This window comes from Ammodytes marinus (assembly GCF_949987685.1).
Source record: "Ammodytes marinus genome assembly, chromosome: 23".
Classification (NCBI taxonomy): Eukaryota; Metazoa; Chordata; class Actinopteri; order Uranoscopiformes; family Ammodytidae; genus Ammodytes; species Ammodytes marinus.
Genome location: NC_137227.1, coordinates 10,099,274 through 10,378,577, shown reverse-complemented (window position 1 = coordinate 10,378,577; position 279,304 = coordinate 10,099,274). Strand labels below are relative to the sequence as shown.

General features: G+C 41.1%; 14 protein-coding genes and 1 pseudogene across 21 annotated transcripts; 6 read left to right on the top strand and 9 right to left on the bottom strand.

The window, feature by feature from the left end:
• Positions 1 to 6,722: 6,722 nt before the first annotated feature.
• LOC307268825 (leucine-rich melanocyte differentiation-associated protein) lies at positions 6,723 to 8,812 on the bottom strand. Its single transcript, XM_080051579.1, has 4 exons — positions 8,610 to 8,812; positions 7,870 to 8,061; positions 7,691 to 7,768; positions 6,723 to 7,020 (listed from the first exon to the last, which is right to left on the bottom strand). Exons 1-4 carry the CDS (start codon positions 8,771 to 8,773, stop codon positions 6,834 to 6,836), a joined length of 621 nt encoding a protein of 206 aa, XP_079907705.1. The 5' UTR covers positions 8,774 to 8,812; the 3' UTR covers positions 6,723 to 6,833.
• Positions 8,813 to 9,702: 890 nt separating this feature from the next.
• Positions 9,703 to 35,092, bottom strand: frem1a (Fras1 related extracellular matrix 1a). 2 transcript variants are annotated; one of them, XM_080052564.1, is made up of 38 exons: positions 35,034 to 35,092; positions 32,150 to 32,234; positions 28,987 to 29,439; positions 28,062 to 28,156; positions 27,671 to 27,981; positions 27,294 to 27,490; positions 26,674 to 26,997; positions 26,469 to 26,577; positions 26,221 to 26,352; positions 25,204 to 25,548; positions 24,711 to 24,853; positions 24,074 to 24,270; positions 23,878 to 23,968; positions 23,622 to 23,789; positions 23,314 to 23,522; positions 22,902 to 22,995; positions 22,474 to 22,726; positions 21,730 to 21,933; positions 20,920 to 21,105; positions 20,636 to 20,832; positions 20,318 to 20,528; positions 19,748 to 19,892; positions 19,499 to 19,640; positions 18,900 to 19,095; positions 18,351 to 18,615; positions 17,288 to 17,705; positions 16,142 to 16,343; positions 15,914 to 16,058; positions 15,693 to 15,822; positions 15,497 to 15,569; positions 15,026 to 15,175; positions 14,591 to 14,793; positions 14,424 to 14,471; positions 13,847 to 14,020; positions 13,043 to 13,168; positions 12,380 to 12,495; positions 12,111 to 12,196; positions 9,703 to 11,282 (listed from the first exon to the last, which is right to left on the bottom strand). In XM_080052564.1, exons 3-38 carry the CDS (start codon positions 29,227 to 29,229, stop codon positions 11,080 to 11,082), a joined length of 6,531 nt encoding a protein of 2,176 aa, XP_079908690.1. In that variant the 5' UTR covers positions 29,230 to 29,439; positions 32,150 to 32,234; positions 35,034 to 35,092; the 3' UTR covers positions 9,703 to 11,079. The 2 variants fall into 2 exon arrangements, with proteins under 2 accessions (XP_079908690.1, XP_079908691.1); XM_080052565.1 differs by lacking the exon at positions 32,150 to 32,234 and having other exon boundaries at positions 35,034 to 35,085.
• Positions 35,093 to 37,943: 2,851 nt separating this feature from the next.
• Positions 37,944 to 39,737, top strand: LOC307269484 (uncharacterized protein; the record flags this gene model as incomplete). Its single annotated transcript, XM_080052460.1, has 2 exons — positions 37,944 to 38,220; positions 39,304 to 39,737. The coding sequence occupies 2 exons, from the start codon at positions 37,944 to 37,946 to the stop codon at positions 39,735 to 39,737; spliced, it is 711 nt and encodes a 236-aa protein (XP_079908586.1).
• Positions 39,738 to 41,080: 1,343 nt separating this feature from the next.
• tspan5a (tetraspanin 5a) lies at positions 41,081 to 51,863 on the top strand. 3 transcript variants are annotated; one of them, XM_080051586.1, is made up of 10 exons: positions 41,081 to 41,471; positions 42,707 to 42,757; positions 43,583 to 43,729; positions 45,906 to 46,076; positions 47,031 to 47,156; positions 47,651 to 47,698; positions 47,970 to 48,086; positions 48,224 to 48,285; positions 49,880 to 49,921; positions 50,256 to 50,367. In XM_080051586.1, exons 1-9 carry the CDS (start codon positions 41,391 to 41,393, stop codon positions 49,890 to 49,892), a joined length of 816 nt encoding a protein of 271 aa, XP_079907712.1. In that variant the 5' UTR covers positions 41,081 to 41,390; the 3' UTR covers positions 49,893 to 49,921; positions 50,256 to 50,367. The 3 variants fall into 3 exon arrangements, with proteins under 3 accessions (XP_079907712.1, XP_079907711.1, XP_079907710.1); XM_080051585.1 differs by lacking the exon at positions 49,880 to 49,921 and adding an exon at positions 48,636 to 48,754 and having other exon boundaries at positions 50,256 to 50,312; XM_080051584.1 differs by lacking the exon at positions 49,880 to 49,921 and having other exon boundaries at positions 50,256 to 51,863.
• A 797-nt stretch (positions 51,864 to 52,660) lies between these two features.
• Positions 52,661 to 79,306, bottom strand: rap1gds1 (RAP1, GTP-GDP dissociation stimulator 1). Of its 3 annotated transcripts, XM_080051732.1 has the most exons (15): positions 78,942 to 79,306; positions 75,350 to 75,457; positions 71,318 to 71,440; positions 69,910 to 70,035; positions 66,065 to 66,211; positions 62,248 to 62,376; positions 61,809 to 61,934; positions 60,331 to 60,474; positions 58,610 to 58,741; positions 57,848 to 57,982; positions 57,542 to 57,667; positions 56,861 to 57,000; positions 56,225 to 56,351; positions 55,587 to 55,715; positions 52,661 to 54,922 (listed from the first exon to the last, which is right to left on the bottom strand). In XM_080051732.1, exons 1-15 carry the CDS (start codon positions 78,943 to 78,945, stop codon positions 54,795 to 54,797), a joined length of 1,824 nt encoding a protein of 607 aa, XP_079907858.1. In that variant the 5' UTR covers positions 78,946 to 79,306; the 3' UTR covers positions 52,661 to 54,794. The 3 variants fall into 3 exon arrangements, with proteins under 3 accessions (XP_079907858.1, XP_079907859.1, XP_079907860.1); XM_080051733.1 differs by lacking the exon at positions 66,065 to 66,211; XM_080051734.1 differs by lacking the exons at positions 75,350 to 75,457; positions 78,942 to 79,306 and having other exon boundaries at positions 71,256 to 71,383.
• Positions 79,307 to 81,725: 2,419 nt separating this feature from the next.
• LOC307269377 (tripartite motif-containing protein 16-like) lies at positions 81,726 to 83,416 on the top strand (annotated as a pseudogene). The gene has a single exon. The product of its transcript is annotated as a tripartite motif-containing protein 16-like (transcript).
• A 2,185-nt stretch (positions 83,417 to 85,601) lies between these two features.
• Positions 85,602 to 99,537, top strand: slc1a1 (solute carrier family 1 member 1; the record flags this gene model as incomplete). Its single annotated transcript, XM_080052577.1, has 12 exons — positions 85,602 to 85,701; positions 89,134 to 89,274; positions 92,371 to 92,463; positions 92,638 to 92,752; positions 94,551 to 94,593; positions 94,725 to 94,844; positions 95,290 to 95,474; positions 96,646 to 96,753; positions 97,599 to 97,721; positions 97,889 to 98,083; positions 98,545 to 98,679; positions 99,297 to 99,537. The coding sequence occupies 12 exons, from the start codon at positions 85,602 to 85,604 to the stop codon at positions 99,535 to 99,537; spliced, it is 1,599 nt and encodes a 532-aa protein (XP_079908703.1).
• An 8,826-nt stretch (positions 99,538 to 108,363) lies between these two features.
• Positions 108,364 to 114,154, bottom strand: spata6l (spermatogenesis associated 6-like; the record flags this gene model as incomplete). Its single annotated transcript, XM_080052459.1, has 9 exons — positions 108,364 to 108,432; positions 108,653 to 108,734; positions 109,683 to 109,756; positions 110,572 to 110,805; positions 110,989 to 111,081; positions 112,037 to 112,161; positions 112,435 to 112,476; positions 113,557 to 113,605; positions 113,996 to 114,154. The coding sequence occupies 9 exons, from the start codon at positions 114,152 to 114,154 to the stop codon at positions 108,364 to 108,366; spliced, it is 927 nt and encodes a 308-aa protein (XP_079908585.1).
• A 2,637-nt stretch (positions 114,155 to 116,791) lies between these two features.
• On the bottom strand, positions 116,792 to 120,779 carry trmt10a (tRNA methyltransferase 10A). The gene is made up of 8 exons (XM_080051710.1): positions 120,381 to 120,779; positions 119,772 to 119,814; positions 119,424 to 119,549; positions 119,229 to 119,300; positions 118,888 to 118,962; positions 118,501 to 118,650; positions 118,300 to 118,405; positions 116,792 to 117,287 (listed from the first exon to the last, which is right to left on the bottom strand). The coding sequence occupies exons 1-8, from the start codon at positions 120,539 to 120,541 to the stop codon at positions 117,082 to 117,084; spliced, it is 939 nt and encodes a 312-aa protein (XP_079907836.1). The 5' UTR covers positions 120,542 to 120,779; the 3' UTR covers positions 116,792 to 117,081.
• A 5,639-nt stretch (positions 120,780 to 126,418) lies between these two features.
• Positions 126,419 to 127,840, bottom strand: LOC307269482 (zinc-binding protein A33-like; the record flags this gene model as incomplete). The annotated part of the gene is made up of 1 exon (XM_080052458.1): positions 126,419 to 127,840. One exon carries the CDS (start codon positions 127,838 to 127,840, stop codon positions 126,419 to 126,421), a length of 1,422 nt encoding a protein of 473 aa, XP_079908584.1.
• A 3,772-nt stretch (positions 127,841 to 131,612) lies between these two features.
• Positions 131,613 to 136,226, bottom strand: cUnh4orf54 (chromosome Un C4orf54 homolog; the record flags this gene model as incomplete). The annotated part of the gene is made up of 1 exon (XM_080052457.1): positions 131,613 to 136,226. The coding sequence occupies one exon, from the start codon at positions 136,224 to 136,226 to the stop codon at positions 131,613 to 131,615; it is 4,614 nt and encodes a 1,537-aa protein (XP_079908583.1).
• A 9,435-nt stretch (positions 136,227 to 145,661) lies between these two features.
• On the top strand, positions 145,662 to 152,521 carry hacd4 (3-hydroxyacyl-CoA dehydratase 4). Of its 2 annotated transcripts, none has more exons than XM_080052269.1 (7): positions 145,662 to 145,883; positions 147,340 to 147,446; positions 147,943 to 148,070; positions 148,191 to 148,300; positions 150,126 to 150,232; positions 150,696 to 150,827; positions 151,599 to 152,521. In XM_080052269.1, the coding sequence occupies exons 1-7, from the start codon at positions 145,768 to 145,770 to the stop codon at positions 151,670 to 151,672; spliced, it is 774 nt and encodes a 257-aa protein (XP_079908395.1). In that variant the 5' UTR covers positions 145,662 to 145,767; the 3' UTR covers positions 151,673 to 152,521. The 2 variants fall into 2 exon arrangements, with proteins under 2 accessions (XP_079908395.1, XP_079908396.1); XM_080052270.1 differs by having other exon boundaries at positions 145,742 to 145,879.
• focad (focadhesin) lies at positions 152,073 to 188,978 on the bottom strand. Its single transcript, XM_080052268.1, has 44 exons — positions 188,961 to 188,978; positions 184,460 to 184,531; positions 183,889 to 183,963; positions 183,414 to 183,568; positions 182,036 to 182,134; positions 176,123 to 176,224; positions 175,203 to 175,428; positions 174,208 to 174,417; positions 173,442 to 173,529; positions 171,381 to 171,574; positions 170,720 to 170,983; positions 168,148 to 168,252; positions 167,875 to 167,976; positions 167,151 to 167,278; positions 166,705 to 166,831; positions 166,402 to 166,536; positions 165,988 to 166,038; positions 165,588 to 165,671; positions 165,145 to 165,283; positions 164,848 to 165,036; positions 164,453 to 164,574; positions 164,165 to 164,257; positions 163,283 to 163,371; positions 161,958 to 161,999; positions 161,724 to 161,832; positions 161,243 to 161,359; positions 160,283 to 160,521; positions 159,875 to 159,964; positions 159,575 to 159,722; positions 159,062 to 159,181; positions 158,841 to 158,963; positions 158,366 to 158,443; positions 157,561 to 157,632; positions 157,183 to 157,285; positions 156,981 to 157,061; positions 156,735 to 156,863; positions 156,536 to 156,651; positions 155,458 to 155,718; positions 155,213 to 155,302; positions 154,785 to 154,962; positions 154,033 to 154,130; positions 153,068 to 153,319; positions 152,898 to 152,973; positions 152,073 to 152,210 (listed from the first exon to the last, which is right to left on the bottom strand). Exons 2-44 carry the CDS (start codon positions 184,514 to 184,516, stop codon positions 152,137 to 152,139), a joined length of 5,430 nt encoding a protein of 1,809 aa, XP_079908394.1. The 5' UTR covers positions 184,517 to 184,531; positions 188,961 to 188,978; the 3' UTR covers positions 152,073 to 152,136.
• Positions 188,979 to 191,471: 2,493 nt separating this feature from the next.
• Positions 191,472 to 251,748, top strand: mllt3 (MLLT3 super elongation complex subunit). Its single transcript, XM_080052507.1, has 14 exons — positions 191,472 to 191,591; positions 192,402 to 192,582; positions 224,181 to 224,263; positions 224,382 to 224,525; positions 226,349 to 226,387; positions 227,356 to 227,487; positions 231,507 to 232,085; positions 241,733 to 241,802; positions 242,636 to 242,689; positions 244,810 to 244,948; positions 245,850 to 245,946; positions 246,061 to 246,129; positions 247,596 to 247,667; positions 251,432 to 251,748. Exons 1-14 carry the CDS (start codon positions 191,580 to 191,582, stop codon positions 251,561 to 251,563), a joined length of 1,803 nt encoding a protein of 600 aa, XP_079908633.1. The 5' UTR covers positions 191,472 to 191,579; the 3' UTR covers positions 251,564 to 251,748.
• A 19,777-nt stretch (positions 251,749 to 271,525) lies between these two features.
• On the bottom strand, positions 271,526 to 273,384 carry LOC307269541 (histone H2A.Z). The gene is made up of 5 exons (XM_080052519.1): positions 273,287 to 273,384; positions 272,902 to 272,979; positions 272,661 to 272,774; positions 272,421 to 272,550; positions 271,526 to 272,137 (listed from the first exon to the last, which is right to left on the bottom strand). Exons 1-5 carry the CDS (start codon positions 273,287 to 273,289, stop codon positions 272,076 to 272,078), a joined length of 387 nt encoding a protein of 128 aa, XP_079908645.1. The 5' UTR covers positions 273,290 to 273,384; the 3' UTR covers positions 271,526 to 272,075.
• Between the last annotated feature and the right edge of the window lie 5,920 nt (positions 273,385 to 279,304).

The following is a 279,304-nucleotide window of genomic DNA, read 5'->3' as shown; positions in this document are numbered from 1 at the left end:
TCACATGCAGCCTAGCAGCCACATTAAAGGCCGGCTCCGTCACTGCTTTATACAGGGAACATGAAGTGAATATAGTATGTGAGTGGTGAAGACCTTGGCCATCTGTTCACATGATGTCATAGCCTAGGAATTGGCATGTGGCAATTAAAATGCTGATGAAATGAAAATTGGAGATATGGAGAAGTATTATGGGAAATGTAGGATGCAGCATTTTTGGAGCTTGAGCCATACTTAAAGTGATTTTTTTTTTTTAATCATTATTAGTCAAATGCAAGTGCAATTTAAACTGCTGGAGTAAAGTTGATTTCAGACATCTAAACTGCTAGTTGTGCCTGTGTGTGACCATGGAAACTATAAGTACAGCGAGGGGCAGCAATGCAGGAGCTGCGTTAACTTTATCTGAGATCCCCGAATGATTCACCTCTTTATCAGCAGAGAAAGAGGGACAATAAAGAATGTTTATGTCACTCGTTAGCAAAACTATATAAATGGTGTCATATTCCAAAACCAGTTCCTCTATTTCACCAACGTGCTCTATTTTCAAAATCTGCTTGTTAGGATTTCCACAAGAGAATAAAAGCAGCCTGCAATGTACAGGCTGGTAGGATGGGAGGTACCCAGTGCCAGAGTTGCGCCCTGCTGCCAATCCAAAATACAGGACAATGTTGGCAGGCCACAGAAACCACTCGCTGTCTAGAAGCACGTTTAACCCTTTAAAAGGAGTTCCTCTCCATCAGACTTCCTGAAACTAACACAGCACCTGTTATTAAAATCTGAACCCCTCATGATCACTTTCAGGTTCAAAATTATAATTTAATTATAATTATAATCAGGATATCTTAATTTCTACATCATGGACTTTACATTTTACAAGTCACCCACTCATTTCTATGGACAGTCAGCACTGGAGTACACCCTTAAACCTCTTTAATAACATATGAAATGGTGTTAGAAAAATCACATTCATTATACTTAAATGATCCCGTGAGTCAGCAGCACTACCTTGTACCTTGATATCGATATGTGAAGGAGCTGTGGTGGTACAATGTATAAGCTTGAACTACCTTGTTCTTCTAAGTGCATACCGTATACAGTAAATCAGCTCAGTCCCTCTTTTACCGTCTTACCATTCCTTGAGTCGACTGGGGAAGGAGCGCCTCTTGCAGATAGTACAGTAGCGTATAGGAGGCCAGCGCAGGTTAAAAGCTGTATCCAGGGGCTCCCAGTATTTAAGGTCCTGGGGCCACAGACTCACACCTAGGATCTTGTTTCCAGGTCTGAGCAGTCTGCAAACAAAAAGAAAAGACAGATTTTCATCTCACAGTGCAGTTCAATAGGGCAAGTCCTTTCAATTTCTCGGTAAATGTGGAGTTCACCTTCACAATTTAACACATACACATGGTCAGTACTGTAAATATTTGGAATTAGCCAACAGTGCAGAGGGTTCAGAACTCCATGGGACATGAAATGCAACCGAACAGTCAACTGATACGTGTAGTTAAGCTTTTTTTTTTTCTCAGAGGGCTTATAAGGGTGGTGTCCAGGGGAAACTTTGAGACAAAAGAAAGGAAAAACAATACAACATACAGTATCTCACAAAAGTGAGTACACCCCTAACATTTCTTCAAATATTTCATTATATCTTTCCATGCGACAACACTGAATAAATGACACTTTGATACAATGTCAAGTAGTCAGTGTACAGCTTGTATAACAGTGTAAATTTACTGTCCCCTCAAAATAACTCGACACACAGCCATTAATGTCTAAACTGTTGGCAACAAAAGTGAGTACACCCCTAAGAAAAAATGTCCAAATTGGGCCCAAAGTGTCAATATTTTGTTTTGCCATCATTATTTTCTATCACTGCCTTAACCCTCTTGGGCATGTAGTTCACTAGAGCTTCACAGGTTGCAACTGGAACCCTCTTCTACCCATTCATGACGACATCAAGGAGCTGGTGGATATTAGAGTCCTTGCGCTCCTCCATCTCCCGTTTGAGGATGCCCCAAAGATGCTCAATAGGGTTTAAGACTGGAGACATGCTTGGCCAGTCCATAACCTTTACCCTCAGCTTCTTTAGCAAGCCAGTGGTCGTTCGGAGGTGTGTTTGGGGTCGTTATCATGTTGCAGTACTGCCCTGCGGCCCAGTTTATGAAGGGAGGGGATCATGCTCTGCTTCAGTATGTCACAGTACATGTTAGAATTCAATGAACTGTAGATCCCCAGTGCTGGCAGCACTCATGCAGCCCCAGACCATGACACTCCAAACACCATGCTTGACTCTAGGCAAGACACACTTGTCTTTGTACTCCTCACCTGGTTGCCGCTCCACACTCTTAACACCATCTGAACCAAATAAATGTATTTTGGTCTCATCAGACCACAGGACATGGTTGCAGTAATCCATGTCTGTTAAGTAAGTAAGCCGTAGTCTGTTTGTCTTCAGCAAAACTTTTTGTGGGGTTTCTTGTGCATCATCTTTAGAATAGGCTTCCTTCTGGGATGACAGCCATGCAGACCAGTATGATGCAGAGTGCGGCGTATGGTCTGAGCACTGACAGGTTGACCCCCCACCCCTTCAAGCCCTTCAGCAATGCTGGCAGCACTCATACGTCTATTTTCCAAAGCCAACCTCTGTGTACGACGCTGACCACGTGCACTCAACCTTCGTAAACTGGGCCGCAGGGTGGTATTGCAACATGATAACGACCCCAAACACACCTCCAAGATGACCAGTGGCTTGCTAAAAAAGCTGAGGGTAAAGGTTATGGCCTGGCCAAGCATGTCTCCAGACCTAAACCCTATTGAGCATCTTTGGGGCATCCTCAAACAGAAGGTGGAGGAGCGCAAGGTCTTTAATATCCACCAGCTCTGTGATGCTGTCATAAATGGGTGGAAGAGGGTTCCAGTTGCAACCTGTGAAGCTCTAGTGAACTACATGCCCAAGAGGGTTAAGGCAGTGCTGGAAAATAATGGTGGCCACACAAAATATTTACACTTTGGGCCCGATTTGTAAATTTTTTCTAAGGGGTGTACTCACTTTTGTTGCCAGCAGTTTAGACATTAATGGCTGTGTGTCGAGTTATTTTGAGGGGACAGTAAATTTACACTGTTATACAAGCTGTACACTGACTACTTTACATTGTATCAAAGTGTCATTTCTTCAGTGTTGTCCCATGGAAAGATATAATGAAAAATGTGAAGAAATGTAAGGGGTGTACTCACTTTTGTGAGATACTGTATATACACACACACACACACACACACACACACACACACACACACACACACACACACACACACACACACACACACACACACACACACACACACACACACACACACACACACACACACACACACACACACACACACACACACACACACACACACACACACACACACACACACACACACACACACACACACACACACACACACACCTGTGCAGGTTGTGGTTGTTGACCCTCAGTTTTTCGGGGCGGCGTGGCTTCCCACCATCCATTGGGGCGTCCATGCACCTCTGCAGCAGCATCACTATCTTGTAGAAAGTCTTAATGGTCCCAGCGCCCTCTGCTTCAGCATGCTCTGCACTGGACAGGCAGGAGGACCACTCTTTGTTCAGGACATCAAAACCAAGGGGCAGCCCGGACGCATCTGTTACCATCAGAATACTTTTTCCATCATATTTCCCTGACGAGAAACGACATAATAGCAAAATATAAATGGGTCAGTCAAGAGCTCAACTTAGCAACTCCAATGTACTTTGTTAGCAGGAATGTCTTATGTGGGGTTGATTTATAATCATCTCTGCTCTTAATAGGCTACAACCTGGGGTCCACAACCTTACTGATAGTTCACTAAAGTCATACATTTAGCTGTTTCAGTGTCCATGAAAGTCAGCCTAAAGTGGCCACTCTATGAACTGTAATTGTTTGCACTTCTGTAAATAGCCTCATGTGGAAGGCCCAGAGGCTACCGCATGGTATTAACCATAGCTTATCACAATTGATTTCTCACCATTGAAGAAACAATACTTTTACCTTTCTATGTAAAGCTAAGCAATCACATACTACTGTATGAGGTTTGACTATTTTATACTTTGAGACTAACTTATCTGGAGCCATGAAAAGGCGTCCCCCCCACACACTCACTCAGTTCAGACAGATGTATCCCTGCCTTTTTCAGCCTTCCTGCCGATGGCATGGTGCCGGAGAAGTCCATGACATGTAAAATCCAGCAGGGGGAGCTGTCTGTAGGGTATGCGCCACGGTCAATTTTTGCCCGCATTTTCTGCGCGATCCCCGCAGATTTAAAACTGTGGTACCACTGAGCCATGGTGTCGGAAAACTCCAACAGCGGGTCCCGGTTACAAGACACAAGTTCCTTCGGATCCATGGTCTCTTCGCGAGTTAGCTGTAGTAGGCCTAGTGATTTAAATCAATAAATAATTACTTTAATTCAAATGTATTTGACCCATCTATTATTCATCTAATATTAGCTTGTGGTTTACCTGAATGTACGTTTGATGTTGAGCAATATGGATGGCAGTGTTTCTTGAATTGGGATTCAAATATTGAATGATTCTAGAAAATTGTTATTCTCCAAAATGCCTCGACAACAGTTCTATCACAATGGAACATTCTTCTGCACAGTAGTCCAGTATCAAGAACAGGTCAAACCCAGATACCATAAGATATTAATAGATAGTAATGTTCCTTATGGGTTCCTCACACCCACCTTCATCATATATTAGGCTACACATTTTAAAAGGGGTATTTCAATGTCTTAGGCCTTGCATTAGAAGATCAATTATTTGAAAGGGAGGGGTTACCAAGGGAGCATCGCAATCTGGAAACACTAGATGCTAATATTCTGATAATACACACTGCACCTTTAAAGTTCTTTAAATAAGTTTTTTTTATAAACCATTTATTCAACCTTTATTCCATTGATATCTCAGTCAAACAGTAAAGCAGGAAAGGGAAGTTCAATTGTCAATTGTGTGGTGCTGTACTGTTGATTTTCCTTGGTATTTAGTAGATTCAAAGTAGATACGTTCCTGAGACAGAGTGAAATGATCGTCCAGCTTTTATTCTTAAATTCATTCTGATCTCAAAATAAAAGTTTAAATGGTTTTATGTGAAATTGACTCAGGCTACTTGTTCTGGATATCAGCATGGTGTTCATTTAAAACAAATAAACACCTTATTTATTTATTTTTAAATTGATGAAATACCATTTGCAAATACAAGTAGGCCTAGGCCTACTTCTACTTCCTAATTGCATTGAACTATTTGCATTAAATTGTGTCTTTTGTAGGGGTTTTGCTGTCAAAACTCAAAAATGTTCAATTCAATTTAATGTAAATTCAGTAAAATACTTTTCAAAATACAGCTGTAGCCAATTGATTTTGTGTAATTATTATACTATCTATGGTGTAAACCAACTCATTAACTGACTTATTGACAAAGCTGTAAAATCATCAAAAAAACACTTTATTTTATATTAGAAATATGCAGTATCTCTGGGAATTTGCCCAAGTGCCCAGTCGTGCTTTCTGTTTTACTTTAGCCCCCCCTAGTTGTAAAGCCTTCCAAAGACACATGCAGCTATAGTCAATGAACGGGCTGAGAGCTAAACAAGGCTGCTCCAATTGTATCAAGGTATTTATGTAATTCTACTAGTCTATAGCTTACTTACTTACGCCTTACACCCCTACTGGGGTATAGGCCGTCGACAAGGGACCTCCAGAGTTCACGGTCACTGGCGTTCTTTTCTATCTGCGACCAGGTGCCTCCCAGTCTCTTGGTGTCTGCCTGGAGGTCCCGGCGCCAGGTGTTTTTAGGACGTCCTCTGCTTCTCTTCCCTTGAGGGTTCCAGGTCAGAGCCTGTCTGGTGGTGTTTGGTTGTGGTTTGCGTAATGTGTGCCCGATCCATCTCCATCTTCTTCGTCCAATTTTGTCCGGGGGTTGTTTTGTTCTTGTCCACAGATCGTTGTTGCTGATCTTGTTCGGCCAGTAGATTTTCAGGATTCTTCTGAGACATTTGTTTATGAAGGTTTGCACTTTATTTATTGTGATCTTATTGATTCTCCAACTAGTCTATAGACAAAAACGTTATTCCATCAGAATGATTTGACAGATATATAAATAGTCTTTTCCTTGATGATCAAGCACTGTTCAAGTCAACAGAACTCAATATTCAAAGCTGGGGTGGAGGATTTGGCGAGAAAATGGCAGTTGGGATAGAGATTCAAATTCAAATACCTCAACCGCTCCACTTGTTCTCTTTGGTCCCTCCCTGCCACTCTACACCAACAAAGTCGTGCCAAAGTGAATGGATAGTCCCAACAGCCAATAAGAACAGAGAATCGGAGCCTCGCTCTGATTGGTCAAAGTGTACAGCTCATGTTAACTTTGACCAATCAGAAACCATATACCACAGCTTTAATTGTAGACACTATATATACATACTTTCAAAAGCTGTAAAGTATGTAAGGTTGAATTTTGGGTAAGATGTAGGAAAATGATGAACAAGACATTTAATTTTCCGATTTTTAATTTGATAATACTGCTATATAAAACAGAGTTTTTATAATGTAAACATATGTTGAAACAGGCAAATAGTGGAACATGGGATTTTAAAGGTGGAGTCAGTGACTCTGGAGAATGTTGTCAAAATCACCTTTTGTCCAAATGAGTAGATATCTCCTCGTGATCCACTACCCGTCCGTACTATGTGTGATTTTCACATGACGTGATTTCGACGACAAGTGTTCTCCAAAAATCGTTTACTCTACCTTTAAGGGAAGGCGTATACTATTATTGTCATATGAGCTTGTTGGACTTTTTCTGCGTGTGCGTATGTTTCCTAGACGATTCCTCCTTCCTCTTCCTGCTGCTTTGTCTGCTCTGCTGCAGCCGGTAGGTTTTCCTGGCCTGGTCTCGCTCCTTCTCCAGGACCTCAGTGTCATCTAGAATCACCAGACCGGGGATCTGACTGATGACGTACTGTCTGAGAAGGCACAGGCAATGGCGACGGGAAAATATGGTGTTAACAAGACAATAAAATAGGCTATACAATCAATTTGGTACAGAATCAGAGGGGTGGGATTAGTTTGACCACATATACGTGATTGCTACTGAGTTTGGGCCTCATTAAAAGGTGGAGTCAGCAATTGTTTGTTGTCAAAATAATTTTTTTTTCCGAAATCAGTGAATATCTCCTCACAATCCGCTACCTGTCCGTGCTATGTGTGCGGCGTGCGCTGAAAAAAAATCCAGAGTTTATACACAGGCTCTGTAACTCCTATGTAAACAAAGGGTCTGTAAACAAAGGGGCCCACCGTAGCTAGAAACATGGCCATTTACAGAGCCTAGGTTGTGTATTAACACTGTATTTGAAATCAACAGGTCGATTGTTGATTAGTTGGTATTTTTAAGACCTTATTTTTCAGATCCTATTACAACAAGATTAGGCAACGTGGTTGTACATGGATGAGCCAGCTGGGGGTGCCATAGTACAAATGTCAAACATTGAAAGGCCACAACTGCTGCACCAGGAACTTGAAAATTTGAGATAAATTATCGCATACACAGGGCTGCAAAGTGATACTTCATTCTGGTTGTAAAACTAGTGACAGCATATATTTGCAAATAGTGAATTAAAGGACAGCAATGCTCACCTGTAGTCTTTGTACTGGTCCAGACTTCCTCCGTTGAAATAGCTAGGTGCTGCCTCATTGTTCATCATACTGAGCATCCTGTGTTTGAAAGGAAATATGGAAGCATGAAGCAGCCGGTAAGTCAATAAATTCCCTGGATGTATGCACTAGCTTCAATGTAAAAACAAACCTAGGCTCACTTAATGCTCGGGAACTTGCGTCTGATTTCCTCCACAAACACAGGCAGGTTGTTGATCTTGTTCTTGTTGATGCACACGGTGGTGACACTGGGCATGAAGGGGAACTTGATGTGAGACGTGTAGTTGTTGCAGTCCAGGATCAGAGTGCTGAGCTTCTCCAGCTGACCAAACAGAGCAGGGTTCCAATAAGGACTGAATGAAGGAGAACACACTGACCGGAGCTCAATAGATCCGACTCAATACACATCTATGCATCTCTTGGCCCCTTGGAACCTTCTCACTTTTCCTCCATACACCCTGGTTCTCTCAGTTTCTTCCCACATTCCGAGAGATTGCATGAATGTATGTCTTTAGCCATGCATGAGATGTGGCTTTAGGTATGGAGACATTGAGTCCAGACTGATATAGCTTGGTATTAATTGGAACGATTGCGATAACATTTTGTACATACTGTACCTCCATGATACCCTACGACTGTTGACTATGATTCTCTAATTCAATTACTTTTTTGGTTGAACTATCGCCAACCATTAAACTTGGTAAACCCATTCATATGTTCTTCACGGTGAATTGTAATCACTTTGGTGATGGTGTTACTGTATCTACCTTAGGCAGTAACTATACTTGTGATACCATGAAAAGAAGGGCACTTATTTCTTTAGCAAGAAACCAAGGTACACTTCATGTTGACTGTGTGGTTCCTTGGCCTTTTAAACGTCTGGTCATTAAAGAAAGGATACTCATCCAGCTGATTGTAGCTTAGGTCCAGCACCTCCAGGGTGTCTTTTGATGTTAGAATGGTCTCGTAGGGGATTTCTGCCAGGTCCTGGTAAGCAAAAGAAAGCCACTGGAAGCTCAAGACGTGGCTGGGTTGACTGTGTTGGCCTGAGGTATGATGATCCATGACCTCAGCAGCGTTATCTCCTCAGCTCCACTAGCATTCATGAAGGTTAGGGCCGGAGTCAGATGATTATGGCATGGTCAAACCTTGAACGAACAACCAAACAACAAACGGTTAAGAGACATGAATATAAAACGAACAGAGTCTGAATGCGTGAGTAAGTACCATTGCCCCTGGTTAGCCTAGCTTAGCATATAGAGTTAAAGCAGGGGTACATAGCTAACCAATCTCTTTCTAAAGTTCACAAATACACTAATAAACACATATTTAAAAAAAAATGTAAATCAATCAAAACATTGCAAGTAATTTTATTTGTATTTCAACTAATGGTAAAAAGAACTAGCCTATTTGTAGTTTTAAATGGAGTTAACTCATGTAGCAAGTGCTTGGAGAACAAAGGGTTATCAACACAGCACTTGTAGGATCTCTGGCTACACAGGCTATAAATTGTCAGAGAACACAGGTTTTGGTTAAATGCTTCATGAACAACAACAATGTTGTTCATCAAGAAATAATTCCAGCACTATATACTCACAAATAGTTGTTTAACACTGTGTACAGATTGAACTAATTAGATGAAATGTGATAATTTTTAAGCTTTACACCTGTTAGTAGGGGTATTTTTAAACGTTGGTCAGTCTTCATGTTAAGCTAAGCTAACCACTTCTTGACTTAACCTTTATCCGTAACACACAAACACGAAATTTATAACAATCTTCCCCTCACACTTTCATAAAAAATAATGTGAAAGTTCTATTAACCAATTTTTTGTTTAGACGAAAACCAACACTGAGCATTCAAATCTCAACTGGCACATTTAATGATCACTTGTAAACATTAAGTAGTGTACAAATCATAATTCCTTATGGTGACTTATCACATTGGTTAGCTATAGTTAGATAGCAACATCATGTGAAAACAGCAGAGAAAATAATTAGCTCCTCACAGCCACTACCAGACAACTTATTTATAGATTCATCATTGCAGGCACTAGGATTAAGGTTAGGGTGAGTCAACATAGCACTGCTCTTTGTATTAAAGGCATAGTAAACAAAGTGAGTGGGTGATGGGTTTCAGTCATTATTTTTCTCAGCCCCTGCCTGCAGATAATTTAACATGTTACGTAGACGCAAAGGATTCCATTCTATTGAACGCTGGCAGGAAATTATTAGTCGAAGTGTAACAGAAGAAAGACTTCCCTTCTGACTTTTAAGATTTGCAAAGAACATTTCTCTTGGTAACAGTAGTAATCCACACTGATCTTAAACTGCATACATATTTCAGGCTGTCCTTCTATAGCGTACACATGTCATATTCAATCTGAATTGTGTCTGACGATTCCCTTTGGGGATGAATAAAGATCTCTAACTATCCATGTGTCTATGTTTCTGTTCAGTTTTAGTTGGACTTACCGAGTTGTAGGAGGATCTGCCGTATCCTTACAGTGCACGAAAACCTCTGAGAAGTGCTTACAGCTCATATAAAAGGCCCTCTTTCATAACCCCCCAGTAGATCACATGATGAGGATAATCACATTGCCGCCTAACCTTGTGGTTCGCAGGACCTACTGGCCCAGATCTCAATAACATCCAGAGAGGAAATCGCATAAAAGGGGACAGCAACATGAAAAAACACTGGCTTGTTATCACCAATGGAGGAATGTCAACGTTAACTCCTTTTTTCCTGTGCCTAATTACAGTTGGATAGCTGATTATAGACAATGGCATATTATTTCAATCTCAATGTTTGGAATACAAATAAATACTGATTAGACTCGCCCTGTCAATACTGTGAGGATAATTTATACAAATTGTTACATTACACCTTTAATTTCTCACAATGTATGTATAAATAAATGAACTGGTTGTACAAAATATCCCATTTGATCTTCATATACACAAATTATATGATTTTTTATCTTGAACCCCCTACCCCTTTTTTCTGATTCACAGAGCCAAACACAGTGAATCTGGGTCTTTCAGGGCTCGTAGTGGTCGAGGGAACAAAATAACTAAAACAAGACACTAAATAATGGTAAATATATCTTGTGAGCTTTACATATATACCAATACTTTCAGTGGTTAATTAGAATACATGCAGTGTAAACAAGGTCACTTTGTGTAGCAGGTTACTTTGGTTCATTATAGACGATATGAACAGATCCACGAAAAAACTTCCCATTGGTCCTTATCAGAAAGTTGTCGGTTTGTTGTTGCAGTTTAAATGTCCAGAGGATCAGTCCTTCCTCCTGCAACTCCTCTGAAACAACACAGAGGCTTACAGCCGCCAAGCCGCACACACTGTCCAATTCAAGTCTTTACCGAACACACAAAGCGATGACCTCTAGTTGTCTTGCAGTCCCTGATTTGCCACTTTGCCCTTTTCCACACCAGGACACACTTGTTGCTTCCCTTCGTCTTGGCCCGAGGCGGCGTCTTCCTCCAGTTAGTGAAGGTGACCGGCTCTCCGCCCACCCACTCCCAGCGGCCCCGACCTTCCCTGTCATTCAGGCCTTAAACAGAGGCAGAGAAATCTGTTGGTTATTATATATGTGTGTGTGTGTGTGTGTGTGTGTGTGTGTGTGTGTGTGTGTGTGTGTGTGTGTGTGTGTGTGTGTGTGTGTGTGTGTGTGTGTATGTATGTAATGTATGTAATGTATGTATAACGAGTCATGAGCTCTGACCTCTGGCCCACAAGGATAACAAAACTCAGCACACCAGGGATTAGGATGTTAAAACATCTCCGACCCTACAACTTGATGTTGGGGTGCAGGTGGAGTTTTTGGAATGTTATGTGCACAGGAGCACCAAGTGAGAATAGCTTTCAGTGGTGTGGTGGCAGGCATGGCCTCAACGCTGACCTTTCTAAGAGGATTGGTTTACCAGCCCTCATTAAATATTTTAAGTTTTTCTGTTTCACTAGTAATTACCGGGGCAGACTGATTACAATATGTTAAGCTTCTGTTTACCAATTCCTGCTTTCAAATGAAAACGTACATTATAATATACTGTACCTGTATGTTGTTAATGTGATTTTCCTAGGAAATTAATCTTTGTATACATTAGAAAGTTGTTTACATGGACTAAGTTACCTTCACTTAAGTGGCTCAGGAAACAAGAACTAATATGAAGTGATTTAAGGAATCAACTTTTAATAACTTTACATTTGTGAAATGCCCCTTTAAGATAATCTCTGAATTCAACATGAACATAATTTTCATACATTTTTACACGTTTGTTTTTCTTGTTTACTTTTCTAAACGACTTTCAAAAGATGAAAAGTTTTATTACAAAAAAACAAACAATTATAGTGTTGTGAAAAATGATCCAAAGTCACTCACCAATCCAAAATGGTTTTCTTCCACCAAAGTCCCACATCCAGTCCATGTCGACTTTGGAGACAACGCTTGCTAGGTTGCCTTTATATCTGACATCAAAAAGACAACAAGGAACGTTTTGTATCCTGAAGGTGACTGATAGTGCATGTCAATCAGATTATACGGTTTTTATGCATGACGGAAACTAATTAAAAGCATGCAACTCCATGTTTCTGGCCTCAAATTCACACCAAGTCTGTTTATTCCTTTTACTAAGAATGTTTGAACTGTACCTCTCCCTGCAGGCCCTGTTAGCTGTGCTCCATGTGACCTTGTGCTCAGTGCTGAGGGTGTAACAGTGGCCGCCATGAAAGGTCCAGCCCTTAGGACACGTCTGAGAGCTCACCAGCTGTGTTTCAGGAGGAAATGGGCAGAGATGTTGACATTTTCAGACAAAGAAATATGATTTTAAAGTCATCTTCAAGACATGATTTAAGAGCTCTATCAACATTGTGTTAAGCAAGGAGAATAATTCACTACAAAAGTTTCATCCACAAATATTATAAATGGAGTTGCGCAAGGTTCTATACTAGAGCCACTTCTTATGTATCGGTCTATGTGACACCTACAGGCATAATTTACAGGATCTACTTTTATTGCTATGCAGACGACACCCAATTCTATATCACTGTCGATCCTGATGATCCGTGCCCCTCTACTCACTCATCCAACACAAAACCGAGATCATAGTTATTGGAAATACATTGCAAAGAACTAAAATGAGTCCTCAAGAATTTTTTGTAGTTGTAATATTTCACCAACATACAGAAAGGTATGTAAAACAGACGGGTATCATGAATAATTGTCCAAGGTCAGACATTTTCTTTCTCACAGAAATGCAAAGAACGTAGTGAGCGCTTTCATTACAAGAAGGTTCCCTACAGAAGCTGGAATACCTGATCAGATGGTGCCCAGGGTTTCCAGGAGACACCATTGCAGTGAAAGAGCTGATTGGTGGTCTGGTTGAAATGCAGGAGTCCCATCAGCTCTGGCACACAGTTCTTGGGTATGGAGTATTCAGCCTATGGGTCATACAAATTAACAGGGAAATGTATTATAAATAAATAAATATTAATTCATCTTAACCGCGATAGCTGGGAGCTGTCAGGCGAAGGGGGCCTCCCAACCCCAGTTTGGCCTAACATTGATTCACATGGAGAAGGTGCCCTTTATTCATTTTTCACGATGTGACTGTATACTGTGTTCAATTCGAATTTTTCCTAAAGAGACATACAACGTGACAAAGGTAATCGTAGTTTATTTTTATGATCCAATACGTTATAGCATCTTCACACATTCTTAGCTGGGTGATGAATGACGGTATGTGGACATAATTTTATGTGCCTAGATAGGAGTTAAAGGACTCATTACAGGAAGTATCCTTCAGAAATGGATGGCACTGAACTGTGTCTCACTTGTACTGCTGTTATATTCTCCTCGGCCAAGCTTTATTAAATTATTTTGTCTGAGACATCCTAGTCACCTGAAAGTTCTTCATTCATGAGAAACAAGCTTCACAGAGTTTCCATCACAGCAAGAGCAAAACAAAACAATCCACCCCCGTCCAAATGGAAATTGATAACCATGAGCCCAACATCATGCTAAAGCAATGAAGTCAAATGAAATGGCAATTGGCATAATTAGCAGATATCCCCACACGGCCCTGATCACAAACATTATACACCTACATTTGTACTTACATGTCCATTTTTTTGAGGTTTTGAGGTCTTTCTTTGAGCGTTCGACTTTGATTTAGTAAGTGCTGCTGATGCCTGCTGCTGGTTCCCCCTGCTAACCACACGGATGTTTGCCTTTCTGCCCTTCCTCGATGTGGAGGTGTCATCTTCTACTCGCATTTGCATGATGCCATGATACTGAAATCGAAAAGACCATAGATTATTTTAGGTGGAGTCAGCAATTCTGGAGAACGTTTGTTGTCAAAATCACTTTTAGTCAAAATGAATGAATGTCTCCTCAAGATCGACAACCTGTCCGTACTGTGTGTGCGCTGCAAACGTATAGTGTTAATACACAGCCTAGGCTGTGTAAACTGGCATGTTAACACATTTAATTTAAACAAAAGGGGTCCACCATAGCTAGCAGCATGTCCATTTACAGAGCCTAGGCTGCAAATTAACACAGTATGAACAGATTGTCAGGAGATATCCCCTGACAAAATGACAAAAACAAGCATTCTCCAGAATCACTGACTCCACCTTTAAGACTTTTCTGTCCTATGTCAGGTTAGTATCAGCTGCTGTATCTAATTCTGCTCACCGTGTAAACAATGTCTGTCCCGTTGTGAAGAACTGATGAAGGTGCAATCTGAAAGAAGAACAGTTTATAGATAGTTTTAAGGTGAAACAATGCCACTAATATGAAAGAAAAATTACTGCTTGGATTAAGTCAAATGCAGAGCTGATCTTTGACAAACAGATACTTACAGACTTTGGATTGCCCTGAACCTTGAGTTTCTTTTTAGGGACCTCTTCTCTAGGCCTGGGGAGGCTGTCTCCACGGGGCCAGATTACTGATTCCGTGCCTAGGGGCAATTTCTCCACTTTAATGGAGCCATGTTTGGGGTAGGCGCCTGGCCGTATCGTTTTTCCTCCAAGGACAGGATCCTTAGGACTCTGGCTGCATTGTCCTGTGGTGTTTTTAAGTTCATATGTCATATGTTAGGGACTTTGGTCAAATATCGTCTCCCTGAGCTTTTAATGAGAATATTTGGCACCACCTTGTGATAACAATGCATAGCTCTCACAAAAATACTATACTGTGGAAGTAATGTTTTAAAGTAAAAATCACCTAAAAGCGATTTTAAGTGTAAATATGATGAAATCTTGGAAAGTATCCTATAAGATATTAATAATGTCTACCTTTTCCTGAGTCCCCGATGGTGACTTGAGCCTTGTTGATGCTGCCGATCACCGTGCCTTCGGGAGAGACCAGCAGCACTTCAAACATCTCCTCAGCTTCTTCAAGGTGATCCTTTATGATCTCTGTTTGCCAGCTCCTCTTTGACATTCCTTCACAGACGCAATCAGAACACATTTTTAGTTTAGGCATTGTTGCAGGTCTCATTTAGTGTGTCTGTCCTTTGCCTTTTATTTTGAAGCACACTGTAAACAATTCCAATTAATTATGGTGGTTTTAGTTGTACCTGTACTGTTTAAACACCTTTTTACAATTTGACTTGTCTTAAAGGTATACTCCTGCGATTAAATATTGTACTACCACAAAGTTGATTAACGTGTTGCGAGATGAATAATCTAAAGGCTGCACTTGAATTCCCATTTCTTTTAGACAGCAGGCAAGCTCTCTCTCTCTCTGTACTATTGAGCACATACCTGGATCAAACTGAATGAGGAAAGAGGAGCTTGTGCGGAAATCCTTTCCAGCTGTTGCTGTCAACTCCTTGAGCTACGAAAATGAAACATAAAACAGAAACAGGTCTTAAAATCTGTCAGAAGAAAAATGCCAAGCAGCAGGTGACTGGTGAAACAAAATCAACTCATGAAAGTGACTCGTGAGCAACTTGCAGACCTTGACGGTGACATACGAAGACTCTGCCAAGTTTCCTTTTCGGATGATGTCCAACGAGACACTTCCCTTGTCCTCATGCACACAGTACTTGGGCTGTGACAGCTCCACGGTGGACCAGCTGAATTTAAGACTGCAGAGACAAGGTTATCAGGCACGGTGAAGACTATATATTATATTAAAGATAGCGTTAAAAAAAAATCTGGGTTTTTTTCCCCCCTTACATGTTAGTGGGGCCAGTGTTTCCCAAAGGATCTGACACTGTGAACTCCAGGCTGTCTGAGAGGGACTCCACGTCTGGGTTGATGATGTAGACAATGGTCCTCTTGTTCAGCTCCGTCTGAGAGAAGCGCTGCCGTATAAAGCCACCTAAACGAGCAAAGAGGAAGACTTATTTTTTAAATTCTAAGCTGAGCTGTGATAGAGAAGGAAGCAGTGTGTTTTTCCCCGACCTGTAGTAATGTTTTCCAGGTAGCCAAAGTAGGGCTGGCGAACGATGCAGAAGACCAGCTCCTCTTCTCTGCTGTGGCTGTCTTTGGCCTTCAGCTCTCGAGACGACAGAAAGATCCCATGTCGTCCGTCGCCCAAAACCTCCGCCTTCCAAAGAGGAAGCAGATTCACCACCTCAGGAGACGACTTGTCCAAAGGCTTGATCTGAAATGACATGCGTTTGTTCTATTAAATAGTGAATAATAAAAAAAAAAATCTGTATTTTTTTGTTATTGGTTTTAAAAGGGAATATTTGTTAAGGCACACATGAACAAATTAACTTAATTGAAACACTGACTTCGACGACAGTTCTCGTTTTCAACTTTGATTTGCTGCCTTTATGATTATTTTATTTATTTATATATTTTTTCATTTATTTATTGGGTTTTCAATTTTTTTTAACAACAAGAACACAAACAAGGAACAACTGTCTCCAGGCTCGAATGAAATCAAAATCCATCACACAAAAAACAATGAGCTTTCACACAAAAATGTGCACAAATAGACATGAAAAATTCAGAAATTCAGTCCTGGGCCAAGGCCGACAAAGAATTGAAATGAGCTATGAAAGCATCCCATTTCCTGGCAAATTTACCAGCACAGCCCCTCACTGTCAATTCTATTTTTTCGAAAAACATAATGTCTTTGAGTGATTTTTTTATTTGATTCATTTTTTTACCTGTGCAACATTTTAGCATTGACCATTATCCCCTTCAGTGTTTGAGGAAGAACCAAGAATCTTTACTTAGGTAAAAGTAAAAGTACAAAAGTGTTATCAGGAAAAAATATACGTACAATACAAGTACTCAAAACAGTCGCTGTGAGTGTACTGTATATAGTGTAGTTGGTGAAACAATACAATCATAACATTGATTGACACTTCGATTTGACTGATTTCTTTTTTCTTTTTTATAATGCATCATGTTTTAAAATGTGATTGAATACATTTATTTTAGAAAAATACTTTTAAAGGAAAGGAGGTACCACACTCTTATTTCCTACTCCCTTCACATCACCGGTGTGCAGTACACAACCTTTTATCAAGATGAGGCTGCTTGGAGACAACCACAGAGCCTCTAAACCCCCCAAATAATCCCTTTATCATGTACCTGGATGGTGAAGAACACTGATGCAGTGTGCAGCCGGCCGTCCAGCAGGAAACCCCGGTTGGTGCTGTCGGAGGCGGTGAAGGCAAACCGATCGATCTGCGACGGCCCCCCGTCATGTTCATAGGCCACCTCCAGCTCCTGGATGTGTCTCTGGGTGAAGTTTGAGCCGGCGGTTAGCATGGCACCGCTCAACAGCAGTTTGCCATACTGCGGAGGCTGGAGCAGGACAAAGGTCAGGGCGCTGGGTGGTGTGTCAGGGTCAGACATGGCCAGGGAGTCGGGACCCAGGATCAGAGAGGAGCCCTGTGGAACCGAGAGGCCTTTGTTGGAGGACAGGGACGGCAGGACGCGATCCACCATTTCCACCGCAATCTCAAAGCTTCCGTTTCGGCTGGACACACCGTTCCTCACAACAAACCTGCCGAAACGTAAGATAAGACTGGGTGTTAGGATGTCTGGGAAGGTGTGGTCACTGTGAGAAAAATCAACTCCAGGGTAAATTTAAAGGTCACACTGGGGGTGTGGCTTATCACAGGTGGCGGTAGGTTGGTAATTAGGGGGTGTGACTTTTCCCCTTATGATGTCATAAGGGGAGCAAAATCTGACTGGGCTTTTCAAACACAGGTTTCCAGAAGGGTTGAAGTGGAGAATAAGACAGAGTAGTTTTTTTCATTATATAGGAGTCCGATTTATGATACTGTGTCCCCTCCCCCCACATCAACATGGCAAAACTGATCTCAGAGCAGGTGTACTGATAACAAGATTGAAATTTAAAACACACCAAATCTTCCCGTTCCTTCCTGATTAGATATGTTCAATTTCCATTACTCATGCGTCTCTAGGGTGCTCCACCCAAAAGCAGACCTTTTTCTAGATTAGTATAAAATCCAATGTTGGAGACCAACTGCTAGGTCTGGGACAGCTTATTAAATGACCTTTTGAACCGAACTGTCACATAATCCATGCTTGTACATATTAGGCCTTTGTACCTGCTTATGAAATATAGCTCTTGTATGTTTTATAAAAATTCCTGAGTAAGTTGTACCATGGCCTCTACACTCACTGGAAGGTTTCTTTGGGTGTGCTGGCTCTGTTGTCATGCACATAGGCCACAAGGTTGGCTGCAATGTCCATCTGGCTGAAGGAGGAGATGACCAGTCCAGGGTGTTTGATGTACTCAATGTGTCCGTGAGCAGGGGGGTTGGTGATGTCATACAGGAGCTCCTCAGGCTTGTCCGTGCCGTCAGTGGCTATCAGCACGTCTGTGGTGAGAACCACGCGATCCCCTCGGTTGACTTGGGCTGGCTTCACAAATATGGCAATATTCCCTGAAAAGTCATTAGAGGAGACATGTAAAGGTACAGTATGACGTACAGTATGTGCGCTGAATAATAAATACAGTGTTAATACACAGCCTAGGTCTTGTAAACAGGGTTTTTTCAGCCCACACACACAGTACAGACAGGTTGTGGGTTGAGAGGAGATATTAAACTGATTTTAACAAAAAGTGATTTTGGCAACAAGCAGTCTCCAAAATGTCTGACTCCACCTTTAAAACCTATTATATAACTGGAACCACATCGGTATGGAATGAAAGAGTGAATTCCTGTACCTTTTTCTAGATTTTTGACAGAGATATGGAAGTGCAGTGGGGGCGATTGATTATTTCCGTCCGACAAGTAGAAGACAAAGAAGTCCTGTGTGTTAGCACCGTGTAGGCCTGTGTGCGTGTAGCGCAGTAGGTTCATGTCCACCATCTCCTGGGTGCAGTTTCTCCCCACCGACAGGGTCACCCAGTCCCGAGCTTCCTGAGAAAGTTTCTTTCACAGTTAGGAGCATAGCAACTCCCAGTGGTATCCACTATCTTAGAGTGACATTGTGTATAGCAGCATAATAATGGGAATATGGACAGAAATGTATCTTTTCTCTTCGGATATACACGAATAGTCTCAACATTTAAAAGGTACTGTGTGTAATATCTTCATTTATCTCTATTTAGCGGCATCCAGTGGTAAGACCCCTCCCTTTAAGGAAGATGTGTAGGAGCTAAGGTAGTTACTAAAGATTATGAACTAATTAAAACATACTTAATAACATCATATTCTTTTCTGAAAAAATGCCAATAAATTCTTCACCCTGTACCTTCAATACAGCTAACGTGAAAGATGACATCATATCAAAAACATTTAGTAAATCCCTTTCTACACCAACCTTAAGCTGAAGTAGTCCTTGGGTGGGGACACTCTTAAATATGTACATGACCTCTGAAGACGGTGTGTCATTGTCCTGTGCGTAGAGTGCCACACTGGATATAAGCCTGGCTTCTCCCGGCTCCACCTCCAGACCATTGTTCCTGAAGGACACGAGAGAGAGAGTGGTGAAATTAACTTTTTCTTTTACATTCAGTCAGGTGATGACTGTTATTTCAACATGGAACCGTTGTGAAGATTTTAGTCTAACCTGATGACATGAGGCTCCTCGTCATTGACCGGCAGCACTTTAACCATGACTTGTCTGCTGACTTGGTGCCTGCCGTCAGTCAACTGGATGGTGAAGCTGTCCTCCATGTTCTCAGAGTCATCGTGCATGTACATCAGATCCATACCTACAGCCAAAGAGGATACAGATGTTTTTGACTTATCGAAAGATGTCATAGTAGGTTGCATCTCTCTCCACGTAAATCATCCTACATCCCCATACGTCACCAATTACAGTTAGTGAGTTAACTGATCAGTTTGTGAGTTTGAGCGTTATAGTAAATGATGAGCATACTACCCACATGGAACAACGCAGACCTAAATATGGAGTTTTAAGATAAGTGATAAGTGGTAGTTTCCAATCAAATTACATCTTCCCCATAGGACTTGAATGCAACATTAGTGCTGAGACAGCATTGTCTGAACTCAAAGCTAGTCAGAGACTAATTGTAACCCATATCAGATTAATGCTTAATGTCATAAACTACGGTAATTGGTTATTCATGAGTCCTATGAGTGAAATGAGGCTTTAGCACTGCCATGTAAAAAGTACCATTGGTAAGATCGGTCATTGTGAAGTCGACCACAGGGGACATCAGACTGGCATCTCGTTTCTTGTGGACCGGCTCTACACCACCGTGGTTCATGATGGCGCCGTGCTGAGGAGCTCTGAGCACACTGAACTGCAGCTCGTCCCTGGGCACATCCAGATCCATGGCATGCAAAACAGACAAGTCCAGCTGCTTCATCTCTCCTTCTCTGACCTCAACACAGAAGGACATCAGTGAACATCGAAACCGTTATCTTGTGAACCAAATCTGATCCGTCTCATTTTTGGTTGTTAGCTGTGAGACCGACCATGAGAACTTACTGTGACGTTGCGAGCCTCAAACTCTGGGATCTCGTCGTTTGTGGGCTTGATAATAATGTAGAAGGGGACATGGGCAGAGGTGTGTTTGCCGTCTGATACACTGAGCATGAACTGGTCGGCTGTGGGCTCCATCCTCTGGTGTCTGGACTGAACGTAGTTAATGTGACCGTCGATGATGTCTTTGTATGAAAAGGAGGCTAGAAATAAAAGATGTCGGTAAGAAAACACATTAAATATTTTTTTTGTGTCACTTATGCATGATAGAAATACATTATAATGCTTACCTATGCTTATGCCCGTGTTGCTTTTCTCAAAGCCGGGACTGGGCAGGACATTTTCAATGTAGCCAAACTGGGGAGGGGATATCAGATTGACAACCAGCTCGTCCAGGACAGTGTCCGCGTCAGAGGCCTTCAAATGGGACGCAGTTACCGGGGCAGTACCACCCTCATCCACCATGAAGATCTCACCTACAAACAGGAAAGGACCATTAATGTAATAACATCATACTTTTAAATTCCTTTAGGTGCACCGTGTAACATTCAATGCGTCAGGGAAGTGAACATTTTCTAAATGCTACATTCTCGAAATGATTAAACAAACTTTCCTGACAGGAAAAATGGATCCCTGAAAACACTGTGTGATGTTAGAAGGCTACCTGAAAAGTTACTATTTCACTGTTGTTGTTTACATCATCAGGGTCTTGCTCACAAACATATTCTAATGCTAAATGTGTTCCTTTTGGTTAACCTGATATAAATAGATTGTTATGGGGTCATTTAAAAGATCATGCTAATAGACTTTTTTCATGGCACACATTCAGCCGTCATGTCAAGAAAACATTTCAGTGTCGGTGAGCCAACATGCAAAATAAGAGCGCCCTGGAGTTGGTATTTTTCAATATTATACAGCATTGATTCATGTCTTTGGTTACAGTGGTGTATCTCCTGCTTTGACTAAAATATGTCTGCCAATTACAATATTAAGAGGTGCGGAGAGTTTAATTCAACTAAAATAAGTGGAAAAACACTGTTAAAGTGGACCATGGTGTGTCTCTATGTGGAATCCCTGTGACTGCGTTAGAAATGGCTCACCTATTCTAAGTGAAGGCGGCTGGCTGTCGACTGGGAACACTGTTATCTTGAGGTCGTACACAGGCAGACTGTCTCGAGGCTGAGTCACGCCCCTGGGCTTGGTGGGGTTCCTCTCACCGCAGCATGGACCAGAGCTTTCTGTTTCTCCGTCCGAAATAACAAAGGTGATGGTGTCATGGCGAGGGGTGAGGCCAATCTCCAGTCCTACAACCAAAATCATATTAAGACATTTTAGAGGAAATCCATACTGTACTCTATTGATAATGCAGGTTCATCTCTCCAAGAGTACCCTATAGCCTTAAAGGAATAGTTCAAAAATGTTCACTCTCCGGCTCAAGAAAAGGTGATAGAAACTGTTCCTGTCACGGTGCTTGCATTTTTGATTTAGTATTTTAGAATCCAATATATACTGGAAAGAAACCAGGAAGTACCTGTGACGATCTGGTTTCGATCCATTATGTATTCCCAAAGTGCATAATGTGTAAAAATACAGAGCACCGGGGGCGCCCTTAGCTCAGTTGGTAGGGCGTCCCCACCATGCGCCTCGGCCAGCAGCAGACCCGGGTTCGATTCCAGCCCGCGGTCGATCTCTGCATGTCACTCCCCTCTCTGCCCCATTTCAACTCTGTCTCTACACTATCAATAAAGCATAAAAATGCCCAAAAAATATCTTAAAAAAAAAAGAAAAAAAGCACAAATTTAAAATGTTGAACTATTCCTTTAAACCCGCTCTGTGCTACCAACCTGTGTGTTTGTAGGCGATGATCCCTGCAGTGATGTCTGCCTGGATGAAGCGATCGACGATGACACCGCTCCGGAGCACCACACCGTGATAAGGCTGCCGCGCGATCAGGAAGGCTAGGCTGCTGTTGTCGCTGTCCGCATCAGTAGCGTAGATATACTCAGCTGTTATGACTATTTCCTCTCCCTCTGCACAGCTGAGAACTGGTTTCAAACCAGCAACCAACACCGGGACCTCGTCATTGATCGGCATCACCTGTATACGCAAGTAACTTTAGTGGAACAGTGGATGGTTCCATTTATACTCTGCTGTTTATCAATGTGAAGAAGGACCAAGAGTGTTGAGCCATTTCGATTGTTCATTTCTATAGGAAATTCAATATCTAATCTATATAGAACATTTCTATTTTCTCAAATGAGAGAGGAATTACCTTCACTTGCAGTACAAAACTGACTGAATTGGTGCCATCTGTTGCAGTGAAGTCAATGTTGTCCTCCACAGTTTCTGAGCTGTCGTGATAGTACCTGATTGACGAATCAGCAACATTAAATATACAAAGCAGTCAGAATTAAATCAAATTAATATATACTCATCATTGAATCATGCACGATGGCTGTGTGTTCTGCCCTCTAGTGACCATTAAAAAATCATATAACGCAACATTGAGTCAAAACTACAACTGTCCTCAGATGTATGCCAAGTTACCAGTTACCATAAAACTCTACACCTTAATGCACTTCAAAGGCCCATTGCAGAAAACACACAGAATTTGTGCCCATTCATATCTAGAGGGTATTAAATCATACTAGAACGCACAAAATGAATAAAGCAGGATGTCTGACCTAACTTTAAGGCTTTTCAGGTCTTGCACAGTGATAGCGTGGCCTGGTTTAAGAGGGAGGCCACCTAGCCGCAGAGCTCCATGCTGTGGTTCTCTCCACAGCGCCACCTTCAGGGCTTCTTCCATGGAGTCCACGTCTGACAGCAGCAACTGTTCAGGGCCAATCCAGCACTCCCCACCCTCTTCTACAGTCAGAGAGTTGGTAATAACCTGAAAACAGAACGTACGCACACTTTTTTTGCTATACATCCAACATATCCACATATCTTCAAGTAATTAGATAAGGATGATGCAATGCTCTTTTTCTACCTGTGGCGGCTGGTTGTCCACTGGCACCACAGTGATGTTAAAGCAAATCCCGGTGACTGTTTTGCCCAGGTGGTTGGTTACAGAGAGAACAAACTGGATGTACTGAGGGTAAGGGCCAATGTCCAGGATTGGAGGCATGTAGGCTACTTTCATGTAGTTCACTGCATGCTGGAAACAGAGAAAAAAGGGGGAAATTAATAAGCTAGTCTAACTAAATGTACCTATAATGTTTTACTGAATGAAATAAAAAAATCACCTGTGTGAAGAGCCTTAGTACTGGCGCACTGGAGTCTTTGGTGAACTTGGGTATGCTGTCGACTAAGAACAACCTCCCTGCATCTGGACTGCTGTTCATGAGGACAAAAGCGCATCTTTCAGTCAAAATCTTCCACTTTTTCCAATGTTTGGTGTTCAATGTGTTTTTTCTGAAAGGTGAACAAGGATATACTAACCCGTGAGGGCCAGAGTAGAAAGGTGGAGTGGTAACCGTATAGGTAAGCTCACTGTCTGGAGACTCCTGGTCTACAAAGTGAAGCTGTTGACGTGTTATATGGAGCACTTCTGTCTCTTTGACCACCAGACACCGGCTGGAACCAGGAACTTCTTTAGGCGGCTGGTCTGGAACAGGCTCTATATGCACCACCACCACCTGCACCCCAAGGACACCATCATACAGTAGATCACTGAATCAGACGGCAAGTACAATTATATGATGAACGATCATAGCAATGTTAACTTTTATCCCCAATGGATTTCCCCAATTATTTAGCCATGTCAGTAATGTGGCTACTATTCTTCCATCAGTTTTGGTCATAATAAAATTTCTGAGAAACTACGGTCCCAAGATAAAACCTGATCACGCTGGTGATCCTTAAGGTTGATAGTGAAATTAGATTACAGGATTCCCCAAGACAACATTATATATAGACATTCATGTTCCCCAGAAGATTCATTTAATTGATTCCCTGACATGAGGTTGAATCCAGTTTTCTACCAATATGACATTGATCAATTCCTTGCTGCAGTCCTGCTGCAAAAGTATGAAGTCACTTAATCACATAATTTAAGGGGTCTGTTACTGTTACTCACTTGTGGCTCCGACAGGTTGGGGGGGTCATGGAAATCCGACAGCACCACCTCAAAGGAGTCATCGAACACCTCGTTTCCTAGGTGGCGATAGTAAACCATGGACTGGGACAGGTCTCTCTGCAGAAAGTGGTTGACAGGATAACCTGAATCCAGAAATCAGATGAAAACATGACATGATTTTGTTATAACAAAAACAAACTCTGTGTATGATATAAAGCCCTGGAAAAAATTAAGAGACCACTCGAAATGTTCAGTGTCTCTCGTTTTACTATTCATAGGTATATGTTTGAGTAGAATGAACATTTTGGTTTTATTCTACAAACTACTGACGAGATTTCTGCCAAATCCCCCCTCCCCCTCCCCCCAACATATTGTCATTTACAGCATTAAGTAATGTAGAGAAAAAAAATCCAGACTGGTCTCTTTAATTTTTTCCGGCGCTGTATAGGCTATATATAAAAAAAAAAAGGAAAAAGATGTCTAATGTTCTGACCCGTGAGTCCTACTCCTGGCATCTTCATGACCTCTCCAGCCTGTGGAGGCCGGGTGATGTTATAGAGGATGTAGTCGTCGCTGGAGTCCATGTCTGAAGCCTGGAGGGTGGAGCCTCTCAGCAGAGCCATCTGGCCCTCGGACACCTCCAGCAGCATGTTGGTGATGAGGAACGGAGGGCTGTCGTCCTTGGGCAGGATCTTGATGGGGAACTTGTGCCGGGTCTGATGGCGGCCGTCGGTGATACGGAAGACGACGAAGTCTTTGGTGGAGTCGCTGTCGTCGTGGTGATAGCGAACCACGCCCGCCTTGATGTCATCGACGGTGAACATGAAGCCCTTTCCTCCTGGATTTTACATGTAGCAATCAAATCAAACAGAATTTAAAAAAATATATTTTCCGATGTAGTAACATTTGTGTTAAGTCAAAGGACAGCACATTCATGGTTTGCTATTGGTCAAGGGTGTGAACTGGCATATCAATGTTCCCAAACTTTGAAAATCTCCCAACCTAAACTTGATGTGTTGTTGATTTTATCCAGACATTGTTCAGCCCTAGACACATAAGGTTTGAATATGGCACAGCTGAAGGTAGCTTGTCAGATGATTCCCCAGCTCGAAATGGATTTACCTGCAGTATTTGCGGGATAGCCATATATTTTAAATCTGCCAAACTCTACCTGTAACTGTTTTAATTAGGCTATATTGTACTCTCACCCATTTAATTTTAATTGCTACCACTTAATTTCACCACTGTGTAAATGTTTCAATTGTTTTTCTCTTCACCTGTTGTTGTGTATTTGATGTATTTGCGTTGAATATTGTTAATGTATTGTTGTTTTTCCTTTGAATTTGTTTGAACTCGACGTCATTGAAAATGAGGGTCACCCCTCAATTGGTCTCTCGAGGATAAATAAAAGTTAAATGAAAAATATATATTTGTTCTACAGAGGTAACCAGATAGAAGTGACGAGAAAGCTATTATGTCTGTATGCATTTGGCAGTTATTGGGTCTGTACCTCTGACAGTGAGCCGCCCATGCTGCAGGCCATCCACAGTGATGATACGAACAGCTTTCAAGTTGTCGTTGTCCACAATCTGGAGCTGCTCCCACATTATTGGCCGGGACTGACCCTCTAAGAGACTGAGACCTAGAAGATACATTGTTCATAGAAAAAGAACTTGGCTAAATATATTGTAAATGCCAACTATTACATGGAAACTGAATTACTCCTGTGCATTTTGCAATGTCACGATGCTAGCATACCCATGTTCCAAGACACTCTGGGTGCATTCGTTTCTGCATTCCTCACTGAGATATGAACCAACATTGAAGGGCTCTTCTCAAAGAATAAATCATGAACCTCAAATTCCGCCTGTATGGGAACATTTTCAAAAATCATTGACAACAGGCAAAACTAATTGTTTTATACAGTGTACCACAATATAAGAATGGTAAAGTGCTACTGTACCTCGTAATTCCTGCGTTGGGTATGTGAGGAGTTGGGAGGTTGATACCCGATGAGCATGTCGTTGAGATCGTGCCACGTGAAGGAGGAGATTGGGCGAGTGTGATCGGACAGATGAGTGATGAAGCCGTCCGCGGGGGGTTTGGTGATGTTGAAAACCAAAAGCTGTTTGGGAGTTTCCTCGTCTTCGCCGTCCACCGTAGCAGTCGAGAGCGGAGTGAGGATAAACTGATCCACTTCCAGGATAAACATGGACATGAAGGACGGTCTGGGAGGCTGGTTAGGCATTGCACCCACTACCCGCACTGGAATCCAGGCCTGTTCAGACTACACAAGGAAAACCACAATCGTTTTCAATTTAGCATTTAGCAAATTTAGAGGAAATAATATACATATTTTTTTTAAATAATGGGGTCTTTTATTTACCTTTTCTTTTAGTGAAGAAGTAATATAGATGCAAATACAACAAGGCACATGCAAATAGTGACCCAATATATTGCTAAAACTGCAATTTAGTATTATTGCTTGCTTGAGTAAAATATTAGTTCAGGTACAGGTAGTAAGTTCAAACCTATACAAAACTATATAATATAGAATTGTTAACATTAAAACAGCGGAATTACTTGATATATGCTGCCACTCCTGGTGTCCTTGAGGTCTAGCCTGATAGGGATGTAGTCTACATCTGGAGATGGAGGTTCTATATGCTGATACCTCAGTCCCATCATAAGGAAGTCATCACAGGAGATTTTGGTGAACCTCACCAGCTTCAGCCCCTTTAGGCAGCCGTCAGATTTACACATCGCTCTGTCTTTATTATCTGAATAATTAAAAAGAGATCACAAAGAGATGAGGCAAATTTACTCTTTATGCAGATGACATCATTTTGTGAATAACGTTACAATCACCACTTTTAAAGAGTTTACTAGCAGTGTTAAAGTACAATCAATCTAGGGACAGGGGTTTCATAAGCCGTCAGCCATGCCGTTTCAACAGTTACCTAGCTGCTGACGTAGGTGGACGAAGCTCTCTGGCTCGTCGCCTCTGGTCGTGGCTTTGTCTGGCTCTCCGGTGACCAATTGGCCATGGGCTGGCAGGTGGGTGTCCTGGCCACTCAAACGAATGCTACACTCCAGGCTGGACCTCTTGTCATAGTGGAAGGACAACACGTTGCCATCCACGGCATCGGACAGGCCGTAGAATTCAGGAACCTCCAGGGATTTTGGCCCCAGCTTTATGATGCTGCAATCAGGCTCAATGATGTCCACATGGAGAGAAAACACCTCCATGTGTGTCTCTGTCTCTGTAAACCTTGTAAAAAAAAAATTATTACTCTAATACACCTGTGAAAGAAAAAAAGGACAGTTGATAAAGACATTCATATGCTTTACCTGTACAGTCGGAGCATGACCGTGTCCTCCTTCAACAATGGACAGCCGTTATGGATGTACTTCACCTCATCGGCCAAATAGTGGCAATCAAATACCTGCACAAGTAAAGGTGGGAATGTTAGTTATCAAATATAATGAATCAGTCACTAGTACAGAAAAACACAGAAAAAAAGACACTCATCCTCGACATTTAACAGACGACTGTATCTATCAGCACAGAGTCATTAGAAAGGAGGCGGACTGTCTGGCTGGAAAACAAAGGGAGAAGTAGGGAGGGATACCTCCACCTTCTCTTTAAAATAAATCTATTTTCTCGGCTGAATGCTAGACTGGTCGAGGCATGTACTGCTTGCATTCTGAACTCCATTTCAACTCAATCATTCACTTCAATTATAATCATTCACAGAGTAGTTTCAGTAGCACACGTGTTTTAGTTTTTTGTTTTTCATGTTAGGCAACTCATCGCACTAAAATAGGAAATATTATGGCCCCTAATATTGATATAATGTAACAAGAGGAGATGCATTGACACTTTCAATATTCATCCAAAATTCAAATCTTTCCCTGTCCTTAACCAGGTAGGGTTATGGCATTGGTTAACAATACAAAGAAGGACATCCAGCCATTGGATACATTTCCTCCAACCCATAAACTGTATGACAAAGCAAATTTGTATATGCATTTTCTAGCTTGGAGACAGGTTCATCTAGTCACCTCATACTGTAGAGCCTGAGTAGCTGCACAATAAAATAAATCAAAAGACATACCAGCTCCTTGTAATGAACTCTTGTCATCATCATACCACAAAACTTCTAACATAATTCCTACATGTTGGCTGTCAAACCTCGAAGTTTTATGCATTTTTTTCTACAACATGGTCAATTGCCCTGAAGGCGCAGAGAGAAGCATTGGAAGAGGATTTTACCTGAGGCATGAGTCTCCCCACTCGTTGAGTTATGGGCTCATTTAACACCACCTCCACCTTGCATGCGTCCTTCTGACGGGGAATATGGAACCGCAGGTCACCCTCCTGCAGGTAAGCTGACTTGCCCCGTTTCACCTTTAATCCCTTATTGATTTTCACAAAGGAAGCGTTTGATGGACAGGTCATTCCCAGCACTAGCACTGGTAGCAAGGCCCAGGCCAGCATTTGACCCTGAGAACCCATCGCTGTCAGTCACAATCAAAAATCCTGCAGGGTCTTCAAGGAGTGGCTCCAAAAAAAAGAAAAAAGTAGGATTCGCTTTTAGAAACGTTCTTCAGCCGAGCACTCTAGTAAAGCAGTGGTTGTCTTTTTCTAGAATCTTCATTTTCCTTTGGTTGTATGATGTTATTGTGGCAGGTGTCTGAGAGCTTTTGCCACATGATCCGTCGGGAGCTGTAAAATAAATTGAACAAGTTTCAGTGATCGGCATTTCATTAAAAGCTTAAGCACAGTAGTACAGTACATAAGGCGGATGGATACCTTGTTGCGTGTTAAGAAATAGATCTACTAGGCCTACAGCACATAACCCCCCCTAAAACCACAAACTGCTGTTTTTGTCTTGTTTTGTTTTTTGTCAAGTGTAATGTATATTACACATGCAAGACAACAACTGGATCCCACTAGGGGTGAGCATAGGATTAAAGTATCTTAAATACTTGGTTCTGTGAAGGGTGTTACCTGCATCATCAGTTCTCTATCATAACTGCAAAGTTGTATAGCTGTTGGAAAGAAGCCAATACCAAAACAACAAACTATATAATTAGACAAAACAACTAGGTCTACAAGCAGAAGCCTGAATGAGCACCAATATAATATACACAGCCTCATGGGATACACCAACACCACTGGTTAATGACAATTACCGGAAAGTTGTTTTTCATCGTTTCCGTAATTATATGATAGAAAACGACAATAATCAGACTTTCCCACCAGCTTCAGGCATGTTCCACATCTGTATTTGTAGTCTGTCTGACTGATTATGTGCTCAACTACCAGGAAATATGTTCATTACGAACAAATGTTGGTTTTTCCCTGAGGTTAAAAACTCTCTATATGGCACAATGTTTATTAGTGACCTTTCACCTTTGTATATATAGTCACCCCTAACATGGGGGGCCTTTCTGCTACAAGAGGCTTTCTATAAGTAGTATAAGCAGTATGGAAAAAAACATCCCATTAAAATGTATTGAGAATAACCTAGGGGTACTTTTAACTGTTCCTCTTCCTTTGCAATCACAGCAAATCTTTTTAATCTATTACTGTTTAGCCATCGGCTCCTCGTACCTGGAATTCTCCTTTCTTTGTGGGGATCCTAAAGTTGTCCTACTACCTCACACTAGACCCCACTAAGCATGTGGGTCGGGGCAGCTTTTGTATTTAAAAAAAACAGGCTTCGGATGTGATCCTGCCACATTCCTTCAACACTTGTCTAGGACACCTACTTACTCCAGACCTCACACAGAAAGCACCTCGGACGGAAAAGCACCTTATAATCAGCCTGTGCTTTTGGAGGGAACATGTTGTAGCTTGTCCCAAGGAACAATGCTTATGTTTAGTGACGCTAGAAAGATCAGGTTCAAGGAGCTGAGTGTGTTAAAAAAAACAGTATTCCAAATGGTCACAATCCCCCTTCACCTCCTCCTCAGAAGCCACCAGGAGTGCTGGCAGGGTTTTTTGCTAGTCCCAAGAAGATCCCATTTAGTTGATTTGAAAGTTTTAGATTTGATTGTAGGATTACATATTGTATTGATAAAGCTGTATACATCTGTGCTGGTCCAACTGAAAACAAGGCTGCTGAATAGCAATTCCTAAAAAGCAGACATTTTTGAGGTGTGTGGTTTCACTTGCAAGCAATAACGTGTACTCGAAGGACCTTTTGTGAACTCTGGTATGTAAAATATCTATATATATATAGATATATATATATCTATATCTATAGATATAGATATATATGGGCTGTCAAACGATTACAATTTTTAATCAGATTAATCACAGGATTCTGTGGATTAATCACCATTAATTTTACCATTCGAAAAATGCCTGAAAAATTCGAATTTTCTCTGTATATTGTTGTATGGACGGAAATATAAAGGACAGAAGGTGGATATGTACTTAAAATTACTATTTCTATTAATTGAAAATCCAAATTATGGTTTTTATACTGAAAATAAATTTAAATCAAACTAAAATATATACCTACCACACCATAATTCAATTGGTCTGTCTCTTTACTATGTCTTTGGGCAAATATAGGCTAATTATATAGCCTGGCATTCCCAGACCTGCCACTAGGCGCTGGCAAATTAAATTTGCTGCGCGTTCAAGATATCAGGGTCTGGATTTCCAGGCTACTATATAATGGCATTTATTTTGTGAATCTATAGGTTGTGCATTCTTGAATACAGTCGTGTGTGTGTGTGTGTGTGTGTGTGTGTGTGTGTGTGTGTGTGTGTGTGTGTGTGTGTGTGTGTGTGTGTGTGTGTGTGTGTGTGTATATATATATATATATATGGGGTAAACTATAACGACGACTGCGACTGTATCTTCATAAAAGTTGCACAATAGAGCAGATATTGAAGACAGTTTGTCAGATGACCGGAAATGACAAGTAGTATCTCCCCTATACTACATTAAACTCATGCAGGACACTCACCATGCAGCTTTTTAAATAGTGAGATGAGCTAAACAAAGTCCAGCTACATACCAGAGCTGAGATTAGATCACATTTTAGCAGATACCACCCAGCATTGTTACTGATATTTACTCTGCTATAGCACAAAGGCCTTGTGAAAGAAGTTTGTCCTGTGAATGATTGGAGGGCCCACTGACTGATGTGATTCCCAGTGGGGAGGCTGCAGATGGGAGGTGGGTGGGAGTGCTGGGAAAAGGTCCTAAAAGTTAAGCTGCCTGGAGCACTCTGAGGGTCCTGGCCCTGTTTACAGTTGATCCGCTTTCCTGTTTTGACAGGGCTTCGTGTTACAGTCGCTACACAATATAATGTCAGGATGCACTCAGGGAGTCCGTCCTATTTCCTGTCATAGTGGGTGATGCGGGTTAAGACAGACAGACAAAGATCACCAAGCTCACCTTGTATTAGCCTCACCTGTCAGCAGCGAACTGTTTTCTCTCTATGGACATGTCGTTCAAGGGGAGGCATCGGCATCTGCTGAGTGTCAAAGCCGGCAGCTCTATAATGACAGACTAGATTTGAAATTCCCATACGCTTGTGGTTGTAAAACATGCCCTCCCTAATCCCAACCAAAAACAAAACACCAGTGTTGCATGGTATGGTACCACTCTCTCCATCCATCTTAAAAGGGGCACTCCACAGGTTTGAGTTAGTGATGATTGTTTTGCACATCCTTAGTACTACTACTCATCCTGTGAAAACAGTTCTATAATGTCATCTGTGCCTTCTGAGGTCTGGTCACACCAAAACACAGAGCCCACATGGTTCATTTCTGGATTATTTCCCCAGCGACTACAAATTACAGACTGGTATCAGATCTTGAGAGATATTCACAGATTCTGAAAAAATATCACACGTACTCGATGTTTCAGATACACACTCGCACTTGCATTATATTACACACAGCTGACACAGCATGGACACCTTCAAATATTGTCAAATGCCACCGATGAGGTTCTTCAGATATGTGGAGGAGCATCACAACCACTGAGTTCAGAATGTTTCATTTCCTTTACTGTATAGTTTGCAGAATTACAACCCCTGCCAGTATCCATGCCAACAGCTGCAACACCAATATAAGTTTTGTTACAAAACAGATGTAACGTTGAACACCGTAGCAAGCTAGATAGCTGCAGGCAGATGGCAACGCTCAGCCAATGAGTAGGCTAGTAGCAAATTCCCAGCTGGCTAATGTGTTAACGATTAGCGTTTTAACTTTATTACTTGGTCAGCAAGCCTTGTAAGTAATTACTAAATCACCAACGTTTTCACCACCTCTTTCACAAGTAGGCTACATCCTTAGGAACTCTGCTTCCGTTTGGTTTGAGCAAGCCTTTGAGCAGGCCTTAAAGCCCATGTCACTTTTGCTGAAATTGTCAAAGGTGGCAATTACAGCCAGTGATAAATTTGTTACTGACTCCATACTGTCACTTTGACACTAACACAGGTAGAATAGAATCATTAAGGCAGTAAACCCACTCATTATTGTCATTTACACAGCAATAATTTAGTTAACGTTAGCCAACGGGAACTTTCCTGACCAAGTAAGACTGTGGTAATGAAACCTCTGTGTGTGTTGAATTGAGCATGGGTATGAGTAATTGCTTATTACACCTTTCATTTGTAGGATAATAAATATGCTATTTTCTTTTTCAAAAGGTACTGCATACAGTTTTGCTTTAACCCTAAACAATACCATCAGGGTATTCTCAGCTTTGAAACACCTGGGGATGTGATTGTGTACTAATAAATATAGGGTGTATACCAGGTCTATTTTAGAAAAAAAATCTATAACATTATATTGTGGGAAATGTAGGATCCAAATGTCCTATATTTCCGACTGAAAGTCAGGATATCTCAGCCTGTACTGCTTAAATTTTGACCATTCTTTTCAAAATCTTTCTCTTGTGTTTTCCCCAACTTAATGGAAGTTCAATAATAAATCATCAGAGCACCTCTTTAATAAGTTGTTTTGAATTAAAACAGTTTGGGTGAAAGATAGAGCACCACCCATGTAATTTGAAAAATTTGGGGGAATGGTCTAAATACGTCCCGACCAATCGTCTTCTACCCAATAACTCCAGGGGATTTGTGGCTACAGTGCAGGTTCTGAGATATTTAGTTTAAAGATTAGACACATACCAGCTGGGGAAAACAACATGCAACATGTGCTTTGTGTTTGTTTACCCCACCTCCCCCTCGGAAAGAGATAACATAGCACAGGCGTGAAACAATAATCAAAGGTCACGGAGGTCAAATAGCGTCTCATAATTCTACACTCACAAAAAGGACCATTTCCCTAGCCTGGCGGAATCTCATCCTGCCTTTTGAAGAGCAAAAAACTAGCGACGAACACAAAAACACACACACACACAGCTGTGAAGGAATGGGATGCGTCACGTAACAAGTGGCTTGGCACCACAGCTGGGAATGTGTGTAACTTCCATCCTTTGGCAACGGCTTCTTCTTCTAATCTTAATAATGACAGGGTCCTTAGCAGCCAGCAATTTTCAGAAAGAAAGACGAGCCATTGAGGCATCCCGCTGAAAAACATGAGCCGATAACATTGGCCGCCGTCCAGCAGCACAGTCCCACAAAAAAATCTCCCAAATACTTCCCAAGTGCTAGAAACAAGAGCTGAGTATATGAGGTAAAAGAGTGTCCTGCAATGGGGCATGTTACAGTGCTGCAGCTTTACAGAGAGAAGAGCGTGTATGTGCACTTTTAGAATGGTTTTTCTCTTCAAATACACCATATATACGGTGCATAACCTTTTTCATATATACATTTATATTAGTAAAATTCAAGCCATGGCCAAATTAGTTGACACAAAATTGATTAAGCCTATATGAGCTCCACAAAACTCTCTGTATTTCTCAGTATGGCAGCGTTTACAAACTAGTGTTGCCCCCCCGACACTGAGCTCAAGATGCGCCCACAAAATGTTTCAGTTGTTGAATCTACTGCCAAGTTTAAACCTGGATGTACAGCAGAAGGTATAAAATCACAGAAGACTTTCCTAATGTTGATGTGCCGACAGTGTTGTTGTAATCAGTCGGAATTCCTTATGGGTGCAACAGAAGTTACACACTGTAGCTTTAACTGATTTGTGAATTAAATACCATGCTACCATGCTCAATGGAGACATCCAGACACAGAGAGTGCATATCAAAGTCACTTAAAAAAAAATATAGGGAGAAGAATAAGAAGACACCCAAGCAAATATTGCATTCATTTCCTGAAGAAGAAATGTCCCCAGGAGAGATCTCATACACATACAAAAAAGACATGTCCTTACCTGATCTGTAGACATTCGGCGCTCCCTCCCTACCTGTGTGCTTCCCTTCTGCTTTCCACTGCCAACTACCTCATTGACAGAATCTTGGTTCGCTCACTGCAGGGACAAACACTCCGCCCACAAGAGAGTGAGATGAGTAGAGAGAGAGAGAGAGAGAGAGAGAGAGAGAGAGAGAAAGAGAGAGAGAGAGAGAGAGAGAGAGAGAGAGAGAGAGAGAGAGAGGAACTCTGGTTGCTGCCGTGGGATCAGTCATCCGAGTGGCTAAAACTCTAACTAAAGACAAACACGGAGCGCTCTGAGATCAAAGTCTTGTCCAAAGTGCCCGTCAAGGAGCTTTTAAGAGAACAGCTTTGTGATTATTGAGACACAGCAAAAGGGGGCCGAGATAAAAGGCCTAAGGCACTAATGTGAGGAAAACACCAAAGGAGACACACCATGGACTTTAAAAAAATGATACATTCTGCTCACTGTAAAGACACAGTGCAGTGAGGCAAAGAAAGAGCAGAGTTGAGAATAAGAAAACTTAAAAGATTTTGCGGAATTAAAAAATAAAGCACTGTTTTATTGGTTCAAAATATTTACTATAAGAACCAGAACATAGCCCGCTTTGTCCAAACTACATTTCTGTCAAGTTCATCAATCTTAAATGACAATATCCTTCATTTGTATTGATAGATATGCTTAATTGTTTTCAGATGCTTAGTATCATACCACTAACTCTCCAAATTACATAGTTAAAAGGATTTTATGAATTTTGGTTAACGGGGGCTTTAACAATCAATCAGAACATGCTGTATATGGCACCCTGTGTCTTCAATTCAGCTAAGGAATACCCCCTTTAATGTGTTAAAAAGTAGAAGGAACCAATAGAGTAGGGATCCCTCTCCCAGGATGGACACGCAGGAAATAGGTGTCACGTGTACAGAACAGAAAAACAAATATCACAGTATAAGGAGGACGCTGTAAAACTGTAGGAGTCGCCAAAGACCCTGCACCATGGAGAGAGGACAGGCCACACACAACCACAGAAGAGCCAGGCACAGCATGCACACAGATATACAAACAAACTAACAGGCAAACTAGGAAGAGAGGGGGAAAAAAAGTAGAGGTTAAGGTGCATCCAAGAATGGACACAAAACAGCTGTTCTCTTGAAGGTGGGATGAAAATGTGACGTCATAGAAAGCATTGAGCCAAAGAATGCAAAGTCAAGGACACAAGTTCCCCTAGTCCTCAGGGGAAACTATGTCCTTGAGTTGAAGAAGAAATGATATGCAAGTGTGAATTGGTGAACATAATGTCAGTTCAGCCCTGGCCTGTGGGGATTGGAATAACACTACATCAGCTCCTAACATTTGAGAGCTGGTCTAGATCTATGAGTAAAAAAAAAAAGTGCCAATGCTTCATTTTCATGAAGACAGCACTGTTTATTTACTGTCATATGCTACCTTAATAATGCTAATAATAATAAAGCTAGCTCCCATTTTTCTTTTGTGCTTTTTCTTTAAAATGCTATTTTTTTATTTCAGTGTCAGTCCTAGTTTTCTCCAACATAGTATCCCTTATTATTCAATTGGACAATCCATTACAACCTGGCAAGAAAGTATTACATTATAAAACAAAACAAAACAACACTTTATATAGAAAAAAAGTTAAGTGAATTGCGGGTAAAATGTGACAAATTATTTTTAAATATCACAATAACAATGCTACACCAAGACTGAAGTTTTGTAAGGAGCCAGTAGGGGTCAGTCTTAGCCAGAGAAAATCCCACACACATTAGTGAATCACTGTAAATATGCGAACCCTCATCTACAATCTGCAATGAAAGTTTCATCACAACTGGTGGTACAGTAGCTGAAACACTGCCATTTAAATTATAGCACCCCATCAGACCAGAAGTGTTTTAGTGTGTTTATATACAAGAACTCACATCTGTCCCAAGCGTAGTCGGAGTGGACCAGTCAAATCACAATATTCAAATTACACTGAAATATTAAAAACATATACTCACTGAAATTACAGGTATTGAAAAGATCCTTTAACACAGCCTGTCTATCAGCTTACCATCATGTCAAAGCAGGGAGACTTTGATGAGACCCTGTAAGTTGAAGTGCACAAAAGCAGGAGCTTGGGGTTCTGAAATGAAAAACAAGCCATCATTAATGATACCAGTTAAATCTGTGTTAACGAAGTACATCCATAAAAAACTATTTATCATTCAAACCACTGCATCGGAAATAAACACAAAGTCTACTGTATGTATGGCTTTGTATAAGGTAGACATGTTCTCTACAGATTACAATGGGGCACTGGGGACACACTTTTAAGATTCAAAATACAAAGTCTAAATGTTTGAGGTAAAATGTTGAAAAACATATATATATATTATTCACTAAAAATAGAATTAAAAAAGTCAGTGTATATGACACATAGATAATAAGATGTTAAATATAACTGATTTGATAGAAATACAACTCAATCTCAAGACCTTACAAGTCAAATGTTCCTAAAATATGTCTCAGTAGCAGGGAGTGCTTGTTCGTTATTTCTCCAAGATGGAGAAAAACACTCTTTGTCGCACATCACATTGACGTTACATCACTATGGCCACAGTCATACTGCTTGCTTCCAGTCACAGTGGACGCTTTCCAGTCAGTGCTTGCTAGTTCATTACAGTTCCACGGTACAGTGTTTGTCCAAAGGGAAGCTACATTCCTTAGCTTCAAAATGGGGACTTGCTTCACTAATTCCTGACAGCCCCATGTGGTTCCTACATACCTATTAGAGCACGGACTGTTACTCTAGCCCAATAGCTTGCCAGGTGGAAGTTCTAGCAAGAGCTTTGACAGACAAACAAGTGAAGAACCAGAATCTTATCAGCCATATTGGGAAACATTTTTCATCTGAGAATGGTCTTTATGGGGATTTTTGATGTAACCTTGGTCTTCTTCTTGCTATGCTCGGTCACAGGCCTTTTGCAGACGGACCACCGCAGAGATGCAGAGGACGACCACGAGCTGAACAAAGCCATTCTGGAGATGCTGCATATCAATAAAGTGTCAGCCAGCCACCAGGCTAAGCCCCATCCATACATGAGGAGGATCTACCTACGTCTGGACACACTGGAGGCTCAAGATCTAGGGAGCTCAGATGGGACCCTGGTGCAGAGTTTTCGGAGTGTTGTCGGTAAGGATCTGAAATCAATTACGATCATGTTTTAAAGGTGGAGTGAGTCATTCTGGAGAATGCGTGTTGACATCACTTTTCGACAAAATCAGAGAATAGACCCTCTCCTGTAAGCACTGTGTGTGCGCTGAAAAAAAAATCCATTGTTAATACACAGCCTAGGCTCTGTAAACTGGTAGGTAAACAAAGGGAATGTAAACAAAGGGGGGCACCGTAGTAAGCAACATGCCCGTTTACAGTGCCTAGGCTGTGTACTAACACTGGATTGAACACACAGTACAGACAGGTAGCGGATATTGAGGAGATATTCACAGATTTGAACAAGAAAAAAATTTGACAAGAATTCTCCAGACGCGCTGACACCACCTTTAAAGGTTATCTTTGTATCCCGGGATAACGGAATCAAAAAGATAGATGAGCATGGCCACTTTTGCCTTCCATAAAATACACACTTAATACACAAGAAATCTACCTGCTTTATAGCTATAGGTTTTGCCGGAGGGCGGTAGAACAGGCTATAACAGATACTGACACAGAAACAGAACATCATGATTAGACTGCATTAGTAAGTTTAAAGTTGCAAGGTGTAACTTTGGGTGTGTCGGAGAAATTAAAATGTTTCTCAGTTATATTCTCATAACTGAATAAACAAACTTTCCTAACAGGAAAATTAGATCTGTGGAACACTGTTTGAAGTTAAAATGCTACCGTAAAAGTTCCTGTTTCACAGTTTTTGTTTACAGCAGCGGTGCCCACAGTTTTGTTTACAAACATATTCTAGCCTCATGTTTGGTTCCAGGTGCCTCAAAATAATTTTGTTTAGAGTTATGATAATATAATGATTTAACACTAAGAATTACATGTAGACGATATATGTTTTGTGAACTCACTGCAGGCTCTGCAAATGTAAACAAATCCCCCTCCCCTGAAACTGCATCGTGCACCTTTAAAACGTCTGCTGATCTCCTACCATACACTCATACTTTGGAAACCAACAGATGTCAGACATTGTAGTGCATCTACACAAGTAAGCCAAACATCTGTATTTTGCATAGTATGAAACTGATTCTCTGGCTCACCCAGGTCCACGCGAGGCTCCTGCGGGCTGGATCTGGTTCAACGTGAGCAGCCTGAACCCTTCCATGCTGGGCGCCGAGCTGGTTCTGTTCAGGAAAAGCCTCCACCCGGGTCCCATCAGTGTGACCGTCACCCTGCACAGTGTGACGGCCTCAGATCAGGGGGCTCTGACAGAGGGGGAGCTGAGTGCTGCTGGCCTGGAGGAGAGACTGCTGACCCTGGACCAGCGCCCACCGTCTGGATACGATGTGTTTGATGTGTCGGCCGTCCTGTCCGTCAAGCCCCCGCTGGAGGTGCTGGGATTTCAGCTGCGCTACAAGGACGAGAGCGGGAGCCTGGTCCTTCACCAAGCCCTCACACAGAGTCTCTATGTTCTGGACCGAGGCTCTCTGAGTGAACCCTTACTGGTGTTTTACCAGGCACACCCCCTCCACATCTAGGAAAGAGCAATGGGATCACCTTAAGTGTTGTTAAAGGTGTCAGCGATTCTGGAGAATCCTTTTTGTCAAAATATTTTTTTTTGTCAAAATCAGTGAATGATCCTATGATCCCATAACTGTCCGTTCTGCAAGTGTGCTGACAAGAAAATCCAGGGTTTATACACAGCCAAGGCTCTGTAAATGGGCATGTTGCTATGTATGGTGGGTCAGTACAATCCCCTTTGTTTACATATGCGTTTACAGAGCCTATGCTGTGTATGAACACCAGATCATTATTTGTTTGAGATGTTCTCACCTACCCCACCTTTAAAACATACAGTATCTTAACGATTATCTATTAATCAGCCTTCAATGTGGTTTATATCATGTGCATTGTTTTGCACAAATTGTCAAATTTGTAAGGACATAATATAATCATCAAAAAAAAACCTTGTTTCATTTTTTGTTGACATTTGTACCGGCTCTAGAAACTTGTGAGGGGAATTTGCATTAGTGTTCAGTGTGCCCTTCCTTCCAATAATATAGCCTTTACTTATACAGTATAGTTACACTATTAATTGATGTAGGCTACTGTCGATATTCTGAACCAGAAGGTCAATTTTATTACCATCTTTTATTTTTAAAGTTGCCACTGGAACATTTTAGTGCTGTTGAAGTTCTCCTGATATCATTATCTATCAATTAGTACCGATTAATTCATCACAATGACATCAGTATTGGTAACAGCTGTATAAATATACTAGAGCTGGAGAATGATTAGGCTACTGTAAAGGCATTCTTGTATTTCCTGTGAAAACCTTCAGAGTAAAAGCTGGTGACCAAAATTAAGAAATGTAAATGATCAAACAAACTAACCAGCAGATTTACATTGTTGTAAAGGGTCTAATAAAACTATTACAACTGTTACAATGTTAAAATGTTTTTATCGGTTGGTCATCTAATATTTCTGGAATTTCAGGGTTTTTATAACCAGTTAAAGAGGAATTTAAAATGTGTAGCTTGATTATTATTATTTTATTTTTAGGGCTGAGAGATTTGTTTTTAGACTAAATTGAACAGTTTGACAGCTTGTATATACGTAAAACAAAAAGATAATATTAACTATACTTATTGTTATAACGAAGGTACATGCTAATTATTAATAGCCAATTATTATTATTGTTAAAATAATATAAGTATCAGTATCTGTATTATCATTTTGTACACAATTTAAGACACAGGAAGTTCCCCACACTTCCTCTGCTATGATTGGTTTCAGTGTCCGTCCTTCAAATCTTTTTACAGCCAATCACTGACGACCACCCGCAGCAGCGATACCGCCTCCTGTGGGCGCCGAGCACAGAGGGACCGTTTTCATCCTGCGGTTTTGCTGCTTTCGGATTCACGTCCCTTTAAACTATTTTTCGTTTTTGGGCGTTTCAGTTAACGCGTCCACTATTCCTCCCATCATGCCCCTGGTGCGGGTCTGGAGCTAAAGCGGCTACTGAGCGAGCACACTTTGAAGGAGGACAAAGTGAAATGCATCCTCGGGGCGCTGAACCTGTTCCCTCCCGCACACAAAGCCTGTGAAGCAGGCCGTGTTTTTTTTTTTTTTCCTTCTTCTCTCCCTCCATCTCTCTCGCTGAGCCTCCGCGCCGCCTATGATGCTCAAACATGACGGGGAATCAATACAAAGGCAACGAGGTCAGCTGCTGCATCAAATACTTCATTTTTGGATTCAACATCCTGTTTTGGGTAAGAAATGCATTATTTATTTATTTTTCTGACTGCGCCTCTTTCAAGTGTAGTTCGGTTATTATTGTCGCGTCCACTGCTGGCCAATGGGGATGAGGAAGGCCCCAATCATCATAACGGTACCGTTATCTTTCAAGTTCATATTCAGGGTCAGATTTATTCGTTATTTCCGCGTTGTATGCGTCCTGTTATGCCGGATACAGTAGCTACTGGTCGGGGGACAGTGCAGTGCTAATCGGCTTTTTGTAGTGAGTGGGTAGGCAGCACTGTGAGCTGCAGCAGGCTTACCATTCACCTGAGACCTTCATGCAATATATGCAAGGTGTAATCCATTTCATCACAGAGCTTAAACTCTCTCCTCACAGTAGGCCTAGTTTGTTAGTTTAGAATGTAATTGACATGGACGGCACAATTACATTGGACGAACCAGATGTATTCTTTTTATGTTTTAGCATGCATGCTAGTAAACAACACTAGTCAACAGGAAGCCTTTTGATAGAAAGACAAGTAGCCTAATAGCCTATTATAAGGTAGAAATAATAAAGAAAGACTGAAATAATGTAATGTGCACTGCAATCACAGTGACAGTGATAAAAGAGCAGCAATATGTTCCGTCAAATATCTAGCCGACATGAACTATATAGCAAAGGCAGCATGGTCAGACAACAAAGTAGGCTAGCCTATAGACATACATGTTGTAAAGAGTGATGTCATACAAATTTCAACATAAAAAAAATTATGAAAATAAATTCCCCATTGTCCCACTTATCCAGTTGATCAGAGTTTTGCTTGCATCTGTTCCCTTTAGATTTGGTAGTTTTCCATTGGGTGTTAATGTAGTGTTAATGTAATGTAGTGTCATTACAGAAATATGTACAATATAAATTAAGAAACATATTGGATCATTTTAAAAAATGGGTAGGATTCTGACACATGAATATGACAACAATAACAGCTAATGACACAGACAGAGAGAGGGGAATTGGCCTCACATAATCTTTACAAATGCGCACACACACACACAACTTCCTTTTCGCTGCCTCATTAGTAATATAGAGAGATACCAAAGGCTGACGTCAGAGCAGAGCAGACAATCTCTGCTGATCCCATATCAGCGGTGCCACAGTGTTCTCAAAGGAAATGTGTTTTTATCCAACAAAAACAGCCAGAGGCATCATGTCATTTTGCATCAACATGTCTTTCCAATTATTTAACATGCCTGTGGTGTTGTGCAGCTGCTGGGCATGGCCTTGGTTGCAGTTGGACTGTGGGCATGGAGTGAGAAGGTGAGTGGAGAGACTCTTATGAGTTATTAATAATCATCATATGGGAAATACAAATGCAGTATTCCAAAATGCAATTTTATGGCTGAATATTTTCTTGTTTTAATTTAATTTTGATCAATAAGGTCTTTTTTTAATTAAATTACCTACCTAATTACCGGTACCTATTCCAAATTAAGTTCCAATAATCTTTTTATAAACACTGGATGTGATGACTATGTGTAATGTGAAAGGGGTGGCTTTAATACCCCCTTTTCCACCGAGGCAGCTTGGGGGGACGATACACAATCGCCATCAGTAGCGATTGCACTTGCAGCAGAAATTTGCGGGGCAACAAGAGATGAGAAGCCTATATACGTATGGAGACTCACAAAGCAAAGCAAGAAGCAACATGTAAAAATAAATAAACTAAATGAAATAAGTAAAAATACATTGTATTGGCCGCTGCTTTTGGTTGTCCTGCTTAAAGTGAGCGTTAATTGAGACGTATACAGTGATGTCATGGCGCTCTCTAGCGTTTGTGGACGAGCGAACCGGTTTATTAATAAGTTTGCAAGTTGAACCAACTATTTCGCAATAGCAGTAGCCCAGTTTTAAAACATGGTTCCTGTCTGTTGAAAAGGGGTGTAAAAGTGCCTTACCAGCAGAGAGCTATAAACTAACTGCACCTCTCTTCTCTTTTTTGTTGTTGTATTATTTATGGTTGCTGCAGCCTTTTTGCCCTCTCTGTATTCAACTATATATCTTCTACCGTATGCAAAGTCACTGTGACCTTAAAGACAGGCAGCTGCCTCAGACTGACTGTGTGTTGTTGTGTCTTCCCTCCAGGGCGTTCTGTCCAACATCTCGTCCATCACAGACCTGGGGGGTCTGGACCCGGTCTGGCTCTTCATGGTGGTGGGCGGGGTCATGTTCATTCTGGGCTTTGCCGGATGCATCGGAGCGCTGCGGGAGAACACCTTTCTACTCAAGTTTGTAAGTTCGATTTTCAACTTTCAAGCTGTAGTGATGAGTGATCAAAATACATATACAGTATGTCACAAAAGTGAGTACACCCCTCACATTTCTGCACATATTTTATTATATCTTTTCATTGGACAAAACTTAAGAAATGACACTTTGATACAATGTAAATAAGTCTATTTACAGCTTGTATAACAGTGTAAATTTACTGTCCCCTCAAAATAACTCGACACACAGCCATTAATGTCTAAACTTAAGGCAACAAAAGTGAGTACACCCCTGAGTGAAAATGTCCAAATTGGGCCCAAAGTGTCAATATTTTGTGTGGCCACCATTATTTTCCAGCACTGCCTTAACCCTCTTGGGCATGGAGTTCACCAGAACTTCACAGGTTGCCACTGGAACCCTCTTCCACTCATTTATGACGACATCACGGAGCTGTTGGATATTAGAGACCTTGCGCTCCTCCACCTTCCGTTTGAGGATGCCCCAAAGATGCTCAATGGGGTTTAGGTCTGGAGACATGCTTGGCCAGTCCATAACCTTTACCCTCAGCTTCTTTAGCAAGGCAGTGGTCATCTTTGAGGTGTGCTTGGGGTCGTTATCATGTTGGAATACTGCCCTGCGACCCAGTTTACGAAGGGAAGGGATCATGCTCTGCTTCAGTATGTCACAATACATGTTGGCATTCATGGTTCCCTCAATGAAGTGTAGCTCCCCAGTGCCGGCAGCACTCATGCAGCCCCAGACCATGACACTCCCACCACCATGCTTGACTGTAGGCAAGACACACTTGTCTTTGTACTCCTCACCTGGTCGCCGCCACACACGCTTAACACCATCTGAACCAAATAAGTTTATCTTGGTCTCATCAGACCACAGGACATGGTTCCAGTAATACATGTCCTTAGTCTGCTTGTCTTCTGCAAACTGTTTGCGGGTTTTCTTGTGCATCATCTTTAGAAGAGGCTTCTTTCTGGGATGACAGCCATGCAGACCAATTTGATGCAGAGTGCGGCGTATGGTCTGAGCACTGACAGGTTGACCCCCCACCCCTTCAAGCCCTGCAGCAATGCTGGCAGCACTCTTGCGTCTATTTTCCAAAGCCATCCTCTGGATATGACGCTGATCACGTGCACTCAACTTCTTTGGTCGACCGTGGCGAGGGATGTTCTGAGTGGAACCTGTCCTTTTAAAGCGCTGTATGGTTTTGGCCACCGTGCTGCAGCTCAGTTTCAGAGTGTTGGCAATCTTCTTATAGCCTAGGCCATCTTTATTTAGAGCAACAATTCTTTTTTTCAGATCCTCAGAGAGTTCTTTGCCATGAGGTGCCATGTTGAACTTCCAGTGACCAGTATGAGAGAGTGAGAGCAATAACGCCAAATTTAACACACCTGCTCCCCACTCCCACCTGAGACCTTGTAACACTAACGAGTCACATGACACTGGAGAGGTGAAAATGTCCAAATTGGGCCCAATTTGGACATTTTCACTTAGGGGTGTACTCACTTTTGTTGCCTTCAGTTTAGACATTAATGTCTGTGTGTCGAGTTATTTTGATGGGACAGTACATTTACACTCTTATACAAGCTGTAAACTGACTACTTTACATTATATCAAAGTGTCATTTCTTCAGTGTTGTCCCATGAAAAGATATAATAAAATATGTGCAGAAATGTGAGGGGTGTACTCACTTTTGTGACATACTGTATATATACACACATCAAACACACTAAAAATTGTGTACTCTTCCGTTCAGGTACATTTTATGTCTCGTGTTTCACATTGTGCTGAGACTAATTAGCCCAAATGCAGGCTTTGAAATTATGATAAAAAGAATATAGAGGTTAAAAATAGTAAACAAAATAATAAAGATATATTTTTTTATAGTTATTTTTTTTCTTGTCGCTGTAAATAGCTTAATAAAACTGACAATACTACAAATTATAAGAGATGATAGAACGAAAATGTTTTCAATGTTGCACATACCCTTGGCATTGAAATGGTTCAAATGTGTTCTCTCTTTCATGTTGTACCCTGAAATTAGTCAAAAGGCAACCTACTGTGTCCTCTTAAAAAAAAATATATATTGTACTCTTGAGGGAACAGACTTAGAAAGTGTACCTGCAAGTACAGAAATGTTCCTGTCTCGTGCCTCCATTTTTGATTCTCTGTCTCCCTGCTCCAGTTCTCTGTGTTCCTGGGAATCATCTTCTTCCTGGAGTTGACTACAGGCGTGCTGGCGTTTGTCTTTAAGGACTGGATCAAAGATCAGCTCAACCTGTTCATCAACAACAACATCCGGGCGTACCGCGACGACATCGACTTACAGAACCTCATCGATTTCACTCAGGAATATGTGAGTGAAAAAAAACATGGAAGCGTTAAGAACATGGTTAATTTAAGGTTCGGGACAAAGGTTTATTCTACACCATGGAAACAATAGTATGACAAAAAAAACACATATTTACACAAAATCGACTTAACAGGTTTTTTCCAGAGATTTCAATCATGCCGTGCTTTCAAAAAAGGGAGGTTATTTTAATTTCACAGACCACAGAAGTAAATTCAGTATTCCAGTTTGTAACCGTAATCGCAGCATGATGTGTACTGTGAAAAATGTGGCCAGTATAAGTTTATATACATGTAAAATATAACAATTCGTATTCAATACATATTAAGCTACCTCTACAGGCTGCAATAGTACTTACAGGCAAAGATCACAGATTAAATGTGTGAGGCCATCAACAGATAGAGGCTCTACCTCTATTTCCACTGAGGTAAACCTGCTCAAAGGCCACATGCTGGTCTGAATACATCCTTAGTAAGGGGAGCAATTAAGATTATCAGGACAACCCAGTCCATGTGGGATGAATTCAATTCTATTTAGGTCTGAATCTGTCCTCTGTAAAAAAAATAAAAGGGTATTTTATTATTTTTGGGATGTATAGTCTAACAATTACAATTGGAACTTTTACAGGGTGCTTAACACTAACTTTCAAAAGTGGTTGTCATCCCAATTGCCAAAACTGAAAATATGGTTGCCACTTTTAGTTATGTTAGCTTACTAATGCAAATGGGTCAGAAAATAAATTTGTATTACATTTAAAAGAAACTTTAATAAACTATGTAAAACTGTAAACTCATGTAGGCTGATAGAGGAGTTTAGTGTGGGAAAAAAAAGGAGGAACACATAGCAAAAACCTGATTCGACTGACAAAATACTGAGTCGGGAGGGGGGGGGGCAGCCCTATGGCAACCGTTACCGTGGAGCCCTGTTTAACATATTGTGCCTGTGTCTGCCTGGCTTTAGTGGGAGTGCTGCGGTGCATTCGGAGCAGACGATTGGAACCTGAACATCTATTTCAACTGCACCGACGGGAATCCCAGCAGGGAGAAGTGTGGCGTCCCCTTCTCCTGCTGCACCAAGGACCCAGCGGTACACGTTTGAACCGGCTTACACCCGTTTGAATTAGTGGAATATTCTTATGTGTATTTAATACTTCAGCTCCGTGAGGTGTTTAAAGTGTTCAGCCTGAAACTGTTCCTCTCAAGGCTCATTGAAATAGCCTTGGGGAAGAATAGAGAGTGGTAAAAACTGTCAAAAAGGCCCTTTGTTAATAGACAGTAAAATCTTAATGATGTACATTTGTGTAGCACTTCGAGTTGTGAGTCAGCATTTTATTGTTGTTTGTCTAGCGCCACCATCTGGTCAAAATCTCTCCAATACCTTATTGTCAAATATATTCACATAAGTCTCTGCTGTACGTTGTGTTTTGTGCTAGTTCACTTTTAATTTGAAGCCAAAGTTGACTTGGCTGTAGACTGCTGCTTGGGTTCGTTCTTATTCAGTTTTACACAAAACGTTGCTCCTTTCATAATGCTGCTTTTAAATAGGTTAGATAGGTGAAAGTGTATTCTTCTCGTCTCTAGGAAGATGTAATAAACACCCAGTGCGGATACGACATTCGAGCTAAACCAGTAAGTAACGCACACACCTGCTTCACTCACTCACCATTATATGTCATGTTTTACATTAAGTAAGTGAATAAGTGCGAGTTATTTTACTTACAGGCTGCTATGGAAGACATGATTCGATGAGATATTCACTTATATATCAGATATAAATTGCAACTCTACTTAAACACACATGCTTGCTTTCACATTATAGACTTAAGTTTCCAAAAATGTAACACATTGACTAGCAACAGAAGAAAGAACTGAAATTCAAAGACATGTTTGTTCCCCACAGGACTCCGAGCAGAAGGACTACATCAATACGAAAGGCTGCGTGCCCCAGTTTGAGAAGTGGCTTCAGGACAACCTCACCTTAGTGGCCGGGATCTTTATAGGAGTCGCACTACTGCAGGTCAGCTCACCTCCATTCACACCCTCTACCTTCACATCTCCCCGAAACAATCTGAAACAAAAGCATCACTATTTATTTCCTTATTGAAGACATCTTATGCTGGCTTTTTTTGTGATCATTTTGTATTTCATCCACAGATCTTTGGCATTTGTTTGGCCCAAAATTTAGTGAGTGACATCGAAGCTGTGCAGGCGAGCTGGTGAGAGAATGCTCCTTTACTTTTACTGTTTCTCATTTACACTCATACAGACAGAACTACCTGTTATTCACCGTAACAGTTTCATTCAGTCAAAGTAAGATGCAAAGGTGTAAGGAACGTTACAAAGAAAGAACAACCCTGATAGTAAGATTTTGTCCTTAGCAGCAAAAATGAACAACAAGCATGCTCCAGAATCGCTGACTCCACCTTTACATTAAAGTGCGCAACTTTGACCGTTTGATTGTTACCAGCAGTAGTTCCCTTACAAGCTGAAAAGTTACTGAGCTTGGACCATCATGATGCCAGAAACTCACCTCACCCGTCATTCTTCCTCCTCCATGCTTCATCAGGGTGCCCCCCCCTCTCTCCATGCGTCGACCCCCACTCCAATCCAGCAAGAAAGCATCGGCTTACTACTACGCATGAGAAACATTCACACACGCATATGCCGTATGTGTGTTTGTAGCCGGTGGGTGTGATGGATCCATTTGGTTGTTGTGTGTTTTGTCGTGAGCATAGTTGTGATTGGGAGGATGAGCTCTGCTTGGTGTTGTGTTGTTGTTTTTCCATTTAGGGTCTGTTTGTAAACCTGGTACTGTTTTCGTATTTACTCTCCCCTAACTGTGTCCTATGGGAGCGAAAGTGTACCAATGGAGTCAGTGCCACTGGAGTTTTTATGTCAGTTCAATACATCCGCCAATTATTGATAATTCCCACTTAAATAGTGGCCTCGTGCTTCTCCTGACTAAAAAAGTTCAACCAATAAAATCATCAGAATTGTATTAACAATTCCCGTTCTATCATATCCAACTGCCTTTCTCTATCTAGCTAATAGCATATTGATTAACACATTACATTAACCCTTCACTGGCCTGTTCAACAGGAAAAACAACACATGTTGAAAACAATAAGACCATATTCTTTGGACAAAAAGATATTATAATTTGAATTGAGTTATCGTTCACGGGCACATAGACCTGTCTCTTTAAAGCGCTCCGTCGCCTTATTGGATAAAAACGAGTGGGATAATCGAAATTGTATCTGGCAATTACTGCAAAGCTGAAGGACTCGGAGACCTGTGTTATTAACTGTGCAGACTGTTAAAGTGATTACTGTATGTATATAGAGTGATTTAACACGTATATTAACACAAAAATATCACTTACTTGTCCTTTAAAAGCTACATTTAAAAAATATGTATCCAGTGTGACTGCATTTCAATGGCCTTCCCACATGTATCTGCTGAGCTAGAGAGTTTGGCTGTTTTGCATTAATGAGCTGTGGAGTCAGTCATGTGACCTGGACAACAATCCGTCCTTTCTTCCACCATCTGCTCACTGTGACTTTGTCCAACTGGAGAAGTCTTTTCTCTTTCCTTCTTTTCTCTGGCACAACCCCTTAATCCATAGTTTTCCCTCTCCAGCATTTAGTTAAGACTAACTGATCCTTGGCAGAAAATGGTTTCCCAAACACACCCAACCTAACCTATAACTTGTCTGCTTTCTTCCTGTTGTCTCTTCCAACTTTTATTTTGACATTATTGCCTCTACAATAAGCACATGATTTATTGGCTTTCTAATATCCTCTTTTGCAGTTTCTTTACCTAATGCTGAAGCAGTATTCCCACTCTTAACAGGTAACACTTTTCTTCCGATGAAATGTTTATTTTTTGCTGCATGAATTAAATTCAGTGTAAAAGCCCCTGTAAACCCAAATCCACAACATCCTTTTGACTATGTCATTTGGGGAGTTAGCTGCATAATAGTACACATCTGAAAAAAGAGTTAGGCATATTTAGAAATCCAAATTTAAGATATTGTCATTTAAGTTTGATCAACTCTTACAGGAAAATTCAGTAAAGACGAGATGGGCATTTTTTAAACTATGTTAGACCAGGTATCCAGAGGCTTTAACATTTAAATTGGTTAAAAATGTTAATTAGATTTTGTCTTTTTTTGTTGTTTGGTCAGCCTGGGGTCTCTGAATGCTCCTCCGTGGACACGTGGCTCAGAGGACTTGCACCGCTCACCTGCACCACCATGTGCACTCCAACCAGCACCTTTATTTTCAAGGCACTAATATGTGACACGCTCTGTAAATAACACTGTGTGCGACTACTGTATAAAAAAAAGAAAAAAAAAAAGACCACTGTTTGAGGGAATGGATGGCCAAACAAACACTACATGCCGATCGTTTTGATAGCTACATGTAGAGAGTTTTGATACATCTTTTTTTGATATTAAATGGTTATTTTTCACCGTGGAAATAACACTCCATCTCTACAACACCCACCCGTCATGTAGGATTGTGAAATAGTTGTGTACAAGGAACGTGAGGATCTGCTTGTTTTAAAGTTCAGTGCTTGCTGTATGTACCCTGTTCGCCACTTGGTGGAGCAGTCGCGAAGATCTACGGAAGTTCTGAAGTGACAAAACTGTCTCTTTATCGAAATAACACCTGCAGGATTTTTGTGTTACTTCTCCTGCTACAGAAATACGGTCCAAAAAATATTCTCCAGATGCTAACTTATCTGACATGAAAGATGAAAATCTACAAATGACTTCTACTTTTTAGCATAGCGAGTGACTACTAAACGAATAGACAAAAGGAACAGTTAGTGATGGAGAATACATTTCACTACTACTGGATCCCCTCGGCTGTGTGCTACATATTCCGAGAACTTTCAATGAAAAATGTTTTTTAAAAAGGAATTGAAACAGTTAGGTTTTGGCATTGGTACCTGCACTCCAGTAATGATACCCAGTCCTATCAAATTATGCCCCATATGATAAAGAGACATTGTAATTACTACATAGCTCTTATGACAGTTCTCACTGTTATGACAAGTGAACCTTTTAATTTACACTTTTTTTTTTAAAGTTTTATTAAAAATTATAAACAAGTTGAAGCCCTTACAGGCGTATGACTACATAATTAATGTAGCCGTAACCACACTGTCATTTCATTTAAATTCTGGTTGTATTTCTTCCCTAAATTACAATGAAAAAAAAAGTCTGGCTAATGTCTCACTAGTATTTTGTTGCAGATCTGATCAGTATTCACAGCATTAAATGAAGAACGTCTTAGTCCAAGGCTAGAATTTTCAAAACAAAGTGTTAATATGTTTTTTTATCAGTGTTTCTTTTGATGGTTGAAGTGATTCTTTGCTCATAGCATGTATCACTGGTTTTGTTTGTAGCAAAGTATTTGATCAGTAAAGTATGTTTCCTCAGATTGATATGTGTGGGATATAGCCTGAGTTTTTAAGCTACTTAAAAAGGGGATCAACAGCGTTTTTTTGATACTAAATATTTATTGTATGTTTGTTTTGGTTTCATAACTCTGCCAGTGTATAATTTGGAACTGTGGCTCTACTGATAACTGTCTATGTTAAAAGGTTATAATGAGCTCTACTATGGTCCTGCTGTATAGAATTCTCACTCATCACTACCTGTACAAATTCCAAGCATAGTTTTTAGACGATCACAGTGTGTCCCACAAACATTGTATTGTTACTACCTCCTCTATAATTCCCTTGTCTCATGTCCCATGTTGAAGTTGGACTGATTTTAATAGAGTCAAACTAATTAATAAAGGTGGCAACAAAAAAAGACAGCAATTTGTCTTCCATATTTTTGACACCATGAGCTCTCTGATTTGTGTATGAAGAGCACTTCCCACGCATCATCTGTCAAGTGTCCCTGGATGTCTTCAATGTCTCTTGCTGCTGGTTTTCAAGTATTTCGTTTATTTTAAAAAAAGCTACAGAGGTCGGCACTGTTTATTTGAAATACTATCTGGGCTTTCTTTTTTGGGTTCAAATGAACTGAATATGATATTTTGAAGGGGTAAAAAAAAACATTAAGTCGTACTTCTCTTAAGATAAAACAATGTTGGAGCAGTTTGTAATTCTCTCACTGAGCTGAAACTAGTTTGAGACTAGTTGGACACATTAACTTGCATAGATTATGCGATTTAGCAACAATTTTCACATGGAATCACACTGAATTGGTACTTACCAAATTTTCAAATGTTGCACAATTCTCCAACGAAATTTGGACCAAAATTCACCGGAAGTTCACATACTGTACATGTTGCGCGATGTTCAGCCGACGATCGCCAAGTTGTCTCACATTTGAGGCTCTGACTAACGCGAGGAAATTGTGTACCCCTGCGAACACTTGGAGATCGTTTGGATCCCCCTTGCGAATGCTGTTTGCAATTTGTAGCCAACTGTCGCAGCCCAGTGAGATAGGGGCTTTACTAAGGCACTGTAGGAACAGGCTCGCAAAGCCAGTCCAAAATTACAACAAGTACTGTAGGAATAAAGACATCAGCCATCACCAGCTATCATCTTTTTAATCATCTGCTGAGTTACAATCCTCCAAATGTACAACTCATGACATTTACAACAAACATTTAAGTTTATAGAATTTTTTTTTACGCAGTTACTATGGATACATCTCCACTGGCATGTGTCTGTAGAAGAGCACAAATCTTGATAAATAACCATTCATACTTCTTTAAAAAAAAAGCAACAAAAAAAAGCGTGGGCCCAGACAGGGAAACACCATGGCATGTTCAGGGACTGTTGGTGCAGTATTGTGCGACATGCTGAGATGAGCATGTTAGCAGGAAATCCCTTTGACTAGAAGAACCAGTTGTCATACTGTACAATGAGTGAGACCCAACTCTGTGGGTCTTTCCAAGCATCATTGCGTGTTATAACGGAGTGAATGTTGAACGTGGTACTTCAGTCTCCTTTTCTGAATTCGTAAGTCTCATGCTGACTTTGACCATCCAAAACATTTTTTCAAAAATAATCTTTCATTGACTTTCCTTTAGTTTTGTCCACAGTCACTGTGCAACGAACAAGACAGTAAACAATCTGGCTATGCAAAGCGTCAGACAATGATTAGTCAATCTACGATGTATTGATTCTACTGATGTGATATGCCAGGTAGTTCGATCTTCTTAACAAGATAAATGAAACATGATTTAGTTCGACCAAGAAAGATCTCAGATTAAATCAAAGAAATTCAATTAAATAAAGCATCCTCTTCCATCTTTAATTTGACATGATTTGTATTGACTTTAATGGAAGAGACCTTTCTTGTTCAGACTGAATCACATTTTTCTGTTCATTTGCTCCGACAAAGTTTTTGTATCACATTATAGGTACCTACCTGCCATAAGGCGAGATTGTAATTATTAACAATCTCTTTATTATTTTTATATTCTACTGGTGTGAGGCTTGCTGAGCTCTTGCAGAAATCACTGTTGATTGTTAAGACTTGTAAAGCTTTGCAGTACATTACCATTTTAATAGACACTTTGAATGTCTATTGAAAGTGTCTTGATCTTGACGTAAACTTGGCTGCACTGGACTTCACTACTTCCCTGTTCTCCACTCTGTTAGCTTCACCTACTTCTTACATGATTCTCCAACAGCAATGGGGCGGAGATTTTGATTTCACTGTATAGCTGTTGGTGAAAGAGGGGAATGTGTTTGGCAGCCGAGGAATAAAAAAATCTGATAAAATCTCTAGATCCAAGGACCAGTGCAAAAAAAAAAGAAAAGAAAGGAGTGTACAAGACAGTAGGCATCAGTGAAGGAGGGCAGGCTGTACTAGAGTATGCAAGCGGTAGAGAGAGGTGAGATGAACACTGTCACACCTTCAACGGGACTTAAACATGCACAGTTTCTAGTCAATTTATACTTTGAGCTACATGGGACACAACTGGGCACATCATGGATGGCTGCTTTTCTTAAAAATGAAAGAAAAAATCACGACAGGAAGGTTTTTTTCTCTTTTTTTTTTGTTCTTTTGTGCACATTTTTTCACTGATGGCTGACTGGCGGATGGTATCACAGCTATGGTCGTAAGAGAGTGTCGTCTCTTTATCTATTGCGTTAGGCTGTCTATGGCGCCTCAGCTCCTGTGGAGCTACTTGTAGCAGAAGATGCATGCACAAGTAGATAGGTGGGGACCAGGGCTAGACTGATGTTTCAGTTTGAGAAAAAAAAATTAAAATAAAGAATAAGTCCATGGTGTTCACCTTTAATCTGTAAAAAGGGCCTGCTGACCCGCCTTAAATAAATCTCATCATTATGGCTTTCAAAGGAGCGTTTCAATGTCCTAAAGTAGTCTAAAAACAGTTTCAGAGGCTTTCCACCCTAAAACATATTCAATTATTGGCAGATTCTTGAAATCAAAAATAAATAATCAATTAGAAAAATGCTCAGAATTCAAGATGTGTATACAAGCACTAAGAATAGGCGTTCTATTTTGACATCAGTCTAACCCTAGTGGAGGTGGGTTCGGGGTTTCGAGACAGGACTGTACGTCTGGCTGGCAGTTAACGTGACATGGTACCTTGGCACATGACGATGGGTCACAGGGGGGAGAGAGAGCAGTCATGAGGTGTCGTCGGATGATGGGGTGGGTTGCTAGGCAGGCATTTAGGTGGATGGGTGAAGGTGGGTGGGGGGGCCAGGACACAGTCATTTAGCTCTGGGCCGTTAGCCGCTGCTCTGTGAGCGACGCCTGGTGCGATACCGTCTTGTTTTCGTGAGCCCGCAGCTTGGACACCACGTCAATGAACGCCAGGCTTTGGACTTCTTTGTGGAGAGGCTCTGAGAAGAGAGAAGGTAAAGTGAATTTGCAGTTCAAAAATGGTTTTAAAGAAATGCAAACAAAAGGGTGATGTCATTCACATCAATCGGCTGCTCTGAATTTAACTTTTTAACACAAAAAGTATTCTCATTATACGGAAGAGTATTAGGGCCAATTAAGTCGACATAGTTGACAAAGTTGTAATTCAACTTTATTCTCGAGATTTCAAATCTATTATTGACATTTAGACTTTTTTCTTGGAGAACGTCATGGCAAAAAAACAAGACAATATGAAACATGGAGGAAGTGGCAAGCAAATGAATCATAACATTTAAAAACATTATATGAGCTTTGCTATTGCGAAATTAGCCTCATGTTAATAATGACAAAACATACAGTATCACAGAAATCTTCAAAACTAAGTATTTATGTCTCAAATTTAGGAGAAAAAAGTAGATGTGCAGTTGAGTCTACTCCTAGAGACAGTAACTAAATCAATTTAGAATTGACAATAATTATAATATATTATATTATGTGGTCATTACCTGAGCCCATGACAGCACATTTATGTCTCAAATTTAGGAGAAAAAAGTAGATGTGCAGTTGAGTCTACTCCTAGAGACAGTAACTAAATCAATTTAGAATTGACAATAATTATAATATATTATATTATGTGGTCATTACCTGAGCCCATGACAGCACAGATGAGGATCATAGAGTTGTACTTGATCTCTGGTGCACTCCTCTCGTCTGACAGCAGCTTGTGAAGCACTGACACCAGGTTGGCTCCCACAAAGTCTTTCTCAGCTGCAGCTAGAAAAACCACACACACACACACACACACACACACACACACACACACACACACACACACACACACACACACACACACACACACACACACACACACACACACACACACACACACACACACACACACACACACACACACACACACACACACACACACACACACACACTCTCTCAGTGTGTGACAGGAATGTGACAACAGGACCCAGGGATGTTTACTGTGGGGATGGAATCAATAATGCATGATGCTTTCACACAGCTCCAGCCTGAGCCTAGACCCAGTCAGATAGTTTGATCAGAAAAAGGTAATACTATCTCACATGTATGTGTTAAACTGGATTGGTTATAAAAAAGATGTTTAAGCTCTTTGATTCTATAGATCCTGTATCAGGCAGGTGGTAGGCTTGTGGGCTCCATTTTGTTTCTTTATGCAAATATCACAAGCAAATAGCAGATTCAATAAAAAAATTAAAAAAAACTTAATGATTGTGAATCCATCCACCCACTCTTACCCAAATCCAGCCCTGCTATTAGACCCAAAGCCACCAGGGCTTCATTCTGCATGATCATGTGCTCGCTCGTTGCCATGGTCACTAAATGCTTGACACCTGCTCCCTGGATGACCGTTCTGACCACTTCCTGGAAATCAAAAAAAGAAAAGAGAGACAGAGAAAAATAATCCCTTTAACAACCCAATCCTGAGATGAGATCCGTTGAGATAAATACATTTTTACATTATATTTATAAATGAAAAATAAAGGCTGTATCCAAAATCTGTTCCCTAAAAACTTTGGACACCAATATGATGTAAAAATTAAATAAAGATTTTAACTCTGGCTTTATCCAACACCTACAATTTACATATATATATTTTTTTTAAGAGATGCAAAAGTACGCATAATTGGTTAGATAGTGAAAATTTGAATATTTATTCAAACATTACTGAAAAAAAAAAAACTGGGGACGTTTCAAGAACATATCTATAAGTTAGAAAATGTTTACCCTATTCACCTGCAGTGCCTTGCCTTAAGAGCTGTTAGAAATGAACCTCCGCCTCAAAACTATTCTAGCATTAAATCAGACCAACTACAGGCAGGAAGATTTGCATGTTAATAAAGACGTGAAGGCAGCAGTATTCATTTTGACACCTTGGACTTGCTGTGTCGAATGAGAGCAGACAGGAGCCGGTTGGACTCTCCCATCACCCCCGCGTGGTCCTTGGCTTCACACCACTCCACCAGCCTCTCCACCAGCTTCCCATTGGTTCCCAGCTGGTCGGCCGCTTCAGCTGAACCAACACACACAGCGGGCGATGTTACTGTCACTACTGTTGTTTACTGACACCCCACCTGGCAACCAAAAGGCCAGGGGGCGAAAATATGTACAAAAATATGTATCAAATTGCAATGAATAAGGGTTAGTCTTGGTAGGTGTCTAGTGATTCCGGAGAACGCTTGTTGTCAAAATCGCTTTTGGTCAACGTCAGTGAACATTCTCCTTACGATCCTCTACCTTACATACCCTTTTACAGAGCGAAAAAAAAAATGTAATACACAGCCGAGGTGTATTTAAAAAAAAATGTTTCAGTGCACAGATAGTACGGACAGGTAGCAGATTTTGACAACAAGCATTCTCAAGAATCACTGACTCCACCCTTTAAGCTCAATATGTTTTAAGGTGTACTGTCTATCTATACCATGACTAGTGGATATTGAGATTTGAAGAAGTATTCTTTTTAAAAGAACCGCATCATAGTGTGTAATGCGTTGTCAAGACTATGAATTGTAATGGATTTGGTTCAAATACAAAGGGAACAATCCAATGTCTACCTTGTGTATCGATGAGCATACGTAATGTCCCCAGCAGTTTGAACTGGACCGGGGGCATCTCTGACGGCAAGAACTTCAACACCACGTCTGCCACTCCGGTTGACAGCATCTTGGATTTGTTCACCACTGGAGAGGGAAGAAACAAAATCACATTGCAACACTGCTCTGACAAAGCGCTGGATTATCATTGATTAACAAACCATTCTTATGTAGAGCATATTCAGACCGGTGATGTCTGGTCGATGTGTATTGAGGATACAAGAGGAATATTGAGGAGATGTATGCAGGCTAACGTAGGAGTCTTACCAGGTATAGCCAGATTCCTCAGTGCGCTCAGTGCTGCGTGTTGAACCGTGACGTTTCCTTCGTCCACATGTCGATCCAGCAGCTCCAGAAGCTTCTGCACGATGCCAGTGTCCACCATGTGAATACAGTTCCCATCTACACACAGGACATACATGCATCAACAAAGTAATCCTTCATCCACTTGTACTACTGTCATGCTAATGAATACTGGACCATTATATTAAATCAACAGTAGAAATGTTACATGTGCTCTGTGTTAGATATATTTTGAAACATCCTGAAGGAGGTTTAATTAACCAAAAGTCTGACCTCACTATACATCATTCTCTCGGCTGACAAAATTATATAAAAATGTACGGCATTGTTTTTCTGTGTTGTACATTGCTGCATGACCCACTTCCCTAACTGGGATGATGTACATGTTTATTAATAACTTTATACTGCTCTTATCTTAGGGGAAAAGGGGTGTTTAGTTATGCTGCTCCCCTTTCCTGGAACCATCTGCAAAATGAGCTGAGACTTAAGGAGACTTCTTAATGAATAAAAGGGAGGGCACCTCTGTCTGTACATGCTTTGCATAGTGATGTTTTATGATTGTGTGAATACGTTTTCAGTTTTTTAATTTGTTGTCTGTAACTGTGTAACTGCTGCTGCCTGTGATGGCCAGGACTCTCTTGTAAAATAGATGTTTAATCTCAATGAGACCTTTTCCATCGTCAAATATAGATTTAAAAATCTTACCACTATCTAAGACAAACTTACCGTTGCGAGCAAAGTTAGCGATGGCCAGAGCACCAGCGAGCTGCAGCTGATGGTTGTGAGATGGAACCCAGGACAGGACCCTCTGGAAGACACTCCCCTTTCCTCCCTCAAACAGCTTCTGCATGGACTCATCTACACAGCAGAGGAAAGACAGGTTGCTCTATGAAATGCTGGTTCATTTGTCACTAACATCTGTCGCCTACTTGTATAGTTTCAGGTTGATCTTCTAGTGTCTGGATACTATCCTCAGCCATCATAATCCACAAAAGAGAACCAATGGGTTTATTAGGACTAGCTTCAGAGATTCCACTAACATACATTTATAACACATCATGGTCAGGTCTTTTCCACTCCAATGAAATATTTACATAAAGGTTGAATTATGAATACTCAACGGCATCCTTGCTGGATATAACACTGTGTGTGTTAATATTTATTAAAGAAAGTATGATTTTTTTGAATGACTGTAACACAAGGCTCTTTTTGAGTTCAGATTCAGAGAGAATTTAAATATGTGTGAGAGTGCATACGTTGTGCTGTGGAAGCAGATTAAAGGTGGAGTCAGTGATTCTGGAGAACTCTTGTTGTCAAAATCACTTTTTGTGAAAATCAGTGATTATTTCCTCGTGATCCACTACCTGTCTGTGCTGTGTGTGCACAGTGCGCTGAAAATAAAAATGAGGTGTCAACATACAGCCAAGACTGTGTAAACTGCTTTGTAAACAATGGGAATTGAAACAAAGGAGGCCCACCGAAGCTAGCTACCGAAGATACCCGTTTCCAGAGCCTAGGCTGTGTATTAACCCATTGATGACGGCTGCTGCGCGATGCCACATTGGATCTCCTGCCTGATGCTGCGTCGCGCAGCATTATTACTTTATCTAATTTTCATGGCATTCCCAGCATAGAATGCACTGTCATTGGTTCAAATACACATGAGGTGGGTTTTGTTGATTTTTTTAAGACCACGTGACCACCCAAAAGTTGTGTGGTTTGCCGAAAATCATGTAAATCAAAAAAAATAAAAATAAAAAAATAAAACAAAATAATAAAAAAAAATACGCCAGCTATGTCGGCGACAGAACAGTTAGTGGCGTTTGGTGCGCAGAATCAAGGTCTACTATAGACTACTGACGAAAATCACACAACACATTGCATCTATTTATTAACAATATTTAATAATTTTCTAATTCATCTAATTTTGACGATTTTTAGAAATATTTGTTGGTTTGTAAGCGCTAAGGGAGCATGTTTAAATAAAACCTGTGAACCTTAACTTTTAAATGTATTTTATTTCATGTTTCTATGTGCTACACAGGCTTAGATATTAAGGTTTTGGTAGACTTGACAATTCGTACTATTTTTTCAGAAAACCCTCAGGCATTAAGGACATGCATCCTAGATTGCCATAGTCATCAATGGGTTAACACCAGTTGGGGTTTTCTCAGCGCACATACACACAGCACAGATTGGTAGCGGATCATGAGGAGATATTCACTAATTTTGACAAAAAGTGATTTTGTCAACAAGCATTCTCCAGGACTCCACCTTTGAAATGTGTTTTTAAATCCATCCGAACCCTATGTAACTGAAAATAAATGTTACTGGTAAATAGCGTCAAATGACAGAACACATCAACCTTGTTAATGCTGAGCTATATTTGCTGACACTGGAAGCAGTTATTAGGAGTTAACATGAAGCCCCCTGTGTAGATGTTTTACCTCCCAGCAGCAGTAGAACCATGAGGTCCGATGCGGTCTTGAGCTGGGCGATGTCCTCCTCCCTCTCTCCGTCCACAGTCTGAGCCACCACGTCCAGCAGACACTCCACCAGGCCGGCCTCCACCAGCTGCAGCTTGATCACATCTGGAGGGGATGACAGTTCACAGGAGGGCCACAGTTCAACACACTGCTGCTGTAATGCATTGGGGCATCATACATGAATCATGGTAAACAGTCAGCACACATGGGATCCGGCATACCAGCCCAGCACAGCATAATGTATGAAGCATCATTTATAGAACGTTGGCCAGGTAAGCTTTACTTATTCAGCAACTCTCCTTCAACTCTTTTCTTTTCAGTCCATCTCAGGAGGAAATGGGCAACTATTCATGATATCCGATAAGCACTGTACATGTTTAAGTAACTGTATATGTAGCAGCAAACCCCCATGGGAAATGTGTAATGCGGAAAGAAAGATAATATAAGAAAAAAATAATAAGCAGATTAATTGATAGCCAAGTTAGATTCCTAGATGGGTGTTTAGGTAAGCAATCTTCAGTTGTCCTCTTTATTTTTGTGTTTTTGCAGTTTTGTAAATATTTAGCAATTGTCCTTTAAGGCCACTTCTGTGAAATAGAATTAAACACTGCGAAATCAAAGCAGCGATCTTTATCATGTGTCACTATAATCCTTCTATATTGCTCCCGTCTTGTCATCAGATCTCTGTCGGTTTCACAGAATAAGTGTTGTCTGTTTAGAAATCCAATAAACAACACGCTGCGTGACGAATGAAAGAGATGGAGACGGAGAGGCAGAGGGAGAGAGAGAGAGAGAGAGAGGAGAGAGAGAGAGAGAGAGAGAGAGAGAGAGAGAGAGAGAGAGAGAGAGAGAGAGAGAGAGAGAGAGAGGCTTCCCTGGAGTCGAGACGAGGGAGTTAAGTAGGACGTTGTCCTGGAGACTGACAATGTAGGAATGGAAAGGAGATAACAGGCAGTAAGACTTGCTCTGCTGTCCCCCCCCCCCCCCCCCCCACACACGTTTGAAAAAGAGCAGCTGAGAAAATGCAGAGACTGTCTGGCATGACTCACACTCAGGATAATTGACTACAGAGTAGGTGGACAGGATTTTTAAACTGAAGGCATGAGACACCACGGGAGTCTCTCACTATTTAGTCTACTTCCCATACAGTAGATGTGGCCTTCTGTCCTTACATTCAGAGTTCACCATTTTTGAAGTGAGGTATACTAGCTAGTCGGTTTCCTTATAGAGATGGCGATCAAAGGTTTTGGGAGAAGTCGCTGTAGCAGGAGTCGCCAGCCAGTGTTTGCCAAGTAAATATATGCTTACTAAAAACTCCATAAGGTAACAGACTAACTACGCCTCCTATTACCTCATACAACCCCACTTCAAAAATACTGAACTATTCCTTTAAGTAGAACTTAATAACAATTTCTTTTTAAAAACACCAATCGCATTACCATTTTCTGCGAGAGGAGCCAGAACCTCAAAAATCATTTCCTTCTTCTCGTGCTCCGTCTGCTTCTGGAAGAGACGCACCAGCTCCTCAGCGATGTTAGTGGAGGCAAACTGCTCTTTGCTGGACTCTGGAAATACATGGGGGGCAACACAACACTGTCATTCAAGTGTAGGAGAAGACACGGCCATCTTATGCACTTTACATCAAGGTTAATGATTAAATTGTATGTGTGCGAGTGATGTATTGTACATTGTATTAGTTTTAGATAATACAATGTGCGTCAATTTGTTCTTCAATACATCACTCACACAATTACAGTAATCAACAGCCTAGGAAGTTGAGGACATGTAGGTGAAATGCTAATTATTCTGTTGACCGTTTTAAAATGGGTTGGTTGGGCTTGTTATCTTGACCAAACAGGTATTTATGGGACAACTCACCGAGCTCAGCCAAATTCCCAAAGGCAATAAGACACATTTCTGTCAGGGCTATGTTGTGGGAGTGGATGCCCAGCAGCTTCACCAGCGTGGGGATCACACCCATGTTGATCAGCTGGGCTTGTAAGGAATCTGGATAGAAAAAGGGAAAAAAGACATAGAAAGACGGGCGTTGATCAATTGTTCAAAACATTATGTAGATTTTTTTTTATATCGTTTTTACCAACAGTGACCATTTGTGTAAGTGTGATTGTAAAAGATTATTTCTAAAAGCAAATGCACTTTTGAAAGAAAAAAACACATATTCCTCATAAAAATGTAAAGTTAAATTAACAAGCCACAACACAATATTTTGCCCGATGCAATACAGTTGTTTTGTTGCTATGGCATTAATGCCCAGCCACAATCAATGGAACATTTCACACTGTTTAAAATGTCGGGCCTTTGCCTTAGCAGTGTGACAAAATGGCGTACTGTAGCCAATATTAGCAAACAGAAGATTTTGTTGGGTAAGTCTGCAGCCACAACCTGATGTCGAGGCCCTCTCTATGACAGTGAGGTGACTTAAATTCAAAATTTCAGATCCTGAAACCAACAAAAGGTATAAATACATTTGTCATTTGATAGTAAGAAGTGGTAGAGCTATTAGACACACCTGGAGAGTAAAGATAAAGCTGTTAGATGTTTTAAAAAAACAGAGTGAATGAATTGATGGTGGAGGAAGACAACATGAGTGTGTGGATGAGCAGAACAGAAAAAAAGAGGGAAATAGTCCAGTTAAAAGTCCAACAGTCAGAACAAATAGCACCAGGAAGAGCTGGACGTAGGAAAAGGCCACAAAACAGATGCTACTTGTTTTGTATGAGCATCAACAACGCTCCAAAGTGTTCTACAGTGTGTGTGTGTGTGTGTGTGTGTGTGTGTGTGTGTGTGTGTGTGTGTGTGTGTGTGTGTGTGTGTGTGTGTGTGTGGCACAAAGTCAGACAAAATACAAAATGCGATGGATGGCTTGATGACACAGAACAGAATGAGAGTGCTGTTCCTCCAGTGCAAATGAAACCAGAGCTTTCAGAGGAGGCCGGTGGAGAAGAGACGGATGAAACAAACAAGCTATTTATCAGTGCGCCACATCTTTCATAATCCCACTGCTGTACTTTGTATTTTTCTACAAACTGATAAAAAAAGTTTTTTATATTCTATGGGCTTGGTGTTATTGGATTCCACTAACAAACGTGAGTAATAGAGTTTGGCACAGAAACAGGGAAAGAAGAAGCATGAGCTCTCTCTCAGAGATGACACGGTGCAAAGAGAGTGAATACATAAGTAAATAAATACACAAGATTGAGTAGGTTATTTTGTTATGAAGTCATACATCAGAATGGATTCGCCAGTGACAAACATATACTGTGACCACACTCTCACAGGTGTGTTACCTGTTGGAGCAGTTACTGAAATCAGTTGTCACCACGCAATGAATATATCAGTATGGGATATATGTCAGCAGTTGGTTAAAGAGATCCTATTATACTACTTTTCTGGTCTTAATTTCTTGTTAAAAACTGCTATAGAGCAACCTGACACGAATCACATCACAAAAAACTATGTAGATTTTCGGGACACTCTTCCTCTTACCCTAGCGAGCACAGCAGTCTCTCTCTACACACTGCTTTGAGCTTCTCCGCCCCTCCCCCCCCCCCCTGCTGCAAACCCCACTCCGTTGTGATTGGTTACCTTCCTTCCAGCGGCGGGAAATTTTCAGGAAGGTGGGGGCATGCAGCCGGAGCTTGCCTGAGCGGCAGCATTACCATACATGGAAACATGACAGAAACGACCCGAGCGTGACAGAAACAATCCGGAAATTTGAACGAGTTCGGCTCGACCGGCTGCCATAGTGTTTAGTGCTCTGCATAGCCACCCCAGACGGTCAGCAGGGAATACGTCGAAATGCATGTACGTAATTATTTGATACTCTAGTATGGTTAAACATGACTATAAATCATTATAACAACGTTTATAGGTCATAAAAGTCGAAAAGTATCATAGGTCCTCTTTAATGAGACATTGCAGTACATAAGGGAAACAGAAAGAGTGATACCATCACATACAGTGGATAGTCCACCAGCGAACCGACTGGTTTATTTTCACAATGTAAGATGACCTGCCTAGTACCCATCTTGATCACAATTCTTTAAAACGAATTTGAGATATTCTAATAAAAAATATAGAATATAAATCAACATGATATACATTTTTTACGAATCGGGCATTGTCTGTCTAACAGTAAATGTCACAATAACGAGGTTGTCATGGGGATATCTTGAACATAATTGTGCCTTCTACTGATTCCTTTAAGCTGATGCGGTTGACTCGGTGCGAGTGAGTTAGTAAGTGGGGAGTCGTCTGAACATTAGCTGGATATGAAGCGTCAGCGAAAAGCTGAAAAGCTGCTGAAAAGCCACAAAAACGTATCAATACTGTTACCGCGACTGAGAACCTCCCACCGCCCAGGCCAAAGCAAACTGCTCCATCCATCATACATCAGTGCCAAAAGACACCTTGGCAACAGGCCTGAGTCTGTCACATCACATACTGGCTGCTCTCAACAAGCTTCATTATCACAAAGACACAAACTGGAGCGAATGCCAGAAGGAAAAAAGATAAACGCAGGGACACAGTAGAGAGCCAATTCACCGTCTTCAAATTCGATCGTGTAAATTCATAGTAAATATCACAGTAAGCCGACAGAAAGTAATGCAGATATATAACGTAGATAGCAACATACAGTACAGTATAGTGTATAAAAAAAAAGCTTATTGTATGTAAACTGGGCTGAACAGCCGGATAAACTGTCTGAATCTTGGTAAAAATGAGGCACACTTTTTACTTAACACTAGATGTATTTTCAAGTTATTTTTTGGTAAATAAGCTTATTAATTTTCTTTTAAAAACTGAGATGAGAATAGTGATCTAACGTATGTCTATGTGACAACTACTGACCTCGAATCAGGAAGTGGTTAGCATAGCTTAGCATTAGGAGTGGAAGCAGGGGGGTAATAAGCTAGCCCATAGGAGCGGGACACAGTGTAGCCCGCTGATCTCAACTCAATGTAAAGGAAAAATGCCACATAATAAACAAAGAGCTGTGCACTGACATTTTTCACTAAACGCAAGACTCATTACTCTTGCGGAGGTGACTATACACACACGCGGAAATTATTCTGTCGACCAATCAACGGACTGCAGTGTGTAGCTCCACCCTTTTAGGATGGCTCGGTACCCAAATGAAAGGGTCTCGGCTCTGCTCACTTATTTCGGGACCCTACCCAACTTTTGACTGCGCTGAGCGCACCACTGAACCGCACAGTGGAAACGAAGCTTTTGATATTTTATTCTGTAGACAGGGCTACGTTGCTATCCCCACAGCCATGTCGCTAGCATGTCCATGAAAGCAGGGAGAGGAACTAGCAAAGGGATATGTTTTACCTACTGTGTCTATTAACAAGACAAACTTACGGGAACAAAGGTATACAGTAAATGCTACTCCCAGCAAATACTCAAAACTGCAGATAACCTTGGCAGTGAAGTGGGAAACGCAACAGAGGGCATGGTAGAAATATCAGGAGAAAAAAGGTCAGTTCAAGGAAGAAAAAACATAGAATCTCCTGGTTCAGTTCAGTTCAACCCGTCTACTGTCTTATGACTACAACAACAAAACATGATGTGTGACATCGTCTGTGTAGAAGAAAGAGAACATCCGCTGATTAGTGTAGATTAGTCAACAGTTGTTCTTTTTTTGGGGGGGGAAAAGATTGGTCATTACCATTATCATTGCTATAGTTCATCAGCATGCCACAAAAGACAGTCAAGAGCTTCTCATTTTCCGGCTCAGTATTTTGGAAGAGGGATTTAATGTGTTCAGCTACTATTTGAGCCCCTCCTGCCAGGTCAACTGCACTCCTGCCCTCATCTGCAAAACAAAGAGGCCAGGACACAAATCAACCACAAAGCAACCAAAGAAAAAGTAAATAATATGAAAAAAAAACAGTACCACAACCTGAAAAAATACATGAAAGCAATGTTAACGGTGGGGTCAGCGAATTTGGTGAATGCGTGTAGCATGCCGTAAAAAGGTCCAGTGTTTATACACAGCCTAGGCTCTGTAAACTGACCTGTTGCTAGCTACAGAGTATATATCCGTTGTTTACATACCACTTTACAGAGCCTAGGCTGTGTATTAAAACCTGATTTTTTCTCTTCAGCAAACAGGTTGTGGATCTTGAGGAGATATTCACTGATTTTGAGAAAAAGTAAAGTTGTCAACGCGTGTTCTCCAGAATCACTGACTCCACAATTAAGTAAGCGGTACAAAACATTGAAATCAATGCAAAATAAGGCTAAAAAAAACGTCACAATTAATGATTAGAATGAATGTTAAGGAAATAATTATGACCAACTACTGTATATGACATTAAAACAATCCAAGTTTAGCGAGTTGGATTGATTTCATGCCACAATTGACATTGGTGGCCTTATAATTCCATTCCTTTTCTTATATAATTTCTTCCCATAGAATGTGGAGCAACGGAATAAAACCTTAAGCTCTACTCGCAGTTTCTTCAATACAATCTTTTTGTTGCAGCCCAGAATTTTTTTTTAAATCAGTCAACAACAGCAAAAATCAAAGAAGTGCAATATTGAAAAAAAAAAGAAAAAAAATTAAACTTAAATAAACAGACAATGCATATTTTCAGCATTATTAAGCCTTTGTCTATTTCTAGATCTCTTTCTTTGGAAGGCCGTTAGACTTAGAGAAACACTAAATGCCCAGTGGGGGTGATAGTCTCTATGGGAGGGCTTTGTCTGGTAGAATGGCTGCCAAGGAAGGCGTTACGTGAGTCAGCCCTTTCAGCATCGGAGCGTCTACTGCTGCTTCCAGTCACTCGCAGCAGCATGCCACTTATGAACACTCAACAACATGGCTATGCCACGTGCACAATATTGCCTCTTTCTCTTCTGCTGCTGACCCAGAAAAGGCAGCGATAGGACTTGCTTGTTAAATTTGGACAAACAGATACTCAATTGACACTGGGAAGTGGTGGTATGAAATGAATCAACATTAGTTATGCCTAATAGTGTGTTAGTTATGTTCATGGCATATAAGATCCTGACACCCTTTAAAGGCTTGAGCCATACAACTAGTTTGGTACATAATATCCATAAAAACCCAGAGTATCTCAAATGTAAAAGCTCATAGGCCAGACAGTATTATTAGCTGAAATAAGTTCATTACGGATGTATCTATATGTTTATCTGTGTATATATTGGCTTACAGAAATAACAAATATACGTTTGTAGTCATTTTAAAGCTGTGTCACCCTTGCACCTTCTGTCCAATAGTAATTGTTTTTTGGTTCTCTCTTTAGAAAATGCTTTAAAGGATTCTCCTATTCTATATAAACAATAATTAGCTTACTGCAGATGTGTAAGCAGTTGATGCCCCAGGTGAAGCAGTTCAAGTATCTTGGGGTCCTGTTCATGAGTTATGGTTGGAGTGGGAGGATTGGAGGATTGGATGGTTGTAATCATGCATGTACAGTACTGGTACCAGACCATCATGGTGAAAATGAGCCGAGTATGAAGGCATAGCTCCGATTGTTAGGGAGTTGTGTCCTATCGTTTTAGTATGATTTATGAATCGGACAACCACAATCATACAGCTGCTTGGATCCTTTTTTTATTGTGTGAAAGACTGCTGCCTTCCAGGATAGAATGTCCAGAAGTGTGGGAACTTCCCCCGTTTGTGCGATTCTTCACGTCGAGACAAGACAATCATTTCAAATTGGAGAGGCAGTGGGATGCAGCCAGGCCATTACGGTGGGCTTTTCACCTTGTCTTGGGAGTGTAGCCATCCAGAACAAGCCTAAATACTTAATGCATCACATAACCTGAAATGTTTGAATCATAATAAACCCTTTAGAGATCACAGTGTGTTCAACTTGTCAAACATGTCTACTCAGTGAGCATACTATATAACACACAGTAGCAGAACCCCATGTCTTCATGTTGTGATTTCAGGAGACCCTGTTCTATCTACTTTACCATAGCAACTGAGGTGACGTCTTCCATATTTTTTCAGTGTGCAAGGTAGCGAGCAGCTGCCTATCCACACTCTCCCAGCACGTCTATCATTAAAACCGCGCCGGCTTACAGAGACACCCCCCCCAACCCCCCCACTCAAACAAATGTCACATCCCAACGGATTCCAAAGATGCCCTGGCTTTTCAACAAGTGGAAAAAAACGACGCACCAGAACCAACAGCTGTGATTAAAGCTTCTAAAGCTGTGCTGCAAAAGAAATCAGGCTTAAACTCTGCTGCTGCGACTCCCTGGAGGTCAATACTCAAATACGTTCGTTCACTAATGACATTTCCTAGAGCAGATATCTTAAAAGGTGCCACGCGGAGCGTTCTCAAAACACAATCATATTCTCGTCAGATAAAACTGTGAAGGCTTAGTTTTTAAGTTAACGGCTTAACAACTTGATTCATGTGCAAAATGGTGTTATGTTTTTCTCAAAATCGGGACAACATTTTCAATAGCCCCTTCCCCTATTCCAACCTCATACTGTATATACACGTCATGAACTAAATCTATGAGTTATATGTGCAATAAAGGTGCACTATGTCATTTTTGGGTGTGTCAGAGAAGTGGATGTTTTCAATAGACCAACTTTCCTCACAGGACAATTGGATCCCTGGAACACTGTTTGAAGTTAGAAAGCTTCCTTAAAAGTTACTGTTTCAACTGTTGTTTACAGCAGCAGGACCAACAGTTTGGTTTATGAACATATTATAGTTTTACGTTTTGTTCCAGGTGCCTCAAAATAATTTAGTTTTGATTTATGATGATAGAATTATTCAATAATAAGAATTAAATTTAGAGAAAATAAATGTTGTAAACTAAAAGCAGGCTCTGCAAATGTAAACAAATCCCCCTCCTGTGGAGCTGCATAGTGCACCTTTAATAAATAAATAAACAAACAAACAAATAAAACGTATTCGCTTATGGAATACAGGGCTTTTTAGGAGCTCATTATGTGTAACACGTGCCCACCTTTGTCACTTTCTAACCCCCAGCCTGTAATCTGTAATGTGCCTAGTGTCTACATTAATAACACACACACTAAGGATGTAAGATACAGTTGATGAACATAGTAGTCACACTGAAAAGCAACAGTCTTACTGGAGTGTGAAGCACCTGGTAAGGTTCGTATTAATTTCATGTCATTCTAATTTGTTGAGTTTGCATGTCTATGTAAGTGTTGCTGTGGTATTATCATTGTCGATATGCATTTGTGAGTTGTATGTAAGTGGTATTTATTGCCATTGTGTTGTACAGTCACATATTCCAGTAATACAGCAGCTCACATGGCTCAAAATAAACAAACGATTACCCTGGATGTCATTGGAGGAAATTCAACTGAATGGTTGACACCTTTACAGACAGCAGGGCAAGTGCTATTATAACCCTGCTAAAGGTTTTGTCTACTGGAGCCCAAAAGAAGCATGGTCTCTTTGACTGATTTTCATATTAGCTCCGGGAGCGTGATGACAAGGCTCATGAGGGAGTTGGTGTTCCCTAAAGGCAGAGCGAACTGCTACTTACGGCTGTCATAACAGATGTTGCCGAGAGCCCTGCCGGTCTGCAGTAAAACCTCCTGGTCGCTGGAGTTCAACAGCTGAATGAGTGGAGGGATGAGGCCGGCTTCCACACAGGGACTCCGCATGAACTCTAAAGAGAGGGGAAAGGTGTTGAATAACAGGTCAGCAATAGATAATTGGAGGAGCTTCATGTCGATTTTGAGTTGTGCATCACTAGCTTCACCCTAAGCATGTAATTGGACCGTCTTAAGAAGGTGGAATCAGTCATTCTGTCAATTGTTACTATCTGTCAGTACTGCGTTTGCGCTGAAAATAAATCTAGTGTTAATACGCAGTAAACGTGCATGTTGCTAGCTACGGTGGGCCCTCTTTGTTAAAATACCGTTTGTTTACATACCTGTTTACAGAGCCTAGGCTGTGTCTTAACCCTAGATTTTCTTTCAGTAAACACACAGTATGAAAAGGTAGCGGACCGTGAGGAGATATTTATTGATTTTGACTAAAAGCTGATTTTGTCAACAAGCATTCTCCAGAATCGTTGACTCCACCTCTAAATCAAATATCCCAATAGCATGCTTCATGATAAAAGCCAAAAGGGATGAGAGAGACAAATATAATGAGGTGATTATGACGTGCGGGCAGTCATTTTTGGATCATCTGGGAATAAGACCTTTTTTTCTCTGTTTTGATGGGGATTTATGCTAATTAGTCAAATATGTGTTTTACACAAAAGCCTGCCCTGTTTTCAGCTTTGAACCCAAAACAAATGGAGTTCACCCTGTCAGACGGAAAGGGGAGTTGTCTTTGAGCCCATGCAGTCACTTGGCTTCGTTGCAGACGTTTCCGGAAGCGGTGACAGATAAATACCAGCGGGATGTTACCAAGCTCGGCAAACTGCTGGGGAGTCATCATTAGCTGCAGTCTTGCAAGCTGCTAAAGCCCATTCATTATCCTAACCTTTTCTTTGCCTTGAGTTCTATTCACGTTTTTCTTTTTTTCTCTTGTTTAAAAGCTTCTCGGGTTCTCGCTGTGGAAAATGGAAGCCTTCTGACACTGCAGTTATACAAGGTTTCAGTCCTCACACAATAAGCCCACATTCAGCGATGGCTTAGCTCTCAAATGCCAAAGAGGACTGCTCTGGTCTGAAATGACCTGTCAATCAAATATGTGACAGTTTGATACTCAAATATTTTAATTGGTAGAAATATTCTGACATATCCGTAACTAGGAAGGGGCCCTGTAACTGTCCCACCAAATAATGCATTCATGAAGAAAACACGTATTAAAAAAGAAAACTTAACAAAAAAAACGAATGAGATACAAGAGAAAGTGTAAAAATGGAATACTGACGAAATGGAGGAACAGAAAGTCAGGATGTTCCTGGGTGGATGGACTTGGAAACCGAACCTCACCATTTTTGGCCACCTCAGCTATGATGTTGGCTACTTTGGGAGTGCAGGAGGACTGGGGGCTAAGCAGGGTGGGGAGCAGGGTGAGAACGCCCATCTCCTGGATCTTCATGCTGGCTTCGGTGTCTGCAGGAGAAAAACGTAAGGAATTTCAAATGGACAAATCACAATAATGCATTAAGAAATACAATGTCTTTACGTTTTCCTGACAAAGGCCAACCTATGGGGCATGTTCTTTAAAGAGACTGACATGCTCTGGTTGGCCGTCACTGGCCTATCAACTTGACCTACATAATTATCCACCAGCCATTGGGTCATGGGTTATGTCTGGCCCATGTTAGCAAGACGACGTTAGCATTTAGCTCAAGGCGCTGCATGGTTGTGTAGACTCAGACCGTGCATTCCAATCCCCATACTTTCTGCTATTTAGTATGGTAGAAAAAGATTTAAGATGTCCCAATTCTTGTGCTCAGATTTAGCATGCTTAAAAATATCCGGGTGCCTACTACACCCGGGTCGAGATTTTTAGTGCTGATATCAGCATGCTATTTAGGCGATTCTGACCCACAATCCAGTGCACAACCGGAGTGACGTCAAGAGGCAAGATCAAGACGCAATGTTATGATGAAATAAATAAGTAAAAGTATGACCCAATTGAAGTATACTGCATGCTAACTGTTTACTAAAAAAGAAAATCACATTGATCAGGGGCCGGTTTCCCGAAGCCTTCTTAGAGCCTTCTTAACACAACGTCATTCGTAACCCCTATGTAGAGTTCCTACTTAACATTTCGCCTGTTTCCCGAAACGTTCTTTGCTACGAATCTCTTTCGTACGTCATACGTTGGTAAGGTTGGTCTGGAGCGCCCTCAGAGCCTTCTTAGCTCTACCGTAGGGATGTTTCAGCTCTCACTTGTGTCATTTAACTAATAAATCTGACTGTATTTCATATCAAACGGACACAGCGATGACTCTATTTAATAACAAACTGTTAAAAACGATACAACTGTATAGTCACGTATATTTATTTATTTAAAGTAGGCTATCTGATATTTTAGCAGAACACCATTCACTCTGAAGTGTTCAAACTATATGAACAAGTACTTTTTAGTCATCTAACTGACTTGTATTAACTGAATGGATGCGATGTCCATCAATATGAAAATACTTTAGGCTATATGTGATTGCCTGCAGTCGGATCGTTTTTATCAGTTTGATATTTAATACAGTCATCGCTGTGTCCCTTTGATATGAACAAAACAGTCAGATTTATAAGTTTAATGACACAAGTGACAGTCCCTGCGATCGCTGTGGCATCGCCAGAGATAGAGACCCCCACATCTCCTTCCATTAAAGCACCATGCGTAAAACGGACACAAGTGACATCCCTGTTGCGCATGGAACTGCCACACATTCATGAAGAAAATAATTGCTGGAAACATCTTAATCTTAATCTCCTCCGCTGTTTCTACATTTTCTATATCTTTTTTTAAATCAGTATAGGCTACCGTAGTATGTTCAACCATGGTTAACACTAGAACCTCCGCACTGTGTTCCACACGGCTCGCCCGGCTCAGCTGACAGCAGCCGGGCGGGGTGCGTCCGATCCTCCGCCTCAAAACATGTAAACGTGTGAAAAAAAATATGAATAATCAATTAAAGCTTACCTTAAAATAAGTGTCCCATCTTAATGTTTATTGTATGTAGGATTTTAGCTCATTTGAACGCTGTTTTGGCCGTCTGTTTTTATTGATAGGCAGGCTATTGGCTATATTATATCTACTTTCAGTTTCCTTACTGACCCACCACGAAACGTGATTAGTGTTCTTAAAGATACTTAGATTATAAAACAAGAGGTCCAAAACACCGATGATGATTAAACAAACTAATGTATGAATTTATATTACACCAGAAATGCACGGGTAGATTTGATTATGCAGCATATAAAGAGAACGCTGGCGCTTCTAGTGTTAAATAAATGTTTCGGCCTAGAAGGATTTCTAGCAATCTTTTATTCGCAAAAACTGCAATACGTTTTATAATATAGCCTAGTGTTGTCATGCACCTGCGCATGAAATTAACAGGAAATGGAAAATCTAACTCTGAGCAATCGATTTCAGCAGTGTACGAACGACAGGAGTGTTTCTCCTAAGAGACCGTTCGGGAACCACGACTACAGAGGTAAACAACTTTGGTAAGTCATAACGTAGGAGTCTTCGTAGCTCGCTAAGAGAGGACGTTATCGGGAAACCGGCCCCAGAGGGTTTACATTAACAGGGTTCAACATAACTTTTTTTTCCTACTGGCCCGCCGGGCCAGTGGATCCGAGTTTTACTGGCCCCTTGTATATTTTCACTGGCCCTGCACACACTTTTTTTTCTTCATAATTTAGTGTCAATCATTATAATACCTGTATTAGAAAAATAAAGAAAATAACCAGATCTAAAGGGAATATCTATACTGTAACAGTATATATATTCCCTTTAGATTTGGTTATTTTTCTTTTAGTTAATTATATGAAATGTTGATATTGCTCATACACATAATATAAAACCAGGCAAACATATTGAATTTGAAGCCTACAACTGAAAGTATGTTGAAAGAGTGGGCCAGTATTTTAAAGTCCAGTAGTTTGATGGTTGTTTTTATTCTTGAATTTGGGCAGTTTAATGAATAGTTGAATGAATGAATGAATGAATGAATGAATGAATGAAAACCTTTATTTAACAAACTCGAAAGGCATTGAGGTTCCCCTCATTTACAACACCGACGAGCGCACCTGCAGAAGTCATGTTCAAACATAAAAAAAAAATAAGAGATGAAGGTCTGATCAGTCTTTGTGGTGTGGTAGGCTGTTTTTATTACTTTCTCTATGCATTAGGGATGTGAATGACCGAATGACCGGTTTTCCACTTGCGCTCAAGTTGACTTTAAAAATAGAATAGAAATCCGAAAATCAGGGGGTTATGCCGTTTTTTTAATGGGAGATTTCACCGTATGCGAGTTCACGTCTGGTCGTGAGCGCGCAGCGAGTGTCACTTCTCCATGAAGTGTCAGCTTCACATAAGAGTCCAGTGTGGGACCATTTTTTCAAACTATTGATAAAAAACAATGCAGTGCAAAATATGCAGCATAATGCTAAACGCTCGTCTAAGACTATGACGTTAAATCACCTTAGAAACACACAATGCCTTCGTCCGAGCATAGCAGCGTTTCACCGTGTGATCTCGCCAGCGAGTGAGCCGTCGCGCAGATGAACTGTGGTTTGTGGCTAAAATAATAACCGGGGATATTCCCCCGTTAGCGATTTCAATGGGAAAGACTTCCGCGATCTGATTGAATGTCTCGAGCCTGAAAACACAGTGCCAAACTGCGCGACTATAGGAACTGTACAGTGAGCGGAGTCCTTCCGTTGGTTTCTGTCTACAACCGACACAATCACCGGAGACGCATTCACAGCGTTTAAATAAAGCCTCTCATTTGTATTACCATTGGGGCTTGCATGCAAATACTGTAACATAATGGCGGCAGCTAAAGGAAAAGCGCAGTTATAATTTTTTGCACCTGAACCTCTGCTGTGGGAAGAAAGAAAGGGGGCAAAGCAAGTCGATTGATTTGTCGACTCGCAGGCGGACGGTAGGCAGCTCTGCCAACGGAGCGAGAGTGCACCCGCTTGTTGCTCCGCCTGTCAAAACGCCCACGCATCGGTTGTCCACTGGCCTTTCATTAAAAAATATATTTTATATTAGGTTTATTATATTGAGTCTTAAATAAACACTGCTTTCATTCCGACTCTCAACGCGCATTTCAATGAACCATGATGTAGTCTACAAAAAGATACTGAACTGTGATTGGCCAGTCACTGGCCCGGGCGGGACAGTGACTGGCCAATCAACTTGCCCTGCATATGATTTTACTGGCCCCGGGCCATCGGGCTATACGTTATGTCGAACCCTGATTAAAAAAAAAATCTGCTTCTGTTTGTACTACACACACACACACACACACACTATGTGAACTAGGTGGCTGTACTCACTGTTTTTGGCGAGTGCTTTGAGCAGGCAGTCCAGGCAGCTCTCCACGCTGTCAGTGGCGCTGTCTGTAGACGCTAGCTTCAGCTTGGCCAGGGCGTCATTTAGGTTGTCTGAAAAAAAACAGAAACATTTCATGAATTAATTTAAATATCTTTATTTTTAAGGAGAAGATACCAATCAAATGAAAATGACTGACACACACGGAGCACCCCATTAAACACACCAGTACACACTTAGTTCGCTGTGAATGTTGTTTATAATGGTCTATGACAGGGCTATTCAATAGGCGGCCCGCGGGCAGGACCCGGAGGAATATTTACTGGCCCCCGCCTTGACTACCGACCGACCCAGTGGTGCACAATTAATGTACTAGCACGTGCGATGTGTGCTTTTGCATGGTCATAACTGCACAAAAGCCGCGATCTGCAGTAAATAAATGTGCACATGTGTCTCCAAGCGTTTCTCTATCAGCTGCTCTGTGTGCAGCTTTCCGCAGTGTAAGTGTATGGTCCATTATTTGTATTTAGTGTGTCTGCATAATATTGCACCAGTAGAATTTTGCATGTTTGCACAAAATTTGTACCTTCACATAGCAAACAAAATTGCACAACTGTAAAGTCAGTGTCTGTAGTTTTTTTGTATTCAAATAAGCAGTTGTTTATTTCTTTACTGTGCATTGGCATCTTTGAGCAAAATACAGTCAACATTTTCGCCGCGGCGCGCTGTGACACGCCTCCCATGACCCTGGACAGTGACCAGGGTCATTGCTACATGTAGCAATAGCTACATGTATATGTAGCTATTGATGAGATGCTCATCAATTTTAGGCATTTTTTTCTGGTCCCTCATTTTGGATCATTTCCACCAACCGGCCCCCATTCAAAACTAATTGAATAGCCCTGGTCTATGATGTCTTCGAATACATTTAGACTTAAATCATTCTAGACGGGTTAGCCACTCCAGCAATTTCAACAGATATGACCATAGGAAGACGTCTAGCATTCAACTAGGGCTGCAACTAACGATTATTTTGATAATCGATTAATCTGTCGATTATTTTCTCGATTAATCGATTATTAAGCGATTAGTGTTTTGGTCCGTAAAATGTCAGAACATGGTGAAAAATGTTGATCAATTTTCCAAAGCCCATGTTGACGTCCTCAAATGTATTGTTATGTCCAAAACACACAGATATTTCAGTTTACTGTCATAATAGGATTAAAGAAACGAGAAAATATTCACATTTGAGAAGCTGAAATCAGAGAATTTGGAATTTTTTTATAAAACAATTACTCGAAACGATTAATCGATTATCAAAATAGTTGCCGATTATTTTAATAATCGATTAATAATCGATTCGTCGATTAATCGTTGCAGCTCTACATTCAACCAATCCCTGATCAGTTAAACCATTGAAATGATCCTTATGGTTGAGACACTGCTGATCTGTATGTGTGACGGGGTGTAACAATACACATATTGGTACCGAACCATCAAACATACAGGCCGTACCGCGGTTCAAGAGGTGAAACGCAATACGTAATTATGGGCATAAATAGCGTTAATATGACTTAAATGTGCCCAATGTACAGCCTTGTTTTGATCGCCGTGCGGAACATATTTGAGAAGTATTTCATTTATTGTTTCAATAAATGAAATACTGGAAAAGACCTATAGGCTGCAATTGTAATTAATTAATGCTGCACTTGCAAATTCATTTGAGAATAATTGTATTTATTTATTGGAGAGCTTGCAGCAGTATTCTTTCGTACTGTAAAGAACCAAACCGTGACTTCAAAACCAAGGTACCTTACGGCAACTTGACTTTTGTGTACCTACGTACTTTCTGTCAACAGCCATAATATAACTAACTAATAACTACTGTCTGTGGGATATAGGCCTCCACTAGGCATACAATTGCTGAACTGTGAAAGTACAGTTGGTAGACATCAGGCAGTGCACTTTAAATGAAGGCAAAGAACACTGAATCAATGATTTATAACTGCTGTGCACATCCCTCACGCGCGAACCACTGAGTGGAGACCCAATCGCTGTATCTTTCCCGTTATTCCTTTTGAATCAGTGAAAGAAGAAAATGACAGATTCCTCATAATTGCATATGGTAAATGACTATTCAGAAATGTTCAATAGAGCTGCATTTGGTGAGATTAGACAGCTGCTCCACTTGTACGGATCTATACTCTATGTATGTGCAATCACTGATATTAATCGTATACAACAACTAGGCTTAATAATAATGCTTTATGAATGTCTATAAAGCAAGTGATATATTAAGTGGTGTATTCATGTGTTATATGAGCTCTGTGTTATTGGCAGCAGCATATGAATTTGCTCACAGCTCCTCTCAGCAGCAGAACCTGATTGGGACTGACCCGTCGGAATGGGTCCAGAATCCACTCTAATTACTCCAGAGGCTGACACACTACTTCCTCGTCTATTTCATCGATCGTCGAACGACAATACGATTTCTTTTACTGTTTAAAATGCTCAGAAGACCTGCTATAACAAAAGAGTGGGACATTGTTTTTAATATTTATATTTATTCCAGCACTACAAAGCCAGGTAAAAATAAATGATGGGGTTGCATAAGGATTTTGGTGACCTGGCTGTTGTAGTCAGCCCACACATCCACCCTCTGTGACAGATGCCTTCCATAAAAAAAAAAACATGAGCGACTGGGATTCCAATCTTGTCAAATACCTTGTAAACTGTCAAAAAAATAATATTGCTCTTCTTGATGGCAATCAAGGAGGCCACTGCCTGTTGTTGGCACTGGTTTTTCAAATGGAATAGGTTGGGAGGTTGTAGCCTATATTTAGTGAATCTACAGCATGTTTTAATGTCAAATTGTATTAGATTGCATTCAGAAATATGACTACTACAGTAATGACAGGCCTGTGCTCAAATAAGCAGTAACCAACGGGGGTCCACTCCACACAGACCATCAGTAGCCGGTAGGAGTAGCCTAGTAACGTTATGGAGAGCAGTGCAGCAACGCAAAGTGGGCTGCTGGATCCTATTGCATAACAGCTGTGGAGATGGAAGAGTGCCATCTAGTCTCACACCATCCACTAGCACTGCCATTTCAGGGGGATGTACGTTCATTTAGCGACTTGGGCTATCAAGCCATATTCCAGTCCCGGCTTAATGCATCAGGAAATGCAAGCACGCAATTATTATTATTTTTTTAACGTTGCTAAAGGGGGAATAAATCACGGCTACTAGAGTGTGTGTATTGGATGGAGAGTCAGGGAAGCTACCCCACCCGAGGACTGAAGCTGAAAACGCACGCGCACGTACACGCGGTTCAGCTACAATCAGCTTTTTCATAAGACTAACTAACGTTAAAAGGATACAACTGAAAACTATGCAGGTAAACACAGTGGTATATGGGGACATTGCTTCGTAATACATAATGCCAACCATTAACCATATACGTGGCTTCTTGAAAGCGTTTTCTAATGATAAGGGGGAAAAACACATTTCAACGTTAAACCAAATGGCGAAAAACAGTTCTTGTTGGCTAACTGGGTTCGGAATGAATAGCTGGTTTAGCTAGCAGTGTCTACTCACCCATCTCCGCAGGATGTTGCTAGTGTACGTAAAATAAACCGGGGTGTTACGTTCTCCAGAGCAGCTGTAAAAAAACGAGTCGCACTCGCCAGAGGCCCCGCTTTTCCCCCACACGATTCGTTCCCTCCAAGCGGCTGAAACGGGTGAAGTTAGCGGGTTGAGGTTGAGGTGAGCTTGCTAGCTAGCCAGTGAGATAGCGACAGCAGCCGCCGGGCCGGGTAGTCCCGCTCTGATGAATGCAGCTGGGTGACGGCTTGTACACCGGGGCGACTAGCAGGTTAACACATCTGACTTCCTCTCATATCCACACACACCACAGTCGAGAACTGCAGGCTGGCGCTCCCCTGGACGACTGGCTCAGTCAGTGTGACATGCCCCATTCAAGTCAGCCGGACGTGGGTAAGAGTAGGACTTCCGGTCACAACCTTCAAAATATAATGCTTTGAATGAACATATGGTAATGGGACATATCGCCTGTAGGTGGCAGTCTGCGACGCGTCTGAAGCACAAACAGATGATGATTCCAACGTACGGAACAACAGTAAATAATAAAAATGTATTTGCATAATGGAGTACGCCCCCCCCCCCCCCCCCCCCATCTGCAATTTGAAAATGAAGTCCAAATGTCGACAATACTGCGGAGATACAATTATGTGAATACAGCTTAAATACAATGTTAAGAATAAAGACGTGAATAAATTTAACAGTTCAAGACCGCAGTGGCTGGAAAGATCTTGAAAGCCTTTCAATGCTATCGCTCAGTTATGTGTAGGCTACAGCTGCTATTATCAGGATAGCTAGATGCTAATGTACTGTAGGCCTGCCTACATTACTTATCCGTTGTAGCTTTTAAATCTTAAATGTTTCTTGCTAGCCAATAATCACAATAGCCTTTGCAGTTAATAACATTATCATGCATGAATATGGATTAAGGCATCTAATATAGCTACTTGATTATATTAATGTGAAAAAAATTGGAGCCCACCCAGTCACTTTTTCCTGCTGAAATACATTTTCATTTGACAGAAGTACATTTTTGGTAGACAATCACTTTTTGGCACTACATCTCACCACACAGGGACCCCCTTAAATAGGTCCCATTGTAATACTGAGGAGTCACAAGAGATGATTGATAACTGCTGCAGGCAACAGGGAGTGTAAAGTTACTTATTAAAGTGTTATTGATTTCACAAAAAAAAGTGGATGCGTCACCTTAGAAATAAACTCTAAATTAAGTCTGTAAAGAGTCCAAGGTATACTACAGAATTCATCCGTCTTTAGGAGCAGACGTTTTATACTTTTCCAACCACGAACCGTTTATTGCTGCTGTTGGGATCTCTGTAAGTCAGCAGAAAAAAAGCACATCCATGCATTATTCATTCTAATTGCTTTGAAAAGTTTTCATAGCCCACAGTTAAAATGCTAAAAGAAGAAGAAGAAGAAAGAGGAAGACGTTTAAAAATGATTCTGCTTTTTATTCAAATCTATCACGTCTATAGTGCAAGCAGGGCAGCAGGGAATGGACCTGAATGCCGAGCAGGGACAGTTCAGTGGTTTATTCACAAAAGGAAAGATACTGGCAGACAGGTTAGGGTCAAATTCTGGTGGCTTTACAGCAATGGCATATAGCCCATAGACACTTTAACGGTCAGACTAGGAGTAGACTGCTAGGAAACAACCAGTATATTTACTGGGCTGATCAGGGGAAATAGAAAGCATTTCGGTATATAAGTGGGGGCAGTCAGGTGATGGAGAAATGACAAAAGTTGGAAAATATCGCGAGATCGACTAAGGGATTTTTTCTCTTTAACTTTCTTTAATTTCTTCTTCTTCATGCGGGATCCTTACTATTCTCTTTAAACTGTCTTTCAAATATGCCCAGTGTCAGGACCAAAAGTCACAAAACGTGTCTCAAAACTAGTGGTGAACAGTACAATTCTGAAGTACTTTCATACTTACATTACAGGAGGACATCAATTGTATACCTCCTGATACTCCTATTCAATTATATTTCAGAGGAAAATGTCACCCCCACTACTAATTGATCATATATATTCAACTGATAAAACTTTTCTTACTTCAGAATAATTGCCTCCTTCGTTCATATTATTAGATTGTATCCATTTCTCAAACACACTGGCCTCACACCACTGCTGCAGAGAAGTTACATGATTAAAATGTGTGCCTTTTGCAGAGTCCCACTCACATGGTCAGAACATTGTAGGACGTAAAAGTGTGACTGCTAGATTTCAAACTCATTGGTTCAAAGAAAATAACAAGAGTTATACAATGGCACCTTATGATTCAGCTGTGTTGCAACCTTCACATTCTAGGATCACATCATTAAAAATAAGTGAAGCTGAAACGGCCACCTTTGTTAGTGGTTGTTTGGCTTATGATTCTCACTGACTGGAGGTTTTACCTTGCCCGGCTTTATTTCCACTTCAAGTCACTCATGTTTTACAAAAGTCTTCTTTTTTTTTTACACTAAAAACTTTCAAATGTTAAGCAGATTTAACTGAGGCTTCATTGTAAATGAGGATGAAGAATGTAAATTCACTGATTCTCTTCCTGGAATGACTCACAGTTTGATTACCAGCTCTCAAACACAGCCAGCTGCACTCTGTCCGCATGTCCCACATTATGTTCCCTCCCCTTTAAATCTACAGTTTCAAAAGGGATGGAACCAACATTTGACAGGCACCATTCACTGCACCAACACATGTTGGTCAGACTTGAGCAACAACTAGTTCCGGTTCTTAGGAAGTGAAACTCAGACAGTCGCTGACACTGAGAGGTGAAATGGCGCAGAAAGGAGTTCAGCTGGACCGGGAAAACTTCTCCTGTTCAATCTGCCTGGATCTACTGAAGGAGCCATTGGCCCTTTCATGCGGACACAGCTACTGCATGGACTGTATTAAAAGCCACTGGGATGAAGAGGATCGGAAACAGACCCACAGCTGCCCTCAGTGCAGAAAGCTCTTTGTGCCGAGGCCTGTGTTGGTGAAAAACACCATGTTAGCGGATTTAGTGGAGGAGCTGAAGAAGACTGGACTCCAAGCTGCTGCTGCTGATGATGATGATCACTGCTATGCCGGACCTGAAGATGTGGCTTGTGATTACTGCACCGGGAGAAAAAGGAAAGCCCTCAAGTCTTGTCTGGTGTGTTTGACTTCTTACTGTGAGAAACACCTCCAGCCTCATTACGACGTGGCTCCGTTAAAAGAAACACAAGCTGGTGGAGCCCTTCAAGAGGCTCCAGGAGAACCTCTGCTCCCGTCACGACGATGAGGTGATGAAGATGTTCTGCCGCACTGATCAGCAGTGTATCTGTTATCTCTGCTCTCTGGATGAACACAAAGGCCACGACACAGTATCGGCTGCCACAGAACGGACTGAGAGGCAGAGACAGCTTGAGGCGAGTCGACAAAGCGTCCAACAGGGAATCCAGGACAGAGAGAAAGACGTGAAGCGGCTTCAACATGAGGTGGAGGCTATCAATGGCTCTGCTGATAAGGCAGCGGAGGACACCGAGAAGAGCTTTGCCGAGCTGATCCGTCTCATCCAGAAAATAAGCTCTGATTTGAAGCAGCAGCTCAGATCCAAGCAGGTAACTGAAGTGAGTCGAGTCCAAGAACTTCAGGAGAAGCTGGAGCAGGAGATCACCGAGCTGAAGAAGACAGACGCTGAGCTTGAGCAGCTGTCCCACACAGAGGATCACAACCAGTTTCTACACGACTATCCCTTGCGGTCACCACTCAATGCATGTAGACACTCATCCAGCTACAACATCCATCCTCAGGGATACTTTGAGGACGTGACAGCATCCGTGTCAGAAGCCAGAGATCAACTACAGGATGTTCTTACAGAGACATGGACAAACATCTCAATGACAGTATCTGAAGTGGATGTTTTATTGCCCAAGACCAGAGCCGGATTCTTAAAATATTCACGTAAAATCACACTAGATCCAAACACAGCACGCACAGGGCTGTTATTATCTGAGGGGAACAGAAAAGTGACCATTAGTGGAAATCAGTCTTATTCTAGTCACACAGACAGATTCACTAATGGTTATCAGGTCCTGAGTACAGAGAGCCTGACTGGACGTTGTTACTGGGAGGTGGAGTTGGAGAGGGATAGGAGTTTATGTAGCAGTCGCATACAAGAATATCACCAGAGCAGGGAGTGAAAGTCTATTTAGACTCAATGACAAATCTTGGATGTTAGATTGCAACAGAAACCATTATATCTTTGTGCACAACAAAGTCCAATCATCCGTCTCAGGTCCTCAGTCCTCCAGAATAGGAGTTTACCTGGATCACAGTGCAGGTATTCTGTCCTTCTACAGCGTCTCTAAAACCATGAGGCTCCTCCACAGAATCAAGACCACATTCACTCAGCCACTCTATGCTGGATTGTGGCTTTACTACGGTTCTTATGGAGACACGGCTGAGTTCAGTAAAGTGAAATAGACAGAAGTCATTAAAGGGACAGTAGGTTAAAATCTGTGTTTTTATCCTTTAACTTTCTTTTGTTGTCAAGTTTGTTGTGGCATTTCCTCACTGCACAGAGATCGGCTGTCAATAAAACATGATGGGTGAGACTTTGAAGTGTTCTGATATGTTTTTGTGTAAATGCTTGAGTGTCTATAGGTTGTGCTTATTCCTGTGTCTGTTGAGCCATGGAAGCTATCACTGCCCCTGATGACTTTAGTTTAGCTGAACTGCCTTCCAACACCTTTGGGATTAACTAGAAAAGGAGATTGTGAGCCAGGACCAACATCAGTGTCTGACTTCACAAATGCTCTTCTGGATGAATGGGCACACTCTCATTTGGAGTTTTCCAACCCTGGATCATTTCAAAGTGCAAATTGAAAAGAAAAGTTCTACACAGGCCGCAATATGAACAACATGCAAAGGTTTTGCTCTTCTTAGCGGCAGAGGTAAAAATGTAAAGTATATCCAAAGGGTGGTGTTAAAGGACAGGTCACAGGTTGTTAAAATGCAATGGTGTAATTCTCTGGAGAACATGAATGTACACAGTTCATTTCACAGCTGCACTTTAATTTGCAAGATGTCCGGTGTACATGATATCGGGCGACACAACCGGAACATAGTGTCGCAAAGAAAGAGAATTTCATGACAATACATCCATTGTATGTTGTGCACCACTGGAAATGTGGACCTGATGGTGGCATTAGTGGAAAAATCAAGGTTTTTTTGTGGAAGGGTTGGGTTGAACTTTCAAACTAGAACCTGCTTTGTCACACATACTATAATCTCAATGGGGTCCAGTAGATGGCAGCACAGTCACATAACAGAATCTTAGGAGCTACAGTACCTGTAAGCAGGTGTGTTTCAGTGAGGGGAATGATGGGGCCAATAGCCCGGGCCCCATACATAGGGCATTACGATTTAAATTGGGCTTATGCTGAGTAGAAATCATGTCTTTAAAATAATGGTCCAATCAGAAAAGATCAGAGCGAGAAAGAAAAGAGAGAGAAAACAGCTGTTTCAAAATGGGTGAATATTGGTATGTTGCAGGTTCATCATCACCATCTTCTCATGTCAACACCGACATTAAGTATTATAGAATGTTATGCAACTTCAGGAGGCCTGCCTGAACAATTTTTTTAAAGTAATACTTTTTGAAATCCAATTTGTTCACTAGTGTTATCAGTTTTATTATTTTGTTCACACTGAAAATGAACATGCAGTACAATATGAATAATATATATATGACATCAAACAGTTGGAAAGTGAAAGCAGGTTATAATCCCCTTACTATCAGTTTGAATACTGGGTTTACCTTTTTTGTGTAAATACCTGTATATAAATCGTGCCTATTAGTTTCTTAAGTTTGATTATGTAACCTTTATGTTGGCTGCTCCAGGACACTGTGCAAACTAATTTGACTAAAACATGTGTTATAGTGGATGCAGTAAAACGGATGAAGTGGGTCATTGATTTTTAGGCTTACAGGACTGTCTTTACGGACAGTCTAACAAGTCACACAATAATAAAAGATCAGGTAAAAAAATGTAATAAAAAAATAAAAATAAATCTTTATACTTTTCAAACCACAGTGGCATAGTCATTCAGCAAAAACCTATGATAAAGGTTGTGACAGATGCCAACCATTAGGTGCTTTTCAGTAGATTCCATTCAACATGTATGAATCTTAAAAATTAAGTTTTTAACTTATGTATGTGCTCTAGGTTGAGGTCGGACTAGCTCATAGAAAACCTAATGTTAATCTCTGAACAGGATTTTTTCCATAACCCCTTACTCTCCCCGCTGCCTACCACACCGGCTGGTGTCACCCATAAAAAATAGAAACTGTCAGAGACACCTTGGGTGTGGGGGAAGGGAGGGAAGGAGGGAGGGAGGGAGACCATTTCCCTCCCTCCCTCTCTGTGTGTGTCTCTCTTTCTCTCTACAGCACACACACATACACACACTCCCCTCACACCGTGTCTGGCTATCAGCAGCGTCTGACGGCTGCATCCATTGCTGTAGCAACGCGGGCTCCTCCATCCTTCTCCTCCTTCTGCATCCGACATCCCCGCCACAGGAACCTTTTGTGTCTCTACCGGGGGCCATTGTTTGTTTCTTCCCCCCTTTATATTTTTGGGTGAAAGGAAAGGGCAAAAACACCATGGACATGATGGGTAACAAACAGCGACGAGGCATGAATTTCAAAGGCTTGCTGAGGAAGAACTGGCTTCTGATTGCCACGATTATATCGGTGCTGCTCGGTACGTGGAAGCTCCCCCTTTAACGTCTGCTCATGTATGCATGTATGAAAGAATGATACGCTCCATTCTTGCATCTCCATTCATTGCCATCCTTTCCTTATCTTCAATGCTGTTTATGTCAATCCTTCCTTCTATCTTTGGTTCACCCATTCAGCCTTGCTTTCAGCGGCTGTCACTGCCTGTTCAAATAAATCACCGTCTTTTGCATCAGCCAGCCCACTGCTTGACTATACAGCAACAGTAAAAGCTAATTTGTGTGGATTGTATTTTCTTATTTTGATTTACAAAAGAATGGAGGGCAAGCCCCAGAGTGTGGTGTTGTAGGGGACAAAGCCTCTGTCCTCTCCCTGTCTGTCTGGACGTGTCAAACGTGACCAGACTGAAGGGACAACTGATGCTATAGGTCTCTATGAGGAGTCCCAGCACTGAGGCAGCATAGCACTATGCACACAGACACACACACACACACATATACACACACACACACACACACACACACACACAGTGCATACAACCAAAGGGCTCAGACAGTGTCTACACGCAGTGCATATACAGTGCGAGCTATCAGCAGGTGCTGGAAATATACAGGTTCAATTGTTTGTAATCGACTTATTAGAAGTATTTTCATCTCTGATATTTAAAAAAAATAAAAATGTAGCTGGATGTCCCCTTAAAGATGAATACAGACGCATTTAGTAGAATCTGCTTGCATTTCTAAACACAAAAAATGAAGTGTATATTAAAGGTACAGTGTGTAGAATTGATTGGTACTTTTCAGAACAGACTTGGTATGAATGGAATGTGATAAGTATGTTACAAGAAGTGTATAATCGCTTAAGAATTATGTTACCTTAGAATGAGCATTTTACAGTATATCTACATAAGAGCACCGCCATGTTGCACAGCCAGTATCACAGAACAGACAAACTTAACGTAGTGCGTTTTTATATGAAGTGGGTGTCAACTGGAAATGCACCTGTTTGAAGACGATGAAAGAGTACTGTAGAATAAATAACTGAATAAATCTTCTCATCACTTGATATTGTGTATAGACTAAATACTATGTACCTTTAAATGAATAGTTCAACAGATTTGGAAATATGCTTATTGGCTTTCTTTCTGAGACTGAGTTGAACATATCGCTATTATACTCATGTTTGTAGTTCTAAGGGGCAATAAGCCTAGCTTAGCATAAAGATGAAACAGGGTTAAACATGACTGTCCAAAGGTCAAAAATACACACCCACACATCTAAAGCTCAATGACGGTGTGTGAATAACACACACATTATAATCTGCATGCACTATCACTTTACTGTAAGAGTAATAAAGTAATTGCATGAACTATTGCTGTTTTTCCAGTATGTGGTTCTTAACAGTCAGTCTTGTTTTCCTTCCTTAAGAAGCATTTCGTAGAATCCTGGTCTTAAATATTAAAGTGGATATGCATGTTTCTAACACATAGATGTTCTCTGTAAACCATCTTTCATGTTTCTGTATCAATATAGTGCAATATAATGTAGCCCTGTGTTTTAGAGGTTTACATATTTACAAGGACATAAGTGTACGAAGTAGTTCAACCACAGTAACTGGTAGAGGGTTTCATATCTTATATGACCCAAAAGTATTCAAATTTTTAAAAAAAATCCTTTGATATATTCTGTGTGAATAATAAATTATTTTTGCTTTTGATTTTTTGACAAATTAATATATGGGCAAATTCTATTTTTTTTTTCAAATGGATTCTGGAGAATTTGATTTTATGTCCTGCAGTTGTAGGGTAGAGGTTCTATATTATAAATTAATGTATACACAGTGGCAAATAGACATCCCTAGTTGTTCCTTTACTTTGATGATCTCACTCTCGAACAAGCCTTCAAATCAGTTTACTGAAAGGCACATTCCATTACTTTAAAAAGAACATTATAGTTGCTCTCTAGTGTAGCATTAAAATGAAGTCCTTAAGGGTGTAGGTCTTGACTTTGTCTTCTTGCTCAATGCCATTGTTTTGAACTACAGTACAGTTCAAGGTGGAGGTCGAATCAAGGAAATGTGGCACACAGAGGCTAAAATACTAGAGCCACGTTTCAAGCTCTGTGACTGTCCTAAGTCAAACACATGGGGAAGAAATGTAAAGAAAGTACAGCAGACAACTGCTGCCACTAGAGAAAAATGTTGAGGGCTATCAAAATTAAGATACATCAAAGTTCAATGAAATGGAAGTTTAACTATTCATAAAGTCTTGCATACTAAACTACTGGAAAAATTGTAACCTGAAGGTAAACTTGGGAACCCTAGGTAGAGCCTAATTCATGTGTTCTCAACCAGGATATAATAAGTTTTTGTTATGTCTGTTATACATTCACTAAAAACAAATGATTTATGTCTATGAATGGCATTTTTATTTCCGGGGGCAAAGTGTTCATTCACTGTGCTTCAGGCAGAAGTTGATAGCACATTACGCATCCTGGCAGAAATTTAAAAAAATAACAAAATCAGGAGCTTCCAATTAGTATAAAATTAGGCATTTCTTCTGTTTGATGATAAAAATGATAAACAATATTTCAAACAGCACTTTGTCATCCAGACTGTGGTCAGACAAAAGGGAGACGCAGCTGTGTGTTGTTCAAGTGGTTGTCATGGACGCAAAGGTTGCATCTAGTTAAAAAATAAAAAAAATTGTTCAACCTAATGTTCATCGGTGCAGTTTTATTTGATGCCACAGGTGGTTCTTATGTTTGCCTTTAGGTGGCGCCATTAAAATTTCTTCACTGCAGACCCAAGTGCGGCTGTTCACAAAGTGTGTTGCTGCTGCAGTAGGCAGGGGCAGAAACAACTTCACATCAACAGACACCATTGTAAAGGTCACGTTTGGATGGAGCTGTGTGGTCGTAGGCATCCGCGTATAGCTTGCTGTGTCATCGCAATGTTTCACAAGCATCTATAATGGGGGTCTGGTATCGCGTGATAACGTCTATGGCATCACTAAAATCACTGAGTGCGACACATGTGAGGTTTATGGCTGGAAAATATAGACCAATGTGCCTCATGAATTCTGTACAGCTAAAAACTCGCTGAACCGTTTAAAAAAAAGACAGTTTCTAATGCACAGCAAATTCAGCCTCGTTTTACAGATGTAACGCAGTGCAAGAATATAATAATTTCCTTTGGGAGCCTTGAAGTATGTATGTATGTATGTATGTATGTATGTATGTATGTATGTATGTATGTATGTATGTATGTATGTATGTATGTATGTATGTATGTATGTATGTATGTATGTATGTATGTATGTATGTATCTATCTATCTATCTATCTATCTATCTATCTATCCATCCATCCATCCATCCATCCATCCATCCATCCATCCATCTATCCATCCATCTACGTATCTGTCTATGATTTGACTCTGTCTCTCTCCTGCTCTTTCAGGGATCAGTTTGGGCGTCTTGGTCAGAGAGTACGCGTCCCTATCCAGCCTCCACAAGCAGTACTTTGGCTTCCCGGGAGAGATACTCATGCGAATGTTGAAGCTGGTCATCCTCCCGCTCATCATTTCAAGCATGATAACAGGTAACTGGAGCGAGACTATTTCTGGTTGTAGCTTAGTCATGGTGATGCACTACAACATCAGATACATGCATACAAGAACCAGTGCATTAAAAGAAGTGAGGATGAGTATGAAAGTTCATTCATTTGCTGTAGGAGGTGAGAAGCAGCCCAGTGCCCCCCTTGGAATGACATTGACACTGGACCATTTTGAAGCACACGATTGAGGAACAATGTCGATGTTCCAAGTGCCAATACAGAGGATACAGTGAAAGTAAAGGCGTGAGGTGTGTTTGTGAGGGGCTAGAGAATGCGTCAGTGAGGGTCCTCAGCAAGATCGAAGTACAAGGATGTGTGTGTGTGTGTGTGTGTGTGTCTGTGTGTGTGTTTACTTATAAATGCTGCTTTATGAGGACCAATAAAAGCGTCTGAGTCAGGATATTTTTGTAAAGTGAGGACATTTTGTTTAATTGTTCTTCAAAGGGCTGTTTAAGGTTAAAGACGTGTGTTTTAGGTACAGGATAGAATTATGTTTAGTTTTGGGTTAGTGTAAGGGTTGGGGTCAGGCATTTACTCGTGAAGGTTAGGGTTAGAGTAAGGGCTTGGGAATGCATTCTGTCAGTGAGGGTCAAGACACAAGGATATGTGGTGTGTGTGTGTGTGTGTGTGTGTGTGTGTGTGTGTGTGTGTGTGTGTGTGTGTGTGTGTGTGTGTGTGTGTGTGTGTGTGTGTGTGTGTGTGTGTGTGTGTGTGTGTGTGTGTGTGCATGCGTGCGTACGTGCATGTGTGTGTGACGCATCTGGTTACCTACTCTTAACCCCGGTTTATTTGCAATAAGTAAGACCATTGCCTGATGCGAATATTTGTAGAAAGAAAAAAGTATATTCATCGAATGTGCTGATTGGTCCATTATCATCCGGTTTTCGTTGTTTTCAGAGGCGTAGAAAGCTACCTTTGTCAAATAAGAAAAGGTGCAAGACAGGGACAAATGTATTGTGCGTAAATGCAGACTAATGCGGCTACATATAAAAGCTGATAGAAATCTCTACTAATGAGAAGCAATCTGAGGGTGTCAGGCGGTGTGCTCAGTTTAGTTTGCTTGCAGCCTGTATGCAATAACCATCTATCTGGTTATGTCTCAGTTCTGCTGTATAGAGATACGAAAAACCGCAGCGTAACACTCAGGCCAACAATAGAAGCAGGCCATTCTTTTGGTTTTATTTCTAAGGAGCTTTTGATCGATCTCGCACATTAAACTGTTTTGTTTGTTGATAGTGTTGAGATCTTGTTGCATTGTTTTTTTCTGTTCCTGAATTTTCCCTGGAGTACACCTCCCCCTCTGTACCATCATTTCTCAATATGTGCCACAACTTATTCATAAATATGTGGAGGCATGCTGTAGTTACAAATGTCAGCCCTCCTTTATTAGCAAACAACTTATGCTGGGTTTACACTAGAGGACTTTTAAAAGACTTTGAAAAGACTGAAACCCTCTTACATCTGAAGACAATCAACTCACACCTGAAGACAACTAGTCATTAGTTTTCAGTCACTGAGTGAGATTTTGAAAAGACAGGGGGTCTGATATTGCAAGACTACAACTAGATTCCTTTTGAGATTAATATTATTTCCGCAAACGCGATAGTGATAATTTAATTAAAAAAATGTTACTTCAATATTCCGAGCGAGGGACTTCCTTTAGTTATTTGACCATCTTTATTTGCTGATGTAACCCTGTATTTGACGGTAAAGTGTTAAGGTTGCGCGGCTGTCAGCCTGGTTCTCCCGCCGAGGCTTCAAGGAAAAAGTGTCCGAAATAAGTGCCTACACAGGCGGACACAGGTCGCGACTAATGCCGCTCCTCCTGCGTCGTGCTTGGTGCATGCGAGAGTGTGACAGTGTTTACGTAATTTCGCTTGAGCCAACCCCTTAAGACTAACGATAATATCAAACATGTTTGATAATGTCGGAACATCAAGACTTCATTCTGCTTAGAAAGGGAGCAAGGAGAGGAATGTGGATTAGTGGAGGAAGCCTGTAGGGAAGATTTCTGTAGATTATTCAGTATGCACACAATAGGAGGCTCCGGGATGATTCTTTAGTGGGGGCAATTTAGGACAGTCTGGTTTGTATTTACATACCTCTGGGCAAAGGGTGAAGGTGTAACAGCTAATTTACTGACCAAAAGGGTTGTTCTAAAGCACAGAGCAGACTTCCTGGTACTAGGGGATGATTACCACAGATGTCCTCTGAACAGTAGGTTGGAGGTAGTTAGGGTCCACCAATCAGGGGTTAGGAGGGGCAGATCTTACTGACCTAAGGACCAATCAGCTCACTTAGATTCTCAGGTTAAAAGATGCAGACACAGGCAGAGAGGAGGTTGGGATAATGGAATTGGCTAACCAGGCATGGCCCGCCTGGTCTGACACAGGCGATGGGTTATTTTATCCTAATACAATACTTTATCCACCTCAACTCATTCCTGTCTCAGCAGACAAATTTCTATTCTTCAAACTAACACCTTTTGTGAATGGACCCCATGAAAATATACTGCACGTTTTCCGCTTTTCAGCAAACCAGCAAATACCTAAATTTCCCCAAAATAGCTTTGACAAACTACATCAAGGTCCACTATCTAGAATTAGTTTTAGGTAAGCCTTCAAATCCCTCTCTTCATTCAACTAATTTGGTGCTTTGTATATACTACTACGTAGTCAGATGAAAAAGTGTGGACCTTGATTTACAACTATTTTGTCATAATACTAGTCCTTTTTATTAAACTATTAATCATTTCTTACTTAATAAGGTCTGACTATCAGAGTGCTTTAATGTTAGGGAGGTATCATATTTCTAAGATTTCGGCTTACTGTACATGTCGATCTAATTTTCTAATCATATCATATGAAAGCTGGTTGAAGTGATAAAGACCCCATCTGTATGTATCACCAGATACGTTATTGCATTTTCACATACACATTTTGAAGATCTTGAGTTGGCACTAAAGATTTGGGTTTTTGGCAGTTTGATCTGATCAGACCTCTGAATCTCCAGCTTTAACAGCTGCAGAGACAAGCATCGGATTTAGATTCCAATAAAACATTGTGTGTTTTCTGTCCACAGGAGTTGCAGCTCTGGACTCTGAGGTATCAGGAAAGATAGGCCTGCGAGCTGTTATTTACTACTTCTCAACAACCATCATTGCAGTTATTCTTGGTAAGTTGATATTTTCAAGCCTTCCTTGCCTTCGCTGGTGAAGGTATCCTGTTTATTTGAGTTGCCTTACAGTTAAATCACTCAAATTGGGTTGAGTAAGTCCAGGTTGATATGAAACCCATGTATAAATAATATTGTCATGACAGCATACTCACATAATGTTATTCTTTGCAGGTATTATTTTGGTGATGACCATCAAACCGGGAGTCTCTCAAACAGCTGATCATATCGACCGGGCTGGAACAACGCCAAACGTCACAACAGTTGACACACTCCTGGACCTCATCAGGTAACCTCCCAGCCAAATGACAGAAAATACTTATTTCTAAGAACCATGACGTGTCCGCTCAATCACATGTTGATATAAGAGAGACTGCAACCTCAGAGCCCTGTTTCAGGTAGCAGGTTTTACATACTCTGGGTTTAATCCTGCGTTCTGAGTTGGTCAACTCAGAGCGCAGGGTTGATGAGTAACTCTGGGTTTTCGGTTTCAGAACAGTGGATCAGCGTTGGGTCAATCAACTCTGAGCGTGTTCACTCTGGGTGGAGCGTGTGCGTAAAAGCCATCGTCAATGGATCGCTGATAACATGATTCACCATGGAAACAGAAGAAACAAATGCTTGATCCTACCAGTTCTCAAAAAAAAAAAAAAAAAACTTCTCCGCTCCTCCCACTAGAGTTACAAATATTAACGAATGGGTTTATGGTATGGAGAAGAATTAACGGGGATATTATCTCATAACTCTGATCTAATCACCTCGGCCATTCAGAAAAAAACGGGGGAAACATTTTTTCTTAATAGAGGCATTAGCCTACGCTTCCATATGAGAAACAATCTATTTTAAGAATTAAGTTACGCATATCAGCAGCAGCAAAAGTAGGCTATAAACTTGCGCTGCACATCATTGCTGACAGTGTTGTCAGTATGTAGGCAAGCTATAGCCTAATAGGCCTACTGTGCAGTAAACAGACTGTCGCTTCTTTTAAATGGGGAGTGAAATACATTAACGTTTGACACATTAGACAGTTTCCATTGTAGAGCTTGATTGATTTATTACCAGATCCCTTGTCCTCAAGTGATCAAAGTTTAAATTATTATATTCTATATTCATATAGGGCTATTTAACGAAGCTCGTCTGTGACTCTGGGATGACACAAGTGAACAGTAACGATCGCGTGCAGCCGCAGAATTACATTTCAACCTGACAGACATCTGTTCAGTGGCACCGACGTAAAAAAATGTCTTATTAATAAAAATAAACATACAATACAAATAGGTTTATTAATCTGAATGTAGAGCCTGTTTACTATGTGTAAGGTGGCCGCCTATGAACGAACGAGAGCTGAAAACAAGGCTACTGATCAGATAAATGATCGATCAAACGTAAAATCATCAGTACATGATAAAAACATCCCGATGGAGATTTCTATGGAGTGATTTTGCTTTAAACTGTACAGGGACGCGTTGTAACAGTGACTCTTTCTTAAGTCGGAGCTGCAGCATAACAAACTCAGGGTAGGTCTAACCACCTACCGAGCAGGTTAGAACCACGGCGTATGTTGCCGCAGTAACTGACCCTCGGTTGCGCTGAACCTGCTACCTGAAACGGAAAACCGAGAGTTTCCACTAACTCAGAGCGAACAAACTCTGGGTTGCCTCAAAACCAGCTACCTGAAACAGGGCTCTGGTCTTTCCTTGTTAGTCTGAAATAGAAAATACTTGATTTGTGGTCATCAGTCAATAATAATCTGTCACCCCCCCTTTATGCTTCGAACTATCTAAGTAGAACAATGTGTTGTTCAACCACATAGCTCACATAGCTCAGAGATTCCTATACCCAACATTCAGTTTCTTGAAACTAAGCCAGTTTCATTTGTTCAAACAGCACTGATAATCCAAATCCACAACTTTCTATTTACAAGTAAATCACATGCACAGCCTCTTAATGAATAAGACAATCATTATCTTCTGGGTTTGGACATTCATAGAGAGTCATTGCAATGACCCATCGGTCAAGGAATAAGTGCTACACATTATTATATGTGTCTTTCATTCATCCACAATAGTTTATGTTTCCATCAACAGAAACATGTTTCCAGAAAATCTGGTGCAGGCTTGTTTTCAGCAGGTAAGATGCTTCCATTTTCTACCCATGTTTAAAATGTTGTTGGTATATAGTGTAGATCAGGGCCTTATGCTAAGAAAGTACTGTATGTATTCATATGAGTGTAACTCTGATGTTGAACTGTGACATTCTAGTACAAGACCAAGCGCAAAGAGCTGGCGCCTCCGAAAGTTTCAGTGCAGTCCAATGCCACAACACAGTTCAACGCCACAACAATACCACCTCTCTCTACTACTATCATGGCAGTGGTAGAGGTAAGTTTGTCCATTATTCCATTTTATTCCTCTAGAGCAGATAATTTAGTACCTTAAGACTTTTCCTGCATTGCCATGTTTGTCAATTGTCACACATGCAAATCTACATTGCATCAGAGTGCACTGGTGTCAGAGTGCACTGGTGGGAACATCCTTAGACATTAGTGTTGAGGTTTAGATCTTTACATGACAACAGTGTGTCATTGTTAATCCGGACTCAACAGCACTTTACGCTTTATGTCACCACACCTGGTGGATCTAAATGCATCAGAGGACCCAATAATGAGTCACTATTAGCCATGGGTCACTGGGCTGTGATCCTGTATACAACATTAGCACAGCTTATCAATGGGTCTTTAGTGTCAGCTAATGTGGCTGTGAAAGCAACTTCCTGGCCTGTCTTAGTTAGCTGACTGAATCGCTCCCTTGTTCCCTTTCTTAACAGAATATAACCAAAGAATATAAAATCGTAGGATCATATTCGGATGGAATCAACGTATTGGGGATTATCGTGTTCTGTGTCGCTTTTGGCTTGGTCATTGGGAAGATGGGCGAAAAGGGACGTATCCTTCTGGAATTCTTTGATGCCCTTAATGAGGCAACCATGAAACTGGTCCACATCATTATGTGGTATGTATGAATGACTGATCTACAGGTATGGTGAACCAATGCTCATCATACTGATTACTCCGTTTTTAAAAACTACTCTAGACTGCCATACAAATGTACCTAAAACTTAGACGGTAACCATTTTTTCAGAACCAGGCCTGTTGAACTGAACTCATGCTGACAAATAGACAGTGTTATGTTTTCCTTTGACCAAGAAAAAGAAGAAGAAGTATAACACTCATGGCTTTGAAAACAGTAGTTGAACAAAACAAAATATCAACTTAAGGTCAGCTTAATAACCTTTTTCAGGGTTTGTATTTGGATCTTTCTCACCAGATTGTTGTGCCTCGCTCGTTTGAGAGCACAACAAAGACGAGAGGTCCGCACAGAGACAGTTTAAATACCCAATTACATTTATTCAAGAACCCAAAGTTAAACAACTGAAGCAATAAATCAGTAACCAGTCATGTAGTGAGATGTTTGAGTGCTGTGAAACTAAATGATAAGCTAAACTAGGAGCAACAAACAAAGGCCAAATAAACATGTCCAAAACCCCAAACAAAAACCCAGTTGGATGTTAGACAGGCACCATTTATAGTGTTGGGATTTCAAATTCCATGCATCGTGACCGGGTGTTCTAGAATTTGTTGTCAAATGGCATAAGATTTATTACAGATACGGTAGGCATGTAAGCAGCATTTTAAATTCTTTAGCTGACATTTATTTACTTGAGAAACTTCTTATTTACATTTGAAAATGCCAAAAGCTGACCAAAGTTTGAAGCTTATTAAAATGAGTCACATGAACAATCCAAACCTTACCAGAGAGCAGTTGGCTTAGCAGAATTTTTTAATCTTTGGCATATACAATATCGAAATACAGTTTACACTGTTTCGTGTTGACAGTGGTTTATTTGTCCAACCAACACTTTAAGACCTGAAGATATTTATTTCACTATCATAGAAGTAAATATTTACATTTGAGAAGTTAGAACCAGTGAAGTTTTTCCATTTTCTTCCTTCAAAATCAACTTTAATAATGAATTGTTTTTTTGTTGCTGATCACTTTTAGCGCTGATTGACTACTTAATGAATCAACTTTGCATTTTAGCTGTGGTCCAAATGCACAATATTTGCTATTATCTTAGATTTTATAGCTCCAAAGGAATCAAACTTTATGTGTTTTTTTTCAGCTACATGCCAATAGGGATCCTGTTCCTAATTGCTGCTAAGATCATCGAGGTGGAAGACTGGGAGATTTTCAAGAAGATGGGTCTTTATATGGTGACGGTGCTGAGTGGGTAAGCTGTCCCATTACTCTGTATCCGCTTGTTCCCAACACTGGGATTTATTGTTGACATTTGGGCCAATTCTCCCTCCAGTGATACAGTAAAAAGCTGAGCTCTGTGTGGGCACTGATAAGGGCCAAGGACATTTAAAACTGCTCAACCTGCAGATGCAGTAATGAAATCTTCGCTTATGCCTCTAAATCTAAGTGACACCATTAAAGGCTGTACAGTAAATCCATTCTAGTTAGGTCAGAGTTGGTCCAAGGCTGTGTTACTGTGATCACATGTGCACCCCATGTTCACAATTTGATGTAATGACCTGAATCCCTCATTCAGTAAGTGTACCAAATTGAAAACGTTTTGGCCTGATCAACAGGAAAATAATTTAATAATTAAAATCTCTCCTAAAAGAAAGTGAAAAAGGGTACCTCCCAAAATGTCGAACTATTCCATTAAAAAGAAGTATCCCATTGGAACTGTTCAAGCCCAATGCAAAGCGCCGATATAGACGTTATTTTCTGGAAACGGAAATTAAGTTTGCTCCATTTATGATTATTACAAAATTATAGTAAACAGCCTTTATTACTGTTCGTGCTAAAATAATTCTAATATCACATGTTCCAAAAACCAAATGTGACACCCCATGTCATTTTTAACACATAGTACTTCACGAGTTGTAGAGAAAACGGTAAAACACACAGTGAGTTCTTCATATTGAGTAGGCTTATTGATCATAAATTCAGGAAGCTTAATTTTCAGATGATTACATATTTGGAAATTCATCTTTTTTTCTTTCTGAAAGGCTTATATTGTGTATGTAGTTGATGCGCTATCATAATATGTGTTTTACCATTCAGTCTAGCTATCCACGCCACCATCTGCCTGCCACTCATCTTCTTTATCATTGTGAGGAAGAACCCGTACACGTTCACACTGGGAATGGCTCAGGCCCTGGTGACAGCACTCATGATTTCCTCCAGGTAAAATCCACTGAGTTCCTCACTCTGCTTGTGAAGCGCAAACACACTCAGCATATCTTAACGCTTACATTACTTGTGCATACATTAAAGCAACTGCAGGAAGTGACATAACTTCAAAATGATGAATCAAAACCACTGTGCGTGCCAACCACTGCCTTGTCTTCCAGCTCTGCTACACTACCCGTCACCTTCCGATGTGCTGAGGAAAACAACCGTATCGACAAACGGATCACCCGATTCGTCCTCCCAGTGGGCGCCACCATTAACATGGACGGCACAGCGCTCTATGAGGCGGTAGCCGCCATCTTCATCGCCCAGCTGAATGACTATCCTCTGGATGTGGGCCAGATTGTTACTATCAGGTACAAACTGAAGGTTACAATACCATAAAATACAACTTATGAAACTATAAAGTAGAACTGCGTATATACTGTAAGTAGAAACCTTTCTTGCTGACTCCGACCATACCTTCTTCGAAAACCATAAAAACACAAAGAACTGAAGACAGCATTTAAACAACGAAAATGTAAAAACAATGAGTAATGGCATAACCTAACATCCGCAGCATGCCTTTTTGGCAAACACTTATTGAACAGAGCTAAACGATGGATTTCTTTCTCACTCATTGGGAATACAGTACGTCAACAACAGCAGTTTTTCTTGCTCACAGTTCATTGATGTTCTTGAGTAGTTTAAAGTAACATCTAGCTGTGGTATGGGGCCACTGATGTGCACATATCTTAGATGTAGCTTCAACATACATTCATTCATTTCTGCGTATGATTAAGAAGAATATTTGCAACATGTTGTCTCTTTGTTTCAGTATAACAGCAACAGTTGCCAGTATTGGAGCAGCGGGAGTGCCTAATGCAGGGCTTGTAACCATGGTGATAGTTTTAACAGCTGTTGGATTACCAGCAAGTGATGTCACCCTGATAGTGGCTGTGGATTGGCTACTGTAAGTGTACTGTTGACTTTCTACCTGGATTGTTTAATCTGCCTTTCCTACTATAGGTGGACTCAGTGATTCTGGAGAACGCTTGTTGTCAAAATCTTTTTTTCCAAAATCAGAGAATATCTCCTCACTATACACTACATGTCCGTTCCAAAAGGAAAAATTGGTGTTAATACGCTCTGTAAACTGGTATGTAAACAAAGGGTATGTTAACAAAGAGGGCCCATCGTAACTTGCAACGTGCCTGAATTTTTTTTGTTTGCCCACGTGCAGATAGCAGTTTGTGAGAGTTATTCACTGTTTTTATTTATTTACCCAAGATATTTTTTTTTGCCGTTTTTCGCTTTTATTAGACAGATTTGGAGACAGAGTTGAAATGGGGCAAAGAGGGGAGGACATGCAGAGAACAGACCGAAATGTACAATCGTTTGGATTCAAACCAAATCTCCTGTACTGAGCCTCTAGGGGGAAGCGCTAACCTCTACACCACGAGCGCCCCCATATTCACTTATTTTGACAATAAGTGGCTTTGACAAGAATTGCTGACTCCACCTTTAAACAGTTTGTATTCTAACATAAGACCATTGCTGTAGATTGACTTTAAGCGGTGTGTTTTTCAGGGACCGGTTCCGTACTATGATCAACGTTCTTGGCGATGCCTACGGGGCCGGTATCGTCCAAAAACTATCCAAGAGGGAACTGGAGAGGATGGACCTGACGTCGGACGTAGACGTGGCCAACCCCTTCGCTCTGGAAGCCACTCTGGACGACGAAGAGTGCGAGAAGAAATCCTACGTCAACGGAGGCTTCACCGTCGACAAGACCGATGCAATCTCCTTTACTGAAACCTCCCAGTTTTAGCCTCTGGCGGGCTCAGAGGAGCAGAGAAAAGTGCCACGCTGCTATGGATGTGCAAATGGAAAACCCCTTCCATCATGTATCAGCAACCATGACGAGAGAGGAAAACTATCCAACCAGACCCATCCAAGCTCAGACATCAGCAATAGCAGCCTCCATTAAGCTTATCCAAGATGAACACCCTTCATGTCGGACATGTTACAACCACGACTAGATTTAAAGTGCTTCCTTCTTACACTCAAATTGTGCCAAGATTACCAGAAGTCTGTTTTTCTTTTGAATAATAGTGTGTCCTTTCTTGCAGAGATGCAAGCTGTCTGTGTGTGTGTGCATGAGGACATTCATTTTGGATGTATCTGAGGTGTGTGTATGTATTTTGCACAAAAAAAAGAAAATCTATTGAACTAAACAATAATCCAATGTGAAACTTCAGACCTAGATTATTTGCTCTGTGATCAGACAATAGTTCTTCTTTTTGTGTGGCTGTTGTTGAATGTATATGTCCCATAATGCACTGCTTGTATATCTATATGTATATTTAAACTGTGCCAAACATATAAAAAGGTTTTTCACCGACGTGCATGAAGCAATATGTTAAAGAAATGCTAATCGCTGGCTGAAGACTGATTCTCTACAGAGACTTCACAGAGACTGAGGATTGTCAACGAAGGCTTATTATTATTAAGTCATTGAACACTGTGAAATTTGAGGACCTTCTTCCAGAACCAAACCGCTAACATTCATTGATTTGCTGCTTGCATAGGAATTATGATAATAGTGAGTTTAATGATCATGAGTATAATGTGTTCACACGGGGAAGGGCAGTGACAGTATATATCCGATAACCTAATTGGAACCTTATCAAACAAAGCTTTAGTTTGGGCGAATTTAGTTAGAAATGCAAAGTTTTACATTTTGGGCAATACACTTTTTTGCTGAGCAATGAGGATGTTAGCTCGGTTAGCATTAAGACTGTAAGTACGGGGAGCCAGCTTGTATTATAAAAAAGCAAAGACTTTATGGAGAGGGCAAGAGATTTTCTTTTGACGAGGTAGCAAAGATGATAGACCTAATTTGTGTATTATGTTATCCAAATGTTACTCTTATATTATTTCACTTGTGGCAACACCTTCTCAGCTGGTCTGCTACGATGTGCATAATATACAAACGTAACAACCAAAACTATAAAAAAAAATGTCAAGGTACAATCCTTCTTTTGTGTTTTTCTTGTTGTGATTCTGCAGTACACAGTACACTTTCTACTTCGGATTAAATTCTTTGTTAGCTTCTCACTACCTGCATTTCTGGGCAGACTGAAAGTCTAAGTGTCAACCAGGACTGAGATTTGATATTTTCAAATTTGGATTTGATTTGCTACCTGCACTGCTTAAACATCATAGAGATAATCGTATAGAAAAAGGCTACAAGTCTAAAACTGGGTCAGTGACCCGTAGAGGGGGCAATGTCCTTCACACTCCACAATTCTAGAGTTGGACAAATTAAAAGAAACCGGCGTGGTGCTATTAAAACAAAAAGGTTTATCACCTTAGAAGCACCGATGTGCTCTTGTAATAAAAGGAATAGTTGTTTTATTTATTTATTGATAAAAAGAAAATAATATTTTTTTCAACTATTCAGTTCAGTTCAGTTTATTTTTGTCATTGTTACAGAATAACAACAAAATGTTGTTAGAGCAAATATAGATAGAGCTCTATGTTGATATTCACTTGTCAGGCAAACATCAGTGCTGGTTCCAACTTCTGAAATGAGAGGATTTGCTGCTTCTGTCTTTGAGTTTTTACGTCTTTAAGTTGTTACCATAAACTAAAAGATGAATAATTAAAAATTATTTGAAAGATTACTAATAAAACATAATCATTGTCGCAACCTAAATGTAATCATAAAATATATTTTCTACAAAGCTGACATTTGCGCTGAGGATGGTCCAAACAAAAAGGCGGAGAATCCAAAATACAATGGTTTATCTTCAGAGGAGCAACAACGTACTTAGTACATTTAATAACCATCTCTGCATTACATTTGAATAGGTCTTGTGTACGGGTCTAATTGTGGGCTTGGTGGCAATAATATGGCCAGCTATTTTTTTAAATGCTTTTGCTCTGGATAGAAGTGTTGGACGGACAGAGCGTAACAACCAGCCTCGCCTTCCTTAGGATGTCAACAAGGGTTTATGCTTTGAAAGATTAAACCCATCTAAGGACACAAGTGGCAGTTCATATGTCAATGCCCCCTTGCTGCACTTTTGTACTCACAGCTTGTGGTCTAATGCTTGTTATTAAATGTTTGTCCGTGTCTATTACAACTGGGAGCTGTTTAGTTTCCTCCAGAACAGAACTTTAGCTTGGAATAAGTGATGTGCTGAGTTGTTATAACGGTGAAGTCAACTTGAAAAAAGACAATTGAGATGGGACCAACACTGGTATCATTGAGGGTTTTCTGTTGTACCATTTATGCTATTCATGTATGGTTTGAATTTAAGAAGTGGTCCCATAGTCAGTGTTGCCAGCATGATAATCCACATCATTGTTTCTAAATTGAAGTCATTTTTTGCTTGGCTTACTTTCCACCATCACTATAGTCTGAGCCAAATACCATTCCCATCTATTGGCTGAAAATACAATAATCCATTGCTACACAACCCAGTGTCATCCATCAAATGCTTATAGAGGTATGTATGTACAGCTGACACTGCAGAGATGATCTTCATTCAACTATGAGCTTGTATTTAGAAGTGTGTTGCTCAGATTGTGATAGATGTGAAACTGCTCAGAGTAGTTTACAGCATAATATCATACTATGCAATATGTACCGTTTGAAGTTTGAAGCTCCCCCCTCGTTGATGGAAAAAGAAACACCTGTTTTCTTTCTTCCATAATAGGCCTAAAGCACTGCTCCCAAAACAACAGCTAGTGTCAATACTTAATGATAGTAGGCAGGTATATGAGTAGAAAATTAGCCACTACAAATGCTTATCTTAAGAAACCCTTGTTAGGTACAGTAAATATGCTTGGAATTTGTGAGATTTTTTTTGCTTGGTGTAAAATACTGCTAAACAGCTAATACAGCTAGCAAAACAGCTAGCATAGAAAAATAGCAACTGCAAATGCTACTTTATCTTCTTATCATTAAAGGAGAAGTAAGTGATATTGTCCTTTTAGCTAACTTCCTGTCAGTGACTGCCGTTAGCAGTCTCCTCACTCGTTGCTACGTCACCACCATAGGAACGCGCAGCCGTCTTCGTCAGATAGTGCCACGATGAAGAGCAGCGAGTAATTGTTCACGGGCACAGAGATCCGCCTCTTTATAGCACTCTGTCACCTTATTGGATAAAAGCGGGATACCCAAAATTTTATCTGGCAATTACTGCAAAGCTGAATGATTAGGAGACCTGTGTTATGAACTGTGCACTGTTTAACTTACTTCTCCTTTAACCAAGCAATTATGCTGATGTTTTGATAGAGGTCATGAATTGTTGATAAATTAAAACTTTGTCTATTTTCAGAATAATAACAACTGTTCAACAAACCAATTGTGTTTACAGAGAGGCTGTCATGTTTGAGCCTGATTTTACATGATCATGATTGGGATAACATATGTTGCCTAAGTTTCTTTGATGGAATCGCTTAATGAAGGGTCGCTCCATTACTTTCCACCAAGATGTCAAAATTTTCAAATCTATTGGGTCTTGAATGCAGTCAAAGTCTCAGTGTCCCTACACTGCCACAAGGGCCATAGTTCAAAAATAAAACACAGGGATTGAAAGTGCTTGTCTGTTATTCTATACTGATGTGCAGATGAGCCCTCTCAAAAGCACACTGGCATCAACATACCCCCTTCTGTGTACAGACAACGACTAGAGTACCTACAATATGTGAATTACATGTAGTACATTATGTGTAACTGCAAGCAAATAAAAGAAAGTTGCATTTTTTTTGTCTGCTTTTGTTGGAAGCTATATTAAGCATATCCACTATGATAAGCTATACTACAGTAAGCATATCCACTATGATAAGCTATACTACAGTAAGCATATCCACTATGATAAGGATAAAGAGATTGTTCGCCGTCTTTGGAGAAACATTTCCTTTACAGGAATATACAGGTTTTGGGTGAACTAAATTAAGTTGTTCAGGTGATCAGTCATGAGAATGACTAAATTATAAAGCGGGAACATAGTTCCCATTCACAATGCAGGTTCTTCTGTTTCAGGAGAATTCCAGACATGGAAAAACTGGAGCTGATTAGCTGTTCATATTTAGCAGTTTTTGAACTCCTTGTCCAAGGTGTCTTGTCTTTAAAGCAGAACAGATACTACTACCCTTTTTAAGGCTATCTTATAGGGTGTACACTTAAATTAGTAAAGCTATTTTTAACAGGTTGATAATATCATCAATGGCTCTATATACCTCAGTAGCTCATTTATTTTTGCATTCCAGCGGAGTTGCCACATATGTATGAACACTGTATTATAGAGAAATGCCTAGGATAAACAACAATCTGACAATCTATTGATTGAAGTCACTTCATACGATTTGCCGAAGATGTTTAAGTATCCATTCTGCCTCTGATGTTGACTATTTGGAAAGATTTTTTTTCTTTGTACAAACTACAGTATTTCAGTAGAAGCATACTGAGACCTTACATTTGGGTCTCTGCAAGGCCTCAGGGAGAAAAGTCACAATGAGGCTATAGTGGTCCACAGTATGGTCATTGCTGTGGTTCTAGCTAGCCTCCTGTGTTGATAGGAGTTTATCTTATTGGCAGCATCCGTCAAACAAGGACTCCCCTGAAATAGGGTTTTTTCATTTGGGGATGGGTTTAGTTTAATTAGGCAAGTCGTGCCGGTTTTACCATATAATGTGGGGGCATTATGGCTGGGCTTTGCATGGTCGGGCAAAAGTGGAGCGACCTGGGCCAAGTGAAAAATTATCTAAGCTTATAACACCTTAACTGTCTTTGGAGAGGGCGGCCCCTTTGACTTCCAAACTGTCTGTTATTTATAGAGCAATTTAAAGACTTTTGTTAAAACTGGCCAAGCAAACCACAAAAAACTGCAGTGCCACTAAGGTCTATAGTTATAGACTTGTTATTACACCAAAAATAGAATTCTGTTTCAGCAGCCACTCAGCAATAGATCACAATGTTCCTAATACGGCGGGGGCTCAATGCCTCACAGTCATAGCAAGCGGCCATTTTTCTGATCTATGGCAGTAGTTCACGCAGAGCTGCATTGCCATAGACGCAATTTGCTTTTAATGGCCTTTTGCTTGATTTACCTGAGGACTCCACAATGTCAGCCTGATAGATTCACGGGATAGGGACGTATGACAGCAAATTCATACAACTGCCTCCTGGCTGTGTTTAAACTGTTATGACCATGTGTTTCAATTCTAAAATGTTTATTTGAACACCAAACGCATTATTTTACCATTAGTGCAGGGGGTGCACTAATGCACAATTATCAAACCACTGCAGTGAAATACCTCTCGGCTTCGTACCTACACACACACACACACATCAGGAGAGTCGTGACATCTGATGACTTCAGTGGCAAGGTCTTTCCCTAAAGGGGAGGAAGAAGACAGATGTCAAACATCACACACATAAGACAACCAATCAACGTTATGCCTCTTTCATTGCTTCAGGTGCCTCAAAAAGGTTTCATAACCCTGTAACATCGACATTTTGGTAAAGTACCCTCAGAGCACACTATAATGTAGCTGTAAGCCAATATAATAGCACACTATTATCTAGTTTGATGAGGCTAGAGAGGGTAGCAAATAATTTACATCTTGAATTGCGAAAAAGAAACCTTTTTCCTTATCTGCTCTTTCACATGACCTTTGGGTTGTAAAACTGACCCTGCAAAGCCCAAACATGGAAATAATAGAAAAGTAATGGCAACTAGCAAGGTTCATTATAGACAGACATGGGCCCTCAACACTTTGATAAGAGTTGAAATTCCACAGCTCAGGTTCCTGGTTCCATTGCCAACTAAGCTAAATATTTGCAGGTAGAACAAATCGACCCAACAGGACCTGGGGCCTGTTTCAGGTAGCTGGTTTTGAGGCAACCCGGAGTTTGTTCGCTCTGAGTTGGTGGAAACTCTGGGTTTTCTGTTTCAGGTAGCAGGTTCAGTGCAACCGAGAGTCAGTTACTGCGGCAACATACGCCGTGGGTCTAACCTGCTGGATAGGTGGTTAGACCTACCCGAGTTTGTTTTCACTTTACGCTGCAGCTCCGACTGAAGAAAGAGTGTCACTGTCACACGCGTCCCTGTACAGTTTGAAGCAAAATCACTCTATAGAAATCTCCATCGGGATGTTTTTATCATTTCCTGATGATTTTACATTTGACCAATCATTTATCTGATCAGTAGCCTTGTTCTCAGCCCTCGGTCCGTTCATATAGGCGGCCACCTTACACATCGTGACATGCTCTACATTCAGATTAATAAACCTATTTGTAGCCTATTGTATGTTTTTTAACGTCTGTGCCACTGAACAGATTTATGTCAGGTGGATTCATGTAACGCTGCGGCTGCACGCGATCGTTGTAGTTCACTTGTGCATCCTAAAGTCACAGACAAGCCTCGTTAAATAGCCTAATATGAATATAAAAATGATATAATAATTTAAACTGTGATCACTTGAGGAAAATGGATCTGGTAATAAATCAATCAGGCTCTTCAATGGAAACTGTCACCTAATGTGTCTTGACGTTAATGTATTTCACTCCTCATTTAAAAGAAGCGACAGTCTGTTCTGTTTACTGCACAGTAGGCTTTAGGCACTGTCAGCAATGCTGTGTCGCGCCAGCTTTATTACTTTACAGCTGATATGCGTAACTTTTTAAAATAGCTTCTCATACGGAAGCAAAATGATTATCTTGACAAAAAATGTTTGCTCTGTTTTTTTTCTGAATTGCCGAGGAGATTAGATCAGAGTTATGAGACAATATCCCGTTAATTCTTCTCCATAGGCTACCATAAGCTCATTCCTTAATATTTCTAACTCTAGTGGGAGGAGCGGAGATTTCTTTTTTTCTTTTTTGAGAAGTGGAGAAGTGGGAGGATCAATCATTTGTTTCTTCTGTTTCCATGGTGAATCATGTTATCAGCGATCCATTGACGATGGCTTTTATGCACACGCTCCACCCAGAGTGAACACGCTCAGAGTTGATTAACCCAACGCTGATCCACTGTTCTGAAACCCAAAACCCAGAGTTGCTTATCAACCCTGCGCTCTGAGTTTACCAATTCAGAGCGCAGGGTTAAACCCAGAGTGTGTAAAACCAGCTACCTGAAACAGGCCCCTGTTATCCCAATCAGGTTATCTTAACCTGAGAAAGGGCATTCTTATGAGCCTGCAGTAACAGCAAATTGTAAATGTGGATACCAAATCTCCCTTTGTGTTTGTGTCCTATGAAGAACTATATACTGTATTTCCCCACTTTAAACTTACCTATGCACATACAAATTTTAAAAATAAAATAATAATAATTTTAAAAAAACACGTTCATGATTGCCATTTGTGGTGTGTAAATATGCAAAATGTGTATTAGGTTAAAGCTGCAGTTGAGAGTTTTTTTACTGTAATATTTGGCAAAACTGTCATAATAGCCATTCAGCTATATGTAGGTGAAGTGGTCTGAAAATATGTTTTTATCACTTTGCTCCCCCCTGCCTCTGTGTGCTGCCCCCCAAAATTGCCACCGCTCATGTTAATTTTGACCAATCAGAGCGAGGTCAGATTCTCCGTTCTTATTGGCTGTGGGACCTTGGCAACGACGTTGATGTGTCAGTTGCGTGAGCGTTCACGACCCTAGCAGTCTGACACTAGCCTACTGTTTGGTACTAGGCTACTACGGCAGACAGCGAGTAGCAATGTCTTCACAAACGAACCCTCAATTTACCATTCCCAGGATACCAACAACTAACACCGCTAAGACAGCAAAAAAACGAGGAAAGACGAATGTTGAAAAGTTAACTGCTGAAAGGGAGACTGAGAGAGCTCGAAAAAAAGTACACCGGCCATGTCTTCTTGCCCTATCACATCAAGACCTCTCCGACCGCGACCTCGTCCCCTTCCTCTGCCCCTAGGCTGCCTGCCGCTAGCAGCAGGACGTCCGCTGGCTCTATATAGCCCTCGTCCTGTGCTCAGTGTTGCCAACTCGAAGCGACTTTGTCGCAATATTTAGTGACTTTTCAGCCCCCCTGGCGACTTTTTTTTCCAAAACAGCGACAAGCGACAAATCTAGCTTTTTTTTCTGGTGTTATTGGTGACTTTTTTCGCCAAAGCAAGTATCACCTCTTCTCAACCGTTGGGATCCCAACGGCTGAAACTCTCAACTGCAGCTTTAATACCCCAATTTCTCCCATGTGTTTATACTCCTAGAGCAGCAGAGAATGTCAAATGTTCATATATTGGGAATATAAACCTGTGTAAGAATTAAACCTGTGTCAATGTTTATTAATTCTTTAGAAGAAACAATCCCACAAGAAAAAATTAAGTTTGGGGACATGAAGTATGGAAGGAATGAAGGTTTGTGCACTAAAATCGGACTGCCATCACCCCTTTGAAGAGCAACCATAAAAGAAGAAGAAGTTTGTTTGTATGTTAGTAATCATTAGTTGTCTGTGGACTGAGTAGTAATAAATGTAACATCTATAAAGATCTTGGTTATGTGGCATAGGTTGCTCCATGCAATTCTAAAACACTCAAGGGGGGCAGCATTTTACTTAAGTGAAAAGTGAAACTGATAAATACACAGAGCAGGTCTACCTCACCTTTCCAGAGTCCAGACAGATCATAGTAGTGGACCCGGAGAGATGGACCTCCTGGCTAAAACCTCATCAACCTCAGAGTGTGTGGCCCCCTAGAACACAATAACAATAGTCATTCTCTGCCATTGTTAGAGCATCAGCCAGTAAAGAAAAGCAAGCAAGCTGATTTTCCTATTCTAATCTTAAATTGCAATATTGCAAAAGTGAAGGAAAAGACACAAAGTGGATCTGTGGAAATAACACAGGTCAAACACCTGAATGAAACAGATAATGACACTGAAATCCACCATAGACGTTCCTTAGTCTACTTACATAAACAAGTCGGCGTACAGCTTTTGGTGTCGTAAGGAGTCCGCGAACACGCTCCTCGACCGCTTCCCATTGTCTGTGGGAGCTGGAGCGAGACCCGAACATCATAGTGACTGTCAGCAAATTTTCACTTTGTATGAAAATAAGTCGCCACGAATTGCTTTAAAAATTAACATTCCAGTATCATCTTAATACACTTGTTTCTCAGATGAGAAGCGTAATATCCATGTACTAGCATGACAGAGATACTGTCAGTCACAAGGACTTAAAAACTGCTAACTTAACTCTACCAAAAGTGTAAAAAAAAATATATCTTCCAACAGTTTATATATACACAGTTAGACATTTGTTTTTAATTATATTCTTTGTCTTTATGGTGACATTCATTATTATACTATGAATTTCAATATTCCAAACTAATCAAAAGAAGCACCTGGCCTGTTCCCTAGAAGACTCCCATAGTCCATAATCGTGGGGGTCGTCTGAAGAGCTGGAGTCATCTTCCAACCTCCCTCCATCCCGCTGAAACACACAGACATACGTTTGGTATTGATCTTCTCATCTCGGTCTCGTACAAAAAAGCAAAATAACATATTTTCAAAAAAAAATCACTGTTCTATAAATGCTTATGTTTGGCAATGGGTCCACATCTGACTTCCTGTCTTAGAGGCCAAGGAGGACAAATGATTGTTCCTACCAAACTGTTGGATTGAGGTATTCGTCTGTCAGTCGGAGAAAATGTCACTGAAAAAAAGCAAACAGAGGGAAAAAAATGTTTTGAGTCACAACATAATTGCATTAATAATTGCATAATTTGCATTTCTGTGGCGATATATGCCAAATAAAAGTAGGTTATAGGGCAATAGGTAACTGTCAGTTGTTTTTTTAATCATCACTTGAAATTTTTCTACAGTGAATGAGGTCATGTCAACAGAGCAGTATAACGATAACGGCACATTTTACAAGCTGCTTTGGTCAGTTGTTTACAACAGTAAGCCATGTTCTGGTAGCAACAAGGAAGCTTAATTGTTACCTGTGGATAAAGACCTGGTCAAAGGTGTAGAGGAGTTGGTAAACAGTGCTGAGCGGTGAGATGAGGCTGACCGGCTGAATCCAGGCCAAGAAGACCGCGTCTATACACACAGGACAATGATGACACAGTGAGTGAGTAGGCCTACAGGTCAAACTGCTACAGGATGTACACAACCAGAGCAATTGGAGCATTTTACTGTCACAACAAAATATGAGAAAACTCATGCGGTAGGTGTTCCAATAAATAAAAAAAACATGAAATTAGTGTATGTTAGTAAACTGGCCTAATGATAATAAAAATAAGTAAAATAATTCTTCTCTACAAAACAAAGTCGTAGAATATGAGTTTGGGTTCACACTCCCTGAGTTTAGTATTGATATAAAATACTTCCAATCAATTCCCCAGTTTCCTCTCAGTTCACTAGTTGAGACATAACCCAACTGACAAAACATCAAAATGGGAGGATAGATCTATCTATCTATGTCTGTCTGTCTGTCTGTCTGTCTGTCTGTCTGTCTATCAAGGGTGAATGAGCGGCAAGAAAACTTGCAACTTTAAAACACTACCTGTGCAATGGCTCCACCATATTTTAGATGAGCATTTTTTTACTCATACAATAACATTGGGTGGAGTGTCATTGGACACTGAGTTAGAGATAACATCACAGTTAAACATTTACTAGTGGCACCACTAAAACTGTCTCAAGGCTCCCTTACTGGTGAAACATTATTTAACATTGATACTTGTATAATATTATAGTTAAAGAGTACCATTGGTATAAAGTTCTGCAGAAATAACTGCTGTGTGTAGACATACCTAACTTAGCTTGTCTCTGCCATCTGCTGGCTGGAAGTGAAATAAAGAAGTGCTGTATACTGTTTGTGCTTACTGGCGGGGGAATGTTGGTTCGGTCTCGTTTAGCCTGGGTCAGATGGTGGGCGTTTCCACGTCTCATAGGGGACAGGGACCGGGACCAGGGAATGTGTGAAGGTGAAGGTGAACCGTGTTTTTCTTTGTACGCCCTGCCACCTGGTCTCCTTCCTGAGGTCTGAGGTTGGATTCTCTGAGGAGAGGAGGTTCTAGGTCTGCTGGAGGGTTTCCTTATCCCCCTCATCACTGGCCTCTGAAAACAAGAGAGTGGATCTCTCAAAACATGGCATTGAAGAACCAAATAAAAGACACTGAAAGTGAACTTATACTGGCTATGAATCTGCCTGCTGACAACAATCTAATCAGGTCCAGCTCACACATGATGGAGTTTGATTTATTATACATTATATTATAATATAAATAATGTAATCTTTACCAAAAAAACATTGGGGTAAATGTTTGTCTGTGCCTGAGCAGAGCACTCAATGATGGTAGTTTTGGTGGAAAACTCCAACCTGGGAGCAATACCCTGGGGAAAAGAGAGAAGAAGAAATATGATGAGAGGAAACAGCACAGCTCACACTCATAGTAAGCCATTTGTTTTGTACAATTCACTGCTTGCAATATGGGAGAATGAGCAGATAGAGGAGGAACCAAGTAAAGGCAGTTTTTATCAGTTAATTGTTTAATGCTGACACAGTGCAGTAGAATGTAAACAGCAGATAATACTGTCACATCCTAAATAACATACGGACATTGTGACAGCAGTACAGTTTGTGTGTGTGTGTGTGTGTGTGTGTGTGTGTGTGTGTGTGTGTGTGTGTGTGTGTGTGTGTGTGTGAGAGAGAGACAAAGATTGTTGATACAAAACGTGCTGTCCCATTTCATATCGCCGTGCAAAAGTAAAAAGTAATTTAAGGAAATGGTGAATTTTTAAAATGATCACACAAGGAGTTGATCATTTGTTGCTGCATCTTATTATAGTGTAATGGAATTTTCAGGTTAATCGATATTAGTATTAACTTAGGTCTTATTGGTCTCACTATTTCTCAGACAATTGTTAAGACATTGTCTCCTGTTAGACGACACTGAAGGTACATATAACGTCTCATCTCACTAAAACCAAAAGGCTGTCTCAATGACAGGTTAGGTTACCATAGTTAATTGTTTATGATGAAATATGCAATAGAATGTTCACAGATACAATAACCTTATTTTGCTTTGCTGTTATGTTTGTGCTGTAAGTGACACTAATCTCAGGAACTGAATAGGTGGCAAATTAAATGTGTTTCACTTGTGTTGCTGTACTGTTCTCCTCGTCCAAACTTCAATGAATATTTCTGCTTAAGAACTCCAAATCAAAAGCCTTCAAGGCAGAGCTCCGAGACCAGCTTCAAACACAGAGTACCTTTAAGCCACATGCTGCTGACAATAGACATTATAATCGTACACTTCAGGGTAATGTGTCAAAGTGCTGAGCCTACTGCAAAGTGAGGTGCTCTGGTCATCAGAACCTCTCGATCCACTCCAGAGAAGGAGGGCACCAGTTTGGGCTCCGGGAATAAGAAACGCCGGGCGTCCTCTTCAAAGCAGGCCAGAGTGTCCGCCACTGCAACACACACACACACACACACACACACACACACACACACACACACACACACACACACACACACACACACACACACACACACACACACACACACACACACACACACACACACACACACACACACACAAAGTCCTCTGTTACACTTTGACAATGGTCTTTCAGCCCAGAATCCTGTGCAAGGGCAAATTAAAGAACGTTTCCGCATTCTTGTGTGTAAGCAGAATCGATTAGTTTAATTGACGTGAATATGAAAAATAGAGAAAGGCTCACCAGAAGGAATCACCTGCACCAGTTCAATTCTGACCGTCTCGTCTGAAGAGAAAAGGTATCAAGTTGAGAAAAATCCACATTTTCGGGCATGTCAAGCAATGAAATGACAGCTACTCTTAAATACTGATATGATATCATAATATGTCATATGGTTATGAAGCTGCATTTCCTCTAACCAATAGGCCGGCCTCTTCAGACTCTGAGAAAATGATGCCAACACATTAGTTTATTAAAAATGTAATATCTGCCGGATAGTTTAAGTCAGGGGTGTCCAAACTTTTTTCACTGAGGGCCACATACAGAAAAATCTACGAAGGGCCGGGCCACTTTGCAAAAATAACACATTTATCAGGACATGTAGCTGCTCTGATGTTTAGTTTCATAGTGTCTTCGTAAATTGTAATCCTTCTTCACGGCAACACTTTACTTGCACATTAAAAAGATACATCCCCCCTCTTGTTAAATGCCATTGATACACCTAGTGTTTTCTGCTTTTACGTCTAATGTCCAGCTTGGTGAAAATAGTAGCCAGCTGAGATCCCGCCCCTCCAAAGGGGGTCCGGGGGTATGCCCCCCCGGGAGATTTTTTTTAAGTTTTTAAAGTGAAATGCATGAATCTGGTGCACTTTGAGAGGGAAATTAAGAGGCTAAAGCTGAAGAATTTTGTATGAAAAAAAATTTAAACACTGTCAGATGAATTAGAAGCTATTGGAGAAGGACACATGGATTTTCCATAATAATATTAATTTAAATTAAAATATCATGCAGGGTCCTCTGGGATGGCCTTGATGCTCTTTTTCTTTTATGGGACATATTTCTCTGTAATATAATGAGTGCATTTAGATTATTTAAAAATTAAAAGGGCCATATTACATTATATTTTTAAAATGTGCCAAGGGCCAATCAATCAGTTTTGACACCCCTGCACTAGTGGGTTAACTAAGAAATGGAAAAAAAAAAATTTTTTTTTTTTTTTTTTTTTTTAATGGGCCATATTGCATTATATTTTTAAAATCGGCCGCGGGCCAATAAAAAGCGGGCCGCGGGCCGCAGTTGGCCCGCGGGCCGTAGTTTGGACACCCCTGGTTTAAGTGTAAAAAATTAAATTAAAAAGTAACTTACACTCCAGCATTATAGCGATGTCTCCAGGGTCAACTGCATTTCTAAAAATCTAAAGAGAAACACATTTTCATGTAGTTTTCTTATATTACAAACAATAGTATGGTTCTATATCTAGTCACTAGATGGGAGTTAGCATCATTTTTATGTTATTGTTACCGTCTGTACTCTGTACTGTGTGCACTGAAAAAGAAATGTGTTGTGAATACGCAGCCTAGGCTCTGTAACTGTAAACAATGGGAATGTTAAGGGGGGCCCACCGTAGCAAACAACATACCAGTTTAGAGAGGCTGGGTATTAACACTGGATTTACAGGTAACAGATCGTGAGGAGATATTCACTGATTTTGACAACAAGAATTCTACAGAATTGCTGACTGCATTTTTAAGTCATAATGGTTACCTGCATAACTCTCCTACATGGATGATAAGTAAAGCCTTGCCTTTTCAAAGGTCATCTTCTCGTTGAACAGCAGAGGAAAGACGGCAGGGAGCCACTCAGACTGGCGGTACTGGCCCATAAAGCACATGCTGAGGTAGATGTCATCTTTGTCAAGTATACGAACTCCAGGACAAGAAACCTGAGAGCAGTGGAGGAACATTTATCATGGCTCAATCAAGTAGGCCTCTTTCTATTGGATTTTTTACTTCCAACTAATAAGAAATATTTTAGGAATGTGGTTCCTTGGGCAGATCTAGGGGGGATGTCGACTATGGTTTAGTATTGTTACCTCACAATACAGGAATAAATGGGGCCTAACTTGACTTGACTAACTTGATCCTTACAATGGCCAACTTTTTCACCTTCCTGCTTTCATTTCCAGACTACATTGACTAATATATTTCTGAAGGCCCTTTACAGGATTTTCCCATATATACTGATACATCCAGCAGGTGGTGATGAAAGCAGTTCCACTAGCCTACTTGAGTGAAAGTATTAACTCCATAGCTTACTAAACTCATACACAATCTCTATACCAATATAAAAGTACTGCATTGTAAATTGTAACATTTTCAATAAAGAATAAGAGCAACAAAAATATAAACTTTTCCAAATAATTTTTTTTATTTTATATCTCTGATTCCAAATAGGCTACATTCTCGTCGGGTTTCTTTTCTTACAAAATAAAAGTCCTGCAGAACAATTATGGTCGATACTTTAACATGCAGCCGGTTTTCAAATTTTGTAACTGGTCGAGGTGAGATATAAATAGAGTTTGATAACAATAAAATGAGTAAAACATGTAAAATAGAAAAAAGAAATGGAAAAGACCCAAGTCTCACTCTCAAAAGCAATTTAGTTCAGTGAACGTTGTGTCAAAAATGTGTATCAAATATACGGAAAACTACGGTCAAACTTCTCATAGCCTATCTAAATTAGCCTACCATTAAAGGCCTACTTCACCGGTTTGAATATGAAGGTGTATTGAATTCTGAGATCCTATGTAGTATAAATGTGCGAAGAAAATTGAAATCGGTTCACCCTAGCCTGAGAAAAGGCAGAAAGAATGTTTTTTTTAACCCTATATTTCTCTTTCTCGTGACATCACAGAAAGAGAAATATAGGGTTAAAAAAAACTTACTTTGTAAATATTACTGTGATGTCTTTTACTGTGACATCACAGTAATATTTACAAAGTACGTTTTTTTTAACCCTATATTTCTCTTTCTGTGATGTCACGAGAAAGAGAAATATAGGGTTAAAAAAACACTCTTTCTGCCTTTTCTCAGGCTAGGATGAACCGATTTTTTTTTTTTTTTTGCACATTTATACTACATAGGATCTCAGAATTCAATACACCTTCATATTCAAACCGGTGAAGTAGGCCTTTAAGTAATTGACATAGCCTACATAAGTTTCATACACAACACTCACAAGGATATGCAGCTGTTCTTAACTTGGTAGTAAGAAAAAACTACTAAATGTGGAAATTTGGTGGGCCAAAAGTAGGAATAAATATAGTCTATATTTTAGAGCACGTGCTACGTTTCATACAACGATGCTTAATATTTGCTGCTAGGCTAGCGAAGACACTATCAAATGTCATAATAGGAGGTAGACTGGTGGTGTTAGTGCTATTTTCTTCTCACAGAACAGGGTGTTACATTCAGATGACAGGTTGGAAATAAATAAAGAGAAAATGACTTACTGCTCTGAACTTTAATTCAACCACCACTTTGAGTGCTCTCCGAGACATTGGACTCTTCTATCAGAGGACATACAAGCTTTTCTTCGCGTCACTTTACCTCGTTCCCATGGATACTACAACTTCCGGCATTGCCAGAGCAACCAGGGTTACTTGCTCCAGCTCGGGTGACCATCATAAATGTAATCCCGCATAGTGTTATTTTTCGCCTGACCTTGCAGTTTCTTTGCCACGAGTGATATGTGAACGAGTCTGCAATGTGACTAGGCTACTTAAAGATGAACCCATGAAAATCTTACGTACAGGGTTTCTTAAAGGGATAGTTCAGTATTTCTGAAGTGGGGTTATATGAGAGGCATATGCACAGTAAGTCTAATACCTCATGGAGGTAGTGATCAGCAGAGATATTTTAAGTAGTTTTGGGTGAAACAACGCTATAGCATTTTGTCCAATTTATTTTGATGGCAGTAGGCTATAGTTTACATCGTTCTTTGTGATGGATTTTTTTACCCTACCATAAGGAATGGCCAGATGTACCCACTATAGGGCCTGACCACTCTGTGCACTGTTGATGTATTACTCAATAATGTGTTATTGCTGATAAGCCTGTAATAATTATGCGCCATATAAACACACCATAAACTGAAATAATAAAAGCCTTCAAATTGGATTGTAACTATGAGACAGGGCCTCAAGATCGATATTAGTGTTGCTACAGGCCCTTATCATTTCAGTTCATATTGTGCTTAATGGTTCACTAAGCATAATGAAACAAATGTGTTTTATATTAGCCTGCGACCCTGGAACAGAATGTTGGAATACAGCTTCTCTTTGCAAAAACACCTGACAATCCCCCAACCTCTCTCTAGAATGTATCAATTTCTTTCATTTTTATATTGTGACTAAATTGTCAACAATTCACAAATACTCAAGGGATTCCAGGGCCAGTGACAACCATGGCCATGTGCTGGCTTATTCAGCTGCTTTAAATGTCTTATTAAATGACTCCATTTGGCAGAGGCCTGACAACTAAGCTTTGAGCTAAAAAATGAAAAATACACGAGAATAGAAATTCAAGTAGGTATCATTTTCTTCTGTGTAACAACAAACTGTACATTCTGCGAAAAAAATTGGAAAACTGAAATGCTGTAGCCTATTTCTATTTGATCTTCAACACAGGTATTACCCATTACATGAGGCACAAAGTAAAACGTTAAATAAATAGCCGATTTAAAAAACAAACTATATTAAAAAGGAAAAATAAACAAATGTTTTGTTTAACAGAAATGAGAATAGCTTCAATATTACAAATATATTCAGGTGTTTAACCCATCACATCAGCTGTCTTAAATTTGTCAGAATTTGTCCATTTGAACTCAAGTTTAGGCTTTTTTCTCAGTCTGTTCTGGTGTGTCGGGCTCAGAGTCACAGTCGGAGTCTTCTTCATCTTTTTCCTGAATTGTTGTTCCGTCGTGGTCGACAGCTCCCTTTCCTTTGACAGCCACCGCTCCTTTCCTTGGGGGCAGGACGCTGAAGAAGGCCTCTCGCCAGTCCCCTGTCTTCAGGTATGCAATGATGATCTCAAACACTGCAGGGTCAAGAGCACACTTTGAAACACACAATAGAGGCAATGGGAGAAAGTGAGTCAAATCAGCAATTAGTCAGACCCTTCACCCACACACAGTCCCACTTGGTTACTGCTGTACATCTGTCGAGCTTTGTATGCCAAGACGGCCCATGCAGTTAAAAGGTGGAGTCAGCGATTCTGCAGAAGGCTTTTTGTCAAAATCAGTCAATATCTCCCTGGCAGATTTTATCAGCTGCAGCTAACTAACTAATTAGCATTAGCTTTTCGAAGTATGTACGATTAATTCAGCAAAGTGTGATGTAAAACTGAAGTTAGCATCCTGACCAGTGTAAAGCTAGTTATCGAAAGTTTCAGAGTGCAAAACTATAAGAAAATATTTCTTCCTAACGTAACCCCATTAAACAGCTTATTTTCCTCAGTAGTCCCTAGGCAGGAACCGGAGAATTACATTATGCTTTAATGACAGTATTTATTATCTGTATTCTGTACGTTTCACTTTTACAAGGGAAAAGTGTGCCAATATGCAAATCAAATCACTTAGAAACCATCACTTGTCCCAGCCTCCATTAAGCAGATGAACAATGTACAATAGAATAATGTGCAATAAATAGGTGAGCACTTAAGCACTTAATTCACCAGTTCTAGTGCAAAATAGCAATGTACAATAAACATTAACACCTACACTTTATCCAAAGGCCTTCACCTTACATTTCTATGCAATACAGCAAAGTGCACTTTAACTTACAGACTATTCAAGTCAGCGATTCTGGAGGGAGCTTGTTTTCAAAATCAATTCTTGTCAAAATCAGTGAGTATCTCCTCACAATCCACTAACATGCTGTATGTACGCTGGAAAAAAAATCTGGTGTTAATACACAGCCTAGGCTCCGTAAACTGGTATGTAATCAAAGGGGCCAACCGTAGCTAGGAACATGCCCGTTTACAGAGTCTAGGCTGTGTATTAAGAGAATTCATTTTTTGACTCCACCTTTCAAATCATACTCCTCCTTACCATGGTTGACTGCTAGAACCTTCCGACTGTTCATCTTAACAAAACTGCTCAGGGGAAGCTGAGCGTGATTGATCCCCAGCTCCTTGGCCTTGTCAAAGGTGATGCCCTGCAAAAAGACAGACAAATGAAATGACCAGGTCTAACCAGGACTCAAGATTCAGAACCAGCACATTAACATTGCAGCTGTGAAACCAGACAGACCTTATGGTGGTTGTGGTCCACAAGGCCTCCGATCACATAGGCCTTCTTATGGTCCAGCTCATCCAGCACGTTGGGAGAGTCCGACGTCAGGTACACCAGATCCTCCTTAGCAACCACTTCACTATAGTGCTCTGTTTTAATGCTAATGTCCTGCACAACATACACACAACCACAAACACACACACGTATGAATGTGTACATATAGCCAATCATCATGTGAACAGCCACAGAGCTGCTGACTAAGGCAAACTATGCACAGTGACGTCATATGCAAAAACTATGTTGCACAGTCTGCGCTTGAAATGACGTGTCCCAAGCAGAAATGTCTTGGTTGTAAACAAAGCCAAAACAAATTCTGTGTGATCTGTCATACAGGAGGGTGCTTACCTTCCAGTTGACCCAGCCTTGGTCCCTTTCGTCCATGCTCTGTTTCAGCTGTCCTCCCAGGCTGGTTAGGTAAAACTGAAGAAGAGAGGTAAGGAGCTGTTACATCCGTTTCCATCTAAATGTGAAGCAAATCTCTTGAAATTACCACACACATTCGCATTAACTCTTATTTGCATAAGTCAAAAACCACCTCAATTCTGCATAAAGAAGTTTTTTGCGATTAAGAGGATTATTTTTTTTTTAAATGTTGCTGTTTCAATCATCCCTTTCGCTGATGCCATAATTCAAAATGCAAATAAAAGCAGGGCGATGGAAACCCCAGCTATTGTCAGTGCACTGACCTGCACGGGATGCGGCGCTCGTCTGTTCTCGGCGTAGCACCTCTGGATCTGTTTGTGAAGCTTCCGCACATCCTAAAGACATGACAAAGATTAGCGGTTAGGTGGAGTCAGTAGCACAGTATATCACTCTCATAACTCAATTATTACAAATGGTTAAAAAGACCCTGGTTGTTGTTCCCTGCCAGAGTTGTTTACCTTGATCATCATGAGGCTGTCAAAGCTGCAGTCCACCAGCAGCCTGAGAGAGCTGGGCGTCACGTCTCTGCGTAGACGCTTTCTGCTGGAGCTCTGGCCCTCTCCTTGCTGCTCATCCTCATCCCCCTGAAAAATGATGACGCACGGTTAGGCCATCCATTTTAAAATCCAAATTCAATTAAGTTTGTTAGGAGTCGAACAGTGTTAAAAACTGAAAATCGGCTAAATGGATTTCCCCCTTCAACTAGAGTCAATACGGTATAGTAGCCTAAGCCTAGAGAGCTCTCACTCTTCTCTGGGATTTCATTTTTAAAGGCCAGATCGCCCAACCCCACGGTGAAGACATACCTTCTCCCGCTGACGCTGCTGCCTCTTCTGCTTTCGTTTCTGCCTGTAGAGGGAAACAAAGGAGAGGTAGTACTGGATATGAGGGCAATGGCATGATGACACTTTACTGCACACTCCCACATTATAGACATATCTAAACCCTATACACACTTGCAGTTGTATGTATTTCTGCTGGACTTCAGTTTATTGGATCAATTCAATGCCAGTTTCAATGCCAATTCAATGCCAGTTTATTGGATCAATTCATTGTTGGTGTTTGTAGTTTCCATGGGACCAGCATGTACCTGCTATAGTCTACGCTTTTGTTTGCTAGAGCAAGTGAGGCTTTTTGCACGTTTGTTTGCAAAGAACACATTGATCATGCAATGCAAATTAAATGTAAATCCAAGCTTCTGTACAGACTTAAGACACTTAATAAGTGCATGAGTGTCATATTGATTTCCAGTTTATTCGGGTTTGGTCTTAGAGTAAAGTAACACTACAGACTTAAATTAACATATGTTTGAATGGAGTTTGGTATGTAGAGAAACACTGTCTGGGGCTATCGTGGACTAAGTACAGTGAGTGACACCTCTGCAGTGGAATGACTGGATGAGTTTGCTCGCTTACTTTCTCAAATCCCTCTCTTCTTCCCATTTCTGCTGTTTCAGGAGCTTCTTCCTCTGCCTCTTGGACAGAGTTTCTCCACCGACGCTGTTTGTCTTCTCACCGCCGGGACCGTTCTCCTGCGGCCCGCCTGGAGCTTCACTTTTCACGCTACTATCCTCCATATGGTCCACAGCACAGGTGCCTTTAGTGTCAACTAGTTATCAATGTTAGCTCGCTGGCTGCTCCTAGCATTAAGCTAACTTGCAGCATGTAATAGCCATTCAGAGTCCCGTCACGTTTTATAAAGTTCACGGGGAAGGAAATATGTTAAAAGCGCCTCCTCGCCGTCATACAGAGAAAGAAAATTAACTTAGTAAGCTGTTCAACTTAGCCATACACACTTCCACATGTATGTTATGCTGGCGCTATGGCTGGCGCATAAATTACGTCATTTACCCGCGTCAGATGCATTCAAGTACCCTCGTAGCCTATAATAACTACATTATAGCAGCACACAAAAAGTTGATAGACGAAATGCTAACGCGAACTTAATTATAAATACGTTAATATATAGATAATATACAGGTTGTATCGACAATTCATAGGTAATATGCTATCATGCGGAAATGTGTCCCATTTGTGTGTGTTCTTAATACAGACAAAACCAAATATATGTGTTTCTCCAGAGCAAAAACTACACATTTTAATGATCTTATTATTCACACAAATAATGGATCTCATATTGAAAGAGTCACTGAATATAAATATCTTGGCATCTGGATAGATGACAAACTCTCTTTTACATTTCACATAAAAAATCTTGTCTGTCGTCTGCGACAAAAGATTGGATATTTTTATAGGAATAAAGCCACCTTCCCGTTGTTCAGTAGGAAAAGGATTATTGAGGCAGTTTTTATGTCTGTCCTTGATTACGGTGATGTGGTCTACCGGCATGCATCACATTCATGTCTTAAACTCCTAGACTCAGTTTTTCACTCTGCTTTAAGGTTCATCTCAGGAGATGCTTATGACACACACCATTGTCTTTTATATGAGAAGGTTGGGTGGCCCTCCCTTAAAGAGAGACGTGATGCACATTGGCATGTTTTTATTTACAAAGCCTTGACTGGGAAGCTTCCTCGTTATTTAACAGAAATGCTGCTTGTTTCAGATGGGCTTTATCAGACCCGCTCCACTGACATGCTTATGCTTTATGTCCCACAAGCCCGGTCTGAGCTGGGAAAGACAGCTTTTAGCTTCAGTGCACCTGACTCCTGGAACAACTTACAGCTAAAAATTAAACTAAATACATTCATATCCTTTGGCCAATTTAAACAGACTATCTTGGATCTGCCAAACTCTACTTGTAACTGTTTTAATTAGACTATATTGTACTTTATGCCTTTTAATTGCTGCCACTCTTCCCCACTCTGTAAATGTTTCAATCGTTTTGTTTTTTCTTCTCTTCACTTGTTGTGTATTTGATGTTTTTGCATTGAATATTTTGTTTGTATTGTTGTTTTGAATTTGTTTTGACTCGACGTCATTGAAAATGAGGGTCACCCCTCAATTGGTCTCTCGAGGATAAATAAAAGTTAAATGAAAATGAAAAATTTAACACTGGTGGAATTTTTTTTTGGGGGGGAGTCATAAAAATAAGAGACACCTGAGGGAATGTCCATCCTCAACGTTGCATTCATTGACATATAATCAAAATTATTTTAAAGGTTCAATGGGTCATATCTAGTTGTGAGATTCTAGATAGCAACATTCCATCTCCATCCTCCTTTTTAGAGAATTTGCAGAAGCTGCGGAGGCCTTCAAAGACGAGAAGCTATTTACTTAAGATGGCATCATCCAGCACTTCCTCAAGTATTTCAACAATATCAAGTGATGAGGTGAAGATGTATTTAGCCTGGTCTTTCAACAGGTGGATTTCCAGCAGACACCCACTAGACCTACATAAGAATGCGCTTACAAGGCCTTTTAAGTTAGTCTGTCCTGTGCTACTGTGGAAACATGGCGGCACGCCCCACTCTTACGTAAATGTAAATGTTTCACTCTAAGGTAATAAAAAAACATTTTTACTTTTGCTTGTGAATACTATATTCCATTTCCAAAAAGTCTGTTCTGATTATTACACATTGCACCTTTATGTTCTATTTGTTGACTTATATGTTATCAAAATATTTTGAATTACTATTTTTAAAGGAATGGCGGTAATTGGATGTGGTCCAACAGTCCGAGGTATCCCTGAAAACAAAAAGTGGCCCCTCTGAGATCAAATGTCCACAGTCCTGGTCCCTGTGCTAAACCTGTCTTGAAGTGCAAATACTTGTCATCACTAAAATAAAAAGCCAATAGACATTGAGCATAGTGTGTGATTGGTGATGAGAAGAATATAAAACACATTGTCTTAGTTGTTTATTTACTCCTCCTTTTATTGCTGTTAATTAAAATTGTTCTGCACATGAGCACTTTATTTTGAAAATGAGCACAGACACCTGACCAACAGGTTAACATGCACCTTGTTCTGTTTCTTGTTCTTTTACTGACCACTTCATATTTCTAATGTCCTCAGTGTTGCATTTTAGTACCACATAATAGTGTGTGTGTGTGTGTGTGTGTGTGTGTGTGTGTGTGTGTGTGTGTGTGTGTGTGTGTGTGTGTGTGTGTGTGTGTGTGTGTGTGTGTGTGTGTGTGTGTGTGTGTGATGCGTGTGTTTGTGTGGCTCTGGGTGTTATGGAATGCGTTGCTGACACTCTGGACTTAAATGCCTCTGTGTGAGTATACAGTATGCCGTACAGGCTCTGCAACATGATCCTGCATCCATCCACCTGCACTACATCCCCCTCCTCCTAACCCAGTTTCTATATGTGCCCACAGGCCGCCGAAGGGACTTTAACACCTATTGCATATTTAGAACACATTCCAAAATCAATAGTGCTAAGCCAGTTTTCGACCTCAAACGTGCAGTTGTAAGTGCTTAATAGGTTTTCTAAAAGATGGAAATCATCCGTGCATTTTATAAGAGTGTGGAGGTCAGACACAAGAGGTCTTAACAATATTAGGACCAGTGCTTTGAGAATTAATTATGCTAAAGCTAAGCTAAACACTGCAGTTCTGTATGTAACTTCATGCCTCCATTGTGTTTATTGTATCTGTTTATTTTGCAAAAAGAATTACTTGAAAAATAGAAGTTAACTGAGATCGCAAGTGGAACATGAAACCTAAAACATAATTGTTTCTGTACAAAATGGAATGGAGCATGTGCCTATGGTTTATTTTGTGATTAAGAATTGTACTAACAACAGTCCACAATAACTACAGAAACATAATGTAGAGGAGATTCATATTTATTACATGTTCACGGTGCACAAACACATTCGATATCGGCATTTGATGAAACATCTATTGCAGTATTTGTGACAACATTTTGAACCGACACTGTTCATTTGCAAAACACATCAAAGGTAAAGACTTAAATGAAGCTTTCATTAAAGTTACATTGACTTTTCATGTCTATCTGTCCACCTAAACCCATCAGTTCCTCCTGTGCAGTCACCATTACATTCTATACAAAAGCCCCCTAATTCAGGCATCCTCACATGACAAATCTACTTTCTTTTCCCTTCACGCAACTTACTGCCTTTCCAAAAAGTTCATAGCCACCCTTTGAAATCAGAAGAGTGGTCTTACCTCAGCCCAGAAGTCCTCAAATTACTCAGTGTCGCATCAGAACATTGGGTCTCCATTGAGAACTGCAGAAAAAAAATATTTACACATTCATACATACAACAACCTGTTCTTTTCTTCTATTGCACAGTAGTAAAAAATAAAAATAAAAAAAGAAAGAAAAAGGTTTCTTCTCCATGCACATTCAAAAAATGCTGCAAAATTAATAACACATTGCCGCAACAACCAAAAACTAAGGCAATTCAAATCAATTAAATGACCGCTGAGGTTGAGGACACCAGTGAATTCATTGGCAAACTATTAAAAAGTGACTGAATACAAAAGTGCACATTAAACCGTAGATTCTTTGTGGATCGTTCAGAAATATACATAGTTTTGGATCTTCTGCACATGCGAAAGAAAATCTATCAGTGAGAGCTAATCAGAATGTTTTTGTTATTTGGGCGAACTGATTCAATTTACAGCATATTCCAAACACATGTACGATGAGGTGATCAATCCAAAACAGTGACCATGACTTAACAGGTCCTACATTAAACATCTCAGCAGCTCAGAAAGCAGAAAAAACTCACACTCAAACACCAAGACAATTTTCATGATCCATGTGGCGTATTTTCGACAAAACACTGCTTATAAAAACATTAAAAATTACCTTTTCAAAAATCTGGTGTTCTTTTATAGTAACGACAGTGGCTAGTGCAGTTATTATAAAACAATGCTTGGTGATGGGTCAGACTGGACACTTTTAGTCTCCTAGTATAAAGGCAGTAAATGAAAAAAGGATGGACTGACCAGCAGATCCACAGTCTGTGAAGTATAAAGTACAGAACAATAAGTCAGCGTCAAAGTATTATCTTGGAAACTGTGAAAGGCATACTGTGGAAATAAATGTAAAACAGGACTAAAAAGCAGACCAGTTTGAAGGTCACATGGTTTAGTTATCCCAGAGGTCTCTGCTTTGCCTGCTATATTCCTTAGCATCCTGTAGCTGCACTGCACTTTAAATTTTTTTTTTTTTTGCACTGCACTTTAAATTGTTTAGAGACAGATTCTTTACCTTCCAGTGAGAAGGAAGAACGATTGGCCAGTTTCAATAATATTTCAAAAGAAATGCAAAATAAAAGATTCCAATGGGATACACTGTGTTCGAAAATGAACTGAATCTTCTGCAGTAAACGCAGGGCAAAAGCACGATGAGAGATCACCATTGTATAGATTCAACATACATTATTAAATCTAGTATTATTGTAGTTTGCATAGTTGATTAACTGAGTACGACATTTCCATGAATATAAAAACATGTGGTGGTTGATAAAAAAAATTGTGCATTTTAAAGCAAAGGTATAGACTCTTCATAAAATGCAACACACAAGAGTTGGTAATAATATTGGTAAAGAGATTTGTCTATATAATGCAATATTGTGTTTTAGAAGTAAATAAATTACAAAATCGCATAAAACTACTAAATCTGATAAGTGATTCTGAAAGAATTCTCAGTATCGAGCCCTGATCAATGTAGTGTTCATAGTCAATGCAATCCATGCAAACTAATTCAGTTTTATACAATGCGATGTTATAAAACACGAAAAGAAAATACACTCATTATACACATCTTGTACAAGTTAGAAAAAAGGTGAAACAGGATGTAAATGATCCCTTTTATACAAGGGGGTCCTGATCCATCACCAGCCAATAAAATCAACATACGAAACACAATGAAGAGTCCGAAACCCAGGGCAGTCCTGCATCCACTCACGGCCCAGCCCTGTTGGAAACCAAGAAAACAGAAACAGATGCTAAGTTCTCAGCAAAATTAACCATTGATAGCAAAAGGAAAGCATTATTCAGTTTGCAACTTTAGATTTAACAAAGCTCTTGAGACAAAATTGTAATTACAGGACATATTTTGAGTGCAGGTTCCTGGTTGTCTCACACTAGTCTGCCTGACTGACGGCCATTTTGTTTTTACTTCATTATTCGGTCTTGCATAATGTTCATGTTGTGCCAGATTGTGCTTGGAATGATTTTTCCCTGATTATTTTTTGCCTGAAGAAAAATGCATCTTTTAGAAGTGTTATTTTTTCTGGACTTACAACAACCGGTGTAGGTGTGTTTATCTTATCCATACTTGTTTGCAAATGTCTCTGTCATGCATCTGAAACCAGCCTTGGAGTTTCTCTCCAAGCACAAACTAATCACAATTATACAAACACCTATTTTGTGGCCGAAAAGTGGCCATATTAGTAATTTTGGGATAAAATAAGCAACAAAATAAGTGGTATTTATTCTTGTTATAGAAATAGACACCTCATCATCATCCTCATCATCATGATACTCCTTATTACCATCAATGACATAATTACCTACATCTCTAACTGTGCAGTGACTTTCAGTGGTGAAATCCTCAGTGGCAGTGGATCTATAGTGTTAATGAAGGGAAACAGCTTCTCAGTGAAAAGTCTCCCAGTTTGGGAGAAGGTGTATATGTTCGTATCAGTGTCTACATCAAAGAATGACAGCTTCCTCCTATTCCAGTCAAGATGCACTCGGATCCTCTGGATCGGCTTCTTCACAGAGAGGACTTTGTCCATAACTGGTGGAGCGTACGCTCTGTATTTCCCATCCTTGAACCATATTTCCCAGTATCCATCTCCATTCCTTGTGACAGACTCTGCATACACACCCACTGCCCAGTTTGTATTATTCCTTACTTCAATATCCCAGCAGTGGGTCCCAGAGTTGAAGCCCTCAGATCCCAGCACAGTGACATAGGATTCAAATCTTTCTGGGTTTCTTGGAAGCAGTCTCTCTCCTTCTATCGCTGCATATCTCACACTTTTCAGATCTTCAGACAAGATGAGGTTTGGAAAAGCAGTGTTTGGATCCAGGATCACAGGAGAATATGTAACCATGTCCTTCATCTTGTTCCAGATGTTGAATGTCAGGTTGCCCAGGTGTTTTGCCATATCTATCAAAGCTCCTGAGGCCAGCTCTGAATCAGCCAATGGGTGGTGCTGCTGGAGCCGTAACAGTGCAGTCTTGTAGGTCTTCAGGAATGAGACATCTTCAGCTCTCAGCTCCTCCTCTGTGGCTCTGACTGTGTCTGAAAGAGCTGCAATGTCTTTACTCAGAGCCTCAATCCTCTGCTTCATCATACTAGTCTTCTGCTTCTCTTCCTTCATCAGTGCAAAGATCCTGACCTCCTCTTCTTTTTCTAGAAACTGGTGAAGCTTCTTGAACTCATCCTTAATCTGCCTCTCTGTCGATTTGGCCTGGACCTTTATGTGTTCAGCCGATTGATCCCAGTTAACTTTAACCTGCTTAAAGTACTCCAGTTCGACCTGTAAGGGCTTCAAGGTTTTCTTAAGCTCCTCCTTGTAATCCTCTGCAGCTTCATTGACGGGTCGGAATCTGTGGTTGGTGTGTATTTTCGAATCCCGACAGACCATGCACACTGGTTGCTGATGGTCCAGACAGAAAAGCCTTAGTTTCTCTGAGTGCAGAGAGCAGAGAGCTTCGGACACTGCAGAAGCTTTCTCTTGTAGAGAAAGTTCCAGTGAGAAGGCTTCGCACAGGTTCTTTAAAACCAAGTTACATGGTGGGTCACTTTTTGAAGATCTTCTTTTACAAATTGGACACTGGTTAATCCCTTTCGCTGCCCACCAGCTCTGCAGACAATCTTTGCAGAAGCTGTGGCTGCATGACAGCACAACAGGATTTTTGAAGATTTCGTGACAAACCGAACAAGAGAAGTCCCTCTCTTGTGGAGAAACCCTAAAAGCCATTCTGAGTGAAATTGAAAACACAGCAGAAAGATACTTCCAACAGGAGACGGGTTGGTTAGTTGTAGCTCTAGAAGAAAGTTCCCTAAAAGTTGCTATCACTTTTCTTGAAATGTTCTGCTATTCCAGTATTCCTAGTACCCCTTACTCCTTATTTCTTCTTTCTCAGTGGAATCTGTCCGTCTCTCCGGATGTGTCTCTGTCCTCTGCAAACAAACTCCCTTTTCCTTGTTTAAATGTTGTTGAGTCATAAGTTGGAACTTGTCAGGCCACATTTTTAAAATGCTTGACTATGAACTGTACCAACCAGGTGTGTGTTGAATTCCAAAGCAATGCACACACTGGTACAGCAAGGATGCTAGGAATTTTCTTAACTCTTCCTCTTCTGAATCTGTGGTTGGTTTTAGGCTGCACTTAGGCCTGATAATGTTTTGAGCGAAATGCTATATTTATACCCCTGTTTTGTGCGAATTATGTATGTAGGACTTGTACCTTTTATAAACAGTGCCCATGCCACATCATTCATTTAGAACATGGCAAAGGTACTTTTGTATAGCTCTTTATCAAAAATAGCAAATTTGCCTCATGGGGCTTTGAAATATGTACATGTAAATAAAACACCCTCTAACCTTAGACCCTAGATATCCCCAACTTTGCAATCAGCAAATGGTGGAAGTAGCTGTATTCCAGTATTCCTAGTAATCCCCTACTCCTTATTCCTCCTTTCTCATTGGAATCTGTCTGTCTCTCAGGATGTGCCTCTTTCCTCAGCCAATAAACTGTTGACTCGTTTATACGTTGATAGTCAGATAAAAGTTGGAACATGTCAGGCCACATTTTTAAAACACTTGACAATTAACTCTACCAACCACAGGCGTGTTGAATTCAAAAACAAAGTGTGCACACCGGTCCAGTAAGGACTCTATGAATTTTCTGAACTCTTCCTTGTGTTCCTCTGAAGCTTGATCGATGGGTCTAAATCCTAGTGTTAGGCTCATAATGTTTTGAGCTAAATGCAAGCCTCAGCATGCTAACATGTTCATTATTTTTAGGATGGGGAGAATTTCATTAGCTATGTAGGATCGTGGTCAGAAACAAGTAATGGACTAAGGTAACTGGACACTGGACACATTGTAATTAGCGTTCATCATTTTGGGACCATGAATCTGAGTCTGTGCCAACTTGCATGGCAATCCATCCAATCTTTGCTCAAATATTTTAGTCTGGTTATTTTGGTAATAATAATAATCACAGTACTTTAAGTGTATACTTCTTCATAAGTGTATACTTATTCCTGCTCCTTTTCAGGCATATCTCAGCAATACGGATAATTTGTTTTATTTTATTTTTTATTTTTTTGTGAAAACGTAATTTTTGTTTATTGTATTTCTATGCTTTTCATTTTGTTTTGTATGTTTGATATGTCTGAAATAAATTGAATCAAATCAAATTAAAAAAAAACAGTAACCCTTTAACATTACATTATATGGCTGACGCTTTTATCCAAAGTGACTTACAATTCCCCTGGTGTCTCAGTGTGCTTCTTCAACCAAACCAGACACATTTTCTCTCATATCTTTAGTGTCAACATTTTGTATTCTTGCAAACAGTATTTTTAAGACCTGAAAGATAAAGATTAGGCGTTTCTCTGTTAAACAAAGCACCATATGTTCTCAGCAAGGAAAATGACAGTAATATCAAGTTTGATCTAATTATGGTTTGGATCCCATGGAATCCTTACAAGATATCTGTTGATCCAAGGACTGGGTCCAACTGTCTTCGGCTGTTTTCTCGACATAGGTGGAAGTTATTTCCACACTCAAATACACCCTGACAGTATTTGTTTGGTATGTGGCGATTGTTAATTGTCACAGTCGTGGATCCAATCTGTAGGATTTAAACTACCTTTCACTCACAAATCCATTGCTCCAACCTTTAGACCATGAGACTGCAGACTATCCGTTTACTAGATAAACATAACTGAGCCCTCTGCTATGTGAGTGTCATTCTCAAATGAGAAGGGGAACTCCAAATGTTCAGCCGCATTGCATCCGTGGCTATCTGCTGCTATGTAGCATGTTGTGTTTATGTAATTGCTGATGAGACGCCACGTGAACCTGGCTCTCACTCTCTGTCGTTAAATGACTGGTCCTATAAAAAGCCACCTAACCCCGCTGCGACTCTAACCTGCCACACAGCCTCTTGACATCCAGCAGCAGCTGAAGCACGCAGTCCGTGTACTGTATACACATGACAAACGGCTTCCATCGCCTGACCTTTTACTCCTGCAAATATTATGTCCCCCATACCACAAACACACATTGAAACACCTAGCCTGTGAAAAATTGTATCTCAATAAAATTCTCTCTACCTCCGCTGGGATATCAGGATTCACGAACTAGCTTGAGAGGTTAAGCGCGTGCTGAGGTGTTCAGTTGCAAACTTTACAGTTACATTGGGATTCCTTTCTCATGAATGTTGAGTTCTACTACGTGATTGGTTGAATGCTTGAAAGCAAATCTGAACAAAATTGAGAAACCTAGCAGAGATAGCAGCAGCAGTTTTAGAATAAGCACTTGCAGTAGTAATATTAGTGTGCTATTATGTCATTAGACTTTCTAAGAGATAGGAAAGAAAAGAGGCACCTCTTTCTAATGGAGAGTTAAGGTTATCTTAGAACTTTGAACATTGAGAAATTGGCACACAACATGGGCACTGGAGGGTTGCCCGGCCAACTTGAAAGGTACTCTGGGCTTCTCAAGTCTCACTCTTGTGTGACACTAGAGCATAATGAAACATGGCCATGAAATTAGGCCAAGAATATATCCCAATAAAATTAAAACAGCACTCTCATTAAAACTAATTATACTGTCAATCTTCATCAAGTGTATTAGTTTCACTTTCTTTTCTTCTTTTTTGAGTAATTTGTCTCTAATTTATTTCCCTGTTCTAGACAGAATTTGGAATGTAAGACTTGTACATTTAATCAATAGTACCAATACCACATAATCAATTCATAATGTGGCATCAGTACTTCTAGCCCCTTATCCCAAATAAGAAATGTGCCTCATTGGGCTTTACAATCTGTACATTATAAGACACCATCTAACCTTAGACCCTAGATAGGTTGACGAAAACTCTCGAGAACTTCCAGTCTCAAGTAGTTTTTTTCTATTATATTGAGCAAAAGAGAAATAGCTATTTCAATAAATTCAATGTCCATCTTGGTTATCACAAGCAGAAAATAAAAATAAAAAACAAGAACATATGCAGAAATGTTATCACTTTATTAACATATTTAGATATAAGGGAGACAAAAGAATGAATGTCACTGCTAAAGCTATTGTGCGTAACTTTTCCATAGAAATGAATGGTTACTTTAAAGCAATGGCCAAACAAGTTGACACAATATTGATTAAGCTCAACAAAACTCTCCCTGTATTTCTCAGTTTGGCTACATTTACAAACTGGGATTGCCGACCTACACTGGCGCACAGAAATATCCCAAGAAAGGTTTTAGTTGTTGTTTCTTCTGTTGAAAAAAACCTGGATGTACAGCAGAAAGAATAAAATCCATGCGCCATCACCTAAGGCTTACCTTAAGTAGAAGCATCGACATTGTTGTTGTACTAAAGCTTTAAAATGAAAGCAAATTCATATATTTTTATCCTTTGATTATATTGTAAGCATATCTTGGTTCACCTAAATCCTCGAAAAAACCTGACACTGAACACAAGCAAAACAGAACTACTCACCTTTCCAGGTTAGCTTCCGTTCATCTGTGCTCCACCACAAAGCTCATGGTGGTCCCATCAAAGGAGGGCGGGGCGATGATCCTGGGCCCTTGCTGGGAGGAGATGCTGATGACCGGCTGCTTCACGCTGGAGAAGCCTTGTTGTGGTGGCCTGTTGGCGTTGGCTTGCTGTTGAGCCCCATAGGCCACCTGGGGAGACTTTCCCATGGCCATGTAGTAGGGACTTTCCATGTACATGCCCTCAGCCTGCTGCAACAAGGCTCTCTCCGCACTCTCGGCTTCCGACTGCATCGACATCTGCGACTGCACCAGTGTCCGCGCAGGGATCATGGAGGATGTCGGCATGTAGCCCGGGTAGACCATATAGGTGTGCCCGTACGCTCCTGGGTTGAGGGCCAAAGGTGACATCGGCATGGGCACCGGTGTCATCGGAGGCTGGGGCATGGGCATGGGCATGGGCACGTCCACATACTGCCCTGTCTCAGGGTCAAAGAGGCGCCTGGTGGCCGGCTGCACGGGAGTGTCTACCAGGTAGTAGTTCCCAGTGGTGGGATCCAGCAGCATCTTCCTCTGAGTGGCCTGGAAGGGCTCCATGGCGGGAGCGGGAGTGATTGCAGGGGAGAAACAGTACACCTGAGGTTGATTGGGGGACATGCCCATCGGCAGGGAGTGGTAGATGGTGGCAGGAGGGATCTCCGGTGAACACGTCTCCATCACATTGCTGGAGCGTCTAGGGGCCTGGTTGTGTTCGTCCTGGCTCCTGGCGCCGAATCCCAAGTGTCCTGGAGGTGTTGTTTGTTGTTGCTGGGTGTTGAATACGTACAATGGCGTTTTATCAGCCGCCGAGGCTTGCTTTTCACTGCTGGCGTAAGACTTCACCGGAATGGTTAGGTAGTTCTCATTGTCAGCTGTGGCGCTCAGGGGCTCCTGCATTGACCTCTGTACCTCCCTTGATTCGGCTACCTCATGTCCACCTTGTTTTTTCTGGCTGACTTTTAAGGACACGGGATATTTGGGGGATTTTGGAACGAAGCCTTTGGTGCTGAATGGTGTTTGTGTGGTGTTGTTTGTCTGGGGGGGTGTCTTTGCTTGTGTGTAGGCCTTAAAGCTAGAGCTGAGGTTGAACATATTTTTGTACCCTGTGGAGGTGGTGGCTTGCATTGACTCACGGCTGCTAGGATTCTGAAAGACCGTGTTGTCTTGTCTCAGCAGGCTGTCCATGCCATGGGATGCCTGTACTGCTGGGGGAGTCTTGGCAGTGTTTGGATAGGAGTCTCTTCTGACTGTCACCTCCTCCTCCTCAGGTCCTCCCAGCTCCTCTCTGGCTATCAGTGAAAGCACATGGCTGTCTGTCAGGGGCTGGCTCTTGGCCTTCCTTTTCCATTCATTTCTTTCAAACACATAGAGCTGCTCCATGGTTTTCACAGCGGCCTGGAGTTTTTGCAAAGCCCCCTGGTTCTCCATCTTTGATTCAGGCTTCTTATCTATGATGTCTGATATTTGTTTGCCTTCCATTCTCAATCCAACACCTCCCTCTGAGGAACCGTTAGAGTTATCTATGGGTGCCCTCACTGCTGCCTTTTGCAGCGGAGCACTTTTAGCGCCCTCTGGAGACGATCTGTCGACGTCAAAGGGCTCCGGTTTAGATAAGTCAAACAGATTTTCAGATTGTTTTCCGTTACTATTTATGTTCACAGACTGACATTTTATCACTATAGGGGACACAGAGTTGGGATTTCGATAGGACATTTGCTTGTTTTGCTCTGAATGGCTGTCAGCTGAGGCAAAGTTTGATTTAGTTTCGTTGTTATCTAAAGACACAAAGTGATAGGAGCTTTTAACCATTTTACGCACGTCTCTTACTTGGTGTATGGGCGTCTGCAGCTTTCCCTTATTGTCTCTAATGTCTCTCACCATGAATTGTGGCACTTTATCTGAAGACTCACCCTTTAAAGCTGCAGCCAGCGCCTGGCATGTGAAGTCATCTGTTCTGGCGAGGCTGCTTGCGTTACTGCCTATATTAGGAGCGCGCAGTTTGGAGACGCCAAAATGCTCCCTTTTATCGTCTCGGACGCTCCTCAAGTTGATTTTAATTTCTGGAGATTTGGATGTAGCGACTCGTCCGGTGTCTGCGATGTACAAAGTGTTGTCAGAGCGCAGATTTAACCCTCCTCCATTTCCACATGGGGAATAATTACCGCTCTGCAGCTGCTGTCCGCCCTCTCCGTCGCTGGGCAGCAGTTGGATACTTGGCACAAACAAATGTGACATTTTCGTGAGTTTGTCGCTGCCCGACGAGTACTGATCCCCCTCGCAGTCTTTGTTAGCTGAAGATGACTTCTCCCCGGCAGTTTTATTGTTTTTATGATCCTTTTGAAACTCTAGCTCCTCGTCCTTCCAGCATCTGAATGCGCTATTTTGGCTTCGAAGCAGCGTGCCTTTGGACGCTTCCAATGTGCCTTTTTTAGTATCGATTCCAGCTTCATTCGCCGACTCCAAATTAGTTTCTGGAGCGCCAAGCGTGTCTTGTCTCCTTGTGTCGCTCATGGTATCACTTGAGCCACTGTCCATGAAGTCTTCCAAATCATCCATGCACATTATAGTGTAGTCGGAGCTGCTCTCGGAAAACATAGAGTTCTTTCTTTGCATCTCCCTGCCCTCCTTCCCCGCGTAGCCGTCGCCCTCCTGGTGCGTAAAGCACGGGGAGGGTGCCTTCCGCGACTCCCTGATCTCCCCCCTTTCCATCTTGAGCTCCTGCTCGAACTGCATCTTCTTAGAAATCACATTTTTGAGCAGGCTCGAGGCGAATACGGCCTTTTTGTGTGCGTCTTCCATGGCGTTAGAAGGCGGCTTGCTGGCCCCTCTCCTCTGGCCGCCTGGCAAAGTGTCGGTAACTTCATCCGTGGAACGTGATCCCACTGCAACATTTCTTGCAAAGTTGTGAGTGCGTCTTTCTGCCTCCTCGGACATGCCCGAGTTCACATTGCAGCGAAAGTTCAGCGTCTCCGTGAGTCTGATCATCCCACCGTGTACCTGTCTGAAATTCCCCATCAGCTCTATTTTCTTAGTAGATGCCGATGCACTGCTGTGGGGATTGGCATTCAGAGTGAACATCTTGCTAGTGGGCGGTTTGATGCTTGCCAGTGCAACGCCCTTATAGCCCCTCTTGTCTATGTTTTTGGCTATTGCAAATGAGGCCGTGGAGTTTTTGTGAGAAACGACACTTTGGTCTAGTCCCTTGGACATGTCCATGTTGCCGTATTTCAGGTCGACAAACGTGGACCAGCTGTTGACCCCCTTCCCCGCATGTTCTGAGGCAGAGGACTCGCTGGAGGTGCTGAAATTAATGGCTTCCAGGTAGGGATAGGCCAGGCTCTTAAAGGATTTGGCTGTCAGGTTGCGCACCTCCTTGTCAGCGTCGTCTAGCTCGCTTACAGCGCTGGACTCGCCGCTGGAATACCCGGTGACCTCTTTCCCCCTCAATTTGCGGCCAAAGTGCAAGCGTCCGGGCGCGGCTATGAAACACTTTGCCCGGTCATACAACGTCTCCGCCTTATTATGACTATCGACTCCCCTCAACACATAAGTGTCTCCGGAGCGCCTGGCATGATAGAGGATATTCCCCTGTTCTCGGGTGCTGCCCGGGTCATTTATAGCTCGAGAGGTGGTTCTGATTGACAGGTGGATCTGTCCAGCACTGTTGCCACTGCACTGGTGCTGTTGCTGTTGTGGCTTTGACACGCTCTCATCTGAGCTGGTGGTGGTGGTGTTGGTGAACTTGGCCGCGTCGCAAGGATCACTTTCAAGCAGAGTGCTGACTCTCGCTGCGCCCCGAGGGAGAGGCTGCTGCTGGCGGCGGGCCCCCCTCTCCCCCTCCGCCGCCCCTTCGCCGCTGTCAAGAGAAGCGTAGTCAACGAACGAAAACACCCGGTTGTCATCCTCCATCTCCCAGCTGGCGGAGGAGCCCACGCCGCCGCCGTCCCCTTCATCATGGTCGGAGAGCTCCGATAGCTGGATCTCGTGCGTTGTAATGTAGTGGGACTCGTCCTCCTCCGTTACGCACGGCACGCAGAAGTGGGAAAGCACCAGACTGACGCCATCGTCCGACTCCCAATCATCCGACTCACTTCTCCCGCACAGATAGTTATCGTTTAAGAATAACTCCTCATCTGTTGTTGTGTTTTTGTTGTCCTCTTCGTTGTTGTTGGACCCGTCCTGCTGCGTAATTACGCGCTCGCCTTTCTCACCAGTTTTGAGGCAATCCTCTGTCTTTGCTTTGGGACAAATGAGATCTGATGACGAGGTTGGATCAAAAGAATCCGCCTTGACATCTTGTGAGGAAAAGTTCTCATTTCTAGAATCCTCTTTCTTCTGATTAGCTTCGATCTTGCTTTTAATCGCCATCTCGTTGGTCAGTTCCTTTGCGCGCAGAGCCCCGCAGCTACTGTTGTCAATAAGGACAGACATTGGGTTTCTCTCATCAAAGTGACAGTCTTTTTCCGGTTGTGCCCCGCCTGTGTCCACGTCCAACTCGACGTATTTGCTTTCATCCCCTTTGCCACCGCGCGCCAGTTTTTGGAGCAGCTCTGTTACTTCCAAATGAGTTTTCTCCACACAGCTTTGCCCAGTCTTCATAGCTGAACCGGCCTGATGAAGTTTACATTTGGAGTCTGACAGAAAATAAACGGAAGAGTCTTAAGCCCCCAAATGATTGCTTTAGTCCCCGAAGAGGAGATGGTGGTGCTGCGTCCGTCCCACGGTCACACTCAGATGACACGGAAGCGCCCCAGGCATTCCAGTTCACCGAGCCTAAAAGCCGAGTGTCTAAAAAGGACCAGAGACATTACGAACTACTGTCTAGGCCACAGGGTTCTCAAGTTGGGGTTCGCGGGACCAATAGGGGAACGTTGAGAAGCAGACCCCTGCAAATTAGTTTATGAAATATGATCATGAGGTGTTTCCCTAACAAAAGGTCAACTTTTCCATATTTATATAACTTACTAATGAGGTGCGTAGGCTACTTTACATAATTAGGTAACATTGATTACATTATGACAGTTGGGTATTATTTCTGACTACAGTAGGCTATAGTATATCTCAGAGAGGGAAATATTGTACTTTTTAGTTGTTGTTCTTTTAAAACAAAAGTACATGTGATCAGTTTCTTGTAGTCTATAACTGACTTTTAAATGTCCTACCTTTTTCTTTAAAACAATTGATTTTACTGCAGCACCTTGCCTTTTCAGCCCATTTATGAGAGCAAGTTTAAAATATTGGAGTTTTAAATATTGTTCAATATTGTTTTATATTCTGGTTTAGCTGCTAGTGAATGATGCAATGGTATTCTTCCTCCACTGCTGGTAAATAGTCAAATTTAGCAGATGTTCTCTATCTAGACTATGTGGTGAAAAAAAAACATTTGAACATTCCCACTCAATGTCCTTGTAACTTACTTATTAAAGTAAGTAGTTCCTTCCTTATCAAATCTGTTCTAATGTAGTGAGAGAGTTGTCCTCATGAAGCACAGCAGTGACTGACCCATTTCTGCCTGACAAACAGATAACGTGTCGGTGCAGACAGATGGCTCAATGGCTGTTTTTAAAAATACACGTCAAGTCTCAAATATAGGCGCCGAGGCAAAATGTGAAGACTGCAGCTGTGTTGAGACACAGGAGGCAATGCATGGGTGGGGAGGGTTAATGACACCAATGATGAACGCGGTCTGGCAGATAAACACCAAAGTGACAACATCTCAGCGACAACACACCCCCCATGAAGGGACTGCCTGTGCGTGTTTGACTCAGTCCGCGTCAGTGGGACTTTGAAATATGTCAAAGGTGACATTTTAGTTTTGCCGTCGACATATTCCTGGAATAACAGCTTGGGTCAAAACATTATCAAGGTATCTTTGGACCTTTGACAATATCAGCAAAACTTACAGGTGCACTATGCAGTTTCAGGGGAGGGGGATTTGTTTACATTTGCAGCTCCATATGGGTAATATAAATCTATGAGAAGAAGAATATCTGATACAATATGCTTAGCATCAGAACCACAGCTATAGTTGCAGTACTGATAGATCTGCAGCCAGTGTCAGGCTCTGATTGGAATGAATAAGGCATGCTAATGGTTGGCTGGCAGGGACCCTGAACTCACCACAAGTCCACAAGAGGCATTGTAAGATCCGCTGTTGGTAGGCAACCTTCAATCTTTGCCAGCACTGTAATATAGTAGATGTTGAGAGGGAAACCAGAGATGGGCCGGAGCTTAAATGGGTGCAACTCTACTCCACTTGTGTCAAAGACTGTGACATGAGTGTCCAAGCCATAAACTGACAATATTTGTCATCTGCGGACAGTTATTCTATGCCTCAGCTTGTTCGGGAGACTTTTTAGTTTTTGGTGTACAGTACCTTATAGCTCAATATTTTCCCACAGTGGTCATCACTGTCAGCTTTGCAATAACTCTGTGGCTGACAACATTATAATCACTTTGAGCATTGAGTTAAATCATTAGATTTTGAGTGCATCCACAATCCAGGTATAAATAGCTCCAAACAGATCCTAAACAGCATAAGCCGAAAGCCCCGGGTTTACTGTTAAGCTTTTGGTTTTCTGTTGATATGATTCACGGTAATGTTGTTAGGAGACACTGAGATATGTATCGCCAAAGCACACTGCCAACTGACATATTAAATGCCAGAATCTTTTTTTTAAATGAGCCAGGTCATATAGTATGAAGTCCAAACACGTCTTAAGACAAAAGTGTTTCGCTTGTTCTGAAAGGCAACACAGGGAAGGTGAAGATGCCACGGCTAGACCCATTGTTCTCAAACATCTAGGAGTTTTTGCATCTTTGTAGTCTCGAGGCAATGACTCTTCTGGACACATTTGGACACTTGACGGAATTCATGGTGTTGCAAGGATGTAGGTTGGGTTTCAGAAGCGAGGCGAGTTGATACAATACGGAAATGTAATCTACCAAATGGTCGAGAACTTGTTGATCTGCACAATTTAGTGGTTGGCCCAGCTCGCTTTTCTACAGTAGTTGATGCACACTTCCCAACTCTACAGCTCCCAAATGCAAAAATGGGAAAATATGTGAATTTAAGGCCATTGAGAAGGCCATTAAACCTGTTCTCAAACCTTGTATCTGTATATGTTGAAGGAACACCGAAGGACGTGGAATTGGATCTTATTAAAATTCAACGCGATGCTTCTGTCCCAAGTAGCAAACTGCAGCTCAAACTGTAAGATGAAGGCAAAGGCAAAGGGATGCTCAGTTTATACATACACGTGTGAGCAAACATTCTCTCTCATAACACTGAACAAGAGCAGAGACAGGTCCATGAAGACTGAAACATGATAAATAATATGTATGAAATCATCTGCTGCTGAGTCATCTTAACTGTAAACCTAAAGCCTCTTGAAACCTGGTCTGAAACAGTAAAAATCAATACATGACATCAAAGTTGGGTCTCTCGATAAGCGTTCACAGAAATCTGATTGAAAATAAATGTTCATAAATGTTATAGAACTTATTTAGAAAAACAACTGTTTTACTGTCTAGACCGTTTGACAGGACTGCCAGGGCGTGGAGGTATCAATCGTCCTCCATGGCAACAGTCATTGTTTTTATAGAACGTTTGGGCAGACCCAATTTCTCTAAAGTTCATCAAACTTAAATGATGATATCTTTCATTTCGGATTGATGCAACTTTTGTGGATTTGGGTTTAGAGGGGCTTTAAGATGTACAGTCTCATTAGCACTTACTTACTTAGTAGGGTGCTATTCAACATGTTATTAACGATGCATCATGTTGCAGATGTCCATCATGCCTGTCCACAGACGCGGCACCCATCTCCCTCCATCCAGACCGTGTGAATTTTGGAGATTTCCTGGCCAGGTTCCATTTGCCTCCCATGTGGCACAGGACTCGGGCACAAGTGGGATCATAAAACACACATTATTATACAGTGTAGGTGGGTGCATAGTGCATACGAGGCTGTGACAATCATGTCAAATCAGACAGTTTGGGAATCCTGTAGAGATTTCCTCAAAGAAAACCTGATACTATCTCTTTTTAATCTTTTATCATTTTACATTATCTTAATTTTATTATTTACTATTTAGCTACATTTTTTTATTGTTTTTAATGGACCATGTCACCATCTGCCTGTTTTATGTTGGTACCTGTACTTTGTGATTTACTTTTTTAAGTCTGTTGTTCTACTATAGGGCCATGGTGGCAAACCAGTTTCCCTCTTAGGGATCAATACAGCTAATCCATCCATCCAGAGTTTTCATTATACTTTATACAGCAGCAAATGTCCTGCCAAGGGCCGATTATGACTACACACCTTTTTTGTCCATGTGGCATCTGACATGAAAGTCTTAAAACGAATGAAACCCTAGATGATCCAGCAAATGGGGTGAGTGAGTAGGCCAATGTTCTATGATGCCATTGAGCTGAATGGGCAATGAGGTTGAGGGCAACATCTGTGCAGCTGAGGAATGGCAGATGTAGCGGGGGAAACCTGGATGGTTAATATGAAAAGTGTCAAATCAGAGCTAAGTGGAGGCTCAATCCATACTATAAATATACAATTTTTTTTTTTTTTTGGAAAGTCAAAAATTGTCTTTGTGTCTCACTCTCTCTGCTATTTAAAAAGGGGGGATTTTACACTCAACACCAAGAGACATGCAGGTGGCATTCCAGTTTTGCATCATATGGCAAAAGGAGAAGAAAAAAAATACCCGCTTATATAAGCAGCTTCTTCTTCTCGTCCAAAGTGATTACAAAACCACACATTTGTATCATATGTGGAGGAATGAAAGAAGAACTTGGACACTTAAGCTGCCTTGGTATAAGTTTGCCTCAGACTGTAAACCCAGCCGCACAACAGGGTGTATATTTAGGGAACTATTTTAGTGAGACAGCCTGGTGACTGCAGGTCTTGAGGAGATACGGTTACTCCTGGAGTCCACATTAACACAAGCAGGCGGGCCAATCATGTCGGGCCATTAGTCAGAAAGGATTAGGAAAGGCGACATAAGTGGTTAACGAGGCGAGTGCACTGATAAGTACACCCCTCCAAAATCCGCTACTGTAATCAGATCCAGTCCACAGTTTGTCTCCATGGCAGCAAACATAAATAAATGCATATCATTAACACTTGGTTCATTTACGTAATATACTGTATAGGAGAAGTTCAGAGAAGCCATGAAATAACTTGTAAAAATGTCCGCAAGACGTCTTCTTCAGCAGCTAGTAGGCCTAGCCGACGCGCTCATTTGTTTTCTTAAAGGTGCAGTCAGCGATTCTGGAAAATGCTTGTTCTTGAAATCAGTGCGCGCACACACACACAATACACTGTTTCAATACACTGTTTTCGACAAAAACTGATTCTGACAAAAAGCATTTTCCAGATTCACTGAGTGCCCCATTAATGAGTTCTGATTAAAGGGCCACTCTGCTAATTTTACACAAGAAAGTCAGCTTACTCATCGCGAAGAGTTCTACTCAACCTGTGAAAAAAGTTGGCGAATGTCTCCTGTGGTTCTGGAGGGAGCTACCTGATCAAGGTGGCTTTCAGACAGCTAAAAGACCGCTGCCACCGTTGTCTCACGGCAACAGAAATGTTCTGTATTTTGAATTGGTAGCAGGGCTGAAATCTCATCATTCAGATAGAGTGGCTGTAGTTTAAAAGATAGGAATTCTGGCTAGCATTATACCATTAATATAGCACGTTTTGCTAACTAGTGTCAATAGCATTATCTAGCATCAACTTTGTATTTATTTGCAGTGACCCCTTTCCTTCCAGGTTGGCAATTACACCCTGTCCAGGTCAGTGAAATGCCCCCCACAGCATAGCAGATCACCTCACTGTAGGGGTCAAACATTCAGGCCTGTACCATTCTCATGTGTCAAGTTTTTCCACATCTCTGTAGACCAGTGCTTGTGTTGTTTCTGCACCACTGAACTCTTACATGTACAATCACTGTAATAAAGGCTTAAAGCTACAGTGCGTAACGTTTTTTATATAAGTGAATGTCGGTTGCATTCAAGTCATCGCCAAATGAGTTGAGACAAAGTTGATTATCAGCTCCACAAAACTCTCTCTGTATTTCTCAGTATGGCAGCGTTTACAAAGTCGTGTCACCCCCAATCCCTAGAAGCACCCAAGAAATGTTTCAATTGTTGATTTTACTGCTAAGTAAAAACCTGGACGTACTGCAGAAGATATAAAATGCATGCATGATCACTGAAGACTTATTGCATGTAGGCAGGCCTGCCCACACAAATGGCTGGGCCCCTGAAAACCTCCAGTCAATGGGCCCCCCTTTCCCATTACTCCTATCAACAATGAGTGTGAGTGCGCTCATCCCTCAATAAACACATACATGTATTTGTAGAGAGACTAACTATCTTATCAACCAGGGACTTGCAGGGACAGTTGGGAGAGGAAGGGCTCATTATTATTTTAAAATAGTAGCACATTTCTGACTTTCTGACAGTTTTTTCACAATTTGCACGTTTTCTATGCCACTAGTTTCTGGTAAGATACATTTACACTAATTGACTGCACCAAATATTGCACTTTTTTGTATTCCTGCACATGACATTAAATCATTTGAAATCTGTTGGTGGTATTGTTGAAATAAATAACACTTAAAAAAAAACATCAACAACACATTCTTCACACACAAATGAAAAAAAGGTGGTTCTCTACATGAATAACCAAACCAACCTACCCTCAAAACTATAAATTTGGCCTATGTTTGGTTGCAACATTTAGGCTTAGTTCATTCTGCTCTCATCACTGCAAAAGCACTGAAATCATTACAAAAAAAGTTCTTAATTTTTGAACTCAAATCTGTTCCTTCAATTATTTCCAACTTCTTTGTGCCTTGTGTCTTTCTTTGCATTAAGAACTTTTTTAGGTATATTTTAATTTTTAATTTTTAGAAACAATACAGAAAGCAGGACCTTGGTGGTTAAGGCAAAAATTAAAACAGGATGGTTAAAACTGGTTGGTCAATTGGCCAGGTTTGTGAAAAACTGGTCAGACCTGGCTGGCCGGGTCATCCTGAAGACTTATGTCAAAGCATTTAGAAGTTATTGTCCCCAAAGGGAAATTCTTTTTCACAAAAATGTACGTTATGGGGAGAGAGAATTTAAACCTGTTTGTAGACCCAGGAAAATTACAGAGTAACTAGCCTGTCCTCTTTATAAGAATGTAGAAGAACTACAAAAGGTACCCAACCTGTTTTTTCATGGGGTCCAAATACTTTTCATAGCCACACACCTACCATACCACAAGTAGCAGGTACATATGTTTTCCGTGAGCAGGAACGACCCAGGAAATATAATCCAGCCAAAACTGTTTAATATCAAAACCCAATCTTGTCACCATTTGGCACACAAAGGGTTTATAGGATGGATTATGTTTGAAACAGTTACATTCCGCTGTGCTCAATCTGAAAAATGTTGAACATTTCTGCTTTTCTACTGCTTTTTAAATGGCCGTAAACGGAGCCGCGGCTCTGTGTAAACACCCAACTTTGAATAGATATTGACATAAATATCTAAAAATAAAGTTTAGCTTAGTTAGGTTCTTGGCTTCCAAAGACCATGGGCCCCCCAAGTGGCTGGGCCCTAGAAAGCCTTCCCACTTTCTACCCCTTATGGGCGGCCCTGCATGTAGGTGTGCTGACAGTGTTGTTGTAATTATTCCGAATTCCTCATGGGGGGACGACAGAAGTTACACACAATTGCTTTAATGCACTTCAACTCTACTATACTATCCCTACCTAACTGTGGACAGAATGTTTTTGTCCTTACACATGTGTGTAACGCACAAGCATCACACTCATCAAATGTGCTCTGTCGACCAAAGTTTAGCATATTTAAACATGCCACAAAGCATTATGGGATATTAACCATTGTACCATGTACTGGTCCTGTTTGGAACAATCTCCATTCTGTCTCAAACAAAGTCACCAACTTTTACCATGGAGCAATTTAAGAGGCAGAACACACAGTGTACAGTTAGATCGGGGTTCTTGAGTGCAAGTGCAGCATTCGATACAGAAAAATGAGCTGTAATTTCAGAGAGGTTATGATAGTGCTAAAAAGGTCCTGAGACCGTAGAACCAGACTAAAAGTGTTTTCCATCTGTCACTGGCCTTTCATCTGCACAGTGGGGGGCCAGAGATACTAAAAGGTTATGTGTCCATTTTCCTTCTGCGCATGTGTGAACCTTTGACAGAGTCAGGCTAGCTGTTATACCCTGCTTCCAGTCTTTGTGCTAAGCTAGGCCAACCGCATTCTGAAGCTTTGTAGAATTTATAAATCAGTGTCTGTACATTAAAAGTTGAGTCAGTGATTCTGGAGATCGCTTCTTGTTAAAATCACTTTTTATCAGAATCAGTGAATATCTCCATGTGATCCGCTACGTATAGGTGTGTACCTACAGTTGCATTGAAAAAAGAATCTGCTTTTAAAACACAGCCTAGGCTCTGTAAACGACCATGTTGCTAGCTACAAGCCGGTCAGAGCCATTTTGTTTACATACCATTTGTTTACATACCAGTTTACAGAACCTTTTTGGATAAATGTTTCAGCATACACACACAGGACAGATAGCGGATTGTGGGAGATATTCACCGATGTTGACAAAAAGTGATTTTGACAACAATCGTTCTCAAGAATCACTGATTCCACCTTTATTAATGAAAATGCTCTAAATGACAAGACTTTTAAGTGGAATGTGGGAGAAATGTTGTCTGTAGCCTATAGAACAAATAAAAACCGGTAATTATATTCAAACAAATACAATACAATGCCAGAGACACTGGTCACTTAGATTGGTCTCTTCATTTCTTTTCCCCAGAGCTGTATATACAGTTTATGTAAAAGGAGGTGAAAATAGCTTTTGCATGGAGAAAAAATAACAGAAGTGTCATATGAGAGGTAAGGTGTCATCCAAACTGTTTGCCCCAGCAGACAGAAACAGTAATATCCCTCCTCTCTGCACTGGCACGTTGTCTGTGTTACATTTTTCTACCAGCCACATTGTGCGTGTGTGTGTGCGCGTGTGTGTGTGTATGTGTTCGTGTATTTTATGCTGCACTTAACACAGACACACATTCGTACAAGATGCTGGAGGTAAGGCTGCTGAATCAACCGCTTACAAACTGTTTAATGTTGCAGTTTCTTTTCTTTTCTATATGTTTACCTTCACCTAAACCTTGTGTTGAAAATGACATACTTCTGTGATCATTTTGTCTTTTGCTGCCTAAATAAATCTGGACTGAAGCTAAAATCTGCAGGTTTTCACCACTAGGGAGCGCTGCATTCTATTTTTTAGAGAACAGCGGCTGTGCTGCATTGTTCATTCCATGAAAGACTGGATCAAGAGATGTTAATGCTGAGTCTCATATACTTTTTAGTTTTACCATACATAACCTAACCCTAACTCCATTATAAGCAAAAAGTACAATTTATACACTTTTAAGGGCACCAAATGTGGATCAATCAATCCGCAGCTGCACCAACAAATAAAAAAATCTCTCTTGTTTGGATAATTTAAAGTTTGATTTATAATAAATAATAATAATAAACTAACCGTGTACAGCTAGATATATTGGTCTTCAGTAGGAACAAATGTGCTTGGACCTGAAAGCAACTTTGTCTGCACATTTTCACCTTGGAAAGTTAAATATACAACTGTCAAGCTTTCCTTTTTCGTGGAAAAGTGTTTCACAAGTCATGTGTACAGTTTAGGAAGCCAACATAAGGCCTTTTTTTATTGGCATTTATTAGCCCATCCAAACACTTTGGACATGAACTGTGTGTGTGTGTGTGCGCGCGCGTGCGTGCATATGCGTATTGTTCTCCTCCTGCTGCTCCCTCTCTCCTGAGCATATGTGTGTGATCTTTGCTTTATACTTGCCTGCCTTTGAAGGGGGCTGGCACTTTACTTCTATACGTCACACTTTCACACATGGAATGTCCACTTCCTACTTACGTAATAACTGTAACAATCTTAGGAAGCATCACACAAAACACCCAGACAAGTAAACGCAGCATTTTTATTTTTTTTAGCTCCCAACTAGTCTTGGCTGACGATCCAGTGAGGGGCTGGGTCTGTTTCTACCGCTGCAGGGAGCAATGAAGTGCATCTGGAAAAATGATTCTCTTGAAACTCAGACAGGACAGATTGTGAGCGACTCTTCTTATACGCGACAAAATAGTCAGAAGAAAAAGACCTCTGGAGGAGAATGTAAGTGAGTATTAAACAACAGTGTCCGAGGTCTTGCAAGTAGAAGGAATGTTCCGGTTTTTCAGGGCGTGTTGTGAACTGTCAGGCTCACTGTAGGCTTTAGAAAGCTTCACGTATCTGTCATCTTCCCCTAGCCTTAACAGATAAAGTACTGCAAAGAAAGCTAGGAGTTTTACTATACTTTTTGTATTACATTTATGAAATGAGCTCATAAAACGCATATGCATGGGAGAAGCTAATGCATGGAAAACGTGTAAAATTGTTTGGAAAGCATGTTTTTCTTTCACTATAGTTAAAGGTGTAGTCAGCCATTCTGGAGAATGCCTGTTGTCAAAATCACTTTGTGAAAATCAGCAACTCACGATAAGCAACCTGTCCATACTGTGTGTGCACTTCTGGTGTTAATACACAGCCCAGGCTCTGTAAACTATGTACACAAAGGGGGCCCACCGTAGCTACTCACATGCCAGTTTACAGATAAATGCTGAATGACAGTATTAGTCATAGTTAATCAGTACTTGAGCTAAAGTATGTTCCAACTGAATTCCCATGTTATTTAATTTACTCAGTTAGATGATTTGTCTAGTAGTCTAACCAGTGTAGTGTATTTTGTTATGACACATTCTAAGATTACTGTAGTGTATTATGTTATTATACATTTTATATTAAGGTCTACTGCTACAGAGTAGGACAGCGACAATGCCTCATCAGGCAGGGGGCAAAGTCAGGGATGTCAGCTGCTTGAGGAGGAAACCCTCAAGGCTGACCTGTAGATCATTCAAATTTCACACAAAGGTCTTGTGAGTTAATCAAAGACAGTCTGGCTAAGAGTTAACAGTAGTTTATTGATCCTGGTCATCATCATCATCATCATCAGCATTGTCTTAAAAGTTGCTGAATCAGACTTCTTGGCCAACGTGACATATCGACTCTAGGTGATGACTAGACTCAGGATGTCCTCTGGGGGCCAGAGGGCAACCCAGATGTCCCCTGACTTATTAGGGTGGAGTTAGTTAGGGTACACCAATTAGGTGTTAGGAGGAGCAGGGCGTACTGTCCTAAAGAACCAATCAGCTCACTTAGAGTGGCGGTTAAAACCGGCCACAATTCTGGAAAAAGTCGGGTCTCTATAGCAAAGGAACTTCTTCATAGATTTGGCTACAAACACTTTAAATTCTTATTGGCTTCGTTTTGACTGCAGGATGAGTTTTGTTGTTTAATAAAGAGAAGTTTCCTGAGACCTCCTCATCTGCATTCAACTGTGTCTTCTTCCATCAACTAACTACCAACGCGGCTTTCTGAGTAAAGGCCCAAGAAAATATACTGCACCAGGTAGCCAGTGATGATAAATGGTTACACCTGTCCAGAGTCAGATTGTGTAAGGCCCGTACTGAATCAACAAAAAACAAACGGCAACTTTGATAACCTGGTCTCTTTATATTTTTTCCTCTCTCTTACAGGTTCAGCTTTAGGCTTGCCTACATTTTCTCGTACAACCTGTTCCAGTTCTGTGGGCACACATGGGTACTGGCCAATTCCATAGTCAGGTTTCTTACGTTTGGTCAAGGTAAGGTTTTCTCAAATCAGGGTACAATGTAAGGATGCAATATGGAAGTATGCGCTCAGAAGAGCTTTCTAAATCCTGTTGGTTTTAAAGGTGGAGTCAGTGATTCTGGAGTACCCTTGTTGTCTTTCTTTTTTGGTCAAACTCAGAGAATATCTCCTCACGATTCGCTACCTGTACGTACTGTGTGTGCGCTGAAAAATAAAATTCAGTGTTAAAACACAGCCTATGCTCTGTAGACTGGCATGTAGCTAGCTACGGTTGGTGCCCTTTGTTTACATCCCCTTTGTTTACATACCAGTTTACCGAGCCTAGGCTGTGTATCAACACTTGATTTATTATTCACGTACACACACAGTATGGACGGATAGAGGATGTGATTTTGTCAAGAAGCATTCCCCAGAATCACTGACTCCACCTTTAATTCAGGAGAGCAGTCTTAGCCACCTCCAAATGGCATAATGATATAGTAAAAAATAGGATTTGTGATTTGCTGCAGATGCCATAGCAGACACATTTTACTCTGTGGGCTTCGTGATGAGTCTGTGCCAGCTGTTCTCCATGCTGGAGCTCTTCCATATCGCAGACGGGATTGAGAAAGCCCGGCTCCTCCCCCGCTTCGTCCAAGTGTGTATAACAGCTCAACCTCTAACTGGAATTTCACGATTAATCATGTGGATGTTATGAAAATGCTCAAATATGTAATCAAGAGTTCTTAACTCTATTTGTCAATGATCCGTTTCTCAGAATATGGAGAAGAACCTCCTGTTGATCATGGTGATCAGGCTGGAGGAGATCCAGAGTAAACCAGTGGTGTGTGTGCAGCTCTTCTTGTGGAACGTTCTGGACCTGCTACGGTATACACACATCTCTTTATTCCACTTCATAACTGCATATTTCAGGTCCGTGAGACCACCTCCATGCACTTCTGAAGATTCTGTATTCTTTTCATAATCCTTCTTTATGTGGTCAAAGTGTTTTGGTCCAAAGGAAGATATCTTCACAATCAGGGTAGGTTTCAGTTTGCTGTGAATTCTCTGAAGGATAAACATTCATGATTTGGGTGAAAATAGAATATTGCTACAAAATCGAAAACAAGTGTTAAAAGGTGGAGTCAGTGATTCTGGAGAATTCTTGTTGTCAAAATCACCCTTTGTCAAAGTCAGTGAATATCTCCTCACGATCCGCTACCTTAATTATTTTTAAACACAGACAGTGGCAAAAGCTCTGTATTAGTTTTATTGGATCTCAGTGCTGCGTTCGACACAGTTGACCACAGCATATTGCTAGATCGACTTGCAAACTGGGTTGGACTTTCTGGAACTGTGCTAAACTGGTTTGAATCATACTTAAAGGAAAGAGACTACTATGTGTCAATAGGCAATTTCACATCCGAGCAAACAAATATTACATGCGGGGTCCCCCAAGGTTCCATTCTTGGGCCTCTTCTGTTTAACATATACATGCTACCGCTAGCTCAGATTATGAACAAAAACAAATTATGCTACCATAATTATGCAGACGACACACAAATTTACATAACCATATCACCAGGAGACTATAGTCCGATTCAAGCACTAAGTAAATGCATTGAACAAATCAATGACTGGATGTGCCAAAACTTTCTTCAATTAAACAGCGACAAAACTGAAGTAATTGTCTTTGGTGCCAGGGATGAACAATCAAAAGTCAGCACACAGCTTAAATCTGTTATGTTAGAAAGCACACACCAAGCTAGAAATCTTGGAGTAGTGATAGATTCCGACTTGAATTTCAAAAAACACATTAAATCAATTACTAAGTCAGCCTACTACCACCTTAAAAATATATCGAGAATTAAAGGGCTAATATCTCAGCAGGACTTAGAAAAACTTGTCCATGCATTTATTTTTAGTAGACTTGACTACTGTAATAGTGTTTTTGCAGGCCTTCCTAAAAAATCAATCAGACAGCTTCAGCTAATTCAGAACGCTGCTGCTCGAGTCCTCACTAGGACCAAAAAAGTAGATCACATTACCCCAGTTCTTAGGTCTTTACACTGGCTTCCTGTCACTCAAAGAATTGATTTTAAAATATTGATGATGGTCTACAAAGCCTTAAATGGTTTAGGGCCAAAATACATTACTGATCTGCTGATACGTTATGAGCCGCCCAGAGCCCTTAGGTCGTCTGGGACAGGTCTTTTAAAAGTCCCCAGAGCTAGGACTAAACAGGGAGAGGCGGCATTCAGCGTTTATGCGCCCAATGTCTGGAACGGACTGCCAGAGAGTCTGAGGTCCGCTGAGACTCTCAGCTCTTTTAAATCGGGTCTCAAAACGTTCTTGTTTCCCTTTTAACCTGTAATTTTATTTATTTATTTTTTATTTTTTTGGTAAAATGTTTTAATTCTTTTATTTAAATGTTGTATTTTTATCCATGTTTTAAATTTGTTCCTTTTTTTTGTATTTGTATTCTTTATTTGATTTTAACCCTGTGAAGCACCTTGAGTGGCCCTGTGCCTGAAATGTGCTCTATAAATAAAATTGCCTTGCCTTGGTGTTAACAAACACCCTAGGCTCTGTGAACTGGTATGTAAACAAAGGGTATGTGAACAAAGGGGGCCCACCGTATAGCTAGCAACATACCCATTTACAGAGCCGCTGTGTTTTAACACTGGATTTGATGTGTTCTGTTCGATGACAGGTACCCACATGAGCTGATGTGTCTTATGGATACACCTTCCATAGCCATGCTGTGGACTCGCTACACACTCTGGATACCTGTCTACATCCTGTCAGTGGCCACAGAGGGTGACTGAAGCATTTTACTACTATTCAATTGTCAAACTGACACAGCGTCTTAGGATCAGAAATGGGTAGTAAGTTACATAATGGCTAACTTGACATGCTTTAATGTCAAGTGTCAAAAGCTGGTATTGCTTAAAAGGAAGTGTGGGTGTACGGGAAATGAATTGGGAAAGCTGCGACGATGATAAAATGTCAGGAAGTGTGTGAGGAAAGTACATTTGAGCGTCTGTGTGTGTGTGTGTGTGAGTGCGCGTGTGTGTGTGACGGGACACACACTGCGGACAGCTGTGAAGCTCTAGTATCAGTAATAGGAAATGATCTTTGTTGGACTACAGTAGCATGTTTTTGGATGTTTGTTTGAAAGAATCCTGAAGATGGGTTCAAATGGGGATGTTAAGAAGAGTAAAAGTATTTGGACTTTAAAGGAATAGTTCAGCATCTTTAACTTGTTCCATTTCTCCCTCAGTTGTCACTATACACCAGGCCCTGTCTTATTTTGAGCAAACATCACCACACTCGTCCCTGTGGAACTCAACAGTGGCTGCACACATTCACCTGCCCTGGCTGCTGATGCTCTACCTGCCTGTGCTGGCCCTTGGTAAGATGACTTAGCCAGCGTTTACCCTTTTTATTTACACATCACTTTTAATTTTCCCAATACTTACTGTATATACAATACAAATATCCAAAAGACTAATTCCCTTCAGCTTCAGCTGTATTAATAGTGCTAATTAGCTATTTTTAGCATGCTAGATGGTAGCAGTAGTAGTCTCTATAGCTCGAGAGTGGTATCAATCAACTAATTTACGGGATTAAAGCTAATAATAAGAGCATCTTGCACAGCAGTTCTTCAAACTAACAGCATTGGGATAAAGAGCTAAACACCAAGTATTACACAACTGCCAACTGACTCTCCCAGAGGGGATTATTTAAGTACGTTTTCAACACACTTTTGACCTCGCCTTTTGTCTCATGCTCTACATGCTTGTTCTTGTTTTTTAGTAAGAAGAGTTTTAGCATTCAGAATGAAAGCAGCGATTGAACAACAGTAGTTAAAGAACTAAGAGTTAAACTGTCCATCCATAAAATGAGTAAACTAATTGGAATGTTATGGAAGATTTTGTTTGTACCAGCTGTGTGACCACAAACAAAGCCAGACAACTTTAGTGTTTACACTAAATAAGGTGTAGCTCATCATGTAGCAATTTATTACCAAACTAGTTATAACCAGTACAACTACAGTACCTTTTTTCACAATTTAATTTGACTTAGTAAACGGTCTTACATTTTTATGTTTCTCACCTGTTAGATTTGTCTCTGTATACTAAAAGCACTGCACTACTTTCTAACAATAGCGTGGTGTGTTTAGGGGCGACTGTGACAGTCTGGCAGCTCCTGAAGGAGAGACAATACCAGCTGGAGAAATGGAACAAGAAGAGATGACACCTGAGGTCAAAAGGCTTGAATGTTTGCATGGTTTTCAGTTGATTGGGAACGACTTCTGGAGTTTTCACATTTTCTGAAAGGACAACGAAGACTTTGACAATCAAAGTCTGTTATTTTTTTTAATTGCTTTGCGTTTAGATGCCATCAAGATGTATGATAGCACACATTCATGCTGAGGAGAAGATCCTAAAATCAAATTCCACACTCATTATTTCCTGTATTTGATGAATTTTTTATGGGCATATTTGTTTTGACAGTACATACATTCCTCCCTTTGTTATTGTTTTTACATGTGATTTAAAGCGGAGCTGCGATGACAGCTAAGTTTGTCTGTTAAGTCTGTGGTGCTGCAGTGAGCCTCAGCTGTCTCTGCACATTCAGAGCCATCAATGCATTCAATAATAATTACAAGACGCAGCTTGAGTGTTATTGTTCAAGAACATTTGTATGCGTCCTCTGGCCTACCAGCCGTACGCTCTGGTCCACACAGCTTTCTTCTTGAACTCGGCGGAGGACTTCAGGGCCAACAGGGCAGCTGAAACGACGACATGCAGATAAACAACTTATATTCAAAGTTTTTATTTCAGCCAAGAATGCGGTTTGCTATTGTCAACGTATGATGTAAATGTATGAGGAAAGACGGGTTGTTTGGGTTTCTGCTAACTACAGCCAATACTTTGTGTATCTTGCTCTGTTGCCATGTTTTAACAATACCAACATCAGTGTTTCCTCCCCATGTTGAGTTTTCTGTTAAACCGCTCTCACCAGAACCCATTGTGTATATATCCTGCTTGCCAAACAAACATGGTGGATGCATATGTTTTCGAATAAAACATTTAAAAACACGATATTTAGTATATATTTTCAAAGCTGCCTGGTCTACTACATCATTTATGTATTCATAGAAATGGACACCAGGGGGCAAATTCACATAACATTCTTAAATCTATTTATGTCATAAGATGAAACCGACAGGAAATTTAACAAAAATGTTGCATTCACAGAAAAAACTCTTTAAGAATTTTTCTCTTTCTTAAATTTTCACTAACGGATTTAAGTCTTTCCCAAAGGCCACCTGCTTTTTTTAAAAATTAAACACTACAGATTTTTGAAAATATTAAACCTTCATTGTTTAAAAATCAATATCATCCCATATCTCTCAACATCTCAGTCCGGCTGAATACTGTGTTTTGTATGTGTTGTTGTGTTGTTGTTTTTTTACCTTTGACTGTGTCGATGGTTGTGGTTGACAGACCCTGTTCAGGACCTTCTGTGATGCTGAGAAGCCAGTCTATGAACTGAGACACACATACATTCACACACTCAAGATTGTCATCATCTTGTTTGTCATTGTTTTTCCAAATTAAAATGCAGCTTATCAAACACACTGACCTTGTGTGTCTGGCTGCTCCAGGGCTCTTTGTCCAGTAGCAGGGCCAGGCTATGGGACATTCCCAGCAGGCATTGCGGCAGGGCGCGCTCAGTCAAAGACTCCTCTCCGTACAGACTGTGTTGTAGCGTTTGGGGCTTAGATTCGGGTTGCCATGGGAACCACTGGGCCCTGATGCCCAGGAGGAGGGGCATGAAGTGGTCGCCCCAGGAGACAACAGCCGCAGAAAAAACCTGGAACAGGAAGTCTGTGGCCTGCAGGAATAAACAGGTAGAGTTAGAAGAAGAATCTAGGCTCAGTTTAACTGGTCAGAACTTAAATACTATCTGTATCCCAGTTCTTTAAATTGTGCATTATGAGTCCAACATTGTTATAGGAGTGCAATGCTTAAATCAGTGGAGAACTCAAGACATTATCATAATAGAGTATGACTAACAGTGACTGGAATACTGTAGGATCACGATTAGCCACTAAAGAGCATGAAATTGTGAACTTCACACTGATGACAATTTGTGCAAAAATATTTTAAAAAATCCTTATTGTTAAAGAGGTTTTTGATTACCTGAATCAAGGGTCTAATGTAAGAGGGTTTCATAAGCCATATAGACTACAAAGTACTTTTTTAAGCCACTGATATTGCACTTATATGGAGAATGCTGATAATCAATATACTGAAAATTGTCTGAACGACGAATCGTAACAAAGATGACACAATTTTACTTTTAAATCCAACCGATGTAAAATAGCGTATTTGAGTGGTCACAACCATCAGGACCGGAGCTGCATTCCAAAATCACTTGAGGAATGACTTGCCATTCCTGAGGGGGCCCTTAACTCTCACCTACATGCTGACACGCAGACTCCTTGACATATGGACGGCCCATCTGTGGTTAAGTGATGACAACACACTGACAGCTAGAGATATATACCGCGCTGCAGTTGGCAGGCATGCGCTCAGTAAACTTACCAGTCGAGTGTCCTCACAGGTGACGGGGGTTGTGCCGTACGCAACATTTCGGATGTGTCCCATCAGCTCCAGCAGCCACTCCATACGCTTGGAAACACCTGGAACAAAGAGCAAACAATGTCAACACTTGGGACAGTCAAATAGAGGTAAACTGTGGCACATTGGTTTTATACTGAAAGCAGTGAAAAAAATACAAACAGACATAAAGATGATGCATAATGTGTGTTGTCTTGCCAGTAAATTAATCATTTACTTGTGTGTGAAATTTTAAATGTTCTTTGTTGCCACCTAGTCGTCGCATCCGCAAAAAGCCATTGTGAAGAAAGCTTGCTGTCAAAATAAATGAATATCTCCAAACGATCCGCTACCTGTCCGTATTGTGTGTGCACTAAAAGAAAATCTGCTGTTCACGCACAGCCTGGGCTCTTTATACTGTTATGTAAACAAAGGGTATGTGAACAAAGTGGGCCCACCGTAGCTACAAACATGCCCGTTTACAGAGCCTAGGCTGTGTATAAGCACTTGATTTTTTACAGGACACATGAGGAGATATTAACTGATTTTGACTAAATGTTATTTTGACAACAAACAAACATTCTCAAAAACCGCTAACTCCAACTTTAATGGATAGCGTTTTCTTGAAGTGTATCTACAGTATCGACAGGTATTTCACCGATGTATTGCCACCTTTCCCATACAAGGTTAATTAAATACAGCAGTAGAAGCTTCCTAGCTGCAGACGCTGGCCTAACCTGTATTTGGGTTGGTTGCCAGGCGACACTGGTAGAAGGTCTGCAGGAGGAGCCAGCCCACTCTGCGGCTCGGCCAACCGCTGAGCACGCCTGCGATGATGTCATTGAGACCCAGGAGAGGGACTCTGCCCTGGGACGTCAAGTAAGCCAGGACAAAGCAACTCTTCTCCATCTGAGCCTGGACACAACAGAGTAGAGAATTGTAGTTACCGCAGGTCAAAATTAAGTTGATTTGTAAGGATTTTATTTACAACTACAGCTATGACTACAATATTACTGTATTATATATATATATTAGAAACCTTATTCCCATCATTGCAGGTTTAAGCTTGTAACACTCCACAAGAACAATCTCCAATATTAAAAAAATAAATCAATCAAATCAAATGACATTTATACTAGACTACATTTGTCACATCATACTGTACCTCTGTGACTCGAGCGATTCGGTCAATGTCAGTATCCGACATCTCTGACAGACATTTGGCGATGCCCACGTACAGATCCACTTCATTATCCTAAAAATAAAAGAATGGATCGTCAGGAGAAGACCATTACTGGAAATAGAAGGTTAATCTTAGTTGTAAGGTATGGTGAAAAAGTCCTATCTATAACATAAATACTGTTTAGCAGGTGAACTATCAGCTGAAAAAATCTCAATGAGCTTTTGTACCTGGAGTTGGTTGGGCAGGAGGGTGAAGATGTTCTCGGTGGTGGAGCGGAGGATGCTCCAGCAGTTGTTGGGGGGGTTGGGGAGGGCCATAGCCTGAGCCAGACCTTTCAGCAGGGAGCCACACAGGGCCAGGCGCTGGGCTCGGAGGTCCTCCTGGAAGTGCTGCAGGCCCAGACTCTCCACATAAACCTGGAGCTTGTCCTCTGCCACATGCTTCATCCACGAACCAAGGCTCTCATACATGTAGGCCCGGGTCTTCAACTGCAGGAGAAAAACAGAACAGAAACAAGGTCATTTTTGAGCCGGAGTCATTATGTGAGACACGCTATACACGCCGATGACACACACCTTTATATTGAAGCAAAGACCCAGCGCCAATTATAGATGCCCTTTTTTAACTGTATTTTAGTTATTAAGTCATGGATGGTGGAGAATTTTCTACAGCATAATCAGGAGGAAAACAAACTCTTCGTTATTGGTTCTGAAGCCCACAGAGAGAAAATTGAACAGTTGAATGGCGGAATTGTAACCCTGCATAAGGTATTATCTTTGTTTCTGGGATTGTATCACTTGGAGAAACACATGCCAAATCAGACCATTTCTCTCAAAGCAGTACATAGACAAATATGTATGTTTTAATTATCTGTAGAATTGAGTACTGTACTGCTCTTCTTTCTTCTATCCTCTGTTGTTTCCTCAAAGTGTTTGGCATACTTTCCTTACTGCCATGTTTGAAAAAAAACTGCATGTTTCCTTCCTTCCTATTTTTCCATTGAATCATCCTTGTACTTAATCTTGTTTTATTGGTTTGTGTTTATTGAGCTCTGGTTTAAGGTTGAGTTAGCGATTCTAGAGAAAGCTTGTTCTCCAGAATCGCTAACTCCACCTTTAAAGGATTTCTACTGTTCTTTTGTGAAGCACTTTGTGTTTTCTTTCGCTGTGCATATAAAGTGTAATATAAATGAAGTGCGATTCATTGATTGAAAACTAATACTTTGTGAAAAAAAAAAAGTCAAGTACTAAAAGCTGCCATCAAACATCTGGTCCTTTTGCTCAGTAGTACTGGAGAGGGACTTACGCTTAGACTGTGCACGAGGGGCGGTGACAGCCAGGAGCCCAGAAAGAGAGATGCACTCTGGGAAGACTGAGCCTGACATGCTGCCAGCGTCACACACTGATGCTGCACATCCTCTCCTTTTTAGAGTAAAAAATAAAAGAGAGGTTAGACTCTGCTAGGCATTAAGGCACAAAGAGAGGAACGTTTGAGAACTTCTTACCGAAGCTAAGCCTCATCAGAGGAGACAGCACAGCGCTCCAGTTGATTGGCGGGTATTGGAAACTGGCTCCCACTGACGCCAGGGGGGTCAGAGCGGTTCTAACCAGAGCTGGATGGGTAAACTCCGGGCCTTTGAGGAGAGTGAAGAGAGGTGATTCCCAAAAGAAAGGGTTCAAAGGGAAATTCTAACATATGCAGGTAATGTGTTTAAATATATTCCATGTTCCAAACTATGCTTCTAACAAACCTTTTTTCCCTGCCTCTGTGAGGAAGTCAATTATTGATCTGATGACACTTTTCTCTGGGAGGTAACTAAAATCCTGAGGAACTGAGAACATAAAAAAGGAGACATATAACATTAGAAAATTCCTCATTTTGTAGACAGGCAATAAAATAGACAATCCATCCCAATCCATCGTGGTAACACAGTGGTTCCACACTGGACCTACCTGCTGTGTGAGTGTGACTGCTGGACATGTTGGCCAAGTGCAAATGACCCACCAGACAGGCGCTGTTGGACTGCAAACCAATGGCTCCAGAGAATGTTATGACCTGCAGAAGGTAAAACAACTCAAGACTCAATATATTCATTTGCCATTGTTAACACTAGGTTGTCCTAATGGGAGCCGCTAGAGGACAACACATGGATTCTCCAAAAAAGTGTCAGTCCTCTTAGGAGCAAGAATATTTCATGTATTAAGAGCCAAGTCGATATTGGACATTTTGACACGTTAGTGGCAAATTTAAAACAATGGTACAGTGACAATGCATCACAAGTTCTGGTAAAAGCATAAAAGCTGTGCAGAGGTCCCATGTTTGGTGCTTACCTGTGTGATGGCTTTTATGACCTCATTCAGTCTGCTCTGCTGCTGAGAGGAAAGCTCCAACTCTTTTGTAAGCTGTTACACAAGAAAACAAAATGATTGAAACAATATATATATATATACAGTACATATACAGTATATTATATTAATATATAATACACAGTGCCTGTATCCCATTACAGAGACCGCATCCTTGGAAGGACGCGGTCTACGCGGTCTATGAAGGCTATAGCCTGTGAAGGCCGATTCGAAGGCCGAACGAGCGTTGTTAAGTGAGACGGTCTCCGCAGGTCTCCTTTTACGAGCATTTCCGGTTTGCGTAACAAGCCGTTACCTTGCGTGACGACTCGCCGCTCCTGTGCTGCCTAGCAACCCTGATTGCTGCCAACGGAGGCAGCCTTGTCAACGGAGGAAAAAAGAAAAAGAAGTTGCCTACCAGACGAAAAGAAAAAAAAGTACAAGAAAAAAAGAAAGGAAGATAAAAGTTAAGAAGATGGAGCAACACGTTGCTGTTTTGTTATTTTTTATTTTATTTTATGCCATCTCTGGAAAAAAACGCAATGAATCTTGGGATATTTTGGGCCGCGAAGGATCCATCTGTTGCAGCCTTCAAAACCGTGAAACGAAGGCTGCATTTCTCGGCCGCATATGAAGGAGCCTTGCAAATCGTTGCAAATCGAACAAGCCTTTGCGCGCCGCTATGACGCAATCGGTCTTCAAATGCAGCCTACGTAGGCTGTAACTCCTGAATTGAGATCTAGCTATTAAAACAAACTTACAGAAAGGAAGTAGTAAGCACACGTCTCACCTGAATGAGGTAACTCTCAGATCCTACTATAGCCACCAGGCCGTTGACAGCAGCCAGTCTCTGCATGGTGGGACAGCCCTGAAACACAAGAGACAAACTCTTCTATTGAACACTCCACACACACACTGGGAATTACACATCCAAGCTACATTAACCTGGTGTTGTCAAAATTAAGGCTGGAACATACTATATCAATAAGCCCCATATTAGTAGCAGGTTATTTCTGTATTGAGTTTGCTATCCAACACTGCAGATACACAGCAATAGTGTGAATGCGTTTGTGGGTCTATTTGTGTTCTCCCTTCACTCCTGTCCTAATGCATGCTAGTAACAAAAGGCTCACTTTTATTTAGTTTGTATCCCTTATGTCCATCTGATGAATCAAGCCATTTTACATGTTGCAGTATAAAAAGTTTGACATAAATATGGCATCTGATGCCTCTATAAATGGCAAAGGAAGAGTAGATTGTAGTACCTCGGCCAGTAAGATCTTGATCCAGGCGGCCAGCAGACGAGGCTGGATGTCCTCTGCTTTGCCGTGGCCGGACACAGACAGGCCGTGGACTGTCAAGCCTAGAGCCAGGGAGAAGCCCGGGGTCTGAATGGAAACATCACGAAAAAGCATGGGAGACTGGTGTTAGAATAGAGATTTGTTTTGTTCCTGAGATGTTTGTGTATGCGGCAGGAGGTTCTGACCTGCTGGCTCTCCTCAGTCAGGCTGCGCAGAGCGGTCATCACCTCCTCAGCCTTGGCAGCGTTGATGAGGCCTGTGCTGAAGGCCGACACGCCCACGCACGCCACAGAATAGGCCAAGACCTGCACAGACAGGGGCGGACAAAAAGTAACCCTCCCTTTAAATACTATTCCACTGTTTACCGTCTATAGTGTGTATGTGTCTTTATTTTATTTAGATTTTAAGTCTTGGATGGCGGAGAATTGATTTAATTTTTATTTATTTATATACGTTTTTTTTGGTTTTTCTTTACAATAAGACAAAAAAAATATTACAAATCATTTTCTAATACATGGCTTTCATAGTACGTCAGTTTATTTCTGCTTTATTCTGGTCTAGTAAAGCTACTATCAGAGTGGAAACCCATGAATGCCTCTTAGTGTCTATAGAAACCTTATGAGAAACCAGCAGTAAAGCAAGTTGTTGTGAGAGTATGGTAGTAAACAATAGTGTTGTGTCAGGTAGTTGGTGTGTACCTCCTGCAGCATGCGTCCCTGTCCCTCACTGTTGTGCAGGTCTGACAGTAGTCTGTCAAGTGTTTGGGTGACTCGGACATGGTGGTCCCTCTGTCCACTGCTGCACAGAGCTGCCAGCACCAGAGCCAGACCCAACATACAGCCAGTCCTAGAGGGAGAGAGGACAGAGGAGAGAAGGAGTCAGGGAACTAAGGGAACCAGTGTCACCAGTTAGGCAACTTGATATAAACAATACAGAATATCGTTCCCCCTCTACTGGTTAGTACTTCAGAAACTGTTAATGGACTCTTGAGCACCGACCTGTATTCCAGGTTGTGGTTGAAGGAACATTTCTCCAGAGCGTCCAGAGAGCTGAGGAGAACATCAGCGTCCTTCTGAACAGAGACATCACTGGGGGACAGAGTGAGAGAGAGAGAGAGTGAGAGAGAGAGAGAGAGTGAGAGAGAGTGTGTGAGAGAGATAGAGAGAGAGAAACCACACACAATCAGCTTAGCAATAAACCATGGGTTACAGAACGTGTCCTAATCTACAACCCTATTCACATAATGCATTCCATAGCCCAGATCAGAACTAAATGCGTAACCCAAAACCCTAACACTTACCCTTTGCTTAGTCATACCTGAAACACAAACAAAAATACACACACACACAGACACACACACACACACACACACACACACACACACACATACACCCACCCACCCTTACCTGAGGCGTTGGTGGTGCAGGCTGGATAGCACCATGCCCAGTGCCAGGCCTGAATGGAACTGTATAGCCTGGGAGTCTTCAGCGGTGGGTGAGCCCGGCAGACCGGCCTGCAGTGCCAACAGGACCTGAACCAGACCGTCCCTCTGCCACACCACCAGCACTGGGACCAGCAGGGACAGGGCCAGGCTGGCACAGGACCGGGCTATGGCACTGGCTGTGTTCTCACCGGAATAGGACCGCTTGACAGGGGAGGAGGAGGGTGTCAGTTCAATTCGATAGATTGAAGAAGAAGGTACAGCCGTGTTGTGTTTAAAGGTTGTAGCGAAATTCAGCTTAGAAGACTGGAGGAATGTAATGCTCATTATGTAGACATTTTTCAGTAGCCACTTTATTAAGGACATAAGCCCATTTATGTTGTCAGCCAGTTCCTCAAATGGGCAAATTATCCGACCTATCCCACCGCAACCTGAAAATGATAGATTCAATCATTACTCCTGTTTATACATACACTAGTATTTTAGCTATGGTAATTATTTTCTCCTCTCCATACTTTAATGATTTGAAAATTGTCCATCATTTTGTCAGACAGTTTCTCTTGAAACTGGTATGTAAACAAAAGGGAATGTGAACAAAGGGTTGCCCAGCATAGCTAGCAACATGCCTGTTTACAGAGCCTAGGCTGTGTATAAAAACTGCATTTTTTCCAGCACATACACAGTATGAACAGGGAGCGGATTGTGAGGAGAGATTCACTGATTTTGACAAAAAGCATTCTCCAGAATCGCTGACTCCACCTTTAAGGCAATTTCAATAGGAATTTCGGAATTAAAACTGTCTTAAAAAGGTTTAAGTGGACCAAGTGAATAGATGCTGGAAGCTCCCCTGAATCTTCATACCGTATGTGTTATAGCTGTTAGAGCACACACAGTAATGTCAACTGTGCAAATTATTCAAACTTACATGTAGGAACCATGGGAAGACCTGTCCAGAGGCCTTGTAGCTGCTGCTGCTGATGCTGAGCAGAGTGTCAAGAACCATGGCCAACCAGCTGCTGGTGGGAACAAACTCTGGGCCAGCCTAGAGAGACAGGTTGGTTAGGTATATTAACAGCGCTCAATTACATGGGCAATGTATGAGGACACAGCTAGGTAGTATAAGTAAATGGTTGACAAAACATACAAAATATTTTTAAACTTTAACAAACACAAATGCTATTGTTCGTAAATGTATTAAAAATCTAGTAACGGGGCGCCCTTAGCTCAGTTGGTAGGGCGTCCCCCCCATGGGCCTCGGCCAGCAGCGGACCCGGGTTCGATTCCAGCCTGTGGTCGTTCTCTGCATGTCACTCCCCTCTCTGCCCCATTTCAACTCTGTCTCTACACTATCAATAAAGCATAAAAATGCCAAAAAATAAAAAATAAATAAAAATCTAGTAACTTACCCCAAGGCTGCCGTCGCTGTCAGCCGGCAGGTTGCTCTCATATTTAGCGAGGACAGCAGCCAGGCCGCTCAGAGCCAAAATGGAGTTTCCCTGAATGACAGGGCTGTCTCTAAAAGAACACAGAGAACATAACTACTGTTAGTAATCAGGAGGACACCAGTCACATTGGACTGGTCCAAACCAAAGAAAAAAACTTTTATTTTCCTGTGATTGTAAAAATGCACTGGGTCTCACTTTGTAGCTGCTTTGATGACGTCTGTCAGCTGATCTCTGGCCCTGAGAGGGACGAGAAGACACTGTGACACAAGTTCTCATTTCATTTCTGATTGGTTCTTCAGTCACCTGGTTGCTGTTTCAATGGCATTCATATACTGTAACTAAGTGTCTGGGGCTGTTTGGTCTTTACTGGTCAGTAGACTGTACTGTATGTGAAACTGGTGTCCAAGACCATCTTATTTAGCAAATGATTGTTTTCATATATAGACACGTTCATCAGGTTTCATACAATGTCCATGAGTAACGCGCCCCACACACATCCTACCTCTACTGCGCGTCTACCTCGCGTCTGCGTCTGACTTTTAGTCACAGACTGTGAAATCAACGTAGAGCGAGCACACATCCAACCTCAGACGCACTGCTGAGGCGCGTCGGAGGCACGTCTGCAGCGACGCTCCCCTTCACCTCAGGAGGCTCGCCTATTTTTTTCTGAGAGCAGCGCGTCTCTCTCGCGTCTCTGTGCTTTAACTGATAGAGAAATACTCTGTTGACAGTCATACCAGCAGCATTCACTCTAGTTACACGTTTACCCGGTGTGTTTATTTCAAAATAAAATATCCCTCAGTCGTATACGCGAATAATTTATTTTATTTCACGATTTAATTGTGCAATCAAAATCCGAGGGATTTAAAACCTAATTTTCAATTAGTTCTGGCATTTCATTTTTGGATAAATGACACATATAGAGATCCAATATAGTGAAGAAATAAAAAAGATCATGATGAGCGCAACAGTTTTCCGTTGCTCTATCTGTGTCTACGGCCTTCTTCTTCCCCGACCACACCCCCCTCTCTCTCTCCCGTATAAATCAGTAAAGTGATTTTTGAAATACTCTGCTGAGAGTCATATTGACTTCATACTGGCAGCTTTCGCTGTAGTTTCACCATTTCCTGGTGTGTCCCTTTCAAAATAAAACTTCCAACAAGCGAAAATATGGCAAAAAAAAAGAAAAAAAATGGCAATGGGGCGCACGGATTACTGTCCAGACTCAATATAAATCATATGCATCATAGATGACATGAAAGAACTTCATTTTTAATGGGAATTATCTATGAAAACTCTATGTAGAAAGATAGGGCTTTTAGAAGCAGCGCTGCAGCAGCAGCTGCTGAGACGTTGCATGTGTGTCCGAGAAAAGTCCGAGAGAGGCAGCAGTAAGGTAACGCGACGCGCTCCAGAGGTAGACGCAGGATGTGTGTGGGGCGCGTAAGAGATCGGGTACAATGAAATAGTATTATTTTGACTGTGCTACATGCTACAGCTCAACCTTGAGTGATTCTCACCACAGCCAGGCACAGTGTTGATTGTACTGCAGCTCCAGTGGGTTTTCTTTGCCCTGTTTCTGCTGCATCTCCAGATCAGCACGTCGACCCTGAAGACATGCACCAAACAATAAGTACTGAAAACTAGAGCTGGTTTGACAATGCGGGAACATTTATTATCTTTAACTCAAGGCTTGTATGATGGAAAATACCGTTAGACTATGACACAGAAATGGTTTCTGGCTTGGGTTGCCATGTCTGCTTAGTATAGGTGGATTAAGAACATGAAATGAGATTGTGGAAAAAGCAAGCTTTTGTCAATCTACTAATTTCAAGGTCAGAACTGAATTTAATGACATAATGTGGGCAACCTGTCCGTGATTTTTTAGGCTTAATTTCTGTCATCTTAATTTTGCCATGGACAAACAATACACTTTTACTTCCTGCTGTGTAAGCCTTCTATTGGCTGTGAAGTGTAGTCTGTCATGCTATGATGCCACATATTTAATAGAAAACCGCTGTTAATGTGTTTGAGCTACATTTAGTATTGATCAAATTCCTTCGTGATTTTCTCTGCTTATGACATCTATTGCAGTATGTCCGTCCTGGGAGAGGGATCCCTTACTCTGTCGACTCTCCCTGAGATTTCTACAATTTCTTTTATTCCCGGTAAAGGGTTTTTACTGGGAGTTTTTTCTCAGCCGAGCTAAGGGTGTAAGGGCAGGGTGTCATATTGTATCATATTGTATCATATATCATATTGTATGAAATGTAAAGCCCACTGAGACAAATGTATTTGTGATGTTGGGCTATACAAATAAAACTGATTTGATTTTTGATTTGATTTGATCAATTGTTCAATAAATATGCAATATTAATCTATCAATTAGCAGAAGCACAGACCTGTAGGACTGCGTGGAAGGCTCGGCTCATGTAACCTCTCCAGGCCTGGGGCAGCAGCAGAGCACGGTGCCACTCTGACAGCTGGATGTTCACCTACACATGGGGAACAAGCAGCAATAAGTTTAGAGCAAACGTTTAAACCAAGAATGAGTGTGAGAGACAGAGACAGAGACAGAGACAGAGACAGAGACAGAGACAGAGACAGAGACAGAGACAGAGACAGAGACAGAGACAGAGACAGAGACAGAGACAGAGACAGAGACAGAGACAGAGAGAGAACATGTTAACCTCATGTATAAGGGCTGCCAGGGTCTGCTGGTAGCTGCGACTGCGGCTAATGAGGAAACGATCGATCGGTTTGCCTTCACGGTCCGTCTGCATGGGCAGCTCGTAACAGAGCAGCAGTCCAGCTACAAGACACACACACACACACACAAACACATAATCAGCTGGTTTGTATGTAATGTAATTATAAACAGACTGTCTATGTAAAAATATGAAAAATAAATAAAAATAAAACGCATTATCTGGATGGACTAGCTCAAGTTTGAGAAATTCGATTTAGTAACACTAACATGTTTACATGTATTTTTTAAATCCTGTTTCAGTCGGCCTAACCAACTGTAAACGCACCGAATAACACCTGTCCAATATAATGCAGACGGGAAGGGGGATTTGGTCACCTGCTAGTCCAGGCTTGAGGCCAGGCTGCTTGTTTTTCTCGTAGGTTTTCAGCATGAACGAAGGGATCCCCGCCACTGTTTTCCCCTGGTCTGAACGCAGGCCGCTCCCCCTCAGAGCGGAGAAGTACACGCCCCGAGGCATCTGGCTCATCTCCTGCTTCACCAGGGAGGACAGGAACAGCTCCAGGGCTGAGAGGAAAATGCATTGGATGAGGATATTTCTTCAACAGAATTGTAAGGTACCACAAACACTGCAACAAAGCATGACCCTTTAAACACAATGTGAGAGTCCTTTACCTGGTAGAACAGATACGGGGGTGAGAGCCATCAACTTCACATAGGAAGCACCTGGGACGGAGAGATCCTTGTCTTCCTCTTTCTCCTTCCCCTCTTCTTCATCCTCCTCTTTTTCAGGGAGCTTTAGAGCTGGTCTGGTCTACACATATTTAAACCGATTTTAAAGGCAATGGAAAAGGCATCTTTGGAAACTTGTTTTGGTTTTTATATTTTAAAGTTTTTCTCTACTTTCATTTAAATTTGTATGTGCTAAAAAAAACTGAAACATCAAGACCATGAAAGCAGATGATCAAAACAGCCCACTATAGGACGATCCAAGGACTATTGCAAGAGATTGTGGGAAAAAGTGACCATAAATCAAATAATATTCTATGATTTCAAACACTTGGATGAAGTGAATAGAAGCAACCTTGAGAGTGTTAGTTAGAAGAGGTGACTCTTACTGCCTCAGGAAGTAGATTTATTGTGTGGACCGTTTCAGGGAAATTGGCCAAAGCCTTGTAGCCACAACTGGCCACCTCTGGATCCTGTTTCAGCAAACACACACACACACACACACACACACACACACACACACACACACACACACACACACACACACACACACACACACACACACACACACACACACACACACACACACACACACACACACACACACACACACACACACACACACACACACACACACACACACACACACACACACACACACACACGTTTTACTTGCTTTATTGTACATTGACTTTTCAAAGATTTGAAAATTCTGTAAATGATGGCAAAAATCAGTCAAGGCAATCAATGCCATCAATGCACACACATTCACACATCTTCAATAAAGACCTTGCTCAAGGCATAGTTCCAGAGGAAGCTGACCACCTCCTCTTTCAGTTTCTGGAAAACAGAGATAAGAAAAATGTTTAGATAAGACAGTAACTTCAAATATACACAGATCCTGCTGATCCACCAGAAGAAGGAGAGAGAGATTCAAAGCTCAAAGATAAGCAGTTATCCCATTTAGAAACATGTTATTCCAGATCCTAGCCTTATAGAAACAGTTCCACATTTTCGGAATATAATGATTTTTCTGAAAATATCAATATTAGTGTCATGTCTGATATATGAGATAAGATACCCAGTCAGAGAGTACAGGTTTGGGTTATTGTAGAAGATAACCATACACCTGTTGTAATCAATCAAACATAACACATACACATAAACACGTAAAACAAAGATTTAACAGAAGCTTTCAGATACCTCGTACTCCTCTGACTTGACTGTGAGCTGAGGAACCAGAGCCAGCAGCTCAGCTATGGCTTTGACTATCAGAGGACGGGAGTCACAGCTCAACTCGGGCCCCAGACTTCTCCATGTTGACACGATATCCACCACCTACAGAAAAACACTCATGAAAATCTGTGTGTGTGTGTGTGTGTGTGTGTGTGTGTGTGTGTGTGTGTGTGTGTGTGTGTGTGTGTGTGTAATGTGTGTGTGTGTGTGCGTGTGTGTGTGTGTGTGTGTGTGTGTGTGTGTGTGTGTGCGTGCGTGCGTGCGTTATACCTCTGTCCGGCACAGGTCCTGTAGTCCTTGCAGGGCAAGAGCAGCAGGGGTTGCCGTGTCTGTTTTGGTGCACTGGTTCAGAGTGAATGTAATGGCAGCCAACATGTCACCTCCATGCTGGTAAGGCCTAACACACACACGTAATTCTATGAGACATGATGATCTATGATCTATGGCAATCAAAATCTCAACCCAACATTTGTGCAACAAAGGTAAAAAAAGGTAAGATATGAAGAGCTGATACTAAATCGGTATCGGTTCTTGACTGGACGGTACCTAAATATTGATACGCTCCCGGACAAAAAGTACTGCTTTTGATATCTATTCAAGGTTATTAACTTAACAGCTTTTTCAAATTCTCAACAGTTGTGAAGTGTGTGTGTGTGTTTGTGTGTGTGTGTGTGTGTGTGTGTGTGCGTGTGTGTGTGTGTATGCGGTGGTCTTACCTCTCTCTACAGATGTCCCTGATGCATGCGGCCCGGGCCAAGATCAGTTCCCACTGTGTGTCCCTTCCTACCACCACCCTGCTGTCCTGCTGCCCTAACAGACGCTGCAGCTCCGGGTACACTCGGTCCTTATGGGGACAATAACTTTATTTGTATAGCACCTTTAAAAACAATAGTGTACAAAGTGCTTTCACAGAGGGTACAGAAGCAGATACAAATCAATTACACATACATCCAGTCAATACACATATCCATATGTACACATCATTGCGCTTGTGAACTAAAAATAAATAAATAAATCAATAAAGGACGAATGCAATGGACAAACTGAGATTAAATGCACTCCGAGGAACTTTCAGCTTTTGTTCATTCTTGCACCCCCGTTGGACAAAAGCAGTAGTGTTTTTACTATGCCAGCTGTAGTTCCTGGGTGAGCGTACCCATGACAAACCCATAAAGATACACTATTTAAAAATAGCATTATTTGCACTGTTGGTTTGGTTCACTGTCATGTATGATCATCAGATGAAAAATGACACTGTTTCAGAAATATTTAAAAGTTCATCGTAGCACCTTTAAAAAGGTAAAAAGACAATGAGGAAGACGATAAAAAGACAACATCACATAAAAGCAAGTCTATGAAAATGTCTTTAAGAAGTGATTTAAAATCAGGCCTAAATATAACATGTTGGTGACTATGAGGAGCATTTTTTATAGCACACACCTGCTTCATCCATAGAGCAGTCATGAGGCGCATTGCCACCGCTCTCAGCTTGGGGGCGCTGGCCAACATGTGGAGAGTCTTCAGCACCATGGGGACACAGAGCTAGAAGTATACATGGCAGTTGTTAATGGTTAATAAAGGAGCTTTTTCCATAGACTAGAATGAGTGTCACGATGAGATGGTGTTGCTTTGGAGTAATAGAGATGTGTACACAGGGGTTATTTGACGTGCAGTGGTTTGTGTTTTAAGTCATGAGGCCAGAGGGCTGAGTACCTTATGAGTGCCGAGGTTTGGCAGGCAGTTTAACACAGCGTGGGCCAAGCCTGGGTTCTTTTCCTTCCCCAGTTTGAACAACAGAACAGGGATGAGGGAGGGGACCTGCAGGCACACGAACACGCACACACACACAAAGACACGATTTAGGATGAAAGAAACACCCAAGTGAAGCAATGGGCCCGTTTTATTTATTTTTATATTTGAGAAAGACTGTGTAGAATTAAGTTTTCCATGGTATTGTAATTTTTTGAGATGCACCTGTACATGTAGACAAACCCCAGCAGGGTGAGCTGTGGAGACATACAGATGAACCATAGGTTCAACCTCCCATTCTGCCCATAGTCTGAGCCATGGTCATGGATGTATGAGTAACCAGCTCATATCCATCTCCTTATGGTCAATTAAAGCCTAGTGGACACAGGTGACAGAGCTGACAGAAGGACAATGACGGGTGAACGCTCTATCATTCCATTTAGTGCTCGGGTCAAAAACCGGGAACTAGCCTGGGTCCTTGTACCTGAGAAGTCAACCGTCCTGCAGTGTGCAACAGCCTTTAATTAGCACAAAGCACTTACTGCTGCCCTGAACCTTTAATGTTGCATAGCAACCAATTCACCTGCATGAGAGGAAGGAGGAGGGGAGGAGAGGAAGAAAAAAATGGAGGGTTTTTCCTTAAAGCTGAAGATGGTGTCAGGGATTCTGGAGAACGCTTGTTGTCAAAATCACTTTGTCAAAATAACTGAATATCTCCTCACAATCCGCTACCTGCAGTGATAATACACAGCCTAGGCTTTGTTAACTGGTATGTAAACAAGGTGTATGTAAACAGGGGAGGGCCACTCTAGGTAGCAACATACCCATTTGCAGAGCCTTGGCTATGTATTAACACTGCATTTGTTTCAGTGTGCACACAGTTAGTGTGCACACAGTTCGGACAGGTAGCGGATCATGAGGAGATATTCACAGATTATGACAACAAACATTTTTCAAAATCACTGACTCCACCTTTAAATCCACCAAATGTCTGTAAAGCTAAACCACAAACTTCTAGCAATTAAACAATAAACTCTGATAAATATGAATAAATTATGGATGAATAATTTTTCCTCTGCGCCACCGTTTTGAACTACAACCAAATGCTTTAGTTTTGTTATGACCCCGATCTCTGGTAACAAAGAGCTGCCGTAAACCCGCAAAGTGTTTTTTTCTAAGTGTTTGTTACTGTATGCGGGGCAGATGTGAGGGGATAGCATTGTGCGAGGGAGGGGCAATCCAATGGTTTCAGATATGCCGATAACCTTCTAGAGACGCGTCAAACGACCGGCGCAAAGTGGCGCTCTGGGAGCAATTAAGAGCAGCAGGGGGGAATAGTGTGGGGCGTCTAATGAGCTCGAGTAATGAGCATGGCCTATAACAGCGTGTGATATTTCACATCGGCTACTGGAGCAACTGACTCCATTGACAGTCCCACAGGGTCACAGGGAGAGAGTCTGTCGCTATACACCTCCACTCCTCAGTCCATACACAACCGCTCATACAGGGATTGGAATGCATTTTTAAGAATATATTTTAGTGTAGTTCAATGACACATTATTTCCAATCTATGTAAAAATACTGTATGACTATATTGTTAATGAAAAAGTTAACTCAAGGATCAAAACCATAAAGATTACGTGAGGCTTTGCCAGATTCAGCCCCAATACCAAATGTGATGTTAACTTCACTACTTCAAGAACATACTGCTGATCATTTTCCAACCCTTTCAGGCCGCCATTGGTTTCCATTTCTCACAACAGATTGAAATCAAGTTGGAAACTTGCAACTTTAAAAAATATACTAAGGAAAGGCTAACAAACTCAACAATATATCATGTTTTGGGGTAGATTTCCATCCAAGTGCAGTAACTTGTTATGTTGATTAACATGTGAAAAGTCCTTATGAAATACATAAATAACTGTTAGAGAAATCTGGCTACACAAACTTAAGGATAACTGTCACACTTTTTATTAGAAAACCAGTGTTTGGCAGGTAAGTTTTTGTTGAAAAATTAATACAGTGCAGGCTTGTTTTGCTTTGAGGTGAAATGTGACTATTTGCAGTTTGATTTAAAGGTGGTGTCAGCGATTCCGGAGAAGGTCTGTTAAAAAAACTTTTTATCAAAATCAGTAAATATCTCCTCACGATCTACTACCTGTCCGTACTGTGTGTGTGCTGAAAAAAGGCTGGTGTTCATACACAGCCTAGGCTCTCTAAACTGGAATGTACACAAAGGGTACATAAACAAAGGGGGCCCATCCTAGCTAGCAAAATACCCGTTTGCAGAGACAAGGCTGTTTATTTACACTCAATTTATTTCCCCCGTACATATAGCACGGACAGTTAACAAATCGTGAGGAGATAATTCACTAGTTTTGACCAAACATTTTTTTGTAAACGAGCATTCTCCAGAATCGCTGACTCCACATTTAATCACCTTAGTTTGATATTAAAGTCATGTATTAAAAGTTTAAGAGGCAGTGCTTGAACTGTGAGTGCCACTGTGTTGAACTTTGCCTTATGGTTGTACTACCTGGCAGGGGTCCGCTGCAGCGATGGCCTGGCCCGCCTTGAGAGCCAGCCGGCAGACGTCTTCCCCGCCCGCGATGATGAGGTGGGTCACCATGAGGGTGAGGGAGCCCAGCTGCTGTTGTTGGCACGACGACAGGGCGGAGCTAACCGTCATCAGCCAATCGGATGCAGCCGCTGGGTCCTGGGTCAGTTTACGCAGAACGGAGAGAGACACGCTGAGCTCATTGTACCAGGGACTGAGAGGCAATGCCAACGGTGGACTGCACTGTGTGGAAGAGGGATAAAGGAATTGAATCAGAAAATGTTACTTTGTTAACATGTGGCATGTTCCATTTTGAAATATATTTTTTAAAGGTGCACTATGCACTATTTTCAAGGGAGGGGGATTTGTTTACATTTGCAGAGCGAGCAGATAGTTTACAAAACCTATTTTCTCTACATGTTATTCTTAGAATCATCATAAATCAAAACTGAATTATTTTGGAGACACCAAAATTACATTTATACAAACACATTAGATTTGGGGCACAATTTTGGGGGTTCTAAACCATCATAAATGATAATAGTGCCATATAAATAATTTTTTTAATATTAAAAATTAAGATATTACATGTATATGGGGCACAGTTTTTTTGTGTTCATAGCCCCAGCCTCTGTGTTACCTGTTTGGGAGTATCAGTGTCTCTGCTGACGCGTCTTAGCAGGCTGTGGGCTAAGTCTTGGTTGAGACTGTGAGTCCTCCGGTCAGCCAGAGGTTCAGTGAGGCCTGAGCAGGACAGCAGCTGTAGTACAGGGAGAACCAGGACCGGGCTCAACCAATGAGAAAGCTCGGCCTGCTCCGACACCAAACTCAGTGCTGTGGCAATGAGAGAGAACAAGACAAATCCCATCAAGGTTACACAATCCATACAAACCCATTGTTTACATACCAGTTTACAGAGCCTAGGCTGTGTATAAACACCAGATTATTTTTCAGTGCACACACAGTACAGACAGGTAACAACAAGCGTTCTCCAGAATCGCCGACTCCACCTTTAAACATACCATCATGGAAAATGATCTAGCAAGGAGGGATAAGCTTTTATGATAATTTACAGTGAATAAATAAATCACACTTTCTTTACCACATTACAGCTGCAAAGCAGTTGATGCAAAAACATGGAATACAAATAGGCTGTAATTAAAGGTAGCATATTCTCCTAATTTTCAGGGGCAAAATTTTAATTAGGGTTTCTACTAAAAACTGTTTTAATGGCACAGTGTCCAAAATATCCTTTATATTTCTCACTGTGCCATTGCTGAATCTCTTCTTTGCAGCCTCTGTCTTAAATTCTCCGTTTTAGAGCCTGTCTCTTTAAGCCCCGCCTTCAAAAAAGCCCAGTCTGCTCGTATTGGCCCTGAATTAAACTGCCAGTTTGAATTTAAGTCCAGTTTGGGTCCTTAGACAAGACCCGCTATGCTAACTGCACTACCTCCAGTTGTAAGTCTACCAAATGACATGTGATGTCATGGGAAAATGATTCACATAACAGTCACATAGTTAGAGAGCCACTTAACCTTTAAATTTGATTTACTATTGGAAACTTCATTTTTTCCTTGTGTTGGCTTACATGCTCTTCTGTAGACACATATTATAGCCAACACTTTTTGCACTGACTAACACTGAACAGCATCCATTTTCCCTCCAACTGCATAGTCGTTTCCAGGAACCTTGCTAAGACATTATACACCTTCAGTTCAGTTCCTGTCCAGCGAGCTTTTAGAAAAACTATGGCATTTACGATCCATAAAATATCTGTGTGTGTGTGTGTGTGTGTGTGTGTGTGTGTGTGTGTGTGTGTGTGTGTGTGTGTGTGTGTGTGTGTGTGTGTGTGTGTGTGTGTGTGTGGACTGGAACATCTAAACAATGAGCTAAAAGAGGCTAAAAGGGTTAGCTAGCATTTCCATTTGAAGCTAGACAGGAAACCTGAGGGTAAAGAGGTCATTCATCATTCTCTTGATGTGTGTTCATCCTTCATTCTTTTCAGGTCTGTTCACTTTTTTGGAATAAAAAAAAAGTTTTTCCCTCCTGGCTCTGTTAGAAAATGACATATTTCCTGTATGTTTGCCATATTAACACATGCATGCGGTGCAGCCATAACAACAGTGACCTATGATAAGTTTAATATCAAACCAATTAAAAATGAAACAGTGCAGACAGTTTGCAGGTATTGGAATGAAATGGGTGGATTCTTTAAAGATGACACCAAGTCTTTTTGCTTTGGATGGTCTCATTTGCTAGTCAGGAATTTTCTAGTTAAAAAAGATGGACAATTCGGACTGGCTCCAGAGCGTTATAGTTACAGAAAGGGGTCGTTGACTCGTTTCAATGTGCCTCTTCCCATCACAAATTCAAAATGTACGTAAAGAAATAATTCATTTAGTTGGTTTATGGAGAAAATAAATGCAATGAGAAGAGTGAAACGGGTGATGAACTGGGTGGAAACTTGTAAAATTGTTTTCGAATACACCTTGACGTCACAGTGTCTGCTTCTTTTTCTGTCCTAGTATACTGTGTGTACTACCATTCACTGTTACAAGACAGATAATCTGACAAAAAAAAAAGAGTAACATTATTACATTTGAGTCATAGTTTGCAGTTACAGGTCCTTCAGAGGAAAACAATTAGACTGTTTCATGGACATTTAAAAGTTCCTTGTTTAGGTTGTTTAAATAACTCTTACCCAGATTGAGCAGGCCGGTCTGCTGAGCTGGAGGGGCTTCTAGCAGGAGCAGGGCCACCCCCATTAACAGCTCATCCAATGGTAGCTCCTGAAAAATAACAAAAAAAGGCCAGACTAAGCACAAGTGATGTGTGTGAGATACTGAAATTGATTAAGGCAACAATGATGAACTTGTCCATAGCCATCCAGTTTATTAAAAAATAAGAATCTTAAAGGGACGGTTCAGTTTTTTTTGGAAGTGGGGTTGTAAGAGGTACTTATATCATATAGTATGTCTGTTATCTTGTAAAGATGGCGATCAGCGCAGTCATTGTAAGGAGTTTGAGGGAGACGGCGCTGTAGCAGAAGTCAGCATTGTACTTTTTCACTGCTGATTTGCGGACAGATATGGTGCACTGCACTGCACCTGCCAGCAACCGCTTATTTTTGCACTTCTTTCTAGCCTAGTTTGGCCATGTATTAGTATGCCAACTCGCGCCTGTGCAGTGCAGTCCGCAAATCAACAGTGAAATAATCCTACATTCAGCGCACAATTGAACAGATATTTAGCATTTTAAAGTTAGCATTTTCATTTATGGAGAAATAACGTTTTTCTTCTGGCCCCCTCTGCAGCAGTACAAGGCTGACTTTGACATCTCTCCCAAACTCCTTAAAATGACAGCGCTGATCACCATCTCCATAAGGTGACAGACTTAACTATGCATAAGTACCTGATACAGCCACACTTCAAAAGTACTGAACTATCCCTTTAAAGTTGCTGTGTCACCTGTTGGCATGCAGGCAGGAGCCTCTGTAGTAAGCCGAGGAGGGGTCTGCAGTCTGCGTTTAGCTTGAGGCAGCGTTGGCAGGCACACAGCAGCTGTAGGAGCAGCTCTACTCTCTCAGTCCTCCAGTGTTCAGAGGAGGCCTGGACCAGACCATGAAGAAGAGCGTCTGCAAACCCACACAGCTCCAGCACCGCCTCCACACTGTCCACCTGTCCACAACAACCAACACCTATGAATGCATTGATCTGATCATGTAGTACAACCCATTTTAGACATACTGGTAAAATATCATTCCAATGTATCTTATTTTAGTGAATAAAAAAAGATGCCGTTGTCCCATTTTTAGTAATAATAATATGTTTATTAATATAGCACCTTTCTAAATAAGATGTCACAAAGTGCTTCGCAACAAATGGAAGAAACTTATATACAACAAAAGAACAAAAAGGTCTTTTGACTACCGGCAGGACGCAGACACTTTGAAAAGTTCATTTGACACTCAGTTTTTGGGGAATAATAATTTTTTTATTCTTTGATTTGTAGCATCTTTCAAGTTATTTTGATAATGGTTGCATGGCTGTAACAAACAAAACTCCTGAGTGCACTGTAATTAGCAAATGTGCGTTTGATTGCCAATGCATTCAACATCTCATTGTAAGAGGAAGAATGTGTTTTTTCTTCTTTCAAAAATGAGACGTGTCGGGAGCGCTCTTAGCTCAGTTGGTAGGGCGTCCCCCCCATGGCCACGGCCAGCAGCGGACCCAGGTTCGATTCCAGCCCGCGGTCGATCTCTGCATGTCACTCCCCTCTCTGCCCCATTTTTTTTTTTAATGACACGTGTCATGTCACGTCACGCTTTAAATCTAAATGCATGACTCGCTGTCGGCAGCGACATCCAATCGCAAGTCATGATGTACAGACACATTGAACATAACAATAAGTCAATGGTTCTCATGGATTATAGCCTAAATGGACTTTAACATCAGTGTGTTACCTGCATGTGTGGCAGCAGCTGACAGAGGCAGTGCAGAAGGCCGTCTGACACTGTGGAGGTCTGTCCCTGGTCCTTGTCTTGTAGGCCTGGTCCAGATCCTGGATGTACGGGCAGCAGCACCCTGAGGAGACTGTGTCGCAGCAGGGCGTGCTGGGCTTGCCTCTGGGGTTCACAGTACAGGTAGCGCAGGAACGGAGCCAGCATGGTGATGTACGCGGGTTCATTTCTGTTGCACATAAACACACACATTGAGTTAAAGAAGGACTCAGCAATTCTGGAGAACGCTTGTTGTCAAAATCTATTTAGTCAAAAACAGTGACAGGATCGGCTACCTGTCCGTACTATGAAATGAATATATATAAAAAATAATCCAGTGTTGATTAACAGTTAAGGGTCTGTGAACGGGCATGTTGCTAGCTACGATGGCCCCCTTTGTTTACATACCCTTTGTTCCCATACCCATTTACAGAGCCTAGTCTGTGTAACAACACTGGATTGTTTTTCAGGTCACACACAGTATGGACAGGTTGCAGATCGTGAGGAGGGGATATTAACTGATTTTGACAAAAAAAAAGCATTCTCCCAAATAGATGACTCCACCTTTAATGAGCAGCTCACACTTTGCAAAAATACAACCCACAGGCACCACAACATATCACTCGCCTTCAAAGGTCAACCCACATTAAAAACGTGTGAAAGTGACACTTTTGAAGGCCTAAGCCTACTATAGAGAAAGTGATCCATACTGTATGTGACATGGTGTCTGTGTGTATTTGTCAGTGCTGCATCGTAGTAGCAGCAGCCGCACACAGTTATTTGGCATGGGGTGCTTTCTCCTCACAGATGGCTTTGAAATTCATGCAGAGAGCGAGGGAGGGCTTGGATGGAGGGTTCAAGGCCTCCACAGCGGCTATGCTAACCTGTCAGCAGCCTGCCCAAGGAAGTCATCAATCTCCAGCAGCAGAGCGGGCCAGCAGTCCACACGGTTCTCCAGGGAGGTGATGTACGGGTGAGGGCTGCTCCTGCAAAGCAAACGGCACACAGCGTTCACATAAACAGATCCAGTCTCGCCATTTTTAGATTGGAGAATTGTACGCATGATGTGATACAGATGAGACTAAATTTGTTTAAAAGAGTTAGGGAATCGCCTACTTTTACCACTCTTGTTTTGTGAATGAAATAACTATAATTTCAATTATCGGGATAATCACTCAAATTTGCACGAGTGACTTCAAAAAGCTGTGTATGTTGGTAACGTAAGAGTCCTGTATTGATTTTCTTATGTATTATGAATTGGGGGCACTGCATCTTTCCAGTCATTTATTAATCCTAAACCTGTCTACCATAGCTGAAGGCTCGACTTGATCAATTGAGTTATTTATTATTTTACAAAAATTTACCAAATATATTTTTTTCACCAAAAGAAAATGTGATGTATTTTTAATCCAATATAAATATTCCATTCGGTACAGTGTGTAATATAGGAGTATTTTGGCATCATCAAGTGGTGAAGGTTCTAGATTGCAACGCTCCCTTGCTAACCCCTCTCGGTGGGAGAATTTAGAGAAGCAATGGTGGCCTTCGATTATATACTAATTTAAACATACTAATAAATGTTGTATTCAATTTCTAACAAGTATGTTCTGAAAAACGCCAATACCTTCAACACACTGCACCTTTAACTGATCTATCCAAATATGGATGGGAAACCTCTTATTCATTATTTGTATAATAGCTTATTATTTTGCCACAAAATAGAAATATAAAACCGAGGATATCTCAATGCCACGTGTCCCTGTCCTCTATATGTCCCGTACTTTGAGCATAAAACGATAGACAGCCTCCTTAATAGATTAACTCCTCAATTTGCAAACCAATTAAGTCCAGACAAAACACTGAGGTCAAATCCAAGGTGAAGTCTCTGTGTATTGTTGAGGATCCGGCCCACAGACAGGACAGAGGTTAACACAACAGTGAGTTTGGGGGGGAGGATGAACACCACCATCAAGTCCACTTAACCAACGTGTCCCATCCATCACCACCTATCTAAGTGTAGGAAGGAAGTTCAGTGACTGAGCATGTGTGTCTGTGTGTGTGTGTGTGTGTGTGTGTGTGTGTGTGTGTGTGTGTGTCTGTGTGTGTGAGTGTGTGTGTGTGACAGCCTTCAGCGTGACCCAGACTACACACACACACACACTCTAATCAGTCTGACCATCTCTGTCTCCCCCCTACTCAGGTTCCCCCAAACCCCCTCCGCTTCAACACAGTCGTCCCCCCCCCCATCCATCAGCCTCTCTCACGCCGTTCCCTGTCCATTCTATCGCCACACAAAGGCACTGGCAGGAAGTCAAGGCAGGATACCTTCTTCCTCCTTTTTAGTTCAACTCCAAGTTCACCGGCCAGACAAATGGGTTCCAGCCAGGTAAGATCTGTCTGCTGTGACACCCGGCTTCCTGGAGCTGTCTGCAGGCTAGCACAACCTCTGAGATGGGGGGGGGGGGGAGGGGACATCCGATAGCTCCACAGCAGGCAAATGTCACTGAAGCACTACCCATTGTCACACATCTCCAACAGCGGACTTTAACTGGTTTTTAAGCAATATTTATCAGACAAAATGTGACAATATGAGAATGGTTCAAAAGTGAAAAGGTGAAACAATGGACTCCTCCGTGTGCTAGCACAAAGTTAATTCCATTACCCTTTGGCAACACATGTCTTTTCTCCTGCTAAAAGATAATTGAATTGAAAACTTAATGTGCCACAAACAAGCACAGGCACTAGGCTGCAGTGGTATACCTGTATCTAGATCTCCCTTGTTTGTGAAATGTTCTAATCTACTCAGATAAGCTTGCTAGTGCAACCCAGATGAATTGTAAACAAAACCAAATCAGAAAGATGTTGGTGGGGTTACACACAAATTATTCAGGGCAGTTACAGCACATGCCACCCTTGTTGCATGTTGCATCACCCTCTTCCCCCATGTTTTCTATCTGGCTTTAATAAAAAAGGCAAAAATGCCCCCAAAAAAACACAAAGATGGTATCATCCACCACTGCCTCAAGTCTTTCCACAATATCAAGTGATGAGGTGAAGATGTATTTAGTTATTTATTCTTTAGTACTTTTTCTTCGTCTCCCAACAGGTGCATTTCCCCAGGACACCCAATATAAAAAGGCATATGGCCATTAAGTTTGTCCATTCTGTGCTACTGTAGACACATGGTGGTGCAACATGTCGGCCTCCATGGAGGGTACCCCGCTATGCAGATATAAAAGTTTTTTTCTAAGGAAACAAAAGAAACAACAACTTTATTTTGAAGCGATTATACACTCATTTAAACATACTTAGCAGGGGTTTTCCTGGGTAGAGAAACTTTTGGCGGCCCCCAAAGTAGTGTTATGCCTCCCCGAAAGGAAAATCACCAGCGCCAAAATGATAAAAATTGAGACTATACTTAATCTAAAACCTCACCAAATGTCTTTCTAGTTCAGCCAAATACAAGTCATCCTTCCTGTAGGGCTGGGCAATTAATTGCATTTCAATTTATATTACTGGTTCCCTTGATCATGAAAACAAAATAATCGTAATAAAACGATAATTGAAACTCCCCTTTCTCAACCCCACACCTTCACAAACTTTTCGTCTTTACTGTTGCAGTCGCGACCCCAAAAAAGTTGTTCCGTGTTCTCACCCCCAAAGGCCCATTCTGAGCCAGGAAAAACCCTGTTTAGGATTATTATATTCCATTTTTATCAAGTCTGTTCTGAAAAATGCCAGAAAATTCTACAAACTGCACCTTAAAAAAATTTAAATAAATGAGCATGCAAGACCATTCCCACATAGACCATGTGGGAAAGCCTGCAGGGGGACAGAGAGGCCAGACTGTGCTGCCACCACTACAGAACAGCCAGACTAGACTCAACTACCACATGAGAAATGAGGGTTGGTGTGGGCGGACGGAGCCCTGAACCTGCTGGCTCAGAGACTCTGCAGCAGATTGCGTGGAGGGGGCAGCGGCCAGCAGACGGTCACAACAATGGGCAAACCAGTGTGTGCATCCTCCATTAATCCCCACAGCATTTACAGTTATCCAGCAGTGCCAGGAGAAAACCCCGGCCGACCAATGGCAGGGCCAGACGGGGCCAGGTTCCAAAACGGCGCCGCCCTGCTGCCTCCAAGCACATTCATCTTCCCAACAGGGGAGGTTCAGGCCCGCCAGACAGCACGCAGACAAGAGCACAGACAGTACAGACAGCCATGAAGAACGGAAGGAGAGATGGAAAAAAGAGACAACGGGAAGAGAGGATGAAGAAGAGAGAGAAAGAGAGAGAGAAATAATCAGGCCTCACAGTTTTATTTTCATGATTATAAATTTTCATATAATATGTACTGCAGTTTTTCTTTAGATCAAAGGCGGAGTAGGCGATTCTGGAGAATCTTGCTTGTTGTCAAAATAAGTGAATATCTCCGCACGGTCCGCTATCTGTGCTGTGGGTTTGCTGAAAAAATAATCTTGTGTAAATACACAGCCTAGGCTCTGTAAACTGGTATGTCAAACAAAGGTTACGTTAACAAAGGGGGGGGGGGGGGCCCAATGTAGCTAACAACATGCCAGTTTACACAGCCTGGGCTGTGCATTAACACTGGATTTTTTTTATACAGCAAACACAGAACTGATAGAGATGTGAAGAAGCAGAAGTTAAGATGGATCAAAAAGAGAACAAAAAAGGAGGAGAGGGTGTCAAGAGGTGGGAAGAGGAACATGGAGAGCAGGAGGGAAACATGAAAGAGAGAAGAAAAGAGAAAAAAAGACAAAGCAGCACAGTCTTTTTTTTTATCACCCGCTGTAACTGATTAAGGAGGCCCTGGGATCCTGGCAGAGGTGCAGATCTAAGACTGGAGGAGGAGGAGGAGGTAGAGGTCGGGCCCCAACAGCATTCACTACATCTGCCCGGGGATATTAAACCAGTTAGCCTGAGCTCAACCAACAAGAACTAGTCCTAGCCTGAATAGTAACTGTATCGACATACGCATGAACAAATCATGAATTTCCTCGTAACAAATGCTTACATTGAAATTGTCTGTTTGCACTCATTGAGAAGATTAAGATATTTTTGATGGTGCGAAATGAGCTGATTGAGGTTAAGATATACCTCTGTTGTGTTACAGTATGTTAAGTTTGACATGAGAGAACGTAAATGCTGAGATTTCATAACTGCTCATAAATTGCTTAAATTGATTGTTGAGCTGGTGTCCTACTCTTTATTTTAGCGGTCCCCTCAGTAAAAAAGCGAGTTAAACAAATAGAAAATAAAAATAATAAAACCTAACAACACAGTTACTCCACTCTTACTATAAAATCTCCTTCTCTGTCAGGTTGTTGCTTCCTCGTCCCCATTTATGATCTATGTAATCCCAATGATAGCTCTAGGTGACACCAGAAAAATATTAACCGGAACACAGAGAGCTTTAATTTGCTGCATGACTTACTGTCAGTCTCTGGAATTCGATTTCACCACTTGAGTCCCACCAACAGGTGTGTATAAACCCTTAGTCTTATGAATCCTATAAACTCTATGTATGCAAGGGGTGAACAGGAGGTGGTGGGGTTCACCTACCGAGTGCATCCCCCGAACATCTGCCGCCAACTCCAACACAAGATCCAAGTTGAACTCAAGTCCCAGTCTCTTTCACCAGTCTTAACAAGCTAGTTTGCTTGTATGAGTACGATTCCAACAGTTCAGGGCGCACTCACACTAGGCAAGTTTGCCTGTTCCGTGCTCCAGTACAATTGCCCCCCCTCCCCACTCCCCCGTGGTCACACTGGTCCCAAAGGCCGCGGCCTAGGCTCCATCATACATACGTTATCACGTCGTAATATGATACATACGTCATCATCAAGCGTACTCGCTGCCGGAATTAGTAGAACAACAATGGAGAACAACAGTAGTCACGGATTGCCCCAAACACCTCCGAATTTTTGTGGGTCTTATCCAGCTGCGACCATGGCTGTGACTACACCGGAACCCACTCGTGAAACTCTTGCCGCCATTGTTTACTATTATTGTGGGGAAGAAGGGTTGCGCATGGACTACGTCATCGAGCTCAGGTTGCGTATCCGTGCGTGTGCGCGTGTCATCTCATTAGCATCTGTGCCGTTCTCTCTGGCACACCTCTCCCAAGTGTGCCGTGGCCAAGGGGGTGTTCCGTGCTGGAATACGGATGGCGTGGTCACACTAGCCAAACGTTCTAGACTTTTGTATGCAAATGAGCTTGGGCACGGAACAGCAGCCCTAGTGTGAGTGCGCCCTTGGTCTGCAAAGCTGGGGTATTACGTTTTGTGCCACAGGTTATATAATGGTGTCAGTCCTGGGGCCACTCTTATTCATTCTTCGATAACATCTATAAAAACGTCTTAAGTGAAATGTAATCTTTATGCTGACGATACTGTACTGTACTGCCTAAGAAAAAAGCATGCTGGTATGCACACTGCAAAATATGACTGGATGTAGTAGGACGTTTGGGTATTTTTTGGTTTTGCAAATTGCATTTGAGATCATGAATTTTGACATCCTAAACCTTTTCATGCCGTACTAAATAACTTGGAAGAACGAGTATTGGAACACTGATGTTAAGGACTTAACTGAGTTAACATCATGACATTAGCTTTGTCAAGGAAAAAGGGTAAATAACCTTGATGATGTCATTACAACAGCATGTGTAATACGATTTGATAGGATAGGATTATACCGAACAATAGTCAAAGACAATGATACAGAAACACACGGGGACACTACACAAGACGATGTATTGTGTATATGACAGAGACTGACCTGATGGAGTAAGGGCAGGTGAAGTGTGTTGCTCTGTCTCTCTGGTCTGCCTGCATCTGCAGCAGCCGTCCAATCACCTTTATGAGCCCCTGGACGTTCCTGTTCACAAGTTCAAAACAGAACAACCACAGCCGATGTCACTCAGAAAACAATGAAAGACGGATAGCATGTTCTTGGTTGGATATTCTTATCGGAAAAGCGATAGTTTGCTTTCTGAGGGTTATGATCTGTGTGCTAAATACAGATTTGGTGAGCGTTAGCCTAGCTTAGCATAAAGATTGGGAAAAAGGTGAGGTGAAAAATAACAATAACATATTACTTTGGAAACAAAACAGTTTCAGTCAACATGAGGAAAATGTTCTACTGTATCTAACAGTGAGGGGAGCCCTTCAAAACTATAAAAAAATAACTGAATCAGGTTGATTGATATACAGTATATACTATATAGTGATTCAAAATTGAATGCGGCCCAGTGAATGTGTTGTCCATCTCAACACCACCCAGCGACAAAAAGGTAATTTTAAAAGGCTGACTCAGCATTTCCTATATTAGAGGAGTCATATCATGTTGAATGGAAAAGGTCACTTTGCAGTAGGGCCTGATCCCCGTGCTCTGATGATCGGGACACACCAGGAATTAATGGATCCAAGTCAGCAGAGGGGGCCAAGGACAGTGTGGCAGTGTCCCATTACTAAAAGCTGAATTACTGTATGCTTCTGCGTAGAGGTGAAGCGTTATTACAGTGCATGCCCCCCACGTAAAGCACAAGTACATAAAGCAAAGAGTGTAATTAGTGGTGGTTGCTCAGTGTGAAATTAGTCAGTATTTGTTTTATTTAACCTTAATCCGGGTTTTTTGTCGATGCATCCTCTTTTATTTTACATTGCCGAAAACTTTTGACTAAGAACACTTACAGAAATACAAAAAAATGTATATAGATATTTTGTTGAATATTTTAGTTTACAAATTCCATTTAAGTGAACTCTTAACGGGTCGTAAATACTTGTTTACAGAGCCTAGGCTGTGTATTAACACCAGATGTTCTAGAGCCTAGGCTGTGTATTAACACCAGATGTTCTAGAGCCTAGGCTGTGTATTAACACCAGATGATCTTTGAGCGCATACACACTACAGACAGGTAGCTGATCGTGAGGAGATATTCACTGATTTTGACAAAGAGTGATTTTGACAACAAGCATTCTACAGAATAGCTGACTCCAACTTTACAGGATAATCCTGTTTAAATACAAATTGGCTTGTTTTCTGATCAGATCGTCTGAACGCTTATTTTTCTTGTCCTATTAAAAAAAAAAGACATGGAGACATTACTTATGTTCCAAGAACTCCACTTATGGACTTATGAGTGTGTTAGGTGTACCTGGCAGAGGGCAGGAGGTTGAGGACACTGTTGAGGACATAGTGCAGGTCTGCGTGGCCTTGTTCCACCAGCAGCACCACGGCATCGCAACAGGCTGAGCGCACCAGAGCACAGTCAGTACAGCACTGCTGCCACAGAGCCTCCAACGCCGGACCCTGGTGCACACACAAACAACTCAAGATTTACAAACCAGATTTAGCTTTAAAGCTATCGTGCGTAACTTTTTTCATATAAATGAATGTCGGTTACATTCAAACCATCACCAAAAGAGTTGGCACAAAGTTGATTAAACCTATTAGCTCCGGAAAATTGTCTCTGTATTTCTCAGTATGGCAGCGTTTTGCAAACTGGTGTCACCCTCTGACACTGGCGCAGGAGCTCGGAACAAAGCGTGCTGTGTTAGGTAGTTCCCAAACAATCACTGGAAATACCTGGTATTTTGGGAGGAAAAGTACCAAATTGATCGGTTACTCACCTGGGTGGAGGACTGTGTGATTTTGTCATTTGGTCCTTTCTCCTTTAGCACTGCAGCAACAAGGTTTCTCACCGTCTGGAGAAGCAGAAAAAGCAGTCGTAAGTGTCATTTATTCATTTAAGTAAAGCACTGGTTTGCTAAACCGTTTAAGTGATGCTCCACCCAAAATAGAAAGCCGTTCTGGTATCAAACACTCACATTCTTCTGCTTGCCTTCTTCTCTCACAAAATCCCTACACGATCACATGCAGACATGTGCTGACAGCGTTGTTGTAATTACTCAGAATTCCTCATGGGAACAGAAGTTACGCACTATAGCTTTAACTAAGACTCGTCACCAGTCGACTCACGACCAGTTCGAAAATGGAACCGAGTTATGGAACCTTCACTAACCTTTGGAATTACTGTAGGACCAGATAGCTATTACACTGAGTTATCTAAACGAGATAGGGATAAGAAAAAGGTCACAGGAATGGAAATGGGAATAAGGAATTAGGAGAAACACGTAATGAGGATGACAGAAATTTCCCTCCCACTTCCACATGTAGTCGTACCATGAGTCGGTAGCTTACCTGGGCCTGTATGACGGGGCTGAGGAAATCAAACTGTATCTTGAAACTCTCCGTCATATTTGCGGGTCATACCTGAGAGCAGAGGGAAACTCCATTAGAAAAAAAGTTAACAAAACCTAATAGTAAGCAGTGTAGTAATTTCTCTCAGTCTTTTGTCAGAGAGAAAGCCTGGTTCCGCCCTGATATTTAACTCAACACTATCACATATCGTAACTAGTCCTTTGAAACACTTAAAAACTTAACAATGCAGCCACCTGTTGCTTCATCACATTAATGGAGCAAACATTCCAGGGAGAAGCACTGCTTGGAGGTGTTCTCCCGCCCCTGACCCCATTGAAAGGCGACCCCTGCCATGTGTTATCAAATGATTGGCCTGGAGCAGTGCAGTGACATCATTTTTTTCGCATTGAATTATTAAAAAGTCAACAGTATACGACAGACCCCTCTCACTAACTCACAGGTTGCTAAGCAGACGCGTGGCCCGGTTCAGGTGGTCTCATTACACCTGACACTATGGTGTATACAGGTGCCGACCACCAGCTGTCCGAGGCCCACACACACCACAGCTGCTGTGTTTCACAAGCAATGATTCGACAGTTACAGGTCCTCCTGAATTGGGCATATGTGGCTATGTATCCATTGTATTGCCTATTCCACCCTTAAATTTAGCTTTTTAAAATCGTTTCTTTATTCAACTGTATACTTTTGATTGATGTTTTATCGTGAAGCACTTTCAGTTGGCTTTGTGTACGAAATGTGCAATAGAAATAAAGTTGCCTTGGTCCTGAAATATCAAAAACTAGTATATTGTATATGTTGTTTGGTCAGATTTTTAAGGAGGTTAACTTATTTTATCTGATGGTTCCTTATTTCAATTACAATTACATTTTGGTGTCGGGGTGTTGTATTTTATGTTTTTGAAGGATTAGTTTGAAATCTTTGACACAACAACTTTCCAAATGTTTCATAAGATTCCTTTTCGGTTCCATACTAAACTGAACTGTTTTAGGCAGCTTTTTACAGCAGTTGGCAGGCTAACAAAGTAGACCATAGTGTAAAATTCTTAAACAAAATTCTTATGTCGACATTCAGTGTTTCTCACCAAAGCACACACAAACAACACATTGGGTGTTTCCTTTAGGCAGAACAAACATGTGAAACCCTTTACAAAGAGGAGTTCCCTGACTGGCCTAATGTTACATTTCTTGAAGCATTATTAACACCAAATAGATTAGCCGAATTCAGTAAAACTGTCCAAATATTGAGTACCTACCTGTGCGTTCTTATAAGATACAAACAAAACAGCAATCCGCTCATCAAAACATTGCTCCATAGTGCCTCTAGTGGTCTGAAATTAGATAGGCCACCTTTAATTGACAAAATATTTTATTTATTAAAATAGTGTAAGGATTTAGCTTTCTCTCTTTTTTATGTGATTTTACAATGAAGATCTATGAATCTACAAATATTATTAGAGTCATATTACGATAGCAACCGCCTTTGAAACCACACGACAATGCTCTCTCTGGACAAAAAAAGGAATATATGTAGTGTTTTGAAATGAGAGAAAGACAAAAAAATATATACTGTATATGTATATCAGAAAAGTAATGGCTATCCATGGATCCTGGATGTTCAAAACTGACCTAACTGGAACCATCAACTTTTTTCTGTCAATCAATATTTGTAAACCGATCTATTGGTTTAACATTACTATACAGGGAATACGAGCCTCTTGTAGCCTAGCCCCCTGCCGCCCCCTCCCAAAACACAGACACCCATCATAACCCATTCTCCCCCACCCCCTCCTCTAGCTGTTATCTAACTGATAAGCCAGCCTGTTGAGCTGTACTGTCCACCACCCTGCAACTGCACGCTCTATACCGGCTCGTCACTCTGCTACACTGCCACATGAACAGGTAAGTCAGCACTGCAACAACTGCTGCTAAAAAAAAACTAATACTCCAAACTGAATTATACACATTGTCAAATGATAATTTGTTGAAGTTTGTGACTGTTAATCATGGAATATCTACATGTTACCACTATATCTAGCATATTTATGCTTTGTAGTCTTTAAAATGAGTTATTTGAAGAGTTTGACAAGAATGTGAGCAACAGAAGTAGTAAATAACATACATAAAAAATAACAACTCGACAGTCATCACTTGATTTGGGGGATACTTGTTATTTAGGAGTAGCAGGTTTTTCCTCTAATTTAAAGACTGTCAATGTTTGTCCACTAAACTGTTCCAGGGGTTTCTACAGCATATTTACCTTACAACTAAACAATATGGGCTGGCCTATTACTGCTAGGTCTGCACTAGCAATAGAAGGGGAGGACAATGCATGAACAGCGTTGAGCCAACAGTGCTTTAGAAATTACCCAGGCTAAGGCTTTACTGTGCGACCCGGCACTGCTGCTATAACTGCACATGCCGGACGGCCATATTGCAGGACCTAGACTCATAGTTTGGTTTAGTCCTGGTTTTGATTAATAAAGAATGATTAGCTTTATTAGATACATCTTAAAAGGACAGGTTGATCATTTTATATTGTTTTTTTGGGCATGAAACAATAAGCTAATTAATCAATCCCAAAGAAAATTGATTGACAGCAATTATAGCCAAAACATCAAACATTCTCTGGTTCTAGCCTCTGAAATGGGAAGATTTGCCTCTTTCCTCTGTTCATTTCTAAATAAATTGATTATGTTGGTTTTGTTGCCTGTTTACTGGTCAAAACAAGCTATTTAATGATGCTGCTTTGGGCTCTGAGAGATTGTAATGGGCATTTTTTTTAAATATTTTCAACATTTTACAAAGTGTTTAATAGCAACGTGGCGACACTAGAGCTGGCTCATTGAAAGAGGAATATACTGTATTGTACACGTCAGAGAAACCAATGTAAACAACACAAGAAGAGGCCTGCATCTTTGTCAATGATTCAATGAGAACTAGACTCACAGATGGCCACGCTAGAGGGCGGAGGGATTAAAGAAAGACATGTCTCCTACAAACAAAGTTCAAAATAAAAGCACACAAACACAGTCACACAATACCATCACAACAACAAATAATATACTTCTGAAAGCCTCTTTCCATTTCCTAACAAAAAATTAATCTTGATCGATGTCAGTAATGGAGACGGTATTTCAGAGGAATGTTGTTACAGTTGAATTTTTGTAAATGTACACATTTTGCGTTCCAAAAATTAAAGCTTCTCTCTTGAGTTTTTGACCACTAGTAGCGCTGTGGAGCACGTCTGACAGCTTTGATTGACAGCCGTTCTCAATGTGCCCGAGTTGTGGCATGAGGAGATATGCTAAATAATTGACATTTTCATTTGTAAGTCGCCTTCATCATTCCGAGGCCGACCTGCCGCTGCAAACAAATGTTTTTAAAGATATTTGCATTTTGTTCGGTAAGTTGCTAGAGTCGTGATAGCTATGTGCCCTGTACCGTAGTGTGGGAAAGAAAGCCACGTATGTTAGAGTTCACTGGCTGACCAGACACCAGCCGTAGATATACGAGTTGCATACGACTTATCTGCTCTCAGTCAGCATGTTTGCACTGCGGTCTGATCTTTGGACAAACTGATATTGGCTCCAGCACGTTGCAGAACATGAGAGGACCCTTCAACTGTAACTATGTGGTAGAGCCTTTGACAGAACTCACACACGTTTCTTTATCAAATGCAGTAGTTTTGCTATTAGTGAATGATGTTACATTGTGGATCAATATAACATATTCAACTAATATATAATGTGCTATTAGAAATCCAGCAATAGGCCTAATTCCAATAAATGCCGGCCTATGTGAAGCAGGAGTTCATAGTAATGGCTGAGTCATGATGATGTTATGATACCTTATTCTCAGCAAGTGAAACATAGCCTAGTCATTGCAGCTCTTAACAAGTGCATTGGGCAGGTCAGTGTAACCAACAGTGATAGTGTATTTTATGCAGCAAGTTGTTGTTGTTGTTTTAAGTTCTAACCATGCCTTTTAAGTTATATTAGTGCCGAATGAAAGAATGCATCCTGCTCTGTCAGACAATTATTTCAATAGCAGCGTGTGCAAAACAATGCTTTGCTAATAAGCAATTGAAAATAAAGTTGACTGATCCTTCAAAGGGGTTCAGCTATAGCGCGTTCCTCCAAGCTAGTTGTGGTGCTGATGCTGGTAAGATTAGATACCAAACCAGTCACCGAAATACTTTAATACAAATCTTTGCTGTTCGAAAGAAAAAAGAGAAAACTCAACACGAGCTACATAGCAAGAATAATAACATTGTATGCAACAGACAGGCTAGCAAATGAAGTTAGCTGAACCGCTAATAACACATCTACTCTGGCGTTATCAACATAAAAGCGAAGGCTAATCAACAGGAAGCGGATTCATATTGATACCGTTGGCCTGTATTTCCATATACACTGGGCTGAGTAACATATTAAAGTGTTATTTATAAGTTAAAACAATTTAAAAAGTTGCCAAAACTTTACCTCATTCATTGGTCTCCTGCAAACGCGTATGTAAGTATGGCGGCCAGCGAGGACCAAAAGTGATAGAGACCAACCTGTACAACGCGCGACAGTCTCACTGACAACCAAGAGTAAATGCAAACTTGATGAGGAAGTTTGAAAATCACATTTACAGTACAGATATATCAGAGCATTAACCTCCAGTTGGTTTAAATAATGTTGTAATATAATAGACTGTTACTCTTAATTAGACTGAGACAAGGAGACAGTATGGAAGTCCATCACTGCCCACTATTTTTCATCTTTATTTTACAGGGTTAATCCTACTGAGATTGAGAGACATGAGTGCACTAGAAGTCAGATGAGAAAAGTTTTAACTTTATTAAAATGTTGGCAGATATTATCGATTTTGAAACTTAAATTAGAAACAATGTTTTATATGTAATTTTTATTTGAACAAATTAGGAACTGACCATTTGCATGTACAAATGGCAGGTTTAATACAACTCAGATTAATTTGGATTAAATTTGTTTAATATTTCAATGACAGATGTCCTCTACTCTATTTTATTTTATATTTTAGTTGATGTTATTCAGCCATATACATTATACTCTATTTCTACATTTTACATGTATTTACACAATTGTTGTCTCATTGCACAATTTGTTTATTTTATTTAGGTCTTAGATTCTCTTTTCAACTTGTAGGCCTATGTTTATAATTTCATAATGTCTTTATTAAAATGCATTGTTGGAGGATCCATTGCCAATGACTTCTGTTATTATTTTGCACAAGACTAATAAAAAACGGAAAACTTCCATACAATGTCAACTTTTTAGATGACAGATTGTGAGAGATTTTTTTTTCTCTCTTCAAAACATTGTGACCATATAATTTTGATAATTTTGCTGTTGTAGGCTAAACCCAAGCATGCAGAGGTAGAGGTCCATTAGTGTTTACTATAAATTAACACAAACAAGAAAGCTATACAATATAGGCTAGGCCTACTATATACAATTGTGAGACCATTGAACAAAAGAAAAAACTGAGTGAATCGAATGATTTGTATAATCAACTGTTTCCAATGGTGCCCATAAAAATGCAGTCTTTGCTTCACAAGAGCTTGTAAAAGTCATTAGATTAGTTAGTTGAATGTCAGGCGTTGTAGATTTATTGTTAAAATGAATCATAGCCTACATTAATTTTGGAGTTTGACTGCTTTAACCGGATTTGAACATCTCATAAAAACTGTTGGACCATGCTTGATTTGCCGGTTTTCCCCTGGGACATGAAGGCAACAAAGTTACTGGATAGTTGCGACCACCTGATTGGAGGTCTGTACAAGTGCTGTTCTTTTATTGGTTCTTTCCGTCTCGTGCTCTGTCTGCAGTCCCAGCGGGTACACCAGGCTGCGCGTGCGCTCTATCGCTCAACGTCGTAAATCTTGCTGAATTGGGGCGGATGATCAACAGAAATAAGATAATATTACGTTCAAAATAAAATAAGGAAAATAACAGATGAAGGAAAAGAACAGTGTTTTTGAGTAATGTGACTGTCAGGTATTTTTTTTTAAGTTTTAATGAGCAAAGACTGATTTATTGATTGTTTTTTGTGCACACACACATTACAGATGTTTTAAATTTTTAAATTGACTGCACTGACAGGCAGTGTGAACTTCTACCAATGATAATTAAATATTGAGAACCACAGACATTCAAAAAGACCTCCAAAAATGCAATAGCATGAAAACTCCCTTCCTTTTTGTCCAATAAATAAATGAATAACAACCAGACCAGATTTTTTTTAAATATATGTTTATGTTGGTAAATAAAATTCCTGGGCAAAATTGAATAATTAAACACATTAATACCCAATAAGACACATCTAATAGCCATAGTTGAATATTCTCTTTAAAGGTGCAGTGTGTAATATGACATCATCAAGTAAGTTCTAGAAAGTTCTAGAATGCAACGCTCCCTGGGTAACCCCACCCCTTTCGAATAATAACAGAAGCTACAGTGGCCTTCAAAGACAAGAACAATTCTAAATTTTAAACAATGCACCTGATGACATTTCAACTATGACACTTCCAAAATGGCGGCGACTAGGCCTTGGTCCATGGTATGGAGAAATATGGAGATATATGAGACCCTTTCTAAGAGAAAAAATAATAATTATTAAAAAAAAATCAGTTATTATGCACTAAATTAAACGTACTTATGGATATTATAATTATTTTCTACAAAATCTGCTAGGAAATAAAACCCAAAATTCTACACTGCAGGTTTAAGTTATTTAATTTAATTTTAAAAGAAGCACATACCATGTCAACGCCATATTAATGAATACTGATACTGAATGAAAATGGTCAAAGCATTGCTGTTATCATGCAATTGCTGCATAGGTGTCAACCGGGGTAGTGGGGTTGCACTTACTGCAGGGGTTTTATTTTGAAAGTCCGCAGCGGAACTCCCCTGGAAGATTACTGGGAATTGACTGCCGGCGAGCCTTTGAAAGTCTTCACAGTCAGACTTCAGTCCAGGAGATACCATGTCCGCCGTCATAAGCAAACTGTACTCACCTCTACTCTCATTTAAAACTCATTCTCCATGAAATAACAGTAACGTGGGGCCTAAAGGATGGCCAACTCGGTGAGTAACCATTCGGTGGATTTACTCGCCTGTGCGTTTTGCAGGAGAACATTTTACCTTTTTGCCCAGGAGGAACCGGTGGTTTTTACTCCGTCCGCAACGAGGATTTTTTTTCTCCCAACCGCACAGCTAGCAAGAGCCTATACGTGCCGCTATCTCTTGAATGAACAGTGCAGGGCAAAATTCATCTAAAAAACCTGGCATTATTAATAAGTGTCTACTCAGCGCCAGAAGAAAAAAAACACTTCGTATATAAATTAAGACTATTTGAGAATTAATACAGCCCATTAATTAATTCGGCGTTACGGTTTTACCCACAATGTCTCAAGTAACATGTTAAAGGGGTGAAATGTTAACTTTCTTGAGGGGTTTCTTGAATTTTTTTAAAATTCCGTTATCTTTTCGGAGCCATAACGGTTCCCTATGGCAGTAAACAGTGCATTTCAGTCGTTTAAAGTTTGTGGAAGTGTTTTGCTTTGTGTTAAACGTTATATGTTCTTGGTTTACATGTAGAATTTTAATTGTATACAAGTCAGTCACGAGTCAGGTTGTCGCAGGTGTGCTGATTTCCAAGTTTCATTAAACGAGAGGATTTGTGAATAGAGTTCCATATGACGTTCTCTCTAAGAAAAATATGATTAAAATCACCACATCATATTTCATTGTCGACGTTTGAGAATCGGCTGGAAATAATTTGCCACTCTGTCAAACACGTGTATCTATCTTTTTTTCTTTTCTTTTTTCTTTTAATTTAAAATGAAAATACCTTGAATAAGATTAATAACCCAACGTCTTTTTCCCCCCTCCCAGGGTGCTGTTCAGGTGAAACTAGAACTTGGTCATCGTGCCCAGGTCCGAAAGAAACCCACAGTGGAAGGTTTCACCCACGACTGGATGGTGTTTGTCCGTGGACCAGAGCACAGCAACATTCAGCACTTTGTGGAGAAAGTCGTTTTTCACCTGCACGAAAGCTTCCCCAAACCAAAAAGAGGTGAGAGACCAGGGAATAATAATTCCTTCTTTTTTTCTTGGGTTATTTTATCTGATGTTTTTCTTTGGCACTACTTCTTCAAAGCGCCTGGGTTTCCTGTGTTATGAAAGGGGGAGACCTTCAAACAAATGAGCGAGTGGGGTTGACCCACGGTGCTCCTGTGTGTCCCCGTAGCTGACTCAATTTCCGTGTGTTTTTTGAGCATATCTCCACGGTTGAAATAAATTGCTGGAATGTGTGTTGTGGTAGAGAAAAGACTGTAGGTTTTTTGCCTGTGTAAGCGGAAACTGTGCATTTTTATGTCCTGTTTGCAAAGTGTTATCGCTATATGGTGGCGAATGAAACAAGCGATGTGTCCCTTTCTCTGCAAATTTTCAGGCGCTAGAATGGAAAGGTTGGAAATAATGTTTAATGAGGCAAAATGCATTTCATGGTGTGCTGATGTCTGTGTGGAGTGTTTTTCAATTTTATTAAATGTCACGTGCAGATGTGTTGGTCTGAAACCCTGCCAACCAGAATGAATCATACATTATGTCGCTTTCTGGAAATTAAAGGTAGAGTCAGCAATTCTGGAGAATGCTTGTTATCGAAATCACTCAATCTTCTCACGATCTGCACAAATCTGTGTGTGCGCTGAAAAAAAATCCAGTGTTAATACACAGCCTTTAGGCTCTGTAAACAGGTATGTAAACAAAGGATATGATAACAAAGGAGGCTCACTGTAGCTAGCAACAAACCTGTTTACAGAGCGTAGGCTGTGTAGTAATACAGCTTAGGCTCTTTCTAAGCGAACTATGATGAGATATTCACTGATTTTGACAACAGGCATTCTCCAGAATCACTGACTACACCTTTAAGGGTGCAGAGGTAATGGACCTGTACTACCTATACTGTCTTGGTTGTCAGAGCCAAAGTCTTCAGAGACAAAAAACGTAGAAAAATTCTATTCATCGTGAAACAGAGCTGTGTGGTTTGGTTTCTGCCCCCCAACATGTTCACTGCATACAGTGTTCTATGCTATGAGCTGCTATGTGTGAGCAACATCCATCTGCTAGGTGCAATGCATTTTTAAACTCTGCAAGATGATTTTTATCGCATAATCGTTTCGTCTATGGAATGTGATGAAAGGTGACGTTTAATTTTACCAACAGTCCAAACCCATGCGGTGTTCACAATCATAAGACAAAGAAAAGCATACCATCCCCTCATTTGAGAAGCTAATTACGAACGATTATCGATTATCAAAATAGCAGCAGATAACATTTATTTTCATTGACTCTTTGTAGAAGCTCCCTCAGGGGTCTGATGATGAAATCGTGTTTGCGGTCTTGGGTCAGGTTGCTCGATGAAGCCATAGTGAATCCCACCTCTACAGTGTCAATTGAAAGAAAGAAAAATACACATACACAGTAGGGGTGGGAATCTCTTGGCACCTCACGATTCGATTCGATTCCGATTCAGAGGTCAACGATTCGATTCAAAATCGATTTTCAATGCAAAACATTTTTTATGTACATAACCATGTGTGAATTTCAAAAATATATTTATATGCACATCTGAGTTTGCTACTCGGAGTTTGCTAATCACTTCCTACTTTTGTGATGATCATTAAAGACAATCAACAGATGAATTGCCTTCTCTAATATTGTATTAAGAGAAAAGCTTTTCTTGTCACAAATATGACTTTCTATGAACAGTGCAATAATCAATGCAGCTTTCAACACAATATGGAAGTATGTAAAAACTAAACCGATTCAGTTTTATTTTATTTCTAATCTCGTAAATCATGTTTCTATAGGATTTCTATTCTATTATCTATTATTTTCTATGTCATTTCAACACATTGTACAAACAGTATGGCTTGGAATTCAGCTCTCATACAAAAACGTAAACAGAGATAAAGCCGGTGCAGGTCATGGGTTTGCTGCTCTTAGCCTTTTTGAAGCCACTTTGGAAACAACTCGCACATGTGTGGTGTGCATGTGCAATGGCGCAGGAAGTATTAGTATTTAAAAAAAAAAAAAAAAAAAAAAATTATAAAAAAAAAAAAATTATATAAAAAAAAAAATCGATTATTAACTTTTATGAATCGATTCAGAATCGTCCGAGAGAGAATCGATATTAATCGGAAAATCGATTTTTTTTCCCACCCCTAATACACAGCCTGTATGTCCAAGGAGAGACGCGTCAGCTAAATGAATTTGTCACTGGTCACCTACAATGTGGCGTGGATCAGTGCGTCCTGTGTAATCTCGTGCCGGATTCTGATTGGCTGGTTTGCGGACATGGGTGGTAACAGCAGCAGCAGCAGCAGCAGCCACGTTGTTTAAATTCAAATGGGTCCCACATTTCTGACATTAGGCGCAGTGCTTATTCTATGTTGAAACCGATTTAAAGGTTGGGAGAATTAACACTATACGGAAAGGGTTGCGGATCATTAGGAGATATTCACTGATTTTCTTAATAAGTGTTTTTGACAGCAAGCGTACTCCAGAATCGCAGACTGCGTTAAAGAGAACTGTTTATATATTCGGTAGCAAACTTGAACATGTTAATGTTAGTTGTTCACCAGATCTTTTTTTATGCTTATAATAAGGCTTGGCTGTGCAGGAGATAAGTTATGTGAATGTAGATTCTTTATTTTAGCATGATGATGTTAAAACTTTGACTTTAATTACATTTATTTTGTCAGCTGGTCTCACAAAACTGTTTAGCTTAGTTAAAAGCAAACATGTTAATGTTTATCGAAGTTGGTGAACTTTTTTTGCAGTACGCAATGATTATTAATACAGCCAACAACAAAAAAATGGCTTCTGGTCAACACTGGAAACCTGGACTCCTAGATAATATATACTATGATCATTATACTTTAATATAAATGATAAAAACAATTCATTTGCTTCTTTGCTAGATGCATGAATTACAAAGCTGTCCTTTTCTAAAGAGAACCAGCAATGCATTTCAATCAGTATTGTGAGCAAAAGGTCTAGTTCCTTTTTTGGGGTGGATCCAGGAACCCGGAACATTTCAGGTGGCTCGTGAACCTTGTTTTTTAGGCACTTGGGAAGCGTACTTGCACTTTGACAAAAGGTACCAAACTGTGAATGTAGCTCCTGCTGTAATGTTCCTGCCCTCAGACAGGTTTAGACACGGTAGACGTGTTGAAATAAATTTGCTGAAGGAACTGCAATATTTCCTGGACTTTAAATAGTCATACGTTAAGTCATAACGGGCAAGTTGCTAGGTACGGTGGGCCCCCTTTGTTTACATTCCCCTTTGTTTACATACCAGTTTACAGAGCCAAGGCTGTGTATTAACAACAGATTTATTTTCAGCACACACACACATTACCAACAGGTAACAGACTGGAGGAGATATTCACTGATTTTGACAAAGTGATTTTGACAACAAGCTTCTCCAGAATCGCCAACTCCACCTTTATTAGGAATTATGCATTATTAGGCAATTAGTGCATCCCTTTTACCTCCAAGTTTATTTTTACCAATGCATTCAAAATCATTCTTTGACATATAAAAAATAATAATTGTGGGCTGCTGGTGACACGTGAATGGTCTCAATGCCTAATGTGGCAAGTACATCTATATGTAACTTTGATAAATAACCAGCTTAGAAATTGATGGACTTGAAAGCTGTCACACATTTTAAGTAAAGCCCCCGTGCACACAGACAATTTGAAATCTTATTCTAAAATAATTTCTCTCAGAGCCTCCGACCTGTCTGTAAATCAAATTCCTATCTGCTGATACTGAACCCCTCTTAAGCTTAAGTTTCTCTTAAAAGGCTTTTGATTACAAGGTACCAAATGAGATTTGGCTCCCTCACACCGCCGTTGCTTCCCCCTTGCACTTTTTGTTCTCTGGCCCAAATCTTGACAAATGTGACATGTGGCTGGGAGACGGAGGCCTTAAAGCCCAGCAGGAGAATACTTACCCTTCAATAAGTCACATGCCATGAGAACCATGCAGGGGCTCAAGTCTTTAGGGCCTGTGCACATTTTTCTCCTTTTTTTTCTCCTTTTTTTTTTACTACACAGAGTGACAAATTGTGAGCCAAAGTGCTTCCTGATCTGCTGAGTCTTAAGATGCTCTTCAGAGTGTTTAGAGTTGAAACACAGCCCCAAGTGTAATAAATCTTGAGAGAACAACTCCGGTGTTGTGTGATGTGTTCAAAGTTCTCAGGACACCGTATCTCTATGTTTACAAACGGTGCACTGGATTAGAACAATTGAAATAACGCAAGTGCAGATGTGGGTGTCGGTCATCATCTCTACATATCTGTTGAGATTAACATCTATGTAAAGATGTCAAATAATACATGATCTTCTAACTCCAGCATTTTTGTTCTAGTACATACACTTTACAGCCCAGCAATTCTTTAGTGAGGAATTCTGTTTATTCTGCAAACCAACTGACTGTCTATACCTGCCCCATGTACTTGCTAGCTTACTTGTGCTGCATTCACTAAACTCCTGTTGCTTTTAAAAGCCTCCACTTTGGGGCTTCTCTCTGCTCAACACATTCAAATACAGGAGACAAGAGCGATGCACTGGCAGACTTTTAAAAGCACCTGTCCACATTACATTAAGGTCTACTGCCATTTTGGATTTTAAGTAGACAAATTAAAGCAAAACAAATCGATAAGATGATTGACATGAACAAAATTCAGCAACTCTTTGATAATAAGTTAATTGTTTTATGAATTTTTCATAAACAAGTGCCTTGTTAAAGCTTCTTAATTATGAGGCGTTGTTATTCTTAATTTTGTGATAAACTGGGTTGGTCGGACATGACATTTGGCTTGGTTACCTGTGTTCAGCAACTGAATGTATTAGTTAGTCTTTTAAATTGGAAAAAAAAAAATCATAAGCAATTTATTTTTTCACAATTTTTTTTCAAGTAAAAATGCCAAACATTCTATGGTCTTATTTTTTGGAATGAATTTCAAGGATTTGCTGAATTTCTGTCATTTATAAAGTCAGATTAAATATTTGATTTTTGAATGTCGTTCAGACATCACCATAGACTTTTTTTTCCCACTTTCATAAAAAAATTTAAGTGATAAATTCAAGAAAATTATTCAGACTAAAGATTCTTATCACATTTCCCCAGAATCCACCATGAGCTCTTTCAATCAATTGCTTTGTTCGACCAGCAGTCTGAGACCCAGAGATTATATAAAATAAAATATATAAAATATTATAAATGTTATGAGTTATGAATGTTGGACATTTTTGCCTTTCCCTATTACTCGATTAACACACTGTTGTCCAATGACATGTGGATTAATTAACACCTTTTGATGGAGCATTAATTGCGTTGTTAACCAATTGTTGATTAATTTTTTATTCTTCACTGCCTGAGCTTTGGATCAAACAATGTATAGTTAGAGGAAAAAGAGATGTTAGATTTGTGGTTATTTTACACACGATTGCCAAAAGACTATTTAAAAAATTATTGTTTTCCCCAATGAGGTTTGTAGATGGTGTGTTAGATGTTTGTCACTGCTACCAAAGTTCCTCAGCGATCCAGCAGGTCCACAGCTGGCTACACACATGCAGGAAGTGTCGGGGTCAACGAGGATACCCACTCTCTCTCTCTCTCTCTCTCTCTCTTTTCTCTTACTGGCCAAAGTCTTTAATTTAGCCCATTTTGCAGCTGCTAAAGATTATTTCCTTCCCTTTAGAAGGAATCGCATTTTTCTTTTTCCCCCCTTTTTTTTTTTTTTTTTTTTTTTAACTCCCCAGTGCGACTCGCCATGCGCTCTAAAACGAAATGGGAGGCATTTAAACAAGTCGTAAGCAAGGAGGTAAAGCTGTCCAAAGGAATTGAGTGCTAATGTTTTTCAGTCAGATCTGCAGCCTTGGTGCCATGTTTGGAGTCCGCAGATAGCATTCTACTTACTCTTAGGAATATTTGTGCAGAGTTGGTAAATAAACAATTTTTGGTCACTTAGCCTTAGAAACCTGATGTTTAGTGTTGGAATTGGAAGGGTTGCTGGGAGGAGAGAGGGCCCGTCGCAAACTAAACTGACTGTAAAAGCTTATTACTCCTTTTTCTTTCACCTGGTGTTTTATTTTTTTATATAAAGTAAAGAAACTAAAAAAATATTGACCCGATACATGTGAATGCTTTAGATAGCTCCACTTGGACTCTCTCTTCCCCTTACATAACTGACAGCAGTGTTTGATAAATGGAGGTGAGGTGTGTGAACTTAGCTTCATGACTCTGTGAGACGGATGGCAGCAGGAAAGCGTTTGTTATGTGGACCAGGGATCCCCAATGGCCTGTCAGGATTTCAAAGACTCCGGTACAGATCTAACAAAGCAGTGAAATCATTCATTGCCTCTTGGCTCACTCTGCAGGTAAAATTTTTAAGAGGCGTTTATTGTTTAGATTTCGTTAACCATGGTGTATATGCTCTGGTACAGATGCTGACGACAGGTAGGCCGATAGGGTTTCAGCTTTTGTGCCGTACTCGTATCAACATGTCATCACTTTTATACATTTCCACACCCACAAAAGGTGTAGCAGTCAAAACACAGGAGTCAGTTGAAATGGGGGAAGGTGATAGGAGGCCATGAGCATAACTTCCTCCCACACACTTGGTGATTTGTCGTGCAGCTCCGAGCTGCCAGACGCACATTTAGATTAATGCCGAATCAGTCGTCAGTCAAGCTGCCAGCCACTGCGCTTCATTATTGCCATGCGGTTAACGGGCCAGCGTTGAGGCGTTGCCACGACGACGGCCCTAATGGCAATGCCGTCTGAACAAATGGAGGTAAAGAAGCTCTTTGGAACCAGCCAAAGGGGAGGGGGGGGGGCTATTTTGGCGATAGGCGGCAGCGGCTCATGCTGCTTAAGCACCTCATTTGGAGACTGGGCTGCCATTTAATCTATTCTGAAAATGGCATCTCTTCAAAGGTGTTTGTGATATTTCAGAGGTTTGTCACTTTTATGGAAAGATGTAAGACGGTGTAATGGGAAAGAAATGGGCAAGCTTGGTGAAAAGAGTTTGAGATTTGTGGTGTTCGCAGCGCAGGAAAGACACAAGAGAGCTGACGTCTTATTTTGTGATTTTTAGGACAAGATATTTATGTTACAGGGGGAAAACACTTGAAACCAAGAGTTTTCCTGGTTGAAAAGAGGGGTATTGTGGTGTCTCGGCTTGCTTGGCCTGGCCCTGTACTCAAGGACTGTTAAACCAAAGCAAACATTTAATATTCCGGTTTTGTGCTTTTCAAAGCACCAGCCATGGCATGCATTACTGTTTTGTGCTTGTTTAGAAATGAGAAATATATAATTAAAATGTTTAAGCATTCAAAATTAGGGGTGTTATGGTACACAAAGCTTCAAATGTGCATGTTCGATACAGCGGAGAATCAAATAAAAGCAGAACAGAAGCTAACATTTTGTCATTTATATTTGGAAAATGATGCGAGAGCTACTGTAGCTTGTGCACATTTACTACTAGGCACCGGATTATAGTTTGTGCACATTTACTACTAGGCACCAGATTATTCCTGGACAACTGCAGCTTGTATTAATTTATACAGGTGGTGAATAATTTCCCGGATGACTGCAGCAATTTATTTAGGGCATGTGCAACTTACTGACTGATGCACATTCGTCAAGAAACTCATTCTCACTCACTCTCTAAATTCTCATCTGAGATTTTTTTTAAAATTAGCGACAAATTGTAAAGTGGGCTTCAACCCATTTGTTCAGTGTCTTAGAGTGTAAAAAGTACTGGATAACTAAGCAATTGAAGCTCTTCTAGCTTGAGTTTGTTTCAGACATTGCTGGAAGAGCTGTGCATGAAGAGGCACACTCGGATCACAAACTGTCCCATTGTCAAAGCTGTCCCAGTGGAACTCTTTGGAATGTATGCTTCACGAGTGCCAAGATATAGACATAGCCCAGTGGCCAAGGCTAATTCTACAATAAACATTTGATTTGCAGGGTGTAACTGAACTGCCTCTGCTGAACAGTTCGGGGCAAACACGCATACTCTGTCAAGCCCATTTTCGATTTCCGTCTTACTCTTATCTCGTTCTATCTTGAGGATGGGCTCAGGCACATCTGTCCAACAGCAGTAACTCATTCATCACTCTGTTTTTTCCCACAAGGACACATTGTTAGTGCCTGTGTTTTTATTATGTGATCTAATTAAAACTATTGTAATTGTCTTCACTATTTATGTATCCCTCGTTTCATGACAGGACTTGTCCCCTCCTGTATGCTTTCTTATTTAAAAAAAATCTGAGGTGAAAAGTTGAGCTAAGCTTAAGACATAAACGTATCTGTAGTTTACTCTTTATACTGGAAACATTTTAAATTCTCTATGAAACATCTGAAAATACTTCCAGCAAAGGCTAATGTTCTATGTGTGAGGCTTGTGTGTGTTTTCTTATTAGCCCCAAAGCTGTAACGGGCTCATTACTGCAGCTGAGACCTGAAACTTTTAAAATGGACTTTCATCAGCAGTTTACACTTGGAAGCTATCTGGTGCTTCAAGGTTACACGTCCTGTCTTCTCCGAGACATAGAAAATCACTTACTGAAGTCAAATTACACAACAATAGTTGAGGGTGGGAGAGTATCTCCTTTCCTTAAAGAGAGAGCGTTTTGTTCTGTTAGCCAGATTGGCGACAGTATAAGCCCCTTACTGTGTACACACACACACACACACACACACACACACACACACAGATTGATGCCTTAATGATTGGGCCAATATGTTAGCCTCTGGCCATCACCAGGGCTCTGTGGAACACTCGCATGAAAACTTTTAACTCCCCTCATCCTCCGCTCAGGCTTAATTTGTGGCTTGTGTGCACATACCACATAAGTCAAGTCACTGCAGTGACCTATACATAAGATACAGATCCTCAGGCTGAAATATGTCTTAAGAAGTTTCAGTGCATTCCTTGGCTCTTTGCTGTGGCTTTGCTAATGTGATCTCTCCGAGCTCCGATGATAGCACTATTGATATCTGTGCAGGGGATGGACCATGCTTTCCTGCACATGTGGGCATGTGTGGTTTCTTTTGTTTAATCCCTCTTTTACAAAGCAAACAATAGTGATATTATGAAATATAACTATTTGACTATTATATATACTATAAGTTAAATACTTTCTTAAAAATAACATGCTGTGAATGCGTTCTCTGGTTCAGGTGAAGACAGTGGAACTAGGATTGACGTGTTGATACGCGTGCTGATATTAAAGTACCGGGGCAGTCAATAGCAAAGTCAATATTTGACTTGTCAGATGGCCAGAAACACGACTACAGAAGCATGATAATGTTGCCCTGTGTCTGCTAGATGTGTAAAGATTTGGTTATATGCTAACACTATGCAAAAAAAAACTTTCATGATGTCACAAAAAAATATTTTTAGTTCCGATTCCGATATCTGGGTTTTGGATATCGGCCGATAGCAATTCTGTCCGATATCATATTCATTATTAATTTCTTTGTTGTTGGTGATGTTATGTGAAAGGTTAGGAAGGATAGTAAGTAACAAAGCAATTCCAATTTAAAAGAGCTGTTTGAATGCAGAATATCATAACTCAACTTTTGAATTGCTAATTCTAATTTTAATGTGTGCTATATCACAAAGCTATGGTCTTAATAATAATTTTAAATCAGAATTGTCAGTTCGATATCCAATACGTAGATTGTGGCCATATCGGTACCGATATTGGATCGGATCGGCCCGGCCCCATCCCTATAAAAAAGGAAACACTATAAAAAAGACTTTGTACTTTGAACTCTGTAAAATATTAATTTATGATTTTTATTTGTTATTAACTTAAATTGCAGTCTCAAAATCAATGTTTTTGCAGTGCACGCCTCTCCCCCCTCCCTTCCTCACACTTTCGCAACGTCACCTACATTTGACCAAAGTACTGTCACCTAAGTTTGACATAGTAGGGATTCCATAGTATTGCGCAACATGCTGGTATAGCTTTTATATACTGTCTATGCTGAGTTCACGTGACGTTGTGATGGAACATATCAAGGATCTTTGGACTTATTTCCTTCATCTGCCTTTCACGGAAGTTCGCCGATTTTACCGGGGATTTAACGCGCGGTCGCGATGGATTCTATTCTATTCTTTTTTTAATAATCTAATTTCCTCACCTTCGTCTGGATTCATAATGATATAATTGACCCGCTAGCAACTTTCTCTTCAGTCTGGCATGCTACTACTGTCGATCTTTTTCTCTCTCTCCCTTTTCTCTTTCTCTCTCTTCTTCTTTGCTGCTGCTGACACAATGTTGTGAAGCTGCACGCACTGCTCTGCGTAGTGTAAACAACGGCCCACGTGAGACGTGACTGTTCAGTTTAAAGTTAGAAGTCATGTTTCAGTGATAAGATGTTGTGTCAATGTGTTTATTGTTTGGTTTCCAATGTTGGTGTGACCCATACAGTGTTTGAGTGCTACGTTGCTCACGAGTCTCACCAAAATGACGGAGCGCATTTACCATGCAAGCTTGCCTGTAATACCGTGACGCGGTATTACAAGAAAAAACATACGGTTGACATTCGTGGCCTTTTCATATCGCGAACGACCGTTTTGCGGTATACCGTTACATCCCTAATTCCAACACATCCAACAGAATGAGTCGTCTTCTCTCTAGCTAAATGTTTCACGTAATCGAGCGGTGGAAGGAGTACTTTCAGGAACTCCTAAATCCGACACATACGCCCTCCACTGTAGAGGCAGATTAATGTCCTGAAAAGTGGACATTGGATGTCCACTTTTCAGGGCCATCCAATCTCTGTACGATAAAAGCAAGAGTCCGGGTTCTCGTCAGTAAGTCAAACCCATTCCAGGTGGGGGTTGGCTTCCGCCAGGTTTGCTCACTAATCCTGTTTGTGATTTTCATGGACAGGATATCAAGGCATATATTATTCGTGGTGTGGTTGCAGTATGGTGGTATGAGGTTCACATTGCTGCTTTTTGCAGATGATTTGGTCCTGATGGCATTATTGGCCTTTGACCCTCAGTATTCACTGGATCAGTACGCAGCCGAGTGTGAAACCGCTGGGATGAGGAACAGCCCCTCAAAATCTGAGGCCATGGTTCTCAGCAGGAAACTGATAGATTGCCTACTCTGGGTAGGGAATGAGTCCTTACCCCGAGTGAAGGTATGAAAGTACTAAGGTGCACAGTACACGCTTCTCCGCACTGTTGTGAGTGCTGAGCTGGAAAGCAATGCTCTTGATCTACCGGTCAATCTTCATTCCTACTCTCACCTATGATAATATTGTTCTTTCATGACCGAAAGAACAATATTGCAGCTGAAATGTGTTTTTTTCAAGAGAGTGGCTAGCACCTCCTTTAGATATAAGGTGAGAAGCTCAGTCATCCGTGAGAAACTCGGAGTTGAGCCGCTGCTCCAAATGTGTGGAAAGGAGCCTGTTGAGTTGATTCAAACACATGGTAAGGGTGCCCTCTGGGTGCCTCCCTATGGAGGTGTTCCAGGCACAACAACGGCTTGTTACGCAAAACAGAAATGCTCGTATACGGAGACCTGCTGAGACCGTCTCATTTAACAACGCTCGTTCGGACTTCGGTTCGGCCTTCACGGGCTATGGCCTTCATAGACCGCATCGATCGCGTCCTTAGAAGGATGCGGCCCCTTAAATGAGACGAAGCTTGTATCTCCACACAGGCCTAGGAGCACCTCATGATCCCAGAGTCAGATCTGGTTTTTGTGGCCTGGGAGAGGGAAGTGTGTGGTCCCCTGCTGGGTCTGTTGCCCCTGTGACCCGACCATGAATGAATGGATGGACATTTTCCAGTTAAACAACTTAATAATTTTTAACCAGGACCATAAGTGTTTGGATCAAGTGGGCAGCTGTGGCGAAGTGGGTAGGGCGGTCGACTCTCAACTACAGGGTCGGTGGTTCGATCCCCCGCCACATGTCGAAGTTTCTCTGAGCAAGACACTGAACCCTAAATTACTCCCGATAGTTAGCGCGTGTGTGTGTGTGTGTGTGTGTGTGTGTGTGTGTGTGTGTGTGTGTGTGTGTGTGTGTGTGTGTGTGTGTGTGTGTGTGTGTGTGTGTGTGTGTGTGTGTGTGTGTGTGTGTGTGTGTGTGTGTGTGTGTGTGTGTGTGTGTGTGTGTGTGTGTGTGTGTGTGTGTGTGTGTGTGTGTGTGTGTGTGTGTGTGTGTGTGTGTGTGTGTGTGTGTGTGTGTGTGTGTGTGTGTGTGTGTGTGTGTGTGTGTGTGTGTGTGAATGGCAACGTGGGAATGGGAACAGGTCTCCCTTGAAAAAGAGTCTCCGGTCTCAATGGGATTTACCTGTATACATTTTTTTTTTTTAATCAAGTAGTATGAGAAGAATGAGTGTCAGATTTAGGGGCTGTTTATACGACAACACGAAACGGTGCATACGCAAAAATATTTACACGGATGCACTATATCATTTACATGAAAACAGCAAATGTAGGCATGAAACCTCAAGTTTTTGAGATCAACTCCCAGGGAGTATTTTTTTGGAAAACAACGGTTTTGGTTTCTTGTAAACACCGAAACCATTTTCCCTGGTAACGCTGACGTCACGGCTCCACTTCACGTATGCGTAGCTGATGCGTAGTCTATAACATTTGCTGTCAAAATACCCACACGCGAGTTATAAAGTTAGAAGACAACATAACATGCAAGGTGTCTCCGCGGCACCATCACTGTGATCAGCGGAGAGTGTCATGCAGGGCTCAAATATAACACTCGCCAATTTATTCTAAGCGATTAGTAAGTTGTTGAGACCACCCGCCACTTTGTCTGGGGAAAGATTTGTGCTCTGCCGGTTTTTCTAGCAGAATAAACGTGTGTAGCTTCTATATGCCAGGGACACGGCTCTCTCTACATTAAAAAACACTATCCATAGTTCAGCGCGCAGCGGTTAAATTACTGTTCAACAAAAGGAGCATTAAGGCTAACGCGCCCCACACACATCCTACCTCTACTGCGCGGCTACCTCGCGTCTGCGTCTGACTTTTGGTCACAGACTGTGAAATCAACGTAGAGCGAGCACACATCCAACCTCAGACGCACTGCTGAGGCGCGTCGGAGGCACGTCTGCAGCGCCGCTCCCCTTCACCTCAGGAGGCTCGCCTATTTTTTTCTGAGAGCAGCGCGTCTCTCTCGCGTCTCTGTGCTTTAACTGATAGAGAAATACTCTGCTGACAGTCATACCAGCAGCATTCACTCTAGTTACACGTTTACCCGGTGTGTTTATTTCAAAATAAAACATCCCTCAGTCGTATACGCAAATAATCCCTTTATTTCACGATGTAATTGTGCAATCAAAATCCGAGGGATTCAAAACCTAATTTTCAATTAGTTCTGGCATTTCATTTTTGGATAAATGACACATATAGAGATCCAATATAGTGAAGAAATAAAAAAGATCATGATGAGCGCAACAGTTTTCCGTTGCTCTATCTGTGTCTACGGCCTTCTTCTTCCCCGACCACACCCCCCTCTCTCTCTCCCGTATAAATCAGTAAAGTGATTTTTGAAATACTCTGCTGAGAGTCATATTGACTTCATACTGGCAGCTTTCGCTGTAGTTTCACCATTTCCTGGTGTGTCCCCTTCAAAATAAAACTTCCAACAAGCAGCAGCAGCTGCTGAGACGTTGCATGTGTGTCCGAGAAAAGTCCGAGAGAGGCAGCAGTAAGGTAAGGCGACGCGCTCCAGAGGTAGACGCAGGATGTGTGTGGGGCGCGTAAGGCTTCACAGTAAAAGCATTTAACTGGCTAAACATTAATAGCATTTCGCTGGGCAAACGTGAGTTGACTTATTTTGAAATACGCCTAACAGGAAAGTAGCTGCTCACAAAGCCCCTTCACCATCAGCATGTCTTCTGTTTTCACGAGTTCAATGCGGTGAAATAAGAGGACAGAAAGCTTGTCATTTACAATACTTGTAACCCCAAGCTTACACCAACCGCTTTATGAACGTTAGTGGCATTCATTTTCGGTTACAGTAAGGTTTTATGCATCAAATTGTACCGGAAGAGCTATCTACTAGGCTAAGTGTCATGCTGACTATTGGCTTGGCATGCCTACTACAGCGATTTCGGCCCGTTTCCTCTGAACACATGTGTACGAGTGAATATTTCAAATAAATTGCGTCTGAACGTTTAAAAAAAAAAAAAAAACAGGAAAACTGTCACGTTTTCACCGCGTTTTCCATAGTTGGGGCTATGGGGATTAGAGAAATTTCCCATCTAGCTTTTTCCTGTAGAAATACACATTTCTAGGCCATGTGTCTAACAATTCTTTCTATTATCGATTCATCTGTAGATTACTTCTTCCAGTTATAGTTTATAGTCCAAATAACTGCATAACCTCAGTTCTATAGGGTGATATGGTTTGTGTTCTACATGTAAACAAGAGTTCTTTGTTATTTGTGCAATTTGTCAACTGTAAAATGGCTGAAGATTTGTTTTTATCAAAGCTTTGAAGAGAAGCATTTTAAAGTTGGGGTTAGTTTTACAAAAAGTGCTGAAAAAGAACACGCATCAAACATAACAAGCCAATTACTGAAAACCCAGCCCCTGGAACTTTGTCCAAGGTTTATCCATTTATGACAAACGACAGACTGAAGTTTTTCTGACTTGGTGTGTACATTAGGGTGGAAAAGTGTGCCGCATTTTCAGATGAAAATACTCAACTTTGTGTGAAAAATGCCCTAAGACCCCCTCCTCGTCCACCTCTTCTCAGTGTCTGGCAGAAATCAAAGAGCTGCAGGAATTTCCCAGTAATTGTTTTACGATTCCTCCAAAATCATACCTACTTGTATAGGTGAACACAAAGAAAGCAAGAGCCATGAAAACTGCAGGCTGGCTGCTGCTGGCATGAAAGGATAGGGAAGGGGGTGTGGGGGGTGCAGAGAGACGGGACAGCCACCACCAAATAACAGGAACTGAGCTGTAAATGCTAGCTCTCCCTCCTTCAGTCAATGAAAGGAGGTAGCAGGAAGTGGTTTATTGAAGCATGGTTTATATGGGCTGTCTGTAGGCAGCTCTTTCACTCTTTTCTCACTCCCCCCATGCCATAAAACATTTGTCTTTTATTTACAGCACCTCCACACAACTAAGCTGGAAGATTTGACTCACGAATCATTGCTCCCCCTTTTCATCAATGAAATAAATGCAGCTACAAGGTGAAATGATTTACCGCAGCTGACATCAGCCGTCACTGTGGGATTTTGTTTCAGCGCTTGCATTGAATCTATTGGTCCATCAATAGCAAATAAATCAAAATTATGTAATTGTGGAGGTATTTTATCAAGCAAAGCACTAAACATTCCCTGGCTCCAGCTTCGCTCAGTTTCACTATTTTATTGATAATGGAATATAATCGACTATCCAATCAATATTTAAAATACTAGTTTTGCCTGGCTAAATTCCCAATGTTGATGCTAATGTTTCAGGTAAGCCGTGATTTTAATATTCATATTAGGATGAACATACAGTGTATCATAATAACAAGGAACTTTTATCGTAACTTGTTCTGTTTGGATCATAGCTTTGAATTGGTGTTGGTGGTATTTCTGTTAGCAATGAATCCCATTTGAGGGATTTTCTATTGCACTTCCATAAAGTTGGTAGGTGTGTAGCAGAGCCCTATTTCCATGCAGAATCAGTGATAGAGATGGGGCCGCTCTGATCCAAAATCAGTATTGGGTGCTGATATAACCATAATCAGCCCCAAACCAGGGTTTGGGGCCTGTAAAACTCACAGGCCCAAAACCCACTATCAGTGTCACCATCTACAGACCACCAAAACCCTCTGCCGTTTTCCTCAATGAATTCTCATCGCTACTTACATCTGTATGTGCAATGACCCCCACTGTTATCCTCCTTGGTGATTTCAACATCCACATTGACAACCCATCCTGTACTTTTACTACTGACTTCACATCACTTCTGGACTGTCTTGGTATCACACAACATGTCAACCTCCCAACCCATAACAAAGGTCACATTCTGGATTTAATCTGCCGCACTGATATCACTCCTACTAACCTTGATGTCATTGATTTCCCCATCTCCGACCACAAAGCTGTACTTTTTGACATTCATACCCAACTAAACAAAGCCAAGGAACAACGGACCATCTCCTTCAGAAACATCAAACCTATCAACACTACAGACCTCTCCACCCTGATCAGCTCCTGCCCCAGCATCCTCCCTGACTGACCTGGTGACTCATTACAACAACTGCCTCTCCTCTTCCCTCACCACCCTAGCCCCCCTGAAAACCTGCTCAGTCTCATTCACCCACACTGCTCCCTGACTCACTCCTCATCTCCGCCAGCTCAAAGCCACTGGCCGTCGACTGGAGCGACTATACAATAAGATTGGACTCACTGTACACTGCCAAATGTATTTGGACCACCTCCATCACTACAAGAATGCCCTCACCACTGCCAAAACCTCATACCACTCCAACCTCATCAACACTATTACAGTTAACAGCAGAGTCCTCTTCTCAACAGTCAGACACTTACTTCAGCCTCCTAAAACCCTCCCTCCAGACATTTCCACCACCCAGTGCACTGCGTTCCTGGACTTCTTCAGCTCAAAAATAAACACCATTCACCAACAACTGGCCTCATCTGGCACCCCCTCTGATGACCCACCCTGGATGATCACCAATGGCCAACCTCTCATCAGCTCCCTCTCTGACTTCACCCCAGTAACAGAACAGACCGTCTCAGAACTAATCCGCAAAGCCAAAACCACCACCTGTCAGCTCAATCCTCTTCCCACCTCCCTTGTCAAAGCATGTCTACCGTCCATCTCCCCCATGATCACCAACATAATCAACTCCTCCCTCAATACTGGTACTGTACCCCCCACCCTCAAGCTGGCTGCCATCAGTCCCATCCTGAAAAAACCTGGTGCTGACCCAGCTGACCTTAACCATTACCAGCCCATCTCCCATCTCACTTTGGTCTCCAAAACTCTTGAAAAGGTGGTTGCCGCACAACTACAGTCCCACCTTGACACAAATAATATCCACGAACCATTCCAATCTGGCTTCCGTCCACAACACAGCACTGAAACAGCCCTAGTCAAAATCACAAACGACCTCCTCCGTGCAGCCGACTCTGGACTACTCACCATACTCATCCTCCTCGATCTCAGCGCAGCATTCGACACCATCTCCCACCCTCTGCTCCTAGACCGCCTGGCTGGCATTGGGATCACTGGTGCTGCACTCTCCTGGTTCACATCCTACCTCACCGGCCGTCAACAATTTGTTCAGCTAGGCAAACACAAGTCTGGGTCTTCGGGTGTCTCACTGGGTGTCCCACAGGGGTCAGTCTTGGGTCCACTCCTGTTCACCACTTACCTCCTCCCGCTGGGCACACTCCTCCGTCACCATGGGGTCCATTTCCACTGCTACGCTGACGACACACAGGTCTACATCTCCACCAAACCCACCGCTGCCATCCCCCCCACCTCCCTCATCACGTGCCTGGAAGACATCCGGAGCTGGACGAGCAGGAACTTCCTGAAACTGAACGAAAATAAGACTGAGGCCCTGCTCCAAATCCACCCTCACCAAATCACAATCCACCCCAGCTCCACTCATAATCATTGATGGATTCCCTATACCCTTCTCCCCCAAAGTCAAGAGCCTCGGCGTCATCCTGGACAACACCCTCTCATTCGCACCCCATATTCAAAACATCACCCGGACTGCATTCTTCCACCTCCGCAACATCGCCAGACTCCGCCCATCACTGACCCAATCCAGCACTGAAATCCTGGTTCACTCATTTGTCACATCACGCATAGACTACTGCAACGCCCTCCTCACCGGACTCCCCAACAAACTCATCAACACACTGCAGATCATTCAGAACTCAGCCGCCGGATCATCAGCTGCTCCAAATCATCTGACCACATCACCCCTGTCCTCATCCAACTTCACTGGCTCCCAGTACACTACCGCATCCAATACAAACCTAGCCCCCAATTACCTCTGCAACCTCCTCCAAGAATACACTCCCTCCCGCTCCCTCTGCTCATCCTCTGCTGGACTACTATCTATCCCCACTAGGGGTGTGAACATTTACAAAAATGTCTAACCGTGTACACGACGGAATTTTTTTCGTGTACACGGTTAACCGTGACGTCATTGTCCTTGTGCGCCCGCCGTCCTGTAGGCGAGCGCACACACACACATACGCGTTCGCCTGTCATGTGCGCCGTCATTATCGCGCTTCATTAATTTCCTGATTAATATAGCCTATCGCTTTCTACGTGTCCACGTTTATGCAGGTTGAACAGGTGTTATAACGTTCGGGCTACTTACGCGCGTAGTTCACGTCAACCGGGTAACTTTAATCTTTAGGTTATCTTTCATCACTCTTCCGTGGCTGTGAGTCGAGCCCGAGAACGGCGCCTCCCCGTGTGTGTGCGTGTGTTTGCGATTATACACACACTCACACACACACGCCGAGGGACAGACAGATTCGGCAGACTAGCTTTCATCCTCCCCAAGTAGTTTATTAGTGATGTAAAATCAATAAACGCGTGTCTCCAGAACATATTTAAAAACTTTGAAAAAAAGAACATTTAAAATTTGAAGATTTTTTTTTTTAAACGGTTTTCGTTTATTGATTTTTCCTAAACGGTTATGATTTACTAAACGGTTACTCGTGTACACGTGCACACCCCTAATCCCCACATCACGCCTCAGTACAATGGGTTTCCGGTCATTCAGCTGTTCAGCACCCAGGCTCTGGAACTCCCTCCCCCCACACATAAAACAGTCAGACACCATTACAACCTTCAAGTCACAACTCAAAACTCACCTGTTCAAACTCGCACACAACATATAACTGGTCACTGTCTTGATTGTTTGTTTGTTTTGTCATGTTTTGTTGTTTTGTTTCTCCACAATGTCTTGTTTTAAACGATTTTATGATGACTTTATGCTCTGTAAGGTGACCTTGGGTGTCTTGAAAGGCGCCCATAAATTAAATGTTTTATTATTATTATAATATACTTATTGTATATCAGACTGATGTCACCGATCCACATACTGATCCATTATCCACAGTCTGGTCAGGTTAATCCAGGTCCCTTTTCATTACATTCTCTTGGATCGATGATGCTGTTTCTGTACAGTTGTTGCTGCTGCATTAACATACAGCCCAACTTGATTTCCTGTTCACATTCAGAGAAAAGCCATTGTTGTTTTAAACTTATATGATTGGGTTTTTAATCATTTAGATATTAACTTATGTCTGTAATACAGTTCTTGTATTATCATTTCTAATATTCGCTTTAAAGACCTTTTATAAAGGATTTGACAATTTGACACTGCACTCTTTGAAATTACGATATGCATTTGAACTTGTATAGAAACAGCTACTGTGGAATACATTTACATTTGATGCATTTTTGTATTGTAGGTATTATATGTATTTTTTCTCTTTTATATTAAGTGTCATGTACAGCCTCATGTAACCGTTTACCTTATGCCAACAGCAATAATAGTATTAATGATAAGAGTAATAATAATATTCAAGTAAAAAGGAGCTCTTGTCTGAATCGGTATCAGAAGTACGAAAGGGTAGCTGTTAAGTGGTCAACTGGAGGATGTGGAGATCAACACAATGGCAGTAGCTGCACAGTTACATGTGGTTAGCAGGATGACTTTCTGATAGAGCTCTTGAGAAAGATTCAGCATCGAATGTCAAAACGTACATACATAATGGTTCTCAAGGGAGGTGAGGGAGTCTGTCAGTAGCACCACGTGTCACTTGTTTGTCTGGGATCTGCCATCAGGAGCATCCCCTATGGATTTAAACCAAACCCCCACCTCTGAATCTCCTCTCCATCTGGGTTTGGTCACCTTTACACCTGTGTGGTTTTAGCCTAGGATGTGCATATGGTTTCAGGTTTGTTTATGTCTTATTCACTGTCAGCCAACCTCTGTTTCGTTTGTTAAAACAAATATAATAAATCCAGTCTGTGTTCCCTGTTTATTTAAAACTGGTGGGTGGAAAGAGGATTCTGTTGATGATCTAGGTTTCCCCAGTTTAACCCAATGAAGGGTGACTTTACAAGATGATAATTAAGGAGTGTATGCAATTTCCTCGCCCCTTGTTCAGCCTTTGAACTGCCTCAGGCTTGACACCTGTTGAGCTATTTATCTAGTCGGTGGGCTTACAACAGAAACCCGGACATGTCTTGCGCTGGGCTCTTTTAATCTTTGTGGACTTAATCTTGATCCCGTTTGTGTTCTAGGGTCTTTTTGTTAGCTGATTAGTGCGAGTGTTGTTTGGGTCAGCAGAGTTCCTGACTGTGGAGAAAACTATAGTGCAAGGTTGTTTTTAAGGGACCGTGCTCAGCCAAGCAGAGACACCATCCTTACCAAGTTGCTAATCACCATCCACCATTGTTGGAGCAGCACATAACTGTTATACGACGGTGGTTTGTACCATAAAATGTGTAGTTCTATGCTCCCAAGTTTTTATTGTAAGACGTTTTCATCACAGACTACTTGTACTCCTAGTTATTTTACATGAACTACTGCCTTTGGCCGTATGTAGTTTGTGTGTGTATGTTTGTGTGTGACTTTTAACTGAACACATGTGCAACAACATCAGTTTCTCTGTGCTGTTCTTTGAAAGTTGGTTTGGTTTGTCAGGACTAAAGTTGTGTTTTGAACTTCAGTCCTTTATGGATTGGTTATCCTTATTAAACCTCCTTGGAGAAACTGTTCAATGTTAATGAAACAGTCTTAATTTTTCGTCTGATGATCATAAATGACCTGTAACAGAACTGGAGACCATCAGCGAAAACAATGCTATTTTTATAGTTTTCTGCTTTTGCTCGGGTGTGATTTTCCCCCGGAACTTGGACAAAACGATGACAGGCAGACCGGAACATCCTTTGTTTATGAACGGTGCTAAATCAAAGTTTACTTTTCTTCACTATCTTCATTCCACCATTATAAATATGACACATTGCATATAAATAGCCTACATTACCTCATCGCAACGCATCGGCAGTCTCTCTTCATGGACATATGACCTCGCATCCTAAACAAATGCTAGCGCCTCCGGCACCAGCTTGGGCCCTGGTGTCGTAAAAAGACTACCACTTTTGTCCAATGGTGCCGGTAGAAGCAACAAAAACTGAAACTCCTCGTAGCTACTTAAAAGAATCAAGACCAAGATGAGCAAGGCGCCTACAATAAATAAAACTTGTTAGTGTTCTTGTCTTGATATAAATAATTAGTCTTTCTTTACACTGCCCATGTTGGCACTTTGGTTGCGTATTTTGGACAACAGATGAATGGTTCCATTAGGAAGAAGAGGGATTAACAGTAAATGAGCAAGCGGAAGAAGCTCACATTTGAACCTCAAGCCTCCCAAAAGAATTTCTTATTTCCAGTTTGTTCTTTTGTTTTATGGTCAGGTCTGTCGTCTAGCCTGGCCTCATTACAAAGCAGTCTGTGTAGAAAGGGCAAATACATAGTGACTGGCATTGTTCTGTGATTGGCATCTGGGTTTGAACCAAGGCCATGTTAATAAACGCCACAGCCCCCCGTCCCTCTTTGAAAGCCCCTGTGACCACTGGCAAGTTCTCCGTTACAGGTCAGTGGTCGCATTGTGCATCTCTGCCTCTCAGACGCTCCTTCAGATAATATTAACCTTTTCAACCTTAACTACTGATCCCCAGCCAAGATGCTGCTCTGACTTCACCTTCACATTAGTAGGGTTTATATTGTGTCTCATTTCAACCATAATCTGACCTGTTGTTTGAAAGCTGTGGAGAGAGGAAAAGATTTCATTTGCATGTAGTTAGAAACCCACACGGGTTTTCTTGAAGGCGAGTTGGGAAAGTATTCAGCACAGTGTTCTTTGCTAAAGCGTTGATATTGCTGAAATTTGGTTACATGTTTAAACTTATTTTTTAATATCATCAGAACACAATAACCTGTAGGTTTTAATCCAGGACACAGTCTAGTGATGGTGTTGAGCAGCATCTCATCTCAAAATCAAGCTAGTTTCATATCTAATAATTCCTAAACAACAACTCATGAATTATATTGCTTTGTAAAAAGACACTGTTGTTATTTCCGCTGGAATGAATTGTATTACTCAGGGCTGAAACAGGGCAATTTTTTTCTTTTGATCGTTTAGGAAATGGTGTTGAATATTTATCACACTTTTTTCTTCTTCTCAGTTGACTGTGTTTTGCTTTAAAAGTTATTAAAAAGATTAGTTGCTAATAAAAATAGTTGCCAAATAATTTATTTGTCTGGTGACTAATTGTTTCATCTCATATATAAACATATATATACATACACTGTATATCATGCTATTAATCTGTATACTGTCAGGAAAACCCTGACATTTCTAATTTAGTTTTTTCTGCATGTTATTTTTTCTGGAAATTTAAATGCATACAGTGGAGGAAATAAGTATTTGATCCCTCACCGATTTTGTAAATTTGCCCACTTACAAAGAAATGAGCGGTCTATAATTTTAAAGCCACTACGAGTAACATGGCACGTTGGCGTCCCCTTTGGACAAAAGCGGTAGTATTTTTACGACGCCCGCTGTCGCAAAGCTGTTTCCTAGCGCGTGCCAGGCGCGCGAGTGTGAACTGAGAAGGGAGCAATATAGTGCATGTCCGTGTGTTGAAAGTGTGAGGACTCTTTTCGGCTCCGTGAGAGTGGTTTTGACACTGCATCAACTAATGCCAGTCACTGCCACACACACCTGATTGCAATGAGTTGCAGCAGTGTCACCTAACTACTCTCTCTCTCACGGAGCTGAAAGATTACGTGTCCGACTCCTCACAGAAAGCAAATGAACGAGAGACGGCAGTTAGTATGGATCACGATGAGGTAATGTGTTTATGTTGTTGTAAATAATGACTAATTCAGATAATGGTTATCTGATGATGGTGAAGCAAAGCAAACTTTGTGTTAGTACCAACCGCTCATTCATTTAGGAGTAAACACTGCAGTCTAGTTTCGCTCTCGTGAAATTGTATACACGTTGCTTGGCAACGCCCTGGTCCCGCGCGTAGCCTATATCACTCCCTTTTAGCTTTTCTTCATTGCATTTTTTCTTTGATGGTTCAGCCCCGTTATCAGTCATTATGACGACAAATAACTGTCTCAAACAAGGCTCCCGCTCCCCTTCCCTCACCTGGAGGGATAGGCTTCTCAATTCACGTTGCTGCGCCACACTGAAATCTGCGACCAATACGGATATGTGACCATAGAGCCTGCACGAGCGAACCGAAAATCGGACTGGGTGTGCGACCAGACCAAAAGCAGTAATAAAAACTATTTAAAAACGTCTTTCTTTGCACTGATGGTCTCGTTTGCTGTTAAAGGTAATTTATGATTATCAGAGGAAACATGAGGTTGTTTAAAAGATATTTAAATGTTACTCGTAGCCGCTTTAAAGCTACGTTTATTTTAACAGTGATAGAAAATCCAGAAAATCACATTAAAAAAAGATATAAATTATTTTGCATTTCATTGAGTGAAATAAGTATTTGATCCCCTACCAACCATAAAGAATGCTGGCTCCCACAGATTATTGCTTTGAAAAAGTATTCCTAATCTCAACTAGTTTCCTGTACAAAACACACTTTAGCGCTGTACTGGATTGAGACGGAGAGAGGACGCTGGCGCTGTCTGTTCGCCGCTTCTCCCCTCAAGCCTCAAGTTTTAGTTTTTAGTTTTAAGTTTTAAGTCCTGAGTAAGAACTACTAAAACTACTTCTCACCAATTTCTGTGAGCGATTCATCGGTGAAACTGCCTGGTTGATGCACGGATCTTACCGACTTGGCGATTTCTCTATTCCATCCTGTGGCTGGTAGCAAGTGTCAACGAGCAGGTATCGGCGGTTAGCAGGACAGCTGACCGGCCTCGGCACTCTCAATCCTGCCCGTATCTCCTGCTCTTGGCTCCCTGGACGCCCGACACGCTTCATACTCTCCGGTCTCGACTTCACTGGCCATGTCCCTGATGCACCATCTGTGCAGAGTGATTCGCCCCCGAGTGTTTCTCCTCCTGTGTGTGCTACCTCTGTGGTTGACGGCTAACAACAGACGCGGAGCCCAAACGCCCGGCATAATGAACTTCTCTGCTGCTCAACTGATGAAGCTAAACAACCACAATACTCCTGCCTGTATGTCGGTCATAAAAGAACTTGGTCTCCTACGGCGGCCCCGGTACATCCACAGAAGTTCTCGAAGAAAGTTTGTTTTCTCCCGGTCTGATGACGCCATTCCCTCTCTCTGGTCAGCTGTGCGCCCTGTCGCATCTCTCCCTCGTCATCGGAGCGCTGTCACTTCATGGATTAGTAGCAGTGACACTGGAGCGGCTGCAACAGCGCCACGCATGGACATAGTCAGTAAGCGCGGGGTGAATTTCAGTCTACTTAAACCAGTACAGAGACTCGCTACTTCATTCAACATTAAAATCGAACTTTTCAATGTCCAATCCCTCACAAATAAATCATGCCTCATACATGATCACATACGGGACAAGTGTTTGGATATAATGTGCCTAACAGAAACCTGGCATCAACCAGATGTATTTTCTGTTTTAAATGAGACCTGTCCTCCTGGCTACTGTTACCTCCAACAAGCCCGCAGCTCTGGTCGTGGTGGTGGCTTGGCTGTCATCTACCGCAATCAATTGGTCCTGTCTCCCCTGCCCCTCCCTGAACTGTCCTCTTTTGAATGTCTTGCATTCAACAGCAAGCATCCTCTCCCCATGACTGCTCTTTTAATCTACCGCCCACCTAAACCAAATCCACGTTTCATCCCAGAGATGTACAATCTTCTTTCCACCTTCTGTTCAACTTCCCCCAACATCATAATTCTTGGAGATTTTAACATCCATGTCAACACCCCCTCCTGCCACCTTGCCTCCGAGTTCCTACAGCTACTGGACTGTCTAAACCTCAGGCAACATGTTGACTCTCCCACACACATCAAGGGGAACATCTTGGATCTTGTTATTACTGACTCCGCCCCTGTAAGTGCACCATCTGTGTATGATATGGGTGTGTCTGACCATAAGGTAATCTCTGTGGAGTTACGTTCTCTGTCATCATCTATCAAGCCCAAACGTGAAATATGTTTCAGAAACCTGAAAAACATTGACACAAAAAAATTTGGCTTCTGACCTCAAACACCTCCATCTTGTGCCTATGTCATCAGTCACTGAAACCGTGGACTTCTACAATACAACCCTGAGAAACATTCTGGATTTCCATGCACCCATCAAAGTTAGGACAGCAACATTCTCCTGCTCTGCTCCCTGGTATACACGTGAGCTGCGAAAAATGAAGGCAGCTGGACGTGCCCTTGAGCGCCGATACAAGGTTTCTGGACTTACTGTCCACAAACTGGCGTATCGGGACCACCAAAAGACTTATTCCAAGTCCCTTAAAGACGCTCGGTCACAGTTCTACTCTAACATCATCCAAAGCAGTCCTGGAAATTCCAAGAAATTGTTCTCCACTATAAACCACCTCCTTCAACCTCAAAACCCTCCACTTACAGGAATTACAGAAGATCACTGCAATAACTTCATGGACTTTTTCACAACCAAAATTGATACTATTCGCTCATCCCTCTCTGTTCCTTCCCCCCTGTCTGTTCCAGCCGCCAACCCTCAGACTGGCATCACGTCGCCCCTCTGCTCCTTTCCAGAAATCACCCAACTTGAGGTGCAAGACAACATTAAAGGGATGAAACCCTCCACTTGTGCCCTCGACCCCTTTCCCACTGCCCTGGTGAAAGCGCACAGCTCTGCCCTCTGTCCTCTGATTACCACTGTCATAAACCAATCTCTTCAGACTGGCCATATACCATCTGCACTAAAAACAGCCATTATCAAACCATTTCTCAAGAAACCCACCCTTGACCCTCAGGTACTCGCAAACTACAGGCCCATATCCAATTTGCCATTTCTCTCCAAACTTCTTGAGAAAGTAGTTGCCAGCCACCTACAGGATCACCTCCAACACAACAACACCTTTGAAAAGTTTCAATCTGGCTTCCGCTCCGCCCACAGCACGGAAACAGCTTTGTTGAGAGTCACAAATGACCTGCTGATGACTGCTGATTCTGGTTCACCATCCCTCCTCATCCTCCTCGACCTATCTGCAGCATTTGATACGGTTGACCATCACATACTGCTCCAGCGTCTACATGACTCTGTTGGCCTCAGAGGTACAGCACTGAGCTGGTTTGAGTCCTACCTCACTGGCAGGTCAGAATACGTTGCCATGGGAGGATCAAGGTCTCGCTCACATGCTGTTGGCTGCGGGGTTCCACAAGGGTCGGTGCTTGGACCCATCCTGTTTATCCTCTACATGCTCCCCCTCGGTAAAGTCATCAGACGCTTCGGGATATCCTTTCACTGCTACGCGGATGACACGCAATTATACATCAGAACGGACACTCATTCACCACCATCAGCAGCATCACCTCTCTCCATGCTCACTGCATGTCTGGAGGAGATAAGGGCGTGGATGAAGCAAAATTTTCTCCAGCTAAACAGCTCAAAAACTGAAGCCATCCTCATTGGTTCCCCTCATCAGATCCGAAACTCCACCATAACCTGCATTACTTTCTCTGGCAAAGACATCCCTCTATCATCAACAGTCACTAACCTTGGTGTCAGGTTTGACCCCCAGCTAACCTTTGAGGCCCACATCAACCACCTCTGCAAAATATCATTTTTCCACCTAAGGAATATAGCCAGACTTCGTCCCACACTCACCTTAAGAGATGCAGAGAAGCTTGTCCACGCCTTTGTCTCCTCCAGACTCGATTACTGTAATGCACTTCTCAGCGGGATTCTCAGCAAGAGCATACAGAAATTACAACACATTCAAAACAGCGCCGCTAGAATCCTACTGAGAGTACGCAAATATGAGCACATCACTCCCATTCTTCACTCACTACACTGGCTACCCATCTCCGCTCGGATCGACTACAAAGTCTCCCTCCTCACATTCCAGTGCATCCATGGCAACGCCCCCCAGTACCTCAAAGAACTCCTCACCCCCCAGACCTCAGCACGCTCACTCCGCTCCACCAACAGCCACAGACTTCTCCCCCCAAGGACTAAGAGCCGCACACTGGGAGACCGAGCCTTCTGCTCCTCTGCTCCTCGACTGTGGAACACCCTCCCAGAACACCTGAGGGTTCCACAGTCGATTGATTGTTTTAAAAAGGGCCTTAAAACGTACCTTTTTAAGAAATCTTTTAATCTGTAATTTTTTGCTCATGTTACTTTGATAACTGCTTTTAACTCTTGTTTTAACTTATTTTTTTTCTTTTTTTTTTTTTTTTGGTTGTTGTAGCACTTTGAGATTTTTTGCTAAATATAAAGTGCGTTATAAATAAAATTCATTATTATTATTATTACTTGTCTCAACTTGTTACCTGTATAAAATACACCTGTCCACAGTCAATAAATCAAACTCCAACATCTCCATCATGGGCAAGACCAAAGAGCTGTCTAAGGACATCAGGGACAAGATTGTAGACCTGCACAAAGCCGGAAAAGACTACAAGACCATTGGCGAGAAGCTGGGTGAGAAGGAGACAACTGTTGGTGCGATTATTCGAAAATGTAATGAAGATACTATTGTAGTTGACGTGTGAGGTTTTCCCCAGTTTTGTTTTTGCTTTGTTTTGTTTTTTGTGTATTTGTAGCTTATTTTAACTCTTGTCTGTTTATGTGAAGGAGGGGGGTGGGGTTGTGTATGTATTGTATGTGTCTACTTATTCTGTTTTTTGTCCGTATGTAAAAAATTGTAAAAACCATAAAAAAAAAGTAAAAAAAATAAAAAAAAATCTAGATTTAAAAGAGCACTATCTGGATAAACTTAAACCATTTTGCTTTTTATTTATTTTTTCTGCTGTTTAGCTATTTAAGATAATCCCATGAATATGTTATTTAAAAGTTAAGACAAGTACTTATATTGTTCTCTTGGATGATTTTTCTTTTGTTTTTTGTTACCTGAAGATGCATGAGCCAAGTAGCATGACATGGTAACTATCTGCAATCGATTGCATTATAGTTGTAGCTTAATGTAGATATTCAACTGGTAACTTGATGTAAGATATGGCCATGGAAGCATATAAGCCACTATAAAGTATTCGTATATAAGATGTATCATGTGTGAATGTTCTCATACAAAAATCTTTTTTTTTCCCATGGAAAAAAAAAAAAAAAAAGGGACATGTACAGAACTGTCTGAAGTTTGCCAATGAACACCTGAATGACTCAGAGAATGCTTGGGAGAAAGTGATGTGGTCAGATTAGAACAAAATCAAGTTCTTTGGTATCATAGTCACTCGCCATGCTTGGAGGAAGAGGAATTCTGACTATGACCCAAAGAACACCATCCCCACAGTCAAGCATGGAGGTTGAAGCATTATGCTTTGGGGGTGTTTCTCTTCTAAGGGGACAGGTGGACTTCACTGCATCGAGGGAACTATGGATGGGGCCATGTACCATGAAATACTGGGTGACGACCTCTTTTTCTCAGCCAGGTCCGTAAAAATGAGTCGTGGATGGGTCTTCCAGCACGCCAATGACCCTAAAAATACACCAAAGGCGACAAAGGAGTGGCTCAAGAAGAAGCACATTAGGTCATGGAGTGGCCTAGCCAGTCTCCGGACTTTGATCCAATAGATCTGTGGAGGGAACTGAAGCTCAAGCAACAGCCTCAAAACCTTAAAGATTAGGAGAGGATCTGCAAAGAGGAGTGGTCCAAATATCCTCCTGAGATGTGTGCAAACCTGGTCATCAACTACAAGACACGTCTGAACTCTGTACTTGCCAACAAGGGTTTCCCCACGAAGTACTAAGCAATGTTTTGATAGGGGATCAAATACTTATTTCACTCAATGAAATGCAAAATAATTTCTATCTTTTTTTTTTTATATGTGATTTTCTGGATTTTCCTTTTGATATTCTGTCTATCACTGTTAAAATAAACCTAGCATTAAAATTATAGACCGTTCATTTCATTGTAAGTGGGCAAACTTACAAAATTAGTGAGGGATCAAATACTTATTTCCTCCACTGTATATCAACATGTGACTAAAACAACATGACAATACTAATTAAAATTGTCTTTGTTTTCGTGGTGAATAGTAGGCTACAGCTGCAAGTATTATACTATAGAAAAAACTGGCTAAAATGATTCTCAGTCTATTGTTTTTTCTATAAATTGTCAGAAAATAATGGTCAGTCTCCCATAGCCCACATATATTACTTATTGGTTTTGGTGTCTTCTGATCATAAGCCAAAGACAGGCTTTATGTTCTGACATTTGAGACTGAAACCAGCAAACATTTGGTATTATCGATTATTGAAAAAAAGATTGTTCCTGACTTATCAAGTTGTCGTGTCAGCACTATTGTACAGCCGATGTTTGCTAATCTCCTGCTTTCTGGACAACTTTTGTCTTTACAAAATTCACAAAGCTATTAACATTTACAAAAAGAAAAATATCCTATTATTACTAGAAGTAATAATGTACTTAGAATCTTCCAACAGTATCGGCATCAAAAGTCCAGCTTTAATGTCAGGCTTCAACGTTAAGCTGTGTCCTTTCACTGTGGCTGCACTGCATGACATCACGTCTACCAGGTTATCCCTGCAAATAAGAAAAATACACCAACTCATGTGCAGGATTTATGTGCTTGAGTTTGAATTTTTCTTTCCATTTTCGGGGTGGTTCAGCTCATCTCCTCCTCCACCTGGGTTTACATAAAGGTGTGCTAGTGAATGGGCTCTTTTAGCCAACTGTAATTGAACCTGACCCGCTTGCACAATTAACTCTAACCCATAATATTTGCTCAGTGGTATTGGGTTTTGGATGGCTTGGCCCCAGCCGTGAGGTCGACCTCAGCGTAGTTCGGCCGAGCCATCAATCACTGCTGCTTCCTGAAGGGGCGGTGCTTCAAAATGAAACAAGAGAGCACAGTCATGATTTAGATTGGTGCCAAATACCTGGTCAGTCCTGAGGATGGCTTAAGGTATTTTCAATGTCTCTTGCGTCACTCAAAGCCAAGTTGTCAGTTGTATGTTAAGAAAGCCATAACATTTCTCCTCTGGAGGTTCCCTTCTTTCCCCTTGGTTCTTTAACAGTCTACTGCGGTTCTTTTTAGGGATTTTTTTTTAGAGTTATAAACCAAATGATTGGTCAGATTCTACGTCTTGGTATGAATTATATAGCAAACAGCTCTATGTTTTAAAAAAAATCATTAGTGTATTAATTTGATGCTTTCATGAACTACCATAAACTCCTATTCATTTGAAAAGTGTGGCTTGCTTTGGTTAAAACATCTTCCGATCCAGTAAAGGTACAGTGGTTTGTGTCCGGTATTGTTTTTACACCATGCAAAATTTAAGTGACACCTGCTTCAGTAGAAAACACTGAGGGGAATTTCATTGTTTACAACCTTTTATTGATAACATTATAGCAGTATGATTTCAATTACATGACAAGGCCCAATATATTGTTGTAGTTGATAACAAATTATATCAAGTATCATAACTAGCAATAACTATAACGGCTATAATTGTGATTGTTTGTATAATTTCTGCACAGGATAATATTGTGGAGATCCTAAATAAGTAACATGTTACTTAATATCTGGCCTCTCCTTAGAATTCCTGGTAGTGGTACAATGCTATTGTTCCATTCTTAAAAGAGTGACCTGAATTGGGATATGTCCAAAAAATGTCAACGTTTTAGGGATTTTGTTTGCAGGAATGAGCATGTCATCTCAGTCTGAATCGTTTTCCCATTTCTCTCTGGCTGCTAAATACTTGCAACATTATCCAAAGACGAATCAAAGTAAAGTGCTTTTACCTGTTCTTCCAGTAAACACACTCAGGTCTCCTCAAACAGTGCATGGACTTAATTGGTACTTTTTCCGCACAGTCCACTGGGAGAGAGGCTGACAAACACACACGTCCAGGGAAGAACACCTGCGCTCCACTAGAGTTTGTTTTTCTGTAAAGGCCCATGGGGCGATGGGGAGGCGGGGGGTTAGTCCTCACCTTGTCATGAGCTGGGATGGACTCACAAGCTATAAAAAGTCCTGGTTCCAATTTCAAACCACAGTTTTTGTATCTATATCAGTGCAGGCAATAGAAATGGGATTTAATGAGATCTCATGGGGATGGAGCTGCAGGTTTAGTGGCTCAGTGCATCATAGACAAAACCGAAGACTTTCATAAGCAAAGTCAATGATCAAATACGTTTCCATACACTTCACATGATGTTTGGACCATAATGGTGCGAGAATGTCATGGATATAATGGTTTGAACTGTGGTTTAGTACCAACACACTCCAGGACCGCTGCTGTGCGCTGAATACTGATTGGATGAAGGCAGCTGCTATGAATTTATAGGACTAATTTAATTAGAACCACTCTTTGTGTCTTGTTAATCTCTTGAAGTCGAAGGTTGATGGCCTCTCTTTAATGGCTAATTTCTCTTTAATTTCAGTGATCAAGGATCCACCGTACAAAGTGGAGGAGTCTGGATACGCAGGCTTCATCTTGCCCATTGAAGTTTACTTCAGAAACAAGGTACGTTTCAGAATTTTTCTGCAGCAAACTGAGCATAATGTTGGTAATGTCCTGATGGACCGATAGTGACTATTCTGCCCCTTTCTGACTCTCTGGGTGCATCCCCACTTCCTCTCAGGAAGAACCGAAGAAGGTACGCTTTGATTACGACCTGTTCCTCCACCTGGACGGCCACCCGCCTGTCAATCACCTCCGCTGTGAGAAGCTCACCTTCAACAACCCGACGGAGGAGTTTCGTAAGAAGCTGCTGAAAGCCGGAGGGGTAGGAGCGCGTGGGAGAGGCTGGGGCTTGAGTGACATTTCTTAATGTGACACAGGAACTTCTGCTGCAGCTGCCTAGAGGGAAAACTTTATCTATTTATCCAGGGAAAGTTGATGGAGTTCAGTCCCTTACGCCAGAAAACACGCATAACACATAAATATTTAACTTTTGATAGAGGTTGAGAAGTGAAAAGGAGACTGAGGGCAGCACGACTATTGTCGGTCGGTTGGCTGCTCCGATGTTCTCTGGGTTGAATGTTGGTGTAGTTTCCTCCTTTGTCGTACATTCTGACTTGGCTGGCAGTGCTGTCAGCAGTGTGGCAGGAGCGAAACTTTATAGTGCTCTAGGATCCTGTAACTGAACTATAAGCAGGATGTATCCCTTTACTTTTTCTTTTCACATCACAGATGTTTATCAAAGACATTAACATTTGGATCTTACAGCTAAAAGATTCATAATAATGTTGGCCGATACACAAGATAGTTTAAAATAGAAGACAGAAACATCCATTGACAGGAAGCAAAGAGATCTCACTGTCCATCTGTAAATCACTAGACTTATTTTTTAATTAATCATATTCAATTGTTAATTTGATTTAGCATTCTGTCAAAATGTGCACCAGTTTTCACCTTTCTTCATCCCAGGCTTGGGGCAAATGATGTTGGCGGGGTCTTGCCCCCGTGAAATCCCTTTTTTTGAAACTTTGCAGGGCACGGTCGGATTACAATTGTTTGAAATACGACCCCAGGATGTTGAAGATTATATTTCACGTACATCAATGACACAATCCCATTTTATTCTATAAGGAGTAAAAATTTCTCCATACCTGAGAAAACTGCTCTTTGTTTAACTCTCAGGCATCACAGCTGTTGTTCACAAGAGACGCGTGATTGTATGAATGTCATTCTGTTCCAGTGTATGAGGTGTTACCCTACTCCTGTTATCTGTTCTCCTACTCTGAATAGGTTGCTTTATTGTTGGACCAGTTTTTTTTATCATTTAGTTATTTTGCATTTTGTTGCTTATTTGCAGTTTGTTTTAACATCTATAGATTCCAGTGATTCTCTTGCTTTTAGTATTGTTTTATGAACCTATACCATACACAATAATGACTTTTAATCTAGCGACCCTTAAATCATAGACATTAAAGCTGTATTTTGTTGTTGTGGTGAATCTAAATGATGGCTTGAAATGTATTAATTCAGCTCTGCTTACTTTCACGAGCGTTTTCCCTTTTTAACTGGCCCGTCTGCGCTGACTTAAAAGGACAAGTTGCTAGCTGGTTGTTGTGAAGGCTTCTAATAAAGGAGAGTTGAGAGCTTTTTGACCATCAGAGCTTAGTGAATCTGTGTATTATGTCCATCTTGGTTTCACAACAGTCACTCACTAGAGCCAAATAATATTTTACTTTCACACTCTAATTTTCGTTGAAATCTGTCCAAACCGACCCTTTGGATGGTCTCAGCACATCCATAGTTGCTTCCTCAGTGTCGGATGTAGCCAGTCTGTTGGCCCCCGGCCAGAGGACCCCTGTAGTTTGGGGGTTTTATGACGGGAGCTAAGTGCTCTCTATTTACTTTGCCCTGCACCCCTTTCTTAGCATCAAAAAGCCTCAAGTGTTGACATACACCATGTTGATATTCACATTCTCTATTGTAGTGAGGAGACACTCACTACTGAAAGTTCTTAGTGCATTAATCTGTACAATTTCATTCAGTTCAAAGTAACTCTCTGTTTAAACGATTTGGCCATGAATAAATTACTGTTTGGTTTTGAACTTTGTAATAATTGTCTGTCTCTCTTGTTGTCTTTCTCTTGACCAGCAACGGGATCCTAACAAGCGAAGTACAGACGACTCAAAAGTAAGATAACATGCTTTAGTCATGGATGAAACAGACTGTCAAAAGACGATTAAAAAATCTAGACATTTCCCTGCAAATGGCTTTTTGTGTGATGATACAATACTCTTTTTCCTTGCTAGCAGACTTACCATCTTGAGCCTTAACACTCCAATGTAGACATACTGAAGCAGCTGTGTTGTCTTAACTTGCATATTCTGGCCATGGCTGCATTAAAGTGTATGCTGTACATTACAGCACACATTGGCATTGAAGATGGCAGCCAGTAGTTCATTGCTTGAGTCAAATAAAAGCTTTCTCTGACTTCATCCTGGACAACTTGAAGTACTTTTTAAATACATTTAGATTGATTGCATTGGTTTTATGTTTCTGTTGAGGTCTCTATATTATTCAATCAATTATTCAACAGATATGTTCCAAAACATCAGCTGTTGAATTTGCAGTTTAGAAGTTTAACATTTGGGGAATACACGCACTCACTTATTCGACTGAGATTTGTGTGACAAAATAATCCAAACCTCCGCATCAGTGTTTCATTTTCTCTTCCTACAAAACAGCCATACAAGGACTTAACTGCCTAAATAAATACACCTCGAAATTGCTTTATATGCAGATGATAGTATGTGTTTCATAAATCGGTTACTCCTAACAACTCCTGCCATTCTTGATCAGAATTTCAACTAGTTCAGTCTACGCTAACGCATCTCAATACACCAGTGTTAGACTAGGAATACCAATAGTGCACATTAGAATAAATATTCACCCATAGAATCATACATAAAATCAGGAACCTATTTGTTCAAAGAAATGGTTAAACAAGCTAAGAATCTGGCCAAAATATTAGGAACTCAAAGGTGTTTCCAACTTTGTTTTGGTTCAGAAAAGGATTTCAGTTTGATACTGAGCCCTACTTTTCACACAACGCAAAGAAGCCTCTGATCATTTTGTTTTGTTGCTATTTCCTCTGGCAGGTGATGGTAATGCAGGAGGGCTCCACCTCCCTGTTTGGCCAGCACATGAAGCTGCCTTCACTTCCCAACAGCTCCCTCCTGACATCCACCTTCACCGACCCCAAGAAGAGCAAAGGCTTTCACGGATCAAAGGTCAGTGTTGTATCCAGGTACAGTGTGGAGCTGAATAAACCTTCTCCACAGCCGCCACTCTGACCACCTCACCCTAACCCCAACCCCGCACCCCAACCCAGCTCTGAAACTTGTAACCCCTTCAAAGCAACATGTCCTAATCCCCCACATATTTGTCAAGTTCAAAGAAGTCCAGTATATTTAAACTCAGGCGTTTCTAAGACATCCAACTTAAGCAAACTATATCGTGCTGCCACTAAGCTAAAAGCACTTTCTCCATTGACTTAGAGACCTGCTGTGAATCTTTGACAACTTGTAGCTTTGAAGATGACCATATTTGCGTATAACGTCCTTCAAAACGTCTTACGCATCGACGTTCCAGATTATAATGTCGTGCTGAATTAGTAAATAGAATCGTAGAGGGAGATAGGTTAAAATATACATGAGATTTGAGACATTATCTTTTGCAGTACTAAATCTAGTCAATAAGCTTCCATGTTGTTTCCATTATATCTTATTTTTAGTCTGTATTTTTTTTTAAATAGTGTAATTTAAGAGCCACGTTGGAAGAGGCCCATTTTACATGGAAACAGTTTCCAGTCCAAACACAGTGTGTGTGTGTGTGATGAATTACTTGAGGAGCTCTCTTTCTCTCTCGCTCTCTCACACTCAACTTCCATGCAGAGAATTATTGCTCTGGTAATATAACACATTCAAAATATTTCTAATACATTTGAACTACTTGATAAAAGTCCTTAATTAAGTTGTCACTAGGGATGGGAATTGTTAAGAATTTAACGATTCCGGTTCCGATTCTGCTTATCGATCCGATTCCTTATCGATTCTCTTATCGATTCTCATTGGGTGAGAGAATAAGTACAAATTAGTTTGTTTTTATTATCTCTCTTTAATATCTGATCAGAGGTGTGTCTAGTCTGTGCCTTGAAAGATTATCAAGAGTAGGCTACTTGAGGATTAGGAAATTGTCAATTTTCACATTAATTGGTCCAAACAAAAAAATTAATGTTTGGCTTTTAAGCCCAAATGCCATTATGTGCCCTAAAAACTAAAAACACAGACTGAAAACAGTCAAGGAAGAGCTTGTGCCTTTTGGAATATTAACAGTGCTCATTTGCACTTGAAACCAAATTCAACTGACATAATAAATATAAACAAGTCTTTTGAAAAGATAAGACCAACTATCAACTTTGGCAAATTAACCATTTTTATGCAGAAAGATCATCATGTTTGCCCTCTCAGGAAGGATACGAGATATTTAATTTATGTTCAGCGTTATTATTATATGATGATTGCGCCCTTACTCTGAAAGGGCAACGTGATGATGTCACTACGTTCACGTGAAGGAACCCTTTCCTTATAGGTCCGTGGAAGGAACGCCTCAGGTCAAACTGTCACATTGTACGTTGTTGTTGAACTGACTGCACAGCAGTCAATCATGTAGGCTATTCAAGAAGAGAATACATTTGCCAGAAAGGCTAAAAGAGAAAGTATCACTTTGCTTATTCTTCACCACGCCAGCGACGAGGAGTCACCGCTCCATCTCAGCTTTACAATGTACATGCTGTTATGTGCAGCGCGCTGTTTATTATTAATATAATGGCCCGTCATCAGACACACGTAGTGGATGGGTTTATTTATTTATTTATTATTCTTCCGGACAATTACACACAATACACAATTTTCTCTTTGCATATTCATACATATTACTTTGTGTTATCGTCCGAAGGGTGGCAGGAGAAGCCAAAGGCTTATCAGGTTCTGCCCCCACTGCCATCAGATTCAGATACACAGCTACTGATACAGTTAAAACAATTATTTATTTATTTTTTTTAAGAAAAAAAGTTTAAGTTTATACATCGATCGCTGCATCAAGTAATCCAAGGCAGAGCTTTTTGTATGGGCAGAGAGCGTTATTTTAAGTGTGTCTTACTGTCTTTATAAAGTGTCTTGTTAAACGTTTTCTTATCACCGGACCGCCGAGTCCCGCTGTGTGTTGTTTTGGGTCTGTCTCCACCGCCGTGCGTAAAGGCAGCATTTTAACAGCTGATGAACGAGAGTAAACAGCGGGCCTTTGGCAGCGGTAAAGACATCCTTTTTGCTTTGCTTTATGCTGCTCTCGCCTTTTTATGTATCTCCCCGTTTCACCTAGGCCTACACACACGTTAATTCATACATTTTATGTTCAAATCCAAGTGATGGGCAATTCTGGTGCCGACTAGTAAGGCAGCGGACGTTTAAACGTTTAACCGTCAGGATCGCAGTCTGCGCGCTTGCGTGTTTGATGAAATGGAAACTTTACAATTGTTGCAAGTGGCCGTATTGTCGCCTTTTCGCGTGAAATACAACCACACTTTAGAGTGCTTCTGCCTCGACGTCATGCTTGCTGCGTTCTGAACCAAAACAAAGCAGCGCGTGTCAGAAGTCATGACGCATTTGCAACGAGCAGAACCGATAAGCGGCATCGTTAAGCAGGCATGTTAACGATTCCAAGGAATTGGTTGACTCGGCACCGGTTCTGAACAAGAACCGGTTCTCGATTCCCATCCCTAGTTGTCACCCATTATTTATTAGTTTTATTATTACACTCACTACCACATATAAAAATGTATTTTAAAATTACAAACATTCCTGTAGAGTAACTCCAAAAACGTGAGGCTATTGAGGTAGTACAGTCTATTATTATTATTATTATTATTATTATTATTATTATTATTATTATTATTATTATTATTATAGGCCATTCAGTGATTTACATGAACTTGGGTCAACTGCTAACTTGCCAATGTCACGGTGCTGAAAGGTTTGTCAAAAAGTGCCACTTTGGTGATCTCCTCAATGTTGATGGCAGTAAGAGGCACTGTGTATCCTCTTCCAGAGCACTAAAGCAGTTTTTTTATGTCTGGGTGTCCTGGGAGGGAAATGGGTTAAGTGCAGTAGAAGAGCATGCTAGAGTTTAGAATGAGTTGGCAGCTTTACATCCTGAGGTCCAAGGGTCACCAGCAGATAGACAAAATGAAACGTTTTAGAGTTGGTTGGGCAGAGTTGTAACACACCCCGTCGTCTAGACTGCTTTAATGGGTTTACTGCATTGATGAAATATTGACAAGGGGGCTGGAGGTGAGACCTAGGGACAAATGGCCCCCGTCGTTAGAAGGAATGCATTTCCTCCTTTCTACACGTTGCCCTTTCGCTCTACTTTTAATGTTGCGCATGTGTGGCTGTTGAAAAGGCCCCTTCACCCCACTGAACAGCACTGTTCAAAAGAAGTCCTGAGTTTGCTCTTTAAGCCCATAGATTGGGACTAAGAAGACCCTTTTGATTTTCTTTTAAGAATAGGCCTCTTTTCACATATGGTAATGCCAAACTGCAGGGTGGCATGCATGTTTTCTCTTGTGTAAAAGGCAGAGGATTAATCTTCATTTGACCTAGCTTGCTGCTTTTTGCTCACTTTGTTGTTTGGTACTATGCATTGTAAAAGTCCTACATGTAATCTATAGTGTAGCCTAAAAAAGACACAATAGGAACACAAAGAGGACAACATGATCACAGGAGGCATTTTTTTTCTTACTGAAAAGTAGGGTTTGAGCACTGTTTGGAAAATAAACAAAAATTGTCCTGTTTTCCATTTTTGGGGGGTTATTTAGTTATTTTCATCACAACATTTAATCCAGTGCCTTCCTCAGACAACAGTATTTCTCAGTGGCTAATTATGCCCTTGCCCTATTATGTTTTCCGACTGACCTAAACTGGGATTTTCCACTACCCTGCTCTTTAATCCTTTAAACTGAATTTTTTTCTTTTGTAACTTGACTGATTCTGTGTAATTCTGCTCTTACAGCGTACATTTTGGATAGAATTTCTGATTTCTCATACATGACTTAATTGGCCATCATACAGTTCATGACCATGATTGAGAGTTCCAGTACTCTAAGAAATCTAAACCTATTACTTACTTCAGTTTTATACAATTTGTTGATAGATTGTGGAATCTTTCTTACTTTGTTGGCTTTAATCCACAGGATGGCTCCAAAGGAAGTGTTACTACCCTACTCACCACTGCCACAACCGCCAGCACCAACAGCAGCAGCTTCTCCAAACTCCACAAGCCCTCCAAGGACCACAAAGACAAGCCTCCAAAAGACTTGAAAGAGCCCAAAAGTGCCTTCAGAGACTCTGGCTGGGAACCCAGCAAAGCCCCCAAAGAACCTTCCAGGAAACCCAAAGAGAATCAGCCACTTAGAGATATCAATCCTAAAATGGGTTTCAAGGAACCCAAGTCTTTGTCCAAGGAGCATCGGACTGAGGGCATGACCCATGGGTCAGGGCTAAACAAGCGTCTGTCCACCTCTGACACTGACAATCACGTGACCAAAAAACGTAAAAAGGGATTTGTGGATTCTTCAGGGAAGCCGATGTCGGGGACAGACGCTCAACATTTGGATAAGAAACTCATAAAGGATAAATCACAAATGCGAACGAGTAAATTGCGACCTGAAGTTGAAGAGGCAGAGCGCAGGAAGGTGTTGACACTTCCGCCATTCCAGGAACTGGTGGGCCCCATTGACTCTGATATGGAGGACCAGTTTACCAAGTCAGATGTAAGTAGAACATATTTTTCATTTTTTAAATAACTTTTGAATGTATCAAAACCAAGAGTGTTAGAGTCATGGATCTGTATTATTGAGAGTAAAACAGCTTGATTAGCCCCTTTTTACACAGCCAGTGAAAGCCGGGAATATGCCGGAATTTCGGCCCTCCACCCTGCTGTATAAATGCGACCGTTGCGGAACGAGGGTAGAAAGGTGCGAGAGATTGTTCCGGGAATTTTACTACCTCGGGGGGTAGTAAGATTCCCGACACAATCAGTTCCGCCTCTCTGTTTAAATGCTTGCCAGCTTGTTGATGCGGAACAGGGGGGCGTTTGACGTTCCATAGCCTACGTTCTAAACATGCGACCATGTTAGCAGTTGAAGGACGTGTGTTTAACATTAACCACGGCGGCCTGATGTCCCCGTAAAAATCACCAAATAAAAGGAACAGCGTATAATCTAGCTGGTCATAAGGTCCGCTGCTCAATCCAAACCCCCACGCTTCATTTTGCAGAGTGTATGAGTCTATTTCTGCCCGGGGAAAGTTGTACAATGGGAAAGCTAGGCTAGGCTAAGCTAGGCTGCGACCGGATCGCCACCGCTATTGTTATCCTAAATCTGAGCGTATATTCACACTTTATTTCTGCCTACAGTAATGTGACTTCACACACTATGTGTATGTGTATGTCAGATTGGCAGATCTCTGCCCTCACAAAGAGACTCGCTCACAGCCAACCTGTCACACAAACACACACACACACACACAGACACGGCGGCCTGATGTCCTGTAAAAATCACAAAATAAAGGAACGGCGTATAATCTAGCTGGTCATAAAGTCCGCTGCTCAATCCAAACCCCCGCGCTTCATTTTGCAGAGTTTATGAGTCTATTTCTGCCCGGGGAAAGTTGTACAATGAAGTGGGAAAGCTATTGCTATGCTAAGCTAGTCTGCGACCGGATCGCGGCCGCTATTATTATCCTTACGTCTGAGCGTATATCCACACTTTATTTCTGTCTACAGTAGGCTAACGTGACTTCACACACTGTGTATGTGTATGTGTAGGCTATGTCTGAATGTTTACGTCACACCTGACGCTGTTTACAAGCACCTCTTTAATTCCGGAATGCTGTGTAAAAGGGGCTACTGATGCGCCAGCAGGCCGGCGTTGCTTGGTTCTGTGTAAATAACACAGAAGCAAGCATAGCCGGCATATTGGAGTAATGTTGTTCCGTCAATATGCCACAATCTCTGTGTAAAAGGGGCTAGTGATATATATTTCCATCAAGGGGACACCCCTTTTTCGAGTCCAGCACGTTGGACTCAACTGATTTGCGCTTTCAGGCAACCAAAGCGGTGAAGGGAGGGGGTTTGGAAAAGTATCCAGTTCTTCCAAGGATTTCAGGGATAGGAATTGTTAGAGGCCACTGGCCTTCCTCAGTGTGGAAGGACAGTAAAGTCAGATAACCAACAGGGAGAGAATCTTCTTTAATGGTGGTCTGGTGGACTCCAGGGGGCTGGGCGGGGGAATTGGAAGAAGGGGTGGGCACCAATAAACCAAGTTGGGGTTCAGCTGCATTCGTCTGGGTGGCCAAACAGGAAGTGGGCAAACCTGGTGTCAGAAAGTGACAAGATGCAGTTTTGTTTCCTAAGTGACAGCAAATGACTGATGTCGTCTACTTAAAATATGTTTGCATTGGAATTAATTGAATATGGATGTAGAACGGGTGCACCGTAAGACTTACTACCTCTGTACCTCTACCTCAAGAGTGGTACTTCATGTCTGCAGTGGCTTCTGAAATGAATAGGCATTTGACTGGGTTGCCTGGTCCACGCACACTTGCTGGAAAACTTCCCCATAAAGAAGGGCTGTTTTAAAGCCAAATAGTAGGCAGGGAAGATTTATGGTTTTACAACACCTGAGGAGAAAGGGGAGACGCTGCAGTGAATTGCATAGAGTTCCCCTTTAATCCTTTTAGCTTTTAAAAGAAGAAAAGGGTGAGCATTTGTGGAGAAAGGGTCTAAATCCCTTTCTTTGAGCAGTTTCTCTTTTATGTCATGGTGTTTTCATTTCTATTCTCAAACGCTTGTATAAAGCGTGGGTCTTTATGTATCCTTCTCTGTGGGGGCAGCTTGTTTAGCCAGGGGAGTTATTACTTAGCACTAGCAGAGCCTGCGTTTTTTTTGTCTGCGCTGTATGTAAATGCCTTTTTAAGTTTCCCCGTACAGGGACTGGGGGTCGAGGCTGCTTGTAAAGGGGATGTGGGGTGACAAATGCCAGGTGTTTGATTCTCCCCAGGCTAGCAACCCCGGTGGCCGAGGGCCGGGCCAACACAGAGCACCGCGCTCATTTCTCATGTGACCACTTGTTTGATCTCAGTCTTTTCCCACTGAGCACTGGGCCAGAAACAGCAGAGAGGAGGAAATGTGGAGTAGGTGATGACATGAAGGGAAAGCAGGCTGGCGTGTTAGCATGAGAACCTTGTTGTTTGCACATTGGATGTGGGCACAGGCTGAGTGATTTGTCACCTGCACAAGTCTGTTGTAAACCTCACATCGTTACAGGGACATGTATGGCTTTCTGTGTCAGTGGTTTTAAGATTTATGCTATCTGATATTACTAAGATGATTTGTTAATATTATTTTCATCATTTTAGTAAGATTCATTTATTTAAAGACTACTATTTGTAATTTCAAGAATGATTGTTTAATATTTTTGGCAACATTGGCCGTTTGGGGTATCAAATCCAGATACATTAAATATTAAAAAATTCTTCTTGTTTTGAAAAACAACTTAAGAATAACAGTTTATGATTATTACTTATTCTTTCATATGTTTAATTCAACTACCAATGCAATCTTTGTAGAACCTGCTCATCTGTATTTTGAGCAAACGACACAACAGGTAATTAGTTCATGTATCCCTGTAACCCCTTTTTTGTTGATTTTATAAATCATTTCCGTCTTTTGTTCAGCCTGAACATTCCTGTCCACTTCTATCTTGAGCAAATTTAGAAGTTTTTCTTTAACCGGTTAACCTCAAGAATTAACGGTTATTAACCGGTTAACCGCTAAGATTTAATGTAGCCTACTGTATTTATAGTGAAATACATGAAACATTATAGCAGGGCTCCCGACCTTTTTTTGTTCCAAGGACCTGCATATTAATTTAAAAACAATTCAGGGACCAGTAGCTAATTTAAATGCCTACATTTTGACATTCACACGGCACCTTGTCTGTTGTGAGAATATGTCTAGTATGCGAATGTAGGAGCAGAAAGTGAAATAAGTGACTAAAAAGGGACATTTACACACACACACAGGCTTAGGGGATGGGTAGTCTACCGAAACCCGGTGCTAAGTAGTGCTGAGCACGGGGCAACATTTTGAAAGGCCGTAGTATTGATAAGCTTTGACGTTATCAGTACTGCATAACGGTACTTTACGCTTTTGTTTATGACGGATTTTTGCTATTGATCCTCGCACACAAGCATGGCAGACCTCTCTGTGTCTGTGCAGGGGCACTCACTGCCTGTCTGTCACTCTCTCACACTCACTGAGCCGGTGATAGATGCAGAACAGCATCCACCTCAAGAAGGCTAATGCTAGCGCTATGTTAAGCTAGCGGGAGCCCACGCTGTTAATTAAATTATACAAACACATGGCAGGGGAGTATTGTGACCATAAGTTGTGACTGGCTATCTTTCTGGGAGCGTACCATGGACCTATTATAAAGTTGAAAGTAGCCTACACGACTCTTTTCATTCTTTACCGACAGTTGGCATTCTTACATCCGGTTTAGCGATATCAAAGTAAGAGTCCGGATTTCAGAAAAATTAAGATGATTTAATTTTTTTTAACCATTTAACCTTTAGTATTAACCGGTTAAAGATCTTCTTAACGGTTAACCATGGACATCCCTAGGACAGAGGTTACACTGCCCCCAGTTTTAGCAGCTGCAGTACTCTCAATTTCTTAACTTAGGGAGGGACTGTTTATTGAAAACATCTGACAAAAAAACTAATCATATATGTCAACCAATTAAATGGAATCAACTCAAAAACATTTTCGAATCAGAAAACATTGGATTCTGTAGGAAAATTTCATTCTGCGCCAAAAATTTAGTAATTTCCAATTTCAAAAACCAACAGATTGACTTTTTACATTATTGTGTTCTGACACTAAACTACATACAACAATGATTACCTTTTGAAAGCCTCACCCTAAGCATGCCTCATATAAACAGTGACACAAACTTCCTGGAAGGCACCCACCTGAAAAGATCTGGTTTGAAAAACCCAGTACTCCCTTGGGTTTGTTAGGGTTTGGGGGATGACTTCAGTGCTAGTCATTGATCAATCACGTTTAGGAGAGCACATTAATTTTTAAGCAAAATACCAAATGGTTCAGAAAACCCTTGGGTCTACTGCGTAAAAATGAAAAATAACTGATAAATTAATAGTACATTTGTGTTGCAGACATCAAAATGTCAGTATAAATGGCTTGGCTTTGTTTGAATGAATCTACAGTATCAAAAAAATCTTCTTCATTCACATTCGAAAATCTTCTTCATTCACATTCTAATAGTTGTGTTTGGACAGCTCCCGCTGAACTAGACAAGCATAACCAAACAGTGTTGCTTCGTTTGGTCTTGTTTGCTTGCATTTCTTTTTGGCTGTTCCAAGTGTGCCAAGAGTCAAGAGAAGACGCCAGATTGATGCCAACCAACTCTGACTGAAGCCTATTTATTGTCTTTGAAGAGGGCAGCTTTGGTGGCTTTGAGTGAACCCGGACAAAAGACCCAAAAAGGGAGTGGTGGTAAGATTTATGGCCCCCCTGAAGAAGCTGTCCCATAAACCAGCAGACCAGCTGTGTGTTGTTTGTTGGCAGGAGGTGACAACCATTGAAGTCGCTCTGCCTTTTGTCCTCACTTGTCATTTTCTGGAGGTCGCTTCTCACTACTTTGATATTCTTGGTCAACTCTGGTTTACGCTGGTAGCCTTAGGGCTGGGCGATACATTGAATTTACGGGATGTATCGTTAGATATTGAACACGGGATGTATTAAGTGACTATCGTGACAATCAGAGACAAATTATCTCATAATGATTTTGGGACTTGCTGGTGTTTCTTTTTCTTGCTGTATGTACAATTATGTGAAAACTGCGAGACAAGAGTGAGTGTCCTTCGCTATATTAACTATTAAAAAACCAGCAGGCAACACTTACTCAGGAAAAGTCTTATATATACTGAAAGAAGCATAACATTTGAATACCTAAGTTTAATTCATGAAATTAATTGTATAAGCAACTTCAATTCAGCAATTGGTCTGACTGTGAAGTGATCAACAGTGTACACATTTTATTTATTTTTTTAAACCAGTGACACTTAAAGCGAAATCCAAAAGTGAGAAGACATGAACAAATGCATAGAATCTCTTTAATGTATTTGATCCTCAGTTATTTGCAGAGTTTTTTTCAATATACAGTTTAATAAAATTCAAGGTTGTCCAGTGATGCTGTGAAGCACTATAAAAGTTTTCAGTAAGTTTGATCAATTCTTCGATTATGATTTACTGTGACATTTTTGGCTAGAGTAATCATATCGTGAAACTTTCATCATAGAACTTAACTACATTATATAACTATACTTTATCATATAACTGTCAATTTTATGTGCTTTCTGTCTGGTGGGTGAGGGAAGCAATTGGCTGTGGGAAAACAAACAATAGAAGTGGCACTTGTATTGTGGAGTTTGTCATCTTAATGTGAAATTCAGAAGCTCAGCTAGTTGCTCAAAACAACCTTTATATTTTCTGTTTGCTCTCCTGCTTTTTTCCTTCCAGTTGGCTGTTATATCCTTATTTTTGGTAAGATACCGGGCACTTTGACCATCTACCGTCTACATTTCTTTCCCAATTATTTATGAGGCCTTTATGTCTATTATTGTAACACGTATTTTTCTACTGTATCAAACTATCATTTTGAGTATTGATACATCAGTCCAGTGTGAGTGTGACAGGAGTTTACGGTCATAGAATACTCAGGAAACCTGAGGAGCTGAAACCAGATCATTTTGACATTTTGTCTTATTGGATGAATCGTCTGATTTGATTTAATCAATTGTCTGAACTTTAGTTTTAAATCTAATTACGCATTGGTTGTCCTGGGTGATTCAGACGCAGTAGTGAAATGATGGTTGCTGCTGTGTGATCGACCTTGTTAGGATTTGACATCACATTTGCTTGACCAAATACGAACGACTATCCTTGAAAGAACCTTAATCTTGAACTTTGTATCACTTCCTGTCTTGCACTGTGCAAATTCAGTCTGCGTTTGCAAATCGCATACTCATTATTTTTTCTATTCTACATACTAAATTAAAAAAAAAAAAAAAAATCTAGTTGGCATGCAGTAGGCACACAATTGGGACATACTTTTAATTATTTAAACACAAAAAATCTCCGCCGGATATAGTAGACATCCAGGTTTTTTTAAGCATACTAGATCGACCACAAGAATTGGGAGATCCTAAATATTTATTCTACCATACTAAATAGCAGAAAGTATTGGTATTGGACGCAGGGTCAGTTCCAGGAACTCGTCCCCATAGTTGACTCAGGAAATAAACGAAATAACTTGTGACTGGGTTTGAGTTCCTGCAGTGTAGATGCCGGTTTATGGTAATATTGTCAATATTAATGTGATGAATCTCATTCATTATTACTTATTTAATTTGCTGTATTGATGGCTAAGCAACTCAACACTCTGCAGTTTTAGAAAAACCTTTACTTTAATTAAACGGCAAATTGAGGTTGAATTTCTTTGAAAAACGTATTAAATAAAACTTTAAAAAAATTGAGGAAAGCATTCACACATTTGGCAACACCTACTACTGCACTTGATTGGTTTATTATCGCAGTGATTCCAGAATTTTGGGACATGCACTACACAACCACGGTGAAACAGTGTGTAAGCCACCTACTTTGCTATCCCAAACAAATATGCAAAAAGCTGAGGAATTGATTTAAATTTAAAAGGTCTTCAGTGCTGTCAACAAATCGGGGGCGAGATAATCCCATCTGACTATCTGGGTGTGTACATTTGCCCAGTATGACCTCTTTGTTTCCCCTAAAGGCCTGACAATGCATCTTTGTTGAAATGAACAAGTTCTAATCTCTACACATCTAAAATCTAAATGAGGATAACATAAAACATAAAATGGCTCTATCAAATTGATAAGGGCTGGTTTGCTGTAGGAACAGACAACTTCTCACTTTGAAGCTAATCTTATCTCCTCTATGAAACATTTAGGTTTTCCTCAAACCTCTTCCCTGGTCGTCAGTGACTGCAGTTGGAAAACACAACTTTAGTATTATTTTCCTCCTCATTATGGTCATGTATTGTGATTAATTAATCTAGAAGAACATTGCAAAACTAACTAATGTCAGTTGACTGCCCAAATGTTATCCAATAACATTCAGCAAACGTTGGTAGAAAACATTTCTTCCTAACCTAATAATCATTACTGCTTTCACTCTGACCAAACACCTTTGAGAGTCAGGTGTACATTATTTAAATTCTTGAACCAGTGAAGTTGAACCAAAATTAATTCATATTAACTGTTAATTCTAATGGCTACTTAGATTAACAATTGTGTCCCTGTCTCCAAATGTACTGAACTGTATGTGTTGGAGGTTTTTTCTGCCCTCTCTGTCCTTAAAGTCCCTCATATAACACTGAAGGGGGCGAAATCCAGAAGGTATACATTTCCGGTTACATCCCTTGCTAGAGTGCTGTGCATTTGCCACATTGTCTTCAAAGACACTCATGAGGGCTTAAAGTCAGGTGCCAACTAGACATTTCACGGGAGAAAGTGTCATATTTCATGTGGGAAAGCTCACACACACAGGGAAGGCTGCCCACGGAAAAGATCCAGATTTTTGAATAACAATGAAGCACATTGGCACAGATGTTGTGTTGGCTGTTGTTCCGAGCTTAATCCCTGTTTGGATAGCATTCACTCTCCCATCGACAGGCAACATGCAGTCCGTGCTCACTGTGCGTCTCTCAGTGTTCTTGGAGCCCTGCCTATTCTTGCACCTGTGCACACCTGGGCTCAGTGCAGAGAGCAGACGTGGCTGACGGATTGGCAGTGTCTAAAAGGCAGCTTTTTACCTCCTGCCTTGATTTTTAAACCAGCAGCTCATTCTGGCTTAGCAGCTCATATCTCCTAATGATACGCCACCTGTCTGTACTGTGTGTACATTGGAAAAAAATCTGGTGTTAATGCACAGCCTATGCTCTGTAAACTGGTATGTAAAGAAAGGGGCCCACCGTAGCTGGCATCATGCTAGCTACAGAGCGTCTGGCTGTAGATTTTTTTTCAGCGCACACAGTATGTACAGGTAGCTGAGGAGATATTCACTGAATTTGACAAAAAATGATTTTCGCAAACATTCTCCAGAATCACCTTTTAAAGTATTTGCTGATTTTGCTTATTCTAATTTCTTGTTTTTTTTATTATTGAAATGTACCTTACGTTACTGGTTTGTGAAGAATTAGATATTCAAATAACACAACCCTGAATTAAACTCTTTGCCAAGCTTTTCTGGTCAGTATGTTACAATTAAATTCATATTTCAGTAAAACTATTCATAATATATTGCTTGGTATTAAATGTGTACTCAAATGTGTACCCAAAAAGGAAAAGTCATATTACTTCATAAATACTTCCTAAATAAGTAGTAGAACCAAACTGTAACTTTTAATGGAACCAGAAAAGATCAAAGTACAACAAGAGAGTCTTGTGTTCAAACTTACAACAAAAGCCAGGAGCCAGCAGGAGTCAAGCTCCAGATCTCCCTTTCTGGGGGGCGCCCCTACACCATCTGTGCCACCCCCCAAATGTCAGGTTGTAGGAGTGCAGTCACTATAACACAATGCCGTACCTTCCACACTAAATGTGCACAGCGCTCCTTGTGTGTGGCACACCATTAGGCTGTGTGATTTAGAAGCTAGATGTAGACCTGAGGCCCAGAGCAGTAAAGATGGTGGATGAAGCCAGGGATGGAGCGACTCTGTGTGGATTAGTTGGATGGATGTTGGCTCAAGGCCCTGACACAACAAGATGACTTCAAAGAGTTAGTGCTGACACTGAAGAACTGATGTGTGCCATCTCAGGACTTGTTAAAAGCAGCACTTCACCACACCTCAAAGACAGCAGCCAATGGGCCAGCTGGCATTTGGTTATGATGCCAAGATAATTTCTTTTTTGTCTGCTTGTTTTTCCCCTTTAGACTAAAACATGATTGAAAACGAATCCACAAAAATTATACAAATTACTTTTCTAATTGCAAAGCTGTAATTTTTCTGCATATTTAAAAAAAACGATTACGAAGGATATACCATACAGCTATGGACTGTCAGTGCCAGATGCTTAACTAGAACTAGCTCCTCCTTCCACATGTTATCTTAAGACGTCAAAATGCAGGGGACAACCCATTATTCCAACAACTCGGTAGTCTGACAAATTTGGACAAAAAGACAAATGCATTGGACTGTGTTGATGTTTGCCAAATTCCTTTGGTTGGTTTGCTTTAACTTTTTTTCCATGTGTATTTTATTCATGACAGTTTGTTTCCTCTTGTTCCTCCCAGTCTGAACAGCCCAGTCCAGCCAGTTCCAGCTCCAGTTCAGGCTTCGCCCCCACACACCACAAACGACAAGGTAATTTACCTGGAGTCCACACCAGATTCAGCTGATCATTTTCTTTTTCAGTCAGAAACCATCTTGTGTGATTGGACAGTGTAGCTCTTATGGAATACCTCCTTATATTTGTTACGGCATACCCTTTTGCAGACCCGTTTGCTCTTAGGTCAAATAGAATGCCTGCTTACTGTATTTTATATTTATGTCGTAACAGTTGCCATAATATTTGGTTTCCAGCATAACCCACTTACCACTTACTTTATTTTAAAGGTGGAGTCAGCAATTCTGGACAGCGCTTGTCAACCCAATCACTTTTTGTGAAAATCAGTGAATATCTCCTCACAATCCGGAACCTTTCTGTACTGTGTGTGTGCTGAGCAAAAATCCAGTATTATTACTCAGCCTAGGCTCTGTGAACTGGTATGTAAACAAAGGGCCCACCTTTGCAACCAACATACCCGTTTACACAGCCTAGGCTGTGTTTCAACACTGGATTTGATACCCAGTACGTACAGGTAGCTGACCAAGTGGAAATTGACCATTTGTTTTTGACAACAAGAATTCTCCAGAATCGTTGACTCCACTTTTAATGTTAAAGCAGAGGCAGGTGTTGATAGAGCTGTCCTAATGGTCAGTTGTACATCAGCAAGATATCGTAGAGCCCCATCGTGTTTCAACTTGACTTCTTTTACTTCCATCAGTCCAATACTCTTAAGAGGGGGTTGGTGAGTGTAGACTGTATTGTTTGGTCCTTAAAATGGCCACCATTTTCTTTTGAATACTATTTTTTAGCTTCTTTTCTCGAGGGTGACCTCTGCTTGTGTGTTTTGTAATTTTGTCTCTGGATGCAGTGGTGGACTTCATCATCAGGAAAAGGGTGGCTTTTCCTGCCACCACCCAAACAGGTAACAGTCACTCTGAAACCTGTGGGGCCAACACACACACACACACACACACACACACACACAGCCCTACACCCAGGGCTGTACGCTTATTTTTTTAGGTGGTAGCACTGGTGCTAGCAAGCAAAAAAATTCAGTAGCACAAAAATAAATTTGGTAGCACACAAAGTAGGCTATGATTGAAAACTTGCATAACCTTAACCCTTGCATTTTGCTCTAATTACCTTTGAGCATGTCATCCTGGTCTCATTTGAGATTCACAATTAATATGATATCCTAGTGTGTGCAGTAATAATTGTAGAAAAATGAATAGGGGTGCACTGATTTAGAAAAAAGAATCTAACCTGCCAATTGCAATTTTTTGCTGATTCAGTATTATTATTATAATGTCCTTCTGTTAATTAAAACCAAACTTTAAAACATTAAACATAGCCTATTAAATAAATAAGTATACACATTGGTACAATTTAGGATAAATTAAATAGGTTGTTGTGAATGTGTTGGGAGTAGCTTTTCAGTGGCTTATTTAAAACTTTGTTTAACTAGGCTACTGTTGACTGTTCTCTGCAGCTGAAGGAGTTGACTTTCAAGCTAGAAAAAAGCGCTAACTTCCTGTTCTTACCGGCTTCAAAATAAAATTCAACTCACGTTTGGCTAGTAACAGGCTTTTAATGTGAAGGCGCACAGGAAATGTTCTGTTTGTACACGCGCTAACTTAACTGCGGTAATGTGCCGTCTCCTTCCGGCAATTGCCGTTGAAGCCTATATGGTCTAGATGCAGCCGTGAAGTTTTTATACCTAGAATCGCTGCACGAGCACAGATCCCGAGCACACATCTTTCACCAGCCAAAGTGGAGGGTGGACTTAATAACTTACTTGCCTAAGACTCATTTACCCGCAGTGTTAATGTAGAGCCCTCTAAGCAGTGTTGTGCATCTCTCCTCTGTGTTTCAAAGACAGCCTCTCCTCATTATCAACCTGTCGCACGAGTGCGATAGGATTCGTATTCATCATCGCACGTGATCAATTTCAGTAGCAAATGCGATCAAAACTGTCGCACTGTACAGCCCTGCCTACACCCCTTTCACATCTGCATGGAGTATATCTTTTTCCAGCTCGTCTATGTGCATGAAAACTCATGCATCTCATTGCAGTCATGTTGGCAGGGTTTGGTAATATATCAGGGCTATGCAACCACCCTCCACAGCTCCCATTACTGCTGATTCAACAGCAACATGTCTGGATACAGTGTGTCCTCTCGCACCTTATGATGTCCAAATGTGGGAACACGAACACACCATTTGTCTTTTTAAGATGAGTTTTGTCCAAATGAATGTGTGCGCCACGCTGCTGATGCAATGCGTGACATGTTCCTTTATTTCCATCAACACACACAAAACGTGGATTCATCCAACGCTGAAAATAGTCCTCGGCAGACTATTTCTTTCTGTCTCTGTAATGTTGGATAAAGTCACCAACTGTTCTAGGATATTTGGATACTATGGATTTGTGTATTTAGTAGGAACCAATTGGCTTTGAGCTGAGAGTAGGAGAGTTATAGGGTGATGAGAAATGGATTCACACTTTGGTTTTGCCTCTGTGTGGGATTTGTTGACAATAAGAAAACATAGGTTACTAACCGTTTTATTATTTAAATTGAAGTATTAAAAGTGGAGTCAGTGATTCTGGAGAATGCTTGTTGTCAAAATCCCTTTTTGTTAAAATCAGTGAATATCACCTCAAAATCCCCTACCTGCTGTCTGTACTGTGTGATTGCTGAAAAAGCCATGACACAGCCTAGGCTCTGTAAACTGGCATGTTGCTAGTTACTGTGGGCCCCCTTTGTTTAATGTCCTTTGTTTACAGAGCCTCGGCTGTGTATCAAAACAAGATGCCCACACTGTACCGACAGGAAGCAGACTGTGAGGAGATATGCGCTGATTTTGACAAAAAACATTCTCCAGAATTGCGGACTCCATTAGACCAGCAGCGGTTCCACTGGCCCTTCCACCTCCCAGCATGTTCTGCTGCTTAATGCATGTGTTCACCTGTGCTCTCCAAATAATCAACAGCAATCAAACTAAATCCCAGCGTCTTCTCTCTGCTCTGTCCCTCACACACAGTCCTGGGCCCGCTGCAGTCGGTCATGCAGGATCTGCACTCGGACGACAACGATGACGATTCAGATGACGACGACGACAACGAAATGGACTCTGACGGGGAGCGACCGGCACATACACATCACACACACCACCAACGCAGGTTAGCAAATGCTCACAACTAGCATATTTCATAGACCTGTACAACACACATTTGTTTAATGAAACTGTAATCAAACACAGGCAGCAAACGGTAATTGACATTTTCCGCTCAATGGAGTGTTTGGCTTGTTCTTACCAGTAGCATGGTGGGCTTGCAGTCAATTACAAGTTTGGGTTCGGTTTGGCTTTGAACTACATTGAGTACGAGGGACTCTAGTCAGAACTGGATGAATGTATCTGTTATGGTCGATTTGTCCCCTGTACGCTCAACTGCGAGTAAATAGGCTTTTTGGTTGGCTATAGCCCTGTAGTAAGAACGGCACAGCAGACATAACATATACACCAGCTGGCAATCTACAGTCTTATCTCATGGTATAGTTCCCTTACAAATCTTAGGATCTTTCACATCTGACACCCTGTTCTCAACATCCTGGTTATCAGCAGCAGATATTTTAAGTGAAAAGGCTCTGGGCAGGTCATGTATAGTGAGTTTACCCAACAGTAGACAGACAGTTAGAGTAGACTACAGCTAAGAGGAGAAGGGATAATGGGCTTGCCTTAAATTCATCAGGTGGACACAAACACAGCCCCACATGAATGCTAATGTTGACATATCTGCTGTATGTTCAAATGGCTGCAGCTTGCTAACACATTACCCATCTGCACTTTATATGGTAATACTATGTCAGCTATTGTGTTTACAGCCTGTTCTACTTCCCCAACTTGATCAAAGAAAATCAATCAGTGCAGCTTCCACCTCTAACATTAACATCTGTCATATTATCAATAAATGATTCCCAGAAGATGCACACACAGTTTTCTAGAATGTAAGGAAGCTGTCATTTTTCATTAACAATTAGTTAATGCAGCATTTGTTCTTTCTCCTGTGACTAAATACCCAGAGTGAGTTTGAGTGATGGCAGTGAGAGTGACAGCTGCTCGCCCTCACCCCCATCACGCACTGAAGCCCCACCCCTATTAAAGACTACTAATAACCAGGTAAGTTGATATATTCTACAGTATATCATGCATTTGGTTAGTACCATGGGTAACTTGGGTATGAAGCTGTGAGTCACCCACACAGCTCCATCTTTTTACTCTGTTGTCTGTCAGATACTGGAAGTGAAGAGTCCCACCAAGCAGAGCAAGCAGGACAAGAACAAAAACCTAGACTGTGACAAGGTACACAAAGGTTTTTTTGTTTTTACAGTTTAAAACGGCCCATATGAAATGGATTAAGATATACACTCACCGGCCACTTCATTAGGTACACCAGTTCAATTTCTTGTTAAAACATATCACTAATCAACAAATCACATGGCAGCAACTCAATGCATTTAGGCATGTAGACCTGGAAACGGCAACTTGTTGAAGTTCAAACCGAGCAACAGAATGGGGAAGAAAGAGGGACTTGACACTTGACACATGGTTGATGGCTGGTCTGAGTATTTCAGAAACTGCTGATCTACTTGGATTTTTATGCACACCCATATCTAGGGTTTACAGAGAACGGTCCGAAAAAGGAAAAATATCCAGTGAGCGGCAGTTCAGTTGATGTCAGAGGAGAATGGGCAAACTGGTTTGAGATGATAGAACGGTAACAGTTACTCAAATAACCACTTGTTAGGTATGCAGAATACCATCTCTGAACGCACAACACTTCCAACCTTGAAGCAGATGGGCTTCAGCAGCAGAAGACCCAACCAGGTTCCACTCCTGTCAGCTAAGAACAGGAAAGTCTATCATTTGCACAGGCTCACCAAAATTGGACAATAGAAGATTGTAAAAATCTACGTTCAGTGGAGTTCCCAAAGATACCAATGTCATTTAAACATTGTACAGCGTCAATGAAGTGCTCCAACAAGTATATACACTATGTGATACTATCAGACGAGCAGATTTTTCCTAGAACTTATTTTTGGACCGTTTAGTTCCTAATATGAAACAAGCTTTTTCCATTTTACGTCTGCATGATGTGACCAAAGTTGTTGTGCAGCTGCTTGTGTTTATATGACAGCATATTTTTATGACTTTGACTTCTTCTGTTATATGGAAAAAGGAGAATTGGTAGATGATAATAGTGTGTGTGTGTGTGTGTGTGTGTGTGTGTGTGTGTGTGTGTGTGTGTGTGTGTGTGTGTGTGTGTGTGTGTGTGTGTGTGTGTGTGTGTGTGTGTGTGTGTGTGTGTGTGTGTGTGTGTGTGTGTGTGTGTGTGTGTGTGTGTGTGTGTGTGTGTGTGTGTGTGTGTGTGTGTGAAGAGGTCAAAACCCTCCTGTCTACTAACCCCATTTGAGTACCTTCCGCTCACAGCACCATGAATGGACGGCTATGCTATTAGGGGAAAATAACAGTTTCATGGTCTGAAGGTGTGGCTAACTTACTGTGTACCTCACCAAATAAGATGACAGAATATGTCAACGAAAGATTTATCATTTTGTATTACACTGACATTGTGTAGGTGCGCAAGCTGACCAACTGATGAGGGGGGTGGGGGAATTCAGTTGTTAAATTGATTACATTTTGCTGGAGTTCTCTGACCTCTTATGTGAAATGCTGCAGTCTGTTATATGACTTGAGGTTGAGCTTGTGTTCATTGTTAAAGTGTTTTCTAAAAGTCATGAAGCTTAACATGTTACTGTGTTTCCTAGGCTTACCTGGATGAGCTGGTGGAACTGCACAAAAGACTGATGACACTAAGAGAAGGTCATATTCTGCAACAGGTATGTGTGAATGGATGATAGATATTGATTGATTGATTGATTCAGTGCATGCCACATAAATGCGCAACGTTGACGGTTCGATTCCAGCCGGCGACCCTTGTTGCAGGTCATTCCACCCTCTCTCCCCCCACATTTTCTGTCTACTCTCTTGCTTTCCACTCCCCATTAAATGCAAAAATGCCCCCCAAAAATAGATACAAATAAAAAATACGGTTGCCAGGTTAGCTGCCAGGTGAACAATGAAAAAAAATCTAATCAGTTTTATTTCTAAAGCCCAATATCACCAGCCATTTGCCTCAGTGGGCTTTACAATCTGTCCCACAATACGACAGCTACTGTCCTTAGAACATTAACTCAGCTAAGGAACAACTCCCCAAAATACTTTTAACAGGGAAGAGCAACAGTGGAGCCCAGAATGGACAGACAGCGTGCAATAGATGTGCAATAGATTTGAACACTATGACATGTGTTAGTTGGCAGTCACGGTTCTTCCTGTGGATTCACTATAGTCATCTGTTGGCCTCTGCTCTGCTGGGTGTCTCCCTGCAGGACTGTTAAAGGCTCTCTGTCAAATGATGAGTTCCATAGGGAATAACTTGGTAATTGACAATGCAGTTGAACTGAGTTACAGGGTGGATGAGTTGGCCAGAGATTCTGCCTATGCAATCTTTTTTTTTACACCGGCCCGTCATTACAACCGATCCCCAGTGGTCATTGTCTGAAGCTAAAGTAAGACATCCAAGCCCGCGGTATGATGCAATGAGTTTAACTTAAGATTTTGTAAACATGGCTCAAACACTAAATCTCACTGTCATTTTCACGAACATAACAATTTGTTTATTTTTTTGTGCGCCAGTATCCCGGGCAATGAATTGGAAGCAATAAAAATGACGTGACCAGAGCAGACCTGTGTTCCATCTCTAACACATATCAAATTCCATAGCCGATGAGAAAACATTTTTAATGTAGCCGCGCTCTGGGCTGTAATAATATCTCTCACGTTGCTCGCATTATTACCCTCTGTGTGCAAGAAGTTACAGTGAGCATGCCGCGCGCCAAATAAAACAATGAAAAATGTTTTGGCTGGCGTCCCAGACGTTTCCACTGATCTCAGTGTAATATCCACTACATGCCAGTTGCTATTGGTCAGCTGTATTGCCGCGTTGAATTAAGAAGAGGAGCCGTGATCCGTTACAGAGCCTCTTGCGATCTGCGCCTTCATCTGGAAGCAATGAATTATTTGGTTAACCTCTCTCTCCACCTTAAGAGATTGCATGTTTCTTTTGCTTATATTCGCCTCTGCGTATCATATGACGGTATTAGTGGATCTTCCCTATAGCTGCGGCTGCCAACTTCTGGCCTCTGCTTTCCTAACAAGGCAAAATGGTGGCCCCCGTGCACTGTTTTAACCCCGCACGCTAATCAAGCTAATCTAGCCCCAGTTAACCCACTGGCTCCACTTCCTGCTACAAGAGATGGAAGTGATTAAGGGTCCCAGCCTCTCTGCTGCCTCGACCCACATATTGTATGGCAGGGAGGGAGCGCTGTAATGAAGATGGTATACGTCTTTACACACCACATTAAGCTTTGGGAGCTGGTTCCAGTTGAAGTGAGTCCTAAACGCCAATGAAAAGGGAGCAAACGTGCCAAATCGCCACCCAATCCCACTAACTCAACGATCCAAAGTGGAAAGAGAGAGCTGACCCACATGTGCCCTGTTGTAAATAGGGGCTGTAATGTAAGTTTTCTCCATATTTCTGAGAAGTGTACCCACACAGTGATGTATGTGAAGATGTTCCATGGAAACCCAAGGACCACTGTGTACCAAGTCTGAAATCCAGTATAATAACTAAAAACTACATTCTGGCGGTTACATGCCTCCGTATAGCATACAATTGCTGAACGGTGAAAGTGAAGGTGCTTTAAGGTAAAGCTCTTGAGAAGCTTCAATGTGGTACAAGGTCACTGCGACTACACAACATGTAAGGTCACAGTAACTGCTGTCCTCCAAAATCTAATCAATGTTGAGTCAGAATGGACATTTGTGCAATCTTTCCTTCAAAGTGTTCTGAAGATATTGCGCACACAGGAATGGTCCGTACAGACGTATTTAGGAAAACATAATGAATAAAGTCGGATGGTGGGAGGACACGTTCATTTTCATGATAGTACATCACTATCTTTGCCTAAACTATAACTCTTGTTCCCTACATACGGTGTATAAACCAGATCAGATCTGTGTAGACCCGTGTTCTCCTCTTTATGCTGTAAAACAAATCTCCTCTGCTGAACTACAAAGCTCTGTTTGTTTTCCTACTCCAGAAAAAATAAAAACACTAGAGATATAATCATGATTTATTTCATCCATTCAGTCTTTTAAACAAAGACCAGAAAGTGCTCCGAAATGTCAACAGCTTTTAGTGGACTGTGCCGTGACAAAGTGTGGCTGTCGACTCTTAGTCATGGTCGTTGGATTAATTCAGAATTTGCCCGTGTAATTGAGGTCAGCTTAGCAAACTAAAAAGAAGCCTGTTTGAAGCAATTTCACATATCAAGTGTCACATATGCCAGAGGACTGAAGTGTCTTATTACTGTTCTCAGGACAAGTAAAGCCCCTATCTCACTGGGCTGCGACTGTTTGCGACAAGTTGGAGACTTCATTCGCAAACGAGTCTCTAAACTGTCTCCAAACGTTCGCGGAGGTCTCAATTTCCTCGCATGAGTCGCAGAGCCGCGCAGTCCTGTCGCATGAATTTTGAACATGTTCAAAAAAAGTGTGCGACAAATCTGTCTCAAAATAGTCTCAGAGTGGTCGCATGTGTCTCAAACGCGTCGCAAACCCTTCTCAATTTAGTTTCCGCGAGTCAGAAAGTGCGAGCAATGTGAGACAACTTTGCGAGGGGTTGGCGACATATGAAATTAAATTGCGACTGATTTGAGACAAAATTGAGACGGTCGTGAGACGCTCGCGAGACATAAATGCGACCTCCTGGCAAGTGTTGGGCAGGACATTCGCAAACGTGTCGTGAGGAACCAACTCAGTGAGACTGCAAGTGAAAATTGTCGCTAATTTGCACATTTTGTCGCAATTTTGTGTCTCCAACTTGTCGCACACTGTCGCAGCCCAGTGAGATAGGGGCTTAAGGCTGCACTAGAAGCAATTGAAACAATTTCCCATCACTGGCACTCTCCACTTATGTACGCTTTCAGTTTTTGTCAGTGAAAGAGGCTGGGTGTGTTCTGATATTTGTTCTGTTTGGTGTCATTGATAAAGGTGGAGTCAGTGATTCTGGAGAATGCTTGTTTTTAAAATCACATTTTGTTCAAATCAGTTAATATCTCTTCACGATCCAGTACCTGTCTGTACTGTTTGTGCACTGAAAAAAATCCAGTGTTAAAACACTACCTAGGCTTTGTAAACAGGCATTTTTCTTGCTACGTTTGGCCGCTTTGTTTACATACCCGTAGGTTGTGTAATAACATAATTTTTTACTTTACACACACACACACACACACACACACACACACACACACACACACACACACAGGTAGTGTGTTGTGAGGAGATATTCACTGATTTTGACAACACATTATTTTGACAACAAGCTTTCTCCAGAATAGCTGACTACACCTTTTAATTAACCCACACCTTATTGTCAGGACAGATAATTCTCTTGCATATGCAGATGGGATATTTTCCCTTATTAAAGAAACAAATTGGAGAAAAAAAATGCCTCACCCATTGTACACTCTTGTTTCCCTAGATTGTGAACCTCATTGAAGAGACAGGACACTTCCACATCACCAACACCACCTTTGACTTTGACCTTTGCTCGTTGGACAGAAGTACAGTGAGAAAGCTGCAGAGTTACCTGGAAACCTCTGGACTGTCCTGAGGCTCTGAGCAGCTGGCTGCTGGATCTCACTCTCCACATACATGATGACTTTTGATTTGAGAAAAACTCCAATTTTGTGGATGCAATGCAAAAGCCCTCCATTGTGGCTGGGTCCACTCGCTGTGTGTACCGCCTGCCTGCTTGGGACCGGGCTCTCTCTCTCTCCCGGTGTGGTGAGGAAGAGGTTACCCAGAAAGCCTTGAAAACTTCACTTTGATTGGTGGAAAAAAAAACAAGTGGGGTGGGGTGGGGACCTTGTTGCTCTTAAAATGAATGTGCATATTGTTACCATGTTATGTTCCTTAATTTGTTGTTCATTGTGACAAAATGCATGGTCAACATTGCCTTACAACATTGTATAAGTCTTATTTATTGAATTTAATTTGCAAGGTGTGCGTGTGTACTTGAAATGGCAAAAACTTTAAAAAAAGAAAAACTAAAAAAAAAGGGAGTAGTGGCGGAATGAGACTTTGTTGAAGCACTTCACAAAAGGCCTATCTTTGAATCTGTGTGGCAGTTGGGCATTATTACGACTCACTCTGTCGCCGACTTGCATTGAAGTTGAATGTCATAGTGAATCATTTTCAATGGGAACAGAAAACTGCCTCAAAAGCTTGATCCAGTTGTAGCCCAAACCTTTGAAAAGTAAAAAATATATTTTTTTTTTTTCAGCTAACAATTTTTAGTGCACTGAAAACATCCCAGATCCAAGCAAACACGACAAGAAGAACGCTGGGTTGTTTGGCTGCCATTATAAGACAGTACATGCAGGTTCAATGCTGTTGGAAAACTGCATCTAAGAACCTCTTCATCACCGGAATGTATGATTGTCCCCCATGCTACTATAGCTTTGCTACACTGCCACTCATTTTAAGCTGAAACAAATGGATCAGTTGATTAGTTCAAGGCCCTACATTCAAAATATGAAAATATTCACTTTAATTGTATACAATTGAGGCATTCCATACAAGTGCATTTGGCAGTTTTTTATTCCCATATTCTGACACTGTATAAAGTGAGACTCTGTAGAGAGCCAAGCACAAATGACTAACGTGAAAGTTCTCATGATATAATGAAAAAAACAAACGGCAAATAAAAAACATTTGAACCAAATCCAGGAATCATTGATGCAACCTCATTGGCTGCGACTTAAAGAAAGCTTTGTTGTGTGGGATCATTTAGTGCTTCAGGGCCAGTGGAACATGCCAAAATCATAGTAAATAGATTCAGTTGGTCTAGGACACTACTAATGTGTGTCAATCTACAGAATAGGATTTAAAGGAAGGCATTATTTCTTTTCTGTCTGGCCTGGGGGCGGGAATGGATTTGTAGAACAGACCAAGCCCCGTAAGAGGAAAGGGAGATCAAACTCCCTTCGTCATGTGGTAGAATAGAAAATATATACAGCTCCTGTGTTGTGCATTTCTCAAAGGAAATGTCAAATGTTTTGGGCGACTTTAACACAAAAAAAGGCCAATGGGAATGGCAGACAGGTACTGTTACGGGTGTAAAGAAGAAGAAGAAGGAAAAAAATATCTTTTATTTATTTTGTTGGAGTTTGAATTGTTCAATCTAAGCTCAGCAGCATTTGTTTACCCAAGAAGAAGGCCTTTGTTTGATTTGTACCAGTGGACACTTTTTACCAGTCCCATAGACTCAAGTTGAGGATGGTAACTGTGGCGATTCCTTTCCAAATGACCTTTTTTAAAGGGGTTTTCTGACCCTGTGTTCTGTCTATGGTTTCTTGTGTATTTTGAGATCCAATAAATATTCTGTATGATGTACAGATGAGTTATTAAGTTACCTGTTGAGTTATTTTTTCAGTGGCTTGTGTAAGTTGTATCCTGTTGTTGCATAACCTCAGTGTTTCAAACCCAAAAATATGTTGTGGCTGAGATAAATATATTTTAAATAATGTTTCCATGACTTAAGAACTTTAGATTTCTTGGTAGACCCAAAGCCTACCACAAATTCTCTGTTTTTTCTTTTGATATGAAAATTCTTAATATCGAAAAAGAAGCAATGTCAGAGGAAGACGAAAGGGCTCAACACTTCTTATAGTTTAGACCAAACCAATTTTCACCGGGATTTGTTTCATTTTAACTCAATCATAAGATGCAGAAGAAATCAACATACAGGGGCTTTAACTTTTGTTATTTACACTTAAAGTGTTTTTCTTCCCAGTTATATAAACTATATAGAGTGCTCTATATTTTCACTCCACCTAGTGTCAGCGGCGTATGCACTGCTTTTTGCTAACAATCCCACAATTCAGTAGCATGTGTTTAATAGATGTGATTGGTTATTGAATGTCTCTAGAAGAAACACTCTTTTCCAAAACTAGCTTGTTGGAGAGGAGTGTGAAAGGACATGCAATATAAGTTGCCTTGCTGCAGATATTGCAATATAATCACAACCATCGGGCTTGGCACCACTACAGACCATCTGAGGTTTAGGTTGGACCCACGTTCTTTCTCTGGCATGAGCAGCTGATTGCACTCAGTATTCTGTAGGCCTACTGCATTGCCTGTCAGCCATTTGTATAGCCATACGGCTTAGTGTTGATGTATTCCCGTAGATGTAACCACAAACGGAAACAATTCGTTTTCAGTGAAAGCTAACCGCTACGGCAGCCTTTTTTATGACCAAATTGGCAACAATTTGTTCAGGTCGGGTCAGCCTTCAAAGTTCCACATTTCAACATTAATGAATAACTGTTTCGTTCCAAAGGCTTCTGAAATTTAACTAAGAAACTCAGCTTTGTTTTGCTTAAATTTAGAAGCCCCTAACCAGCGTGTCCTTCAGTCATCCCACAGTCTTCTCCAGTATCGTTTCTGGGTTGTGGTGCATTTGAGGTTGTCCGTGTAATTTTGGAAAAATCTAACGTGACCACACATCATATTTGCCAGGTGCTTGCAATCACATGCGAATCACCGGTAAACACAACAAAAGAACTTGACTGATGAAAAAGACTCAGCAGTGGGTCGAACTAGATCTCCATTGTTTGTTCTTGTAAACAGCAGGTATTTTACCAGGTTGCAAACTCTGTTTTAAAACCAATATGCCACAATTTAGTAGGCCTATTAAAACCACTAAAAACAATTATTGTACATTTTATTCTTGGTGTTCGGTTGGTCTTTGGGTTGGCGAAGGCTTCAAAATCGATTATTTTTTAATCTGTTATCAATCCGTGAATACATCCACACGATCCACAGCTTAAGCTTTGTAAACTGGTATGTAAACAAAGGGGTCCCACTGTAGCTAGCAACCTGCCATTTTACAGAGCCTAGGCTGTGTATTAACACCAGATTTTTTCCAGTGTGCACACAGTATGGACAGGTAGCAGATTGTGAGCAGAAACTCACTGATTTTGACAAAAGGTGATTTCCAGGATCGCTGACTCCACCTTTTAGTAGAAGTAACCGCACAGAAAGTTGTGACATGAAACCTAAAAACTACAACGCTATATTCATCTCCAGTATAGTGTAACTCAATCATAATGTGATGGGATAAAATGTGTCGGTAACAGAGTTTCATTTTTTGGACTCTGGGATCAAAACATTGAACTGCTCTCCCTTCCCAAATCTGTGCCGCGCATGTTCTTTGAATGTCGGTCTCAGTGGGTGGGCTGATAGAAGAGAAGTTTGGAAGTCATCCAGTTTCCCCATTTATCGTGGGCGAGGACGACTCACACAGGCTTTCATCAGTCCTCCGTGTCACACATCTTACCGGGGGCTTGCACGGTGATGCTGACGGCAGGAGAAATGTTAAAAATGTCTCTGTGGAGGAGTTGGTAAGTGTTCTCCTACACTGAAAAAAAGGAACATAGCAGGTCTTTCAATTTACAAAAAGGAAGCACGTAAATGCAACATGATAAATTCATATTCTTCTTATGGACATGCTTTAATCATGTTAACTTTGAGTGTTTTTGGAGAATGTTGAATGTACTAATATCTCTCACATTGATTCAACTTGATTTAATTAAAAAACTCATCTTGATGTAATCGAGTTTGGTGACTTTCTGGCGCCAAAACATAATTTGCATTGCGAGCAGAAGGTGGCAGTAGTGCGCCCATAGGTAGGATTCAAATTGCGCTGAAGAAAAAGTAAGAAGAAGAACTGCCTTTGACCGCGAAGCTTCTGGAAGCAGCAGTTACATTTCCCCCTGCCCCTTCAGCTTCAGTCACAACGGACGGACGGACACCAGCTCAACTACTGATAAAGTAAGTTTGTCAAGTTGGAAATATTTGAACTAGACTGCTGTGGTTCACTCTGTAACTATTAAAATAGTTAGCCCATTCGTTTGTGTGTGTGTGTGTAGGCTATGTATTGGCTATATTTTGTTTCTAGCTTGCTAACTAGCCTATATGTTGGAGTTTGTGCATTTATAAACATACGTGTGGTGTGTGCACGAAATGTGACCGTGTCGGACTCGGGAGGGCCGTTACTTGCGGGGAATGGGTTGCTTATGCATTCACATGTGGATGTGTTTGTGCAATCAAGCGTGCCGTGTGTATGTCATAATGGTGGCACTTGTGTACATTATAGGCCCCGACCATATCATCCACTCTCCTCAAATTTAAATAAGTAAAAAAAAGTATTCACATGAATGAAGCAGCGAGGTCAAGCTAAACCTCTTATGATAGGTCCATGGGCTAAACTTGATTTAAAATGATTTGCCGTTGTTGGCATTTTTTTCTCACTGGCTGTTATTGCCAGTCATGACCTGTCATGTAAAGTATGGTCCATTGTACTGCGTTTTATCTTGCCTGTTATGTCTTTATATAAACATTGAAAAAACAATTATAATACATCAGTAGCATATTTTTTTGCTTTTGGTCTTTTAATCAATTGATATGATTGACTGAGTTCATGTCCCTAATTCTAAATGTTTTCTTTTAAAGGGTCTATCATCATATTTGCCAAACATACACAAAGGCTTGATACTGGTAAGTGCTGTCATATTTAATCTAAAAGTAAAATTCACTCCACAGGGGTCACTGGTGATTTAACATTTCAACTTTTGCCCTCAGAACACAAGGTTGTCCGTGATGTGGCAATGGTGGAGGAATTCATGGCAAGGTGGCTTGCTTTATTCGCTGTCAATGAGGTAAGGCTTCTCTCCATGTTTGGATATTCATCTTGTATTGGTTGTTGTTCTAAGGAAAGTTATGGTACCCTGGCAAACTGCTGATCAACCTAATTGTTTATTCTTCCTTCATGCTTCATCTCTCCTAGAATGTCCTGGTCTGCTGTATGTGCTATTTACATTTTCTTTGATAATAAGTTTGAAACCTGAATCCTTTGTGCTTTTTTTTGTGTTTACTACTATTTAGATCAACGCTGAGTTCAAGAGAATCACCACCATCCCACTTCAATCCAGGTTCCTGTCTCAGCTGGACGTTCACTCTGATAACCTGACAAAGCTGTTCCAAAAGAGAGGAGGACGCCTAGGGCAAAGGCTCAAAACAACCATTGCACAAATGGCAGATGTAAGTTTTACAGGAGTCAAACTTTCATAGAAAAATAATAGACAATGTTATGCAACACTATAGAATGTGTTAGTTGCCATAATTGATTGGCAAGGAGGGTAGATTAATTTTACACGATGCCAGGGAGACAATAAGTGCATTTATTTTTCATCTCCTCCTTCCAATTTTTGTACATCCTTTTTGTCTCACAACATGGCTCTTAATCATATAAGAGGCCAGGTTCTATATATTCTTACATTTTTACATTATCTCATTCTTATTTCAAAAGACAGTCTACACAGTGATATAATTGCAATGTATTTCTTAATTGCATTGTCCTGCACTTAGGCCTCATTGTCATATTAAAATAATTTATTAACAATATAAATATTAATTAATTAAATGGAGGAAATCATGCCGTCTAGTGACTTTTTTGTAACTGCATGGTGCAACTCTTCACTGGCTTTCTTTGGAAAGTCACTGCCATTTACACCGGTAGTTGACTTTACTTAAGCAAACAGGCTGAATTCTGACATTAATACAGAATCTCCTTTCAGTGTGATGATGTCGATGTTGGACGAAACCTCATATCAAGGGAGTCTGCATCAAATGGGTGAAAATCCAGAAAACCTTGTGCACGAATACGGTATGTACATTGATCAGGGCTTAGTTTCTAGTTCTGTTACATATATTTTAAAACCATTATGTTTCTGAGTTGCTGGTTAACTAAATGTAACACATTTTCTTTTTCATCTTAAAACTATTTCATTCTAGTGAATACTTGTATCATACTTCTTGTCCACACTTACTATTTTTATACTATAGGACTTTGCAACAGTGTCTTCATGTCTTAGATTATCTTGTGTATTCTTAATACTTACAGTTTGTGTTGCTCAAAGAAGCCAGAGATTTTAAAATTGTATTGCCAACTGCTACTTCTGTATTTGCTGACACATTTGAGGTCTTATTTACCAACCTCTGTATGTTTTGTACAGGGCATGGATGGAGACGCCTTCAATGCTGCTATTGGAAAAAATACTGGATTTATTTTCTAGAAGAGCATGAGGCAAGCGAAGAATCTGAGGACATTGGAGTTGTCCTCGAAGGTATCAGGGTGTTAAGAGATTTAGACAATATAGCATTAGCTGTTGCTATGCTTTTTGGACTGATGTATGCACTGAACATCAGCTATCCCCCTGACCTCCGGTACACAGTTGAGGTAGTACAGAAGATAATAATGGACATGGACGTCGGTAAACTTTCAAACAAGAACAATACTCACGCTGAAAAACCGTCTCTTTGAATGAACGGGTCAAACAATGCGCTGCCTCTCAGATGACCACTAGCTTTAGTGTTATTCATGTATGTGCCTAGTGCCTTATTTGGTGTATAAACAGGTGTTGCTCGAGGTTTCTATTGATACAGTGATAAAAGTGTATTTTGTGTTTGTGTGTCCAGCAACTGCTGTTGATAGTTATCCAGTGTAGTGAAAGAGGCAATGAACTTGTTAGTATGTATGTATGTGTATGTGTAGTATGTGAATTTATCTGCACTCGCCATATGTTGTACAGAAGCAAGTTTAAGTTTGTGCATTACCATCATTTATAATGTACAGTTGGACAAGACAAAAAACTCTAGCATTGATTTGTATTTATCTATTTATTTATTTTCTTAAGGGGCACCAGCTTTCCTTTTCCTTTTTTACTACTATGCATTGTTTGGATTACTTCAGTTTACTTTTTAGTTTTTACACTTTTGTCTGTATAAAGTTATACTCCGAAAGATTTTTTATCTAGTTAAATGTCGGATAAGTTCCTATCTATCAAATAGTGAGTTGAAACTATTTTGATTGAGCATATGACCCACTTCTGAAAGTGGCAGTGCCTGTATTTGCTACTTTACCCAGTAATACAATCTGAAGCTGTCATGTCTGAAGTTGCCAATTTTTCCACATGCAATCAAACTCATCGAGTTGTAAAGAGTTTACAATAATAATTTGAGCATTTGAATGCTACTGTGAGTTTGCAAACTTGACTGTTCTAGACAAGTACATTTTTATATTGATTACAGTGAAAACAGTAAATGTGGTATTTGACAGTGCTGTTGATGCAGGTATCAAGTTTGTATTTTGAATGTAACGTGTTACAACTGCATGGATTTGTCTGTTTTGAAGCTCAATACAGAACATCTGAGTATAGTTAACTGACTGCCATTTTTTTCCTGTATTTTGTATTTTGCACACTCAATCATGGAACTGATCTGTACAATACATTTGGATAGTTTATTTGAACAAATCAAGTTAGATTTATATACCTTACATGGATTCCAGAGACATAATCAAATTGCCTTAAAAAGTCACATAAATATTGGATAATATAAACATGAAGAAATCAAGTTGGATTTATACTTGAAAATCAGGTACCCCTGATGTGATAAAATCATGTTAGCATTACACAATATTTTAGTGTTAAGGTTACTTAAACATAATGTGTCCAATCAACATGATTTTTTCAAACAGTTTTAAGTGAAAACAATATGTTGGATTAACAAGCAATATCACATTGGTTGGCCATATTCTGATCACGTGGGACCGATGTCTGTAATAAAATCAAGTAACTCCAATGAATTTTTTTTTTCAGTGTACATATTTAGTTCTGGTGCAAATCTGTGCTGTTCCATTCCATTTCCATCCTGTGGATTTTATACACAATGTGCCCCACTGGCAAGCAACAGTGGGCGTTAAAGATGGAGTCAGCGATTCTGGAGAACGCTCGTCGTCATAATTACTTTTTGTCAAAGTCAGTGAATATCTCCTCACAATCCACTACCTGTCCGTACTCTGTGCGAGTTGAAAAAAAAATTAAGGGTTAATACACAGCCTAGGCCCTATAAACGGTCATGTTGCTAGCTACGGTGGGCCCCTTTGTTTACATATTATTTACATACCAGTTTACATTGCCTATAGGATGTGTATTAATACTGGATTTTTCGACTCATGCACGTTTCAGACCGGTGGCGGAACATGAGATATTTGCTGTTTTTAGCAAGAAGTGATTTTCGCACCAAGCATTCCCCAGGATAACTGATTCAACCAAAAAAAATTCTGACTTTACACAACACATTTTCCTCAGCAGCAGTCAGATTTGTGTTCCTCCTGATTTGAACTGATGCCATGGCCTTTGCTCCGACATCACGTTCACATTTTCAGCCCCAGTGTGCAAAGGCCTCAGCATGCTTCACATGATCGTGTTTCGACTTGTCCCGCCACCAGTGTTTATTCCTGTTTCCAATGGCCGTAACCCTTCTCTGCCTCCCTGCTTGCTCTCCTACAACTCGGCTTTCTTTTTATTCTCAAAAATATTCATCTTATGACTTCGCCTGCAGCTTGCCCCCGCCTGCACACCTGAACTACCGCACCCTAAAATGGAATTAATCGTCTGATTGTTTGTAATTTTCCACTAGGCTACTTTTTTCATTTTCATTGCATAAAATATATTGCTAGCCATCCCATTGATTTGGTTGACAGGAAAAGCATTGGTGAAGAATTTCAACAAAGGGTGTAGTACTTTTATCTCTGTTTTACCGAAGTGTTTCGGTACAAAGCCCTCATCAGGGCGTTTTATCTTTGTCAGTTATCCTTACCAACATGCATGAGACAGAAAACTAGTCAACTATTGTATCTAGATACTAAAACCTTAGTTATACTCAGTAAATAAGTGTAGTACCATGTATGTAAATAATTCGGATTGGATAATTGACAATGTCAAAGTTACCATGCTTTAATCCTATAATGCCTTCACCTCCCATCAGACACCTCTTCATACCTTCATGAACTGTATGTCTTTCAAACAGCAACAGCACACTGAAAAAGTGGCTGCAGCTATCCCCCCTCTTTCCTCTCATTTCTACTCAGACTAAATTGCCTCTTTAAAGGTCACAGGGTCAATGCTAATAGCAGGGGCATGAGCCCCACACACATGCCAAGAACAGAAACAGCTAGTTACTGTTTTGTGCTTTGATTAAAAAGCTGAACGATCAAAATGTGTTATGAATCAAAGGTCAGAGCTGTGTTCTGTTATCAAAAGGCTGCAATGTAAAAACCTGCATCGTATCACGTGGCTGGGATTTTTAATTTTTTTTTATGCTCCTGACATTAACCAGAGATGGGGGAGGGATCTGTGACATTTCGTGGCTTATCCACTCAGAACAGACGATTGTAAGCAAGATTTTTCATAAAAGCTTGAGTCCTTGTTCTTTCTCAGTCGGGAGGAAAGTGAAGATACAATGGAAAATGAATCAAGTGTCTTTCCGACAACGGCACAAAATGCAGCGGTTTTGTGTGTCCAAAACCAAAACTGGCAACCCTCCCCATGACAACAAGACCACAGGGAGCTGCACTCAGTCACTGCATCCAGCTGTTGTTCGCTGAAAAAGTGTTTTAACGGTTCCAATATTTCTATCACAACTCTCCCCTCAAAGTTCCAAATTAAATTATATAAATTTTTGTTTCTTAATTGTGTGTGTTATGTTTTGGTATTTTTTCAGAACAGACTTGATAGAGAGATGCAATATATTATTCATAAGTATGTTTTAATCGGTCTGTAATCACTTGAAAATGCCATGTTGCATCGCAATGTTTCTACAGTAGCACAGAAGGGACAAACTTAATGGCCGTACGCGTTTTTTATATATATTGGGTGTCCTGGGGAAATACACCTGTTGGAAGACGAAGAAGTACAATAGATTAAATTACTAAATACATCTTCACCTTATCACCTGATCTTTACTAGCTTCTTGTTCATTGAAGGCCACTGTAGCTTCTGAGAGCTGAATGCACACATGGCCAGATATGCCATTTGTATATCTGGGTAAAGTTTCATCGTCACCCTTGGCTTTCTCTGTGATCACTGTTCTTGTTTTAACAAAGTAATCTTAATCTTTTTACATAACTTTCAAATGCACTTTGTGTTATCCAAAAGATCCTTTATTTGCTTACACAAGACTTTTTTTTGTCTTTTCTTTATTTAATTGAACCGATGTGGACAGCACAGTGGAAATGTTTCGTTTTTGGAAATTTTTGTCATTTTGCGGTGTGTGTGTGTGTGTGTGTGTCCAGTCAAACTCTATCTGCAGCTTTATGCCATACTGCATTCATCTAGGGAAGCAAGAACGCTTCATTTGTTGAAGAGTTCACTGCCATTTCGAAATCGAGACGAGTGAAAAGGAAAAGAGAAAGTGGCTGCTTAGAATCCTGGATTAATTTTAAGCTTTTTTCCCTCTGAGAGAATGGAACTGAGTAGAGGGGGGGGGGGGGCAGGGGGGGTGTGTGTGTGTAGAGGAAGAATGGAGGCCAGCCAGCAGGACATCCTGTTTGAGCTTCCCAAATACCACTTCCTCCAATAAAAAAAAGGGGGGGAGACCCCTCGAAAATAATCTCCCACAGAAGAGACACAGAGACATTGATTGTCACCCTGGCACGAGGCCAGGCCCGGGTAGGGAACCCCCCGCCCCCACCCCCCCGAGCCTCTGGACGGCAGTCAAAAAGCACCTCGAGGAAGTCATTAAAGCTCAAGGTTGATGAAAAGTCTCTCTCTTCCTCCCTCGTCTCACCTCCCAGTGCTGTCTGAAGGCTCGCCCCAAAACACTTTTGACTTACTTGCACAGAAGCAAGTGTCGCTTCCAGGTCCTCATGATAGAAATAATAAGAGAAATAGTCTTGCATTGGTTGCTATTGAATTTGGTCCAGATGTCCATGCTCTCCCCAGGAATAATCCTGATCCTCTGGATTCACCAATGGTGCTGTGGTGAAGTCAGTTTGGCCAGTGCTTTGTTTCATAACCTGCACCTCTATAACTCTGCAGTAGCTTCAATTCTACTTTGTGTTTTGTGCTAATTTACATGTTAGAATGCAGGCAGGCTATGGATGCTGAACATCAGCAGGGCAATAGTATGATTGTGATATGGTTTGCATGATGGTGTTAGCATCTAGCATGGCTACACACTTGTGTTGTTTCTTTGTGAAATGCTTTTCACGCTCACTTAAAGATATAGTGCGTGTGTTGCCTGCATGTGGGATTTTCTGAGTAATTACATCAACACTGTCAGCCTATCTATATGAGGTATGCCATTGGTGATTGTGCATGGATTTTATACCTTCTGCTGTACGTCCAGGTTTTTTCTTTGCAGTAAAATCAACAACTGAAACCTTTCTTTGGCGCTTCTTGGAATTTTTTTTACACCAGGTTTGAGGGGCAACACCAGTTTGCAAACGTTGCCATACTGAGAAATACAGACAGTTTTGTGGAGTTGATAGGCTTAATCAACTTTGGGTTGTTAACAACTCGTTTGGCAATGGCTTGAATGTAACTGACATTAATTCATACAAAAAAATTACGCACTATGGCTTTAAAAGTACATTTAAGTTCCTTATTAATGCACCATGGTGCCTAAGAGGCAGGTTTCTCTTCTGTGTTACTGAAGTACTGTATTTAACCAATAGAATAACACTTTGGTATTGCGATGAACACTTTGGACACACACGGCGCCAAACGACCAGTCATCTCCTGAAAAAGGAGAACCAGTTAAAACTACAGTGCAGTTTACAATGTATGCTGCTCTTCTGAAGAAACGATTAAGTGCATATTTCCCAGTCAGCTGTGACAATGTATTTCTAATCCTTTCTAGATAAAGATCTGTTTCTATTCATTCCAAGTTGAATTCGGATGGAGGAGTCTTTCTGTTTATTGTTTGGAGATGAACAATGCACTGAATAGCCCTTTAAGTACATACAATCAAGGTATCAAAGGACAACATTTGGAGGGGTCCAGCTCATGTAAATCTGCTGTATCGGAGTTCCTTGAAGTTTCTATTCATATTTGCCCTGACAGCTTATTGCTGCCTTGTCCGGTGTCGTAAGGCTGACAGCAAAATGAAGACCACCAAAGCATGCGCTGCCTGCCTGCCTCTGTTTGCAAAGGGATTTCAGCCCCCCTGACCACTGGGCCATTGTCGTCAAATTTGCACCGAGCTGCAATAACTCAAAGACACTTATCATATGCTTTTGGCTTGCTTGTGTCCCCCCCCCCCCCTCCTGTGGCCAAATCGTGTTGACCTTCCTGTCAGCTCCCCTGTGGAATTCTGGGTGGCGGTGGCTTTCCCCAAAAAGCCCGAGCTCCCTAGAATGCATACAAATTAGCCTTTCAAATATCAGATCAAGTTATGTAAAGAACAAAAGCAAGTAGACTTCAAAGTTAGAGGGATGCTGCACACGGAGGCTTCAGCCAGCCGGGCCCCCGCTTAACCGGTCCCTTCTCCTCAGACGCTGGTGGATTTGATTATTGTTTTTAACTCTCCTCCTCCTCCTCCTCCTCCCTCCGGCTCCCACACAGACAACCTGCACCAGCAAAATGGGGTCCAGCCTTTTGGAGCGGATCCCAATCCCCCCCCAAAAAAACCTGGTCTTTGATTTTTCTAGGAGGTGGGGGGGACTTGGCACTGCTCCTTCTTTTTCCCCCTGCTTTGTTCCTCTTGATGGATCTAGGCGGGCCGGCGAACCGTGACCCCTTGCCAGCCCACCCCGTCTGTGTTGAACGCACACACGGACGCACGCACGCACGCACGCAAACACACACACAAACAGACACACGCTCACAAGTTTGTAAGTCTATACTTGTGAGGACATTCATTGACATAATGCATTCCCTAGTCTAGCCCCTTACCATAACCCTAACCTTAACCATCAAAACTAAATGTCTAACCCCAACCCCTACACACTAACCCTTACCTAAGCCTAATTCTTACCTGAACCTATACAACTCAAATTGGATCTTACAAAAATAGTTGTACAAGTACATACACACACACACACACACACACACACACACACACACCACAAACAGACAATCCGCCACAGAGCCCAACACAGGAAAGGAGGAGAAAGTAGAGAAAGAGAGAGAAAAAGTGACAAATGTGCTGAAAGCGTCTTGCGAATCAAAGTCTCATCCCTGACAGAGATTACAGGCGCGGTGAGTGTCGATGCCGATTTTCATTGTGTCTGTTTTGATAAGTTAGCCATGTGTGATGTCTGGACCGGCCGCCTATTCAGCTGCTCTGAACCACCTGCCACCAGACGGACCCGAGTGTGAACTTGAACAAGGAAGAGTGCCATGAGGAGGAGGGGGGGGGGGGCTTACTGTATGGATGGCCAAAAAAACACTTCAATTCCCAGCCCTCCCTGCATCCTCCTTCTTGTTCCCCTCTCACTGTTCCATCAAACCCCACACTGTATCTGCTTTGTTATGGTGCACTCTGGGCTGACCTTGACAAGCTTTTAAAGCCATAGTGTGTAACTTTTTCATATAAATGAATTGTCGGTTACATTCAAGCAATCGTTAAACGAGTTGACACAAAGTTGATTCAGCTCCGCAAACACTCTCTCTGTATTTCTCAGTACGGCAGCGTTTACAAACTGGTGTCGCCTCCCAACACTGGAGCTCAGTAAAAAAAACAAGAACATGTTTCAACTGTTGATTCAACAATGTTGTTTGTTGTTGTAATTCCTCATGGGGGCAACATAAGTTACACACTATAGCTTTAAAGTTGCTTGCTGCGGAATATTTCACGCACGGAACTTTTTGTGTGTGTGTGTGTGTGTGTGTGTGTGTGTGTGTGTGTGTGTGTGTGTGTGTGTGTGTGTGTGTGTGTGTGTGTGTGTGTGTGTGTGTGTGTGTGTGTGTGTGTGTGTGTGTGTGTGTGTGTGTGTGTGTGTGTGTGTGTGTGTGTGTGTGTGTGTGTGCTGGTGGGGCCAAAAAAACAAAGCAGCTGCTCATCAAGCAACTCTATAGAGGCTGCATACCACTTCCTGGTATGTCACTAAATATCTTTCAATACCCAGCATGTGGACAGCCCAGTCCTTCATAAAATGCTTTTACGCTAATGCATAGTTTACACATCTAGGAAACACTGTCAAATGAATCCCATTGATATTCATTCCAATTCTATACAACTTAGGTCTTATTTCCATAATTGACGCCATCATTTCTGACCCTATCCTCTCTCTCCCATGGCATATTCCTCTGACTGCAAACGTAAATCCAACGCACCCTTTTAATCATTGCCGTGTACTTAAGCCATCAGTGCTTTGCAGCCTGCCTTCTGCCAAACAGCTCGCCTGAAAGCTACAGTATCTCTCCAGGAGGTGAAACATGTCATGCATTTATATGTGTGTGCGCATATAAAACTGTGCCGCTTTAACGGTTACGTTGATGAAACATCATTGAATTCCACGTTGAGCTGAGTTTTGTGTTGCGGTAAATGTTGCTATGTCTGTTTGCCGTCATTACTTTGACATGAATGTGACTCTTCTGATAGTTCAAATGAGATGAATGTAAGGTACATTTTAAAAGACTCATTTATGGAACAAGGTGCCTTTTGGGGAAAACTGTGGTAAAGATACACACAAAACTTATTGCGAAAAGTATGAGAAGTTGGCAGTACATGGGCTAATAGGTGCAGAACCAGTGAGATGGTCTTTAAAGGTCAAAGTTGAGATTTGAGTGGCGTCCAACAACACCAGATATTGCATCATTATTTGCACATAGTAAGATATTGTAACTCTGTTTCTTGCATACATGTCAGTAATGCATTTGACTGTAAATATTACTAGTGTGTACTTTTAATATATAAAGTATGCAATTCAGATCCACCAAAAGAAAGTCTTGTCAGAGACAGTGGAAGTGAGCATAACTTACTTGTGATGACTTACACTCTTTAAACCTCAATAAATGCATTTTTAAATCCATCCATTGAGGCCAGATGTGCTAATGGCTTCCAGAGAGCGCCTCGGAGAGAGAGACCGTCCAGCCTGAAGGTAGCTAGGTGAGCGCCGCGGTTTCCCTTCCTGCACTTTAATTACAACCAAATTAAAAGGAGCAACCCCCACCCCCACATCCACAGCCCCCCTCCTCAGCCTACTCTTAATTGACTTAATGGTTGAGTGGTGCCCTGCCTGGCTGGAGCTGCCAGGGAAAGCCTCATTAGCACTCCACTTTTCACCAGGGCCAACTAAACAAATCATCAATAGCCCGAGCGGACACATGTGCTCGTTAAAGACTGCAAAGGTTAATTCTAGATGAGCCGATCACGAGTTCATTACAGCCATTTAGACTTCGAGAAAGGTTTTTGATCCATAAAGGCTAGTCCTCATACCCGACAATAGTAGATATTTAGTCCACGATGGATTGGTTGAAGAAAACCTGGTGCAAATGTATGTGCCCCCCAAACTTCCTCCCATTTCCATGCTGAATTTCAACTGTGAACTTTGTTGAATTGCAAATCCTCTACAGCAGTGGTTTTCAAACTGGGGCGCGCGGCGCGCCCCACAGTTGAAATAATGAAAAGATCTTTCAAAACACACAGGGATTTAGATTTTTTTTTGGGGGGGGGGGCTCCGCCGAAATGTGTTCTCTGAGGGGGGGCTCACTCTCTCACACTTTGAAAACCCCTGCTCTACAGAGATTTATGAGGAAAGACAAATCTTTTGGGGGACAAGAAGTTCAACATTTTGGTAAATATGCTTAATCCACTCTCATTTCCTCCCACCTTTCGTCTGCCCATCTAATAAAAAACGGCAGTCAGGACATTGTTAGCCTAGCCTAGCATAAAGACCGGAAGCACGGGAAAACAGCTATAAATGTGCCTTTAATTCATTATCCGTGTTGTATCCTCTTTGTGTATTTAGTTAAAGGTGCTGTAAGCGGAATGGTTCTTTTAGCTAACTTCCTGTCAGTTACTGCAGTTAGCAGTCCCCTCGCTCGTCCCTACGTCACCACATTAATGCACTGCGGTCTTCAAGCAGCGAGTTATCTAGCATCATCTCAGATTCCTTAAGTGTGATAAAACATGATAAAAACCATCAAAACAGACATTGGGAAGGATTTTTACCTGCTCCGCCATTGTAGGTGCACCAGCAGTGACTGAGACCATAAGTGAGACGGGTTTCGGTTTGTAGCGTTCTCTCTTGTGATTGGATATTAATTTCGGGATCCCCCGAAAAGTTTATTTGCCGATTACATGCAGAGCAGCTGACTGAGAGATCGGCTTTATGAAACGCGCACATTATGTAAGTGATCACTGTGAATAAAGATTTAACACTTATATTAACACAAATAAACCGCTTACTTCACCTTTAATTTAACGTTTAATGCTAATTAGTTTAGCAGGTATCACATTTAGTTGGTTTACAATCTTAGTTTCTAAGTTTGTGTTAGCATGTTAACATTTGCTAATTAGCATTAAAAACACAAAGTAGCCTACAGCTGAGGCAAGTCAATAGTTTTTTGGTAGACCTTTTTGATTTTAAACCAAAATGTTATCTCTTTAATAATTTAATAATAATAATTATGACATTTGTGTTTGTAATAAAAACCAACATGGTAGCCTCTTTAGCGAGCTGGAGAGCTGTAGTTCAGCTATGTGTATTTTTGCTCAGTTCTGTAGCCTACTTAAGCCAAAAAAGGAGAACAATATTGATCTTGACATCTATTTTCAAGCGTTTATAGTCTCATTTGAACATACTTCTACCAAAATCTTTTCTGAAAAACGCCGATTTCATTTACACACAGTGCAGCTTTAAAATTAACACAGTTACACAACCAACTGAACATAAAAATGCTAAAATGTCTGCATCAGTCTGAGTGATGACAACCCGAGTGTTGGACTGAGCTGAACCCTTGTCATGATTAAGTACAAGTGACTTGGACCACTGTGAGTTTTGGTGTTGTGTGGCATATGGGATCAGTTCATTAATAATTATTCCTTTCATTATTTCCTCATAAAAGCGTCCCAGTGAGGAGTGAGCACCCAGGTAGCATTTTGGACTCATTTGTCCAGTTAGGGACCTCCGCCTCTGCTGCATGTTTGATTGGTTTGGACAAGCCAGCCAGGTCAGCTCGGCAACTGCCTGCAGGCAGTCTGTGTCACACTGCAATGTTTTACTTCATTATTTTTTAAATGTCACATCCTATTTCACTTTCACAAACGGTGAGAAGAAAACAGTTGCATTTTACTAAGTCCTTCTGGCCTGTAACAAAGAATGTTTGAAGTCCTTCCTATTTGTCTTAATTTAATTATTTTTGAATATGCGCTGTGCACAAAACCCGACATGATCTGATCAACATTAATGAATTTGTGGAATTCAGGGAAATCTTAAAGGGATAGTTCAAATTATTTTGGATTCCCTTAATTTACTTTCTGTCTGAGAGTGAAATGACACGACCAATGTCCATCTCAAGTCGGTGTGTTAAGTCATGACCTGGCTAGCCTAGCTTAGCATAGAGACTGGGAGCAAGGGGAAACGACTAGCCTGGCACCGTCAACATACCTGACGCTCACTAATTAATCATGCCCATTGGCTCACTTGCAAACCCATCAAACTTAATAATAAAAAATAGTGCGTGGTGACTTGGTCAGACAGCTGAATAGTACTGTAACCGTTATCAACTGTTTTATGACCACTACTTCTAACCACATTTTATTAGGCTAACTCAACAAAATAAATGTTTCAAAATAAAATAAAATAAAGGAGAGTCATTAGTAAGCCATAGCTACACTATCATCTAAATACCGTCATAGAGCTACTGATTTTCTCTTTGCCAAAATAAAAGTCTGCTCTGTCGACAGGCTCTTGGTGGGAAACCGGCACACAGGAGCTCACCCATCCAGATGTGCAACAGCTGGATCCACCTACACCGGCTGAACCAACACATTAAGAAGCAGGCCGTGAGCTTTCCGACGACATCAGAGAAGAATTATGGGTAGTAGAGTTCTGTAAATTGGAAAATGTAAATATGACATATGTGAAAATGAGTTGTCTCTTGGTGCCACTAAAGGGCTGTTAACACGCTACGGTTCTCACCCCGTCGATACTGGACATCAAAGTGTGTTTCCAGATGTTGGGGAGTACCACCCCACATGTGTAAAGAGTGTGTCTTCAGAGGGAGCTGTGTGAAGTCTGATAAATGTACTTAAAGGTGCAGTCAGCAATTCTGAAGAACACTAGTCAAAATCTGTGAAAATCTACTCACCATCCGCTACCTGTCCATTCTGTGTGTGCAGTGTGCACTGAAAAACTGGTATGCCTATGTAAACAAAGGGGGCCCACCATAGCCAGCAACATGCCCGTTCACAGAGCCTAGGCTGAGCATTAACACTGGATTTGATTCTGCATCGCACACAGTACATATAGGTAGTGGATCATGAGGAGATATTCACTGATTTTGACAAAAAGCGTTCTCCAGAATCGCTGGCGGACTCCACCTTTAAGTCATGTCATTTGAGTCCAAAAGAAAATTGGAAATGAGCCATGAGATGTAACTTCCTAATGAGTGTGTGTGTGTGTGTGTGTGTGTGTGTGTGTGTGTGTGTGTGTGTGTGTGTGTGTGTGTGTGTGTGTGTGTGTGTGTGTGTCGGTGTGTGTTAGTCAAAAACTAAGTCCCCAACGAAGGTGTGGATATGACAAGGCAGAATCTCATACATCTTTCTGTGACTAACGGCTAATATCGCGACATATTCCATGGTAACGAAATCCTATAAATGAAACGGTCAAAAAAAATCCTGTCATCTCTCTTGCTTTGACTGAGCGTTGACAAAGTGCAAAGCTTTAAATCTGAAAGCTGAGTCAGTGTCTATTTCGAGTGCAGCTTCCAGTTTGCCAGAAAACCTCACGCAAAGTCATGCAGGTCGATATGCTGGAGATGGGTTTTGTGCCCATAAATCTGCCTGAACACACACACAGATCTCCATCCTCTCTACAATGAATGCAGGCTGTCTGGGATCAAATGTTAGAATGGTAGCCTAAGCCTATAGATATATTTCTTTCAGTATTTACTATTTGTTGAATCCACATGATAGCCTCATATTTCCAGCTTTTAAACAAGTAGCCTACTGTTGCCATTCACTCTCAAAGGAAACATTCCCCAGTAAAAGTGGTGTCTGATGCCTGATAAGTAGCCTACTGACTTCTAGTTATATGCGCTCCATAGATCAGAATGAATACAGTGGAGTCGTGTAGTGTTCTAGTGCCCTCTGGTGGTGGTCTAATGTTATGGTTAAAAGCTGGCAGAAGTTGAGACGTTACTCAAACCTTTCTCTCTACAGATCAGACGCACATTTGTTCTTTACATTGTATTAAATTAAAGTTGGTCCATTACCAAATTAAATATTTGAAAATATTCATATTCATAAGTTATTCAGATGGTTGAAGTTCTGATTAATTAAAAAAAAAAAAAAAAAAAAGGCCTTAATTCACTAAACACATTTTACAGAGTACATCATTTAGAATAGCTGAAGGACACTTATTTTTTGCTGGATTTGAAAAAGTATGGTAGCCAACACACTGGTCATGCTAGAGATCTTCTCACTCATAATCAAACCATCTCACTTTAAAAATCAGGAATGCCGTCAAACTGCCTCCACGCAATAACTCATCCATACACAGTATGCAAAACGTTCTGACTGTGCAAGTCCAGTGTTTATTAAGGAATCCAAAAATCACCACAGGGTTTCCTTAGTGCAGGTCAGTCCAGTGTTAAACAGATATAAAACATTTCATGCTTGGCATGCTTAAGCTGGCTTCAATCATGCCACGACTCTTTCCACATGCAAGCTGTGGTAGTCAACTCATGAACACCCTCCACATTGGATTAACCAACTTAATAGCTTCATGTGTAGATATGATTACAGCACCAAGCTCATGTAAAATGCAAGAACGGAAAGAACAAAACTGCATATGCCCAATGAGAGCTTTATTAAAACACCACTTTAAAACATGGGAACGCCACAAAAGCAACTTTCAACACAACAAACTGCAGCACCAGAAAACAAAACAAAAACATAACGTAAAATGAGCTTCTCTGAAGCCACTTTTAAAAAAATACCCCCAGGTGAGTAAATGCAAGCTGAACCATACAAATAATTCCTAAAAAGGTGTTTTTAAATCTAAGACATTGATAACCACATGATGGAGACTGCCAGAGCACTTTGGGTTATACAGTCTTCTGCTGGCCCTTCTTTCCAATCAGAGACTTGTGGATGTGGGGGATGACACCTGGGGGGAAACAAGGAACAATGGATGAGCCATTAACAGTGTCGCAGACACACAGAAACGCTTGCCGTTTAAATAAGTTAGAGGCAACAGTTTGGACTATCAAACGGTGCTGATTAAGTAAAAGAAACTTCCAATTATTGTTATATTTAAAAATTCAATTTATTTTTGACCATCTGTGTTCACACCTGGGTCTCTGGGATGCAATAGGTAAATAGTGTAGACTCTTAGAAGTTAAAAAATAACCTTTCAAAATCAAACCGAAGCAACAGAACCGTTTCCTTACCTCCACCAGCAATAGTGGCCTTGATCAGTGAATCCAGCTCTTCATCTCCTCTGATGGCCAGCTGCAAGTGACGTGGGGTAATACGCTTCACCTTAAGATCTTTTGATGCATTTCCTGCTAACTCCAGAACCTGAAAGAAAGCCAAACGTTCGATATTAAAAGCCAGGCCAAAAAATACAGCACATATCCATGACTCAAATTATAGGGATAGAAATGCGAGATAAGTAATAGTAAGGTTACCTCGGCCGTAAGGTACTCCAGGATAGCCGCGCTGTAAACCGCCGCAGTGGCGCCCACTCTGCCGTGGCTGGTGGTTCTGGTCTTGAGGTGTCTGTGGATACGACCCACGGGGAACTGCCGCGGTAAGAAAGAGCAGACAAAGAAAAGAGTTTAGAGAGTAACATTCACGACATCTGTTCGTTCAACGCTAGCCCCTGAGTTAGCACAGACAAGAAAATGAATGGGGTTTGAGTGGACAGACCTGCAGTCCTGCTCTCTGGGAGCGCGAAATGGCTTTGGTCTTCGTCTTCCCGGAGTCTTTGCCTGCCTTACCACCAGCCTGGGGAGAAAAAAAATACTGTTAGAAATTGCCATTCCATGCCGATAATAACCGCGAAATAACATTTACTATTGGGGCTCCTTTCCCCCCCCGCAGTTTGAGCATTCTGTGGCCAGCGTATTGGTTACTCAACGCAGCCAATAACCATACGGTAGCTAGCATGCTAAGCTACTAAAACAGCTAACGCTAGCGGCTAACACCAAGCCAGTCACTTAAATGCATATTATTTCACACCCATTGCCAACAAACCATTGCCATACACCGTCTATCTTTCTAATGTGTCCCTAAAACGAATTGAAGCACTAACCATATTTAAAATCCACAAATAATCTCTGACGCTGCAGCACAAAATCGAGTTTCTTGTCGCCGAGAACTGACCGTCGGTTTGAACTACAACCCCCGCCTTCGATTGTCCTTAAAATATACCCAAGCTCTCATCCGGGTAACTGCATAGAGCGCGCCAGCCAATCACAAACAAGAAAAGACCTCACTTTGCGGGAAAATTGGTACATTTCCGTTCAAAGGAATGGTGGGTAATGTAGTTCCGACTTTTAGATAGTGAGTTTTTTCACAATTAAACAACCACATATTGTTAATGAAAACAGTCTTCTTTAATAATGGTCCTTTAATATGCATATTAAAGGCCTATTTCACCGGTGGGAATATGAAGGTGTATTGAATTCTGAGATCCTATGTAGTACCTATAAATGTGCAAAAAAAAATTGAAATTGGTTCATCCTAGCCTGAGAAAAAGCAGAATGAGTGTCACTGTCTAACCCTACATTTCTCTTTCTGTGACATCACAGAAAGAGAAATGTAGGTTTAGACAGTGAGACCATAAAACACTCTTTCTGCTTTTTCTCAGGCTAGGATGAACCAATTTTTAAAAAAAATTGCACATTTATACTACATAGGATCTCAGAATTCAATACACCTTCATATGCCCACCGGTGAAATAGGCCTTTAAGTCTGGCCAATTTGCTACTTTTCTTGTTCTTTGGCTTTATTTTTATTTTTGAAACTTAATTTGCCAACGAACTAAAAAGAAGCCATTTGATGTGCTGTCACATCACTAAAGTAGGCCTACGTGTCTGTTTACCGAAGGCCTGGATAGAGAGGATTAATAGTATCGATGTGGTTTTACCTGTTTGGCATTGTGTTGTAGTTTCGTATTGTGGCCACAGGAGGGCAGTGAATGCACACGATTACACATACACTCTCTAATCTAAACACAATCAGAACATCCATCGACTCTCCTATACTATACTACAACAGCTTATAAAATTGCCATGTCAAGATGTATAACATATCAAAGTGACTACAAAAATCTATTTGAATAAGGTGAGTTAGTTTCATTCATGTATTAGACCACGAGTAGGCTAGTACTGGCTATAGGCATTGTCTTTAGACTTTTATTTTGTAACTCCATAGGCTGTTTTTGCAATCTGGTGCCCGCATATAAAAACAACAGTCATGAATAATAGAACCTCATGATGTAAAGCCAAACGATCATGAGGAATAGTTCACATTGCTAGAGCTGCAGGGCTGGGCTGACCCCATTATTAAAGCCATGCTTTATTACTCTATTATTTGAAATGTGAGGCTTTTATTTGACAGCAGAACAAAGAAGTGGCTTGTATCGTAAACATTTAAAACACATAGATAACATTATCTTTGAACATACAGTCAATATTCCTTATAAATACTTGGGTTTACCCAATAGCTCATTATCAGTTTAAAGTAATGTACAATGTTGCATGGCCACACATAGTGCAGTGTGAGCAAACAGACACAACCAAATACACCATGCTATTATAGAACTTTTTTTTCATTGGAAATTATTTGTAATTTTTGATATATTCAAAATAGGTTGGGACATTGTGCCAGCTCCCACTTTCAAAATGACCCCACCCAAGGACAATCTTCCTATGAATCCCAGAGAAAAGGTTATTAATCTAATTTACGGTCAACTTTTTGGCTGCTGATAGTTCTTGTATTAGTAAAACAAAGGCTGCTTGGGGAAATGTGTCTGTTGGTGGGACGCATGCAAACACATTGGTGCTCAGCTGGGAATCAATCAGTTTAAAGTCCTACAGTTTTAAAATGTCTGACTGGAATTTATCAGTGATATGATAAATTTGAGCCATTATATTTCATTTCGGTCTACAGTTACACACTTTTGACATGCCTATTAGGGGAAAATATGCTGTGAGATGAAATTGAAAGCTTCAAAATACACATAAGTAGACTTTGAGTTAAGATTTCTTATTTTTGAACTACTTTCCTTGTCTCTTGTTGTTGTGTCTGTGATATGACTGTCATATCCTTCGTGTGGTTATCTGGTATAGATGATGAGAATGAATATATATTTCACATTTAAAATCCAATAATAGGGGGCGCCTTTAGCTCAGTTGGTAAGGCGTCCCCCTCCCGGGCCGGGCCTAGCAGCAGACCCGGGTTCGATTCCCACCCGCGGTCATTCTCTGCATGTCACTCCCCTCTCTGCCCCATTTCACCTCTGTCTCTCTGCACTATCAAATAAAGCATAAAAATGCCCAAAAAATATCTTAAAAAAAAAAAATACAATAATAGTGACCCTTCCTGTATTTTCTGTATCACAGTAATTTCAAACCTTGTTTAGGGTAGTGCGGGAAACATACATGAGTGTTTGTCCAGCGCCTGATATCAGAAATCAGGGACGTATGGTGGAGAGTCATGAAACCAGAGAGATTTCAGTCTCCTATTTATCCTGTTTTACTGCAGTGTTTATGTGTCACAGGCTCCAGTCAGGGGCCTTGTGTATGTCGGGACTTGATAAGACAATCTGGGGTGTGTGTGTGTGTGTGTGTGTGTGTGTGTGTGTGTGTGTGTGTGTGTGTCGTGTGACAACATGCACAGCTGGTGGTGGGCTGGTCACGTCTAAATCTCATACCATTCATTCCCAGGCATGCTCCCCTTTCAACAGTCACTCACTCAGTCTCTCTCCACTGACCTCTACCTCGCTCGCCCAGTCCCCTCTCATTCTCTGCCCCAGACGCTGTAAATCACCCCCTGGCCTGTTCTGACCCTGTCTCTGAGATATTAAGAGCTTATTTCTGAAAGTTTTAAAGTCACTTTCTCCACATGTCCGTCACCATCACCCCAATGTGCTCCATAGCTTAACCCCGAGTTCCTCAATGTGTTGTCTTTCTTCGGTCTCCTAATACACCAGGTCACAATTGTTTTAGAAAAAAAAAATGGTTTGTACAAATAATGGGGCCAGTCCTACATCATACTTTCCAAAAAAAAAAACGTTGTTTCTTGTTTGTTTGATCTGCACATAAACCGAAATGTAAAAGCAAAAAAAATGTGTTTTAGGGAGAATTACGAGCTGAAACTACTTTTGGATACATCCGTAAAGCATTTGTTTAAAAAAAAAATCATAATATTACATCCATTCCTTCTCTCTCTTTGAAACAATCTTAATCTAAATACAAATATGGTCTTTCAAAAAAAAAAAAAAAAAAAAAAAGTTGTAACACCTGGACACAAGATGTCTCCTTGTCCTACTGAACAGTCCATGCACAGTTTGTGACCTTCAGGCGTATAGTTTTCACAACACATTTCACTAGTGTAAGTTGCATCCTGGACCATGATTGATTCCAAACCAATTTTGGTGTTGTATCTTTTTTGAGCCTTACTTATGTAATTGTAATTTTGAGATAAAAGGTCTGACTCTAACTGGACCTTCAGCCAATCATGTGTCAGAATTTCAGGGAGACTAATCAAACCTCTGCCACCCATTAGACACAATCCTACATTGGTGTTAATAAATCACTTGTCGCATATTTTCTCAGATAACACCCCTCACTTTGAGATATTCGATAGTGAATTTAGCATGCACATGACTGCCTTGACAGAAGTGACAGGAAACCAACAATCTCCCTAGAAGCCACTCGGGGGGGAAACAAGAGGATGGGAGAGGAAGAGAGGGGCTGCTCAGAGGAAGGAGGGATGGACAAAGGCCATGAGAAACTGTGATGTCACTCCGTCCACTGGGAAACAAAAATAAAACACTGGGAAAAGAAGCCACCAGAGCATTGACCCAGTAATCTAGTCTCTAGGTTACTGGGTCACTTACTGGTCTGCACATACCTAAAAAACAAGTAGGGGGCATCGTTTTTGATAAAAAAAAACATGATGTAATCAATTAAACTGAATAATATGAGACATATCATGTGCAGTAAACCAGTTTATTTCTCTGATAAGAATGTATATGATCCCAATAAACATGGTACATTCAGCCCTACTGATTAGTCATGGTGTATAAACTAATGACATCATCCCAAAAGCATGTGGGTCAATGAAGGGCATGAATATTCACACTCATTAGCAGGAGGCTTTAGTTTATTAGTCACTGCTTCTTTTGTAGCAGCTCGCGTTGTGTCAATCTGTGTGTTTGTTTGTTTGTGTGTGTGTGTGTGTGTGTGTGTGTGTGTGTGTGTGTGTGTGTTTGTACTTACTTGTACAACTGTTTTTGTGAGAACCCATTTGAGTTTTAGACTTTAAAGAGTGAGGATATTTTTGAAAAGTGAGGCGAGTTTTGGTCAGGCCTTAAAAGGGCTGCTTGGGGGTTAACATTAGGTTTTAAGGTTCAGGTATGAATTAGGTTTAGGTTATGGCTAGTGTGAGGGTTGTTATTAAGCAATTTGTTTTGATTGTTAGGGTTAGGGTCAAGGGGCTAGGCCAGGGAATGCATTATGTCAATAAATGACCTAACAAGTATAGCTGTACAAACGTGTGTGTGTCCGTGTGTGTTTCAGCCTATCTGGACAGAACAAGGTTAGCTGTTTCCCCCTGCCTCCAGTATTTGTGCTAAACTCTAGGCTAACCAGCTCTGCAATAGAATTAATCTTTTCAGATCACTCTTGGAAATCCGCTAATAATTGTGACAACTCACTATGTTGAACTATTACATTGAACAGTTGGATTAAATACTATATTCTAGCACACACTTGCGGTGCTGATATAAACTATATACTACAATTGATTAAAAACAATAAGCATTCCCTTTTTCTAGCTTTCATGTCAATACCATGTGACAACTGCTACCTGAGCTGGTTAGCAAGGCTGCTAACACTACTGGCTTTGATGCTACTTATGTATGCTTTTAGTAAGGAGGAAACATTATTCAGCTTATTGCTATGCTCACTGCCACCGTGGCTCAGCTCCCAACCCCGTTTGGTTGTCTATTTAAAAGCAGTTAAGAAATACATCTGTCAACAGTTAAACTTTTACTAAAAATAGGATGTGGTTTGGGAGCAGACCAACTAAAGTTAAGTTGTGTTGGTTTGAGTCATTTCTTGGATCCAAATGCTAAGCCTCCCATGTGTAGGGGTGCTTGTGATGTAGTGGTTTGAGCTTCCCCCTAAAGGCTCAGTCCCAATGGCAGCATACCTTGTTCGAATCTGACCTGTGGTCGGTTCTCTTGTTACTAAGAATTGTATATGCTAATGAGAAGTGGTATATGACAGGTGGACTATGAATGCCATAAGCCGGTAGAACTGAAGCGGCATACCAAACACCAACAGTGACATACCACTCTTAATCAACACATGCCATGACAGCAACAGTGGCAAACCATCAAACACTTTTGGATCTCTCTGCAGTTGCAATAAAATACCCCCACTCCCAGATCTGAGACAGGGACACAGACAACAATGGGTCGAAAGCAACATAGATTACATGTATTCTCACTGGAATTTTACCATTTTCCAGAAAAAAACTAGGCCTACGTCATAAGAATAATTGAAAAGCTGCTATAATAACATTACAATTCTACAAAAAGAGGTGGAGTCAACAATTCTGGAGAACACTTGATTTCAAAATAACTTTCTGTCAAATCATCAAATATCTTCTCACAATCCGCTACCGGTCCATACTGTGTGTAAATATACAGCCTAGGCTCTGTAAATCGGTATGTAAACAAAGTAAATGTGAACAAACAAACCATATACTGTAGCTAGGAACACGCCTCTTGTAAAGAGCCCACCCTGTGTATTAACACTGGATATTTTTTAGCGCTCTCAGTACGGAAATGTAGCAGAGATATAAGGAGATATTCCCTTATTTTGATAATAAGCAATTTTGACTTTTAAATCATGGGATGCACAATATTGGATTTTTTGCTGATATCGGATATTGTAAAACTCATTCCACCGATATCGATACTATATAGAATTTATATAATTTATTTTTTTCCCACATAAAATTGCAGATATCAAGTCTCTTCTGTAAAGGAATTGACATATCATTATGCATACTCTTATCGTGTTAGCCCACTGGA

Bases quoted from the DNA above. Each gene is read 5' to 3' on its own strand.
- mllt3 (XM_080052507.1), top strand. The intron at 224,264-224,381 runs GTACGTTTCAGA...ACTTCCTCTCAG, and splicing joins AAGTTTACTTCAGAAACAAG to GAAGAACCGAAGAAGGTACG. The intron at 244,949-245,849 runs GTTAGCAAATGC...CTAAATACCCAG, and splicing joins CACACACACCACCAACGCAG to AGTGAGTTTGAGTGATGGCA.
- hacd4 (XM_080052269.1), top strand. From the start codon at position 145,768: ATGAAGTGCATCTGGAAAAATGATTCTCTTGAAACTCAGACAGGACAG. The intron at 145,884-147,339 runs GTGAGTATTAAA...TCTCTCTTACAG, and splicing joins ACCTCTGGAGGAGAATGTAA to GTTCAGCTTTAGGCTTGCCT. The intron at 150,233-150,695 runs GTGACTGAAGCA...TTTCTCCCTCAG, and splicing joins CCTGTCAGTGGCCACAGAGG to TTGTCACTATACACCAGGCC.
- frem1a (XM_080052564.1), bottom strand. From the start codon at position 29,229: ATGGGTTCTCAGGGTCAAATGCTGGCCTGGGCCTTGCTACCAGTGCTA. The intron at 23,790-23,877 runs GTGATTTTTTTA...CTCTGTTTCCAG, and splicing joins TACTAAGGCTCTTCACACAG to CATGCAGTGAACTACATGAA. The intron at 14,794-15,025 runs GTAGACATTATT...AAAACACCACAG, and splicing joins CATCGGGGACTCAGGAAAAG to GACAATGCAGCCAGAGTCCT.
- rap1gds1 (XM_080051732.1), bottom strand. The intron at 61,935-62,247 runs GTGAGTTGTCCC...ATGTATTTCCAG, and splicing joins TGGGAATTTGGCTGAGCTCG to AGTCCAGCAAAGAGCAGTTT. The intron at 57,001-57,541 runs GTAGACATTGGA...GTGTTGGTTCAG, and splicing joins TATGCTCATCGATACACAAG to CTGAAGCGGCCGACCAGCTG.
- LOC307268825 (XM_080051579.1), bottom strand. From the start codon at position 8,773: ATGGATCATCATACCTCAGGCCAACACAGTCAACCCAGCCACGTCTTG. The intron at 7,769-7,869 runs GTGAGCCTAGGT...TTTCAAACACAG, and splicing joins CGCAAGTTCCCGAGCATTAA to GATGCTCAGTATGATGAACA. The intron at 7,021-7,690 runs GTGAGCATTGCT...GTGCCTTCTCAG, and splicing joins GACCAGTACAAAGACTACAG to ACAGTACGTCATCAGTCAGA.
- tspan5a (XM_080051584.1), top strand. From the start codon at position 41,391: ATGACGGGGAATCAATACAAAGGCAACGAGGTCAGCTGCTGCATCAAA. The intron at 41,472-42,706 runs GTAAGAAATGCA...GGTGTTGTGCAG, and splicing joins GATTCAACATCCTGTTTTGG to CTGCTGGGCATGGCCTTGGT. The intron at 48,286-50,255 runs GTGAGAGAATGC...TTGTTTGGTCAG, and splicing joins GAAGCTGTGCAGGCGAGCTG to CCTGGGGTCTCTGAATGCTC.
- trmt10a (XM_080051710.1), bottom strand. From the start codon at position 120,541: ATGGAGGATAGTAGCGTGAAAAGTGAAGCTCCAGGCGGGCCGCAGGAG. The intron at 119,815-120,380 runs GTAAGCGAGCAA...TTCCCTCTACAG, and splicing joins GAAGAGAGGGATTTGAGAAA to GCAGAAACGAAAGCAGAAGA. The intron at 117,288-118,299 runs GTAAGGAGGAGT...TTGACCCTGCAG, and splicing joins GGTTCTAGCAGTCAACCATG to TGTTTGAGATCATCATTGCA.
- focad (XM_080052268.1), bottom strand. From the start codon at position 184,516: ATGACGGAGAGTTTCAAGATACAGTTTGATTTCCTCAGCCCCGTCATA. The intron at 155,303-155,457 runs GTACAAAAGCTC...TTTTATTTTTAG, and splicing joins TCCTGCCCAACCAACTCCAG to GATAATGAAGTGGATCTGTA. The intron at 152,211-152,897 runs GTAAAAAAACAA...TCGTCGTTTCAG, and splicing joins AACCATCGACACAGTCAAAG to CTGCCCTGTTGGCCCTGAAG.
- LOC307269541 (XM_080052519.1), bottom strand. The intron at 272,551-272,660 runs GTAACCTTACTA...GCTTTCTTTCAG, and splicing joins TGGAGTACCTTACGGCCGAG to GTTCTGGAGTTAGCAGGAAA. The intron at 272,138-272,420 runs GTAAGGAAACGG...GTTTCCCCCCAG, and splicing joins GGCCACTATTGCTGGTGGAG to GTGTCATCCCCCACATCCAC.